The sequence below is a fragment of the Phasianus colchicus genome, chromosome 4 (assembly GCF_987193195.1).
Source record: "Phasianus colchicus chromosome 4, bPhaCol1.hap1.1, whole genome shotgun sequence".
NCBI lineage: Eukaryota > Metazoa > Chordata > Aves > Galliformes > Phasianidae > Phasianus > Phasianus colchicus.
This window is the reverse complement of record NC_143439.1, coordinates 2465408-2753765: the sequence shown is the minus strand read 5'-3', so window position 1 is coordinate 2753765 and position 288358 is coordinate 2465408. Positions and strand designations below refer to the sequence as shown.

The 288358-nt window shown below is 38.3% G+C and overlaps 5 protein-coding genes and 3 long non-coding RNA genes across 15 annotated transcripts; 3 read left to right on the top strand and 5 right to left on the bottom strand.

Annotated features, from left to right (window-relative positions):
* Positions 1-60196: 60196 nt before the first annotated feature.
* LOC116243133 (uncharacterized) lies at positions 60197-76639 on the bottom strand. 4 transcript variants are annotated; one of them, XR_016465713.1, is made up of 4 exons: positions 76554-76639; positions 76370-76456; positions 70872-71064; positions 60197-63074 (listed from the first exon to the last, which is right to left on the bottom strand). It is a non-coding gene; the product is annotated as an uncharacterized LOC116243133 (long non-coding RNA). The 4 variants fall into 4 exon arrangements; XR_004169889.2 differs by lacking the exon at positions 76554-76639 and having other exon boundaries at positions 60197-63071; XR_016465712.1 differs by lacking the exons at positions 60197-63074; positions 76554-76639 and adding an exon at positions 69649-70090.
* A 93-nt stretch (positions 76640-76732) lies between these two features.
* On the top strand, positions 76733-83636 carry CTSO (cathepsin O). The gene is made up of 8 exons (XM_031614240.2): positions 76733-76986; positions 77751-77856; positions 78084-78217; positions 79242-79409; positions 79833-79954; positions 80372-80535; positions 80961-81053; positions 81911-83636. Exons 1-8 carry the CDS (start codon positions 76849-76851, stop codon positions 81943-81945), a joined length of 960 nt encoding a protein of 319 aa, XP_031470100.2. The 5' UTR covers positions 76733-76848; the 3' UTR covers positions 81946-83636.
* A 7-nt stretch (positions 83637-83643) lies between these two features.
* TDO2 (tryptophan 2,3-dioxygenase) lies at positions 83644-119197 on the bottom strand. Of its 5 annotated transcripts, XM_090138431.1 has the most exons (14): positions 119183-119197; positions 118772-118902; positions 96121-96187; positions 95674-95779; positions 94651-94741; positions 93712-93782; positions 92342-92469; positions 88882-89068; positions 87534-87641; positions 86457-86568; positions 86280-86337; positions 85910-85989; positions 85307-85397; positions 83644-84528 (listed from the first exon to the last, which is right to left on the bottom strand). In XM_090138431.1, the coding sequence occupies exons 3-14, from the start codon at positions 96153-96155 to the stop codon at positions 84375-84377; spliced, it is 1221 nt and encodes a 406-aa protein (XP_089994557.1). In that variant the 5' UTR covers positions 96156-96187; positions 118772-118902; positions 119183-119197; the 3' UTR covers positions 83644-84374. The 5 variants fall into 5 exon arrangements, with proteins under 5 accessions (XP_089994557.1, XP_031470099.1, XP_089994558.1 ...); XM_031614239.2 differs by lacking the exons at positions 118772-118902; positions 119183-119197 and adding an exon at positions 101484-101502; XM_090138432.1 differs by lacking the exons at positions 118772-118902; positions 119183-119197 and adding an exon at positions 97718-98103.
* Positions 107288-117477, top strand: ASIC5 (acid sensing ion channel subunit family member 5). The gene is made up of 9 exons (XM_031614238.2): positions 107288-107681; positions 109086-109317; positions 110492-110611; positions 111431-111580; positions 112135-112282; positions 112918-112974; positions 113818-113986; positions 116425-116516; positions 117116-117477. The coding sequence occupies exons 1-9, from the start codon at positions 107332-107334 to the stop codon at positions 117313-117315; spliced, it is 1518 nt and encodes a 505-aa protein (XP_031470098.2). The 5' UTR covers positions 107288-107331; the 3' UTR covers positions 117316-117477.
* Positions 119198-120458: 1261 nt separating the features above from the next.
* Positions 120459-122238, bottom strand: LOC149918007 (uncharacterized). The gene is made up of 3 exons (XR_016465714.1): positions 122206-122238; positions 121900-122092; positions 120459-121273 (listed from the first exon to the last, which is right to left on the bottom strand). It is a non-coding gene; the product is annotated as an uncharacterized LOC149918007 (long non-coding RNA).
* A 10516-nt stretch (positions 122239-132754) lies between these two features.
* GUCY1B1 (guanylate cyclase 1 soluble subunit beta 1) lies at positions 132755-171541 on the bottom strand. Its single transcript, XM_090138429.1, has 14 exons — positions 171381-171541; positions 171039-171112; positions 158727-158827; positions 157701-157819; positions 152753-152950; positions 143748-143978; positions 142804-142920; positions 141898-142031; positions 140898-141095; positions 140167-140404; positions 138731-138871; positions 137553-137707; positions 137118-137244; positions 132755-134036 (listed from the first exon to the last, which is right to left on the bottom strand). Exons 1-14 carry the CDS (start codon positions 171381-171383, stop codon positions 134013-134015), a joined length of 1860 nt encoding a protein of 619 aa, XP_089994555.1. The 5' UTR covers positions 171384-171541; the 3' UTR covers positions 132755-134012.
* A 3840-nt stretch (positions 171542-175381) lies between these two features.
* Positions 175382-208060, bottom strand: GUCY1A1 (guanylate cyclase 1 soluble subunit alpha 1). The gene is made up of 9 exons (XM_031614278.2): positions 207927-208060; positions 189608-190017; positions 186531-186592; positions 185211-185269; positions 183611-184320; positions 181994-182479; positions 181328-181471; positions 179256-179410; positions 175382-176395 (listed from the first exon to the last, which is right to left on the bottom strand). Exons 2-9 carry the CDS (start codon positions 189854-189856, stop codon positions 176194-176196), a joined length of 2067 nt encoding a protein of 688 aa, XP_031470138.1. The 5' UTR covers positions 189857-190017; positions 207927-208060; the 3' UTR covers positions 175382-176193.
* Positions 208061-243909: 35849 nt separating this feature from the next.
* LOC149918006 (uncharacterized) lies at positions 243910-256547 on the top strand. The gene is made up of 3 exons (XR_016466278.1): positions 243910-243955; positions 249962-250050; positions 252713-256547. It is a non-coding gene; the product is annotated as an uncharacterized LOC149918006 (long non-coding RNA).
* The last annotated feature ends 31811 nt before the right edge of the window (positions 256548-288358 follow it).

Here is a 288358-nt window from a genome sequence, read left to right as displayed (position 1 = left end):
AGAAATATTTCTAGGTAAATTGCTTCAAATTTTCACTACTTAGGTGAAAATTCAGGACTTAAAAAAAAAAACAAAAAAAACTTTAAAACATAAGAGCACAACCAGCTCATTAATTAGTATATGAAAATTTGTGTTAACATTTATGAGTGAACCTTACCTTTAACAAAAGAACTCTGTGGAAGTAGAAAAAGAAGAAACAATCTAAAAGCCACGAGCACATAAAATTAAGGATAATGTGACTTAAAACAATCAGTTGAAGGAAAGCATGCAAAAAATTTAAAGCACAACCCACAGACTTTGTAAGGAACTTTCTATGCATTGTCTTTCACCCAGCTTCACTTCTGTGTGTCGTACAGTACAAATATAATGCTATATTTTACATCCATACCATTTTTACATCTAGAAAAATGTTTCTATAAACCAATGCAGGGGCATGAGTTAAAATCATATTTGTACATCTTCTACATTTCTACATCTTCTCTGTGTATGCATAGACAGACTGTCAGCTGACCTCATATTTTTGTAGTATGCTGAATTAGTGGCATGAGTTATGTAAATTCCTCCAGAAGCAGGAAAAATGCAGTGAATGGCCCTTTAACACTGCAGAAATAGTAAGACAGACTTTACAGAAATAGCTGTGCTATTTCTGTCATGCTAGAGAGCATGTGAATACATTTCACCATGTCTACAATAGGATATACCTTATCTGTAGAGTTTGAGGATCAAGTGTCAGAAGAGATCTATAAAACAATTATGAATTAGTTGTTGTCAACATGAATAATTTACACTATGGCAGAGACAAAACAGATTTCCCAGGTTTTATAGGACTCTGCTAATACTGATCCACTTATACCAGAATAAGGACTTCTGTTTTCTGAGGTTGAATGATCTGAATTTTCTTGTTGTCAGTGCTGGGGAACACATTGATCAACTCTGCACAGAGAAAATAAAACTGGCAGAGAGTCATAGCTGTGCCTGGATATTACAAGATCAGGGTAACCTGACTTCATTACAGTGCAGAGCAAGTCCAGATACCTGTGCCCAAACCTATGACAGAGCTGCAGACTGTAGCAGCTGCTGAGGAGAACAGAAAGGGAAATAATAATTAAAAACAAACAAACACACAAAACAACAACACAAAGAGAAGCTTTTGCTGACTCTAGAAACTACTGAACTGGATAACGTTGGTTAACACATCTCCAGGTATTCCAACTCACGCTCTTCTTATTTAATTGCTTTGAAAACAAGAACTCACAGAAATGACCAATAATTTATAAATTAAAGATAAGGCTGATCACCTGAAATCTCTGTAACAATTTTTATAATTTCAATTTTCTTTTCCTTAAAATGTAGGTTTTGTCAAATGTGAAACTGGAACACTGGAATAAATGTGCCCCTTTTTTCTTCAAAAATCCAGAACTGCAGTGTCCTTAGTTGGTGAGAGCTTGCTTGGGATGAGCTCACTGAAGTGCATTAGGTAATGAGGCTTAAAATATTTGAGTGAGTTAATAATACCAGTAACTTACAGGATATCAGAACAGGTTTACCTTTTTATATAGATATGTACTAGATAGAAATCTGAGTATCTAGATCTGTTGGGTACAATTACAAGTATAAATAGATCTGTAGCATTGCAAGAACATCCTTGATCTAAATGAGAATATTAAAAACCCTGATGTCTTTATTTCTGCTTACGTGTTTCATAAAACTACCATGAGATTTCAAGGCAAGACAAGCTAGAATAAGGAACTTTACAGCATTAGTGTGTAACTAAGATTTCTGAGCAGCAAGGTGGCTTGTAATTTTTTCCTGCTTTAATATGCATTCCTTTGAGGAATTTGAGACATTGTAAGTTTTTCTTTGATTCAGTAATTTAGAATTTGTCATGCCGAAATTAATTCCTGTAGATGTTACAAACTTAAATAATACAATTGTAAAACAGTCCTCATAGGTGCTGTGCACACCAAATCCAATTGTGAACAGTCTTATCACAAAACACATGATATGTGAGTGCCGTAGGCACAAGAGCACCAATTAGGCAAACTGCCTTCCAGATGGTAAAGTCCCAGTTTTTGGGTAATTACTTGAAATGATATGATAAAAGGGAGGGAAAAACAACAGCAACAGCACAGAAGCTTGCTACCTTACTTCGGTCTATGTATTATCTTCAATAAATAAGTAAAAATCCTAATTCTTAGCTGTTCTCTTGCACTTAAATCTTAGGAAGCTATGATGTGAAAGAATTCATGACACTGAAACACTCTTGGCAAATGCATGGTAGAACCAATTTCTGTTTAAAAGGAACCACTTGGCAGCAATTCTTTCAGATTGCATGAAAGTAAAAGAGTGTTACTTATCTCTGGCATGCTTTGTCAACGTTCCATAGAAGAGGCTATAAAGACATGCATTTCTGTATGTGTTTCAGTCCTCTGAGAGAGAGAGGCTCTTGCACTTCATGTTCTGACTGCTCAGAATTGTGAAAATATCTGTAGATGTGGGCTTGTAAAGCCCTCCACTGCAATTAATGTAGTGGAGAGATCTAATGGCAGGGTGTCATTTTCCCCTCCCTAATTTCTCATTTTCATTCTCTCGTGATCTCTCATCATCTCTCAGTGTAAGATGCATTGAGTACAAATGTGTAAAAAAGAGCTGTACAATAATATAATGCACAATTTTCTGTTTTTCTGTGTTTTTGTTACTGAAAACATTTATCCAATGGACAAATGTTCCCATCATGTGTGCCAGTCAGAATATCTCACAGTCTAAAAAGTTCAGGAATGAGTTTTAGTTTTCAGAGCATCAGTTCTTAGCAAACTGATAACAATGTCTACCCAGAAATGCCTTTCCTTCTTTCTGCAAAACTTCTGGAGTACATCTTCCTAAATTGTAGAGGTGGTCAGTGAAGCATGAGCTTATTTTTTTCTGCTCGCTGCGTTCTCTTTATTTTTGCTTTTTGATTTGATGAGAAAGCAGATGGGAATATGACTTTCTAAATGTTCCAGTAAACAAAAATCGAGGACCCAAGTGCTCATAGGCAAAGTGTCACGGAAATATTCTCTGAGAACTTTGCAAAAATTGATATATGGAAAAGTGCTTGTGATTAGTAACCAAGGGAAAGAGAACTAGTCAGTAGCAAGCTTGTGTAAACCCTGACTTAAAGCTTGGTCCTGCCATCTGCTAGCAATGTAGAAGGGTGGTACAGTCCAAACGCAGAGTAATGTGGGGAGAGGATTAAGATTTAGCCTATTGTGTCACATGGAGTGCATGACACACTAAGCAACACAAAAAGAGACAACCTAAAGCCAGCAACTCACACACAGAATGGGAAACCATGTTCCCCATTCAGAAAGACGTTGCTTGGTTAGCCATCTTTATATGTCAGCTCTGAATTTTGTTCATTTTGCAAATTCCTTTCACCATGTCAGTAATAGTTTTAGAATATATCTTTGCTGTATTTCAGAATTTGAAACATACGTTTCAAATGGCTTATGAGTATGAAATGGAGTCTTTCCTGTCTTGAATCTTGCATTACTGTTGTTTGCAAGTGAAACTAAGGCGAGAAGCTCAAGAAAAAAAATGCTGCTTTTCTGATTTATTGAAATCAGGATGCTGATTATCTATAATTATCCGTGTAAGGTGGTAAGCACTAGGGAATCAAATCCTGTTACTTCCTTTTAATCACATTCTTTTCTTCCTATTCTTCTTTTTTTTCATGTCTTAGCTCTAAGATGTTATATTAACTTAGCTAACGTTAGAACTTTCTGTAAAAGTATGGATGTGTGTGGAGGAGCATTAACGGTTTTCCCTATAGGATGTAAAAATTCCTTACGTCATTCATCTTGTTCTTTCCCAAGCAATGAATGTAAGGATAATCTGTGAAATGACAGTACAGTTTAAGCAGTGTTTTCCACAGAATATGCTTGCAACAGGTTGAACTAACTTTTTTGGATCATAATACAGGTTTTGCAAGGACCTCAGGACTTTTGAATTCTTTCTTTGATTTTTAATTAGTGTTAAATAATGTGAAAAGAAGTGCCATTCATAGCTGTGCACAACTTGCTAGTTTTATATATTTTCCAGCTTTAATTTACTTGTTCGTCAGATTTCACCCTGTGTTTTGATTGAGCTACAAGAACTCCAAGCAAAATAATGGTTTCACCCAATTTCACACTGAAACCATGCAAAACCCACTGAATCTGAGTGTTTTTGATGTGAAACCATGAAGTGGCTTGGCCAAAGTTCACACAAAAAGTGCACAAACCTTTCAGTGAACGTGGGCTGAGTTCCCAGTTTGTAAGTAAGCATTAAGTCGAGCAGGTTTTTTTTGTGTAGGGTTGTATTTATTGTATGTATTTTACTTCAAACTCATATCAGCACATTGTGATACTTTTAAAAACCAAGTTTTACTTCTTTTCACAGACTTCAAAATACTTGATTAGATATATCTGTAGAAATCAGAGGAAATTTTTGAGCAGCACTCCTATGAAACTGCTGACAGAATGGTTTTCTTCAGTGACTTACTTGGTTTATGTCAACTAGTGTCTTGAGAGTGTATATATTCAAGTTATTGGTTACTGTCCTGCTGAATGCTGTAAATCAATACGCTGGAATGTGGAAGGAATTAAATTGGTTACTATGAAAACCTAATTTGCCATTACTTGCAGAAAAAAAAAAAACAACAAAACATGTTCTTTCTTGAATGAGAAGTTCAGCTGTGTCATTTTTACTCAAGATGAAAAACTGTTTTGACTGTCTCATTGTTTCAGGAAAATACACTGTGTGTGTACTACAAAAACAGTTGGCATTCACCAAGTTCTAGATAAGGTACCATTGGATGTGTGAAAACAACATTTAATCTGTTATTAAACGATTAGATTTGCTGGATTTAAAAGCATGGATGTATGCACTGAGTGATAAAACTGTTTGCCACTTGTCAATGTGGTTTTGTCGTAGCTAAACATCATCCAAAATAGTGTGTGATGTTTGTGTTAGGTCAGGAGGATTGTAGAAATGTGTGCTGTGCAACATGGAGTAAGTTCGTATCATTTGTGTGTATGTTCCTGTATTTTTAACAAGAGGATGACGTTGCTCAGACATCCTTACAGTTGGCTTGGATGAAAAGTGCTCAGTGCTAAATATTATTGCTGTGGTTTTCAAATGTGAATTCTATTTATTAACATAGCAATGGAGTTCACTGTAGCATTTAGTTGGGGAACATCAAAGAACATCTAACATTATTTTCCTGCTCTCTACTAGCAGGGCAGTTTTCATATCCTTTGCCTTTTTTAATGAATGCTAAAATTTTAAAATTTCTCTTCAGTGTCATTCATGAAGATAATCTTTATAGTTTTCAGTTGTTTAAACTACTTTGAATGATACCAAAGTGTGGGTGTTTTGTTTTTTTTTTTTTGCTATATTACTAAACTTGTAAGTGTTAACAGTAAGTCTACAAAAACATTGTGCTCTAATTGAACTTGAATTCCTACGTCACATCACTTAGACATACATTTAGGTCATCATTCAAATTTGCACGGTTGCTTTTGTCTTATATTTCAGAATCCTGACTGTGTTCCAGGTTATTTTCTGCAGGTTGTTCTACATTGCTTTTTTCTAAACTCTTCATAATATGTGCTGTTCTTCAGCAGTTTTTTTCTCAGTAATGCTAAGTTTAAATGTTGTTTTTAGTAAGTGAGGGTCAATCTTAAAACGTTTACAGTCAATTAAATCACATATAGGCATTACTAACATGGGAAACAGTTGAACAGAAATCAAGAGTATCAACTTGGACTTTATTTTACTCCTGCAGAGAGAAGGAATGTAGCAAAAAGTGAACACTTTTTGAATTGCTAAGAATAAATACTAGTTCCACTGCATCAGAATTGTGTTGTTTCATTTTGACAGAGTTAGGAATAAATTCCAGAAACTTTCTACTCCTTCTTTAACCTGGGTTTTGGAAGGGGAAGGCAAAGGAGGACAAAAATAGCAAGATATTAATTTGTTAGCAAGATATGGATATGAAGCAGTACATTTTTTTTCTGTTCTTTCTGGGGCCTATGGGGAGTGGGATTCTGTACCCTTTCTCTGTGAGTGCATCTTTCAGTATTCCCCCCAGCATTTGCTGCTTAAAGGAGCCTGCTTTCTCTTCTGTTACTCAAGTGATACAGTTGAGGGAAGGTGTAAAGCAACCAAATTGATACCTCAACTCACGTCACCTACTTTTGGTAGAACTCCTCAGTATTTAGGAAAGTGGGAACTGGCCTACAGAATGGAGCGGGTGATTATTATGACAGAGTGGAGACAGATAAATTTAATCCATCCAAATCTACATTTTCCCTGCCATGCATGTGCATGCATGCACAGAAACATGCATGCACATGCAGTACTCACCCTTTGTTGTTACAGAGAGGTGTTATGCGTATATTGTACCATATTTCAAACTCCTAGCATTCCTTTCTGCTTTAATTCTTCAGATGTGCATTGTTGGAAGTTTTTTGGTTTTTTTTATTGTTTGTTTTGTTCTTTTCCCCCCCCCCCCCATTCGTTGTTGAACCAAGTTGAAATACAAAATTCTCCAGTAAGAGTAATTCTGGAGTTCTGGTTAGAGAACACGAGTATGTAGGAGTGGTGGTCTCTTGTAAGAGAGAAGTGGTAATCTGCCAGGTTAATTTTTTCAAAGCCAAAAATATGATTGCTATAATCCTCATCCATTCATATCTTCTTTGGTTCTATTAGCTTAACTTAAATTAAACTTAAGATTATTGAAAATGAGTCACCTAGAAATTTGTTTATAGATAAAGCTATTGATGATTTCAACACAAATTCCTTGATGTTTATAACCTAAGGCACTTGGTTTTAACAAGTAACAGTAGGTTAGTCCTACTAAGATAATTTAAAGTGGAGTTAAATGAAAGTGCTGATGTTTCCATCTTTTCCTTTTCAGATGTGTCCTTTGTTTTACGTGTCCTCTTGCAGTCTTCTATCTCTGTACCACCAATACGTTGGCATGCATTCAATAAAAGAACATAAAATGGAATATATGATGTGACCTGGATAATGTAATGTTTTAATATTTTATCATGTGAAACATTACTCTAGATGAGCGCTAGGATTTTCACATTACATGAACTAGTTTACTAATACAATAAGTAACATTAGTAAGCTAATATTTAACATTAGTCAGGATATTAACATGAAACCTTAAAATATTCCATCTTTTATGCTATCTTATTTATTTTTAATAACATTAATTTTAATTAACAAGTTCTTGTTAAGAAAATTATGACTTCAGGATGATGGGGACAATGGTTATGAGAGAAAAACAAGCAATACGTTTTGTCTTGACATAATAGATTTCTCTTCACTGAGCTTAGGTTATCATCATATTTTCACACCTGGGGTGCAAAAAAATAGTCTTTCAGTTATGTATGTACAAATTATGAGCAAATAGAATCCACACTGACTTAAATAAAAGGTTTATATAGAGTTTAGTTGAGGGAGACATGATCATTCCATGGTATTTATTATGAGAACAAAAAGGTATAACTGAAAGTACAGCACATCTGAGTACTTTATGTAAAACAAACATAATATGATGATTATTTCTCTTCAGATTACTACTTGCTGGAGCAGAGTGCTGTAATTATAGAACTAAATTATAACAAATTGGAAGGAGGTGGCAGTGAGCTATTTTGAACCAATCATGCTGAGAAACAAATAGGCTGAACCAGCTGTGGTGGAATTCCAAGGTCACAGCCTGAACCAATATGTGAGCACATGAGTGCCTGCAGTGGTGCTGGGGGGGCTAGAGTCACCCTTACTGTCTCAGCAATTATTCTGGGAACGTGTGTGCAGTCTGAACCTGAGTGGGTTCCCCTCCTCCCACCCTTCTCCTGTGGCACAAGAGTACAAATAGGAGAAGGCTGCATTCCTCAGCTCACCCCTTTCTCCAAACTGTTGCTGGGAGGGATGAGTTAATTCCTCTTTGATATCTTTTCCGATAGCGCCTATATCTCAAATAAAGGCTCTCTCATCACCTTTGTTTGCTCTAATTAAGATGACATGGAGATGTGCAATTACAAAATAAATGCTAACAGACTTTCCTTTTCTTTAACAAAGACCATGCGGTTCATTATGACTGGGATTTTGTTGTTAAATGATTACTTGCACTTTTTAAAATATCTAGTGCGTAAAGAAGGGAATATAAACCTTTGAATCTGGCACAACATAAAACTTTATTTCATGCTAAATTTAATTGCACTTATTGAATATGTCAGTGGTAAGATGGAAGTGCTGGTAATGAATTGGCCAATATGTTGAATTCACTCAGTAGAGACTCTGCAGTGTAGTAATTCTTACCATGAAAATAGAAGTATTCCTTCAACTTCCCAAATTTTCTTTTGTCTGAGGCCAGCATAAGCTGTAGCACTAAAACACTAATTCACAGTAGCCTCTACACTGAAAACATCTTTTCCAAATTTCAGTAGAGAGAGGTTTCCTGACACTCTGAAGACTATCAGCCCTGCATGGAGGGGTTCAAGACAGACAAAAGAGCCACCAAAACTGAAGTTCTCCGTGACACACAGAAATGCTTATTTTCGATGATGAAGAGAGATTTATGATGATTCAAGAAAACGTTGCTCCTTGTTTTAATGTATTTTGTGTGCTTGTCACTAAATTAGTTGTCATTTGATACCTCTACCTAAATTCTGCTGATATCTTATTTTCTTCTGGGCAGTACAGGTTTAAATGGCCTGTTTTTTCATGTTTCAGAGCAACAGTAAAAAAAATAGCTGCTTTTCAAGAAATTGTGTTTCTCTTGAAGTGGCCCAAAAGCTATCACCTTAAGTATATGAGTAATTTCTACACAGTTGAATGGTCTGAATAAAAATTCCACCTATGAAATTTTACCTACTTCAGAATTAAAGATCCTTTTCTTGCAGCTTTAGAGCAAGAAGTCGAAGTGCAGTTGTTCCCACATTTAACATAATCTCTTGGTTAACAGTTGTCTCCATTCACAAACTACATTCACTTGCACTTCAAGAAAGAGGCTGAATTTTCAAAATAATGTATACGAATATGTAACTGGAAGTTGCCCAAAATCAATTACTTTCTCATCTGTCAAATCTAATTCTCCTGTGGAGCTGATCTGAGCATGAAGGCAGTATGCTAAAGAAAACTATACTTCCTATGGCACTAACACTAACTATTCTATAGTCTGTGAGGAAGACAAATAGCCACAACCTTTTATCTCCTCAACATCAGCCTCATTTTGAGAGTCCATGATGTAACTCTGATTCTCCAGGCTTGCTCCTTTCCTAATAAAAACCTCAGCACCTGTACTGAGGCCTTTGCATTCTTATACTGCTGATCTATGAATCAGTTTCTTTAAGGAGGATTAAATTTACACAATTGCAGAAATATTACACATTCCAGTATGGTTGTCCTTAAAATTACAACTGGCATTCATCCACACTAATTGCTCTCTATCAGAATCATTAATGTTTACTTTTAAACTGACAAAAATACTTAATTAACGTACTGGTTTTTCAATACTCTGCACGTATCCTCACCAGTTTCACCTAGAATGAGCAGACCTGACATTAACATCAGAAGATATATATGACAGCTTTAAACCTAGACCAAAAAGTCTTCTCTTTCCATACCATGTATTCAAGATGCTGTTTAAATTGCAAATTTTCTATCTAGCATGTTTTTTTTTGTTTGTTTTACTTACTGAACATTTTTCAGGTATGTGAGTACCAAGAGTATGTGATTTTATAGAAGAAATGTAGCTATCTTGGAAAATATTATATAATAACATGGCTTGAAATTAAAAAATGTCACCTAATAAAGGTGAAAATGTCTATAATAAAACATCTGCACAATAAGGACACACAACAACCAACGTGTTGGGGAACAACAAAATATCAATAATTACTTTCTGAAAGGAAATCAGAATGATAAGTTGACAAAGACAGTGTAGAAAGTTTAGCAAAGTCCATTTTCCTCCTCCCTTTTACTCCATATGGTTACACTAAGTAGGCTGGATATGTTAAGAGGCCTATATATTATTTAAAAATGGGTTCTACAAAGAATGACAATATTACAGGAGACTGGCTTGCCAGGGATTATAGAATATACCTGAATACAACAATAGGTAACATTCATTCATCAAACTGCCACTGAGAGAAGAAGAAAAAGGTTGGGAAAACAATCTAGAACCACTTCCATAAAAACATTCATAACACAAATACATATTAAAGGAGACAACAGCAGAACAAGATAGAACAGATAGAGATTGCCTATTAAGAGAAAATTTTTAACCATCAAAAAGGCAGGGTTTGGAACTGTCTCCTACTCCCAGTATTGGGGAGCATGAAAGGGAGCTGAACACAAACTTTTCTATGTGAAAGTTGCTGTAAGAGAACATAATTGTGGTCTAAAACCCACAGCCACTGGGAATAAACTATATACAACTGAATCTCAGGAGTGTTCTATGTGTTTTCTGTCTGGAGAAACTCAGAAAGAAGAACTTCTAAACCTTGACAGCTACTTTGAGGTAGGATCATCAGTCAGCCCTAAGCATATAAGAAATATATGTTTCAATAACTGCAATAAAAAAAAGAACACAAATCAACACAGTTGCACTTATGCATGGATTTAAGTATGCACCTTTTAGTTAATAGAAGGGGTTTTTTTTCAGTCAAAGAAAAATAAGCAGAGATCACTACTAACTACAGCATGTACTACTCACTAAAATAATTCAAAATGTAAATAAACTACACCTAAGATGGACTCTGTGTATCAAAGCTTCTCCCACTCTCTATTGATGTTTCCATATCCATGTTTTAACACATTCTACTGGAATTTCTGACAACTGTGACAAATCAGAATAATCAGAATAATTTAGGTTCTAGGATTTGTAACTTTAACATGTTAATGAAGAAAAATGATTCTGCTGTCAGAATGCCAGAATGTAAACATAGTTCATGGGAAAAGGAGGAGGAAAGAAACACACACAACAAAACCCTCATTCATTTTCCATTTTTGAGACTATTTTTCAAAAAGTGCAATCATGATTCTGCATGTTTCTGGATTTCAAATGATTCCTACCCCAGCCCACGCCTTGCAGGCATTGTGAAAGGTTTAAATTCTCCAAACTTCAAGCAGAATTAACCTTACTGATTATTGTAAAGAGGTCAACACAACTGGACTTGCTTTTCTTTCATTTTCAGATGAGATCGAATGTCTACTTGCTTTTAAGTATTGCTGAACGTTTCTGAAAGGGCTGCTGGTGAACGAAAAGTAAAAGACCATCTTCTGGCAATGCAGCTAAATGAACAACCTTACCTTACTCATCACAATCTCAGTCTTGGCTATGGTTCAGAAACACAGACTGAAGCTCAAGGCACGGCCTGAATAAATTGGGTTGTTAATGTCATGCTGCTACAGTACCTGAGTAACATGCAGACTGCATCAGTCACCAGAGCTCTTGGTTTCATAGAATCATAGAATCACAAGGTTGGAAATGACCTGCAAGATCATCTAGTCCAACCGCCTTCCCGTTCCTATTAGTACCACAAGCTACTAAACCATCTGCTTCCTTTCTGCCATGTTTATGTTATGAATCATAGACACACTAAATCTTCAAACATACCAATCTGCTTGAAATAATGCAGCTTATTGCTCACTGAAAGGAAATCAGATCAACTGAGATGAATTGTATCAGCAGATCTTTTTTTTTCCTGAGATCTGTTTAGGTAGTATCCCCGAATCACAATAAGGAATTCATGATTCAGAATTTCAATTTCTATATTATGCAAAATATTTTCATCCTTTTTGTGGAACTGAGGCTTTTTGTTTTGGTTTAAACTACTGATAGCTCACAAGAGTAAAGCATTTAAGTCTGACTTTCATTTATTTCACCTAACAAGGTAAGAAGGCCCTAAAATAGATATATTACCAATTTATCAAAATACCTGAACATAAAGCCTCAGTCTTCCTATATAATATCAAGTGAAACGTTGATAAATTTTATCAGCTTCTCTGGGGTACCCAGAGGTATTAAATCCTAATAATTTCAGATATGACATTTAGGTTCTCCTAAAATTAGACAGAAACTGAACGAGTGATTTAGAGACCTAGATTTTGCACTTTGTAACTCTGTTTTACATAAATCTCTGTGTAGGTCTGGCAATAAATAAATAAATAAATAAATAAAATGTCTGAATAGAAAGCATTGTTTTCTCATACTAGCAGCCTCCACACTTCTCCCTACCACCACCACCCACACCTCTTTTCCCATTTTTCTTTTTTTTTTTTGGGGGGGGGGGGGGGAATAATTCTCTTTTCAAATGCAAAATGCAATCAGCTGAATCAGAAGCACTATTTTTTGGTGCAAAAATACAAAACGAAACATAAAGCAAAGTAATCCATATCAGTTTTGTTTCTACACTGCAAATTTCTGCAATTGTTCTACTTCATTTTTACAGATAGAACGTTTCTAATTTCCTGCCCCTTTCCTTTGGTGCTAAAATTGTTCTCTCTTTTATGCTCAAGAAAGCTCTCTTGCTGCATATTATTTGTAAGTAATTTCATTTTGAAGATTAATTTGGTTTAATGCACCTTCAGTTTTCAGGAAGATGTCATTAGCTTTAGTAGAAGAGAATTTTTTCTTTCATTAGCTATACTGTAACCTGAATTGATATATTTTTTGCAACTGCCAAGATGTTATGTCTGACTAATATCTCCTGTCACATACTCCCACTATCTGCTGTATGTTCCAATCTGCAACATTTCCCCCCCCTTCAGTTCTAATCAGAAGCGTCAAGATTACATCTCAGCTTTTGCATTTCAGGAGATGATGCTGGCACACCAAGGCACGGTTACTCAACACAGAGGAACCACATTGCAGCTGGTCGCAGGTAGAGCAGAAGAAGCAGGTAGAAGAGTCACACGCTTAGATCTCCTTTTCAATGTGTATCTGCTTGCACCTTGTGCTCTTCTTCTTTGAGTCACAATTCTAACTTGCTCCCAGAAACACTACTTATAAGCCTATGCACCTGTAACATAAACATTTTGATTGGTCTTTTCTAGTTTGGGTTCATAGGACATGATAATTGATAAAGTTCTTCAATATTTTCCCTCTCACATGGAGCTATAGTTTTTCTTCTAAGCAAAACAAATATGAAAGAGGGAAAAAATAGATTGCACACATTGTGCTCTCCTCTTTAAAGTTACTGCTTTGAGATCTATTATAAAATATTATGACCAGTTTTACTACAAGAATTCCTGTATCTGCTTGTTTGTTTGTTTTCCCCGTGAGAAGTCAAAAATCTTCATATGGAAAATAGAAGAGTTAAAAGACCAACCTTATCCTGCAAAGGATTCTGGGGAAAGAATTTCCAGCTATTTCTGAATGTGTTTTAAACTGCTTCCTATTCAGTACTTTATATTTACTTTATCACAATATCTTACATTAAAATGTAATTTTACATTACTTTTAAAATACATCTGTTACACAACTGTTTTTATAGACTTAACGCTGAAGATGCATAAATGAAAAAAAATAGAAGACCACAGTAGGAAAAAAAGGACAAAGTATGTAAAGGTTACTCCTATAGTCAAATTGATAACCAGGTGTGCCAAAATGAGCACAGGGTCTTTTTCAATGTCTGCCTCTAGCACCAAGGGACATTTTCTTTAAGTCTCTTATCCACAGCCATGTAATCAAATGCAGTAGCTAAAGCATATTCAGTGTTTCACATACACTACAGGATGGAAAAAAATGAAACAAAAGTCAAATATTTATTTCTGAAAGAATACAAGCAATGTTGCCAGGCTCAGCTCTGCCTTTCTCCAGGAGAAAATCTACCTCCTGTGGAAGAAGGGACAGGTGACTCAGGAAGAATACAAAGAGGTTGTTAAGATGCGCAGAGAGAAAATCAGAAAGGTAAAAGCCCAGCTTGAACTCAACCTGGCCACTGGGTAAAAAGGAACAAGAAACTCTTTTACAAATATACCAACAGTGTAAGAGGAGGACTAAGGAGAATCTTCATTCTTTACTGCATGAGGCTGGGAAGTGACCACTGACAATAAGGAAAAGGCAGAGGTTCTGAATGCCTTCTTTATGTCTGTCTTTCAAAGTCAGACCAGTTATCTATCCCAACTGGACTGCCACAAGTCCATGGGGCCAGATGGGATTCACCTGAGAGTGCTGAGGGAACTGGTGGAACTGATAGCCGCGCTGCTCGCCATTATCTATCAGCGCTCTTTGTTGACTGGTGAGGTCCCAGAAGACTGGAGGCTTGCCAGTGTGACTCCCATCTACAAGAAGGGTTGCAAGGAGGATCCGGGGAACTACAGGCCTGTTAGCCTGACCTCGGTGCCAGGGAAGGTTATGGAGCAGATTGTCTTGAGGGAGATCACACGGCAAGTGCAGGACAACCGGGGGATCAGGCCTAGCCAGCATGGGTTCAGGAAGGGCTGATCCTACTTGACCAACCTGATCTCCTTCTATGATCTAGTGACCCGTCTGGCAGACGAGGGAAAGGCTGTTGATGTGGTCTACCTAGACTTCAGCAAGGCCTTTGACACTGTCTCCCACAGCATTCTCCTGCAGAAGCTGACAGCCCGTGGCTTGGACAAGTACAGGGTGGCTGGATAAGGAACTGGCTGTAGGGCCAGGCCCAGATAGTGGTGGTGAATGGAGCTAAATGCAGCTGGCGACCTGTCACAAGTGGTGTTCCCCAGGGGTCGGTGCTGGGGCCTGTCCTCTTCAAGATCTTTATTGATGACCTGGATGAGGGCATTGAGTACACTCTCAGTAAGTTTGCAGATGACACCAAGTTGGCTGGAAGTGTGGATCTGCCTGGGCGTAGTGAGGCCCTGCAGAGGCATCTGGACAGGCTGGAGAGCTGGGCTGAAGCCAACGAGATGAGTTTCAACAAGGTCAAATGCCGGGTCCTGCACGTTGGCCACAACAACTCCAGGCAACGCTACAGGCTTGGGGCAGAGTGGCTGCAAGACTGTAAAGAGGAAATGGCTGAACATGAGCCAGCAGTGTGCCCGGGTGGCCAAGAAGGCCAATGGCTTGCATCAGGAATGGTGCTGCCAGCAGGAACAGAGAAGTGATTGTCCCCCTATACTCAGCTCTGGTGAGGCCGCACCTTGAATGCTTTGTGCAGTTTTGGGTCCTTCACTGCAAGAAAGACATTGAGGCCCTGGAGCGGGTTCAAAGAAGGGCGACAAAGCTGGTGAAGGGTCTGGAGCACAGGATTTATGAGGAGCGGCTGAAGGAGCTGGGATTGTTCAGTCTGGAGAAGAGGAGGCTCAGGGGAGACCTTATTGCTCTCTATAACTTCCTGAAGGGAGGTTGTAGTGAGCTGGGGGTTGGCCTCTTCTCTTGTGTAACAGTGACAGGACTAGAGGGAATGGCTTCAAGCTGCACCAAGGGAGATTTAGGCTGGATATTAGGAAATGCTACTTCTCTGAAAGAGTGGTCAGGCTCTGGAATGGGCTGCCCAGGGAGGTGGTGGAGTCATCGACTTTGGAGGTGTTCAAGGAACATCTGGACGTCGTGATGAGGGACATGGTTTAGTGAGAGCTAGTACCAATGGGTGGATGGTTGAACTGAGTGATCCTGTGGGTCTTTTCCAACCTTGGTGATTCTGTGATTCTATGATTCTAAACTGGTAGAGAAGGACAAATTGATTCCAGTTTCCTCAGTCTGAGAAACTCAGTAAACTCATCAAGATCAGTTCCAAACTAATGGTATTAATCCCCCAGACTTATTTCCTACAGCACAGGTAGCAACAAAGGAAACTCAGCCTTTCATGGTACTTTTGTGAAGTTCAGTAATTTCTTACATACTGGCTGCACTTGCCAGGAAGAGGTAACAAACTGGCAGATCGGCCACAGCCCTGCCTAAGCCAACCTAGAAGCTGTCTGAACATCACTGCCTGGATCACACCTAGGAAATACAGCAGCATCTGCAGCCAGCAAATTGATAGAAGCAACATAATGTTATGGATGGGTGGCAGCAGGAACTGGTTTACTTAACTGCACTGTGGGGAAAAGCGATCAGTGCCCAGCTGACATTTTATGGGCCAAATTCTCAGTTTGGTTTTACTTATATTATTCCCATGCACATATATGAAATTTTGCAGTCATAACAAAGTAGCTGGGCAGTCACAAGTCCAAAAAAGCAATGAAATGCTCTAGAATTTCTATGCCTCAAGATCTCACACGTCTGAGCTTTCTGTAGTCTTTTGCTACTCCTTTAAAAATCTGCCGTTGCATCAATACCAGGTGAAATACTTGTTTGATAGCTCTGGCAGCTCCTCTTTCATCCCCCAAACCATTTGGTATTCAGAAACTCAGCAATCCTTTTGCTACATACATCTCCTGGAACACCTATTTTCTAGGCATTTTCTGAGTTTACCTGGCATATAAAGTTCAGGCCATAACATACTAGAAAAAAATTCTGTAACCATGTTCTAATAACCTTGCCCCCAAAGTACAGGTCTTAGACTATAGCATATAGCTTCTACAGCACATGGCCATAAACCAACTTTTCCCTCAGCTCCAAAGGAGGGCTGATACAGCAGAGCTCACACCCTTGCTTGGTTTAGGAGAGAGAGGAAAGCTCAGTGAAAGTTCCATGTTTCCAGGCTTGTTTTTGTGATGCATAGTAACTAAAAATATAAAATATAAAATAAGTAGAATTATAGAGAGATGAAAAGAGAATTAATCCGAAGAACATTAACAGGAACCACAGGACTCAGTCTTTCTAGTTAAGAAGGGATCAAAGAGAAGTTCTGCATTAATGTGGAACGCATTAATGTGTTGTACAAATATGACCGCCTAAAAGTAGTATTTCACAAAGCACAGAAAACAGAATCAGTCTTTTGATAAGCCTTTTCATGCAAGAATTTCAAAGCTCTTTACAAATAACTGAAAACCATACAGAAAACCTATCATGTAGATTTACTCTTTTTGTGCCTCTGAACTAACTATAATGAAATGTGTGAGGGAGGTGAGAAATTTGATGGTTAGAAGGCAGGTTTTCACTAAATAGTTGTCAAGTAGATTAGTTCAGACTTGAAGTCTTTTCTTTGCCCGCGTAGCCAAGAAGTTGCTTTTTTTAAAAATAAGAATTGGGGGGACAAAAAAAAAAAAAAAAAAAGTGGAATTTTATTTACTGTAAGTTTACTGCTCTGTAAAACAGTCAATGATTCTTAAGATTTAAAACCATAACACTCTTCGTGTTAACAACATCAAGATTATCAGAATTAGTCATTTTTTGTGAAAATATTTATAAGCAAGCTATCAGGTCTTTTAAATAGGTTAAGTTTGGTTGAGGAAGATCTTAAACAGTTTAAATTATGAAGTCCAGCAACACAAAGTAATTAAGGAAACAATTCCAGATAAGATCACCAGTGCAACACCATATCCCAAACAAGAGATACCTTTGGCAGAATAGGCTGAACGCTTCAGTTGTTTAGGTGAAGACATAAAATTCTAGGTCTCCTACATAGCTGGTTTATCATGAAATTTACAGTATATGATGTTTTGAAATTATCTTTTTGGGGGATATTTTAATATTTGCTAGTCCACTGAGAAGGTAATTTTGTAGCTCACTGCTTTGGGGAAGATTTTAGAAGACTTAGTCCCCCTTTTCCATAGCTATTGATATAAAATGAGCCAGCAAACCCCAGAAACACCCACCTTCTCCCTTATGTTTTGGTAGGTAAGCTTCTTCTGAATACACCACGTTGGTTTTGCTGCCAGACAAGAAAAAGAAATGACAGGCAGCCTACCTAAGAAAAGTCATTACTGTGCCTCGATGTCAAAGAAGTTGTCTGCTGCAGGACATCCTTGGTTTCCCAATTCTCAGATGGGGAAACAGCCTGGGATGTGCCATGTTTCCTCAAACCTTTGTGGGGCATCAGGATTTGCAGTGGAGCAGGATGTAGCCCAAAAAGGGTGCATGATTACATTATCCCTTACACAGAAGACAGATGCAGATGTGAAATGCACTTGTGTCAGCAAAATGCTTCCAGGAACTGCTGCTAAGATCCAGAGCCAGAGACAAGCAACTTCACTTCAAACAAAAAACGACTGAGGGAATAACAATCAGCTTTGTAAGTGTCAGCAACTGAAAGCTGGATTTTGAAACTTAACTACTGCTTAGTGTGCTGGCCTTGTAAATACACACGGGTCACAAAGTGCTAATACCAAGGGAAAGATCTCAACCGATTTAGTTTATTTCTTCTTAGAAGAGCTGGGCAACAAAAAGAAATTTTTAAGCACAGCAAACAAAGCAAGAAGTGTTTGGGTGCTATGAAAGGCTAATTATAAGCTACACCTAGAACTCATTTAATTACTATGATGAGACTTCCAAAAGTCTTTTCCGTATGAATTTAAAAAAAAAAAAAAAAAAAAAAAAACAATCACAAAACAATCCCATCCCATCCCATCAAGATCATTGTTGTTCCACTTCTAAATGATTGGATGTTGAATATTTCCAGCAAATGTATCTTCCAAAGCTGCTTTCATAGCACATCAACAACTTCATCTACAGCATTTCTGTTCTTTACAGGTTATGTAATCTTTGTTTCCTTTATTCCTGTTTATTTTTTGTTTCTTTTGTTTTGCTATGTAACAACTACTTTGAATGATAATTGCTGAAATGCACAGCTCCATTTCATATACATACAGGACAGATATATTTTCATCATCTGTTCTTAAGTTCTAACATAATACATTACAAATTTGCACCCAAGCCTTAAACTTAAGTCATAGTTTAATATAAACAGTCATAAATCCTTATAGTTCTTCCTCCAACTACCTCAAGAAAGTTACCAGCTTATTAGATGTGCTGAAGGGATGATATTATACTACTAAAATGTCAAGAGAGTTCTCAGGATTTCTGAAGTGTGTCCCAGTTTTCCCCTCTGCCTCACCCAGACCCACATGGAGACTGGGTATGAATGCAAGTGTTATCTGCAAAGGGTTTAATTCATGGCAGTACTACTAGCCTGGTTTTGAATATTGGCACCATAAACTTGCAACAAACTGAGTTCAATAAGAAAATTTCAGGGTATAATTGTCAGACGCTTTTACAAATAAAACAAAAACCAAAACACAAAAGCAACGAGCTGTTCTGGGGATCTGAGAGCAGTCCAAACAGTCTCCCATACACAGCTTTAAGAGAACACACAGACCTGCAGGAAACACCTATTTAATTAACTTGACTCCAAGAAAAAATATTTACATTTGAAATAAAACAGGTACTATGCAGTCAGAACAGGAGTCTCTGATCATTTCATTTTCTACCTACCTTACTCTCCCCCACTCCCAACTCCCCTTAGACATCAATTTATCAGTGGATGGTTCTACCTCCGTGTTTATTTAAATGCTGTGCCTATGAATATTAAAAAGTCTCAAGAACACCAACAGAAACAATCTGTAACCCTTCCGTAACTTGCTTGTTCATGTTCTGTGTCTTTCATTTCCAGTAATGAAACCATATTCAAACAGATTTGAAGTTAAGAGATGGCAGATGAAAATTTTGGAGAGCCTAAACGATAGCAGTTGATTTAAGCTACACAAGAGAGGAATTTAAAACCAAAACCTGGATTCTCAGTCTGGACCAAATAAAGTACTAGTATTAAATATTAATTGGTAGTTTATTTTAACATGAATGGAAAAGTCTTGGATGCTGAATTTATGCACAGGACAGATTAGCAAATAAATTTCTTGTTTCAAGAGCAGAATTTTCCAGGGAAACTGCTAGAACAGTTATCCATTCTACTGCAAGAATTGCATGCTTTGTATTTAGAAGTCTTAGAAACTGACTGTAGGTGATCATGCCTATATACTGATAATTTTATGAAGATGCTTCTTGTTTCAACAACAAAAAAATGCTTCTTAGAACATTCCTTCATTAAAAGCCACATCAACTACCTTGTACTTCTCTCTGTAAGACAAAGTAGTGTGTAACTTAATGCAAGCATATTTGATGGCTGTCATTTTGTCCTTTTCATAGATGGAAAATGGAACACAAAAACCAAGACAGGCAGAGAAGAGAAAACTATAGAACAGATAAAATATGACATACATATAATACATATATACTTATGATGCATATGAGTGAATCAACATATATATGACTGTCGTATTTCTAGCTAAAAATTCCTTGCAAGTGTAAAATGAGTAAACACCAAATTTTTCTTTAACAGTAACTGAATAAAATTTTAATCTAAAACCACTGGAAGGATCAAAATTATCTCACAACAATTTGTACTGAAACTACCACCCATCTTCAGTACCTGCTCAGTACTAACAAGGGTAAGAATTTCAATACAGTGTGACAGTAGATCATGGTATTTACATTTATGATAAATTAAAACAAAGTACAGAAAGAAAGCACCGAATATGCAAAAATATATTAGCTAAAAATTCACATAGTCAGAAGTAGAGCTGCTGGATATTTTGGAGAGAGAAAAGGTTAGCAAATAATGCATAAATCCTATTTACATTAAGATAGAAATGAAAATTAAAAGATGAGTTGTGTACAACATTGAAACTGAATTATTTCTGCATGCAGGTTAAAAAACAACATTTTAAATTATACAATAAAACAATTGCCCATTAAAAGCAGAACAGGAAAGACTGAGAATTGCTGCAGGAAAATAAAAGCTGGAAGCTCAAAGAGACATCATCAAGATTCATTTGTGTAGGAATTCAGAACACTTTGAGCAAGTTGCTCCTTTTGCTAGCACCTTTGTTTTCCTCTGTTGTCTTCTTTAAGTCTAAAATAAAGCTGATGGACAAGAAATGCTAGTGCAATGCTATCATCAATCTGAATAAATCAAGCACACTGCTACTAACATCAGGAAAGACTGATATGTATCCATGCATAACTAAATTTATAGTAATGAAAAGTAATACTTAATGTGATTACTGTAGAAAAAATAACCAATTATATAATTATTATAAAATTAATAATTATTACAAAATAATTTAAGCTACTTCTGTGAAAAAAAAAAAAAAAAAGAGAAACAGAAGAGACAAACCATCATATCTCATATTATTACTCTGAAAAAGCTTTGCTTCAGTTTTTAAAAATTGAACTGACCAAAAGAATGTCATTTTAATATACCTTATTGTCATATGACAGAATTTAAAATGTTTTACCTGATGCATCTTTGTAAGTTTGTAATATAAAGAAGTCTGGTAAGTTGAACCTTACACTTTTCTGAAGTTGTTCAATTAATATGGTATAAATGGGTTCAGGCTGCCCTGACATGGGTTGGCAACAATTGTTACTTTTATACTTTAAGATACAACATAGAGAAAAATTAAAATAGAGTTGAAATATTGACCTGGTTAAAATATACTTAATACACTTAAAGTTTTAAGCACTACTACAAAGGAATGTTGTTTTTCTTTTCTTCTCATAGAAATTCAGAATTAAATAGACTAAATACTTGGGCAATGAAGTCATTGAACGAAGGACAGTTGTCCAGTTGCTTTAGGTGAGGTGAGACGTTAACAGTGAGATGATGAGATTCAGAGGAAAAGATATTTTACTGTGTGGATAACTTTGAAAAGTCGGTTTTAAAAAATTAAAAGTAAAATTAAAAAAAAAAATGAGCACAGATCGTGGGCTTACATGTACAACAGGTTATGGCACATTGATCAAAAACCAAATGCAATTAGCAAAAACAAGACAGATCACCAAAAAGTATACAAAAAGGCCTATCAAAGAAGACCATTTCAAGTAAAGCTTACGATAGCCTAAATACTGTCTTATTGAAAAGAATGCACTCAAAGTCATGAAATCCAAGCAGCTTGAAGTTCACTGTATGTAAAACAACATACAAAAACAAAAGTAAAAATGGAGAAAAGCTGTTTCCATAAACATATATATTTTAAAATAAAAGTTTTTTTCTGGGTATTTGCTGGTGATGCAATGAATTACATTGAGAAAGACAGATGTTATTAATCACACATGAAATCCCTTTTCTACTCCTTGTTATACAACACAGTCTTCCATTGGCCTTACTGTCAAAGGTGACTGACTGAGGTTTGGGATATTCCTTTAACCATTTTATTTTTGAATGTGCAACAGGGTTGTTATTTCTCTGCATGAGAAACATGAGGTCAAGAGTGACCTCAGTTCTTTCCATAGCATTTGTATCAGCAAAAGCAAAAAACTCCTATCTTAAGATTAGCAGAAGAATGATGGTATGACTATTATTGTCCTGAACCTGCTACATTACTTTTTGCTATTGCTTACTCTTTGAGTCAAAAAAGAGTAATGGAATACAAATTAATATGCGTCTGATTTTATTGATTGTGAACATCCATAATTATGGCTGAAGTCAATGGAGTCCAAGTTTTTTCAACATCAGAAAGCAATCCTACTTTATTCATACCTAGCTTTCATCTCTGATTAGCACAGACGTTTATCAAGATGTTCATTACTTACATATTAGTAATGATAGGAATTCAGTAGTGACTGAGAGCACATAAGTCCCACATATTCTATTCCACATAATTGGTTATTTTGAATGACAAAGTCTAAATGGAAATATTTTGATTCTGAAAAGCTACTGTACATAGACACGAGTCATTTAATGTCATTATCCATGATGTTTTGTAACTAGATCCAATAACTAATACAAAAGAAAAATTAATAATTTCATACTTTTGCAGACACTGTACAAGAAAATATAGACTTTTCAGACTGTATTTTAAATGAGAACTCTAGAGATTGACGTGAAAACATGAAGCTATTGAGTGAAAACTGGATATAATAATAGTGTTTTCCATACTGAAAGCTACAGGAACACTCAAATATGTTTCTACCCAACTTTCATATTGTTCAGGAAGTTTTTCCTCATATCAAATGTTCATCAGTAAGTCTTTATTAATTAGAGAAGAATGCATGTGTTGGCGCATGTTACAGTCTTCTGTTCATGAAAAATTTTAATAATGGCTAGCATAAAGGAATGTAGAAATAAGATTATCTATAATTTTTTCTTTTACTATTCTCAGTGGTTTTTAGAAGTAATGCTTTCAAGCAAGAGAAAACAAACAAACAAAGACGAATTCATTTCTGTAGTAATTTATAGAATATATTCAGTGTTATACCCTTAACAGAGTCCTCCTTATATAAAAAAAAAAGTCACCTAGAAAAATAGGCTAACAGCAGGCCTTGTTTCTTTAAAGATATTGCTGCTGCATAAGATGCATGCAGTATTATTTCTACAACCTAAAAGCATACTGCAATAAAAGAAGCTTCAGGGAAAATCCTAAAAGTGCAAAACAGAAGTCACTGTCATACCTCCTTTAAATCCCTCAATACTCTGCTTCATCTGACTTCTATTTCTCTACAGGGAGTAGACCTAGTTCTATTCTTGCTTATATATGCCTCTGTCCACCACATCAGCCTAGAACAGCAAAACTTTTTTGAACAGAAATACTCCAAAAAATAAACCACCACCAACAAAAACAACAGCAACAAACTGCAAAGAATAAACAAAAGGCCCCCACATACCACTCTACCAGGAGAAGCATCACCCCTAGTTAATGCCATGACAACCTTTAATTTTTGTGCCAACTAAAAAACACTTTTTTTGTTGTTGTTGAATGGATGGAATGACAGTATGCAATCTTGCCAAGCAAAAGATAATCCCATGCCATAGCATGTAATTAAAACCACATGGTTCCCATAGGAACACATCAGACAAACAAATACTTCAGTGATGGGCACAGCAAAGGAATATGAACAGAACTTGGTAACTCAATGCTTCATAAATGTTATCTTGGTCATAAGGGAAAGGTTTCCAGAACTTCGAAATAGTGTGAAGGTATGACGAGTAGAGCCTGACTGATAAAAAAAATTAACTTATGAGTTTCATTAGTTTTTCCAGAATTATTTTTTACAAACCCACGATGTGTACAAAAGACAATTACATGTTTTAAAATGCTTTTACTGAAGAATTAATTTTACAAATTCTTGGCTTTTTTTTTCTTTCAGATTTTCCTTCCTGCATACTGACAGAACAAATTGTTTATTCTGGAAAATGAGCTCAGAGAAGAGTATCCCACATAGGACTTCTTCTATACAGGTGTTATTTTTTCATCATGCATCTGACTTAACTGTGCTTCCACTCTGAGTCAACCCCTTTAAACATTGAATTTCCTGCAATAATCACAGCTACTCAATCAGCATAGACTCCTCTGAGCAAGTACAGTTTATAATTGCAGGTTTTCACAATATTCTGAAATCCCATGGAAGTATTCCAAGGTCGTTCTTTCTGAAAAGTATAGAGGAGGTTAGGGATGGTGGGGAGAACAAAGGACTGAAAGAGAGGAAGAATACGATATGTCCTGGAAACTGTCTGTCATGAAAATGGCTGTCATTTATATTTCAACTCTCCAATCAAGTCAGCCACAGTTAAATCATTCTCTATGATTTCTTTAGACTAACATAATTTTTTTTTTTTTGGCCATGATAACAGCATTGGACATCTGTAATGCTTTAATAAGCTAAAATCTGTCACAAGAATTAATAAAAATAGGGGTATGTTTTGAATATTCTACTCATTGCTTTGTCTGTACTTATAAAATATCAGTAAATGGAGAAAAATACACAAAGGTCTGCAGCCCATAAATTTTAAGGATTCTTTCCTAATGATGTATCTTTGCCTAACAGAAGGGGAGAAATATCTTTGTGAAAATGGGCTATCCACCTACATAGCTCTGGCACAAAGCAGTACATCAAGCCCTTCTCAGGAGCTGTGAACGTTAGTATGCTTTTCAGATATTCAAATCCGGCTGGATTTATGAACTCACCCTTATTAGCCTGTTAGAAGCATATTCAGCTCATCTTCCTTCTGCTACTGCTTTTCTGATCGCTTCAGCTGAGAGGATAACAAAAGCTGCCTCTGACAACACTGGACACTCCAATCTGAGCTGAGCTGAAGCTGCCAGGCAGAATGGGTGTAGGGGAGCAACAATGCACAGTAAAACTGGCAGTTGGATTTTTCAGTGCATCTGCGATACTTATTAAAATCTGAGCAGGAGGACAAGAAGTACAGCTCTACAGCACAAACAGCAGAAAGATGGGTAGGAATATAGTGCTTATTTTGTAAATATTTGACTTCTCCGAACTTTGAAAGTTAGAAACATACCTATAAAACAAAGACAAATGGTTGATACAGGCTTCCTAAACGGCTCCACACAACTTATCTGCAAAGCTAGTTGCATAAGAATGAGTAAATAGCCAAAGTTATTACAATTTTCATCTCTTTCAGTTCCAGCTGCAGGCCTGGATACAAATTTTGGTACATCACATTTTTATTAGGCAGTCATGTAGGTCTGTGAAATTCACCTTCCCACTCAAGAAGAGGGGCACAAATGCATGAATTATAGTTCAAAGGCATGACAACAAATATAAACCAGCTTTGTACTGAATGGCTTAACTTAGATTTTCTTCATTTATATTTATTTCTTCTTTTTAGACAAACCTATAAAACTCTATCATGCAATCACATTATTTCTTCTAAGTGCCATGAAAGCACATGTTAGAGATCATTAGTTTTTATGGCTTGTTTTCTGATAACAGTGAGGACCACAGGGTACAGAATTTCCAGTGCTTCTTTTCATTCTAGGGATAAGATCTTCTAAATTGGCAAAGAATTTTGGATGTTTGATAGTGCTCAGGCAGCCCAGGAGTAATCTGGGAAGGAAAGGAAAGGCTTTGTGACCAGAGTAAGATTTTTTCTCCAAAATATCTGTTAGAACCCTTCAGATTCTGTACATAAAGTAATACATAACATTACACAGGCTTAGTAACACGCAAAGGATTTCATCCACATGGAAATACTTTCATTTCAGTAATTTTTAATAAGAACTAGTCAAAGAGTTAAACTGGTATATCATTTACATCACTGGGAGAAAAACCATTATCAGTACTGTTTCTAACCCACACACTCCAATGGCAAAGCACTCTGCATAAAATACTGCGTTCAAAATGTGGATCCTTCCACATGGACCCAGCCTATCAGACAGCCACCTCAGTCTTGCTCCCAACTCAGAGCTTACATGCTGTAAAAAGTCCAACTTAATTTCACCTCACTTGTGATAATGTCATCATTAGTTGAAACTGAGATGAGCAGGCAATATGTCTACCCATTATGCCTGTTAGGAGGGATGTGGCAAGGTATCTCATCTCTCAGTCCACAGCAAAAAGCTCTTGAAGCATGTAATAGCTAACTTTTAAAATGACCAGAATGCAGGCTGTAAATCATAGAAGAACAAGAGGGAAATGAGTGCTCCATTTGCAAATTCAGATACGATTGATGTTGAGAGAATTCAGACTGAAAGGTAACAATTAGAATAAGTGAGTACTTGTAGATACTCATTTTCCTTAGAACTGCCACAGGTGTTTACTTTAGAGTATTCTAGTTTAAGTGAACTTCACAATAAACTGTTCGTTTATGAGATGCATGCATTTCTTCGTGCTGAAATGACCTCATGTCACTGTTGTGTATTTAGTGATAAGAAGGTCTCATTCCAACAATAAAGTCATGTGGAATGCATTACTCAAAGGCCTATTAAGTATAAAATATTCAGCATTTATTTACCAGATTGAAAGAACAGAGTCCTTAAAAGGTTAGACTGTAGTGCAGAGACTAAAATATATCTAGTATCCCATTGATTTGACAGCCTGCCATAACTGTCTCAGATAGTCCTAATTAGAACACAATACATACACATATGCGCACACTCACACACAAAACCTTCTGGGAAAACATTAGCAATTACTTAAAAAAAAAACACCACCAAAAACTGCTTATGAGAAAATGCTTTTGAGAGCTATAACACAGACTGTTATAATTCTGCTGGATACCTACTGTAAATGGAAGGTATGCATCTTCCTCAGACTATGAAAGGTAACGTTAGATAGAATAAAAATCAGTCAGCATCTCAGTCCCATCCACCCACATGACACATCGCTGACTTCAGCTTTTGCTGAACTTTTCATCTTGAAAAGAGGGGGAGGAAGACTGCTTGCCATTTCTCTCTATCAACATAACCCATGCATCTATTCAAATAAGAATCAGCATTTGAGAGGGGAGAAAATAAGATGCTTTCATGTCTTCATCGCCACTGAAAATATAAGAGCTCCACCTTGAGGCAGAACTTAGTGGTTATCAATACAAGGTGCAGTAAAGCTCAACCATGACAACGGTCACATGAAACTAAAAAAGAATTTGACATTTTCTGAATGTCCCTGCCTTCTTATTTTCTTTGCATATACGAAGCCCACGTGTATACATGTCTGCATGTTTTTGGACAATTTCAATCCCAAAATTAAATTCATGTCAAACACAAAGTTTAAAGAAGGGCTTCCAAGGATAATAGAACTCAAACAGAACACAGCCTGACAGAAGTATTCCTTCAGGAACGGGAAGTACTCAAGTTTCTCTTTCATTAATGTACAGAAGAAAATTTCTGACTATTAATAATCTTATTCCTCCTAAATGAACAGTAAAAAAAGATTATTAAATATCCATTTTTCACTTGAATAAAATATTCTGAGTTCACTTTAAGTACATGAAAAAGCATCATAAGTAATTTGCTAGTAACTAGTTATTTTGAAAACTTCAGTACTCAATATCAAATTGCTTGTTCTTCAGGCTGCTTCAGCATATCTTATATTTTGAATAACAACGTATAAGCATTCAGAACCTTTCTAGTTAATCCAAATTACACCAGTTAGATGAAAAAGTTAAAGCATATCAGAGCCTCCCTCACATTTAAAAGGATGGTTATCAGGATAGTGAGATAGACTTTTTGCAGTACTAATGATAGATTTGGTTGAAGATGGCTGATGTGGTTGCAGAGCCGCCCTCCATCATGTCTGAAAAATCGTGGCAGTCTGAAGTACCTGTGGAGGCCGGTCACAAGCGGTGTCCCTCAGGGGTCGGCCTTGGGACCGGTGCTCTTCAGCATCTTCATCAGTGACACAGACGTTGGCATTGAGTGCACCCTCAGCAAGCTTGCAGATGACACCAAGCTGAACAGAGCAGCTGATACATTGCAGGGAAGGGAAGCCATCCAGAGGGACCTGGACAGGATGGAGAAGTGGGCCCATGTAAACCTAATGAGGTTCAACAAGGATAAGTGCAGGGTGCTGCACTTGGGTAGAGGCAGTCCCAGGTATTTATACAGACTGGGGGAAGAACCCCTTGAGAGCAGCCCTGCAGAGAAGGACTTGGGGGTCCTGGTGGACGAGAAGCTGGACATGAGCCAGCAGTGTGCGCTTGCAGCCCGGAAGGCCAACTGTGTGCTGGGCTGCATGAAAAAAGGGGTGGCCAGCAGGGAGAGGGAGGTGATTGTCCCCCTCTGCTCGGCTCTTGTGAGGCCCCATCTGCAGCGCTGCGTCCAGGCCTGGGGCCCCCAGCACAGGAAGGACGTGGAGCTCTTGGAGCGGGTCCAGAGGAGGGCACTGAGATGGTCAGAGGGCTGGAGCAGCTCTCCTATGAGGAAAGGCTGAGGGAACTGGGCTTGTTCAGCTTGGAGAAGAGAATGCTGCAGGGAGACCTCATTGTGGCCTTTCAGTACTTGAAGGGAACATATAAACAGGAGAGGCAATGGATGTTCACATGGTGGATAGTGATAAGACAAGGGGGAATGGTTTTAAGCTAACACAGGGGAGGTTTAGGTTAGATATTAGGAGGAAGTTTTTCACTCAGAGGGTGGTGAGGCACTGGAACAGGTTGCCCAAGGAGGCTGTGGATGCCCCATCCCTGGAGGCATTCAAGGCCAGGCTGGATGTGGCTCTGGGCAGCCTGGTCTGCTGGTTGGTGACCTGCACATAGCAGGGGGTTGGAACTGGATGATCTTTGAGGTCCTTTTCAACCCAGGCCATTCTATGATTCTATGAAGTGTACCAATAAATGGAAACAGTATTTGTAGTAGAACAGCAGAATGAGCTGTATATGTAGAAGAAACTGATGACAAAAAAAAAAAAAAAAAGAGGATCATTAGTGAAGTAAACAGCTATAAAGCAAAGATAGCACATTAGTACATAACTTGAATAAAGTGGAGTTTACTGTTTCAGAAAAATAGAAAACCATGGACTGACAGCCTGAGAACTTTGTAAACATGCAGTAAAATGAGTTTGCAGATGAGAGATTAAAAGAGGCTTCAACTCTGTATTATTTAATTAGTCTAGAGTTCTGTCATTAAGATAAACCTGACCTTATCTAGTACTCCATCTAGCAGTTGGAACCTTGCCTGAAGAAGTGGGCTGGAACCTGATGGCTCTTGAGGCCTCTTCCAATTTGAGCCATTCTATGATTCACAGGGAAAAAAAATAAAATCCTTGGGCTAAGTCTTTGAGTCAATCTTTATTCTCCTGTGTACAGAAATTCTTGTTATGACCTTACCAGCATTGATAGATCGCTAGGACTGTAAATTTCAAGTACTGTAGATTAATTGAACCATTTTATAACTTATTTGCATCAAATAACCTTTGAAGCCAATGAGAGACTTCATTTAAAAACCCATTTCACTAGTCCCAAGATGACGGGAACATGAATCAAACTTTCAAACTGGATAAACAGGAGTTGTAGACATTTCAACATTGTTCATTAATTTTTAATAACAATTAATATACAAAATGCATTTCAAATGTCTTTAGCATTGATAGTCCAAATTGTGACTCTTCTCGGAAGTTGTAGGGTAAACTTATTAACTTTATGTTTCAAACTACTTAATTTCTAATGTTATTATCACGTTATAATGATGTAAAAATGCAGTAGAAAAAACATTTAGGTTGCATTTCAAATTATAGATGCTGACTGAATTTTAAAATCAATCTCTTTGATGGTTTATTAAAATAAGTGAAACAATTTTAATTCTACACTGCTGAGCAGCCTCATATAAATTTAAGAGTGCAACAGATGTTTCTGCTGGCTCATTTAGACTGCTTCTCCTCACATTCCTCTCAGCTGATGAGGTGCCCTTCTATGTTACAAGGAATTCCTTTTGCATCACAGTGGTACAGCTGGTTAAAAACACCATCTGTTCTCATAAATGCCTGGACTGTGTTTAGCCACACTATACAAAACTTGAGAACAGCTACTGAAAGCTGGAGATGAACCCTTACAGTACACTGGATGACATCTGAACACATCCAACAGTTAAGTGAAGGAGCAAATACTACAAAAAGTCAAAGTAGGATTGATTTTTTTTTCCCCTCCAATCAATCTTAGTTTGCTTTTTTTAAATGGCACATCACTATTTTATTTGTAAGAAGAGGGAACAGCCTTCTTAAAATCTCTTCCTCCCCTGCCTCCCTCTCTCCTTATCAAAAAAGGGAAAACAATTACACTGATAAATCCTGTCCTGTTTGGCAGACTGCACTAACTCAGATTTAATTCAATAACATTCTATTGTCACTGCATGGCAAACAATTATGCTCATCACCACTTATTTCTAGCAGTGTTTCAGGAGCTCTAATTCTCATGAGGCTCAATTAACTTCATTGTTAAATGAGCTAGTTAGCCAAAACACATTAAAATCTTTTGCAACTTCTCTTACTGCCCAGAGAACTCACTTCTGTTACATACTTCAGCTCTTCTATCTACTAATATTTCTACTCCTTGGCTGTTTGAGCCTAAACATCTGTTTTCCCACAAATATATATGTACTTTTTTCTTTTTGATACAGTTACTGCATCACCTGGTCAAAGAAAATGCATGTATAGAAGCATTAGCACTGAAACATTTCTACATATAATAAGAGACTTAGAAGTGTCAGCTTCCTCGCATTTCACAGAATCACAGAACTGCCAGGGTTGGAAGGGACTTCAAGGATCATGAATCTCCAACCCCCCTGCCACATGCAAGGCCACCAACCTTCCCACCTAATGCTAGACCAGGCTGCCCAGGGCCCCATCCAACCTGGCCTTGAACACCTGCATTTGTTCAGTTCCATAGTGCTGGAGAAAGATGATCATCCATACGGCAATGAAACCCACTGGATAAAAAACTGCAAGTTAGCTACATTCCATTTTTGTAATGGTAGTGGAACATCAGAGCAGTACCACAGATATAATGGAGATCTGTTTGGTTAAGACACCATACAAACACACTGAGAGTCTTCTCTTTACTAAAGAACCCTGCAAAATGTGATGCTTCACAATTACAGTCCGTCCTTCATTTCTACCTCTTCTTTCACGACAGCAAAGATAATAAGCGTGTAGATTGCTAAGTGATTAAAACTTTTCTTGGATAGTGGGACAAATATACATGGACAACAATACAATAACATATATTATAAATATCTCATATGAAGCTCTAATTTTATAGACATTTTTTCTTGGGGATCCATCCGCACCTTCTAAACATTAGACAGCTTTGCCACAAAATATAAATTCTTTTTTTTTTTTTGCCAAATAATTGCCCTCATGCACATTAAATTACATGGAATCTGGAAGGCAACAGCGATTCGTAGTGGTAAAGGACCTAGACCATGCGTAAGTATGTTGGTTAACCAGATTTTCTGTGATTGGTCTCTGTGGCACAGAACACAGTGAAGCTCCCTCTTCACATAAGCAGATGAACACTTCTATTTTTCTGACTTTACTTGCTGATCAGAGTGAAAACTGAACTAATATCTAGTTTCCTTAAAGAAGAACACTTATGAATAACATGAGCAATGCACAGAGTATGTTTTCCTTAATGGTATACAGATTTCTATGAATATTCAGTTTTTTAAATGAACAGATATTAATTTCTTACTGATCAAGAGACAGAGATGGAATCTTACAACTAGTCTGAAGTAGGATGAAGGTCAAATTAAGTAGTTATTCTATTCAAATGCAGTATTTAGTCCTTTCAAAGCTGTTTCCTGCATTCTAAGGTCCAACTAATTACTGACTAATTACGATTTCATTTCACTAGACTTGTTAAAATTCTCAGCAAGTACCTACCTTTACATTTAAAAGCTAAAAAAAAATATTTTCAAGACAATATGCAGATAATTCACCTCTTCAATAGTAGTACCTTTTGAATGAAGAGTTAACGAATCCTATTTTTTTTTTTCCCGTGGAAACTACAGCAGATGCAAAGAGCACAAAAACAGCAATTTCATAGAGCAAATTCTCAGTTACAAAACAACACAGCTATGTATTTTCATCAGCAGTAAACAAGAGCCTGCATGCCACGCTCATTCAAAACTGCACTAGCAGAAGTGACCCACTGTTGCTGAAACACACCACCCACCACCTCACTGTGCTCACATCCACTACAGAACTGCAGGGGCTGGAAGGGACCACAAGAGATCATCAAGTCCAACCTCCTTGCTAAGTAAGCATCCCTACAACAGAGGATTTCAATGCTAGAACATTAATCGGAACATACCAAAGAATGAGTTTTGCACTACTGAAATAACGAGAAGTTTGTCAGTTCAAAAGGAATCTATCTTCCATTCTTCTAGCAGATTTTATTAATGAAAAGCATGTTATGTAAAGCAGAGGGAACTACATATTATAATATTCTTTTAGTTTGGTATTGTTTATTAGCAGTCTTGACTTCACTAGAGGAACAGAGAGAGATTTATGTCAATAATTAAAAAAATAAAAGCACCTCCAGCAGACATGTATTTGTTATTATCTGATTAACTACGTGTAGATTCTAAGTAAACATAGAATTTTAGTGTAATTCTCTGGTCGGTGCTGGCCATTGATTTGAGCTACATCACTGAGTGTCAATTCATAAACTGATAAGATAACAATCATCATATCTGCTTGGAGTTATACACACTTCAAAGAAGTGTCCTTGGAATTACAGTAGTTTTGTTAATTCTAGGAGTCTGCCCTACTTAAATAAGTACTATTGGTGAGTAAATGTCTGACAAGGCTATCAAAACACAGGCAGAGCTAACATTAACATTTACAGTAGTGTCAAGATGTTGAGTCTACCTGTCAGATGGTAGTCTTGGCTAAGATAGATGCTTAAAACAAATCTACTTGTCTCCAGCCCTCCTCTGGAATAGTGTAACAATCTTATTTGTGAGCCAAGAACCACATATCCCATACAAAAAAAATACCACACCTTGCATTTTATTTCAGTAATTGAGAGAAAGCTAACTCCACTTTTGTTACTTTCATCGTTAGCTCTGACATATTTGTTTTCAGCACAAATTCTCCCTTCAAGTGTTCAGAAAATATGTACAGAAATAATAAATTTAAAACAACGAATAAGACATCTCCCAATTTCAGATTATGAACATCATCAATTTACTGAATAATTCCACTTAAAATTTGGAATTTGTTCTTACAAGGCATATCTTTGAACCAGACTTACCTACATTTTCTTAAAAATGGTTGATGGTTCTACGTGGCAATGTTACTTACGTTACTTACAAAGTAGTTGTTAAGATATTGATTTTATTTGTAACAGTAACAGAACCAGGAAGATCATTTTCCTTTAAGAAATGCTATTTTGCACATAGAGGTAAATTCAGAAATTATTAGAGAAGGATTGCTCCATTCAGAAGTATTTAAACATCTAGAATTCAGGCCACAACCATGGCATTAAGAGACTGGTATTAGGTCTATTATATACTTACACTGAACCTTTAGAACTGTACAGATTGTCCCAATTTTAAAATTTTCTTCACAGAAAATTAATGGAATTCACTTTCTGTTTACTGTATTTAGTATGATGCAAGAGATTCTCTTTGCAGGTCTGTCAAAAGACTGAAAAGAATGAAGCTGTAAAATTCATTGCAACATGTAATTTAAGACCCAATTATTACACACACAAGACTTCTAAACTATAGTTCAAAACACTAAACTATAGTTTAAACACACTAAAGTTCTAAACTATGAAAATTTTGTACGGAATGTAAAAAGGGATGTCAGCATAAAGAAGTAAAATACAAAATAGGGCGAATCTTCTAAATGGAAATATTTCATTGTATAAACAGGATTCAAATAGCAAGAAAATAATTATCCTACAGCATTTCCTGAGAATCCTGAAAGATGTGAATAACTCTTTGTTAGGCATATTTTCTTTTAAATTCATGAGAATGCTGCAGTAAGTTTAGAATGGAAGATCAGCTATTTTCAAATACCTTACCAATCTCCCCAAAGGATGATATTATTAAAACAGAAATTCTGCTTGCAGTTTTTTCTTCATTAATTTCAGATTTAAATATAAAGTTCATTAGTCAAGGTTTTGAACAGTCTTGAATCAGGGAATCAAGCTTAAGAAAATAAAATCAGAAAATACATGATTATCTGAAAAGAAGCATCATGATATGACATGACCTTGCTCAAATATCCTGAGTTTCAAACAGTAAAATCAGTACTAATATTAAACTGTAGGAAAAATATTATTTAACAGTATTGAACAATGTTAATGATTATCATGTATTTTATGAATTTTGGCTAAAGGCTTGGTAAGAGAGCAACTATTCCAAAGAGAAACACGTACATCTATAGTGAATTAGTAGAGCCCCTGCAAATTGCTGTGGATATCCAGGCAACCATTCACCTGCTGCTATTAAACTAAAAAAGGAACAGTTACCTTGGCAACTGCTGTATCTGATATTACACTGTGTTATTTCCAATACAAAAAAAATAAAAAAGAAAAAAAGAAAATTTTCATGGTCTTAAGACTGGATTGCTGAGGCCAAATGAATTTCACATTTTCACTGGCAATGTCATTGAAGATATCACTGCAGACTTACTAATGAAGCTATCCTGATTTTCAAATAAATATGAAAAGAAAGCATTTTCATGTTATTAAATCAAATGACATCTGGGTACATTCTCCACCTTTGGTAGCATGAGTGCTACTCCAAAAATAATGCCTCCTGTTTCATTCTGTCAGAGGCTGCTGTCAGTGCTACAGCAGTAGAGGTGAAACCTTCCCACCAACATTCTTTACATGTTGTTGCTGTGTGACAGATGGCAACAGAAGGGCAGTTTGACAAAACGACACCGGGCATGGAAGTGCGAATGAAGCAATGCTGTATCACTGAACTCCTCCACGAGGAAAATATTGCACCTACCAACATTGATCGATGCTCATTGAACACTGACAGACATCAAACAGGGGATGTGAGCACAGCGGGTCGTGCATTTCAGCAGTAGAGACAGCAGCATGAAAGACCAACCAAGTTCCAGATAGCCATGCAGAATTTTGTGAGCCTAGCATGCAGGCTATGGCAAAAAAAAAAAAAAAAAAAAAAAAAGCATAGCTAATGGTGGTGACTATGCTGCAAAATAGTGTTTTGTGACTGAAAATTTGCTCTATCAAATGATGTCATTTTGCTTTTTTCACTTGTTGTAATTTCCGTGGACAAAAAAGTGATGTCCATATACACAACATAAGACTCAAAAGGAGGATTTTGTTTCCTTAGTACTCAAAATATATGATTAAGCTACATATTGCCTACCAAAAATAATCCATAGAAAGGAGATCAGCGACTTCAGGACATGTGCCTTTCCCATGGCCTGAGGAAGCTCTTGGCATTACATGGACATAAATAGAAGAGAGTCACTTCCTTAGCCTGCCCTATAGCCACAAGGACTGCTTTACATTTTCCAAGCTGCAAACTAAGGACTAAGCAACCTCTGCCCTTCCTGCAGCCAGCACTTCCCTGATGTACTCCAGTGTGTGTACAGGGAACCTCGGGCAGCTCTTAGCTCTCCCACCCACTGCTCCTTTCTGAACCCACAGCCCAATTACAGAAACCAGATCACACGAGTTTTCAGACCACATCACATGTTCTAGCTCTTCTGTACAACACACCTCCAGAGACAGTTTAATAATACTCTCACCAGAGACTTCCAGGCACCTCCATAAATGGTTCAGCTTTCTCAGCTGTAGGCGCCGTTTTTGACAGAACTCATCTTAGCACATTCACATGAAATACAGAAATGAGTTGAGGTACTTGTGTCTTTAAAATGAGAAGAAAAAGCCAGTCTGAACTCAAATACCTTGGCTTACCAATATCATGTTTTTAAAAAACTATTTACAGACATTTTAAAATCACTACTTACAAGCCAAAAAATGATGCTTTTAAACATCATTCCAACTACAGTTAGCTCAAATTATCTAAGCTGTTTTCTCCCTGAGTATAACAATTTCTGAGATGCCTCTGAAATTTAATTTACGTAATAATTATCAAACTAGATTTCTCTGAGGACTCATAAAATACAATCCATATTTTCTCAATAAATAAATGGTTACTGCATATTTTACAGTTTATACAGAATTGCATGGGATGTACTACAGGATAATAACTATGGAATCACTTACTGACCACATCACAAAAATATCACTTGTGGGTTAGAGCTCAAGAGATTTTAAGGAGTTTTAAAAAACATTTATCAGTAAATTACTTTTCCCAAAGGAGAACAAAATACTTTTTATGGAGTCTGAAAATTAAGAAATTGAAAATGAAGATGTGATACATCAAGAATGATGATACAAAATCATTCTTCCACTAATGCCACTGATCTGCCAGTTGTTGATAGTGCAGAAAATAGCTTTTGTACCTGGAACTTGTCAGTGCTGTCAACAGAGACAAGTGAGGCGTTTTGAGATGGACATGGCATGGAATGTCTTTTCTGTTGAAGGTTTGAGGATACAGTTTGCACAAGGAAGCCTACCAGTAATTGTGGCCATGGAACTATTTATTTCACAAGTTACACTGGTACAGTTCAAAATGATTTCATCCCAACGTTTACCTATAGTCAATGAAAATCATAGCCTGAAACAATATACACTTTTTGAGGGAAACAACAAAGTCAAACAAGCGGGCCCCCTCTAACCTATCTCAACTCTTTCACCCACATGAATGAGTAAAGTATTTGCTTTGAGCATATTGCAGTTCAAAGCTTTTATTCAGAACTGCCCATCATCAACATTTCACTAATTTGCACAATCATCCTAACTCCATAAGCATACTCCTAGTGCAGAGACAAATTCTGGCAAAGCAGAGCACCTTCAAAAAACATTAAAAATGAGGGAGATGAGTCAACATCTGTATACTTCTAAAATAAACATCTGATCTTTCTAAAATTTTAGATTAAAGAGGGCTCCTTATTTCCACACAAAATTGAGATTATTGGTCTGACTGGTTTCATGGGGCATTAAAAAAAACTACTTTTTCTTTACACTATATGCTACGGCTTCCTTTGATGGGGGGAAAAACAGAATGACAGTAGTGAAGAGAACACAGCCCATATCCCAGTCTGATAAGCCACACTTCCACTGTTTGCAATATTATTAGAAGTGCTGTTTCGCACGATCACTGGTGCCAGAGGACTCAAAATCAAATCTGAAGTCATTATATAAAAATGACACCGCAGAACTCAATTTTAACTTCATTAAAGTAAGAAAATAGCTGGGAAATGGAGCCATCCGCTCTGATGTGTCTCAGCTTCAATGCATGAAACAATTGGAAACTCAGCCTTAGGGTTGCTGCTGCTCCTTTAAAGTAGTCGATGGTACTGACAGAGTTAAAAACACAGAAATGTAACACTGCAGAATTAAAAAGTTAGCAGTAAGTCGTGAACCTAACTAAAATGCAGGTTGAAGCCAAAAGAACATGATTAATACTACATGGAACCTTGAGCAGCATCTGAAAGGGAAAAGTGAAGTCTTTTGTTAGCACAAAGCAAGGACAGCACAGTTTTGCCAGAAGGATTACACAGCCCTGAATAATTTCAGGAAGTCATGAAATAATTTTAGCAAAGAACAAAACACAAAGCACCTACACTTAGCAAGTTTTTATCAACTGGCAAACTTTAACGTTATCAGCTTGTTTTTTCTACCCATTTGTAAAACTGATCAAACCCACTCCAAAGCATGTACGTCCTGAAATCTATCATCAATCTCTGCTGCGGCATATATCTTATTTCTGCATCCTGTAACTGTAATTCTTTTAAACTTGCATCTAACTAGCTCAAGACAAATGCTTCAGAACATGACTTTCACAGCGTAAAACACTGCTGCTTATCATAACGTAAAGCAAATTCAGGTTGTATTGTTTTCCTCTTCAATATCTGGTCTTTTAAGCTACTCACGTGCTTTACAAGCTTCAGATAAACTACATGTGTTATTTGTTACCTCCAATAAAAAAAGAAGTCAACTATCTGTCCTTTCTTTGAAAGCGTTTTGCGTACTCCTTATACAGCACTGGCCTATCGAGAAAGTTGTCCAAGCTTGGTTGTGGCACTGCTTCAACATCAACAGGAAAAAAAAAAATAAAGCTCTCTCCTTCTTAAAATTAATAACAATAACTAGCTGTCTCTGGAAAACCACATGAATTAGAAATTTTAAACCAACCAGTTTTACAGCATCCTCTCATTTCACTGCCTTCTACGCAAGCCATTCTGACATCACAACTCAAATATAATATGTTTAAGGGAAAGAAAAGCATACTTCTAAACTACAAGCAAGATTATGAATACTTTTGACTAATTTAAAATAATTTATTCCTTTCAGGCTATTTGTACCGTTAAAAATACCACTGTTCCAATTTCACATTAATCTAAGTTATACAGAATCAATACTTGATGCAGCACAATTCCTTTTTAGGTACTTTTCATATCCCCGTCCCACAGGCTTTTCCAAATATGCACACAGCTTATAGTCTGCATAAAGTCACATGACATGCTTTAAGGTTATCTCCTATCAAAAATTGAGGGCTTACTCCAAATCTGACAGTTTTTAGGAGCCCAGAAAACATTCCTTTAGGAAGAATTTAAGCTACTTATTTCTTTTACTGAAATTGTTCAGAAATTAGTACCTTTTCTGCTCAAGTGTTCATCTATTTCTTCTCCTATGCAACACTTCAACTCACAATTCTGTTTACGAGACTGCAATCAATTCTGCAATGGTCAATTACAGCATCTCAAAGATGTAGGTTTTGGTGAATAATAAAGCAGCCAATTTGAGCTCCTGCAGTCCTGTTCTTATTTTTAGTATTTCTGAAAATTACAAAAGATAAATACTCAGAAAGCCAGTTCCTACATCATATTTTATCCATGGGATCAAAAGCAATTTTCAGATTTCTAACACAAGCACTGCTAGCTAAATTGTCACTGTTATACTGCAGATTAACCAAGAATGATTTTACCTGCACCAGTGTTGACTACAGTTCTAGGACTCAAGAGAACTCTGCCAGAAGTTCTGACTTATGCTGACTGTTCACTGATCTGCTGTGGTTCTTACTCAAGTAAGAAATAAAATGAAAAAAATAATAAGAAGAAAATAAGAAAATAATAAGAAATAAGAAAAAAAAAAAAAAAAACAACTATAGTTGTAATTTTTTTTTAAGGTAATGTTTCAGTATTTCAAACAAAAAAAATAAAACACCAAATAGATATTAAGAGAAATGTTACAAAAACTTCAAAGCTAATATATAATGGAAACATATATATTAATTAGCACCTAATTCTTTTCCTTTAGTACTTATATCTGCAGCATTACGGTTATTTTGCCAAAGTCAAACATCAGAAGTGTTACCTGGTTTCCATAACCACTTTCTCTTACTAATCCAGAATGTACTCCTGGACTCAAAAGATAGAGCATGATCCTCACAGGTGAACACTTATAGATAATAATGATGGAATCTGGTCAGATTTTGATAAAAATTGCACTGAAAAAATTGCCTGATGTTCTAAATGAAGAACAGCAGCACAATTACCTTATAGTAACTTCTTTTAACACCAAAAACTAAAATGAAATTGTCTTCATGAATCTGTCCGTTATTCCCTGGAACAATGCTTGAGGCATTATACCTGATTCTGTCATTATCACAGCTCTACATCTTATAAATGTACACTGGGAATAGAAAGAAAGATGGTGCATGATATTAAAATCTGCCATTTTGACAATAATGTTTCAAAACAGATCGCAGTGCTCAGATGATGCCTGCCTGCCAGTTCTTGCAGCTTTCAGTATCAGTTTGTAACATCACCAACAATTTCACTGCATAGAATTAAAAAAAGACAGGTGCTCCTGTTCTCCATTTTGGCTCACTAAGAAGATACAGCTCATCAGAATGTTGAACCCAGTTCATTGTTTTAATTGCTTTAAAGCAAGAAAAAGAAGCATCCTTACTAAATCATTCCTCTTTGTATCGTGAAAATCGGCCCTGCATCTCTAACACTAGAATCCCAAACTATTCCCTCATATTACATGCAGCCTGGAAGAAGCAAAAATACATCATTTTCTAAGTAGTTTTCACAACACAAAAGCATTAAAGCTGCTCCTGTAAAAAGATATTCTCAAAAGCAATTTAGTTTACAGAGCTTTTCTTCCACATTTTGTCTCCTTTCTACGCTTCCTTAAAAAGAAATGCTATACGCTCTACTCCATTTTTGCAGTTACCCAGCTAAAGAAGTGAACATGCCAGCTCCATCTAGTTCACAGATTACAAGCTACCCTTTAGAAGCAGAGGTAAATTCATTTTTTTGCATTAAGAAGCTAACTGAAGTGAAGCTTGCATAAAGCATGGAGCTAGAGCTGTACACATGATGTACAAAAGCAAAGAGCTTAGAGAGGCCTACAGATTCTGCACTGGACACTAAAACTTCTAAACGCTAAGCTTTTACAAAATTGAAAAGCTTCTATTTCTCTCACTGTAATTCCATGATAAGTACTGCTCAGAATTCAGTGAAACTTAAAAAGTCAGAACACCACCAACACTCAAAAGCTACCGAGAGCAATCAGAGAAATCCACTGCACGTAATTTCAAACAAAGCAGAAAAAGTTTCACAAATGAAAACCCTAACTCAGAAGTACCACACGTTAGAGCTGTGTGGGCCTATTTTTATTGTAATCAATTCTTCTTGAAAAGATTGCTCGGGGTTAAAAACCTTATTTGCAATCACTTCGACAATATGGCTCTATTTGTTTAAGTTTCACAGGTAGAATCCATCGGTAGTCTTAGTATTTAACTATAATTGGATGATATTTATTCAGCTAGAACATTTTTTCTGACATTTATATTACCTCAAAGGACACCACCACCTTTAGAAATTCTATTTCAGATTAAGCTAATTGAACTTTTGAAGGCATGGAAATCTTGTCATGAATCAGCATGGTTGTTTATGACTTTGAAGGGGTAACGTATCATAGAAATTGACTTTTTTTCAGCCTCAGTGAAAAGGAATCAAGTTGCATGAAAAAATAAATTAATTCTAGGCAAGGCAGATCCCTAGAGGTACATTCTCTAAATGCTGCACTCCCACAACACACACACTTTGAAGACAGCTTTTTTGTCTTCACAGAAAGGCTAAAGCTATTCTAAGCTAAAATTTATTGCTTTTATTGAATATCTCAGTCTAATAATGAGAACATTTGAAGAACTAGACTGTATAGCAATGTATACATTATATGCTCAAGGTAAATCATTAAGCGTATGGGGAAACTGAAAAGCTTTGGAAAGTCTCTGGTGAAACTGATTGTGGAATGTAAACCAAGTTACCTGTAACTGATAGAGCTTCTTATTTAGAAGCCATTAATCTAAATGCAGGTCATGTGAAGTAGAAAACAAGCATCAAATACAATTTCCTAAGTGAAAAGAATGGGTATTCTCTGACCAGCTAGCAGCAGCAATATATACTGTTTACAAGAGCACTAAATAGCTGCAGAAAACAGTGCATGAATCATAGTGGTGTAACAAGTCTGTTTCTTCTGTTAAGAATAAAAACTATCTTAGAAAGTCCACTGTCAGTTGTTTTTTTTTTTTTAATATAATAAAGCAAGTTGTTATATGCTAAGCAACACTATTAATGTGAAAATTAAAGAGGTTCCAAGTCTTTTAACTGCAGTACCAAAGAGGTTCTTTCTCTACATGCTCCAATGCCTAGAAAACTTTATTTAAAGTCAAATTAGGCACTGCAATACCAGATAGTAATCACAGTCAGGCATCCCATCCCAGAGCTGAAGCCTGAGTTCTTTTGAGGTTCTGGCTTTAAAAAAGTATGTTATTCCTTTGTATGAAAACTTGATGCAGAAAATTCAGCTTTCCATGGCATGCAAAATAGTGTAAGTTAGGCCACATAATATTCAGAAAATAGGACTGTCATTTTTGTTCTACAGGAAAAGTCTATTCAAAAGCTATTTGGGATCAAACACACTGGGTATTTCAATTACTTTGGCAGTTTGAGATCATATAGCAGCTGGAGAAGTTATGACAAGCCTCTTGATACAGTATTTACGCATGCTTTTAGATATCATATTTTCAAACTTTTCTGTTACTACTCCTCCACCGTAAATTTTAGTAAAATAGAATATGAAAGAACAAGTACTTGCCAACAACTGAAATTAACAGCCTTCCTTTTCAATATACAGAAATACAATTTTCCAGCCCATTCAGCATAAGGATGAAAGATTGCTAGAGTTTACTAAAAGAGTATAAGTTACCCAATATGCTCTTGTAAAATATCCCCAAGGACCACAATTAGTCTTAGGCTGATCGGGTTTGGAAAGAAAGCCTAAAACTGTCAATTAAGTAAGGCCGGAAAGGAGCTTCCAAAGGAAGAGGTTGGTTGCCAAAACTTTCATAGCTCTTGGTCTTGGGTTAAAGCTCAACTGAGTTCCTAAACTTCGGGTTGAGAAGAAAGGCAGTTCTTACAGCTGCAGCATGAGCAGGGCTAAAAGGGCTCCAAACCAGGGGAAGGCTGCTAAAACAAATTCCTCTGGGTCCCAGTTGGTAGGATGAAGGTTCACTGAGGACCTGAGGTTAAGCTTGGCAGAGATATTCTAGAGATATTCAGCATGAGTAGGGCCAGAAAGGGGCTGCCAATGTAAGGGGGGGCTGCCAAAGGAAATCTCGCCCAACAGCTTCCTCCTCTGGACCATAGCTGGTGGTCTTGGGTTAAGGCTATGGTTGGAATTGGAAATTGGTTTTAAAAAAAGAGATTCCAGAGCTACAGTTTGTCTTATAAAATGGTTCTGTGTGTTACTGTAATAATCTAACCAAATTCACAAGAGTTTTCTATTGCCCCCAGTTCTTCAATGGCATCTCAATTTTGTTACATGTCCCTTTCACATCAGCACAAACAAGCTCACAGACATTTTCACATATGTAACCCTGAATTCTTTCCCCATTATATACTTAAGTATTCTCACAATCTAAGGATTTAACTTTCCTAGATATATATAGCTCTGCAGAGATACAATCTTACTAATGAATGGCCTAAGATCAGAAGGAAAAAAAATAAATAAATCGTGAAACCTGAGCTAGCTGCCAATTTTTTTTTTTTAATTATTATTATTATTTTTTATTTTTTTAATAAAACACCCAAAATCTTAATTCTCTTTTAAGAAACTTATAGTTCTATTTTTCACTCCTTTACATCTCTGGCAATCAGGAATAACTCATGGAGAATGGGAAAACTCAGATCAGGTAAAAAATTAAAGAAGATTATAATACATTACCATCAAGATTGAAGCATAGAGAATAAATAAGTTTGGGAAAGCAATGCCCCACCAGCTGGCATTGTACAGAGAGTAAGAACCTCCTACCTATTCATTCTTGTACCTTTTACGAGTAATAAGATTTCAAAAACAAACTTAAAATAGACTTATAATCAACATAAATTTAACCTACATTGATTCTGACAGATCTCAGCAGACCAATGAAGCTCAAAGTTTCTCTATTTCCCTTAAGATCAGGGCTGTCAACATGTCGAAAAGCTTAGGAAATTCACATTTCCTATTTTTCTAGCTTCTTGTTAATTATCAGAAATACCTCATGCTTATGGAAATGTTGATTCTAGTGGCATAGAATAATACTTCAGTACATATTTGTATGAACAAACTTCTACTCTCTTCATAAGTTATGTACAGTTACACTGTCTTATTATTGCTGTCTCCTGGCCAGTTATCCTCTCTCCCTCTGTGTATATTTTACTACCCAAGACAGAAAGAAAGATAGAAGAATTTAGGTAAGAAAATCATATACAACTGATATTTTATATAATCAAATAATTGCTTGAATTGAAAGGAGCCCTTAAAGGCCATCTGGTCCAAATCCCCAGCAATAAACTAGATCAGGTTGCTCAGAGCCCCAGCAGCCTGACCTTGAGTATCTAAAGGAATAGAGCATCCATCACCTCCCTGGGCAACTGTTCCAGTGCCTCACCACCCTCACTGTAGAACACTTTCTTTATACCCAATCCCCTCTTTTAGTTTGAAACCCTTTCCCCTCGTCTCTTCACAACAGACCCAGCTATAGAGTCTGTCCCCTTCCTTCGTATGGATCCCGTTTTGATAGAGAAAGGCCACTTTCAGGTCTCCCCAGAGCCACTCTTCTTCAGGCTGAAGCTCTTCCAGCCTGTCCTCACTGGGAAGGTGCTTCCATCCCTGGGATCATTTTTGTGACCCCTCTCTGGATGCGCTCCAACAGTTCCATGTCTCTCTTGTCCTGAGGCATCCACATCTGGATGCAGTACTCCAGCTGAGGCTCACCAGTGCAAAGAGCAGCTGTATGATTCCCCTCCACGTGCTGACCACACTGCTTTGGATGCAGCCCATGATATGGTTGGCTATTTCTTTTTTTAAACCTCGCTAAGCTTCCAATTTCTATATCATCTCAGTATTTACTGCTTTATTTAATTATTCCTATTCACTTTCATCCTGGAATACTATTATCTAAACATCCTCATCCTTTATTATATAAAAAAATCATGAATCTAAGTTGACAACGTACGTATTATGGATTAAGCCAAGATTTCTAAATGCTTCATCATTAACTGACTACTTCAATTCTCAGTAGTCACCAGTAATTCATTTGCTTTCTTAAAAAAAATTAATTTCTCAGCTGTCCAAATTCTAACGCCAGCTCCTAAATTTTCAATTATATGACCTTCATAAAGACATTGTTTTACACTCAGTTTTCTAGCATGTATTCAGCATACTAAACAGCTTCACATTCTTGCGCTAGTTTTTACAAGCCAAGAAAATTATTAACATAAATGAAAAACAGGCAAAGAATATACACTTTAAGCCAATGTTCCTACACTTATGTCATACTTAAATATGTGTAATATGTGTAAATATGTGTAAATAAGTAGATGTAGAGTCTGGATGTTTAAAACAGGGTTACTGAAATGTGTGGTTATCAGACAAGAGTATTAGGTCTCTTATACTTGCTTAAATTGAAAACACAAGCTCTCAGGTAAAATCTTAAGGAAGCATTCTGCAAGGACAGATTCAGGAACCATGCAAAACAGATGAGAAATGGCTTGTCCATTGACCACTCTATAGATTCTCAGTAAATTAGATGAGCATTATAACAACACATACCATTTTTAAGCTTAGTTCAAGAATTTACCAGCTCTTTAAATATTTCCTATCAATAGGCATTTCTATCTTCATCTGGCAGAAGGCTGTTGTATTTTCATTAAAATGTCTTTCAGCAAGCCAGGAAAGATAATGACAGCAGTTCAGTGTCAATGACAGCTGTCAAGATTTGTGTCAAGCAGTACTACTGAAAAATCACAGCAAATAATCTTATAATCTTCATGAAAATAGTCTTGTTATGTTGTGATCTACCGCATACTGTCCTTTATCCTACGACTTAAAAAAAAAAATTCACAGATTAAATTGAATCATGACCCACAGTAAAGTCACATTCTTACAACAAATAAAAATGCCTGACTCCAAATGGAGGGAGAAGCTTTTGACACCTAAATACAATTCCCCATACGAACAACAGCACCCATTGACTATAAGTGATGACAGACTGCTGGTATTAAAGTCTGATTCTTGAAAATGAATTTCAGGATCTACTTTGCACGGTTTCAGTTTCTCAACAAGAGAAGAAAAACCAAAAAACAGCTTGAGCTAGCTGTAATTTCTTAATAATCAAAGTAATGATTCAGTTATTGTGATGTTTGCTTTCGTTTCAGCCATCTGTCAGAACTTTTGGGTTAGTTAAACTTTTGTTCAAAGGAGTTTAATTCTGTGTTTTAGCAAAAAAAAAAAAAAAAAAAAAGCCATGATCTGTAATTTCACACAGTATGCTTGGATTTGGGACACTTAAATGATATCTGGATTAAATTGCTTCAACATAAGGTATGCAAGTAAGCAGCACGTCTCACACATTTCATAATAACCTATTTGTAGGCTGACTGTCTCATCCATTCTTCCGCAAACAGTGAGTCTTCTTACATTTATCTCTATGACTTCCTCCTGAAGCTTGCCAGCTTTATACGTTTCAAAACACCTTTCCAATGTGCTCAGTGTAATAGATTCTGTTATAGCGAGGGAAAGTTATAGGCACATTAAAGAAGCAGTGGTTCTGCGTAGCTTGGGGCTGTATGTTTCTGCTATTCAGCTACACCAACAGAAAAAAAACCTTAAATAAACTCAATTTTTGATTGTCAATGTATGGGAAGTGTTGAATCACAGCCTGAACCTCTGATTGACCACCTGAGGTGAGCAATGAGTCAGCCATGGGAGCACAGGTGAAGGCAATTCTCCTGTGCTACTGGAAGGGGTGGAGCCTGGCTGCACCTCTCCTAGACCCCATTTAAGAGCTGACTACCAGTGAGGAAGGTTCTCTTCTGGAGATTGCTCATCTTGGAGTCTTTTCAGTGAGCCCAGGACAAGGGTAAGCTTTACGTCTATTCTTCTTTAGTGTGATAACCTGTTTAGCCTAACTTTCCTGTATATTTCTTAATTATAACATCCGTATATTCATTGATTACACAGTCAGGTAACAGGCAACGTTCCTGCATTTCTCTTACAGATGAGTAAAGCCAAACCAAACAATAGCCCTGCTCCCCTTTCAGTTTTCTTCCTATTTCCCTAGACAGAAGTCACCCTGAGACAACTAGCACCTTGAGAAGAGGCAGTAGCAGTACAGAGGGAAAAGACCTAGGAGCAATCAACAGTAACATCACTTAAGTATTTATTGTTTGCTTTTAAGAGATGATGATTTCTTCCTTCATAAGAAAGGATAAAAGTTGGGATGCATGTTCGCATACAGCAGTCTTGAGTACAAAGTCCTGTTACAGATAATTTTTGTTCCCTAACAGAATTAACAAATATGTAGGAAACTTTACATTCCCAGAATCTTTTGATAACAGCTGACTGATGTTTTCTTCTGTTAAGATGTGCTTATAGCCTGGAAAGTGGGTCACAAGCTAGTAAGAAACAGCATGCTAAAATAAAACTAAAAATGCTGCTGCACAAATTTGAAGAAAGTAGAACACTCACAACTAAATAGCAGTACTCTTTCTGGGTCGTTTTTCAGGTAAAAAATGTTACGGTTGTGAACATACATTCTAAGGAATAATGACCCAGTCAGTAGATCAGTACCTTCTAAGTTATACTAGGCACAGTAATTGCACTATCACCAGCCTGTAACTACTGTGCTTTCATTTTATTTTACCACACAAGAAACAGAAAACTCACTAACTCAGAATATGCTGCAAGACCCTGCCAAAACCTTTACCTAAAAAGGTGAATTTTTTAAAAATAATTTCTTACAAGAATTTAAATTTTCTTCATTAAGCTTCTACAATACACTTTTCACATGCTGTATTTCACTTGAAGTTGAAATAGTTTGTTGAGCTATTAATATTTAAATTGGAGTAATGAAACTCTGTTCATTAGATCCGTGCTTATAAATCAAGACTGACTTCAGGAACCATTTGCTTGTCACTAGTTCAGACACCACTGTATGTCGTGCACAAAATTGTCTGTACATTCTGATTAACCACTCCTTAATCCAACAAACTTAAATGTATTCAGGATCTAGACTGACAAATAAAGACTAGAAGAAAAGGCACCTACGTGTAGAAATTCTTTACTGGCTACAATTGTTCTATTATATTTTAAAACTCCCATGCCATACCATTGCTCAGATATTACTGAGCTTAATTTATCCTTTATAGCATACTTAATTCATTCTTTATTGAATGCCTAATGCAAATTGTAGAAAAACCAGCATATCCACAACCTTGTTCCTAATCTCTTCTCTCTATACGCCTCTAAGAGACTGCCTCCAATGTTTCCAACAGTCCATTTCTTTACCCATTCACTGTTGCTCACATCAAAAAGAATCCACTGCCAAAATGGTTTAAAAATATAGTTTCATTAATTCTTTCCTCAGACATTAAAAAAAAAAAAAGATCTGCTTATGGGCCATATATATCTGACAGCCAGGCATTAAAGTACAACTTTCTGTTTTACCATCCTAATTGAAATGTTAGGCTTAAACATTTTAACCAGAAAACAGAATATGTCATTCCCTTGGAGCTTGGGCCTAATCATGTCTTACACCCATGTTACATGGGTGACATCATGAAACTAAAAGGAAATGTGATGTTAAATATAGGAAAATGCAGACATGCTAATATTCCAATAAAACTTCATTGACAGTTAGTCAAAACTAAATATTCTCATTGGAGACTTCTCATTGGAGACTCTAATTATACATAGGCTTTTAAAAAACAAATAATCACACAGTTCTTGCAGTGCTTGCTCTAGGGATTTCATATATGCAGGCTACATGAAGCACTAGCATAATACTAGTAGATGAAACTACCTCTGGATAATTAACATGTAATAATCCACTGGAGTGCAATTTTTTTCCACTTGAATTATTAGTACTTACATTTCCTTTACTCACAATCCCTTCCGCTAGTGTGTGGTTAATCATTTACATTAGAACCTCAATTTCTGTTACACCATACTGCAAAATGAAGCTCCAGCTCTTCTCATCACAGTGCTGCCGAAAGGGAGGTGGAAAGGAATGTTGCACATAAAATCAGGTTATATATTCTGTTATGATGTTTGTAGGCCAGTTATTTATCTAAGTGCAGCCCAAAAAGGTAAATGTAAAAAGTCAGAAATTTAAAAGAATTGCTGCTTTTATAGGCAACTGCTTCTTGCTTAACAGCAAGAAAGTTTCACTTTCTTAGATAGGTTTATCAGCTGCATGACCACAACTTTCCTAAAACATCCATTAATTTTACTGCACTGCTAAGTAAAAGATCCTTTGTGGCTCAGAGACATTTCATTACAAAGGCAGTTTTAGCTTTTTAACAGGACTGACAAGACTGACAGAAATTTTATATTTTACTACAAAAATCAGTATTCACATTTTGAAGTGAACACATCTACAGCAAATTCTCCTGTTCTCCCTTGTGCCAGAGACCTCACACCAGGAATAGAAATTAAATGCAAAGACGTGAAGAAACTATGAATCTAAAGAAAAAGTACAAGGTCAACAGTACCCTCTAGACATTCAAAATTCTTTCATTTGTGTTTCTTATGTACACCACGGTTCCTCTGAAATTACTCCCTAGTATAATGGCTTTACAAAACTGTCAATTTCATGCATTTGAGAAGTTATTCAGCCTTCATATTGCTTAGTATGTGCCAAGGTTGGTAAATGGGAACAGTCAGCATGGATTTATCAAGGGCAAACCCAGCCTAAACGACCTGCATACCTTTTCTCATAATGTGGCTGGATTTGGGGATGAGAGGAGAGCAGCAGAGAATTCAGCAAAGCTCTCAGTGCTGCCTCCCACTGTGTTCTCCTCTGGGATCTGTTGTGCTTTAGTATCTTTCTTGATACAGCAGAACGTTCTCTCACTGAGTTTTCAGATTGCACCAAATTAAGAGGACAGCCCCAGCTGATATGCAGGAGGGCAGAGCTGCAATCCAGAGTGAACCAGGCAGGCTGGGAGAACAGGCCACCTGTAATGTCATGGAGCTCTGCAAAGACAAATACAAAACCCTGTTTTGATGTAGAAAGAGCTCCTTCCAGTAATATGAGCTGGGGCTGACTAGCTGAGAAGTGGCTCCTTGGAAAAAAAAAGAGATGTTGGAGATCTGTTTGAAGACAAAAGCAAGGCAAACTCAAGGCAGTTGTGTCCTGGCAGCAAGGGATGTCAAGACATCATGGGCTGCATTAGCATGATCACGATTAGTGATTTACTCTCCCCCTCAACTCACCACTCAGCCCCTATCTATATATCATTTCCAGTTCAAGTCCTCCCAAACGCAAGCTCAGCAGAAGGCCACCAGGGAGACCCAACAGCAGCTTCTCCTGGTGAGCTTATCGGAAAGACAGAGCCATGAGAGCACAGAGCTGGAGAATGACAGACAACAGGCAGAAACAAAAGAAAAAGTTTTTCAGGTTAGTATTCTTCTAGGACAGTTTGAACAGGCTGTCCATGGAGGCTGTCCAGTCTCCATCCTTGGAGGCTTTCAAAGTCCAACTGGATGAAGCCTTGAGCTGACCTTGGACTGGACTAGATACCTCCCAAGATACTTTCCAAAATTAATTATGCTATGATTTTCTGAAATCAATATTCAGCATATCGCTTGTGCATATTGTCCAATACAGATCATCAATACAGGTGAATGCGACCCAAGAGTAACACTGCAGGTATTAATATCACATGAGGAATAAGATGACAAAACAGACCCCGAGCACTTTAGACATCATAGAATCCACTCCAAAGAAGAATAAGAGAGGCCTGAAAAGACTGCCAATGGGGGAACTTTTGAACTCCAGTCTTCCTGTACCCTCTCATTTTGAATGGGTCACCATGAAAAATTTAAAAAACGCTTAGAAGTTCATATCCCAAATTCAACTTTCTGCTACTTAATGAAAAGTAGTACAAAGTTTTTTCCTCCCTTTTTTTATGTGGAAAGTAAAGTTGATAGCTCCTATAAAAACTCAGTTTTATAATGTAACTATACATGCAAAAAGCCTGCTGGGAAGTACTGTTCCAACACACTGAAACAATTACAGGTCAACACGGCCACCCCCCAACCCCTTCCCTGCCTAATCATTCTCCATACATTGCTGAAGAGCCCCCTGAGAGATTGATTGCACCACTGTCCTAAATAAAATCTTTCAAGGGTGACAGTATTGGAAAGTCTCACATCATGGCTTTACTTGAAAAAATGCCTGATGTGGGAGCTCAAAGGTTGTCAGAAGGGAAAACAGGGTTTGCACAAGAGCTTTCCTTAGGGAAAGCCCATAAATCCAAGCTGTCTGACAATCAGATGCGTTTTTTTTTTTCTCTGAAATAGCAATACACCCCAGTATATCCCGTAATAGAAAAATGGGAGAAATCTCCCAGAAGTCTCATAGATACGTACTGCAAGTGTCAATGCCACCAGTACGACTGGTATCAACTGTTTTACTTTGCCATTTTATTACTATCAAAATAGCACTGGTGACCCACAGAGCCTATAAAGTTCTGTCTTCTCATTCTCACTCTCCCATAAACTCACTAGCTTTGTGATAGGCTATTTCCCTCAAACATAAAAATTACAAAACAGAAAACAGAAAAGAAACAATAATAAGACAACCTTCCCAGTAAACCATGTGTTCTCCAAAATAGCTGCCATTGTCAAGGCAAAAATCTACGGGCTAATTACAGAAACACTCCAGAATGAATAAAGCATCCTTCAGAAAAAAAGCTCAAAGGTACCACAAATGCTTCCACAGCTCAGACTCGAAGAAGAGACTTCTACTATTTTTCACTAGTTCATGTTGAACCATGATGTCACTGTAATGACTTCATTTTACTACATACATTTTCATACACAGATCACACTGTATATCAGCATTCTCATGTGACTAAAAGAGATTGTTTATATTTTATAGCTCTTACACTGTCCAGTTAGGTACTGAAGAAAATAAGTAGCATTTTAATGTCCAAAATCAAAATAATTTTTCAGACAATCACATGGAATTTGCCCTGTAGTCCACATGCAACCTCTCATCTAGACAGAAGAAGGTACAGAAGAAAAACAACAATAACTTCAACAACTCACATTTCCTAATAACTAAAGATTTGCTCCTGGAAGCCTGTGCTGAAGTGTGGCCATGAATGATACACGGTCATTTGAGTCGTCAGAATACACACTACTCAATGCTGCATCTTCATAAAGACCAGTATTAATAGTTGACCAAAATTTTCCCACTGGTTTCAGTGGTACTGACTCAGATCTTAAACATTTTATTTGCCATTTCTCACTATTGCTGTTTGCCCATCGTAAATTTGAATGAATTATCACCTGCTTAACATTCCATAAAGAATGAATGTACAATGAGAACAACAGAAATCCCTGTATGGTGTTTTGTCCTGCACATTACTCCATCAGGACTTCTGACACTTCCAAAAACCAAAACACCAAAAACTCATTAGTTGGCTGAATCAGCTGGAAATCTCCATTTTGATAAAAACATCCTTTGCAAGGCACAGCAAAAGACTACCAAGTGAGATAAAATAAAGATACTAGTGCTGCCAAACACTACCTTGAGTAAAACAAAAGTGAAAAGGATGAAGCCTCAAGTCAGTCTCAATAGAGTCATGGAGTAATAAATGAAGTTTGCCAGCATCTCTTTGACAGTCAAAAGATATTTACCAAAACAAAGAAAATGTACTTAAAGATCAGTTTGTACAAAATGTTTATACACTACCACTGCATAATACATCTAATAATTTTAAAAAATAGGAAGAAAAAAAATGTATGATAAAACACAGAAAGTATTAAGGTTGGTACAGATTCACCATAAGAAAGATTCCTATAGTTTGTAAGATAAGAAATAGAATAAGAAATAGAATGACAATCACAACAAATGCAGAAGTAACATCAAAAAAAAATCTGTAAAAAGATATTAATGTGGAACAAGAAAAAAAAACACTAAGAAACATTTCTAAGATAGCTATCAACTAAAATGAGAACATACCATTTAAGGATATTATTCAGTGAGGTTTGCATTTTCTTCAAGAGTTCATTTCACTAACAGAAGGACGTAAAGAGGTACTTCATTGGACACATAAAAACGGAGTTCTGTTGTCCAACAAGACAACTAAAATTTATTTCTCTGAATATTTCTATTACTCAGTTAACAAATAATAAACTCACCAGAAAATGAATCAAAGACTTCATACATACATATTTAGCAGCATTTACTTAATACTGCAGTCATAATCTTGACCACAAGTCTGCTCCCACTCCACTGAAATATTAGTTAAAACTAAGAATTATTCATATGAAGTTGGTAAAATCCATACACACAGGCCCATGTAAATCTCCCTAGGAATGCATGACATTCATTTGCTCTTACATACAACTATTTCTCTAAAACTATCTGGACAGTGTGCACGTATTCTCCAGAGAATTTTTCATTTTTATTTTTAAAACATCATTCTACAGACACTGTTTCTCCTACCGAATCGTGTCATACAAAAGAATCTTATAGTAAAAATAATTCCAGGAAAAAAAAATGGTTGGTGGCCCTGCATGTGGCAGGGGGGTTGGAGATTCATGATCCTTGAGGTCCCTTCCAACCCTGGCAATTCTGTGATTCTGTGATTCTGTGACATCAGTCGGCAATTAAAAGCTGTTGAAAGCAGATAGCATTCATCTAAGAGAGATGGTACTCTCAAAATGATATTGCAAGTTAAGGTAATAAACGCTGCATGCCCTAAATATTAGTATTCAAAGTAACCAATTTTATATCATCATGAAGAAAGTTTAAGAATAAAAAGGCAACTCGTGAAAGCGTTTCAGTAAAAGGATTCAAAATCCATTGGAATGAGTCTGAAATTATTGAATGGAGAATTATCATTATTTGTTGTCTTCAAAGCTTTTAAATTATTTACCTTCATTTTGCATCGTTTTTTAAAAAAGTAACAGATAAAAATAAAGCTACCCTTTGTCACTACATGAATCCAGAGGGTACTTTGCAGATGCACTGTATTTTAACAGCATCTCAGTGCACGTTGCTCACAGTGTTAACACTGCAGCATTTTGCTTTAATAAAGGTTCTTGTTACAGGAAGTAGAGACAGATGTTCTCATTTTGCATCTGGTAGAACTATCAGCTTGTTACCATTCACTGCCTCCTTAAATCATTCCCTTAGGTATAAAAATCATCAGACCTATTTCCATTCAAAATTACAAGTATTATAAGGAAGCGTGTTAGAAATCTGTGAGAGGGGAGGTTCAAATTGCCTTTAATCTGTAATTATAGCAACAACTGTGAATATGAACTCTGGAACATTTTGGAGGAATGTGGCTTTATAAATATCAATCCTTTGTTTTTCTGGTTACAGAAAACAACTGCTCAACATTGCAACAAGGTAGTAGGATGTGGGGGGGGGGCAGAGGCTACATTTGCAATATTTTCCTCCCTTATATTCTGGAAAATAATAAAATTCCTTGTTTACTCACAACAAATAAACCACATTACCTACCATCCTTTCATGTACAAAAGGAGACTTCATTAAGGTGAAGAGAATAGGTCACAAAACACATCTCAAAAATACATCCGACAAAGCCTACCAGTGCTTAAGCACAATTATGAAATAGTTAGCCTTAGTGCCTCAGATTAAAGAAAACACATTCATTTTTGATATATTCATTACATAGTACTTAATTCAGTGAAGTATTCAGGCATTTACTTTAAGTATATGTTTAGAATCTATTTGAAAGCCATTATACATATGTAGAATATTAACCACACGTTCAGTGCATGGAACTTCAAGATCTTCAAAAAAAATATTTAATTACGGTGAGCACCTCACTGAACTTGAATTCTGGATTGCAAACAGGATAGTGTGTTTCTCACACAGCTGAACTCTTTCCCAAATAATTCTTAATTCTCCATCCAAAAATCAGCCATCCACCCAATCTATAGCACCCTACTATTTAAAAGGCTATAGACACAATGCACACAAACATCATATCTACCATGCCTTCATAAGTGGAACTAAGCAGTGGGGATTCACAGAGTACTGAGTGCACAGAAGTGCTCCTAGGAACTGACTGGAGAGGGAGGCAACGTGAAAAGGGAACGTAACACATCTGAGCACGTGTGCTGTGGAGAGGAACGCATCTGTCAGAAGGGTTACAGTACAACACAGCAGCACTCTAAAATGCAAAGGGTGGGCTTTACAAACATTTTACAGGCTTATTCTAAGCTGTGCACCACCATTTTGTTTCATCTTTGCACTTGATGTAGGTGCACATACCTCCACCAGGTTTTCTAGGGTGAAAAACATGAAGGAGTTAAACACCTTATGGCGAGGCATTAGGTCAGCATATGCTTTAGGAATCTGAAGGTAGCTAAAGCTGCCCTAGCCCTCACTTTCATTCTTAAGGCAACATAGAAATATACACATACAGTGTAAACAAGTCTTTATTTCAATCCACGTTAATACCCACCAGATGCAAGGGGATCAATGAAACACTCTGAGGCTACTGTTGTGGCCAAGTCTAATCTCTCGAGGGACTGCCTGAGAAATCAAACCCTTATGCTCATAAAACAAATAAGCTTGTGTGAAACTGTTCTTAGTAACTGCAGAATTCAACTGCTGCGTGACTCCTGACCATTAAAAACAAGCAAATACTGTTCCACCTTTGATATTACCCTTAAAATAATATCTGAATTTAACTATGGCCATTGAAGTCAAAGTAACATAATCCAACATATTTACCATATTTGTTAAAAATATGGAAGTGACCAGAAGGAGACCATAGGTGTTTTTTGAACACTCTTTTCATTTATTTCAGAAGTCAATCAGGCTTTTCTTTGCAGCAGGCTTAAAAACAAAAGAAACACCTCTGCTAACTTCTGCAGCAATTCCATAAGCCTGTTTTGGCTCACACACAGCTTCAGTAGAGCCACATACTTATGCTTGGGGTAGGGGGTCAACAGAGAAATACCAGTATACAAAATGAAAGGTGCCCTGTCAAAAAATAACATAAGAGATAATCAATGCTCTTGAGCCCTCGTGTAATGCGATGAAGCAATGACAGCAGAATAGCAAAGTCCTAGGCTGCAACAAGTGAGGATTTGCTCACGTGCAACAGCCATAGGCACAGAAATTAAGGAAAGAAGCTGCTTATCCTTTGGAAAGCCTCAGGTAGGCAGGGATCTCCAACAAGATATCCCTGCCTCCACTGCCAACCCTTAAATGAGGTCTGGGAAGGGGTGGAGACAGGATCCACCCCTTCCAGTCATTCAGGTGCACTGCACGCACCTGAGCTGCCCTGGGTTGGCCCTGCCTTCCTACCAGGTGCTCTACCACTGCTTCAAGCTGTGATTTAGCATTTCCAATACACCTTGTAAATATGAAACCATGGAAACAAGGAGATCAGTGCACGAGCAGCCCGACTCTACCTGCTGTAACACCAACAGAAAAGAACAATTCTTCCCTATCTGATTCACCTTACATTCTATTTTAAGTTAGCAACATATATATATTTTACCAGATGATAAAGCAGAATTTGTCATTTCCATCAGAGAAAATAATACCAGGGCAAATCAAGTAACTCCAGAAAATATGGATAGTGGAATGCAAAGAACTGTCTTTACGTTTGCCACAGAATGAAGGATTTAGATAAATGTGCACAGCAAATTACAGCTCAAAGCTTGTGGGATTCTTAGTGCATGACCACAGTATACAGTAGGGAAGCCAGTAAAATGAAAATAAGCTTAAGCAACACAGATAAACATTTATCCTTTAGCATTCTTACCTGATAATTGCTTAATGGCACATTTCATTTTACTTTCAATGTAGTGAGTGATACCTAAACACTAAGAGAAAGCTTTAAAAATTGAGCGCTACAAATGCAAGTTATTGTTCCAACTGTTAGAGTTAAAAATTAAAAAAAAAAAAAAAAAGAAGAAAACAAGCACCAAGTTCTGGTTTCAGAAAAAGGGCACAATAGGGGACAGTGCTCTTGAAACACATACAGGATAATACACTAGAAAATGAGTAGAGATTTTCTAAAATTTCCTTCATCAGTCCCTTTGGAAAAATACATGATTTCGAAATCTGACTTCCTAGCATCTAAGTATTTAGGTATCACACTTCTCAGTAGTGAGCAAACATTCAATTTAGCTTTAGTTAAGCTAAGCTAAGCTTGCCACCTGCTTGAGTAATTGGCATTTAAAATACAAACTCAACAGGAGCATTTGTAATAGTTTGTTTTACAGTACATTTCCTTTCCTCTCCCCACTAACAAATGAAAAATATCACAGGGATAAGTAGGGAATAGGAGCTATAGGCCAGTTAGAGCAAGAAAAATTTGCAGGTTAAATTTCATAATTGTAATACTCTGCAATCACAGAACTTTTTCATATTACCTGTTCCCTTTTGCAAACAATTTTTTCTTTTTCTTTTTTTTTTTTTAAATAACCATGATATTTCTTAAGCTGTAAGAACAGATCCCAGTAATAAGCTGGTTCCATCAGTTCCTCCTTCAGTCCAGATCTTGCTCCCAGTTTGGTATCACCACTGGTATATTAGCAGTATGCATTCTCAATTGACATGCAGATGTATGACTGCATCACCATCTCATGCGAGATGATTGGCATCTTGCACAGGAATGATTATACACTGGAAAAGATTGGCCAGTGAACAGGAAAAAGGCACTAACCTGTAGCCCGCTGGCTTCTCAGTATGCTTGTTTGTAACAGCAAATAGCAGACCAAGCTTTGTTCTGTGCAGGTTTCGTATTAGATATCTCATTTGCAGTTTGCATCAGTGGATACAAGACAGCAAGTCTACATTTATGGATTAGAAGAGTAATGGCACATCTCACTGTACAACTACTGAGGAACTTTGTGCCTTCCATGCACACAAAATAGTTTCCTACTCAGTAAGGAATGATGATTAACGGCCTACTGATGTACAAGTATTTTAGACAGCCATTAGAAGGGAGAAAATAGTGATCCAAGGATAAAAACCTCTGATTTCTAGGAACTATCACTGTTGCAACATTACACCATTCCAGTGATGAACACCCATTCTGATCAAATATTGTGCAAGGATGTCTGCATTTTTGTGATCTGTGTCCTAATAATTAACTATATAAAAGGAGGAAATTTTCTCTCGAAGATATAAATAATGAAAAATAAGTCCTTACGTATGAATTGCTTTGGTTTGTTGGTTTTTTTTTAAAACCACAAAACCTTATTTTTCCTTCCCACCATAATGGTAGAAGGATTAAAATATACTAACCCACAGTCAGAACTGAATGGAATCTTGCTGTATCTTCTTTTTCCCAAAATCCCAGAGACTGGATTTCACAAAACAAAAGCAATCAAAAGAAAAAAAAACACTCAAACACATCTGCTCAGACAGCTAAGAGAGCAAAAGGAACATGAATACTGAGATTCTGAATAGCCTTCTAGTCTCACAGCTAGAGCAATGTAGGAGATGTTTTCACAGATACCACAGCATTTAAGCAATACGTTAAACACACCTAAATTTCAGATTAAGCAAGAAGATGCAATGCTTGATCTATACTCAAAAGACTATTACAAATGCAAATATATCCTGCAACCCCCCCCTCTGTCAATTACACTGAAGGAAATCAGGCACTGTGGATGACTTCAGAATAATAATAATCAGTAAGATAACATTCATCTGTGAAAGGCATTGCCCAGCGTCTTAATGAACCACTCCTATGCTAGAATATTGATTGTAAGAAAAGCTATGCATACACTAGAAACAATTTAATGAGGCAGAAACAGCAACAAAGGTTATTCCTTCCTTCTTTTTAACCTTGTTTCCCAAGAAACACGGCCCTTAGGGAGACTATCCCTTTCCAGCACAATTCCAATTTATATATACTTTACAGGCAGTGTATAGGATTTTTCTTGCTGCTATACCTATATCTTCAGGATGGCAGCTGTTGCCATCTGTTCTTCCAGTCTGGGGTAGAAACATCTCTCAGTTGATGAGAACATCATTTTCCCAGCTTTTCAGTCCCACCACCGATCCCTTTATTAGCCATTATTCTGGACCATCCCACCTCCTCCTCCCAGAAGCTCCCCCCTCTCCCCAGCCTATCTCAGACTGAAAACTATGCCGTAAGTACCCTACTACTCTTCATAACATCTTCTTGTCCTACTCCGTATTTCTTTTCATTCTCTACTTACAAAGTATTCCCACATCAGTGACACCCTTTCTTCCTCCAATCCAAGCCACATCTTGTTTCAACCAAGTTCCCCAGTATTCCTTTCAGCATCTGCTGCTCATTCTTTGTAACTTTTATTACACACCCTCTTGTCCTCCAGACACACTTACAGATTAGAGAATCTTTTAAAAACTTTCCCCACTGCTGTCAATTTTGCTTTCTTGCCTGTGATCTGAGATACAACTATCATTTTTTCTAAAGGTAACACTTACAAGAAATCTCCATTACCTCACAATCACATCAAGCTGATAAGTAGTATAGGAAGTATAAAAATATTGCTCATAACTATCGTACAGAAAAGTATGAAGTTCCAGGAAGAAAAAATATTCTATATTTTTTATATTACAGAACAGCTGTAGGCAGAAGTAATTCCCAGCTGTGCACGGAAGCGACCATAGAAAAATAGCTCATATAAAAGAAATATGTCTTTATATTTTTAGAACACTTTTTTCCCTGTAATGTTGAAATACTGGCTGTAGATTTCTTTTTTTTTTTTTGTGCTTCCCCTTTTTTTGCTTCCCCTTTCCCTCCCTTCCCTCCCCCCCTCCACTGTTTAGCTGAATTTTTTCAGCAGAGAAATAACAAATCAAACATTTTCAAATAAATCAGACTTGGTGTTGCATTCACATGAAATTCTGAGCCAACAAAGGCAAGTTTCGTTGGCTTAAGATGAGAGAGACTAGATACAGCCTAGGTCTCTGGAACCCAAACAGTGTGCCTTATCAATAGAATTTACTGCCATCTTTGCTGTAAATCAAACTCGGAGAATATGCTTACATGAGAGGTTTCTCATTAGAGAGCAAACATTTCAGGTTGAGGTCAACAGTGATAGCATAAAAAGCTGGTTAACAGTCTATTGCCACTGCACAGTGTGAGTTCTGGGCAAGGAGGCTGGGCTTCCCTGGGGATGGTGGCTGGTCTTCCAGCCTTCTGGAGGAGTGAACAACCACCTCTTCCTACAGCAAAGGTTCCATAAAAGCACAGGTGAAAATCCACTGGCTATGCTCAATACCACATTACAGCTTCCTGTAACTTAGAAAGTTGTTTGAGTAAACACTGCCATCATTTTTTTAAGTACTGACTTTAAGACAAAACAGGCTGATCTTAAAAAGAAGGATTAATTGGATTAGCAAATATTTATTGATCGTTTGACTTGGAACCACATTTTCACAGCCTTTTGAATCTCTGGGAGCAGAACAAAACATGATTCTGCTCTGTACACCTGCTGAACCAGCACTCTCACATGAAACATGTCATTATCAGAGCTACCAACGTAGCTTCAAATTGAGACAATAACCAGCAAGGATACGCAAGAAAGAAAGAGATTGACCTATAACTATAAAAACCCTACACAAATTATCTGCAGTTAGTATCAGTTGGTCTCTCTGTACATCAAGGATAGAAGAGGGACTGTCAACATCTGAAAGATGCTGACTTACAATGCAAGGAGCTATTTTCTCTTTCTGGCAAATTTCTGTTCTTTCTCCTTCCTTGGTCTGAAGCATTAGAATGGCACATTCTGTTTATGAGAAGCTTTTGGAAAATGATATTAGTACTGCTGTCTGCAAACAACACTTAACTGCACTTAACTGGAGGCTCTCTGTTTTAAATTTACAAGGACTTCCAGCAACCTACTGCTATCCACATATAGCCTTCTAACCTGACCTCGAGGTAAAATTTCAAAGCAGGGAAAAGGAGAAAGTAACAAAAAACCCTTTCACAATTTCCATCTATGAAGTGTTAGTTTACATTTAGATTTTAAATATACTAAGTTTAAGACTCTTGCAAAAGAATTCCAATCGATGTGTTTCTGAAATACAATTAAAGTCTGAAAAGCTATCGTGGAACAAAAGTTTATTTTCCTCTTCAGCTGATAACTACTTAAGAGATAAAAACAAGTATTCTAGACTTCTGGGCTGCTCAGCTGTGGAAGAGATATGATTGTAGTCACATGAAAACCTTCCCCTCTTGCAGCGTCTCCAAGGAATTTCTCATGGGACATATAATGAACCTTTAATTTCCAGGGAAAAAAGTCAAACGTCCCAAAATTTCTGAAAGCCAAAGCTTCGGCTCTGAAATGTGTATGGAAGTACAGGAAAGGGAAGGGAAATAATTTGCAAATTTCTGCTTTGTGTCAGTTCTCAGAAGTAAGAAGGTGAAGTGCATTGCTATACTTTATACTTTACTCAAGCAAAGAGAACGATGCAAAAAGTGCAAGTGAGGAACAAATGGGCAAACCTGCAAAGTCATACCATTTTGCACCTAAGGAGAAATTTTAATCCTAAAAAAACATTTCAGCAAACAGAGCACTTTGCTCTACCCTTACATCAATGACAGAAGGCTGGGGAATGGACAGTGCAGAATTAGTGGCCAGTCACAGCATGCTGCAGAATGCACACGTCGAGCTTCTTTATGCTGTAGCAGTGATTCTCACTGCACTTCTTCCCCAGCTCATACACGTAACAAAAAGGGAGTTCAAAGAATAGGTTATAAGAATGTGTGTTGATGCCATTCTCCCATCTCACGTAATTTTTTTTTAAATTTATTTCTCTAACTATTCATATTTCTAGACTGCATTTTTTACTATGCCACCATATCTTCAAGTTTCCTATCCCTGATTCTCAAGCCTCCCACTCTGGATTGAAGTGGAAAAGCACGTCTTCGCACTGCTGAAACACACTGCCAAGCAGCAGGATGTTTGCATGGAGTCGTAATTATGGGCAAATTCAGTGTACATACAGGCACTGCAAGTATCTGCACTCTTAGAGGAAGGATGTAACAGTGTCACCACAGAAAGGCGCATGGGGATGCACCAAAAGACTTTGGAAGTATTTGAAATTCATTCGAGTCCTCCCACATTACGTGAGTTATCAATTAACTAATAAACCATTGTATTCCAGAGCTTGAAAGGTCAGGTCCAGTAAAATGGAGGACAGACACTGAGTAGCAGAAGATCCAAGGTAATAGCAGCATTAATTCCTTCACAATAAACAGCTTTATCAGCTTTTTCATCAGTCTCTCTCCTAGATAAATGTAGACGATGAAAAGCAAATCAAACATAGAATATTTAAATCAGCGCTTTAACTACATTATTAATGGCTTATTTAAAACAAACACCTATTCTGATGAGAGAAAATACCATGACTTTGAAAACCTGCCTTACCCTACTTGATTACTCCATTTAATAGAAAGTTGAACAATACACTGTATAAAATCCATTTGTCTTAATATTTTTACATGAAAAACAATCTCGTGTTACAGTGCAATAGGATCCTGCTGACCACACTTCAAGGAACAAAACAGTTATACAGTAGTTTCAGTTAAAAGTCAATTTTTACAACATAAAGAATTATGAAATATCAAAGTAACTTTTACAGTACGCTGTTAACACAAGTAGTAAAATGCTGGCCAGAAAAAAGTTTGTTGAAAATGCAAGAAGATTATTAATCTTCTGTTCTATTTAAAGCAGTTGGATGTGGTGAAACTGGGAGGTAATAGGTGTAAATGTCAACACTTCGGAATGACTTTAAAATAAAGTTTCTGCTAAAAGCCCCACTAATCATAGGAGATACACCAGCAAATTCACTTCATGCAGAGGTCATTTCATTTTATCACTGCAGTATACAGAATGAATACTGTAGTGCAACAAGCAATATCAGTGTTTCTTCTTAAACAAACTGTTTTGTTGGGTTTGCCCCTGGCTTTTTGTTGTTGGTTTTTTTGCTTGGTTGGTTTTTGCATGTATGAATAAGCTTTGTAAGAGGGCTCTTGCCAACATAACCAATATTTCAGAGGGAAAGGAAATTGCATTCTTAATGATGTTCCATCAGAGAAATTTCCACCGAGTGCAAAGCAGACTGGGAAGTCAATCAAAGGTCAAGCCTCTGAGAGGTCAAGTTCCTTGAACGAACACAGTTCTGATGTTTAATTGTTTTCAGGCAGAGCTCTGCAGGTAGGTCAGCGGTGAATTTTATAGCTGACAACACTCACGGAAAGAAATCACTCCCAAGGCTGAGGTGGTTATGCACTGCTGAACAACGAGATGAAAAAAATAAGTAACTCAGGAAAGCAAGGCGTTTTTGTCTCACCATTTAGAAATTTGTAAATTAAAAAAAAAAAAAACTACCTGTATCACTAATGCACCTCACTCTCAAAAGTCGCTGAAATGCACAACAAAAATAAAAGAGGCTGCACAACAAAAGAGATTCACAAGAGATTACAAGACAATGAAGAAGCGCTTGAAATAATATTGATGGTAATAGCAACCTAAAAGTTCAACTTATTTCCAATAGCTGAATGACTAGAAATTATCTTCCCTTTCAAAACAGTATATTACGGGACTGGACAAGGCATGTGGATTATAAAATAGCCCACGGTTGGTACTTAAACCCCATTCTTGACTCCAAAGCCCATAATACTTTATGACATTTCAAAGACGCCTAACAATCTTAAATGGATAAATTAATGCATATCAGAACAGAATACTCTTTGGAAAAAGTGGGATGCTCAGTGAAAAAGTGGGATGTTCAGTCACAATTTACCAGTGTACCTTTAAAAAGAAAAAGACGAATATGACAAGGGGAGTTCTTTCTGAAGATGGAATTCCAACCTAACTATACAGGAGGTTATATAATTGCTAAGAAAACTTAGGGCAGTGAGAAAGCAGGAATCAATTACAGAGAATTATAACATCAATAATCATCTGTAGAATATGCGGGACCATGCAGGCACCTTCACACAGTGTCCTCCTTTCACGTGGAAAGTGAAAAACTGAGAAAGGAGAAAACTTATTTTCTAAGCCTGAAACAAAGTACTCATTCCATTCACTTGCTCCTGAGCAAGTAATTGACTTGTACTGCTCTTGTAGATTAAAAAAAAAGAGATAAGAAAATAACACATTATGAATAAATTAGCAACAGCCCTCAGAAAGTGCTGATGAAGAATCCCTTACTTCCTCCATTTTCATAATTACAGGATATACATCACATTAATAATTTTGAATTTTGAGAACTCCCAACCCGCAGCACCACAGCCCTAGCTCGCACTCACAAGGTAATGTATTTGCATTCAGATTGCCACCTGTGTACCTTTATTACTTAATAAAGAAGGTCAAAAATAATCAAATATGCAAACCAGCTCCTTTCCAAAATACTGAAGTCTCAATTAAGCATGAGTACCTGAAACGTTTCCTTCCTGTTATACAATTGTGGAAAGAATATAATTTCACCAGCACACCGCTCTAGCAGTCTTAAAAAGAGATACAAGCTTTCCATGCAAGACCGTAGCTGAAAACAGAAGAAAAATATAATGCAGCAAAGATTTTATTTTCGAGTAAAACAATATTATTTATAGACATGCATAAGTGTTGTACCATTGCACCAGTAAAATGAGTCCCTTGGTTGCTCTCGATGACTTGAGGTGTCTCGTAGGCAGCCATCAACTTGGTGAGTGCCTTGATGGTATATGCCTGGTTTGCTTTCGGTACTAGATAGGCCTGCAGTAGCCCACTTTCAGTATCAATGCAGGTCAAGGCATATCTCACCCCCTCAGACCAAGGGAGGGGCCCAAAGTAATCAACCTGTCATTAGCGGAGAAAATTGTGTCCTCTAGCAAGGTGGGCTGTTGTTCCAGTCAATGATCCATCTATCTTGGAGCAAGCATAGCAGTCTCAGCAAACCTGGATGATATCAGATAGTTGCATGGGCAGCCCCCATGCTTTAACAGCTGCCCACATTGTCTACTGTCCAGCATGCTGCAGCTTCTGATGTAACCAACGGGTGATGTTCTCAAATGGTGAATTCTCAATGCATTGAACTCGGGCCAGCGTGTCGGCTCTCTCATTTCCCAGTGCCTGTAGGGGCTGGTGACCAGAAACATGGTAGACACATATAGTCTTGTGTTTGACTGTATTCCATGTGTCTAACCACAAATCTCTGCTTGGCATGCATAGTCCACTCCTGGGTGGCCCACTGTTCAATCCAAATAGTGAGCCCAAAGTACACAGCCCAACTATCTGTGCAGATATTCAGAATACCATCACTGGGTTCCTTGGTTATAACCATCCACACAGCTCGCAGTTCTGCCCATTGGCTGCTCTGACCATCCCCCTCATCAAACCAGACAGTTTCAGTGGAGGGATGGTATGCTACTGCTCTCCACTTGCTCAGGTTGCCCTTGCTGGACCCATCCATGTACCAGGCATCTTCAAAAATGGGATATTTCCCATCTTGAAAGGGACTCTTCTCTGGTGGAGTGACCAACGTTCCTTTTGGTACAGCACTGTGATACATCACTGGGCCTAGGATCTTCTTTCAGTGGTGATGAAGACAGACTATTCCTTTGACTGAGATAGGTGATCCATTGTGCCACCATTCGTGCTTGGGCCACCCCTGCTCTAGGAAGCTGGGTCAGATCTTTCATCCACCCCTGAATCAGCAGGGTGGTCTTAACTTTGACCTCCCATCTGGAGACCCTAGTTACAGGGGGACTGGCATTCACTGTCACGCAAGCAACTGTGCAATTCCCAATTCTTTTTCCTCAGATGGCTCAGGCGTAGAGGCCTGGGTCACTTGAGGAGGCTTTTTCCTCTTACTAGGAAATAGAAAATCTTCCAAGTTCCATGTTGCCGTTGGTAGTTTGTCAACAGTTCTCACCCCAGGTTTTTTGGGGTAATTTTGAAATTTTTGATTGTTCTTCAACTACCTCCATAGCTGCAAGAGGACACGATTGACCAATTTCCACACATTGAACCTCAGCTTGGATTAAGTCATTAAACATGTAGCAATTGGGTAGATCAATATGATTGGAGGATCAGCACAATAGAAAGGTGAAATAAAGTATGGGAACACCTGCCCAGAAATGACAAAGTGAATAAATTCCTTTATTCACTTTATTTTGCTTGTACACATAACTTTGCTTAATTTATTGAACTTGTTTAAAAGATGAAGATCTTGACCTATGAGTTTTCAGCTTTCTTATTCTCTCTCCCATCTCACTTTGGAAGGAGCTAGCAAGTAACTGTGTGGGTTCTGAGCTGCTAGCAAGAGGGAACCCTCCAAACATGACCATGCTCAAACACAACTGCTTTTGCAATTACACTCCATAGTTCTTTTTACTTTGGGGAATTTGGAATAAAGACGACAGATTTTGACATTTTATTCCACCTTGTCTAATATAGCATTTTTAAGGGCACAGATGATCCAATTTAGAATCAAAAAATGACGTCACATTCATAATTCAAGAACTTCTATTTATGAAGAACTGCAGGCAAATAAACGTAGGTAGACTACAAATTACAAAATTAGATTCAAGACTGCCGAGCTACAATCTAAAGCTTGTATTTTGTGCATGAAGAATACTATACAAATTAATAAAGTATTACTAATATGTGTAAAAATGTTAGGGGAACTACCCTTACTGACTGCCTTATACTCTTGTCATACAAACTATTCCTCAAAGACAAATTCTTCTCCAGCGTACATGTATTTGGACAACGTCTAGTTCAACAGCATGGATGTTGTCCATGGTTTGGACAGGTACGCCCTCTGCTGAGCTAGCCGGATGGCCAGGCCCAGAGAATGATGGTGAATGGAGTTCTATCCAGCTGGCATCTGGCCCTGTGAGGTCTTCCTCAGGGGTCTGTATTGAAGCCTATCCTGTCTAATAAATGTATTGATGACCTGGATGAAGGTACTGAGTGCACCCTCAGTAAGTTTGCAGATGACATCAAGTTAGGATGAAGTGTCGATCTGTCTGGCAGTAGGAAGGCCCTACAGAGGGATCTGCACAGGCTGGATAGCTGGGCTGAGGCCAATTTTATGAGCTTTAACAAGACAAGACCAAGTGCCTGGTCCAGCACAAGTCTTATGAGGAGGAGCTGAGGGAACTGGGATTGTTTAGTTGGGAGAAGAGGAGGCTCATGCGAGACCTTACTGCTCCCTACAACTACCTGAAAGGAGACTGTGGCAAGGTGGGGGTTGGCTATTTTCCCACGTAACTACCGAGAGGATGAAAGGTAATGGACTTAATGGACTTAAATTGAGCCAGGAAAGGTTCACATTAGATAGTAGGAAATATTTCTTCTCAGAAAGAGTGGTAATAGTTTTAAATGTGCTGTCCAGGAAAGTGGTGGGTCACCATCCCTGGATATTTTCAAGAAAATGGTAGATGCAGAACTTAAGGACATGATTTGGTAGGCATAGCAGTGATGGAATGACAGTTGGACAAGATAATCTTAACCTTCTTTTCCAATCTGAATGATTCTATTATATTTTTCTACATTAGCAATTACATGCAAGCATACCATGAATTAAATTTCCAAATTAACCAACATGGCCATGGGCATGATTCTGCAGAAAGAACTCATTTTGTCAATTTTCTTTGCAGTAAGAGACTGAAATTCTAGGAAACAACAAATTCTCAGTTACCTATCCACACAAGATTACTTTATAATGTGCAAGTGAATCAAAATAATATAGATTCTGACAGTTCAGAAGCAAGGGCAAAGAGCTTTAAAAGTATTTCAGTCCTAGGTATATAAACAATCTGTTTGTTTTCTCTGTTATTGCAGGGAAGGACACAACTTCCTGCTTGGATGCCACACCAGCATGAAAATCATGTTTTGTTTGTATCAGAACACTTCACACTAAAGACTACATGCATAAAATACAGTGATCATACTTTATATGTAAATTAAATGCTCACACAACCAGAGTGTTATAAAAGTAGTCAGTAAAAAGGTACTGTTCCCAATTAATTCATAGACATTGTTTATATATATAAAATGTGTATATAAATAAAAAATGTGTATTTGCCATCACAACAACAAATGAACACATTTGTTTTCTAGTGGAAGCTGAGAAAGTCTGAGGGAATTCTCTAACATAAATAGTAGTCTCCCTGAATGAATATAACACTGAAAAGTCATTTTACGTCTCAGAGCTACCTGGAGAGAAAGGCTGGGACAATACTTTTTCATTTTAGCTTGATCTGATAAATAAAGCCTACATTCAACTGAAGAAGGAATGAGCTTCCACAATTCAGGTAACTATGTCATACACCCCTTAAGGCTAACCTCTTGCAAAAACAGTAACAGCAACTGGGCTTTCTGGAGGTGCTTATTCTTCCCCTTTTTCTTTTTATTACTTTTTATACCATTCCTAGCAGATCATGAAATTTGATTCCAAGAGCAATACACACTGGAACTACTCTGGAGAACATAAGGTTTAAAACAGGTTCAATCAGGTGAGGTTCTCCACTCGAGTTCTGAGTATCTTCAAAGATGAAGATTGCACAAACTCCCTGGATAACCAGCTTTAGTGTCTAACCATCCTCAATATGAAACTTTTCCCCTGTATTAATTTTCATTTAACCTGCTTTATCATGGATATGATCCTTCTTGTCCTATCACTGTGCACCTACTGGAAGAGTTTTGTCTTACTATAGCTAAGCATCAGTTTGGAGACCTGAAACTTTGCAGAAGATAATTCTAGCGTTCCAGTTGATGAGCTGAATGCATGAAATCAGACAGCAGTAAGATCCTCCCATGGTTTTATCCTCAGGCTAAACAAACCCAACTTTCAGCCACTCCTTGCAATACAACACATTCTAGTATCCTGACATTATTTTCTCTGGAGCCATTCTTGTATATCAATGTGTTTCTTGTACTGGGGAGCCAGAACTGAACAGTATTTCAGGGGCAACTCACACATGCCAAATAGAAGAGAATAATTACTTCCTTCAACCAGATTTTAATGCCCTTGCTCTTACAGTCCAATACATAAGTTGGCATCCTTTACTGAGACACACTGATTTCATGCATTCAGCTCATCAACTGGAACACTAGAATTATCTTCTGCAAAGTTTCAGGTCTCCAAACTGCACTCTTATACTCTGTTATCAAACTTGGCTTCCCTGTAGGTGTTTGTGTGAACACCTGGGCTACAATTACTCACACCTGAGCATATTGCTGCTCATCTTCATGGCAAAACAAGAAAGTTGTCCATTGCCCTACTGTCACACAAAATGGAAACATAAAAGGCCAACTGAACCTTTCAATCACACAGAGAAAAACTAGGATTTTCACCCATGGATGAGACAGTCGTAATAGAAGGCTAGGTAATTGCATACCATCTCATAAATCCTGGAATTTGCTGGTAGGCATCTGTGGGAAGACTGCTACAGACCAACTCTCAAATACTGTAAGATTACAGCAACTTGACTGGTACAGACTTGGCACTGTCAGCTCACAGCCAGGATATAAAGTAAGTAGCACTTGTTGTGTTTATGTTTGTCTTATTGTTTATTTTGTTATTTATTTTATTTTTCACGTTCTATCATTTACTTCCCTTTTTCATTCTTTCTGCCCTTTGACAGATGTGCAGAAAGTGATATTTCTCACTTCTCCTTTGGCTTGAAAATACTATGTTCGTTAATGCTAATAAGCTTCTGGCCACCAAGTCAAATCAGGCCACTCTGTGGAGGGGGCAGAGCTGGAAGAAGCACTTGGCTATAAGCAGAGACACCAAATTTGTTTCATTCACTTTGCAATGACATATATTGTACTGGAAATTTTATTTTAAAAATTAAATAGAAACCACAGAGTTTAAGATCATAATGTCCTGATATACTAGCTAGATAGAATAACTAGACAGGAGTACAACAATCAGACGAGTCTGGTACCAAAACCAAATGCCTAATTCTCCATTTCTTTTTTCTGTGTCCATACAAACAATGAGAGTGAAACAATACCACTGTGGTAGGACATATGACAAATCTGTCACACGTCCCAAGGAGATTGTACTGAGATGTTTCAGTCTTCCTGAAACTGATTTGTAGCATTCAAATACAACTTTGTGACCAGAACTGAACTTCACTGTAAAGACCCTGTAGAATGATCCCAAGACATTTACCAGAATGATCTATGGAACACATCAACCATTCAAAGACAGCAGAACAGCCACATGGTGCTGACTCCCAGTTCTTAATTCCTCTTCCAGTAATGCATCTTAAAAGGAAAAGTGTCACTTCATCAAATTCCCATTTTGCCTAGGTATATAAGACATTCCAGGAGAAAATTCAACAATACACAATATTTTTATAAATGAATATACTGCATGCAGTTCACACAACAAAGTACCCATATAATACCAGTTGTTTCAGAATCTGCTTTATCTAACGTTTTCCTATATCCTTGAAGTATAATCATACTTCAAGGAAGTTAAATACTAATAATCAGTATGGCTTTCTTGCCACTTTCAACTTCCATTAGCTTGCTTATCTATATCAGTATACATTTCTACTTCCAACAGGCAAGAAAATTTAATGAAATTACAGTAGTGTTTTTAAGGCAGTCATTTACAGGTGTTGATTTAATAAAAAGAATCCATTTTGAGAACTGCAGCACTGAAGAGATAATGCAGAACATTTATTTCTGCAGATACTGCAGTACTGCCAGCCTGGCTCAGCTGGTAGCCCTTATGGAATGAGGTACAGACAGTAATAAAGCTGTGTGTACAGGTTTTCTAACTGAAGAACAAGACAGGAAAGAAGGGAAATAAGGAATAGAATCACAGAATTGTAGGGGCTGGAAGGGACCTCGAGAGACCACCGAGTCCAGGCTCCCTGCAAAGCAGGCTCTCTACAGCAGGCAAATAATAGGGCATCATCTGAGACATGGCACTCCAGGCTGTTAAAACAGGAGAGCCTTCTGAGTCCTAACCCACACAGAACTCTGTGGCAAAAGGCAGCAGAAGGAAGTCACAATTCGTAGCACTTTGAACATGACTTGTTAAGAAGCGACAATTAAGATAAATCTTAGCATACTTACAGATAAGACCAAGGAAATGCAACTGGACCCAGCAACTTCTGTCAGTTCTTAGTCTGCACACACTTGCAGGTACGTCAGGCTCTTTCAGAATTAGTCCTACTTCTGAAAGGGGAGTCTTCGAAAAAGCTGAATTCTTCTCTGACTTGCTGCTCTGAACATCATATTTTCTCCTGGAAATAGATACAACACAGGCCTAGGATATGAAAAAAAACAAGGCAATTTTAGAAATTCAGATATATTAAGCTTCATACAATATTAGAAACCCCACCACATAGCTGATCACAGAAACAAAAAAACTGGAGATTTGGCTTCGCTGGCTTTTTTAAAAGCCCTGCTTGGTCACTCAAGAAAACAGAGACACTTCTGAAAAAATAAATACTTGCTTCATGGAGGTAGTGAACTTAAAAGTGATCAAACCAGAGCTTCTCACCTACTGTTTTTTGTGCAATCATTACTTATTCTTTACCATAGAATTCCTATAATCAAGGTAGAAGTCACATCAGCCAGGAAGAGTTAACAATTTGATTATCAGTCTTGCTTAAACAGCTGGACTATAACAAATCCTTGAGAAAGTAGGTGTTTCCATCACTTATTACTCCCGACTTTAAGATGCGTTCTATCTGAAACATAAACACTGAGTCAAATGTGAATAGGTCTACAATGGAGTGTTTTGTAATGAATTTAAGGAAGGCTAACCAGACAAGCCAAAGGGGTGTGCAGCTCATCACTTACCAAGCTTTTGTGTTGGGGTAGTTCTATTCACACTTAAGAAAAACCTATTTACAGCAGCCCACATGCTGGCCTTTTTGTTTTCATATTTTGATTTGCATCAGAGGTTGGGGAAAAAAAAAAAAACCCTTCCTTTTCCAAGGTGATTAGAAAAACAAGTGAACAAAACGACAGACTGATGGGATGCTGTTTTAAGTAGTGAGGAAATTGTAGCAAACTACATACTTAGCTTTCAAGCAAGATGGCATTAAGCCTTAACCTCAACTTTGAGGTCCTAAAAAAAGCTTAATATCAATAAAAAGGACCATTTGTCTCAGCATCCCAATAAAACAGTGAAGGTCTCCATTTTTGCCTGTCACCTGGTATCTCTGGAGCATAGGAAGGCTGTCCCAGCCACTCAGTAGGGATGCAGGAGGCTGCCAAGAGTGCAGTCACCCCAGGCTACTGGAAAATGTAACAGGGACTTGCCATAGTTGCTATATTTTGGCTGGCCAGGCAAAAAAAAAAAAAAGATATATCTCTTCTCTATGCATTTGGCTCCATAAAGAAAGGATTTTTAATGCATATAAGGGCACAATCTCACCTCATTCCACAGCTACGAGATAGATAGTGCATCCTTAAGGAAAAGTGCACCCATACACTTGGCTTTATTGGTAAGCATACTGCTTTGTGTTCCACCTACAACATGGGAAGGAGTCCATTGCTTACAGCTAAGGCACTCAAGTTGCAGACTCCAATGTAACATACTCTTCTTAATACTGTCCCCTGATAATCTAAGTTCAGCCTGGTAGCAAGGCTATACAACTCCTTTAGCCACTTCAAAGAGAAGCTGTGTTCAAATTAAATGGAAAGATGGGTTATGCATCTCTATTCTCTACCTACTAACCTGCCAACAAAGAACACAGTCTTCTCCAGAGCTGTAAACAGCTAGCAGGATTCTTCACGAGACAGCTCAGAGAATATACTGACTGCTGAATACACTGACTTCATTAACACCTGTTCATAAATATCACAACCTGCCCCAGCAACAACCACACACAAAAAAAACCCAATGCATTCCACCAGCAGAACATTAGCCTAGTGACACGCTGGTAACAAACATCCTGACAAAGCTAATGGGCTCAAAGCATGAGAAGCTAGAACTTATACAAGTGCTAAGTTCTATCTTGAAAATCCTGCACGTGAATATTTATTTTTTCAGACTATATGTTCCTTTAAGAATTACCTCAAGGTATTTATTAAAAAGATGTTTAAAAAATTACAGAGATATTCTTCATTTTAACTGAAACTTAAATGTAGATGTAAAGGATTTGACATGTATAATCTAAAATTAAGCAGCAACTACTAATTCTAGCAAGTTGTGATCTCGTACTCTGATTACTGACTTATGGCAGCAAATGCACCACAGGTGCTATGTGCATGGCTACACTGAAAAAACAGGCAAAAAATGAAATGTCAGATGCTTTTTGTAATGCAGAATGTACTTCAAACTGTTTTAAAAGATGACCTTTTCAATGACTGCCCTGCCTACTAGAAAGAAGGGCTTCACGTTTAATAAATTCTTCATGTCCCAAGGAAAAGCTGAGCTACAAGAAAGTTTTGCTCTTAAGAGGGTAACACCTGCCACAGTCAGGATTTTCAAGAGATTTTCTAGTTTTCTCTGGTCAGCTACACATGATAACCTATAATTTATAGAACAATAAATGCTATATTAATCATAACTGCTTTATAAGGTAACCTCTATGTTTCTACTTCCTGAGCAAATCAGAGCAGAAGTGCCATATCCTTATGGACCAAAACAAGGCAAACATCAAGCCTCAGACACTGGGAAGTATCCTTTTAGAACCAGGATTAAGTTTTGCTAACAGAGAAAGTGCAAAGTCAGTCGTCATTATGCTTCCATACATAATGATGTACAATATATACTTATATATCGTACATCAATATATAAGTACAATAAATACTTGAGGAATCGATGGAATTTTCTTTTTCCTGTGTGCAACAATTCCTGACATGCTCTAAATTTTTCAAAACAGTGTAATTTAATCATCTGGGAAACCCTACCTGCACAGCATTCATTTTACATCAGGACAATTCCACATTCACTTAGAAGGAACTCCTTCTGATTTACCCTACCTTCAGACACCACCAGGACCAAGCAGTAACTGTGGAACTCTATTTTTGTATACAAAGGAGCAGCTTAATAGAACAATCAATACTTATTTGGAAAAAAAAAATTAGTAATTTAAGTGAAAAAAAAAAAGTATGAGTCCAAAATGGACTTGGCTACCTGACAACTTATGTACACATAATTATTTTCCTTACAACATCTTATGGCTCCCAAATACGCTCAAATTCTGATTCACAGGATGATTACATCAATTTCAGTGGAGAGAAAATTATCTGAAGCATAAACCATTTTGTCCCTTACTTTGGCTCCAGATTTTTCATCAGCATAACAACTCCTAAATCCTCCTTATATGGCACATTCCCACTGCACTTTAAGTAGCAAATTCAGTTCCTGCAAGTGAATAAGAAATAATCCAATGTAATGAGCAAAAAATCTATGCAGGATAACCACATTTCTAAGTTGCACCTCTTTCTCCTTCTACTTGAATTCGGCAAGTCCTCCTGTCTTCTCATTAGACAAAGATGCTGATGTATTCAGGAAGGATACACCAGCAAATTAACTGGAGGATTTACAGAAATTTACCAAAGGATATTCTGCAAAATAGCACTAACCAAGAGCGCTCTATCCTATAATTAAGCAGCCAGCCTTCTACATTCATATTTCACTCCACTGAAAAGACTGAAGAGAGAAGAGGAATAAGAGAAAAAAGTTGGAGACTTACTAGACTTTAGGACACACAACTGAAATAGAAAGCTATGCCTGAGAAGCAGAAGGAGGTCCTACAGTTATTTCACTGTTTGCAAAGGAAGACAGAATCACAGAATGGTTTGTGTTGGAAGGCCCTTTAAGATCACCTAATTCCAACCCCCTGCTGTAGGCAGGGACACCTCCCTTTAGACCAGGTTGCTCACAGCCCCATCCAGCCTGGCCTTGAACACTTCCAGATAACTAACAGGAAAATACTCTTAGCCTACCAACATATTTCTCAGAATCCAGCTAGGGCAACTCCTTACAGAAGTTATTGCTGCAAATACCAACACTGCCACGTGTACTTTTCTCTGCTGCTTATAAACTTCAAAGTCTAACTTAAGGCTGATAAAAGAGGGCTTCAGAATGCTAGCTGCAGCAACGCTGCTTTTTCACCTTCACATTGCCTTAAACAGGACCAGATTTTACCCCAAAACTACAATTTTCATTTGTTTAATTAAATATAATAACTGTTAACCTCTGCAACTGTATTTAGAGAGCAACACCACTGCAAGTCTTTAAATGAGTAGAAGCCTTAGACTTCTTCTGAAACCGTATTTCCCTACAAGCCTTTTCAAGACAAGGTGCTCAGCTCCACCTGCTGCTGGGTTTAGATTCTCTCTCCTTTAGCAGGCTGAGGTCTGCACAATACAAAGGGATTCATTTTCCATTCTTTAAACATCTTCTACTGACATAGAAGGCCAAAGTCCATGCAGACAACTAACAAAGTGCAGGGGACACATCTTCCCAACAGGTGCATCACCACTTGGTTGCCACATTTCACAACTGCACCCACCAGAGGCACCACCCACCCTTGGAAGACCAATCTTCAACTCAGAAGTCACTTTCTGTACTTTTTCCCAGTTTGCCATGATAATTACAAACACAGGCCAAAGAGCAACAAGAGTAATCTACCCATGAAAATTCACTACAAGGGGGGAGAAAAATAAAGGTAGTCTAATAAGTGTTAGTATGCTATCTAATTCTGTCATAGGTAAAAATCCTTCCACTAATTACACCGGTGTGAGCTATGGATCACTTTAAAAGTGGAAATTTTGCACCTACTGAGAAACAGGTTCTGTTAACACTGGAACACCTCCATTCAAAGCAAGTGTTTTTAAATGAATTTTGGGATTCCAAAACATACACATTATTGCTGCTTCTTTTAGCGTGCATTGGTAGAAATATTCATTAAATATTTCTAGCAAACAGCAAGAGCAGCAAAGACATACATAAAGTGATATTAAAATTAAGCATCTACCTATAGAATATTCAATAGAACTTCTGGGAAAAAAAAAAAAAAATCTTTCAAAGTCAAAAAAGAAGAAAAAAAAAAAATCACACAGATCACTTGCCTGGGGTGACCTCTGTATTTTCTTTTATCTTTATGAAGCTGGAGTAGATTTATACCGGAGTAATTCAGAACAGAGCAGGGACCGCCTGCCTGTTGATATGCTATAAATCTATATTTTAATGCGAGCCTGTTCTGGATACCTTTTGCATTGCTTATTTTTGTTTCTTTTCAAGGAACAGCACGGTTTGGTATTACCTTTCCAAAAGTCCTCTGCTGCCCTCACGTGTTTCACAGAAAAAGCAGATTTACATGACAAATACGAGCTCCTTTACCAGCAGGATAGACTGGAAGGAGCTGTTGGTGTATCATGAAGTATTGTTTTTTTTTTTGTTTTTCACTTCCTCTGGCAGATCATAATTCCGATAACGTAATCTCAAAAAGTTTCCCACTGCTGTTTAACAGCAAAACCACACCGGGGGATGCACAGGCAAGCACTGAGTGAGCCATCAGGCACCTCCTCCAACAGCTTCCAGCGTAAAATAAGAAAGTTCTTGTTTGTTTGAAAGCCGTTTCCCAGCAGAGAGCAATCTCGGGTACCTGAAGCAGGAGCGGGGCACCTCGTTGCCTCAGAGCTAGGAGATAAACGCGACAGAACGCGCTCGCTCACACCTGAGCGAGGAAAAGCTGCAAAGAGCAGAAACACAGTCGATGAAGGACCAGCACGCGAGGAAAGCGACGGAGCACGTCCGCACAGCCGCACTCCTGCTTGCACATCACTGACCCCTTCGCATGCTAAGAGCTACAAACTGCGTTTCTGCTACCCCAAGAAACAGCTACGCTCTCTCTCCTAAAACTCTGCAGTCAGCCAGCCCGGCTCTAAGGGCCGGCAGCGGCAGCAGCAGCAGCCACCACGTCTCGCCCTTTCCTGCCTCGCAGCCCGACCCCGCCTCTCCCTGCAAGGAGCCGTGCCGAGCTGGGGACGCCTCTCGAGACCCCACCCGCTATGACTCGGCAGCCGGGGGCGGAGCGGGCAGGGAGCCGGCGGGGAGCGGGGCGCGGCCGTGCAGCCCGCGGTGATGATGGAGGTGCTGGCGTTGGGCTTGGCGTGCTGCCTGCTGCGAGCGGCCGACGCCGCGTTCCCGGTGCCCGCGGGCGCTGCGGGGCGTCGTCCGTGGGACGGAGGAGGACGGGAAGAAGAAGCGGCGGCGCTGCGGGTAGGTCGCTGCTGCGCTGCTCGCCGCTGTGCCTGCGGGTTCCTCCCTTCCCCGCTCCCGCCGCCAGGGGGCAGCATGACGGCAGTGGTCGGGTCCCTCTTGGGTATCGTGCTGCGTACGCGTTCTGTTAGTTCTGCGGCATGAAACAAGGCGAGGTTAAATCTTATCTAAGGATGAAATGTTTTCGTGCGTCTCCGTGTTGTGCTGCCCGACAAGGGCGTCAGATGATTTTGGCATCACTTGTTGTCAGCTTATTTTGTTGGTCTTATATTGATTTTATACTGTCTGTGCGCTTGTAAGCGTCTCTTTGTGTCTTTCCTGAAGCTAAACTTAGTCTAATCACTTTCAGACTGGCTCGATAAGAGCCCAGGGTGAGCCTGAGCTGAATGTGAGCTGAGCGAGTTACCAAGGAGTTCTGGCCATAAATTGTGCCAGGGAGGGAGGGTCAGGGTAGATATTAGGAAAAACTACTCATAAAGAGCGGGGAGGCAGTGGCACAGGCTGCCAAGGGAGGTGGGGAGTCACCATCCCAGGAGGTGATCAAGAACGGCGTGGATGTGGCACTGACAGGCGTAGTTAGTGGGCATGGTGGGGCTGGCTTGGTGGGTGAATTGGGTGATCTTAGAAGTTTCTTCCAACTTGAGTGGTGCTCTGATTCTAAGGTCATGTTTCTTGTTGGTAACCTGCTCTTACAGTTTTGTTTGGTTTGTTTTTTTCAGTGCTGCTAATTTAATAACAACCACGGTGCTTTTGTTTTTATTCAGGAAAGCGCTAAAAGAATTAGATTACTGAATTTGCCATCAAATGATAGTGGATCTGCTTTCTATGGAAAAAATCAGTTTTCTCACCTCTTTCCTGAAGAGTTCAAAGGTACAAAATTGTGTTTCCCACACGGAATATTTCTGTTCTTTCTGAAACTGTAAGAATATTTAAATTAGTTCTGGATTGTGGATTTATAAGGCTGTGCCATTTCATGATTGTAACTACAGATCAAATTCACCGTTATGGTTTCTAGTAAAACAGGTTGGGTTTGTGTTGTTTATTTGTTTTTGTCATCTGATTAAGCAGATTTATACATGTTTGTATTCTATGTTCAGCTATTTACTTAAGAAGCATACCTCACAAACTCCCCAGATACATAAAAGTGCCAAAGGGAAATGAAAAACCTTTGCCAAAGAAGTTTGACTGGAGGGACAAGAAAGTCATTGCAGAAGTGAGAAATCAGCAGACAGTAAGTGGCGGTGATTTCCTTTTGCTGATCCTCAAGCACTGGTTAGAGACAGATCCAGGAAGTACATCACAGAGCACAGTGAAGGACAGGGAAGGATCAGCGCTGCCTCAAGCCTCTGAGCACTGATGTGTAGAGTAACACAGCCTTCTATGAAGAGTGGGCTTAGGTATAAAGCATAAAAGGTAAAAGTTGTTAACTGTACACATTTTTGGGGTAAGGTCTGCATCTTCAGTACTTGACCTCTTGCCCTCTGTACTCCTGGTTACAGATCCGTTGCTTGGAGTGCCCATGGTTAGTCAAACTCCATACCTTTACCACCAAACTCCTCTTCCATGGAGGTGCTTTCATGGCAGGAAAATAGAGCCTGACTGGTTACATCCCAGATTGGCTACAGTCATCCAGTACACTTAACAGGATCAGAAGCACTCGGCTTTTAAAACTCCCAATATTTTTCCTTTGTGTAACATAACCTAGACCTTGCCTAGGAATAAGTTCTGTGCTCCCTGTTTAAATCACCACAATTTAAAAAGCTGAGAAAACTAACTGCGATATCAATTAAGATTTTTTTCTCTCACTTTTAATTCTGGTTTACTGCTGCTTGTAATCTAATATACTTGTATAAAATTCTTCAGACGACAGAAAACTACAGGCTGTCTCCTTAAGTGCATCCTTTTCAAAAACTTAATAAATAATTTCTTCCCGGGTCTCAGTCTGTAATTAAGAAAGTACATATCTAGCACTAAAAAGTGTCCCGAGGTCTGTTTTAAAGGGCTGTTTTAATGTTAGCAAAAATGAATCAGGAAGGGATCATAAAAATAAGACATCTTTAATTCATTTTTAGTTTTCACAAAGTAGCACAGGAGGGATAAAAAACAATCCCATATTTGTAATGCCATAAAAATGAAGATAAAAAGCGATGTAGTAAATGAAGGACGTTGGAAAACTCTTTATACTTAACACTTTTCCATATTGTGTTAGAAAAGCAAAGCTGACTTTTTTGTTCCTCCTATCATCTCTCTTCCAGTGTGGAGGCTGCTGGGCTTTCAGTGTTGTGGGTGGTATAGAGTCTGCCTATGCAATTAAAGGAAATAATCTGGAAGAGCTCAGCGTACAGCAGGTTATCGATTGTTCGTACAGTAATTATGGTTGCAGTGGTGGTTCCACAATAACTGCTTTGAGCTGGCTGAATCAGGTTTGAAACTTTTTATAAATTTTGAACCCTTCTTTAGCACTGTTTGTTTTGTTTTGTTTCGTTTTGTTTATACAAGGGAAGAAGTGATGGGGAAGAGGGAATATGTGCTTTACAGATCATCTGATTCTTGTTTGTGTGTATATGGTTATTTATTTAATCTAGAATTGTTAATTCGAGCAGAACTGAAACTTGATTTGAATTTTATAGTCTATATATGTTGCTTGTGAATGCACTAAGTTAACTCACAAGGGATGAGAAGAATATTCTTTGACCGGTGCAGCATTTCCATTGAAATCAACTGAAGCAATAACTATACAGTACCAATGTAGAAGAGCCCATTTATGCAAGGGTCATTATTTGGATTTGAGTCTCCAGTTTTGACTGGACTGAATCAAACGCATTCATTCATTTATCTCTTTGCAGACAAAAGTCAAACTTGTGAGAGATTCAGAGTACACTTTTAAAGCTCAGACAGGACTGTGCCATTATTTTGCTCACTCGGATTTTGGAGTTTCAATTACAGGATTTGCTGCATATGACTTCAGGTAACTGCTGTTGATTCTTTTTATTTGCTGTACTTTCCCTTCAGTGTTCACTAACTGGAGTCAGCCAAAGGTTATGAGGTTGATTTCATCTGAATGTTTGAAAAACTAAAGGGCAATAACAGTATATAAGTGTTTCCTAATTGAGAGGAGTGGGGCATAAGAGGTACATGGTGCCCACTTGACCAAGACTTTTTAACAGCATTGTATCTTTGGACTGGCACCTACTTTATAGTCTGTGTGCCCCGTGTTGTAGTAAATAAAATATGTATGTATTGATGTATGTTATGTGGTGTGTGGAACTCATAGGAAAAAGCTTAATTATTTGATTATTAAATCATACTTCGGTAGATTACTGCCTCTCAAATTGCTTTACTATGCCAACTTTAAACTCTGTGTTATCACTCACTTCTTTCACAGCGGCCAGGAAGAGGAGATGATGAGAGTACTTGTTGACTGGGGTCCGCTGGCAGTGACAGTAGATGCAGTTAGCTGGCAGGATTATCTTGGTGGGATCATACAGTATCACTGCTCCAGTGGAAAAGCAAATCATGCTGTACTTATCACTGGTTTTGACAGAACAGGTATGTTTACATCAACTGAACTTGTAAGTTTTGTTTTCTCATCCTTGCAGCTTGCCTCCTGTGAGGCAGGATATTAGAATCCACAATGTGAGGACTGCTTGGGTTGGTGTCAACTCAATTCTGGAAGTGCAGTTCGATCCCAGGAAATTCTTCTTTTCCATATTCCTTCAGTTTAGTGGGACTTGATGTCCCTGTAAAGACAAGAACACAGGTATCTATATCTTTACCCTAACATAGGGTATATCCAGTCTGTTTTACACTGAAGTATTAGTCCTCTCTGTGAACAATAAGAGGCTTCTCTGTATAATGTCATCCATTCAGCATCCTATGAGATATTAAAATGCTAATTAACTGTATAGAATGTTAGCATTCTTATGCTTCCTAATTATCACATTGTCTCCAGTTTCTGAAAATATATTTTCCAGGTAGCATCCCTTACTGGATTGTACAGAACTCTTGGGGCCGTACGTGGGGAATAGATGGCTACGTTCGTGTTAAGATAGGCAGCAATGTCTGTGGTAAGTCTGAAAAGTGATGCAAGTGGTAAAGGCCACGTGTTGCTCCATGTAAGTAAAGCGATACAATGGGATCCTCACAGAGGAAATACAAATCACTGCTACGTTTTGAATGAGGTTAGATGAGTTCAGATAGAAAAACAGTGGTTGTTAGTTCAACCCAGCCCTGTGGTTGATTGACATCACGCAGGTGTTAAGGTACGTAAGCTGTAATAATTGAAGTATGACAGTACCTTACCATGGAGAGGTAATGGCATTGCCAAGTGTACAGTTGTGTATCATCAGCCTAAGCTAGAGATGTTGCTATACGCAGCGTAAGTAAAACAACTGTGGTTCTGGTCTGGTGGATGCAGATCTGTAAGTTCAGCAAATAGATATGGAAAGTGGATCTGCACGTGCTTCAGAATTGTGTACTATGTCTGTGACTTTTTGTGCAAGATATGGAGGTGTATCCTTTTATTGCCAGCTCCGTCTCCGCCCTGTACTGCTGTCTCCATTTTCTTGACATTTGAGTGGCTTTTATATTCTTAAATACTTGTTTTCTGCCGAGTTTCTGAATCTAGAAGTAAGACAGGTAAAGCTCCCCTGCAAGGATTCTGCGCTGAATCCTCAAAGGTCTTGAGTTTTGAACATGAAGCAGAGGAAGAAGAAGAATAGATTTCAGCTACAATGTCAGGCTATGAAGAAATAAGAATTGCAGCTGTTTATTTTGGTGTTTTTTCTGCCGCCACCCTATGCCAATACTTAATGCGTGGAAGAGAGAGGATGTAATATGAATATGAGTTCTGGTCACTTATTTGGTGGCAAGTCTCTGTTTCTAGTATTCATTACAATTTTTTGTTTGTTTCTTTCATTTATAGGAATAGCAGATACAGTTTCATCAGTGTTTGTTTGATTCTGGCTAAAGACCAGGATTATCATTTGGCATATGCTATACATGAAGATTTTACTTCAAAGCAACGTTTCCTAAAATAAGAACAAACTGTATGAAGAGTTCCTGCTTTTTAGGCACAACAGGAAGTGGTCGGTTGGAATTTTTAAGTATGTTTTTATTTGGCACGTGTGTTATGTATCAAATCTCCCACGGAATGAGAAGACTTCGAATCAACCACAGAGCGTGCAGAAGGAAGTTGCAAAGAGGAATTGAAACTACTAAGGTGAACTTAGGTAATAAATAGTAAAAAGTACATTGCTTAAAAAATTGTTTTGAAGAAAGAAGTAGTAGCAAATAAGGAATTTGAACCCAACAATCGGTGGTATGATGGAGTATAATCAAAATGCTTTGAACATCAGAAGCACGATGATTGTCAGCTTTTTATTAGGAGAGAAGGGTGCTAGAAGAAAAGTTGTGTTTATGCTACCTGTTTTGGCTTTTCTAGCATCTCTGGTTGACACACGTTTTTGTCTTCCTCCTTTTTGTGAAATCCTACATTTTTCTCTAAAACTAGATGAACAGAGGAGTGAAATAGTGTCAGCGGTTTACGGGCTGGTTTGGCCCAGTTCCGTGACCAGCGGGGCGGAGGGATCCACAGATCCGCGCCTCTGGAAAAAGGGAACAGGGGACCCCAAAATAATTAAAAACAGCGGCAACGATCTGAGGAGAAACAAACTAATTTACTAAATATAGTATCAGAATGCAAGATAACACACTATAATACAATATAATTAAATTTGAAGCTAATAAATCAAATATAATAAGAGAGAGAATGTCCGAAAGGTGGATAGGCCTCACCACAACGCGGAGAGCTGAGGTGAGATGCGCAGTCCAGTTGAGCAGCAGGGAGAAAAGGGAGGAGAGCCGACGAAGAGCAGGCTAAGAAGAGTGCATCAGGTGACCTTGCCAGGAGTTGCATCTCAAGACTCTCTGTGACCGCAAAGTCCCCTGGGGAATGTAGTTCTTCTTCTCTTCCAGGCAGGTACCCAGAGCTTGAGCACCAACAGTTAAACTCCCACTGCCCCACATGATGTTATGATGTAGAATACCGAAAACCAAAAATCACAAAACCATGACAAATAGCCATAAAGCAATCTCCTGAGCAGCCACGGTTTCTGTAATGCTATAGTCCTTCTATTTCAGTTCTTTTCCTTTCATGGGTAGCTAGAACTTCAGAGCTCTTCAAAGATGCCACGAATGTTCATCATTGTCTCTTGTATTGTCACCTTAGTCCTTCTCTTTCTAAGAGTCAGTATTTTAAGTGGGGGGGAAAAAAAGACCTGTGTGCTAAATGTCAGGTTCTGTTCCTGTCTCTAACAGGCTTAAACTTCAGAATAACAAAAGGGGAAGCATTTTGTGTAGTAAGGCCATACCCTTAGCAGATTACAGGCAACAAATAGCACGCTTTCCTGATGGGATAAGAACAGCTAAATTCTCAATTGCCATAAGAGCAGTGTGTTTTTATAGCAGTATCAAACATTGAAGGTCCAGCTATGCTTCTGAAGCGGTACAAACAAGCCTGACTAGAGCACAAAGATACAGAACTCTTCTCCAGAAATGTAGGCCTGCAGAAAATGTATTTTCCAGAGAAGCATTTAGTAACAGTCCATCTAATGAGTAGATAACAAAGCTTTATCTATTCTGTGATCAAAGTTACCTCACTTTTATGATGCAACAATTTTATCCTTGTTTCAATGATATTTTGATTAAAAAAATACTCTAAACAGCTGTCATATTGTTGTGTGAATGTTATGCTTGTTTTAGAAGAAAACAACAAAAGAATAACTTGAATACTGCTTTATTTGAAGTGTGAAGTAGGCATTTATCTCTACTGTTCTTAACAGTAAATATTCCTAATGAAGGCCTTTATATTCTTTAAGAAAATTCCAGAGGCTTGGGTTTCCACAGATTCAGGATATTTGTTTTGAAGATCTTAACCTGAAATTTCTTTTGGAACTCTACAGCTCTCTATCATCTTAAGCTGATGAGAATAATTGCATCTTCAACTCAAAGTAAATTAGTAACAGCCATTAGGTAAACTGACAAATAGAAACATATGTACATATAAGATGTGATGATGATAATAATCTGTATTATTTTTTTCCTGTCTGCAAGTAAAGATTTTCAGATACAAACATTCAACTTAACTAGCCATTAATTTGAATTGGATTTTTTCTTTAATAGAGCCTGAATCAGTGCAAGATTACTTTTTCTACAAACAATTAAATTTATTCAATATGTTAGGTGGAGTATTCACCTAGTTTTGTCATACATAAATAAATATTTACACACCCATGCTGATGAGAACAGTTGCTTTAGTTCAGGAATAGTATCAGGAATATTTCAGGGTGAATGTTCTGAAGTTCTTCGCAGCAGCCAGTCTAGATAGTTCAGTCAGAGTCATCACTGCTAAAATAGGAGCTGTCACAGTATTCTGCTGTATAAAGGAATTTATGAATTGTTGGATTCATCTTTGGTATCCAGTGTCTTGGGACTAGAAACGTTGAAAGATTGAACAAATCCACAAACACCTTGTACCTGTCACTGAAAAAGACAATTGGAACAGTTAATGTTGCTGTGTATGCCAATGGAAGTGCCACAATTTTGAAATTGTGGAATAATTGGAATCATGTGGAATCATACCCTCACATATTTAATAATGTTTCTGCACTAACCGTTCTTCTCCTTAGTATTCTAGAGTTTAAGTTCAGTCCACGGTTCAGTCCTAACTGTCTCTAGGGCACAGCAGATAAGATTTAAAAGAAGCTACTGCTGCATCTTTCTGCTGAATCTTCAAAATTTTGTGTAAAGAAGTTCTGAGCATTCAGGGAGTTCTGTGCTCAGTTCAAGACCATCCACTAAAAAAGGAAAAGACAGTTCCTCTGTTATTTTAAATTCCTTCTCTGCTTCATCCAACAGAAGATGTTTCTGATTTTCACCTGCACAGCCATAGGGTATTAACTAAGTTTATGTATCTTAGTTTATACAATTAGAGGTCACACTAAGAAATAAAGAAACTCAGTTGCACAGCGTATGGGGTTAACTTTCATCCTGCATCATATTATTTCCTATTACAGTAATGCCTAATCCCTTGACTGAGAATTGTAAATGCACTTTGCATGATGATTTAAGCCCTTTGCCACAAAAGACTTAGAATTCACATGTATCAACCTGATAAAGGTACAACTTGGATGGGAACTTCTCAGTATAGTCCCAAAAGAGGAATGATGGCTTTAACTTTTAGTGAGCTGTCTGAAACCTATCTCCCAGCAGTACAACATCCATGAACAGTATCAAGGTAGGAAAAAGGCATTATTCTTACCTCACTGTTGAGCGCAAGTACTGGTAGCCTGATGATCCTCCTGTGCCAGCCTTACTGCCAATCATTCTGTGCACCATGCAGACATGGTTATCTAAACAATGCATACAAAGGGCAGGGCATTAAAAAATAAACGAAGGGTCACATCAAGGTGAATACTGCATTCTCAGAGGCCATAGAGAGATGAGCTACTAAGTCTTCAGCAACGTAGGAGTTAAGTATGCCACTCAAGTCAGCTGACATAAAATGATTGTTAATACAGAATTAACACATCAATTTGTAGTTGTCTAAATAGGGAAAGAGCAGAAGAAGTATTTCCATGTGAACAGTCATCATGATGAGGGTTTGGGAAAATATATTGTTATTCCTTAAATAAAATCTTTCACTTAGCATGAAACATGTCATGAAAGTGATAGCTTTACCTATGTATCTACTGATCACAGAGGAAGCTGCTCATCTTCGCTCTTGGCCAAAGTACAAAAAAGTTATTTTTAAAGGACAAACTCAGAAGCTCAATGCTAAAACTCTAGTTATAAGTCTCAGAATGTGAAATAGAACAGTTTACTTGAATCTAAGAGAGTATCTCAATAAAAGAGTGCTACTTACATCTCCATTTTGTCATGAGTACGTCAATATCCATAAGAGAGGTGAGAAGCTGAAATGGAACCTGAAAACGGGGCTCCTCTCTTGGAAAATGAAAGAGAGAACAGTAAGACCTCTCATGATGAACTACATATTTCTAACTATCACATCAGCAACAAAAGACACTCTGTGTGTGTTTTTCCCAATCTGGTATTGAAATACCAGTAGATATTCTAACAAGCACTTTGGCCACTTAAGTTTTAATCTGTCTTTTTCCCCCTCTTTGTTGAAAAATACTTTAAAACTTTCTAGGACACTTTGTAGAACAGTTTGTTTTCAGCTTTCCAGCTGCCAATAAGCACTGAAAATATTTTGATACATCTTATAACATTACCTGTAGAAGTAGATCATTAGGGCACCCTTCAGAGCTTTATAAGACAGTCTTCTTTCTCCTGCAAAATACAAATATCTTTAGTTTGTTGCTAATTACCCTGAAAATGTAGTGTTGTTGTGTGATTATTCTCTATTTATCATATTTAAAAATTCAAATATGTATATTAATATACTTTACCTTTACTAAGCAGGTGTTCATGCCGTTTTTCATCAAATAATGAAAGTAATATATCTTTCTGCTTTTGAAATTCAGATAACAAGTCCTCTTTTTCTTCTGATTCTGGTTTGGCCTTTGATATTTAAATCAAAAAGAAGGTTTTTATTTAGAATTCAGTAGGGAAAAAGCAGGTTTTTTGAATGACCCATGATTTAACCTCTATTTTCATCTAAACTCTCTGTAAGTTTACACTTGAAGTGTAAGAACTGTATTTTCAAACAAGGTAGGCAAGTCACTGAGTCACTGTTCATTAAAAAAAAAAAAAAAAGAATTACCAGTAGTTGTGCAATTAAGTACAATTCACGCAATTAAATGCAATTCAAATGAATAAATGTTCAAACAAACTAACATCACTTTTCTTTAGGTCTAGAGGCTTCAGAACAGCTAATCTTAATTCATTTGAAGTCTGATTATTTTATTTCTTAGTTTTCAAGGCAAGAAGAAGACATTTTGTATAGCTATGGATTAGAAAACTTAAATAGAAAAGCTGGATAAATCAGCAAGTTGTAAGAATATTCTCAGGAACTTAATATATTCTTATGTTATAGTGTTTCTTCCATTTAGAAATGTACTTATACCTACAGGCTTTACAGCGCTTGGGGATTTTTTTCTTGTTTCTTTGCCAGTGTGATTCAAATGATCACACAACAGCTAAGTGCCATGTACTGTTAAGTAGTAATGGTCAGTATATAGTGACACTCCTTACTTGTAGTCCCAAACTTTGTGGAGTTTTACTCTGAACTTCAAATGCAAGCATCCAAGGTGACATAGTTTCAGTAAGATTAGTTTTCTTCCTGTGATACTTTCCCTTTTCTTCTGCAATCAAAATAATCCACATAGCACATGCTTAAGATGTTCCTAGATGTCAAATTATAGACTTACTGAGATTTCCTGATAATGTTTGTGATTTTTATGCTTCTTGTAAACACTGGCTGCCAAAGATTAAATGAAGTGAGAAACCAGGAGTGGGCCAAAATGCCAATTAAAGGAACATGATTTCCAGCTGTCTCTGCATATAGTTGGATCAAAAGAACATACCTGTACTATGGCAAATTCCTCTTCTAGTCCTTTTAAAATATTCACTTCAAATTGGCCCCAGAAATCAAATCCTTCTGCCTCAAGTCCTGGAGTTCTTTCCAGCCATGCCTTTAACAATAACAACGTATTCAACTATTCATAATGAAAACACAGTACTCTAGAATTACAATTTATAGCAATATAAATTACACTTGGTTCTGGTTTAATACTCATACAGGTGCAAATTACTGGAATAAGGATGTCCACATGGAAGATTTGTGTCTGTATAATGATGTCATGCAAACACACCAATAGGTTACAAGTTAAATTATCAGTTAGAAGAGTTGTTCTCTTGTTAAAACTCATTCCCTTGTAGACTGATGAAGCAATGTTATTCCACATATAAACTAAGATAAATCTCAGAATGAAGATATAGAACCATCTGCTAGTATAGCCAGTTTTTATCTGATCAGCATGAATACTGTTCACACTGTCTGACATTAGCTTACATCAGAATATGTTATAATACAAGATCAAAATGCATGTAGCAGTTAGAAACCTCTTTGATTTCCTTTTAACAATGGTAATGAAATGAGAAAAAAGACAAAATCTGTGTGGTCAAACTCCTTTTAAAGATAATTTTATTTAGCTCCTTCTTATCCAAAGATGACCAGGAAGAGAAGGAAAGTTACAAAGATTTCTTACACATTCTGTAGCGGGTGACAGCAAATGAAAGCGTAGAGAATAATTTTGTCATAGAGATGTGAATGTGCTTATTGAGGGTTATATTACATTGTTCTTTAGAAGTTAAGTTTGCATGTGAAAAGAACAACAGAGTTAAAGAAACTGCCATGTTTGAGCAATGCACAGTTTTCAGTCAAGGACATTAAATCAAGGTAAGTGAGAAAGAAACATTTGTTGACCTTTTCTCATTTTCATTTTGGGTTGGCATTTTTGTTTTCTGTTTTTTTTTTTTTTTTTTTTTTTTTTTTAGCCTAATACTCCTCACTAACATTGGAATATTTTAAAATTTTTATTCTATAAAGGTTTGTGGTTATGAAAAACAATGCAAATGACCCAATACATTAATATTCTTAGATGACTCTTATTTCTGCAATGTGATTTACTAGCTAAACAGTTATATTTTCCAAACAAGAGAGGTAACAGCTGGAAAAAAAAAAATCAGTTGGTTTGAGAATGGCCAACTCTTTCATACTAATTTTGATAATAATTCAAAATGTGAGTTACTGGAAACCTGTCAGCATTCTTGGTTCTCTCAAGGGAAAAAGATCATCACTTACAACAGTGAAGGACATTCTCAAAGGAAAGAGTAAAACATTTAAGCAAGGTCTCAGACAGATATTATTACCTCCACAAGTTGCAGAAGCGTTGGTTCTTGCTCTGATTTCAGCAGTAGTTCATAATCCTCTCCCTTGAAGTTATCACGATAATGCCTTCTGTTATAGGGAACCCTCAGGCTTTGGGGAACACCAATCTTGTTCTCTAGCAAACGAAATTGCAGGCTCTGAAAACCTGAGGCCGGGCTTAAGTAGTCTCTTTGGGAATAGAAGAGAAAAACATACAAAAATACAGGATATTATTTTACCATGATGGAGTTCTCTGGTTCTCAGCTAAAGAAATAACTATGTATCTCATATTTGAAGAATATCAAATAGATAATTAAACATTTTTTGTATGCTTGCAATTAGGGGGCAAAAAAAAAAAAAGTTTTATATATATATATATATATATATATATATATATCTCTGTGCATATACAGAGATATATATACACATTTTTATATTGTGTTTTAAAGTGGCAGCTCTGTGTATGTGTTTCACAAAAGAAAAATTAGTAAATATTTTCTTTCTGGACAGCAGAAGTAGCTTTACCCCAAATACACATCAGGAAAATTTAAATATGACTAAAGTGCCATTAAGTTCCTTTTAAATAGGCTTGTTATACATATGAACAATTGATACGTATGAAATAAATAAAACCTACTAAATCTTTTTCAGAACATTATTCTGAAGGATTCATTAACAGGATTCTTTCTGGGCTGAATTATGTGAACATATTAGATGAACTGATTAATAAAATTGATCTGAAATCCCACATTGCTAGGTAATTGTAACACACTCTGAACTGCAAATAGAAGAGTTGGAAAAAACAGGTAATGTATCTGTTTTTGTATTTGATTGCTTCATATTACGTATTACTGTACGTCGTTGAAAATCAGAAGCAATGACTCCTCAGAAGATTATTAGCTCATGTATTTCCCCTGCTGTAGAAAACACAGATGTTCCAAACTTCCAGCGGAAGCGAAGTTGTATTTTCATGTGCTTTTCGGTTAGAGAGTTCTAAAAGACATGGGAAATGGTACTAAAGCAATGCAGAAGGGGGAGGGATGCTGGAAAGTGTGCGAGTCAGGCAGGTCAGGGACACAGTCAGAATGGGAATAGGAAGACAAATGGTGAATTTCATATGAAGCTGTCACAAACGGTAGTGGAAGGAGCTGGTTGTTGTGAGATAAGAAGTAGGAAATGCCAAGTTAGAAGTGAGGAAAACCAACTGATCCCGGAGATAGTCCATGCAGAAAGCAGATGAGCTACAAACAAGTTGATCCAGCAATATTTTGAGCAGCTATGGGAGAGCAGAAGTTCTTGAGGAGAAATAAGAAGAAAGCAATGTTACTTCAGCCTCTTGAAGCAACTCTGGGAAGCTAGGAAATACTGTCCCCCAAGACAGTATAATGATGTATTTGATAACACATAGAAAAGTGTTTGGGTAAGAGAACTGCATCCTCTGATTTGTCACAGAATATGGCTGCAACTGCAGTGGTAAGTTTCAAGTAAATTGTTAACAGAACCAGGAAGCATTTCTACTCTTTCTGCTGGAATTTGAATTTTTATTATTATTTTTAAGTCTGAAGACATTTAACACAGCACATACAAACATCAGAAGTTAACTTGTATTTCATTGCAAGGTATGCTGGTCTTGCAATCAAGCTCATGTTCTTAGTGGACTTTGTACTGTAATGCTACGTTTACCTCCAACGCACATTAACCGGAGAGCTGATCACAAGAGATACAGAGAAAGCTGAGGTCCTCAGTGACTTCTTTGACTCAGTCTCCACCAGCAAGGGCTCTAGTCACACTGCACAAGTTGGAGAAAGCAAAGATAATAACTGGGAGAAGGAAGATCTGCCCTCTCTAAGTGAAGATCAAGTTCAAGATCATCTAAAGAACCTGAAGGTGCACAAGTCCATGGGACCTGATGAGATCCATCCATGGGTTCTAAGGGAGCTGGTGGATGAAGTTGCCAAGCTGCTATCCATCATATTTGAAAGGTCATGGCAGTCTGGTGAAGTTCCCACTGATCAGAAAAAAAGAAGACTCAGGGAACTACACCCCAGTCAGTCTATCACTGCACCTGGCAAGATCACAGAGCAGATCCTCCTGAAGGTCCTACTAAGGCACAAGAAAAATAAAGATGAGGTGATTGATGGTAATGGATTCACCAAGGGCAAGTCATGCCTGACAAACTTAGAGGCCTTTTATGATGGAGTTACAGCATCAGCAGATAAAGGAAAAACAACTGACATAATCTACCAGGACTTGTGCAAAGCATTTGACACTGTCTCGCACATCATCTTTGTCACCAAACTGGAGAAAAATCAATTTGATGGATGAACCACTCACTGGATAAGGAATAAGCTGGATAGTCACACTCAGAGAGTTGCAGTCAATGGCTCAGTGTCCAAGTGGAGATCAGTGATGAATGGCATTTCTCAGGGATGGGTGTTGGGACCAGTGTTATTTAATATCCTTGTTGGTGACATGGACAGTGGGATCGAGTGCACCCTCAGCAAGTTTGCAGATGACACCAAGCTGAGAGGTGCAGTTGACACATTAGAGGGAAGGCATACCATCCAGGTAGACCTGGACAGGCTCGAGAGGTGGGCCCATGCCAGCCTCATGAACTTCAACACGGTCAAGTGCAAGGTTTGCACCTGGGTCAGGGCAATCCCAAGCACAAATACAGGCTGGAACAAGAATGGCATGAGAAGAATTTGGGGGTGCCAGTTGCTGAAAGACTCAGCGTGAGCCAACAATGCACACTTGAAGCCCAAAAGGCCAACCATATTCTGGCTTGCATCAAGAGAAGAGTGACCAGCAGGCCGAAGGAAGTGATTCTGCCCCTCTACTCTGCTCTTGTGACACCCCACCTGAAATACTGCTTCCAGTTCCAATACAAGACAGACATCAAGATGTTGGAATAGATCCAGAAGAGAGCCACGAAGATGATCAGAAGGCTGGAGCATCTCCCTTACAGGGACAGGCTGAGAGAGTTTGGCTTTTCAGCCTGGATAAGAAGACTCTGAGAAGACCTTAGAGCAGCCTTCCAGTACCCGAAGGGAGCCTAAAGGGAAGTTGGGAAAGAATCTGTAAGGATATGTAGTGACAGGACATGGGGGAATAGCTTTAAACTGGAAGAGGGTAGATTTAGACTAGATATTAGAAATAATTTAATATGAAGGTGGTGAGGCACTGGAACAGGTTGCCCTTTCCCTGGAAGCATTCAAGGCCAGGTTGGATGAGGCTGTGTGCAACCTGCTCTAGGTGTCCCTGTGTATAGCAGGGGGGCTGGAACTAGGTGATCTTAACGGTCCCTTTCAACACGAAGTATTCTATGATTTTGTTCTCACCCTGTTGAGCAAATCAGGTTCTACAAGCTGCCAGGGTACACGCAAGTCCTTGCTTAAATTCACAACCAGCTCAAAGGATTACTATCCTATGCATTACTATGGAGGAATAGTAAGTATTTACCTGAAATCAAAGAAGTCCAATGCAGTCATGGTTTCCAAAACTGAGAACTGTTCCACAAGTAGTTTCAGAATCATTGATATTCTGTTCATTCGAGTAATAACCTTCAGCATGTTCCTCTCATCTCTTACCTTAGTAAGAAATAAATACAATGATTGGACAGAAAGCGGTGTTCTCTTTACACTGTCTATTTACTTCATGTCTTTTCATCGTTGTGCAACATTATTGTTCTCAAGTCATTTTCCACGTGAAATTCCTAATAGCAGAACAATCTAATATTGATTAGAGCTCAGATTTTAACTGAAAGTATAATATTCAGTTATTTAAATCCATTTTTCTCTCACTGATTCCTATTAACTCAATCCCATTAAGTTTATTTCCCAGACCAGGGCAAACAACCAGAAAATATCAAACTATAAAAATGAAATATGAAAACTATTTCCTTAACTTTAATAGCAAAGCAAGACAATTAACATTGACATTTCAAATTCTGATTGTAAGATAGCTTTCATTTGTCACAAAGAAAAATTATTCTATTAAGAACTGATTGTGGTCAAATACATTTTGATACCATTTTAAGAAAGCCAAGAATATTATGACTGCAGGGGGCAACAAAGAACATTTTCATTGATCATTGTAAGAAAAAGAAACTCCTCCTTTCTGAAAGAAAGTCAGATCTACTTCAAGTTTTTCTTCACATATACAAACTCAGGTTGTTATTCGAGGTATTACATGCAGTCAGCATTTTCTGTGAGCATATTAGGTCAGGAGGGTTCCCTTGTTATCAGTAGTTATGATGTATGTTTAGTGTTGGATAAATGTTTAGAGATGTTTAAAATGCTTCTGTTATATTTGTCATTTTACAAAATTCTCATGCAATTATACATTATGATTTTGATTATTGCTCTTCCATTGGATTTCACAATACACTGCTACTGCAAATAGTTTTGCTTTCATGCAGCAGATATTAGATGAAAGGAAACTGTATGTAGAGTTCAGAAATTCAAACAAAGGCAGACACTGACATTTCAGTGTAAAATAGACCTGTTAGCCCATTTTCAGTTTTGCCTCTGAGCATGACTTATCTGCACATCCAAATTATCTTCTGCAATTTCCCAGTACTAGTAGGAAAGTCTGAGAGTATTTTGGCCAGTGAAACTGGTCTTGGAGAGGCATCTATGCAAAAGGTGAGGAAAAAGGATTCTGTATCTGTGCACAGTATGAGGATATAAGAGCCATACAGCCACTATTTTTGCTGTTCAAAAAAAAAAAAAAAAAAAAGCTCCAACTATATGTAACTTGCATACATCAGGCTGGGAAGCAAGAGAAAGAGGAGTCCAAATTTTACCAGAATGAATATTTACATGACTTACATGTCCATTCTGAAAGATCACCCGAACAGAATCCAACTCCCACAGAATCTGCTTAAACCAAAGTTCATAAGCTAAAACAATAAAGTCATTGTTAGCAATAACTTCAGCATTATTTTGTGGGTTTTTTTTTCTTTTTTTCTTCATAATGATGAGGAAAAATTCTTATTTTTTGATTTGAAGTGAATAGACTATGTTTACAATGTTGGCGTATAAAAAAGTGCTGATATAAAAGAGTATTGCCTGTTCTAGTGTGTTATCCATTACCAAAACTATTACATGAAATAATCTAGTATCAAGAGCATAAATAGAACATACTTTCCACATCAGATAATAGATGTGCAGAATGTAGATTGCAAAAGGGGAAAGAGAAAAATTCAGGTCTAACACTTCAGCAACAAGACTATGGCATTATAACCCCAGAGCTGCTTACAACTTTAATGACTTCTACAGGTTTCCTATCTACAACAGGAAAGTGTCATCCAATTAGTGCCTGCAGACCATGTGGATACAGGCAGTTAGGGAACATCTAACTATTGTGCTGGTTTCTAATGCCTCTCAATGGTTAAAGCAGGATTGAAGTTTCAGAGAAGCCAGAAACCAAAATATATAAAGCTTGCCTACAATAAACTGCTTAGCACCCTATTACTCAAGCCGGAATAATTTGTCCACCTTAAACTTCTCTAGAAAGAGAAGCTGATTTTCCAAATCTGAATTTTATAGTTATGACTTCATAGGCATAGAGTTCATTACAGCCTTAGAAAACATTCAGGGATATATGCAAATATAAACACATAAAAAGAGAGAGTAATTGCAGCAACCAGGTGAAAAATGAAAACAAATTACACATAGCACTTGTCAATTACAATTAGTACTTGTCAAAGTAACTTCCTGCAGCAAGAATGCCAAACCACCATTGCTCTAGTCCTCTCAGCTACTTACCTTGATGTGTCACAATAAAAAGATGCTCATCGTGGATCTTGTTTCCTTTCTTTTCGCTCTGTAGCTCTTGGGCATTCAGTATTTTGTTCAACTTAAAAATAATAATAAAAGACTATTTGTAAAGTTCCCAATTCTGCTATTAGACACTCTATGTAGAGCTTATATTTAAGGAAAAAAAAAAATTAAAATATTCCAGTTTTCGTATAAGAAGTTAAAATAAATAGTTTCTTTGTAATTAGAAAAAAAAAAATATCTGAAATTAACATTCAGGAATGTCAAGTGAAAAAGCTTGGAAAATCATTTTAAGATTTTTGAATACATATACAAAAAAAGAGAAAACAAAATAGTGTATTCTCCAGATCTGATATCAATACTGACATATTCAGTGCAAGAGAGTTCTGATAGAAAATTCTGTAGCCAGATAATACATAACTATGCAAGAGCTATGATTTGAGGCTGAACTAGTTATTTCAGTTCTGACATTAGTAATTTTTGATTGAGTCAGATTCATTATCTCACAGCTGCTTTAAAAGAAATCATTGCAAGATTCTGTATTATATGTCAACAAATTAATCTCTTGTTCTCAAGCACGGAGTAATTCCACTCACTTCAGTTCTTGCTGTCATGAAAATAAAAGGAAATGTCTATGTTATCTTATTACTTCTGACATTTTATTTTTACATATTTCTTGATTACTTCTAGCTGTGTTTTGGGTGGTTGTTGTTCTTTGTTTGTTTGTTTTCCTTTCATACCCTACATTACTGGAATGTAATTTTCCAACCAAATATTAAGGAGTTTCATGCAGTAATTTGGGGAAGTTGCACATGGCCTTTTGATTTACAGAAAAACTGCTAACTGCTAACTATCAGATCAAATAAAGTATTGTGCTGCATCACTTCACAGTTTACGTTTGCCAGTACAATTAACTACCGCCAGTGCATGACTGGGAGAAGTGCCAATCTTGTGTCCTGGCTCAGGTCTTCTAATCATCCAAGACAGTAAAATTCAAGTCATTACACTTACTTGCAGGTAATCTCCATAGATAAGTCCACCTTTGCTGGCTTTATTTATTCCCTCTTGCGATTCATCAGCTTTCTCATCTTTCAAAGATAGGTTGCCAAATTTATATCTGAGAAGAAAAGCAAGAAAATATGTAAGCTATTTAATTAAACAATTATTGCTATATTTGTCATTTTATTAACAGGTGCACCTAAAATTCAAACAATGAAAAAAATGAACTACTAAAGCAATCTTCTGAGAAAGAATGCACCTGATGTACACCTTGTCACAGCAATAATAGCTGGTAGCATTAAATCTAGTTCATCACACAGCCCTTCCCTGAAGGGTCCTCATACTCCCTTCCCTTAGGGATAGTTATAACAGTCTATTTACAGATAATCATTAATTCCTCTCCAAAATTTACATTAACTTTATATCTTTTAAAACAAAATAAAGATAGGAATAACTCACGAGTATTTGTTCCCTGTGAAGGGGCACCCACTCATGGTTCCAGGGTCCAAACTCACTGAGCTGTGCTCTAGGGAAAAAAAAAGCCAATTCAGTTAACCCTAATCTGCTGCACCTGCCTTATATGTGACCTTATCTCCCTCTGTAGACCAACCCCCCCAAATCCTCTTAGCTCTCAGCCCATCCCTGCTATTCAGTAGTTACAGAAACTGTCATGGCACAAAGGTCAGTAAGTTCATGCGGTTTTGGCTCTCTAATGTTTTGTTTCAACCAGCAAAAAAAGAGTGGCTGGGACACTTGCTTTTTCCCATATGACAATTTTTGTGCACTTTGCTGTGTGGCTTTCCCTGATGGAGACTTGGCTTGTGTAAGGGATAAGTCAGTGAGAAGTCTGCATGTGAATAAACACAATATTTAATATTTAATTCAGAGCTTGGTTAGGTAGATTTTTAACCTGCAACACCTCATATCAAAGCATCAGTATACTTCAAACTTTAAAAAAAATGAAACATGAAAAAGGAAAGGGAGAGGAAGGAAAAGAAAGAAAATTGAAACTTCCATGGAAAACTGAACTGTTTGTAAAAGCTTTCAAGCAGTGCGTTTATATTCAAAGTGGGCACACAGATTATAAAACAAGGAAAAGAAAAATACATGTATGTTACTATTCCAGGGGTTTAATTCATTACAATTTCTTGATTTTATTTCCTCCTGCAGAAGTTTCACTCTCATTTGTTGACAAATGTTACTCAATTCTGTCTAATCATCAGCCTAACAGACTATGAAGTAACGTGTTACTAGTGTGCACTTCTTTTGTACCTGCCAGCCTGTTCTGAAAGAAGTTAAAGCTCAGTTTTTCTGTAAACAAAGTTACAGGGGCCCTGTGAACCCAGGACATTTACTCTCATACATCGTGCAGTGGTATCTGTGTGCTAGATTCAACTGTTCCAGTCATGTAAGAGTAGATGGATGACAAAAAAATATGTGGGTCATGAGATATATGCCCTGCTAAGTCAGATGCTGTATGTCATGCTAAACAAATGTTAGCTTAAAACTGAGTTCTCACACAGCTGAGCCACAGGTATGACTCCACTGAGGCAACTCATAAGGAAGATAACAGTGTTCTTCCATCACAATATAAAAGCTGATGGGGCAAAATAATCCTCATCATTCATTTCTATACATCTGCTCTGGATACCAGCAAGTGGAAATAAAGGCTGCACACTAGCATATACATCAGTGCTTGAAAAACATGCTGCTTCTACTGAAACTGCTGTATTATGAAGAAACTGCCCCACTGTGCTCTGCCCTGGTGCAGCCTCATCTCAAGACCTGCGTGCCGGTTTGAGCACCACAATGTAAGAACGACATGAGGCTATTAGAGAACATCTACAGGAGGGCTATGAAGATGGGGAAGGGTCTAGAGGGCAAGGTATATGAGGAGTCCCTCAGTTGGTTCAGCCCAGAGCAGAGGAGCCGAGGGGAGGCCTGATGGCGGCTGCAGCTCCTCACAAGCGCAGCCCTGAGCTCTGCTCTGTGTGACAGCAACAGGGCCTGAGTTGTGTCAGGGAAGGGGGGGTGAGGGTGAGGAATAGTTCTGCACCAGAGGGCAGTGGGTATGGCCCCGAGCTGCTGGAATTCAAGAAGCATTTGGACAGCACTCAGACACAGGGTTTGAATTTTGGGCCTTGTGTGGAGGCAGAAGTTGGACTCCATGACCCTTGTGAGTCTCTTCCAACCCAAGGCATTCTATCACCCTGTGACCTGCCCCAGCTACAGATCTCAAAAGCATGGGCAGCAAAGGCTTGGTTTGTCATTTCCAGTTGAAACAGACATCCTGAACCTCCACTGTGAAATCAAACTTCTTGTTATCTTTCCTAATGTCACAAAGGAGGAGTGTAAATACAGTAAAGGAACAAGAATAGCTGAAAAATATGAACTCTCAACCACATCAGAGAAGCAAATGTGTTTCCTTGTGCAGTTAATATCTTTCGTGGGGCCCAAAGAATAATGCATTTTCAGTTCAGTTCTCTGACTTGCAACAGTTATACTGCCTGCCCTATAGGAAAGACTTTGAAGTCTAAGAGCCCTTTTAAGCTCTGTGCTTAACAAAAACATTAATTGCAAGTTTGGGGAGTAAGACTACCCTCGGTTGGTTCAGGGTTACTAAACTCCCAAAATCTAGCTGAGAATACTGTCTGAATCAAGAGATACAGAAATTTCTGTTTTGATTCAGCAACAATCTGCAGTCAACAAAATAAATCAGCCAAATTGCAAGAATTTAGGAATTTAATTACAGTACGTTCAAATTCCAACACGTTCAAATTCTCTGCTTACAGACCTCAAAACTGATTGATTCCATCACTCATTCACCTCACTGGCTACCTGAACGTGATTTTAGTAAGCCATCACAAGTACATCATGAACTTGGTACTGATAAATAGAGCAAATAAAAGAAAAGCTAACTTGTACAACCTGATTATGAAACTGTCTGTTGGCAGTATGGACAATAGCACAGACTGAAAGAGCCATAAGGTCTGGCTCAACTCAGAGCCTTTAAGTCTGTCTTAGCTGTAGACACTACTATAATTGATGGAGAAATAAATGCCTATTCATGCTCCTGCCATGCTGCTCAAATCTGGGATCTAATTCTTCTTTGAGTGGTTCTAGTCACCTTTCCCCACTGAGATTTTACTGCTCCTTCGCCATCTCTTTATACTAGCATAATCAATCATAAAGGAATCTTGTTGAAAAGCTCCTCCATATATATCTGAAAGCAAAATGTAACCTTGATTTTAACTAAATGGTATTACCTTCTTCTCAAAATGCACCATAATTACCCTTTTTCATGCTGAACATGCAGAACGAGGTAGAAGCAGATGTAATTACACACACAGCTTGCTGTTCATGTTGTGGATGACTGAGCAAGGCTATGAAAGCCAACCATGTGTGCATGCCCTTGAGATTTTCTCTCTTTTTTCTCTGTTTTCTTGCTTATTTATTTTTACAGCACGAAAGTCAGACAGAGACTTCTGTTCATTCTGAAACGTATCAAAGGACTCTAACCTTCAGTGCAGAGAAAGTTCTGTTTTTTGATTGGGCAGGATACAAGACAAACAGTTAAACAAAGTAGGAAAAAAAACAAAAAGGCACATGTTCCAGGAACTGCACTTTGTGGCCTTTAAGCTGTCATGATCTTCATGACCAAGCATGACAACTGTTAAACTCCTTTCTTAATCCACTCCCATCCCCTTTTTTTTCTGATTTCCCAGCTGTGGACGTGGAATAGCTTTGTTCATCACAGCTGCAATGGAGTCACAGGGGGGAGACAAACTGAACCTACTTAAACTGAAAGAAGTGAATTGTAAGAGCAAAAAAGGAGCCTCCTTCTAGCTAGGCCAATGGGAGGTTTGGTGTAAGCCAGAAGTGTCCTGTATTTTGTAGATACTGCTGCAGTAAAGAGTCCACTTGTTCTGATGTGAACTGATGAGGAGAGAGAAGTAACAATGACTGTGTAATGTCATAAATCCAACAAAAGTCTTCTCTGTATTTAGAAGTGACTTGTTCACCTAAAACAAATCTCAAGATACCCCACACTACACTTCCCAGAAACACTAGGAGTTATTCAGCACAAATCGTTTTTATCTATGTAATAGTATCTGCAGTGGGTTGGGTAAGCATAAAAGTTTCTACTAGAAAGCAGGTGTCTTGGGAGGAGCCTATTAGAAGAATCAATCAAACAAACAAACAAAAAGCAAGCTTACAGTGAGATAGTTTCCCCATCTAATTTTCCAATAGTGATAGTGTAGGACTTCCTGTGATACCCGTGTCCTTGCATATCATTACACTGTGAATCCACAGCCTGCTGCAATGAATTCCATAACTGAAGTGCACACCGTGTGAAAGAGAAATTCCCTGTTGATTTCAAACTTCCTGCCAAGTAACTGAGTATTTCTAAATACCATTCAGTACCAAGTCACAGCTTATGAGCTTGCAAGAAGGTCCCAGTCCCAGTCCCTCTTTTCTGCAATTGCTTAAATTAAGTTGTGTGTGTTTTGAAATTGAGCATTTAAAAGGTAAAACATCAATGTACAGATGTACACATTGCTAGTTTCATTGGTGAAAGAACTGATCTCTCAGACAACAAACTCATTATATAATAGTGAAACGCAGAACAAGCAGTAGGGCAACTACTGGTAGGTTTTGGCTGAGAAGGTGCAACTGAATTTCCTGATTTTTTTCTGGAACACTGTTATCCTGTTCACTGGAAAGAGTTCTAAGAGTTTTAACACCAGTTTAACTTTACACCTATACATTAAATAATGTATGGAACTGAAATGACTTCCAAAAAGGCTTTACAAAATGTGAAGTTTTTATTGTTTTGTTGTTGCTTTATAAATAAGTTGGTAGTTACACTGGTTGAACTGCGTCTGACAGTTCATTTTATTTACCATAAGCTTAATCCAAAGCACTGCTTTTGTGTATCCCTGATTTTTCTTTTTGATTTTCTTTTTGATTTTCCTTTTTGATTTTCTTCTCAATGCCTATTGCACAGCTGAAGCACCTAGTAGACTACGCCAGAAAGAACCTTAGTGTGCTACTTGCTATATAAGAACTGAACAAAAATAACTTCCCTAGTCAAAACAATAATAAAAACATTACAACAGAGACTTGAATAAAGACACAAAAGGGGAAGGTTGAGAGGAGATAATTGATACAGCACCAAAAAATATCCTCCTCTCAAATAAATATTTTGCAATTTCCAAAACTGGCATTCATATATAAAAAACATTTGAAATTAAGAGCTTGTATCAAGAAAAAAGAAAATCCAGTGACTTGAGGCTTGAACAAACTGGCCTGAAGTTGATGCAATATTATTAATCCAATCAGGCATTCGTATTTGGGGGAGGAACAGAGCTCAAGGTCTTGCAAACTACAAACAAAGCAAAGAGATAGTGCTGCAAAGATTTATTTTTTTAATACTGTATTTGTTCTACTTCTTAAACACAGAGAACCATGTTGTCACTTCTCAACATACTCTTAACTCACAATTACATGTCATGCATCCCAGCACAACCCCCCAGTCCCCTGCTGTCTATCATGTGTGGCTCTGCAGAATGCAGCAGGATTTCTTCCACATCACATAGTTTCTGACCCTACTGCAGTCCAGAAGCATTGACATCAATGCTCTGCCCCAAGCTGTGATCAAAAGCAGATTCCGCTCAGATTACCACTGCACTTCCTACACCTGGATTTTCTTTACATACAGCACTTATGATGATTTGGTTTTTGTCTGCTGGTTGTACTCAGATGTTGCCTCAAGTGCCAGTTCTTGGAATTGTTCCAGAGGAACAATTTGTTTTCCTCACCTTCTGACTGATCGCTGATTTCCAAATTATGGAGAAGTGTGCTCTCACTGCTACTTCCAAATCTTCCTCCTTTCATCCCTGAAACATGTCAGTATTAACCAAAACTATACACTTACGAAAAACAAGTTGTGCATATGTGTAAGAACACGTTGGTTGCCGTGGAGCTTCCCCAAGACTGATTTACCCTCTTTTAACACCTCACAGCCACACACTGCAAGGCTCTATCCTTCAGTACAGGAAAGCTGTTACTTTTCCCTCCTAACACATGAAACTTGGCTACTAATCAGGTGCAGTGAAGTCAGGACCTGAAGCTATCACCATGCCTCCACGTGGCTCAGCCCGTGCTGCTGTTTGCAGCTGAGCTGCCTAGCAAGAGCAAAGGGCTGCTTCAGGACAAACTCCAATAGCAATTTGCTAATCTGATGCTATTCAGTATTATCATTAATGGCCTGGATGATGGAATAGGCTGTACACTTCTCCAACTGACAAATGAGAATTACCTGGAAGGTATAATAGCATGCTGGCAGATGGGGGCTAGAATTCAAAATGATCTTAATGCACTGAAATAATGTGCAGTTTCAGTGATGCAAAGAGTAGTACCTTTGAACTTCAGCAATGATAACCAAATCAGATTTTTATATTTTATTTTAGAATGAGCTGAATGTTTCACTTATACAAAAATACATTAAACAACAAAAAGCAGAACTGTGGAAATTCATATGGGCAACTTCACATAGCAGCTTTCTATATGGCATGTGAATCTTCTTTTCCATCCAGCCTCAGAAAGGATGTCTGAGGTACTATGTCCCTGACACCACTCTTCAAGATAGATAAAGAATACTTGGAAAAAGCTCAGAAGAAAATGGCAAGAAAAAACAAACAAACAAACAAATGTTTGACATAGAAGATACAGTCCTTTAAGAAAAATGGAATGAACTTTGCTTGACCTGTATAGCCCTAGTAAGATTGTGAGGGAAAGTGATAAATACTTTTCCTTAAAGAGAAGACTAATAATCAGTTTTCCATATTCAGAGGGTCAGGAAAAGGAGTAATCAGTTTAAAGAACAGCAAGTCAAGATAAATATAAAAATGGATAAATAAGTAGAGAAATCTCTACTGTGTGAAGAGCATTAGAAAATACTGATGAGAACAGAAAATTTCTTCAGGCACTGCTGATTCTGTGTCAGTGGAAGGAGACAGGCCCAAGAAGTCCTTGAATTCTCTGAGTTCCTTTTTTGGAAGTCTATCCCCTCATTGCTGAGTCCAATGGCACACCTGCTTTGAAAGAAGGAATGAGACAGATGCCTGCATTTACAGTTAGTTACCATTTTGCACATATCCCATCATTTGCCATAAAGCAGCAGTGACCACACATTGTAACAGTCCAGATGGTGGTCGTTTCTTTTTTCTTCTCAGTGTTTTGTTTTTACAACTATTTTATGCATAGACTCAGTATGAGTATTTCCAGCCCTCTATATTGGTAAATAGTTGATCAGCTTCTATTAAAAAGAGGAAAAAAAAGAATATTTTAAGCAAAGAGTTTCACACAATGAAACAGATGGCAGTAGGAAATATTTTGACACTTTATGGAAAAATGTCCAGTGAAAGCTAAATATGTATGCTTGTGTATATATATATAGGTATGCATTTCCCTTCATCAGCCCCTAAGTTTTCTTACAACACATTCTGCAAGTAGGCTATAGAAATATAACTTATCTGAACATCTCATCTCTTTCTTTCAGCAAATTGCTATGTAGTCACATTGGTTGCAGCATCCTTTTAAAGTTGGCAGTACAATAAAAAAATTCAAAAGTACTGAGGACTGACTTCAAAACACATCAGAGAAAGAAATTACAATATGTATGAATACAAAATTTGTGACCACCTCTGTCATCAGTTGTTTTTTCTAACCTTTACTGCACTAAGAATTAAAGACTGTGTGATTTAGATAACTAGACATGTATGACAAGGAGTGAATGGAAAAAAATAAGCTCCCTGTGACCAATTTATAACTGTAAGCCATTTGGGAATGATGAACAAATACAAGATGATTGATTTTCACTCCCTAGCATTTGCTTAAGAATTAACATAAAACAACCATAAAAGAAAGAAAGAAAATTTGAAACTGATATCTTTTGTAAAGCAGAGAATATACGACATGTTCATAAACACAGACTCTTAGTAAGATACTCACTTTTTAAGAAAGATGAATCAATATTTGTTGTGTACAGAGCGACTTGCAGTCTGTACTTCTTTAACCCTATGCACAACAGTATTAACAGACCAATATAACTTTAAGAACTCAAGCAAGTTTTAAGTGACGTAAATGCGTTGTTTGAGTGCTTTGTGTTAATAGGAATCAGCAGATCAGCAAATAACTGCTCAGCAGTGCATTAGGTACGGCTGAGTTACGTATAGATGTTGAAAAACAGTTTACTGTTAAGTACTTTACTGCCTGAGTGAGTGCAAGTACGGCTCAAAGCTTACCGTGGTAGAAAGCCTCACTCATGAGGCAAAAGAAACAAAAGGAAGAGGCCATCTTTCCAAGAAGCTGAGTACAGACATATGCTCTTCACACTGGAATGAGTAAATGGAGCTCAGTGATCTAACTTGCAGCTCATCACTTAAGCAACGCAGCCAGAAAACAGCCAGCAAACTGTGAATACCAGTGAAGCACTGAGGAGCTAAAATAGCACATCTAGGAACCCAAGTGTGCTGCAGGCATTGAATTGGACCTTTATGAGAGGAAAGAAATAACCCCAAGCTCTCCATCCCCTGCAGATCAGGAAGTGAATGTGACAGTTTTTAAATCTTCCTAAAAGACTAACAAAGCACATCTCATATTTGAACTTCCTATTATTTTCCAGTGCCTTTCATTAGATGCCCAGTTGTTTACTGGAAATTGTTTTCAAACAAGAATACACCATTCATTCGCCATGAAAGTGGTTTCTGTTCTCTTTGATAAGGAGTTAATGGAATGACCAACTGCATGCATCTTCTTCCTCACCCTCGGGGTTAGTTCTCAAGAACTGCAGCCCATTTCTTGCTGAAGCCCACAGAAACATGAAATCTGCACCTGGTTATAAGGACAGCTATTCAAAGTGAGGGTGAGCTACATCCTGCTGCTGGTGGGAACTTAGAGGCAGACATCCACTGCCCTCCAGGGAAAGGGTTCCTTATCTACTTAAAGAGAATGTATTCAACTTGGAACAGCACGGCTTTTTCTGAAGATGTCTTTCTAAAATAAAAAGAAATTATGAAAAATTAACTTACAAGGCGATGCAACAAGACAGAAGCCTGCACTTCTACTATTATTGGTGTAATAGGTACTTGAACATCTGATCCTGCCATAAAAATAATCCTCTCAAAACTAATCTTCTCTTTACTTTGCAGACCACGTTATCTAAAGGAAAAACATAGCAACCCTGGCAGGTAAATTGCCCAGCATTGTGTCATCAAGTATCACCTCCCATTTAGTTTTCTATAAAAGCCATTAGCTAGCAATGATCACAGTGATAAGGCAGCTTACAGTATCCTTTCCCTCCTTACTGAAATAAGCACAGCCTCATGGACCAGTTGGGGAGATTCACTCAATTGGATGCTAAAGGTAAGTCATTAGATGTATTAGAGTGGCTCACCAAAAGTTTTAGTTACGTTTGGGTGTTTTTGTCAGGATTGATGAAATGAGAAACATTGTCTCACCTCTCTTGCTTCATCCAAAATAGAAGTCATATACATCTTCAAGACATAAACAAGAGAGAGGTGAAACAAAGCTTGCAGAAAAATAAAAGGTTCTCTTAGGACATGAGGAATACTCTCTAGCTATTGGTCCTGTATGCATGTAGAATAAAAGTCACACAGCTTCAACTAGGCAGTGACTTTTCTGAATGATGTCATAATTTAATGACTTTTAGATAAAGGATAAAAAAAAAACCCTGAATCTATCCAGACTAAGTAACCTTTGCACAGACAAAAGCCACAGGTAACCTTCTTGAAATAACTCCTTCCATAACAACAGCTCTAGATGAAAACAAGCTGCTGGACTTTTTCTTCTGTGAAAAAGCTTAGCTTCCTGTTCTTTTCACTGGGTCCTTTTACATCTTCCCACCCATACTAGATCAAAAGAGCCCAGTACTATTACCTATTAGCTCCCTATTCAAGTAATTCTGGATTGTGATGAATTGTCAACTTATCAAGGTTAAAAAAAACTTATTTAAATTCAGCTTATAGTATTAGCATTAGAGATAATGTGAATTTCTGAAGTTTTTTAGACCAACTCAAAACAGTACATCCCTGGCCTAATATCCCTGGTTACATATGTGGATAACTTATTTCTTCTTTAAAAGCATTGGACTGAGAAACCAGGTTTCTCTGACCAACCATTATGGCTCTCACAGCTTCTTCAGCAAACAGCTGAAGGCAAACTATCTGCAACTCATCCTGAACGTAGGTCTGTCTGCCTTATGACATGCATGTTCCACATTTGCCTACACTGAAACATGCTGTTTGCTCTTGTACCTGGATCCCTCTGATTTACCTACCTCCTTGCTTATCCATCCTTTAACCTTTGGATTCTCTATTAATATTTTTTTTTAAATCCACATAATTATATTTTTTTAATTGCAGAGTCAACATTAAAAGTACTTCATATCATTACCAAAAGATATGCATATCAAACAATAAGTTATTGAGAGAGCTAAGACCTAACATTTGCCCAAGGTCTTTTTGTCTATCTAATATCATCATCATTTAATGGCATTGTACAATCATTTTAAATATATTTAAGTCACTGCTTTTTTTTTTAAGAGACCCAGACTGACACCAAAGATGAATGCTTAAAGAAAAGAAAAAAAATTGTCTTCAGATCCTGAAATCAGTGGCCAACATCTATATCTTGCAACAAGAGAATATTAAATTTGTTCTACCTATACACCTTGGGTCAGTATTATGGTCTGCAGAGAAAACAGTTTCTTATCATTTCTCCTTTGTTACAACGTGAAGTACAAAAGCAGCCATGCCTAAACAGCTTTGCAAGAGGATCCAATAGTCACTAGAACTAGGAGAGAAACTTTTGAGCAGTTTTCCAGCAGAAATAGTCATAAGAGTTGGAGTAAATAATAATAGCATTGAATTAAAATCTGCATATGAATGATTAGAAAACCATAAAAAGCTGTTTCCTTTCAGAAACATTCTGAAATCCAGAACCAACTGGAATTTAATTGGCACAGTCTGCCCACAGGCCAAAGCAACATCCCAGAGAATTGATGTTGTCAAGACAGCTTTGGCAGAAAACTCACACACCTTTTTGTTCCTCTTCCCAACTGTAACAACTTCTAGTAAATCAGTTTAATAAAGTTTATGTTTCATGCAAGAAAATGTGCCACACTCTTAAATCTACTAATACAGATGTAAGGGTAGGAGAGTAGACTTCCTTTTGAATCTGTAACCCTCCAAGTTTTACATAGAAACTTCCAGTAATTTAAGGGTGAAAGTCCGAAAGATGCATAATTCCCTGTTTATCTTTTAGAGCAAGCAGAAAGGACCAGGACTTTAATAATCAGACGTTTAGCTTTTTATAGCATCCTGTGCTAAGTCAAAAATCCAATCTTTTCCATGGAAATGGAACTACTCATTTATGTTGATATGCTTAACAATCATGTGGCATAAAATATTGCACAATATAGTCTGTTCTCAGGCAGAGATTATAGAACTGAGCTAATCTGGCACACATCTTCTAGAACTCTAGTCTACCCTTAGAAGGAAGCCCACTAATCAAAGAGTTTATGACTCTTTCTAGATGCTTTCCAGCATCTTAATTACGTAGTTCCCTTTCCTAAGAACCATTTAAATGCTAATTTTAAAATGTGTGTTTTCACTTGGTCAACGCTTAGGAAAATTGGATCAGATACGACTGTACTTAACAAAGAAACTTCTGCCACGCTTGGAAGACAGAAGGAAGTATCGTCAGGAGTTTGCCTCATCCACATCGTTCCATGGAGTGCATAAAATTGTTCAAACTCAGAGCAGCACACGCAGAGTGCTGTGGCTGCTGGTAGTCACAGGCTGTCTTGGCATCGTCATTTGGCAAATCTGCAGTCGCTTTAACTACTACTTCAGCTGGCCAACCACCACTACAGTGATAATTCAGCATGTGGAAAATGTCAAATTCCCTGCTGTGACTTTTTGCAACCTGAACAGGTAAAAGTTACGCTTGTTGCTTGCTCTTGAGAGGCTACATCTCCTTATCTGGCTAATATAAAGCAGCTGGGCTCCACAATTCTTTTCATGAAGGCTGCAAAACCTAAATCTGAGGGATCTATGTTCCACACCGCTATTCAGCTAAAGAAGAAACATTTTCAGATAAGTTTAAATACAAACATCATACAAATGTAGAAGCTTTAGACAAAGCAGTTATTTTTTCTCATTAGTGCTCGCCCTTTGTAGTTCCAGCTGATGTGAGTGGGATCTGTAAGAGGAAAGCATTTGGCATGCTTGAAAGCTGTATACCTAAGCAGGAACTTCACTAAAGTTGAAAGTAATGGCCACAATTCAGATGTAACTGCTTTTAAAAAAAAGAAAGCAATAAATCTACAATCTGATTTTTATATGTAGTATGCAAGTAATTTAGAAAAATAATTTTACTCACATTGTTTTCTCAAGAATGATAAGTTCTGAGATACCCTTTGTTGCCAGAATCAACCAGAAGGTCCAAGTCCCAAATATCTGGTGCCTTTCTGCCTCACTATTTTTCATTCCCATCGCCCTACGTAAAGTCCTTCTGGGTTATACTGTAGAATATACACTGCAAGTAGAAGTTCCTTGAGTTGAGCATGCTTTATTAAAATCTCTCATTCATTCTAACTATAGTGGCAGCAATGAAACAGTTGGCTACCAGTTGTCTGCCTAAGTGACGATTTGCTGCCACATCCATCTGCTGTTCCTGTTGTGCTTTTTCTTCACTCCTGTTTTCAGTTACTGTTTTCTTCGCTGGCAGAACAAAGAGGCACAAATCTTCCTTTGTCTTTTTAGCACATCCAACATCTAATAGTTCGGAGATTTCAAAAGGATTCTAGGAGAAAGGGTCACCTTTGGTTTCTGCTACTATAACACCAATGACAGAGCTCACGGGTAGGTAGTCTTAGTGTCACAGTAACACAGGTACACGAGATGCACATAGAAATCAATTTTATGAATGAAGGAACACAGCTCTTTTTTTGAAAGGAATTGGTCCTCCCATGGTTCCTCATGAAAATACAATTGTCCAGCTTTCAAACGGCTCTATAGTTCTGGCTGTTGGATTCTGTAGATGGCCAATCTGTTTTGTTTGTTTGCTTATTTTTTAGTAGCCCTACACAGCAGAGGCGCTTATATAGTGGTCCTGGGAAGGTGTCCCTTTTCTGTTCTCGTTTGAAAATAAGTGTTTCCTAGAAATTAAGACTACATTGTTTATCCATGTTCTAGAGATCAAAGTGCAAGCGTGGTGGACAGGAATGAGGTATAGTTTGAAAACAAGCAACGTCACACAGCTGGCAAAAAGAGCACTGAAATTGGTCCAATAGTTTTGCAGAGCTCCAAGTAATTCTTTCTCCTTCCCATTGACAGGTTTCAAGCTCATGCAGTGAGTAACCTTCAAATCATTTTTTTCCTTTGGAACATTGTGTCTGGAATTGTCCAAAAATTTTCTACGGAAGACAATTATTTCCAAGAGCTAAGTAGCTTTCTTCTTGGAAACCAAAACTTCAGCATTAAAGAGTTTACAAGGGAAAACGGATTTTATCTGAATGGCAGCACACTGCTAGAATGTGAATTTTTTGGAAAGACATGTCATCCAGAGGTAAATACTCTTGCCTCTACTAGAACAGAAGAACGGAGGGAGAGGGGATGTGTTGTTACCAGTTGACTTCAGATATCTGGCTTTGCCATCTACTCCCCCTGCTTTCCTTTACAGTCGCTCAGTGGAAAGAAAAGAAAAAAAAAAATCAAGCTGTAAATCATCATGAGGAGGAGCCCAGTCCAGCAGGACAGCCTACTGGACTCTCTGAGCTGTAGCATGGAATTTCAGTCTGAATTAGTCCCTGCCTAGTCCCACTTCTGCTTAGATAGTGGACTTTGAAAACTGTCATTCCTTCAAGCTCCACCCAGCCATCTTCCTCATTTAAAAGCCTGTGACATCAGTTTGAAGGAAGTTTCTTTGTATGACATGGTTTTGCAGATGCATTCAACTGATGTAATTAGTTTTATTCTTGAGATCAAGAACATGGACAGCCAGGGTAACTACAAGCAGAGCCCAAAAGAATTCTAAATTAATATAGCCTATCTTTGGGACTTTCAGAAGGTAACAAAAGATCCTCCTATTTTATGCCAATTCTTCCAAAAAACAATTCCAATTTTCAATACAATACGTGAACAGAAGAGTCAGTCCTACAATCCTTCAGGTTAATCTAGTCTTTAGATATGTTGTAGCTTCTAAAAATTAGTCACTAGTGAGTTCTCTTGACTCAAAACACTCAAGTGCCCAACAGCTAAAATTGAAGCTATGAAATACAGTCATATTCGCAAGGGTTTTCAGTTCAGTGAAGTGGTTTGGGGAAAAAATGCAAACATTTTACCCCCCATATGCAATATCACACATATATTTGAAACAATCTCCACTAAGCAACCACTGGAAAAACTGAACTGAATGTATCATTTCAACAGGATGTAATAGGTACAAAATCAAAACTTCATTTAATGATTTTGACTAGCTCATGGGCATTAATAAATTACGTGCATTTACCCTTTCAATTTCTATAGGTCATTTCTTGTAGAAAGGGATGAAATGCTTTTTCAGTATTTCCATCTTTCCTAATTGTAAAATTTAGCATTGCCTTTGGGGAAAATCTACAAAAAAAAAAAAAAAAGAAAGAAAAAAAAGAAAAAACCCAACCAACTAGCTCATTTTGATTCACTAATGCAAGTTCTTTTGTTTTTTTCCCCTTGTTATTCTTCCTTATTTTTCTCTTTTGAAGGACTTTGAACACATTTTCACTGAATATGGAAACTGCTTTACTTTTAATTACAATGACCTTCCAGCAAGAAGTGTGAGCTTGTCTGGAAGAGGCTTACATTTACTTTTTGATGTCCAACAGGTACAGCTATGCTAGTGGTTTTAACATTTAATCATATAAAAACTCACAGATAAATAGATGGGTTTGTTTTAATCAGGCATTCGGATTTCTTACATAAAATTCTTTTTCAAGACTGTTCCTGAGTGAAAGCATATTTTAAAGATCCAAATCTGGGTTACAAATTCTGAATGACTGTTGACTCTGTACCAGCTAAATGGCTTTGAAAGCTGCAAGCATGTATGTATACAATGTACCTACAGCTGAAAAACGCCAGAAGTAATTTAATTTTATACAAACGTTTGAGGGTTTGTCTTTGCACTATCAATAGTTTCTGGCCTTATTAGTATTGTAATTGACCAAAAAATCATAGCTCAGGGAATACTACCCTGTGAGATGAGGAAAGAAAACTAAAACCTACAGTTATAGAAGAGTTAAACATCCACGTGTGCTCTCTGGAAACTGTAAGGGAGAGGAGTGACAGGATCTCAAGGGAACAGTGGAAATCTTGCTGACATGTGGGGTAGCAGCAAGTAAAAGGAATGAATCTTTAAGTTATGAATGAAGGTTCATCTTTGCCTCTTGCTTTTGAGCATGGAATAGAAGCATGGAAGAAAAAAGCTAGAAATTTAAAGTAACAGGAAGAAAACCCCACAATGGTAATCAACAAAGGAAATTACAGTCACTTTGTTTCCAAACTATTCTGTAAATTGCTAGAAGAAAACTAGAGAAATAAGACCAAAAAGCCATAGCACTATTTAAATCCTGCTAACTCTTCAGAACATAAGCAAAACCAAGACTGTTTTAAATAATTCTTTTTTTTTTTTTTTTTTTTTGCATCAGGAGCAATTCACTGATGATCCTGCCCTTGGTTATACTGATGCTGGTATCACGTTTGTTATCCATTCACCCAAAGAGATGCCACGCTTTGATGGGTTAGGTTTATTAACACCAGTTGGCATGCATGCACAGGTCACGATTCAGCAACTGAAGGTAAGCACCTTGACCACTGAGTGACAATATCAGTGCTCACTGTCATTAATTCTCTTCTGAGACGCAGCAATTAATTAGATGCTTTGGAAGTTAAAATATGTCTCACGCCACAGTTAGCTTAAAGAATAAAATTTTCTCCAGTCATTAAGAAAAAACTGCTTTTGGTGAGATTGATGGTCTGCTTCATCTGTTTTTACTCAAGTTAGCATCCTGCAGTCTTACTGGTGCAATGATGCCTTTGCAGCTACAGCAGTAGCTGCCCATCAGCACTGTTCCAATAATACTAATTATTTATTGGAATCCTGGTACCCTCTTCTGGTGCAACTTGAGAAGACCACCCCACTGCCCTGGGCTGTCTGAACAGGTCCTGGTTTTGCTGTGTGAGAGTGGAGATGACTTTACAATTCCAAAAGCATAAACTGTAATTGCCTCTAATTAAATCATGTTACTGCTTTAAATCTCAAACATGCTGCTTTTAACACTTAAAAATATGGGAAAAATGTATCTATATTAAAAGGGACAAATGTTTATCCTCTGTTATCAATACCCTACAGTCAATCATTCAAGAATATCCATGGGGAGAGTGCAATCCTGATATCAAACTTCAGTACCAGGATACTTACAGCACTAACGGCTGTTTGCAGGAATGCAAGGCCTGGTACATACAGGATTGGTGCGGCTGTTCGCCTTTTATCCTTCCAGGTATCTCTTTGGACTATCATAATATTTAAATATTATATATATATATACACATATATACAAAGATTACCTTGCTAGGAGACACCTCACTACTGAATGGCGGAGGTGATCTCTGCAGGATAACTTCAGCTGAGATTGTTACTTATATTTGCCTTTTTTTTTTTTTTAATTCTGAGATTACAAGCAAAGTATTTGGTCTACTGTGGACTTAGCATCTGATCATTAGCCAATTGTTATCTGAGTAATCTTCCATAAAGTCTGAAGTGTTTAGGAGCAGCTGGATTCCATCCGCCTCCTTTTTAAAATTGTTTTAATTTGTTTTTCTAATTCCAACACTACAACCAGAAATTCCTTGCCTTAGCTAGCCAACATAAAGACCAAGCCACAGCCTTAAAAGCAATCCTGACTGGAACACAACAGTGATGTTCACTCCACCAGGGAGCATCCTGGACTGGTCTTATGTTCTCTATCACAATGCACCATAATTGGTTTACTACCTGCATTGTGCTGGAGTGAATTGTTATCTCAGATGTATAATGAGAAGTGTGAAGTAGCACATAGTCTTTGATGACATTATTTTTTCAGAGCTAAGGGCTAGGTTGTTCAATTAAGTTCCTAAAAGAATGTTTCTTTTTAAGGAAATGGAATAGAATGTGATTTAATGAAGTCTTACAATTGTGTTTATCCTGCAATCCGTAAGTAATAATTTCATATCAATATTTTGTAAGCAAGTCCCAAATAGCAGAAAATACCCAAAATTATTGAAAGCAATACTGAAATAGAGCACATCCCAGTTCATTTAATATTCTGAAAATAGAGATCAGACGCAATAAGATGTTTGATGACTGATAAAAAAACTGAAAATCCTTGGATTTTAAGATACTATCATTTTATAAATAAAATGAATATGTTTTCACATGTAGCTCATTCCCATGACCAAATGAGCTGCACGCAGCAGATATGGAATTTGTTAATCATTACAACAGATGATCATTAATGGTATTTTCCAGATAATCTGAGAAGTAACTTCTCATACATTTTAGAAATCCTCTTTTGTTTTGGGTGCAGCTATGCAATGTGAGCTCTCCCCCTTCTCAAAGAAGCTGATAATTAAGAGAGTGTATAAACTAACCAGTTATTCTGGGGGAAAGAATGCATCAAATCATCCCTAGCAGACCTAGATGCCTCCTTCCAGTAAGCAAAAACAAGTTCAGAGGCAGAGGAAAGACAACAGGCGCTGCAAACAGAGAACTATAGCACCCACCTCAAAAAGAATAACTGTATTGCAGTTTATACTTCAGAAAGAAATTTTGCCCTTTTTTTTTTCTTTTTTTTCTTTTTTTTTTTTTTTTTGCAGTTTCCTAAGTGCTAGTTACAGATATTTGTTGCTTCCAAAAAGCATCCAGTTTCCTAAGGATAACCAATACGAGTCTTTATAAAAATAAAAAGTCAGTTAAAAGTCATTCTGTAAGGTTAAAAAAGTCTTAATGCTGAGTGCTCTTTTAGAAACGTGCAAGATATTTCTCCTGAATTTTCAGATGATATAGAGGTAAAAGGATTATGTACAGTAGGAACCCACAACTCCACTTGCCCTGCCCCATGTGAAGAAACACATTACCCTACCACTGTCACCTATTCAAGTTTTGGAGGAGAAAATGCCATTAAATACATTTCTGCAAAGCTGAAGAAGAGTCCAGAGTACATCAGGTAATCATTTTTAACAGCTTGCCTAATAAAAAAATGATCAATTCCTTTTAAGTGTGCAAACAGAGTGCACAATGTGATGCGACCTTTTAAAAACACACTCTTAAGTGTTATTAAAGATATGGTGAGATAATCAGTTTTGCCTAATAGATCATATTAGAATTGATATATTTTAGATAAATATGAATATGTAGATACAACTAAGACTCGTGGATCCCATAAACAGGTTACCCCAGTTTAAACAGTAATGTTCTCCGTTACTTTTTCCGATGATCTCTCACAAAATTAAAATTTTAGATAACTTTTCATAGTTCAGAATAAAGAAAGGGTAGGGTTATGAAACCCACATACAGTCCACACAAGCAATCCATCCCACTGAAGTCAGTGGACAACTCACAACTGTGCTGATAAACTTCCTGCCCTTCCTCTCAACACATTAGCAAAAAAAGCTGTGAACGTACTGAAGAGCAAGGTTTTATCACAGCAAAAATGTTGGAAGCGTAATATTCTTTTCTACTGTTAGTAAAATTGCATTAATACCATTTAAATACTAAAAAAATATTTAGAAAATACTTGGCACTGTAATCTCTTGAAGTAGAAAAGCAGTGTGATTCTGTGTAGAAGAAAATTCTACACAGAGGGAAAAAAAGTGGGACTATACCCAACGAAGAGATCTAGTGTGAAAATAAGTCTCTATGGTATTGACAACATATTTTATCCACAAAATTATGTTAGATCTTACATTATGCATGTAGCTGTAGTAGTAGTGCAGAGCTAGCATAATCTGAATACATTTAAATTCACAGAAGAAATATCATGTAACCTTATGATTTAATAAGGCATGTGTGCCTTACAGTTATAGTATAATAAAGTGATACTGAATTCCCTTGAAAAACAAGCATCATATACCCAATAGAAGGATTTCTATGTCGTGGGTTTTCTATGTCGTGGGTTTTGGTGTTTTTTTTTTTTTTGCTAGAAAGATACAATCCAGTTGCCAAAGAACATTTAGTATAGTTTCATAATCCAAATTACATCACAGAGGTACATCACCCATGTAGGTATTAATACTGATGTTACACAAACTCATAATATCACAGAGTCAAGTTATATACAACAGCAAAAAATCTGGCTAATGAAATATGAGTATTTCATTGTTTCAGTGACTTCAGGTTTGTCACTCGTAGAACCAACAGTCAGCAGATGCTTCCATACATTTTTACTTGGAGAGAAACTATATGAAGATTAGGAAAATGACACCCATTATAATACATAAAAGATAATAATCCTTTGAGAACATTTTATCTTTGTTAACTATATTATTGCCTGTAAACATGATGTACGGCCCCACAATCATTTAATTAGGCAAGAAAAAATACAGAGCATTCTTCTGTTACCAAGCCCTAGCCAATAGGAATTCAGCCCAAGTATTAACAAGTACGTATTCTGAGCTATAAAACAGACCCTGATTAATTTCTGAAAACAGAAGGGAAAAGTTCACTGCTTACTACCTTATTGTACAGTGCCACTAGCAGCCCTATGACACTTGTAGGAGGACTTAGTTTTAAAAGCCATTGAAAAAGGATTATTTTCATTACTCAATGTTACCTAGATTTTAGGATTATCAACTAAAGGGCTGGAAGTCACTTCGTATAACCAATAGTGTTTCCAGTGAACATCAGATGAATAAGTTCATCACCATTTTCCACCTCCACGTCTGTAACTGTTCACACTTCTGAATAACATCCACTATATTTGTTCTAAAATGTCATGACATTACAAGCGCAAGTGGTTTTTGTGTCTGTTTTATTCCACTACTGTTATGTTTATCTTCTATTTAGCAGTTACACTGACTCTGTAGCCATGGCATCATAAAGATGAGCTCTTTATTCACATTGAATCATTCCACATGTCCTGCTCCAACAAAGAGTTACCCACTCTTCCACTTTTGCAGCAAGAATATAATTAGGTAAGAGAGGCTATTAGCAGAGGATAGAACTAGGCATCTGAATATAGGGCAAGAGATTTTTTGCACAAATACAGTCATTGAAATTATCAGGATTATATAGGCATTTGCACATAAACAAAAGCAAGAGACTGTATTTCCAAACACTGTCTCTGCTGTGGCTTCAGATGATTAACACTTCCACTCAAGCTTATCTCTGCAGACTTTAAGAAATAGGAGTTTATCCACAGTATAGATTCAGGCTGAGCTGCTCTTAATCTTCAGGCTATGTTTTAACTCCTCCAATGACCTCCTCTTACAACTATTACTGTTAGTACACTTTTTCAGTTTTTTTTTTTTTAACTCATTTTTTTGTAATTCCCACCTGATTGTCCTTTAAAAGACACCATCACTCTGCATGAACTCAGTCCATACTGATGGATGTTGGTAAGCATGGACAGCAATCTCAAGTAATACTGCACGTATTTATCATTAGGCAGAACCTCGTGACTATTGACATTAAATATGACGATCTGAGCTACAGAATAACTCAGCAGCAGAAGGCCTTGACCATACCCGAGTTGCTTGGTAAGGGAATTTTTAACATTTATTGCTGATCAATTAAAAAAAAATGTTAAAACATCTGTTTTTTTTAATTCTCTTCCCTCCCAAGTCCTAGACTATCCAGGTTTATAAATAAAAAACAATACCTTTTACACTATAATGATAATAATCATATTTGCTTTCTGTTTCTTTTCCATAGGCCTCCTGCCATACCGTAAATAATAAGGAAAAGAGTTGAGAATAATAATTAAATCTTGCAGTAGTTTTCATTTAAACAACATGCTGAACTAACTGCAAGAGTAGGAAGTTTCTAGAATTCAGAGGAGAGGGGGAAAACTTGGGGAGATAAAGCAAGAGAATGGCTAAGAAAGCCCAGAAGTAGGAAATGCTTTAAGTACACATTCCACAGTAAAATATGTTGCTGTATGTGCTTTGTTTAAAATTAAGAAACGCATTTGTCTTTTTTTCCATAAACATTCTTAAGAACAGTAATTCTGTTTTCATAAGGTGATGGATTATGTATTTTGAATTTATTAAGCACTTGAACTGTGGCAAGGTTTTGTTTGCGTCCTAGACTAAACCAAACGCTTTGGATGACATATGTTTATCTTCTTCTTTCACAGCTGATGTAGGTGGCCAGCTTGGATTGTTTTGTGGTGCCAGTATGATTACAATCATAGAACTGCTTGAGTATATTTTTACCAATTTCTTCTGGATGTGCCTCTTTCTTCTACTGAAAGCTCCTGAAATACCCCAGTGGAATAATCCATCCCACGACCAACCAACGCACGTGGAAAAAAAGAAGAGAATACAAGAATGTTAGCGGCTTGGAGAGGCACAAAATTAGTTGTATCTCCAACTTCCCTTCATCTCTAAAATATAAAGGAGACAATATTATCATCCATGGCACCCTTCCCTTGTACTCCTTTTTCTTCCTGTTGTTGTGCCTACAGCTATTTAACCGTGCTAGATAATTTTCATGAAAGAACTTTGGAAAGCCTCACTTTCCTCATATAAAGAAAAATCTAATATTTACCTAAGATTTTATTTTAAATTGCCATTTAAAAAGAATCATAGAAAAACCCTACAGACATTCAACGCAACTTTGCACTTCTGACTTATGTATTCTGGGTAAAGAGAAATAACACTCATGCCAAAGTATCACACCAGAAGTTCCCTAATCATCATAAAGATGTAGTATGCTGTGCTGGAAAAAAGCAGATTCCTTATTACTGACAAAGGCTTTGTTGTAAGGCTGGCTTCTTCCAAGAAAGGACAGCATAGCTTTGCCTATCAGAATCAGGAAGGTGCCTAATATCAATAACATCTACAGAAAATTGTTTGTTTGCCAGTAAATAAAAAAAATAAAAATCTCATGAGTCTGCCAACTACTAGAAATGCAAAACTGAGAAACTTAGAGCATGCAGCTAGATAGCAAGAAGATAAACATAGGCCAAGTTCACACTGTTGGACTCCAAAGATAGCAAACAAACTCGCTTTCCTTCTATTCTTCTTAATGAGCATTCACAACTGTAAAATATACAGCAGAACTATAATTTAATCACAGAAAAGATTCACTTGTTAAGGCAATGGAGGCAGTGACCTCACATTTTATAGGCTCTATTGACAGAGTTTATCACTGCTGGAGGCAATAAAACTTCAGGATGGCTCAGAGGAATGAGCAGCATAATTTCAATGTTAAATGGATAGAAAAGATGAAATGCTTAATTTAAATTCCACTGAAGAAAAAGGAAGAGTAAGAATTGTGTGGCTTCAGTGCTGAATCGTGCTTTCCATGTTTCATTGCTCTGGATTTTATATCTCTATTTTGTTGTGTTTCCCTGTGCACAATATTCATTTCCACACTCTTGGGTAGCAGACCAGAGTATCAAAGTACAAGGAAGAAAGCTGTATAATATATCAGACAGAATCTGTAATGAAAGTTTGTTTGGGGGGAGGCTGGAAATGCTTTGAGACTCGCGTCACATCTTCTGACAAGTTTCACTGGCCTATTTCCCTTTTTTTATTAAAAAAAAAACTACATTCACAAGATCACTGTTGCAATATGTGTTTCAGACATCTCTAAAGGAGTGACAGAAGGATTTATGCAAAGAGAAAAGGAATGATTTGGGCAAAATAACCCAGTAGCCAGGCATGGTTCTTGCTTATCTGGCAGACAAACAGGGCACAGAATGGCATGTAGTGGATCAGGCTTTGGAGCAGACTCTCACACATAGATTAGTTCATTGCAGTGCCTCACCAGCAGATGCCCCACTTACCGAAGGTTTCTCCTGCTCCTGCTCCTTCTCCTGCTCCTGCTGATAGCTCCTGCTATCAGGAGTTGCTGATGAATCTGATATTACCCAGCCTAAACTGAACAGCACTGTCTATGCAGTGTTTAGATTAATTTCTGAGATAAACAAACAAAAAAACACATCCATTTCCACTCTGCATTAAGATAAGCTAAACAGTGAATCTCTTAAGGAGCTTACACAAGCATACAGATCTACTGCTAATTAAGGGCAAAGAAGAATATCCTCAATCTTCACCAATTCCGAGCTGAATTACCAGATAAAAATTGCTGAAGTTTGAAAGTAGTCAGATGAGCCTACACACTAGTTCTAATGCAACGTTTTGCACTGTGTCTGGATCGAGTGCAGGTAGAACTTCAGGATAACAGTGCTCCCCACCTAAGTAATGCGCCATGGCAGCATGATACTAATTCTTGGTTTCTTATGGCTCCTTTACCTCACTGTTATGGGGTTGCTCTGTATTCTAGAAATTCAGAGATTGTCAAGCAATTCTAAGAACTCTGGACCAAATGGGTGCAATTATTTCCTCATGGTGGAATTCAGTTTCACCTCCTACATCCTTCCATGTGACAGATGGCAGCAGAGGGGCAGTCTGACAAGATGGCATCTGACATGTCAACAACTTGTAGTAGGATATTAGTGAGAAGGTTCAACTTCTACCATACCACCACCATCTTCCTCTGCTGTCATGGGCTGACGTGATAAAAATAGAAGGCATTACTTTTGGAGCAGCCCTGATACAGCTTGTTACTGTAACTGCATCCCAAGTTAAATGCATTCTCAAGCTAACAGCTGATGTGTCTATTAAACCTCACGATACAGGAAATATCTTTAAGCTCATACTTAGGAATTACTTTGCAATGCTGAAACATGAAAAGGATGTAAAGCATAAAACTCCAAACAGGATACTGCTATAGGGTAGCTATAGGAGTAGCACTACAGTTTTGCTGATGCTGCTTCTGGTCCTGTTAACTATCCTGATCTGTATGTGCCTCCATCCACCAGAGGCTCACCTCAGCTAACTCCTCACTAGGAGCAAAATGACCACATGGCAAAGGGCAGCTTCCTCTGAAGTCCTGCATGGCCATTCTCACTCTACAAACCACCAGCATACTAGCAGAGGTTCCTTACCCACCTCCTGTCTCGGAACAGGGAGAGTAATGGCAATATTTACAGCCTTTTTTTTAGGATTAGAAGTTTTTTATACAAACTTTAGAGGATAAAGAAATCCACAGGTGGATCTTTGCAGTCTTAAATACTGAAGCCCTTTTGCCTCTAGAAAAACGTTATCAATTTGCTACATTAAGCCCGATCAAATGTGTGTTTACTTTTGCATTGCTAAACATAGAGTTTCCTTTTAAACAAGTGACCCTGAGATGCTTACCTTCAAAAGGCCCTGGATACACAGGGACCTCCAGCAAGATACCCTCACCTCCATTGCCTACTCTTAAATGAAGTCTGGGAATGCGTTGCATTGCAAGTGACCCTGAGCCTTAGGAAATTCCACATAGTTTTGGTACACTTCAGGGTCTTTCATGGAAGAGATTTTTAGCTCACTTTGTCAAAATAAGCAGAAGCTAACAATCACCATTCCACCTTCACAGGCACTTTCAATCTAGCCAGTTGTTTGAAGTCATGAACACCTAGATTTATATACACTGCATTCCCTGTGGGTCTCTAAGCATTGCATAGTTCTTTTATTGAGGGCTTAGAAAGTAGGTGTTCAAGGCAGGACTGATGATTACTATTACACATTACTCAAGTATCCCCCACATCTTTAAAGGCTTCGTTTTAAATGGTGAGCCAACCGGAGGTAAAAAATTAGGATCAGTTACACAAATAAAAAGCTCTATAAACAAGCTGTAAATTACACAGGCTTCTTGGGGTTGCTTATGTGCCATGAAGCACACAAAAAAGCATTCACTAAAAAACTTAAGTTCTCTTCTGTGGTCATTCAACTAAACCCATACGTTTCCCACAAGAACGACTCCATCCTTGATGCAATTTTGATTAGTGACACTCCCAATATCCTCAATTAAGAATTTAATACAAGCTCTTTTCTGGGTGTAGCCAAGAGGTTTTTGTTGCACCAGCTGCCAAAGAAAACACATTTACAAAGACTACTACTACTGCTTCTGGCTATGAGAATGCACTCTGGAATATTTGCCTGTTGGCCACTTGGTCTGCTGTGCTTGTAACCTTTAATCAACCCTTATTTCTCAAGCATTAAAAATTGTTAAAGACTTGATCCAAAGTTCAATGGAAATTTTCCACCCTAAAAACACTAAACAACTTCAAGTCATGTCCACATGAATGCACAGTTCACCTATAGATTGTGCATGATTTAGTCTTGAAGACTTACATTGCACCTCGATTCTTTCTTGCAGTCTGAGTAAATTGAGTTTTCTTAGGTCATTTTAGTTCAAACTTCTGAGAAATGTATGAAGAAAGTCATAAACAATGTCCCACCTGAAACAAACCAGATACAAGAAAACAAAACTATTTAACTAAAGAAACATCTCAGAACGTCTGCTTTAAGACTAATGGTAAGCTGCTGTTCACTGTTAAAACAAGAAAGTTTAGCAAACAGTGGAGAGACTTCTACAATTCCAAAAAAAAAAAAAATTGAGGGAAACAAAGTGACATCATGCAGTACAGGAACATATTCATATGTGAGTGGAATTGCATCAAGCTGCTGGCCAGTCACAAGCAGGGCTCCCCAGTGCTTCATTTTGGGGCCAGTTCTCTCCAACATTTTATAGATGATTTGGATGCAGGACATAAATACACATTAGGTAAGTTTACAGATGATTCTAAATTAGGAGGAGTTGTTAGCTCCCTCGAGGGTAGAAAGGCCTGATAGCAAAATCCTGACAAATCAGAGAGCTGGGCAATCACCAACTGCATGGAGTTACCACTTTCAACTCCGGATATTTTGTGATTCTGTGACTAATTTTCTGAAGTACTTCAAAAGTTGTGGGCACTCAAAAGGTCCTGCACTCTTTGAGTCAACTCAACTCAACTCAACGCACCAGATTCAAAGTGCTGAAGTGTTTTGGAATATCTCCTTAGACAGTCAGACAGTCACAGCCTACCTTCATCTGTTTTCATGTTATTTAAGAAAGCTTGGATGCCCATGGGAGAAAATCCTCTGCAAGAACCAGAAACTCAGCACCTCACGTGTCTCCTTACATCTCCTTTGGTGAGGTCCTCATCACTCACAAAGCTGCACTCTGTCTCAGGACAAGGCAGATACATCCTATAAGCTGCCCAGACAATAAAAGGACTCTGTAACATGATGGAAAACACAGCAGAATAGCAAAGTCTTAGGCTGTAGCAAGTAAGGATTTGCTCAAATGCAATAGCCATAAGCACAGAAATAAAGGAAGGAAGGTGCTTACCTTCAGAAGGCCCTGGGTAAACAGAGACCTCCAGCAAGATACCCTCACCTCCATTGCCAACTCTTAAATGAAGTCTGGGATTGCATTGCATTGCACTGCATGCACCTGTGTTCCCCTGGGTTGGCCCTGCCTTCCCACCAGGTGCTCAACCACTGATTCAAGCCATGACTTAGCATTTCTGCCACACTATCTAAATGAGACTTAATGCTCAGAAAGCAGCAAATCTCTTCCCTCTGCCCTAAGCAATTTCCATCTCAGATCTTAATTGCTAATAAATCTTTTTGCACCACTTCATTTGGTGATAGAATTAACCCAATTGCATAGCAGCCAAAAGAAGACTGCTTTTTGTTTTTTTTTCACAGGAGTTTTCCAGCATGTATTTGTTCTTTAGGAGTGGGAAACGTTTAGAAAGCTGTGGCACTACATACCTTTGGATTATAGACCTTCTTTTCAAGCAACTAAAACAAGCACTTTTTTCTAAAAGCTCTACTTTGTAACTAATAAGTTGCATCCAATACATTTTTCTTCAAAGAGTTGTAAAATAAGCTCCTTGTAAAAGTAGTAACAGGACTACTTTGTGCTGTTTGAGAAAAGTTTAACTCATTTTGTTAAGTAAGTAAGTTACAGAATCCTTACCAAAAAAGTTAACAAGGCATTTTAATTATTTCTTATGTAGGTACTGTAATATTTGATGTTCATTTAAAATACTCGGTTGTGTTGCATCCTTTTACTCAAGATAACTGCTAGAGTGCAAAGCATCAACTAATCCATCATAGATAAAACAACTGTTTTGTGTTTTCCTAAACTAAAATGCACTGGACCACAGGATGCATGTTTCAAACAATGTGAACACTGGTGGTATTCAATGACCTGAACACCAGCCACAAGGAAGGGAAAGGATTGTGGTTTTCTTGGGTGTGGTGAGGGAAGGCAGGGTTAGAAGGGAATTCACAATAAGTAAAAACAAAGCAAAGGAAGTAATCTAATTGTCCCCAAGGCATTTGTTAATTGCAGCTGAAAAGTACATTTAATGCCCAGTTTCAGAGGGTGGTTGCTGGGAGAGTGTCTCTTGAGCACAGGACTGGGATAAGAGGCTCAGGAGTGCACATTCGTGGCAACCAAAGCACCTCTGATGTGGCAGGTGCCCAAAGCAGAGGACTAACTAGCCATCTAGTCTTTTGTCCTCTGTTTCCATCCTCATAGGATACAGAACAGCTTCAACTGTAAGGATGGAGAGTGTCCTTCTACCAGTATCCAGCATGGTACAGGGGCCGTTCTCCTAGGAGATGTGGTTTGGGTGAAAGTTACAGTTAAGTCTCTTATAAAGATATAAATCTAATAATTAAACTAGCCCTTTGGTCCAGACATCCTCTCTTTTCAGCCTTATAAAATGATAAACAGAAATTAATGTATGTAATTCTGTACTTTGACAGATAGTGTGCTGAAGGAAGCAAATGTTTCTGAACTTTTTCCTGTATGACAAAACTTATCTTTCTCTCCTTCCAAGCAAAGCAGCAATTTTTTTCACAATCATGCTTAAGAGGATAGTTCAGTATCTTAGGAGTGCATGTTCTTCCAACTGAGATTAGATTTTACAGTCTGTATGCTACAGGACAATCATTTTGTAATTACTCAGTATTTTCATGAACGTAGATAATTTTGACTGTTAAAGTTTGAGTAGTTTTCTCTCACCATAAGTGCCAGTGCAACAGATTTTAGCTACCTGTCAGGAAAAAAGTCCCAGAAGCATTTCTGGAAAACATTTAATCAGTAAGTTCAATTTGTACTATAAATCTGTGTTCCCTGCCCCACATTTTTAAGGAGAAGTGAATAATAAAAGGCAGTATGGACATTATGCAAGTTCTGATGGCAAAAAGATCAATAGAGAGGATCAACAGGCAAGCATGAGAAGTGTTTAGTCAGCCTGCCAGCAGTAACCAGAGCAATTCACTGAGTAGTGTAGGGAGCCAATAGCACCAAGAGCATGGCAGTTCTCTGGACTTGATCCTGCAATCAGCAGCTGCAGGTGGTCAATGGTTCAATGTCTGGGTGGAGATCAGTGATGAGACGTGTCTGCCAGGGGTCAGTGCTGGGACTGATGCTCTTTAACATCTTCATCAGTGGCACTGACAGCGGGGTTGAGTGGACCCTCAGCAAGTTTGCTGATGACACCAAGCTGTGGGGTGTGATCAACACATCAGAGGGACAGGATGCTATCCAGAGGGACCCAGACAAGCCTGAGCAGTGGGCTCAAGTGAACATCACAAGGTTCAACAAATCCAAGTGCAAGGTCTTGCACCTGGGCCTAGGCAGCATCCACTACCAATACAAACTGGAGGATGAAAGGATAGAATGCAGCCCTGCCTATAAAGACCTGGGCGTACTGGTGGATGAGAAGCTGGATGTGAGCCAGCAGTATGTCCTCACAGCCCAGAAAGTCAACCATATCCTGGGCTGCAGAGTACTGCGAGCAGAAATGGAGTCCCCAGTACAAAAGAGATACAGACCTGTTTGAGTGCATCCAAAAAAATATCTGTGGAAGGGAACGCCTCTCCTATGAGGACAGGCTGAGAGAGTTGGTGCTCTCAGAGAAGAGAAGACTGCGAGGTAACCTGACAGCAGCCTTTCAGTATCTAAAGGCAAGCTACAGGAAAGAAGGGGACAGACCCTTTAGCAGGGTCTGTGGTGATAGAACAAGGGGAAATGGTTTCAATCTTAAAGAGGGTAGATTTAGGTTAGGTTAGATAAAAGGAAAAAGTCTTTTACAGTGAGGGTGGTGAGGCACTGGGACAGGTGTGGATGCCCCATCCTTGGAGACTTTCAAGGCAAGGCTAGGTCAGGCCCTGGGCAACCTGATCTAACTGTGCATGTCCCTGTTCATTGTGGGGGAGTTGGACTAGGTGATCTTTAAAGGTCCCTTCCAGTTCTAAGGATTCTATGATTCTAAAGAAATCAAACTATGCCATACTACCTCTTCTCTTTACAAGTCTCCACTCAGTCATTCAGATAGAAATCCTAAACTGGGAGTAAAGATTACCAGAAGATGAGGAAAAAGCTGGACCCTGTTGCTCCTTTGGAGTGCAAGATAAAACATTTTCTTTGTAGGTTAGGAGTTATTCCTGTTATCCTAATTATTTACCCCGTTGGAGTTATCTTTTCTTCTTCTAACAAAGATAATATTAGCCATTCGATTCATCTTTGCAAGTGAGGAAAAACAGGCCTTTAAGCATCAGAGCATTGCTAGGCTGTGGTCCAAGGCAACGTCCTGAAATCAGAAGTCAGCCCTTGCTGCTGGTAATCACAGCCTTGGTTACATAGAGCCCAGACAAGCCTTACCAGATTCTGTTTTAAGAACATACCACAGGGAGAAGCTATTCTTCTTGCGAATGAACACAACAATGTCCTGGAGTGCCTGACATACTTTTTCAAACACTTCTGAGGCTTTCTTTTGTTAATGTGCTCTTCTGACAGAAGTAGCATTACTGCTTGCCCTTATACATTGGTGTATTAAAAGAATGCTTCACAAGCTACTGAAAACAAGCAGGAGTTCACTTCTAAGCAGTACTTTCATTACCTCTGGCATATGGAGTTCTTCCATGTTTCTCGTGTTAGACACTTTGGCCACATGCAAGATTGTATGGTACAGAAATGGATACTAATTCCTCATATTTTATGCAGGATTACCATATGCAGAGCAGAGCACTGCCTGCCTGCTAGTTGTACATCTAGATTTACTAACTTTACTGGCATTAAACTAGGTGTTAATATGTAGCACCTTCTTAGTCTTCATACAGGGCTTCACTGTCCCTCGTATCATAATTCATAGGCTACTTTCAGAGCAAAATTTCCATTAGAGAAGGGCTATTTGATCAAAAGGTTTTCTACCAGGGCCTTCCCTTGAGCTATCCTACAAGAGACACCCCTCTGCAACCAGAGGAGGAAGCTGACCAAACCCTTGCTCCCGTTCTTTCAGCTTCTCTTTTCCCTAAGCATGGGGCAACTCTATCCAGCTCAGATCTGCTTTCCTCAGCCTTTTTCCTGGTCAAGGATAAAAGCAAATGGCCTAACAAGCACCAAATGACTCAGAACTAACCACAGCTCCAGCCGATGAGCTCCTCCTTCCTGGGAATGTTTTATCTCCCACTTGCATATAAACAAAAATAACTACTAAAATATGATAGGATCAAACTATCTGGTTCATCGTACCGTTTCCTGCAGAGTTAAATTAAAAAAAAAAAAAAGCTAGACAAATTCATTTCTTCTTCAGCCAGCTCTATTTGCACCCCAGGATTGCTGCTGTTTCAGGATGACCCATTTGAGACTCAATTAGAATTAGTGCTTTGTAACCCAGTAAAGCATTACTGGGATTGGGACGAAGTTAGGATTTACTGTTACTTTTTCCCCAGTATTTACAGCCTGCAATACTTTAACCATTTTTGAGTTGCACATCACTCCTCCTGTTCTTGTCAACTCACTAAAGCCATTACAAATGCATTAACACATTCAAAAAGATGTGACCACTCTGGTGCAGGAACACACGGTGATTTCCTGAGCTGGGAGACCCCAAGGGTGCCAGCAGAGGGAGGGGCTGAGGAGGCATGGGCAGGGCTAGGAGGAAGGGTGGTCATTTCTTGTGCAGACACACAGCACCCCAGGGAGCACTGAAGGCTGGGTGGACAGCCTGCAGGATGCAGCAGCTGGCAGGAAGGCATGCAGGAAGGGTGCTGTCACTGCCACTGCCAATGGTGGCTTTTACACACTCACAAGAAGCACCAGTCATGGGATCTAACTAACAAAAAGCCATGTCCTCTGTGTCCCCCATGGCCTTTTCAGCCTCAGAAGTCTGTGAGGAATGCCCAGGCAGAGCTGCTCAGCACAGGGACAGTGCTTTGGGAGCATGTGGGCAGGCTGAGGAGCACAAGGGAGTTGGTGAAGGAGATCAACTGGTGGAATTGTGCTCTGCCATCCCTGGGACAGATGGGTCACTCAGCCACTACACAAGAAGCCACCAGACAGAAAGAGGGGACTTAAGAGATAGAAGGGAATGGAAGCAGGTTTCTGCTCGGGGTGACATGCAACTCCCTTCTCTGACTACCTCACCCTTCCAGACATCATTATAAAATAAAGCAGATACGACATTCTGGAACCTGATGGACAGGCAAAAAGAGATGTGGATGAAGGTCCATCAGGTTGGAGGTGTCACTTAGGGCTAGTCAGCCTGATCTCATATCATGACCACTTCTATCACAAAAAAAGGAAGTCATCAGGTTGTCATCAGTGATTCCATCTGAGAGGAACAGAGCCTGATAATGACAATCAGACCTGACCTATAGGGATGTCTGCTGCCTCCTTGGGGCCAAGGGAAGTCATTACTAGAAAATGCATTAGGTTTGTATCACCCTCTGATCATTACCCATTATTGGTTTTTCATGTTGCCAGCAATGAGGCAGCAAAGGGAAGTCCAAAGGCAAGCAAGAGTGAATTTGGCACCCTGGGAAAATTGGTTAAAGGATCAAGGGCACAGTTTTCTCTGCCCTTTCAGTAGCAGTGAATAATATTCACTGAAAGGAACAGGCAGACCTAGTTGATGCAAATGTGGCACTGAGGCTGATGTCACTGGCAGAATTTTGGTTTTCTTAATCATGGGATGAACAACAGAGATGCTATTGTAGGGAGAGAATGAGGGAGTGGCTGAGGTCCCCTGATTGTTCAGATTGGAGCAGAGCAGGCTGAGGGGAGGCCTGATGGTGGCTCAGCTCCTCACAGGGAGCGGAGGACAGTGCTGAGCTCTGCTCTCTGGGAACAGTGACAGGGGCTGAGGGAACGGCATGGAGCTGTGTCAGGGGAGGTGGAACAGTCTTTGTAATAAAAAAAAAAGGGCTAGAAGGGCATCGTGCACAGAGCGGGAGCTGTGGCTTTGTCCTCTGAGCTGAGCAGGGCCCTCAGGAGCAGACACAAGCCTAGAATGGCACGCTTTCTGTTTTCTTCAAGAGGGTGAAAATGTTCTATATAGATTTTCTGGCAGCTTTTTTTTTCTGCAGTTAATTAGAAACCATGAGGTCATCCGACAGAGACCAGGCTCTGCCATTAGGCAGGAACAAAAGGACGGGGATGAGGCGAATGGGCCTGGTCTCAGCTTGGCAGTAGCTCTTTGTTTTGCTGCTTCTTTCTGAACAATTTATTGAAGAGATTTTAGCCTGGTGAGGTCAGAAAGGAAGAAAGCGTCGTGAGAAAACAGATCAGAGACTTTTAAAAATGTTGGGTTCGGTTTGGCTCCTTTTCACAGGGTATGGCATTCTATCAGAAAGCAATGTTTCTTAGTGCTGCGGCACTTCAGTGCCAGGAAAATTGTTTTTAGATAAGGAAGTACTGCAGTTTGAATGTGACACATCTGGGAATGCAAGACAGTGGAGATTGCCTACAGTTGTAGTGCTGTTTTCCAACTGAAAATACAGGGCAACATTCACCCACAGGTAACTACAGTGGGAAGGTCAACAATGTTCAATAATAGCACTAAGTGAAAAGCCTATTGAACAGCCTTTCATAAACAAATGCTGACTTTTTCTTGGTGTCTTGGAGTTAATTGCAGCTTAAGAAGATACTGACATCTCTAGATGAACAACAAACCTACATTTGGTACGAGCTGTAGATGACAAAACAATGTTTGTGATCTGAGAGCCTTTTTTTTGAATTCCAGTTGGAGTTCAAGTGTTCCCCTCCTGTTCTTAGCCATACCCTTACCCTTTCCCATAACCTAATTGTGCTTCTAAGGATGCTTCCACATTTTACGTTAACCAGAAAAGAGGGAATGCAGGAGCAATTCAAGAGCCCACTTTATTGGGATTATTACAGTATTACTTGTATTACAGTAGTACTTGTATTATAGACCTAATGAATGTCGTCCTTCTCCCTGATACAGGCTGAGGCAGCAAGGAAAGGAGCAATGTAGCCTCCACAGAAGTTCAGACAAGCTGTATGTATAGGGATGTATATACACTGAGGATGATGCAGGAAAGGAAGTCTTTGTGAAAAGCAGCATGTCCTCTGTGGTTAAGTCGTCTCACCCTCTAAATCATTTCATAAACGCCCACAATTACTCCTATATGTGACGGAAAGCAAGGCTTTGGTTTCATGTACAGGCTGCCACATCTCTGAATGATTCGCCATACCCTCTCAAGAAAAATAAAAAGGGATACTTACGTTTCAACCTCTTCATACAGTCCTTTTGTTGAGAATGATTTTTTTTTTCCCTGTACTTTTCATATGAAAATTGCCATTACATTGACTTGCACAAAATACCTGGAAAAAACCAGACAGGACATAACCTTTCTTTTCTTTCCAAGAATATTATACCCAGTGTTTAGGACTTGGTAGAAATGGATGTGTGTTTCTTCACACTTAGTACATTGGGTATTTCACTGAGATTTATGAAGCTGGTTTGATTTTTCATGCAGTGTGTTACAACATTGTGCTTTTGTGTTGATGAAAGAGCTGAAGTTACACTGAACTCAGGCAGCTTTATTTCTCTTCTGGAAACTACGACCATGTAGATTTTGAGGCTTTTTGCTAGTGGTGGCCTTTTTGTTTTGTTATTGTTTTTTTAACTAAGCTTAGGAACTGTTCAGTTAATTGTTCTCCAGTTTGGGAACATGATTAACAACTGTGAGAAACTATTTAATACCTTCAGTCTTTTCTCTCCAATCAGCTGAATTCTGTCATTTTATCACAAGTCTGTTGCTTGAGCTCTAGACAGTATGCCACATTTATCAGAGTGTAAAATCAGTTTTGGAAGGCTAGAATCACCCTGACAATCTGCAATATATAAAAAAAATGCACAGGTTTAATGCCAGATGTCCAGAATATGAACAGGTAAAATAAATGTGTGCTGGCACACAAAATCATTTCCCTGGAGAGTACAATTATACTGTAACCTAGAACTTGCATTTGGTGTTTTACATGCATTGAAATCTCCACAACCACTTCTGAAAAGAAGCTATTAAGACAGGGAATGTCAATCTGACTGCAGGATATGGTATCCATGGAAGAGTCTGCAGTACAAAATCTCTCTAACAGAGGGTAAGTTTCTTTATTCCAAAATAATAATTTAAAAAATGTTACTACATTTCTGGTCATCTTTATCTCCAAAATATGTCACATTGGCAGAAGGACCCAATGACCATTATGATGAAAACAAACATTAGCCTTTTCCTTCTAATAATAAAAAGAGTGATTTGGTGGAGACAGCACATGTTGTTGCAGGTTTTCCACAATTGACATCCAAAGCTGGTCAGAGGTCTGAATAATAATAGAGAAAAAAGTGCCTTTTATGTGCAGTTTTAAATTGGTGAATCAAACCTTTTTTTCTTTCTTTTTTCAGTTTCCTTTGCTTGGAGAGGATAAGCCAACACAGTGACAGAAGTCACCTACTACACCCCATAAGCATTTTTCCCCTTTTCCTTCCCATTCCCTTTCTTTCCCTTCCATAACCATGTTACACTTTGTGGCAATCATACATATACTATAGAATACACTATTACCATAGTGAACTGAAACCATCAGCATGTGGGTGCCCCAGACCCTGCTCTTGTTCCATGGAGATAAGTGTTATTGAAATGGCTATCAATGTTCCAGGTGTACATTGCAGTGCATAGCTAGGCTGCAGCATACTCACATTTGTTTGCTTTAGATTTTACAGGAGTTTTATTCATAGAAAATGCTCTGAGGTCTTCAGGTCCACCCATCCCTTATTCATATCAAGTGTTACCATATTGTTTCCTATTTCCTTCTTCTGTATATGATCGTCTTTCAAACCTGAGCTTGTAATTAGCCAGATAAACTTTGCACTCCAGCCTACATTAAACACCACAACCAGGTCACGAAAATCTCAACCTATTTTTTTTACACTTTGTCTTCATGGCTGAGGGATGTCCTTTATTTGTGTGTGCAGTGATATATAGATAAAGGCCATAGAAATATAGATATGTAAAGAGCCAGATGGATATTTGGGTGCTAACAATGCCTTTGTGAACAACAAAAATGGAAATTTCCTCCACAAAACTGAAAAAATAGCAGCCCTACAGCAGCAGATAGGGAAGGATGAATTAAAACTCCTCTGGGCAAGTTTTTATTAGACATATCAGCCTAGCCACTTTTAATTTTAAAAAGCCAAGATTTCATGGAATTCTGCATGGGAAAGGTCTATAAACAAAGGCCATATTATTAAACCACCTCACTGGGTTGTGAGCATTTATAATGTAACTTCTAAAGAATGACTATGACTATGTGCTTATTAAACTTGCTAAGTGTTTATTGAACCTAGTAAGAGTCCTGCTGTTTTTCAAGCCCTGTAACAGATAAAGAGTATATATATATATTATCCAAGAAACACTAACAGCAGTCAGACTACTCAAGTCAATTACAGCACTAACTCTAAGGATTAGAGGAGTCCTCTGCAAGGCTAAACTTTGTTAGTAATACCATGGAAATGTAAATTCTTCTGTGAATCTGAATTCAGAGGAAAGTATTTGATCCAGAAGATTACTTGATTTACAAATTTCTTTGAAACAGACTTAGGTAAATATTTTGCCTCATGTTTCAACCACAGAACTTGTACTGTGAAAGTAGATCACTGTATTTAAATCAGAGACAAGAAAGCATATGTGAAAGAACTAAGTACAGAGAAATATCTGATCAAATTTTATTTTTAGCTGTTGAGCTCAGCATTTACCTGAAGATTAATTTTAATAACAAAAATGGTCAAATGCTTAAATTAACCTGATTTCCTAGAGATAAAAAGCACTTAGAAGAACTTAACATATGAGTTTCTAGTGCTTTAAGAAACTGGTTATGCTACAGAGTAGCTTAACAGGAGCTTTAACACTTTGAAATTATTAAGAAATGATAAACTCAGAGCACTATTTGAGTTTCTGGCATGTCATCTTAAGTCATCCTGAAGTGTAGTACAAACATCTCAGTTACTTCACAGTCTTCTGCATCAATTATTTCTATGCCATACAACCATACTTCTATATAATTCTGTATTATTTCTATACAACCATAGATATAGATGTCACAAATCTCATGTCCAGGGATCACCATTAAAGTTTTGGCAGGCTTGATCAACATGAAGGACAAAGAGCTGCTGCATAGACAGCAGGGCAATCTTTCACAGAGTGCTAGGAAGAACTTCTGATGCAGTGAGTGATGCAAAAGACTGTATGCAGCTCTCCCTCTTTGTTTCCCATTCTTAAAGCTCTGCTTGGCAATGCACATCCTGCTCAGAGTGGACGGCCAATTATTTTTGATTGTTAAGTATTTCTGTTTTTGGAGTATTACTACACACATTTTGAACACTACTTTAAACTGAGGATGTGATCCAGGAACCTGAATACAGGAGACTCTTGAACATACGCACATACTGAAATAAGGACTCAAGCAATTATTTAAATGCGAACCTAGAATTGCAGAATGGGGAATGTGCTTCTTTCATATCAAATGCAACACTAAAATGCAACTTTCATTGAAAATAAAACCCCAGAATTTCTAAAAATCAGTGGAAAAAATAATTTATTGCAATTTCTCACATTAACATGAAACATTTATACATATATATTCTGTGCTGATAAAGTATACTGGGTACAGACAACTCTTATACACAAAGTAATTGCACTATTCTAATTCATAATGCAAATATTCAGAAAATGCCAGACATAAGAATGGATATTATACACACAAAAATGCACTGTATGTTAAAAATGTGAAGCATCTGCAATCTCATCTAATTTTACTATGTCTGCTTACAATCTCTTAATTATGCCACGATGCCAAGAATACAATCAGGTTCTCCCAAGGTATAAAATAAAATCATTTCTGAAATTCAAAGACCAAAACAAAAGGCAACCACGACAACCCTGTCCTGGCAGTACGCCTGTCAATTTTGAAGGCTCTATCAGAAAAGAATTAGAGCACTAGTGATGGCCTACAACAGTCCAGCAATCTATTATTAACATGACAACTTCATTTAGTTAATATAAATCAATGAAAAATATATTGAAAACGAAAAGCATTTCAGTAAAAGTACATTGGCACAAGCTTCGGATGGCAGCGTTGGACAAACAACTGCCCCATTTCAATACAGAAAATGTTTACATAGTGTCTACAAAGCCAAAATGCTGGATGACATCAAAAGGTACCATTTTTCTAAACAGGAATCAACAGCGCATCAAGTGCTATTTGCAATACGAACAGGAAGCATGGTCGTAGCAGAAGTAAATCTGATAGACAAGTTTTATGCAGTAGTTTCCATAATGATGCTTTATGTACCACTTTTTACAAATAGTTCTTTAGGTTCTTTGTTCTGCCAAAAAATTGAAATGCCTCCTGTCTTCCCAGAAAAGTCACTGATTTATGCAACCACTGTACCGCAGAGATGAAGATGAAGATGTGAAGCATCAGATTGAGTGGTTAGATGTGGCATGCATATTATACAATTTCATTCAGTAATAACTGGTGATAGGAAGGGCCACAGGACTGACATGCAAAAATGCATATTAAAAAAAAAAAAAAAAAAAGAGCCTGAAATACATGCTCATAGCAGAGGGAGTACCAAACACTAAGGAAAAAGTAGCAAGCATGCCTGGAAGAAAATGGTGAGTACGATTTCAGGACAAGAGCAGAAGACAATGGTACTGCACATAACAATAGGAGATACGAAGTAAAGTAACATTCATAATTCATCCTTACTGCCTGGCTCCCTATTTGGAGACAGTATTGCACCCTGTTCAGGATCCTTCTCCTCTTCCCTCAGCTCAGAAAGCATCTTGCTTTGTTTCCTTGAATGCATGCAAGTAGAATTTGAAAAGTAAGGGATTTTCTTTGAAGCAGCAACATAGTGGATCAGTGCAGTGACAAAATATGTTTGACAACTTGCAACCAGTATTAGTAAATAACAGAACAGAGCATAGGTAACACACACATTTCTTTTGTATGTGTTGTACGTAGGAATGTAACAACTCCTACATTCCCTGATGGGACTACTGGAGATATTTTGACTTGCTCCCATAAGTAATTTGGGGACATGGGAGAAGAGAAACATATTTGGAAGTGGGGACAGATGGAAACCACAGTCAGGCATCTGAGGTTCTCTGCATGCTTTAGGATTTACAACAAATGTGTTCCTCCTGAGAGAAGTTGCAGGTGAACCTCTGTTCATGCAAGCAAGCAGACAAGTCACGGTTGCTTTGGTTCTATGTATATTTCTGATGCAGCTCTGAATATTGCTGGAATGGTATTATGGAATAGAGTTCTTAAGAGGGAAAAATAGAGATGCCAACTTAGGAACAAAGTCTGAAGTATGCTGAGTTGCTCCAACCTGATGACATTCTACATGCCCAGTGAAGACAGCATATTTTAAGCACTGGTTTTATATCGCTGTGTCAGCTGTAAGCACTTTTTCCACTTCCCCTATCATATACTGATCACTGGGCTTCATTATCTGTTATGCTAACAGATATGCAAATGATGAGATTGCCATTTTCATAGGTGTAACAGAAAAAGGGAGTGTACCACTAATACGAATCAGTTCTAGATTTAAACATACTGGAGATAGAAAACTTCACAATAAAAGAACAAGCAGAGAAAATATCTTCAAACAGATTTAAGAAATATTTTCAGGGAGTGACCACTCAAGACATTTATTTACCACATGGATTCTTAAGAGATGTGAACATGCCATATTAATTATTATGAATGGCACCCACTGAAATTAATCACCCTGCAAATGATACTACTCATAAGAACACACGTGTGTTTGAAAGATAGAATAAGTATCTGAAAAGAAAACCAAAACTGTACCTTAGCAAAGTAATTACAATAAGGTAATCAAACATAAAAAGGTGTTTATTTGATTTCTGCTTTTGGATTACCACTACTATATGCAGCCTATAATGTGTCAGAAATAACAACGGTTCAGAGCATCTTAAAGGAGGAAACCTTAGTGCATCTTTTTGTTTGTGAACAGATGAAATGGTGCAGGGAGTGGAAAAGAATGAAAAGACCGTTATAAGATTATCTTCTTCCACTTTTCAAAATCACCTCTGAAAAAAATGATTATCAGTGTCATACACTTCATGAACTTATCCTTCTAGTTTCCTATTCTCCAAAACTTAGTACAACAAAAAAGAGACACCTGCGATGGGAGAAGTCCTTGTGTGTATGAGAAATATATGTATGTCTGAATTTAATATACAAAAAAAAGCCTAACACAAATTAAGAGAGACTTTTCAAGTGTGCTTAAACTGTGATATTATGTGCTCCCAAAAACCAGACTGACAATATTTTTCTATCCTATGTTCCTCTCTACAAAGCTGAATTATTAGACAATAGTAACAGCAAGTACCTGTCAGGGCTGTTGTCATAATTAACAAAACCAGCTGTTTTACAAGCTCTCTAAAAAGAAGTTGCAATATTTAAAATTGTCAACTTCTAGAACTCTAAACACATGTGAAGCTGAACTAAGGAAAATATGCACCTGACTCAATACTTTTCTGAAGCTTGACATTTAACATTATAATATTCCCAATACAAATGATAGGACTTAATTTATAATGCAGAAAGAATAAGTCTAAGGTGCTTAGTTATGCATATTTCATATAAAAGTATGGATTTGAAAGAACAGCAGCCATATGAAGTTACATTTAACCTTGATATAAAACAAAATCATAACAGTAGGATCAAAAGTGGCACCCAGAATGTTAGCACAACTAATATATACTAAAATACAGACTTCAGCGGAGTTAAAATACAGGCTGTTCCCTGAAGTTTAATAGTGAGAGTTAATATTGAGGGTAACCATTAAACAGTCAATATTCATACACCTGGCTACCAGTTGTATTAAATCTTTTCTAAAGGGCCATAACGGTTTAACAGTCTAAACTTCATTTTCAGAGGCACACAAGGATTCAGAAGTGCAATTAAGTCCCTGTGGCCTGTATGTTCAGTGAAGGAACTGATGACTTACATTATTCTAGTCAGTATTTCTTAGATTAAATACGTTAGCTTAAAATGTTTTGTATTACTTTTGGATAGAATTCAGGCTGTGCATATTACTTTCAGATATTTTTTTCTCCCTGTTTGCAATAGGTGGAATGTACACCTGCTAGGCTGGCACAAAGCAATGTGATTAAATGTAAAACTTCGTAGTCTATTTCTGAGTCTAAATCTCATTGTTTTTTAATAAGATTTTGGTTACTACATGTGCAAACTTCTGAAATGATCACAGAAGCTCAAAGACAACTTAGTGCTTAAAGAGCCTCGCCCTATTCTCATTCTCACAAGAAGATTTAGTTTCATATGTCAATCAGAAGACATATTTTTATTCTGTATATTTCTGAAGTAAGACCTTTATCACACAACAATTTGTGAGCAAGAAGATCCATCTGAGGTTAACAGAACACCCCACACACCAGGTTCGAACCTGCCTGTGTGTAGTTGTTGGACTGCTGCCTAAATATCTGAAGGCACATTTATTCACTCACAGAATTGGTAAATTTCAAAGTGCTGATAACCAGACATCGGTTAAACATTATATGATGGGCATTGTATTGCAAAGTCTAGCACAGTGGAGAAATCTGTACATAAAGAGATATTTATATTTAAACACCAGCATTCCCTCAAGGACCTCTTGAAATATGAAAGTATTCCCTCAGGGTCTGCACAAACTTCACAGACAAATAATCAAGGACTTCAATGTGCTGTCAAGAATAGTAAATGCGTTAATAAAAGTGTTGTACAAAACTGTTCATTTCTTCCAGGGAACATTTAGTTTGCAAATGCAAATGGATCTCAGTGGCTTAGATTAAATTTGTCATATTTATAACTCGTTTAAAAGAAAAATACACTTTGGTTAGTCATACCTCTGTCTCTGTACTCTTTCGGGACAAAAACCAAACCTGCATTGGTTCTTTTTTACCCTTCATAGAAACTGGACCCCTGTATTCCAGGTGGAACTGAGGATCTGAATTTTCTGGTGTCATAAGACACCTGAGAATGGAAAGAGAAAACATGTAATTGTATGCATGCAAACAATACACAATTTAAAATATTAAGCATACACAAATTTGAGCAAATTAATAGAAGCATCGAGTCTATCTCTAGATTGTTATTATATTTGCATACCAACAATCATGCATCATAATACAGTCTGCCATACAGTTCCATCAGAACTCATGCACTTAAAAAGTGTGTTAACAATGCCCCATCGCTATCAATTCCAGAGGCACATCAATTTTACACTGAAAAAGTGATTTCTTTTTAAGTGTCAACACCACTAACAATAGTGAATCGCTTACCTGTACGTATACTCAGAGACATTGATCTTTCCCTTTTCTCCAGTAGTTTCTGTCCTGCTTGTTAAATTGACAGTATTTCCAAACAGGCAGTAACGTGGCATCCTTTGGCCTATGACACCTGTGACTACCTCACCAGTATGGATTCCTATTGTTATCTTTAGAGAGAAAAAATAAGGCTTCAATATTCAAAATAAATGTAGCTTATCTCATGCTTCCAACTAAACACAGGTATTATGCAGTTTCTGCCTACTAGTTTTATTTCCATTGCATTTCTCTGGCTTCTTCATGGTTTTTTTTGTTGGTTTTTTTCCTTTGTATTGCCGTGACTCTACCTCCCACATGAAAGAACAAACCTTGTATTTTTCCAACATGCACCACGCCATGCTGCTATTATATGCTGTAAAGTAAAAGTGGAGAGAGAGAAATACCCTGTAGGTCTGAGTTTGATGAATGCTCAGCAGCTGCAGAAATTGATGGTTTAGACCAAGAAAAGACTACTTCTCAGAAGAAAGACCCTATATGAAACCTCCTCACTTCCTTGCTCGCTGACAAGGTGAAATAGACAGACCTAAGTTAGGTCTTAGAGCAATAGATTTCAGCTAAATAACAATACGTATCACAACTAGTTATTTTGTCCTCAGAGCTTTTTGATAAAGACAAGTCAATGCAGTCTCACCAACTCTGTATTAATGCAACAGCATATTTAAAAAGTCCATAACAACAGAACTTCCATTAACATACACTGTTGTTGGAATCACTGCCATAACTACCTATGGAAATGGATTTTTCTATTTAATGCAATATTTTCCCATGCTGGTAGGATCACAAGCATGACTGAAAATGTCAATGAGGGAATACTACTGTTGTATTCATTGAGATGAAAAAGACTCAACTAATTGTACTTGATGCAAAATGCAAATTTGTTGAATAGGTTGAAAAGATCAGAAAACAAACATACATGATGAGGATCTAATTATTTAAATAGTTAAGCACAGCAACTGCATTTGAGGGTCTGGGGAACTGCCAATACCACATCTACATGTGACTCTCCATATTATTTATAGAGATCTATCTCAAAATAATACATTTACATGGAAAGAGATTTTAGTATTATCATATTTCAAAGCATAATCATATAAAAGAATGGGCTCTTCATTCACGCCCACACATTTACTAACCTGTACAGGCTCCCCATCAACTTGAACTTGGCCTGCTATTTCCATCATATCCAATGCTAGGTGGCAGATAGATCGTGCATGATGAATGCAAGGCTCTGGTAGACCACTCACAGTCATATATTTGTCCCCAACTGTTTCCACCTAGCAAGGTACATATTGTTCCATTTATTATCATGGACAATAAAAGGACATAGCACTCCCTTCAAAGACTGTCCTTTCAAATGTTTTCCCTACACTTACATTCAAAAAATCTTAATTCCAAAAATATCTGCTTGTAATTGATAAGAATTTGTTATATTTCAACGACATAACAAAGACAGTGATTATGTGAACTTCAGCCTCTTTTTTGGAGTATTCTGGAATTTGTATGGCCATGTTTATTCTCACTCACCCTTGATTTGTCTGGTACAGGACATAAGTTTAATTTAGAGTAAAAAAATAGCAATGGCTTTTATACACATAAAGACACAAGCATATACGTGTACGTACTCAAAACGTAATGCCTTGTATTTATTTCCATGGAAACTATAACAGATACAAAGAGCACAATAACACTATTTGATAAGAGCAAATTCTCAGCTACAAAACTCTATTTTTCAACACAGGCACCACCATGAGCTATGCCTTTTCTCCAGCAATGAACAAGAGCCTGCATGCCACAATCATAAAAATCTTCCCCAGCAGAGGTGACCCTTTGTTGTTGTCACCACTGCACCACCCACCAACCCACTGTGCTCACATCTACTGTTTGGTCTCCATCAACGTTCAGCAAGTGTTAATGAATGTCAACGGGTGCCATTTTTTCCACATGGAGGAATTCAATGCCACATCTTTGCTTCAAACGCATTTCCATCTCAGACATCATTTTGCAGACTGCCCCTCTGCTGCCCTCTGTTACATGGCACTAACAAGTAATTGGCAGAAAGGTTCAACATCTACTGCCATACCATCAACATCCATCTCTGATGTCACGGGCCAACATAATAAACAGAAGGCATTCCTTTTGGAGCAGCCCTTGTATATACGGGCTACACATCTATCTACTTATCTAACTCCTACCAGCCATATCTGCAACTAAACCTCAGTACTATTGAAGGAATAAAACTGAATAACTGAATCACAAATTATAGCTTACAGCTAGGAGGCCCAGGTATATGACTTACAGCAAATTGCTTACATAAATTTTTACATCTTCTGAACGTGGAAGCAAATCAATGTATCCAACTAACAGGTGACTATGCACAAAGACTGCAAAAAACTACAGACTGTGTTCTTTCACAGAGAGCTAAACAACATATTCCTCTTTAGCTACGTAGTATCAGGCAATGCAGTTCAAAGACTGGTAAACGCCTACATTCCAAAGGATGGAAAAGAGCAACATGAGAGTAACTTATTGAAAAATCACAGATTAAGTTACTCGAAAATCTACTGCTTACCTTGTAAACAAATGGATTCCTTCGTGAATCAGTTAGAATATCAAATCTCGTGTAAAGATCATTTAGAAGATTAACAATCTTCATAGCTCCCTCTCCAGAGGCATGCTTACTACAGAAAGCATTGAATCCAACAATGCCACTAAAGAGAATGGTGACATTGTCGTATCGCTTAGCTGGAACAGGACGCTTGTGTCTCAGCTCATTTGCCACCGACGGTGGTAGAACAGAGTACAGTAATCTAAATTGGTCAGCAAGAAAGGCAAAATAGAAAGAATGTTGAGCAAGGTCTTTACGTAACACACACATTATTAATTCTTCTGACAAGATCTGTTAATAGAGTCTTGGATCATTTTTGCTTACTGCTTGAGCGTTTCTGCCATATCTATCAACTAGGTGGCAGGTAAGAAAGTTTGCAAAACTGTTTTAGGTTAATTAGCAAAGTAAAAAGGATTGTTGGTTCACTTCTCCTCTTCCTACTTATAAAGGAAGGAGCCATCAAAACAGCTATTTTCATGTAGGTGGCAGCCTACACTGCAGATGACATATGACTATCTAAATTAAGAACAAAACCCTTTAAGGAACTGAAGTGAAATGTTCTTTCTTGACTTCAAAATTACTGGCCTTGAATATTTTTTATGTTCTTCCAAGATTTTTTTATTTTATGAAAAGGTACCTATAAATAATATATTGCTGTGACTGTTTCAGCTCAAAAATCAGGATTTGTTTCTTACGTGTCTGTCTTTTTCTTTTCATCTTCGAGTGCACGTAGTGTGTGCTGCAGTCTGTCAGTGAGGATCTCAAGCTCTTGAGTCAGTTTATATTCCTCTCTGAACTGCTCTCCCAAAAGAACCAGATCACGGGTAGCATCATGCAATGGAATATCACTCAGATATAACCCTCTTCTGGTTAAATCATCCAAGTTCATAACACTACAATGCGAAGAAATAGACAGCCATGAGTAGATAGATAGGGGTATAATTAAGCTTGACAAAGAAACACTTAAATCTCAGATGAACAGCAGAGAATGTGAAATACGAGAAAAAAAATGTAGTTCTAAAAATCTGATGAGCTGTATAAAGTATTCCTTCCACAAAATCCTTGGAGTTCACTTGTGTTAAAACAGCTCTTGATTTTGCATTTAAATATAGAATTCTCGTGAGTTCCATGAACATACGAAACGCACGTTCTTCAGTGCACAAATAAAAGTGAGATTATGTTAAGGTAGCATCTTTCTGTCTTCATCCACTCTCTGTATCACTTTTATACACAAGGTTAACGTGCAAGTCTGGTATATTAGCTCAATGAGCATTTAGCTAAAGCCCTCCGTTCAAACCCTAATTCCAAACACACTCTTCATAAACAGCACTGCTCTATTACACTAAAATTACTGAAAAAAATATATGAATCCTCATAGGAAACCAAATCAGTGACATTTCTCAGCATTCTCAGAATAAGAAACAAACATTAAGACTTGCCAAACGTCGCTGAATAGAGGAATTCTCACTCATCCAAACTAAGCCAGAGCATCCCAGTGCTTATACTGAATTATTTCATAAACAACCAAGTTCCAATGTTCAAGTGCTCCTCCCTCTTTTCATATAAACACAACAAAATCTATTAAATCCATACCCAAGCCAATTAATCTCGGTAACATTACTCTCATAGATATTCATAAAATCAGTAACTGTAAAATGAAAAGCAGTATTATACAACTCTTATTGTTTAAAGTACCTTGGTGAACAAAGAAAGAGAATGCTGTCTGCTTCAGGCAAGTAGATCATTTGCCCTTTCAGGCGTAAGCAACTGATTTCTGTGCCAGTCAACTCATCTTCACACTCCAGCTTCTCTACATCCAACAGCCCCTCCTGGTGAAAAAAAAAATAATCACAATTATTATTGCATTGGTATATGTGTTACTTCACATCTGTGTAAATGCCTTCACTATGAAGGTCATCATGATGTCTGAAATAGTTACACCTTATCTTAAAACCCAATTATCACTTGAAAACAAAACACTGTCCTCACTTCAACACTGATATTCTGCTTCAGAGATACAAATCATGGCGTCTTTTCCTTAATTTCAAGTTCATAGCTTCTCTTCACAATAGTTTGACAAAAAGATTGTCTATTCTATGAATTTCACAGAATGACTAACAAGTTTTGCTGGCTTCTCTCAGGAAGTTCTTTAGCATAGTAGGTGCAACTCTACATTCTGCATTCATTGTTTCATATTGCCTGCCTCCCCACTCCTGTTCTCTCTAGAGAAAAGGACATAGAATTGCGTATGAATGTATCGGCCCAAATGGTAATAACACATTTCATATTTGCCTCCTTTGTCATAATTAAGTAAAACTAAATGCAACAGCCCTTCCTTTCCTTCAGTAAATTGTTATGTATGAGTTTGGCTTCTTGCCAGGAAAGCCTCAGATGAGAAGTATAAGTACTTCACCACTCCTGTTCAGCAGTTAAGTCAATTTAACACATTGAATTCAGATCTGTGATTTTTTTCTTGGCTCAAGACTCATAAGGATCCAAGCTTACTACTATGTTCTCTGAAGACTTCTGCTTTTTCCATACTTCTTTTCTCTCCAAAGCCTACTTACTTATAGAAATGCCAAGTGAATATTTTCTAGTTACCTTGGTCCTCAGTACGAAGACTGTATTGATATGTGAGAGGATCCCATGGAAACTAATATCAATATGAGGCCGGACCAAGGAGAACACTGACAAAAGACTGCAATTTCCTGGTTGCAGCTGAAAGGTAAAGAAAAAACACAAAAAGAAACAATTGAATTACATTACAATAAAAGAATACATGGAATAATTATATTCAATTTGCTTAAATTACAGTACTGAATGGAAGAGAATATACACGTGATGCATTTCTCCATTAGGACACAAACAAATTAAGGTTTTCAAATTAAGGATTTTACAACAAAAGTATCGTTGGCTTCAAAATGCAATTCTAGCCTGCAAGATGACTTTGTAAAATTGTGTTAGGTTGTTTCATATTAATTATCTGTCAAACTATTCCCACTATAAAAAAAAAAAAGTAAGAAAGCTTCTCAGACAAAAAAAAGCTTTCCTCATAACTACCATTCCTCAAACATTCTTTTCAATGATAAGCCATTTTCTCAAGAGCATTGTCTGGTTGTAACGATCCTGATAGCCATCCTCAGTAGGCTAAACAGTTACAGCTGTTCAGTGAATGACCTTGAGAAGAATTTACAAAGCTCTTCTTTCAGATTTTTCTGCAAAATCCAGAAGGAAATCACACATGCAAAAAAAGGCAGGAAAATTATTCTCCGTTCAAGCGTATTCCTTGGTCTGTTACTGCACATTACAGACATGATCTTTAAGGAACAGAGCTACTGTAGGTTAAGGGCTACTTTTCAAAGTCCTTTTTCAAACAACAGGAGCACAATACAGTAGTTATTATACATGGGGATGTTCTTTAGACAGAAAATCCTAAACCTGTTTTATTAATCTTTGGGGAAAAAACAACAACAACAACAAAAAACCACCTGCATGATCTAGTATAAGAACTCTCCATGACTATTAATGTAAAAGAATCATCTAACCTGTGGAAGGACTCTGTATATTGCATTGCCACACTGTGTGACCACCAGATCTCTGTCAAATATTATATGGAAAGGAAAAGCCTTGCAGAAAGTATATGGACTGATGCGAGACTCTTGGGTACCATTTTCTTCAAATCTGTCGAGGTCCTCATAGTAGTCCTCTTCTTTAGATTCTTTCTCTTCAATTAAAAACTGAATGTGGTCACATTCCTCATTCCGCTGTTGAATAACCTAGGAAAAAAAAAAAAGAAAAAAAAAAAAGGAAAAGATGAAAGACTAAAAACTTTGCAATATTAACCAGAATGCTACTATGAAGAAAAAGATACATTTAGACCAGAAAGAAATCTTAGAACAGCATTTGTACCTTGAAAAATTCTGTATTCTAATAAGTATGTCTGTTTTAGAAATTCTTTATAATTCCAGGGGAAGAATTATTCCTTAGCTGAGCTGCAGTTGCTCTTTGCATGAACAATATATCACTGAAATCTATGTTGCCTGAGTGAAATGCACATCCTGAAATCAGGGATTCAGGCTCATGTTAAGCTTGCCTTCATTGGTATATGTCACACAATAAGATTCTTCCTCTCCTTGAATGGACCTTTTGCGAGTCTTGAATTTCACAAGGCACTTGAATCCTTATTTTAATGAAAGCTGTTTGCAAGGCCTGCAACATAACAGCAAACAGTGCTTGAGCAGAGGTGGGCATGTCATAGCCAGCCAGAAGAGCGGCAAAGGGAGCAGAGGTCTGGATACACAGCCCTTGCCCAAGCAAGCAGTGCTGACTACAAGATCATGCTCAAAAAAAAAAAAACCAAACTAGAAGCAATTACAGTCTTCTCCGAGTTACATTCTGTATTAAATTCCAGCAAAATTTACATCAGCAAAATCATAAATAAATGTCTTGAATACAGCATTTCGCTTCAGTAAATTTGCTTAAAGTTAGTCAAAAAGACAAAACTAAAAAGGATTATTTTGTTTCCAGGGAGTTGTACGTTGTAGTATAATTAAAGCTAATAATTAATAGAATAGCACAATTTACCTTGAGAGGCCAAACTCACCTCTTCTCAAGTCTAATTAGGTTTAATGACTGGAACAGAACAATTCTATTTATACAGTACTGTTAAACAGCAACTTTTTGGAACATGTTGCACCTTATTCTACTTCTACCTAAAGTCTGATCCTAAACCTACTGAAGCAATTAAAAAAGAAAAAGGACTTCTTAAAATCCCTAATGCATTCTAAGTCTGCCTTTTACACATTATCTAGTGACAGACAATAATGGTTAAAATAAAAAAAAAAAAAAGTAGATATGCACAAACACTGATGTTTAGACTTTTAAACACTTCCCCTCCTAAGCATGTTAGCTGGTGTGCTGGGGAGTGATGACACTTCAGTTGTTCCTATTCACATGCAGCAGCATAAAGCAACAAAACAATATTTTATTGCTAAATGTTGCTTAATTTAAGAGGGTAGTGTTCCTTAATCCCCTACTTGAATATAGATTTAAAGGAAAGACAGGCTCTTCTGGAGGGCAATTCAGAGTCAGAACCTAATTTAAGTGCTCTATATAATGTGATGCAGTAAATTTTCTATTGAGTGTGTAACTTAGAGAAAGATCAGCCTACCATTTACCAACCAATGCAGGTACCTGAAGCTGGGTGTAAGAACAAGCTCAAATGTTAATGATGACAATGCTTACTTTCTCTTAAAAACTCTGTTGGTAATCCACGTGGCAGTGTGTAACAAAGAGAAATGGGAAATTATTAGTTAACAAGGGGTAAGCTACAGGAAGAGTATAAAGTGGTCATTTGAAGAAAATAAATCACATGGGTATATCTAGTAAAGCAGAACATAGTAGATGGTATCCTAGGTTTCTTCTGAATTCACAACTTAAGGGTCTTCCACATCCTCCTCTTCATTTAAATCCCTTCGTTATCCCTGTAATTGAGAGAGTCTGCGGCCATACTGAGGATTGATGAAATGCAGGTAGCATCTTAGTTCTTATTTTCCCTCACGCGTTAGCACACTTACAGGTTTTATTTCATTATTACTATTATTATGGCCAAGGCATAGCTGAGATTATACACAGTAACCTTTTTCAAATTCTGCAGAATTACTGCTAAAACTGATTTATGCTTTCAGATGATTTTTAGTCTTGGATCTTACTTCAGAGTTGCTCTTGCCAGCAAAAATACATAATTGGGATAAAAAAGCTTCACCATCCAGCAATGCAGTCATATAAGTTTTAAAAATCCAATATTTTTCAGGAAATATTTATATTGACAGTACATGACCTTTCCAAGAAATTAATATCATCACCTAATGACCATATCAGTCAGTGCACACCAGTACTTTGTTATCATGCTACACCTTTACTCACAGTTCTTTTCCTGCTACCATGCGGCACAGAAAGGAATTTTCCATTACTACTTCTATTTTTTTTTTATTAGAATAAATAATACATCAATAAACAAAACTCCAGTGTTAGTTTAAAAACAAACAAGCAAACAAGAAACAACATTAAATTAGGACTGCTGCATGCTTTAAGACATGCAGTTACTACAGCTTTCATGGGATTCAAATCAGCCACTGCCCAGGATGTACTATTTGCCTAACCTGTATGGATAAAGGTTGCTGTCACTGTGTCATAACAGTACAAAGCTGCAAGTCTTTCAGGTACCTTCAAGTTTATCTGTAGACTCCTAGGCATCAAGAGAAGCTGATAGAATGAATCATAGAATGGCTTGAGTTGAAAAGGACCATAATGATCATCTAGTTTCAAACCCCTGCCACCAGCAGGCTCGCCAACCACATCCAGCCACAGATGGGGCACCCACAACCTCCTTGGGCAATGTGTTCCAGTGCTTTACCACCCTCTGAGTGAAAAACTTCCTCCTAATATCTAACCTAAGCCTCTCCTGTCTCAGTTTAAGACCATTCCCCATTCCCCTATCACTATCCACCCTTGTAAACAGCCGTTGCCCCTCCTATTTATACGCTCCCTTCAAGTACTGGACTGGACCATCGGCCACAATGAGGTCTCCCTGCAGCATTCTCTTCTCCAAGCTAAACAAACCCAGTTCCCTCAGCCTTTCCTCACAGGAGAGCTGCTCCAGCCCTCTGACCATCTCAGTGCCCTCCTCTGGACCCGCTCCAAGAGCTCCACGTCCTTCCTGTGCTGGGGGCCCCAGGCCTGGACGCAGTGCTGCAGATGGGGCCTCACAAGAGCCGAGCAGAGGGGGACAATCACCTCCCTCTCCCTGCTGGCCACCCCTTTTTTCATGCAGCCCAGCACACAGTTGGCCTTCTGGGCTGCAAGCGCACACTGCTGGCTCATGTCCAGCTTCTCGTCCACCAGGACCCCCAAGTCCTTCTCTGCAGGGCTGCTCTCAAGGAGATTTTCCCCCAGTCTGTATAAATGCCTGGGATTGCTTCAGACCAAGTGCAACACCTTGCACACAGCCTTGATGAATCTCATCAGGTTCACATGGGCCCACTTCTCCATCCTGTCCAGGTCCCTCAGGATGGCTTCCCTTCCCTCCAACGTATCGACTGCACCACTCAGCTTGGTGTCATCTGCAAGCCTACTGAGGGTGCACTCGATGCCATCATCTGTGTCAGTGATGAAGATGCTGAAGGAGCACCGGTCCCAAGACCGACCCCTGAGGGACACCGCTTGTGACCGGCCTCCACCCTGACACAGAGCCATTGATCACAGCCCTTTGGCTGCGTCCAGCCAACCAGTTCTTAATCTACTGAACAGTTCATCCTTCAAGTCCTCTCCAATTTAGAGAGCAGGATGTGCTGAGGGACCATGTCAAAGGCTTTGCAGAAGGCTGTGTAGATGACATCCATTGCCCTTCCCCCATCCACTGATGCCACCAGATTGGTCAGGCACGATCTGCCCTTGGTGAAGCCGTGCTGGCTGTACCAGAGCTGACGCACCACAGGCCAACCACATGGAAACGTGACAGATTCACAATACAGCCACTGTGCCGGCTGAACACTATTAGTAATACTGATATGCTATGGACGTAGAAGGCTTATTGAGGTTTTGTTCTGGCCCTCCTTGCACAGGCCATTATTAAGGGAAGCTACACTTTTATCCCTCTACAGGCTAAGTAAGCTACTGATTCATCCTTAAATAACACCCTATGGATATGCAATTTCATGCCTTCGCTGTTCACCTCATTTATGCACTAGCTAATCTTTCTATCTTGTCATTTCATCAACCTCAAACAACTTAGACTTCCTCTTCTCTGAGGCATTCAAGATACAGATAAAATTCAATCTCCAAAATTTAATGTATAAATATATACGTGCTGTGGTTTAACCCAGCAGGCAATTAAACACCACAGAGACTTTCACTCACCTCCCCCCTCTTCTCCTCACTGCGATAGGTGAAAGAGCATCAGATAAAAAAAAAAGTAGAACTTGTAGATTGAGGTAAAAACTATTTACTAAGGCAGAAAAGGAAGATACAAATAATAGTAATTATAATAATATACATATATATGTATATATACAAAACAAGTGACAGACAAGCAATTGCTCACCATCCACTAACCAATCCTTATCCAGTCTCCAAGCAGCAGCAGCTCCCCTGGCCAATTCCCCCCCATTTTTCATGGGTATTTTGGTATGATGTCTTATGATACAGAATTTACCTTTGAACAGTTTAGGTCAGCTGTCCTGGTCCCTCTCAGCTCCTTGTGCCCTCTCAGACACCCCTGCTGGCAGGACAGTAAAAGAAGCCAAAAACCTGGAATGCCCTCTGTTCATACAGCAGTGCTCAGTAACAACTGAACACCAACCAAAACATAGCATCGTATCAAACGCTCTGAAGAAAAAAAATCAATTCTGTTCCAGCTGAATCCAGGACAGTATACAAGTATGTATTTTGCCATCCTAGAAGATGAAAGCCATGCTCAATAAGGTAATGAGATAGTACACAGAATAACTCAGACTATCTGCTCAGACATACCCCATCCTCTGGGAGTGTTCTTGACTTATAGTGACATCCAGAGTAATTAAATTCTAGTCATGTTTCCTTGAATAGCCAGGACTTTTATTTGTCAGGAAGTTTAAAATCAGCACTTCTGGCCATAACTTAACACAATACATTTTTTTCCTTTCACTTCTGTAAGTCCAACCTATTTGATTAGATACTTACTTGGCATAATGACCTGCCCTACAAACTATGAAATAAGCTTAACTAGGACGGAACTCTCCTATTGATAATCTTCACTAGGATGGAACTCTCCTATTGTCTCGTTACACCAGCCTAGTTTGCAAGCCACAGAATTTCAGCATCACTTTAAATATTACTGAGGAAGCATCTATAAAATGCCTGACAAATGTAAGTTCAGTGACAGAACTGACAAAGCCAGGAGCCAAGCTATTTCTTTTCATCTCTGGTCTTAGCTGAAGTGACATCAGCTCACCACATGTAAGAGCACAATCACCATAGTAACAGCAGTTAAAAACTGAGGGGAAATCTCTCTGCTGTTTTCAAAGAGAATATATAACATCTTACTGGTTATCCACCTGTGCTTTTCAGAAGATGTAATTTCAATAAAAATGACTCTGTGGTTTGTTTGGTGAGCTTCACACAAGACACATAAGAAAGTAGTATCAGTGTGTTACAGCATGTATACTGAACACATGCTATCTGTTAAAACTTCCACTGATACTCCTGCAAGAAATGACTCAGTTACAAACAGTTCCACAATACAGATTTGTATTGCAGCATTAGGAAGAGACAGAATGTTACTGGACAATATATTTTTCCTTTGGATTGTAAAGCTGAATACAAAGACAGGTTTTTGCCATTTAACATTGAATACAGGATAAAATTCTTGATCCCTTGTGATCAAAACTGACCATGCAATGCCACTTGATACATTTCACTAGATCTGTTCCAGGGAGGTCGTGAGGCAAATCAGTTTAGTGTGGAAGTGGCACCATTGTTAGCTTTGTACATCCGAGGTGAAAACTGAAGGGCTGTCTACATCTGTCAGTTGGCTTCAAGGTGCAGATTGTCTCACTTTACTGAACCTCTGAGTCTTGAGCTGGTGACATTTCCAGGTGCCCTTGCATCAGAATTAGAGGCTGATTATGCTCTGCAATTTCCTCATCTTCATACAAAGGTAACCTTTTAATATATGGCTTAGTATTGCTTGTTCTCAATGACAAGTACCCAACCAGTTTTTAGGACAGCTTCTCAGGAGGTCACATTCTGGCTTTATTTTTTGGATTGTCACTAGTAATGACAGTTAGAAATTACCACCTTGACAAGAATTTTCCCTAGCTCCCTTTCATTTGCTACTGTAAACCATTTTTCCTTCCAGTCTAAAAGATAGATTTTGATAATGTGCTCTTACATAATAACAGAACTGCAGAAGTCAGTTTTCCCAACATATTCTTTTGGCTTTGTAGGATTTTCCAACATTCCTCATTGTCCTGTATCATTTGTAGCCCTGAGAAAATCTCTGTTCTGACTTCACCTTCACCTTTATACACAAACAACCTCTGACAAGCAAAGCAAGAGAAGGTACAGCCAGAAGGCTGCTAACAGAGATCTTATACCATTGTCAGTAACCAGTAATGTGAAGATTTTTAGTCCTTATACTGAGACAGGCAGAACATAAATATTTTTAGTGCATTCTCAAAGTCAGGAACAATTCTTAGGACAGTACTTACTGCAAAAAAATTATATTCTTAACTCCATTTAGCTAAAATGGATTATGGTATCAGGGAAGATAAAGCAAATTGGATTTGAATTAATCGGTTGACTACTGACAAGGTAGGCTTCCCTGGTCTACTGTGTTGCAACTGTGAATCCAAGTTCAAAAAAAAAATAACCTCCATTTGGTACTAGTAGAGTTTAACAGAGACAAAATCAGATCTTTTTTCTTCCTTGCCTTCAGCTCACACATACCTTGAACATTAAAAGGCACCTTTCCTGAAGGATGTCATTCTGGAAAAAGAGCAACTGTATACCACAAGAACATGCCTTTCTATGTATGCATGTCTACAGAGAATAGTTCTGGGTAAAACTGCAGAAAGAGGGTAAAATTAAACATTCTTTTTTTTTTCTATTTGGCCATTTCTCCAACCAAAGAAAAAATCTAGGAAACAAAAAACACAATGTATTTTTCCTCAATATTTATTTTGCTTCATGTGATCATGTGATTATTTAGTTTCTCTTTGCACCCCATTCAGAAGACACTGGAAATGCCTACAAATTAATTCCAGGGCTGTGGAATATCTGAAAAACAAGCAAACAGAATAGGATTGGGCTGCCGTGTACCCCAGAGGTCAATACAGGATCCAATCCTATCAACTTATTCACTAATATTCTGGATGATGGGACTAGACTGCTGATGATATGAAGTGGGGAAGAGTATCTGACATGCCAGATGGTCACACTGCCATCAGAGAGACTGGACTGACTGACAGAAACTTAATGATGTGCAAAAAATGAAAGTATGGACTCTGCACCTAGGAAGAAGTAACCTTAAGCACCTGCATATGTTGAGGATTGCCCAGCTGAAATTTGCAGAAAAGGTCCTCGTGAACACAAGCTGAGCACGAGCATTGGTATTTTCCAATACGATCTTCCCAAGAAAGTAACATTCAGACTGAAAACACAATTTGTCAGAAGTTTGTTCTGGTAGCTGTTTTGAACAACCTGGATTTATCCCCTGCCCCACTGATCACTTTTGCCTCTGTACAATCCTGTGATTATGCTGGCAGAACTCCCTGTGATACATAAGAAAACCAAATACCATAAGGGAACAGATACTGATAAAAATAACCCAGAAAAACAAATGTTATTTTGAACCTAGTTCACTTCCTCCATCTAGTTTATTTTATAGCTCCATAACAGCTGAAGGGACACAGCAGAAGAAGCTGAATAAACAGGGACGTACAAAGAGGATTGTTTTAATTCTGTTGCATCCTTCCCTGACTACTAACACCTGCTGTAAATATGGATTTCTACCAAGCAGAATTTAAACAAAGGACATAAGTACATCATCATCACCATATAGCAAAAGCTATTCACTATAAACCTGAGCTTATAACAAGAAACTTGAAAGGCAAATGCTCCAAGATAGCAGTAGTAATTACCATTGTCATGGGAGCCCTTATAAATCTCTTGCATAAGCAAGAAAATGATGAAACAAAAATACTTTACAGCAATGACTGAATGAACATTACACTGAAGCATTGTTTTGATTTTAGGCTTTAGCCAGATTCATGCTAAAACAAAACATTATTTCAGCTGACGTATACAATGTAACTCAGCTTGAAAAGTAGAATAGTTAACAATAGCTGAAACAAAAAAGAAAGCTTGCTGTACACATTTAGATTCTTTTCTACTTCATGTAAAGTATTTAATATGAGTTGTTACATTTCTAATGCCAAGAAGTGTTTATATTGTTGGTTTCAGCCTATACCTGAACCTAACCATGTGTTACACTCTGCTTTTATTCAGTTACTCATGCAAGGCCTAATGAATTAAACCTGTTTGCTACTCTGTATCGACTGAAAACAGGAGTCTCCCATTTCACAAGTGACAGCACACACATATCAGGTAAACTGCATGACTGAGGAACATTTTTCCACTTCTGGGGCTGTAGCTGCCTATTCGGTCACAATCCCACCCTGCAGTACTATCTGAATCACAAACATGTATTTGTCTGGGAAGGACTTCCAATGCAGGCCGGAAGGAGGATCTGCCCTCCAGTATGGCATAATCAGTGTACATTGTTTTGAACTGTTCCTGAATGGGTCTGCCTGCAAATTAATGCTGGCCTTCTCACCACATGACTGACCTGTTTTTAAAGCAACTCAAACAACAATGGCTTTTCTTGAGTCAGTTCTTAAAGCCACCATTTCATAGAGGACAGCAACAATTACAGTGATTGTTTGCCATCACTTTTCTTGTCTTTGTTCTAATGACGTAGACATTTAAATGTGAACAACTTTTCAGGCATTACCTTCATATCTATTTCTGTACCATGGATCTGCTGAGCTACTGTTTTGATGATTCCAATGACAATATCCTGTAGACCTTCCCTTTCTGAATAGTAATGCAGAATGAGTCCTTTCCCCTTCTCCGCATCAGTGCATCTGAAGGAAGGGGCTCGCATACCTGGGTAAATAGTAGCAAGATGGTCATGCAGAGCATCCAGGTTCTAGAAGAAGAAATTTAAAATATGATTATAAGACGTTCACTTATTAGCTTTGAGCAAAATAAGTACATCTCTTGCCTAATCTGACTCCACCCCTTCTCCTGTTGGTCACACTCCCTTCAAACTTGTTTTACTACTTCTAAAACAGCCCCCAGCAGGCTTTTCAGGTAGCTGGAGGTGTTCTTTCCACCTACTGTGAAAACATCTGGACATGAACAGCAGCAAAACTAGCACTATAAAGAATTACTCTAAGTAAGAATCCATGCTCAACTATGCTGTATTTCAAAACTACGGTGATTAAAGACTGTATGGACTTCTCAAATCCAAAGCCCACTCATTTGCATCCTTTCCAAATTCAAGCCCCTATAGTTTCTTTGAATTTAGACATCAAACACAAATAAGCACCTTTTTATAGACATCAATCTTTCCGCTGCTGTCAGTGAAACAACAGGCTACCTCTATCATCATAACAGCCAGACCAATTTGACAGGGGCTGACCTCAAATATAGACTATGTTTGAGAATAAGGAGAAAAAAAAACCAACAGGACTCACAGAACATGGCTACTGTGAAAATGTTTCAGAAAAACATTTGTTTAGAAAGAGAAAAAAGGTCTTTTATATTTTCAACTGATGTCTTGGACATCTTATGTATTTCACTTTAAATTTTAACACGACAAATTGACATCTGGACAGGAAAACTAAATGTGAAATTGAGAGGCATATCTAATGAGGATAATAAAGAGAACAAAGAGATCAAAACCACACTAAGAATACAGTGACAGCTCTGACTTTGTTTAGGAAGCAATTACCATGGCTCCAGTTTGCTGTTTACTGTATAGAGTTCAATACACAAAAAGCAACCTGGTTTGCTAAACGGTGTTGCAACTCAAATAACTATTTATCTGCTGTAAAACATACATACTTCCTTTACATCCTAAGCCCAGATCATTACCGTATATTTCAAATGTAGTTCTCCCAACCCCCCACACAACTGCTATCACCAGATCCTGAATATTTTCTTCTAGCACAATGGAAAGTGAGGTGAAAATATTTTCAATGTGTTGGTTGGCCCATTTTCCACCTTTCCTAAGCATCTTTCAATCATCAAATCCATGGAACCATAATGAACTTCGTTTCATGGGAGCTGTGAAGCACTTAAACAGCTGCTTCTTCTCCTGGAAGGCCTCCAGAGGAAATGAGGCTCTTAGAAATGAATTCTGTAGGATGTAACCAGACTGGAGCTTCCTCCTTCAGTTTTTTAGTTTGTTTCAAACTCATGTTTTTGTTGCTATATCAACACCTCCAAACTAAAACTTGGAGAGGCAACAGCGAGGGAGGCAATTTATTCCAGCTGTTAATGAGCATTCAGTTGCAAAAAGCAGAAAAATGTTTGAAGGCAAATTCTGTAAGATCATTAAGGGGCTCAAGGCAATTAAGTTGGAAGAGAGTTTGTGAGATGTGGATGAGAAAAGAGCAAGAGCTCCAAGGAAGTGCTCCTGAATCTCCTTAATTGCATTAAGAACTGTGTTTCTGGTACACAAGCTAAAGGACCAGCTAAGAACTATTTTGGAAACAAGACTCTTAAGGAGATACATGGAAATAGAGGATAATCAAGTTCTACAGTCATCAACATAATTCCAGAAGAAGTTAAGCACAGAATTTTTTTGTATGGCTGTCTCATTATAAATATTTAAGTCTGGCACAAGCATTGCTAACAAATGATGGTAGCCCCACTGTGAATGATCACTTTGCCACCCTACTACCTCATTACTGACTTTGTCCGAGAAACATCAAATGTGAATCCATGCAATAAGCTCTTTAGTCTTGAACCACCAATCATTCTGAGCTGGGGACCAGTCCAGAATGTACTGCAGCAGCTTTGAAGTATCCACTGCATCTTTTCTCCCCCATGCATACAGACTATGGAGTGAGCAAAGTGCTTACTGTATGCAGTTAATAAGCAGTAGAAATGTGCATCCAGATGAAGGCACCAAAACTGCTCCAACAGCCTGCCATTTAGACATTTTATCACTGTTACTTCCAACAGCAGCCCTACTTTGTCTTGTGTTTGACCTATCCTAAATTGAATGGTCTAAAAGACCATGTCTTTTTTTCCTAGACTGTCCACATGCTATAGGCCAGAGGAGTGGTCAGATAAAGATAATAATTGTTTAAGTTCTCTCCCTGAATTCTTTGCTCTCAGATTACTCAGATGAATGCCAGAGCTTGTGCTGGTACCAGAGACACTAATTCTAGAGCTTGTTAAAACATGAAAGGATCTCCAAGCAGGAATGAGCATGGACAGTAATAACAAACCAGGCAGATCCTAGACAGTCTTAAAGAGTTATGACTGGCACCTGAAATATAAAGACACACTGTTCAGCTCCGTGCTGCACAGAGCACACAGAGAAAGTATTGTATGAGAGGAATTAATCCACTTAAATTCACTGCACTGAAATGACAAACAAATAAATAGCCACCTAAATGATCTCCTACATGAGACAGGACTAATCCCTACTCCAGCATTTGATTTTCTTTCAGTAGAAAGCTACTGAATATAACAAAAACACACTTTGAGTTGCTTAGGAGGCTTTATCTTTTCACATTGCTCCTCCTCAGCACAGTGTCTTCTTTCAATATGATTTGCAATTTTTCCAGCCCTATGTTTTTCTAGAAAGTATAAATATTAGATTTGGTTGTGCTGTCTTCTTCCTCTTTCTTAAAGCCTGAAGTATCTGTGTTTCATTTATGAATAAACTGAATTATCTCTGAAATGTCAAGGAAAATAGAATATAAACATGAGATTTATTTTCACACACTTAAAAAACCTGCAGCCCTCTATAATTTTCACACATTCCTGGGCTTAATACAGGTTTCAAGAAGTGCTTTTGGAATCATACCATATATTTTAAGAATCTGACAAAAAGTGAGCACATCAAACTCAATCTGCACCTATTTTAGTAAGTATATAAATAAGCTTCCTGACCTAATCTGTCTGTTAGAAGCTGCAAAAACAATAAATCATGGATAATGTTGATTTTCCATCATAATTAAAAGCTGGAAAGTACACTGCTGGCACAATTACTAATACACCTGTTTTGTTACAATTTACAGGAGTACATAATGACTAATGTCATCTTCTAGCACTGAAATGCAAACAAAACGGCCTAAAATACTTTAATTAGAAGAATATAAATGTATGTAGTTCATACTTTTCCAGAGGTTTGGTATGTACTACAAATGTGTCCATCATTATTCATACTAAGGAACAGAAAGATGAGTATACTGGATGGAAAAAGTGATGAGAGAAAGGAAGAAGAAAGGACTAACAAAGTGTACTCAAAGCGATGGAGGAATTGGATGGCTGTATCTTTTTTTCCTGCCTTCTATTCTTGCTTAAACCCAACCATAACTTCAGTACATCTTTAAAAATTACATTGATCCATATGTATCCTTTGAGAGCAGCCTGTGAATGGAGCTATAAGGTAGTATGGACGTCCAATCCCACAGACAAACAGTGGTATACAGACCACACATTTGGTATGCATCAGATGGAGCATACACACAACTTGTCTTTTGGCCCAGCAATTACAGACTGGGGATCTGTAAAAGAAGTCTGGGTTGAATACACTCAAGATGCTCTGCAGTGCTACAGGTTTCAGAGCAAGTAGTGAGATGCCCAAGTAAATACCTCAGAAATTCAGCAAAGTAGGCTCTTTGCTCCTTTCACATTCTATTACCAGAGAGAATTTTAAGGGAAAAGATGACAAAATGCTGCTAAATTTCCAGTGAAAATCAATAGAGGTTTGACACAGCTATTGGGCAACCTCCTGTGAAACCTTCATCAGTTCAGTGTTTTTAAACTCATTACAGCACACAGTTCACCCTTGAAGTAATCTATATAACAAATACAAAACTGTATTTGAAGTGAACAATTTTCAAGTGACAAAAAACAGAAGCCCATCTTCGCTACACTTGGAAATCACACTTCAGAGAGGTCATTACATTTTTTCCATGCTACTGAAAAATTACTTCCAGTTTGTTTTGGTTTACAGCACAATGTCACAATGTTCTGAAGTTAGGAAAACACAAAAAAAGGATAGCTGCTCTATCCCACCCTCAGTTCACGTACAAAAACAATTTCCTGTCTTAGAAACAAGCTGTGTGTGAGCCCTAGCTCTGTACATAACGTAGAATTATAAATAACATCTATAATTAGTCAAAGAGAACTCTGGATGAGAAATATCCTACAGGCCTGAAGACCACATTTTCTGTTAATATAAACAACATAAAGCCCTTTTAATTAACATGTACAGGCAGTCTGGTGTTTTTTTCATGTCTCTTACACTCCATGCTTTTGCTACCTATGAAAATTCCTGTTCTAACTTCTTCTTCGTAGCTTCAAATTAAATTTCAGATGTATGAATGCTTCTATGAACGCCATCTTACCTGCCTTCTCAACTCACTGTTCATGAAATCAAACAAAGAGAACTGTTCAAAGGGAAAAATAGTACTTTAACAGGTAACTGAAAAGTATATTAACCAAGAGGGATACAGAACAGCAATGCCACAACTGCTAAGCAGAGAAAAGCTCTATAGAATACAAATACCAAGGCATGTATCCTTCATACCTCTATACAAATAAAGCTACAGAGTACAACTTTTATTTCTACATTCCATTCTAACCTGTTGGCTAGACCATACTCCTGTCTAGTCCCCTGTATCTGGAATAGTTTGGCATAAAAATCTTACCTGCAAAAATTCTCTAACATTTGAGCCCAGAACACGCAGAATTGTATCATAGCCAGATTCTTGACAAAACACAAAAAACATCTTCCCAAACATCTGAAGAATTTCCCCAGCATTCAGATCTAGTAAAAACAGGAAAATGTGATTTAGTTCACACATTAACAATACCTAGACTGCACCCAGATCCAGAAGGCCAAGAATATGAAGACAAGAGTCAGAGTGCATAAAAAAGCAATGCATATACAGTACATTCAGTACATATTCAGGAATTTCAGGAGGATTTACAGATAACCTTTATGCATTTTGTCTATGTGTAGCAGCTTAGATTTTGATACAGATAAGGAAGCACTACTTGCAAATAAAGGAACTCAGCAACACCTGACTCTGGGAGGTTACTTCTGGTTTACAACAGCATTGAACTACATCAGCTGCATCAATTCAACATGACAACCAGTTTGGGTCTGCAGATAAAAGAAAGCTGATGGGTATAATTATACCTTTCAAACTGCAGGACAGTGTTGCAACGACTGAAAATGAATGCTACCCAAATAAACAGCAGATATGAAATAAGACGTGTCACAAATCATTCCGTAACTTGGCATCTTTGTTAAGCAGAGAGCAGAAGGAGAGCAGAAGGACACAGAAGGACACGCTATTACAGCAGTGATTGAAATCTGGGTGCATTAGCAAGGTCATTACAGTGATACATTGTTACTTCATGACCATTTTGTAACTCTGATGACTTGTGGATTAGATACATTACTACAATTTAAGGTGTATCTACGACTTGGAATATTACTTAGAAGTAATACAAACCACTTAAAGGAATAAAAGGAATAAAAATATTTGAGGTAAATAAATAACAATAAAATCCATTCTTCTGCTATTTTTTTTAATCTCCAACCATTATTATGTTTTCTCATTGTCTGTGCTAAGTCCTGTTTCTCTCTGCTATGTGGACTTTCCTGTTTGTGATAGTTTTCAATCTTACATGTAATGACTGGTCAAAAAGATATCCGTATTACTTACTAAGAACCTTGCTTGCAGCTGCAACCAGATCATAGGTCTTGGAATCATCATATATTATTCTGACAAGAAACTGTCCTTCTTCATCCAGCTGTGCCTCCTTCCTATAAAGGAAATGAAATACTTTTGGTTGAGGGAAAAACACCAAATGTGTAAAGTGATTATACATTGTTTGGTATTACTCTTTTAAATAATGCAAGTCTGCAAGTTACACATTTAGGAAGTTACGTAATAAAGAAAGCTAAAAATATAACTGTTTCACACTCAGGATAATTAAGATACAACACCACTATCTTATGACCATTTGTGCTATGAAAATACTAATTAGCTGGGAGAAAATAAACATAACTTTTTGGTACAGAGCCTCACAACAAAGTTGTGGGACTTAGACAGATAGAATTTGTATTTTAAAAAGGGCAATACTTAGAAATAGAAAAAGAATCAAAAAAAGATAAGATTTTTTAACAAAGCCAGGCATGCTGTATGAATCGAGATACTCATCAACTCACCACTGAAATAATTATTTCTCTAATAGACAAATAAATCACGAGGAAAAGTTATTTACTACTACCATGATAATGAAGGGCTCTTATCACAGTAAGACAGAAATGCTTCTCAAGATAGAATTGAAACGTACTGTTTAAGAGCCAATATTCTAACTGCTTTAAACTCGTAACAATCCTCAGAAGAATTTTAAACCTTTAAAAAGCAGATTCTAAACCTACTTCTAATATCCTACAACATCTTTTACAACAAAATCTTTATCTCTACCACCACATAACCAGTCATCATCAGAACAAAATTCCTTAATTGATATTTAGCTTCTAGTGGTATAGAGCCAGCATTAGCTATTTCAAAAATGAAATCATACAAACAAATAACGTCCACACAACAATTCAAGTATTCTGTTTTACTTGAATAATCCATCCATACAAACGCAGAAACATTCTGAGCAATACTCAACAGAGGAAAGACTGAGGATTAAGTATTCTGGTTTGTGTTAAAACTGATAGATGACAAATGGTACTGTTGATAAGGCCCGATTTCAATTTAATATGATGTTATTCTACTGACCTAAGTGAAATTAATGGTCATTTAGCCCTCAGGTTAATAATCATGTGTCTGACAATCTGTCTACTCTCAATGAAAGTCAAGAACACATTATTTTCAAATCCATTATTTTCTTCTTCTTTCTCTTGCTTTAATCATGCCCACTGCATTTTTACCACTGACCAAAAATTAGTATTAGATTGTTTTTGTATTTAAAATATCTGTCTACTTTGTTATTACTAGTGTATGAATGGGCATAATGAGCTGAAAACAAATGAAGCAACTTTCAAAGCAGTAAGACAAGGCTGCAGCCTTTAGCTGAGACTAAAATTCCTACAGAATGGATGCAAAAGGAACAACTTCTGTTATTAATGGCATGAAAAATTATTAATAATCTCAAGACGTTTTTTTTTCTGAATCTCACGGGGAGGTTCACAAAAGGAACAAAAGAGCAGGCACGAAAAAGACAAAGCATGGTATTATTTTTAATGAATAATTATTGCAATGATTTATTCATTATATCAATAAACAGCGTGTTAATAAAAAAGCAAGAAAAATGGTTTGTATACACACACTCCCCTATGACTCTTATTTTCATATTTCATTCTTCTGATCCTCTCCTCCAACCATTCTCTGACAACTTTACATCAGCCCGCAGGCTATCAAGTCCCACTGATTCCTGAAAATAGCTGATATGACATGGATTCCATCTTTCACTAAGTAGGAAGAGAGCTAGGGCTATTAGCAGGTAACGTCCTGAAGCATACGAGATCAGTCAAGGAACGAGAAAGTAAAGTTTACATTTGCTAACAACTGAACTGAAATAGTAGAAGAAAAGAAAATCATCTTGCTTCTTTGATTCTCATAACATGGAATGCAACTGGAAGTCAAATGCAGTTGAGGGAGAAGTTCGCACAAGGGTGAGCAAACTTTCCCACGTCCCGGATGCACACTGTGCCTTCTCTTAGTCTCTCTGTTCCCAGCCAAACCACAAAGGATAACATACACATCTGAAAAAGCAATGAACATCCTCTAAAGTACTGCATACTTGTAAAAGCCACAGGATGCAGTTTTTCTGTGTGAAAAATTTCTTTCTTGAAAACTGAACCAGTTTGATCACCCTGGTACCTCCTTCAAAATGCTTCCATCTCTTTTCGGTTATACTGGTTGGAACATTTCCTGTCTCTTTCTCTGTGCCAAGCCACAATTCCTATTTTATTGCAGTTACTGGGGGGAGAAACTCTGAACTGCCCTGCAGGATCTTCTCGAAACTGCTTAGAAGAGGTAACATTGCCAGTCCCCCGTCCAAAACCTGCTCATGTCCCTCTAGGAAGAAGTGGGGAAATACAGAGGTTTGAAGGGGGCCCCTCTGGAAAGGTTATGTATCAGAAAGCCCAGCTGAAGTGCTTTTACACTAATGCACACAGCATGGGAAATAAGCAGGGGGAGCTGGAAACCGTAATGGGCTTAGAAAACTATGATCTGGTGGCTATCATGGAAATGTGGTGGGATGAATCTCAAGACTGGCACACTGTGATTGAGGGCTACAGGCTCTTCAGAAAGGATAGACAGGGTAGGAGGGGAGGGGGAGTTGCCCTCTATGTTAGGAAGAGGATAAATTGCAAAGAGCTGTGTCTCAGTAACAGTCATGACCGAGTTGAGAGCTTACTGGTGAAAATCAGGGATCAGTCCAGTAAGGGGCATCTAGTGGTTGGGGTCTGCTACAGGCCACCTGATCAGGGGAACCTGTTGACAAGGTGAGCGACCAGCACGGCTGAGCAAGGACCTGCAGCTTAAACTGAGGGAAAGAGGGAAATGTACAGGAAGTGGAAGCAGGACTGTGTAGTCTGGGAGGAATACAGGGATGTTGTCTGCATGTGTAGAGATAAGATCAGGAAAGCCAAGGTGCAGATGGAGCTGAACTTGGCGAGGGATGTGAAAAATAATGAGAAGGGGTTCATCAAGTACATAAGCAGGAGGAGACAGATCAAGGAGAGTGCTCCCCCTCTGATAAATGAGGACGGAGAACTGGCTTCCTCAGATGTGGAAAAAGTTGAGGTACTCAAGGAGTGCTTTGCCTCAGTCTTCACTATCAGGTTTCCCGTGTCTGCCAGGACCCTGAACCTCTACGTGTGGGTGTGGGGAGTGGTTTCTGTCCCACTGTAACAGTGGAACAAGTCCAAGACCTCCTCATGAAATTGAAAGTGTTTAAGTCCACGAGGCTGGATGACATGCATCCCAGTGCTCTGAGAGAGATGATGGCTGGTGTGGTTGCCAAGCTGCCCTTCATCATATCTGAAAAATCATGGCAGTCTGGTGAAGTCTCTGGTGAGGTAAGGGAAACATTACTCCCATTTTTAAGAAAGGGAGAAAGAAAGACCCAGGGAACTACAGATCAGTGAGTCTCACCCCTATGCATGGGAAGATCATGGAGCAGATCCTCCAAGAAGCTATGTTAAGGCACGTATGAGACAAAGAGGTGATCTGACACAGCCAGCATGGCTTCACCAAGGGCAGATCTTGCCTGACCAATCTGGTGGCCTTCTACGATGGAATGACAGCTCCAGTGGATAGGGAAGGGTGATGGATGTCATCTACCCGGACTTCTGCAAAGCCTTTGACATGGTCCCTCACCTCATCCTTCTCTCTACATTGGAGAGGTGTGGACTTGAAGGATGGACTGTTTGATGGATTAAGAACTGGTGACACACTGGAACAGGTTGCCCAAGGAGATGTGGATGCCCCATCCCTGGAGGCATTCAAGGCCAGGCTGGATGTGGCTCTGGGCAGCCTGGTCTGCTGGTTGGTGACCCTGCACACAGCAGGGGGTTGGAAGTGGATGAGCATTGTGGCTCTTTTTAACCCAGGCCTTTCTATGATTCTATTTTCAGTGTATTTTGTTGAAGTTTGTCTTCAATGCCTGTAGTTTCCCTAAGCGACCATATTTCAGAGGCACTACTGCTTATTTCAACCTCTACCCCATTTAGACTATCTCAACTACTTTGTTTTTTTCTGGTTTTCTCTAGATGCCTCACTTCACTCAGCAGCCATCTTTCTCTACAGCTTTACTGATGCATTTCCCATTCTTCTTTCAGGAATCTTCTTATTTCTGAAGATTGTGACAAATTAAATACTCGTTCCAGCAGGGGACTACTCCCCTCAAAGCTGCAGGGACAAAAAAAGACAACATCTCAGTTCGTCCTGCAATTATGGCAAGTCCAGTGAGAATGCATGATGTAAACCTGTCAAAGGACAAAAAGCTTTTTCTAAAAAATAAAATAAAAATAAAAATAATAAAAATTGTATTATCAACAACTTTTTTCCCTCCCAAGATGACTCCTCCATACTTCTTAGCCTTGCTGTGCCAGTACATGCCAATCATTTAGCTAGGTGAATTAAACATTATCTCATCAACCTAAGTATTTGTTTTACTGGGTTGATGAGATTTTTTTTTTGCTAGATGGATTACCCAGTCTGCTCTCTCACCAGTTCACAAAAACTGCTGTGCATCTAGAACAACAGGCACTTCAGTGACATCAGCTGAAGCCTTGTCCCCTGTCCCCAGTGCAGTCATCTGGATTTCTGAAGCGTTTCTGCTTCCCTTGGCAATCTGACAGCCACAAGGACTTCATGAAGTCTTTCTCTAGAAATATTTGATTATCCTTAAGGCTTCACATGATGAAGAAACGCTGCTGTACATTTATCACCAATGGCCAATGCAACATGACAGCACTCATTCTGACAGAGGCATGTGTTCTTCAGCAAAACTGATTAATTAATAACCCTGTTAGGCAGCAGAACATCACAGCTATCAGCACCAGAGAGGGTAAATATGATGTGAATGCTAGCAGTCTAGGAAACAGGACAAAGCTATTCAAACATTCATTTAGGTAACTGGGCAACTACCAGACTGTTTCTCCACAACTACAGTTTTCTCACCCAACTGCCTGAGCCCTACCTGGTCTATCAGGCCTGTCTGCATTCACACCAAGGAGCTGCTTCTAAGGCAAGACTGATATTAAGAAATACGATCACAAAGCCGACAGCATGTTATCATGGTTAAGTCACTGTGGTTGGTTGTCCATCAACTATCACTCCTCCAGCGAGATACTCTTTTTACTTCACAACCTATGAGTATCATGTATGATAACAAACCTGCTTGTATGGAATAAGGTGTGTATGTGAACCTTAAAATACCAGAAGGCTGCAGCTGTTCTCATCCGAACAGCTCTTCTCCTGGCTGACAAGTGGTTCACAAGCAGGGATTAGAATGAAATGGCCTCCTTCAATGTACAGAATTCACATTTGCCTGGCTATATTTCATAGAAAACTTCATAATCCACATCCTTATGAAAAATCATGGCACCTCCCTTGAAACATTTTGCTGCAATATTTACGCTCAGTTGTTTCTGTGTTTTTACCAATCTCTGCAGACTGCTGTGTTTGATCACAGGAATATTAGCAGCAATAACGTGGTAAATTTCTTAAGGGCTTGACTGGAAATGAACCAAAAGCAACAAGTCCTGGCAAATTCCCAATTCCTGCTCTTACTAATTCTTTAACGAGGCAGCAGGACTACAGCAGCAAGCTTTTAACTTTCATACGTCTTCTTTCAAAATAATTTCTATGTAAAGTAGAACATGATTTACAATTAACGTCTCATTTCCATTTCCAGAGGCAAAAGAAAAGAGTGCTTTGCTACCATGTAGGTATTTGCTCAAAAACATAAGAAATCCCAGCAGTCTGATGCTCTTGCCTGAACTGAGTTCTGTTGTTAGCACACCAGATACGCTATTTCATGGTTCAAAACTTACATCCTACTTTATGCCTGTCCTACCAGCTGTGCTCTGACAGCCCTTTTATTCACTCTGGACTCATTTTGAATGATTACACAGAGCTATCCCAATTGTGGGAAACAAAGACTCCAGCCTAGACTTTCCTAAAATGAGTTTTCATCCAGAATGTTTACATTATCCAGGTTAATCTGTGGAAAACTTGGGGAAAAACAATCTTAACCAACGCACCACAGACAATAACGCAGTTATTTGAGGGCATTTCTTACGTACAGGTTTGACTTTGACATCATTCAAATCCACAGAAAATTCTTACAGAGCTGATCAAAGCAGAATCAAGTCCTCTATTGATCATGCTAACAGCCCCAAATTGCTGCTCTATCAGCACAGAACACTGGCACAGGCAATACTACATGTGCACAATCGGCCCTTTGAAAGTCTTTTCCATTGTGAACCTAGTTTAGTACTTGAAAAAACACTACTAATCTTCAAAGGTAATGTTAATAATTCACAGAGATGAATGAGATGCTAAGTGCTAACAAATATTCAGACAAAAACTGCTCTTAAAATGAGAACAGATCTTGCACTACAAATCATTAAACCACAGGTTGCACACATTTTTCTTTCACCCTTGGTCTTCACACTAAAAAAAAACCTCCAAAAGACATGGTCTGGAAAAAAACCCTTTTCTCCTATTACAGATATTCCCAATTCGAATGCATAGGAAAAGACTTTCTATTAATGGCTTTCTTTAAGTTCCTGGAAACACAGGAAATGCTTTGTTTTTGGTTGTTTTAGGGCTCTCCTGCTGTCTTGAGAGATCTAACAGGCGACAGAGTAGGACAAGATGCCATCTCAGCTTGGTCCCAGCTACATCTTTTACTTATGTACACTTCCACAAAGTGGATTTTAATGTAGTTCTGCTGTCAGAATGTAGCAATTAAAAGTAATTTCAATCTATCGTTACCAAGTAGAAGGTTGCTGCTTCCAGAACATTACAATTCATGCAATATGCTATTCTGTCTCTGAAGTTAGTTGTAAAGCTGGAACTTAAAATAACAACAGCAGCAAACATTTTTTTACAGAAGAATTCTTTCATCATACGGTTTTGCACACAGTAAATATTGATAAAATATAATGGATGCAAACAAGAAAAAGTGATGATTTGAGACGTGGCAGAATACTTGGTATCCTGAAGATAGACAAGCTCCTCTGACAGCTATAGTACCATTTAGAAAGCGTTGGCATCACTTTCAGAAATCAGAATTGCAGCTGGAACTCTTCCTACCAAAACTCTGCTCTGGGTGTGTCACCTTCAACACATCACAGCAGCCACTTCAAAGACCACCTCTAGGACTTCTTCCATGATACGCATTGTTTCTTCTGGGACTTCTGCCACCATTGTGCTTAACTATTCTTGGCATACCAAGGATGGAAAAAGTGCTCATTAATTTGAAGAGACCAGTCAAAACAATCTTAATGACAAAATAACACTTCTGCACTTAGAATCCTAGCGCGACTCTGATCTCACTGATAGGAGTTTGTTGAGCTTAACTCCATTCCAAGAGAAACATTATTAAACAGAATTACATGTGTCAGAGTTAAAGATGGTATTGGTGAAACCAGAACCATCACCTTTGCATCTCTTTTACATTAAGATTACACATTTGCCACTCATTACATTACCTAACACGTGGTTTGTGTTTTCAAAATGCCTGTCCTTTTCCATGTATTTCACAAGGATGCTTTGCTTCGGGAATTTAAAATATTGATTCAATATTCCCTCTCTTCTCAATTAAAATAATAGACTTGTCCATGTTATGCACGGTCTAGAGATATTTTAAACAGCCAACTGGGAAAAACATAAATTATATTAAGTTACAAGATTAGGAAAAAAAAAATGGGAATCTGTCCAGGAAAATGACGTGCTGGGTAAAGTAAATAGGTATATTTATAGACTTCAGAGCTCTGAGCTATTTCCCAGTTTTACAGGCTGGAAATGAGAATGTTTAATGTAGGTTTTCAAAACAAGATAATCCTAGAAGATACAGATAACAAATGTGCAAGTTTTTTGTTACTAATACAAACACTAAAAATATTATGAAAAACACGAAGCTAGAACCATTTTGCTTCCTTTTACATAAGCGGACTAAAAGGAATGGTATTTACAATATCATTTCTTTTAAAAGTTTCATTTATAAGAGTGAGGGATATGTTTATAGCACCTGGTGTCCCGACAGATCTAAAAGTAATTCACCGTTCTGGGAAAACTGCAAAGTACCTAAAGAGATGCTGCCTGCATACTTACACCACATTCCATAGTATGGCACTATTTCTTTTTAGCCAGGCCTTTCCCAGATTAATTATAGAACTTGGCATCCGCGCAGCTAAAAATCCTGACATCCATCCAGATCCGTCTGCTGTGGGGAACTGAAGGAGCAGCAAATGCACTGCCCTGACTCTGCAAACGCTGCGAATCGTAGCCTTCAGGCCCATGGAGAATCACCTATTCAACATCTGTTATAACAAGACTTAATAATAATTGTTTACAACTTTGGAATGCTATGAAACAAAGACTTAGGAACATGAACAGTAAATGTTACTACTTAAAGCTGATTTCTGGATAAACACTGTTAAGAGGTGTAATGGATGAAAAGAATTAGTCTATTGTCCTTTCAATACTAATGGCTTTCCAAAGCATACTTCTGACCTCTATCTATGCTCAATCTGTTTGTTTGGTTTTTTTAATTATTATGAGACTGACTGAACAGAACACTCCACTTTTAGCACCGGCTTGAGGTGCACAGTGTTATGGATGCAGGAAATAATGAACATTCAAGGCTTTTCACAGATCACTGCAATTAATTATAAGTGGGTCCTACACAGCCCAGAAAAAACATAGACTTCCATGTATAAAACCACAGTGAAGACTTTCTTTTCTAAAAGGTACCAAAGATAGTGTGTCTGTAACATCTTTGAGCACGACAGAATCAGTAACTTTGGCTAAACTGCAAAGCAAAAGTTCTTCGTAACAAATTCATTGTGGGCTGAGAAAGGCAAATGCAGAGCAAGCTCACAGCAGCTCAACAATGCAGGAGAGAAGACTCACATGGAAGTCATTACCAGCACTGCAAAATATAGTTACATATGTTTATATGGTAAAATCCATAAGCTGCTTGAAAGGGACCTGGACTTCTACAGTTCTTGGATGAGAAGTGCAATAAGAAAGGAAAAGGAAATCAAGCAACTAGATGGAAAAATCCCAAAAGCATTAAAAAGATAGAACAATGACAACAAACATTAAATCCTAGGCACATCCAAATCGACACTTATGATGCCTAAAAGGAGTTTAGCAGCAAGCTTCCATTGCGAATCAACCCTTGCTGAGTAACACCACCAAAAATAAATGGAAGGACTATCTAACACTTCAACTACACGTGAACCTAAGTACAGGCCATAGCAACATGAGTGAAGTTCACCCAGAGGGTGGTGAGGCACTGGAACAGGTTGCCCAAGGAGGCTGTGGATGCCCCATCCCTGGGGGCATTCAAGGCCAGGCTGGATGTGGCTCTGGGCAGCCTGGGCTGCTGGTTGGCAACCCTGCCAGTGACAGGCAGGTTGAAATTGTTTGATCTTTGAGATCCTTTTCAACCCAGGCCACTCGATGTATGATTCTATGAAGTTTGATCCTTACCACATTTCCCTGCTTCTCACCGAGGCTACAGGATGCAACCTACCAAGCATGCCTTTGAGAGCACGTAACATGCTTCCTTCCCTCAAGGCAACTGATTCTTTCAGTTTGAGGACAGATTCTATGTTACTCAGATAATATACAACTACTCAATTTTTTATTTTGGTCAATATTGGTTGGTCAATAACTTCAGTCTGGGTATAAAATGTAGTTTTAAAATCCAGCTTTGGACTTATTCCTTTCTAATAAGCCTTTCTGTGGAATGGATTCCTATAATAATGGACAAGCATTAATTAGCTCTCCAAATGGCTAGTGAGGCCATTTACATAATTTCTATAATTTCTGCACTGCCACAGAGCAGAAGATAACTGTAACACTAAAACTAATTCAAAAGGTTTCACGAATTTTGGATGCCCAGGTTGAGACAGGTTCTGTTCTTTCAAGGTACTCAGCACTTCTGTGGCCAAAACACAATTTTCCACAGCCTTTATATGCCACCATGTCAGTACAGTTTAAAAGAAAATGACAGCTATGTTGTTTACTTGGCTACCCTAAATTGAAAAGTTTTTCTACCACTTCAGCTGAGATTTCAGCTTACATTATACCAAAAGAACTATGCCATGATAATTACTCAGCTCCCCATGTTCCACTGTTTTAACCACAACAGGACAGTTATAGCAAATCCTGATGAGTGAACAAGCCCAGATGCTTGGTAGCTGACAATGCACAGGGTTTCAAAGGTGACAACAAATATTTCCTTCCTGAAAAGACAAGTGATTGCCTTTTGCTCTCCACAGTGCTCACTACCAGAAATACTGAGCTCATGTAAACACTTCATTACCCAGCTGGCTCCCCAGAACTTGAGTGTTAGCAATTAAGGGCATACGTGGACAGCACTACACCAGACTGACCCACAAAAGGGCAAAGGCAGGAGGATGCCTTGATTCCACACTAAGAAAATAATACTATTTCTTGTTTTCTACATCCCATAAAGGCAAAGAGCACACGCATGTTTTGCCAATGTACAAGTTTCCATTCAGATGTTCCTTAAACAATTAGATTTTACCTCTAAGTGTTTCGTGTTTGCAAAAACTGAGCATTCAGCTTCTGCTGAGTTTTTCTGTGCTCACAGCCTACTTGTTTGGTGTGGACTTCTACCACAGTAATAGAAAAATGATGGAGACTCCAGTTGAGAGATTTCATTTCCCTAAAACAATCTTCCAGATCATTTACGCAGGAAAAATGCTGATTTATTTTATGCTCTTGTGATGAAGCCTTTTAATGTGTTTCTTAATAGGATACTCAAGTTTTCATTCCTATTCTTGGCAACGTATCTGAAAGTGTTACAGTTTGACCATCTAATACAGAGTAAATTTAGATTTAGAAGCCTGTGGGAAAATCTTGTATTCATTTAAACAAACACAGAGGGCTTTTGGGAAAGACAGACTACATGTATATGCCCTGCTAACAACAACTTAAGGCACCTAAACTAGAAGGTACTTAATGCCTAGAAGAGGACCTCCATATCATCTTCTAAAACAGCACAACCACTATAATTTGTTCCAGTAGGATATATAAGAGTTTGCTTGCTGGTTTCTAAACTCTACAAAAAACTAACGCTCAAAGCAAGTCATAGTGAATACAAACCCAGCTGCAAACATATTTTGCATAAGCAGCTAGGGCAGCTGTTGTGTGAACACTGCCTCTTTCTTGTAGATCATTTTCTACTCCTCCGTTTGTGCCTTGTTACAATACTGTTCACTTGAGAAAGCCATCTTCTCTGTGAGTTAATAGCAGAGCCTGCCTCTTGAACACTAGAATACAAGGCTTCTCAGCTGAAAGACAGCAGCATGACCCATCAGCTTCCTGAATTTACACAACTGACAGTTAGTCAAACATTTTATACCTTGTCACTACATTCTTCCAAAACATTACATGAGTAGTGCTGACCCGTAGGCTTTAGGTGATCTTCAGTACTGCAGTAGGTACGTGCAAAAATGAGAAGTAGGATGTGTGAAGACATCCATGCAATCCACAGAACTATATTTGCAAAGTATAGTTCATAGATTAACAGTCTTGGATCCCTGGGACAGAACAGTGGCTACCTGCTGAACCAGAACTGTGGATGCTCCATCTCTGATGATTTCAAAACCATAGCTTGAAAAAAAAAAAAACTGACAGCTAAACCCTGATACAGGTAACAGTGTTGGCTGGAACAGAGTGAGGGTTGGACAACCTCCAAATGCTCCTTCCATCCAACATTTTGTCATGCCCTGATAAGATTAATCCATTTCAATGAATGGACTCATGAAAAAAAGCCAACCATCGTGGTCACAAAAACCTCCCACTCGAGGGCATCCAAAAATTGTGTCAGATCAACAAGACAGCTGCACTGACATACTATTAATTGGCCCAAAATAAACTGGATAGAACAGTATAGAAGATGTCCAACTGAAAGAAGGCTGCCTTCTCCAAGTTAGATAATCGGCTTCTCCCTTAAAACACACAATATCAAAAGACCACGTTAAGCTGCTTCATCTAACTATGTAGCAAACTGAAGCCTTACTGCATTAGTGTAAGCATCTGTCTTTTTAAAATATATCTTATGCCTGTGTATCAGTGCTACTGTATTTTTGTATACTGGCTAATAAACGAGCAGCAACAGTCTCAGCATGAAGATGCAGGAAATCCCAATCCCACAATTTATCATTAGTTAACAACGAGGCCATTCATTGCCATTCCTCACGGGTTGGACCCAGGCAAGCAAACAGACGGACTTACTTGATGTCCTCCCAGACTGCGGGCCCGTAGTTCCGGATGACGAGCAGCTCCAGGGCGTGATTGACGAAGCCGTACTGTGGGCAGGGCGAGGCGGCGGGGCGGTCAGACAGCGGACGGAGCCCAGACCCCGGCCCCGCATCCCAGCGCCCCTCACCGCGGAGCGAAGCGGCCCTCCGCCGCGCCACCCCCGCCCCGAACCCAAACCCGAACCCAAAGCGCCTGGGGCCCGGCCGCCCTCCCGCTTCAACCCCCACATCTGCTCCCCGCCAAGAGCCAGTTCGGGCCCGGCCACCCTCTGCCGGCGCCCGGCTCCCGGGCAGGAGGACGCCCCGCAGAGCTCACCATGATGCCACCGCCGCTGCAGCCGAGCAGAAGAGGGGTCCTGACCGCCTCGCCGCCTCCCCTGCGGCCGGCCCGACTGGCACCCGCCGACAGCCAATGGGGAGCGCGGCCGTCACGCTAGTAGCCAATGGCGAGCGCGGCCGCCCTGCTGTCCTCCAATCCGAGGCAGAGGCGGGACGTGGCGGCGGGGCGGGGGCCGGGGGCGCGAGGGTCGGCGTTCCCCGTCGCTGTGAGTCAGACGGCGGCCGCCGCGCGCTGACGATCGCCTGCAGCTGACGGTCGCCCCGCCGCCATGGCTGAGAGGGGCAGGCGGAGCGCTGCCGAACTGTTGCTAACGCGGTGCCTGCGAAATATGCATCCTTCTCTCTCTCTTTTTTTTTTCCCCGACTGTGATTAACGTCGTTGTCTAAAACAACAGTCCCCTTTTAAAAGTTCGGAATTAAAAAAAAATTCAAGCGAGTGATTTGCTGAGTAGGGTCATTTTCCAGGTGCCTGCCGAGTCGAGGCTACGCGCCGAGTCTTCAGGCAGCGTTTGGTTTCACCGAGGGGGATGACGGGCTTTAAGCCAACAGATGCACTCCCTGAATGCTGGGCTGCGTTTCCAAAGTCCAGTCGCTAGGCATTAGGACACACGTGTTACGCTTATCATACAGTCCGAATTTGGGCTGCGCGAGATGCGCTTCCCTCATGGTTGCCGTTCAAGCACCATAGCATGCGGTCTCATTCCTATTTGGGGACCCTGGGGCGCTCTGTCACTTGCTGCCCAGCTGCTTTTTGGGATTCAAGAGCAGGAGGCTGCGGTACCAGCCACACCTGTGCCGTGCGTGCAATGGAATGCTGGCATGAGAAGCCTTGGAGAAAGAGAGCTCTCCGTGACAAATCCCAGAAGGCGGCTTCACCCCTTTGTGTCTCCTACAGTGTGTGACTGCAGGAGAAAAGCTGCTGCACCTTTCAAGTGGAATACACATTTTTAACTGGTGTGACACGCTGACTTATCTGAATTGTTGAGATCCAGGAAAGTAAAAAAGTAACATTTCTTCAGCAATGTTAATCTTTAAACTGTTGAGTCTAGGTGTACGATAGGTTCCAGAACCAATGACTATCCCCCATCTTCTATTTGTGCTTCAGTATCAATTGCTGCTGAGTGACGGAAGACTGTGAGTTCTATTCTCTCCCTTTATAGAAAAGGTCTGCCAGAGAACTCATGCAAATGAGATTGGGAAATTAAAAAAAAAAAAGGTCTTATACCCGATTCACCAGATTTTTATTTACTGATATCAAAGGCCTCTAAAGCGTTTCGTGGCCCACATCTTGCAGATTCCATAAGTGGAAAATCCAAGCTTTTATTTCAGAAAAAGCTTCAAAGTTCATTTTAGTTCATGCCAAGCTGACTTCTGATAAACTGAAGCACAGCTTTGAAAGCAACATAATCCTTGTATGCTATATGGCAAATAGCCACAAAAATTACTGCTGTTCCAGGAAGCCAAAACTCCCCTTTCACTGCTTTTGCAGAACAATGAACAGACATAAAAAATGGCAGCAGTTACAGTAGCTGCTAGGTTATAGGATGGGTGGGGTTTGAAAGTGGGTCCCCTTGCCAAGATTCAAGAGAAATTTCCCTTAATTCTGATGGCTTTCAGCTGGAAATACTGATTTTGCCTCTGTACTTGTTCCTATTTCTGCAGAGAATGCGAAACAAAGTAATGGGAGAAGTAAACTGTATATGAGGAGGTCTGAATTTTTCTGTTACAGGATTTCAGGGGAAAGTAGATCTGGCCTCAGGCTCAGTGATCTGTGCACTTCGATGTTTTGTCACTTTCTGTGAGTTCGCATGGTTTGTTTTTGCACAGTAGTTCAGGGAGAAAGAAAACACCACTCTACACTAATTGCACTTCCTCTGACACCAGCAATTAGGAAAAAAATTCCATATGTTTCTTTGAAAACATATCAAGGCTTGCCAGAATGAAATAAAATTAGTGATTTTTTTTTTCCCCATGTATCTTTTACTTTAGCTATATCACAGTTAAATTCAGAGGACCCAATTCTCATTTATTCCATGAGCCATTTACAGCTTCTTGCCTAAGAAATTACAATACAATCACACAATGTAAATGTGAACAGGATTCAGCTCCTCAGCTGATGAGCTGGTAAAAGAGTTCCCATAATAACAGAACTGTTTCTAGACATAATACTAAAAGATTCACATTTTTATCTCAATAGCGTTTTGTAGATTTGTCGGCTTTTCTTTAGAGCAGATATGGACATAAGCATGTTGTAAAATACCTTCCCAAACCATTTTGTAAAAAATGTCCCTAAATTATATTTATCTCACTGAGATTGAAGCACAAGAAACTTGTAGCACTTAGGGCCATGTTTTAGTGGTTAGTGGTAGTGATGGGTTGACGGTTGGATTCAATGATCTCAGAAGTCTTTTCCAAGCTTAGCCTCTATGATTCATATAGGTTAATATGTATCCTTAAGCGTCTTATCAGGGCTCTTGTGGGAACTAAGGCTGAAATAGACATGAGAATGTTTTGACTTTTTCATCAAGAGAAACAAAAAGGAATTTCACAGCAATTTTATCCTAGCTGATAATGTAGCCAGGGGTCTATTTAAAAAGAGAGTTACAAAAAGTGACACAGGAAGGTGAATTTGATCTGTAGTTGATCCCCCCTTCGGTCTAGGGGACATTGTATTTTACAGAGCTATGCATAGGAAGAGGTCAGAGCCAAAATGAACATCCTACAGATCAACATAATTATATGGAAACTGGCTTTCAGAACGGCCATCCTCCAGTCCAGCAATAGTTCTCCCCATGGGACAAAAGGAAATATGCTCCTAGGAGTTCTTCCCATTTGTAAATAAAGAGAAAGAAATTTTTGTTTAGAACCCTATTAGTCAATAGTACAATTCCTCCACATTTTTCATTCCAGGAACACCCATATGGGACTGCTACCAGTCTCTGGGTATTTATGTAAATAGAATAGAATTTTCCTAAGAAAATAATATTGCAGTGATCAGACACCAAGATTTGCAGACATCTTGTTTTCTTGAAATGCTGCTGTTAAAATTTAACAAATACGTGTGTGCAGATATATATATATATATATATATATACATAAATACATGTAGTCTTTCAGGGTTGTTTTTTTTTGAGCATGAGAATTATTTCTAAGCATCTTAGATAGATGTAGGACATCTGAAGAAACAGCAGGATGGAATGTTTCAAGTTTTGTTCAGATGAAGCTTGCAGGAAATATGAATTAAAACATGCTTTTAAAATGTTTGCAACACTAGGCACTTATAGCTTCTCAGGTTTCTGATAGGATGTGCTCTGTATAGGTTTCTGCAAAACAGTGGGATTAGAACAATATCTTCAGAATGAAGCACTCAGACTCAGAAAATGAATAGTCTAATTGAATTGTTGTAAATACTGTAAATACTCAGAGAGCAAAATCTTTCAGTGAGAGGTACCTTGAAAAAAAGTCATTCCTGGTGTGACACTGATATACCAAAACCCAAGAGTGTAAGAGGTCAGAATAATAACAAGTATTATTTGATACTACTGAAAATATTTGTGTGTGTAAGCAATGCAGCTTTCCAGCCTGCAGCTGGGACCAAACTGTACAGCACAGAGAAATTTCTGTGCAGATGAATCTGCTAGTGACAGAGGCAGAATCCTAAGCTCAGGATTCTGTAACTGTATGTTGCCCTTTTCCAGAGGCAGACCCTTGAGAGTTCTTCAGGAGTTCCTGAGAGAGTTCTGTAGGTCCTCCTCACATCTTTAGAGTGAGTGTAAGCTCACTTATGTGTTTCACACAACATGTCGTATCTGCCTTGCTTTCCTTGAATAAAGATCATGGCTTTACACCAGTGTACCTTTGTTCCATGTTATACAGTCTGACTGGAATTTCTTTATCCAAGTAAACACTCCAAAGCACATTTTATTACACTCTTTTTAAAATATTTCAAATTTAAATGACAACAACAACAAAGAAAAACATTTATTGCTCTAATACATAATAGCAAGTTGATATTATTTTTTATAAAGTGTTTTAAAAACCCCAAGAACTAAAATACTGTTTGATGATTACAGAAACTTCAGGATGTGATTATACAGTGATTATACAGAATCTATATTCATTTTATACACAGAAGAAAGTTCAGGAAACAGTAAGCAGGAAACTCTTATATATATATATATGTGTATTAGCTACAATTTGCAGCCCTATCCAGAAGATGCTGAGCACACTCAACACATTGACTTCAGCAAGTGTTAGAAGATGGTCAGCAGCTGTACGGATGGAGCCAAAAGGATGTTCTTGAAGGAGTATGTGGTACCAGTGATGATATTTTTAAGACAACTTTTCTTATGGAATCACTAATAAAATAAATTTTTAACGGTCATTGATAAGCACCAGCTCACAACACTGCATGTGGCTGCATCACTTGCACATTACACTTCCTGACACGCTGCATATACAATACACCTAGAATTCTCAGTGCAGAAAGAACTGAGAGGGTTGTTACGTAGCACTCACAAATTATCACAGGGAACATGTACGTTTTAGTGGCATTTTAAACAGTGAAGTTGCAATATTATTTTATGACTACATTCCTTGTACAAAGGAAAAACATAAAGGAGTCAGTTACATACTACCTGAAATTTTAATACTGGCTTTCAGGTGTTCTCAATCTAAAGTGCTTTCATGTTTCATATATTTTTTAAAATTTTCAATTTATACAAAAAAAAAACCAAAAACCCAGAATATTTATACATTTATTCTATGTGCTTGTGAATGTAGTAGATGATTTAGTCTATTCCTGTTTCCTCACCCAAAAAATTGGCATTGCCATCTCCCAGATCTTCCTTTGGAAACCAAGTCTGTGAGCTTGTTCCTTGATTATAAGCATCCAGAAAATAGCAAATTCCAGGGATATCACTGGGAAAATTTGGAGGAAGTTCTTCTCTTGAGCGTGGTGTAAATACAAAACCTGGATATTCCTTTAATAATCTGTAACAAGAAATGAAGTGCCTTGGTTAAAAGGGAATCAATCACTAATTGTTACTATATACAAATACACTCAATAATTCTTCACAAATTCTTTATAAAACAGGTCAGAATTCACTTTAATATTTATGTTTTTCAATGAAAAGTTAAAAAAAACTATTTATGTGGTAATCTCGATAACTCATTAAGTCAGGCACCAGTACAAACAGGAATGTTACCTCTCTTCTTTGTCTTGTCAGTGCTTTGAATATAGATGCTGTATTTGTTGTAAGTTCTTGCAAAAATGATTTAGCTACTTCAAAAATGAGAGCTAAAATTAGCACATGAAAACAGCACCACAATTAATGTTACAACTAATGAAATACTGACAAGATTATTAACTAAGCTATTCAGATCCTCCTGCCAATTCTAAGAATTTTTTTTTTCCACAAAACCTAATGGCCTTCAGTATCTGAAACGCAGATGGCTGTTCTTCAGGGATAAATATTGATGACTGGTACCTACAGTTCCAAATAAATATTACTACAGTTGTGCAAGATGCCATACTGTGTATATAAATCCATATGAATGGATTTTAACGTAAAAACGTTAAACACAAAGACTGTTTTTGCATCATTCACTCAGGTGAGAAAACATGCAATAACTATAGTTTACCCTTCAACTCTATTGCCTGTTTACTAGGCATCCCAATAATTATGGTGTGAGGTTGTTTTTTTGTTTTTGTTTTTTTCCCAACAGTTTACTTATTTAAGATATTGTCTTGAGATGAATAAGCAGACAAACAGAAAGCCACTTGCTCCTTAGAATATAAACAAGATTTGTGTGAAAGAACTGTATAATGATTTTAAGAAAAGACCATAGCCAATCTGATTCAGAATGATTTGCCATGTGGACATGGAAAAAAACATTACTGGCCACCACAGTTCTTCTGACTCGGCTAAGCACTGCAGATGGTGATGCTATGTCTCTGTTTAGACTGCATGATCCAAACCCAAGTTACTTGTGTGTGCTTCTGCTTTCACCTGCAGAAGATAATCTTTAGCTTTGCTCCCTCTAAGTCACACAGTATTGCTGCAGGGGATTTCAGAAATGGCAATATCTCTGACACTGGCCACACAGTCCTGACACAACATCAGATACACAGCACCAAGTAGAAGCTGAGTACGAACAGCCAGCTGTCTGGGCTACAGTTCTGAATGTAGAAGATTATTTCAATTACTGCTGTTTCTGCACCCAAAAAAAATGATATTGCAGTCTCTCAAATCTTTCTTAAAATGAAAAAAAAAAAAAATTATATCCATATTTCTGGTTATTTTACTCATCCAGCACTGTCCCTTCCTACTAGTGAATTCACTCTCTGTAGTTCATACTTAAAATTTTTGGCTACTCTGGAAGAAACAATAAACTGTATGAGTTTCGTGGCATAAAATTCAGATCTTTAGCTGGAGCTCAGACAGTTGTTACCACCAAACTTAAAAAAGGTTTTTAATATTTTATCTGGAACATAAAAAATGCTACAGCTTGGCCATGGACATATCTGCAAGGTAATTTTAAGTATAACTAAAGATATAATACAAAGGGTGTATTAAGGTAAGAGGACAAAGGAAAGATGATGTATTTCCCATGGGAGAGCCTGCTAACTATCTGCATGAAATCAAATATCCTTTACTAAAAATGATCTGAGTGAATAATAAATAGTACAGCCTGGCTTCCACACGAAGAGGTTCAAACTGAGCTGGGATCAATGCATAAAATAAACACTCTCACAGTTGATTCACTGCAACCTATTCATTCATCTTCCCTAATCAAAAGAGAACGGGGATGTGTAGAGTGATGCTTAACAATTGTTTGATTAGGATGTTATTTTCGAGTGCATCTGTTTAAGTTTGGCATCCAGGAATTAAGGAAAATAAGTTAACAGATACGTGCCTTCATGGGGTGCCGAATCGGCAGCTACAGATCTGACCTTGATTATACAGGTTTTGGCACCTGATAGCAGATGTTTTTCTACAAACTTAGACAGTTGGTACAGACAGCGGGTCTCCTGTTTCTCCAAATAACATTGTTAGCTATCCTATCTCTGGAATGCAAGGTAGCAGGCTCGGACAGTGAAACCACAAATTAGCGGATTGGTGGACAGAGTTGTAGCTGATAAGATGACCAACCAGAGCGAGTCAAACGTCCTCCAACTTGATCCAGGTCAAAGAGCACACAGCGAGAAAGACATACAGCCTTCATCAAAAGAGCACCAGAGGAACACCGAGAGATACCACGCATGCGTAAAAGAACTGAGACTCAAGGCGGGGAGAAACGTCACTCATTTGGGGGGACTCATTGTAATAACCCAACCTTTTCTTGGAAATCTAATGCATACATAAGCAGCTTGTTTTTTAAGTATGTGCTTTTCTTGTCCTCTGGAATGCTTGGAGGGATTACCCACCTGCATCAGGCCTGTGCGCAGCGCTGATTAAACACACCTGCTTTATAACTACTCTGTGGTTATACAGTTTGATGTCTGCACATCATCCAGTTTACAGTGAAAGCCATCTCCCTCAAAGATAAACCAATTTAATGAGAGGCAAAAAAAGGCAAGAGTTATACAGCTTCGTGGCAAGAAGCAAAACTGCCTCAAGTTCTCCATTTATTTTGATCATAACATCTGAAAAATAAATATAAGCTGTTCCATTTCACTCTGTTGCTGCTTCTGATTGCATTCTGAATAAAAATAACTGTTGAGCGTTCATGAGCAGTCAGATAAAAAGAGTAAAAAGAAAACAGGGAAAAAATAACAAGAAAATGAACAACTTTTACGTTAACTACTTCAAGTGGAGATGTTACTGATGTACACTGTAAAGCACTGTACCTGTAAGTTGTTGGGCTGACATTTATTTTTCGAGGTACGCTGCAAGATTCAAACTTGTTGGCAAGGGTTACATTATTTCCAAAGAGACAATAACGAGGCATTTTAACTCCAACAACTCCAGCAAAAACAGATCCAGAATGAAGGCCAATGCGCATCTTTAAATAAAAGGCAGAAAATGTCATAATTAGGTAAGATAAATAAAATGGTTTTAAAATTCTTTCTTTATTAAAAAATAAAATCGAGTTGCTACTATAAACTGAGTTAGTACAGCCTACTTAATATGTCTGTATTCTGGTCATTACTGTTTGTAGATTGGAAAGTAGCCCAAGTATATCTTGCTTTGCATAGTAAATCACTCTTCATCTGACATGACTGAGATAAAGTTGGTCTTTCTGGCAGTATATTCATCTAAAAACACCATCAGGAGTTACTATGACACTTAAATATTTTCCTAGGAGGAACTGCATGGCGCAATGTTAGACTGATGAAAGTTACTAAATTGAAATTGTAATTGCTTTGCTGTTAAGGTAGGAAGACAAGTCCTAGGGAACAATGAAGAAAATATGTATATGCTGTTCAGCAGTAGAAACATTTTGATATCTCCTCTTTGCAATTCATAGTTTGAATTGTGAGTTTTGTTTAGTTGGTGCTGCTTTCTATGGTCTTTTTTTTTTTTAAAAAAAATCTTATGTGCATTATAAATATATAGACTTTAGAGTCTACATAAAAATATGTTTTCATCAGAGTAGCACTCTGACAAAACAATGGAAAGATGTTGGAAAATTCACATATCTACCATGTGTGCCATTCTTCACATATATACAGAGAATACCATATCATTATGAAGACGTCACAGTTCTAGTTTTGAGTGAAAAAGCAGAAAAGCCTGCAACAAAAGCAAAATCCACCCACACAGCAAAGATGATGAGAATATATACGCTGATATAGAAGTCTGATTTAAAACAGCAGTTTGCACTCATGCCTTTCTGTTTGACAACTTGTTTTTTGAAATCACAGTAGACTGTGACATACTTCTTGCTTTGCAAAACAATCAATGCTTTTGTGAAGCATTTCATTAAAAAAAAGTATACTTTCATTAAAAATATATTCATTTTTCCTCTAAGAAGCTTCTAGAATGTATTTTTTCTCCCTATTTTAAAATTACTTTTAGAATGTAATAACATTCATCATTCAAAACTACACAAACAGCATTTGCGTGGAAATTATAAACACTTTGTAATATTGTCATAAACATGTCTCCATATTTTCAGGTATAATTTAATTTGATATTGTGAAATACAAATATAGTGGTATTTATTTCCACCATTTTTAATACTGCTGTTCTCTGTGAGAAATGTGGAGCCTGTAATCCTTGTAAAAAACATTTTCCTGGTCTTAGAATACAAATATTCCTTAAACCACAATCAAAGAAGCCTGAAGCTCCTTTCTAAAGGGGCAAATGACCAGGCAAATATTAAAAATAAGCAAGTGAAAGACATAATTAATCAAGACACCCGTATTAAAAATAACAAGACCACATTCCAGGTGGAAAGTTCAGTACATGCTTATGTCTCCATTGAAAGGAGGTCATAAATGTAACTACCACTGAATCTGACAGTGGCCTTGCCAGCATTGGCCCCATTCTAATGGTGACCAGCAACAGACGTGTGGATTACTGCAATTTGAGCATGTCTTTGATGATCCATGTTAGTGACTGTTGCCTCAGAATACTTTTATGTTCTCCTTGGTTCTTGTCTCGAAAGAGGATTAGTCTCCTAATTAAAAAATAATAAAATTGATTGCTAGGGAGACAAAAACAGCAGCAGATCAGTGTGCACCTTTTAATTTAGCAGCAAGTGGGTTGATTTTAAGACCTCTGCTTCATCTTTCTTTCTCCACAACACTCATATTCATGGAAATAAAATAGTCAGCCTCTCCACCTATACACATTTGGTTCCCCAACTTGTCTGAGTTAATGCAAATTTTCCTTGAAACAAATATGGGGGGATCAACTAGGCAATCAAAATTTTCCCTTTTTACCATAGGAAACATTATAAAATAAAATATATGACCTTGATAGGCTCCCCATGGGGAGACACCACCTCATCTGACAGCTCCATCATCTTCAGGGCCATCAATGCTATTTGGACAGCATGGGTTTCGCTTTCTTTGTGTAAACCTCCAGCAACGCAGTAGGCATCTCCAATAGTTTCAACCTAAAACGGGTACATTTGTTCCTTAATATTACAATACTCGATATATAAAAGAATAGTCTGTGGCTTTAATATGCTACCTGCATATTGACTGAGTCCTATTTGTCCTGCTAAATTATTTAAGTCTTGAATAAATCCTGTGGTATCCTTTAAAAGGCAAGAGTGCACAACTAGTATTTATTGCTGGGCACGACACTAGAATACTTTTCCTCGCTCTCCTACTGTCAGACACCTGTAGTTACATTAAACGCATTGATTTATGACAGATTCATAGCACTGTAACTAAAATCCATTTTAGAAATGACCTCTTAGGTTTTGATGGGTTTCTTGCTTGGCTGCGTATATTGCTCATTCTGTTGATATACTTTTTGTTGTTGTTGTTGTTTTATGATTGATCTTAACATTTTTTTCTTATAATGAAGATTTTAGGCAAAATATTTTTGGACTTCTATTATTCTCTGTCCCAGTTTGTCTTTATTTCCTTTCCTGCCCCATAGCCCCACATACAAGCAAAAAATGTTGTACCTTGTAGACATCTAACTCTCCACATTGGTAATCAAAGCGAGTGTAAAGCTCATTAAGCATGGTTATAACCTGCATAGGTGAGCACTGGGAACAGATGGCAGTGAATCCAACAATGTCAGAGAAAAGCATTGTGACATTATTAAACTTCTTGGCTTGCACCACTTGTCCTTGCCACAGCTGCTGAGCAACTTCTCCAGGAAAAATAGAAAACAGAAGATCTACGGTCTTCTTCTTTTCCTCTTCAAGAGCTTGATGGGCCTGTTCAAGGGTTGCTTTCAGCTTTCCTAACCTCTTCTTCAGCCCATCCTGAGCTCTGGCTTGCTCTCCAATCAGAACAACATCTCTCAGTGCATTGTGAATAGGAATATCTGAAAGATATAATCCACGTCCTGTAAAATCTTCTAGCCTATCCACACATGGAGATCCCAAGAATAGGATTGCACTGGATTCAAGAATATAGATCATTTGGCCTTTGAGATCCATTACCTGAAACAGTTAAAGAAACAAGAATTCATGCACACCATGCAAGGCATGTATTTAGAAACAAGAAACACATTTTGCTGAACCATAGGAGAATTGAAGTGACCCACAGTTCTCACATTTTCTTCTATTTGTTGAAGATAAAACATGGAATACTAAATCATAGAGCTAAATAATAAGTTCAGTCTATTTTACCTCAGACTTCTGGTGCAAAAGGTAAAACAGCTTAAGGATAAAATACTAATGTGGTATTGGTAAGTATCAATTTTATCTTAGGGATCAAGCAAAAATCAAAAGAGGAATTTTGTGCATTTTTAGCTACTAATAAATTGCTATAGATAGGAGTGGCCAGTAGATTTCTGGTAAGAACTGTACTGTTCGGGTCATGCACAACATTCTCAGTAAGATAAAGTGAGAAAATGTGCTTCAGTTTTATTACAGTTTTATTAGAGTACTCACTGAGACTCCAAATTGAAAAGCAGAAATACCAGAAATAACTCATTTTCATGATCTAAAAAATCAATATACTTTGTGTGAAATGCTGTTTTTGTGTTCTTCCCCTAATTGCTTCTGCAATGTGGAAGGTGCTGAGGAGGTCTCCTTAATGTTGCTTTGAATCACCTTTTTTTTGTGGTAGCAATTGCACTGGTTAAGATATATGACTATAAAAGATGCAAAATACAAAAGATAACAAAGACTAAATTAACACAAGAAACTCCCTTCCCCAAATTCAAAAGCTGCTGTTTGCATCTAATTCAAGTACACTTTGGTAAAACCCTCACTGTCCCATTCTTTGTGTTGGTGATGCTCTTACTCTCAGCAACATGGCATGCCATTGGCTTTAGCCCAATTTATTAGTTTCTCTCTCTATTTCCAATGACTCTTTCAAAATCAAGTTAACAGTCAAATTTCATTTGTGTAGTGGTTCAAGAGAATTTTCAGTGAACGTTGGTTTCAAAATCTGAATTACCTTACATTGTCCTCATAATTGTGAAGTTGTATTAGAGGTTGAAAGATAAGTGATGTAAAATACAACATTATTTTGTTATATGGCTATTTTAACTCTATCAACCTTGCATGTCTCCAAAGAAGAAAACAAATTCATCATTGAAGTAAAGATTATAAAAGGACTCTTACCATAGATGATTTCAGATCAGTATTATCCCATCTTCTCACTCGTACTGTAAACTGCATATTTAACATTGTCATTATTCCACTAAATGTGCAGCTTATTTTAGGGGTAAGAATTTCAAAATATTCTTCAAAATTAGGCTTAGCTTGAAATTCTCTTCTGGTCAAAAGTCTTCTTATCCCATTTCCAACTTGTAGAACAGACATATCCTTGTCAAACATAAAATGAAACGGGAAAATCTTGCAGAACACAGAGGCAGGAATCACAAGTGAAGACTGCGGTTTACATGGAGATAAAGAAGGTTTTGCACTTTTGACTTGGATAGAGTACAGCAAATAGGGCTGATTAACAAACTCAGTGCAGTCATTATGGAAACAAGGAGGCATGAGCATGACTTCCACCTCAGTTTCATACAAAATATGAGCTGCTGCTTTAATAATGCCAGATAGAATAAGACTTGTGATTTTCTTGGGAAAGAAATAATACACGTTTAAGAAGTCCTGATCTTTCTCCAGGCATAATATGGAAACTTCTTCAAGTCTGTCCTTTTTTCCTGCTTCCTGACTGTGGCTACTCTGCTTCAGCAGAGTAGTGAAACTGTTCAAGAAGTCCTTAAGGGTTCCTCCAATAACCCCCAATATGTGTTCATCCTCTTCATAGCATATTTTGAATAGCTCTTCACCAAGAGATTCTCGTAGAGACTCCACAGGAATACCTGCATGGAATTACATTTAAATCAGAACTATACTTGTCATGCAATCTCAGGCTAGCCTCTAATTTTTTCATCCTAAATCTAATGAAATCAGCAATATCCTTCACTGATCCAGCATAGACAACTGAGAGGCTTCTCATTTAGGAGTCCTGCTGTGACCAACTAAGGTTGTTCTAACTGGTGCCTGAAAAACATGGAGAGATGGGTTGTAGTCTGGAACGATCCATTGTTCTGTGGTAGGAGTGTAGACAAAATGAATGCACATCCAGTAATTCAAATGCCTCTAGGAATATTCCAGGGCTCTGAGACCAGTCAGCACAGAACAGCTCACATCTTCACAGTAAACTCATTTTAACAGGATAGCTGTATGCAAACTGATTGCTGGGAATATCCTAGCTTCACAACTGTTACTAGGAATCTTTTTGAAAAGGGTTATCTGCCACGTGATCAGCTTTACTGTTTAAGGTTGCAGAGGATGATGCTTCACTTCCTGGAAATGTTAATTTACTAATTTCAATAAGTACTGGCTACTATAGATGTAGCCAGTTCCCATATTCCAAATTAAAGAAGTTCTCATCCCACAGAGGATGTAAAGAATCAAACATTTTCTCACCAGTATAACGCCATAACATGTTACTAAGAATACTTTACAACTTTCTCTAGATGTTGGATGTTGGGGGTCAGCACAGACTTGATAAATTTTGATACTCTGGGCTGTTAGTTGCCCAGAAACAGTTTATTCTATGTGATGTTGGCATAACTTCAGCCATCACGAGGAGGAAATTATTTAACAAGCCCAATTTACATATGCATATATTATTTTATACATATATCATTTTACATAAATATTTGTACATGTAATATATATGTATTATTAAACAAAAATACGTTACCTGCTGCAATAGCATGATCACTGATTATTTTTTCAAAATCTTCTCTATCGCCAGTTTTTCTGCAAAGATCATAAAAAAAGAAATAAAACTCCTGAAAAATCAGGACAAACGGGGTAGAAATAGTATGCAATAGAAATTACCCACTCTGCATTTACTCTGTAAAGATTACGTTCTGCCAATCAAATAGGAAGGTTTTGTTGGTTTTTTTTTTTTCTCATTCAAAATGGGCCTTAGTAGGATCTTAGATTATCCTGTGCATTTGTGATAAATTTAAGTTTTAGTTGTCTGAACTCAGATTATGGATCGAGGCCAAATGCTGCAGTCTGCCATTGATTACAGCCTCTTACATTGCAACAACCCTACCTTTTGTTTCACTAGTATATTGCTACTTGTAGTTGTAAGTGTATTTCATATTCACAAATAATAAATATTACATATAATATATATACAAATATATAGCATAATTTGAGTATACCTTCAAGCATTTCTTGGAATTACATTAAGTTAAAGAGAGGTAATAAAGCTTTTGTTTTTGATAGGAAATACCAATCAACTCTAAAATTACTTGTCCACTGGTAGAAATCCTGATTTCTGTGTTACAAAACAGCAGCCCTATGAGTTCTGAGGTTGATAAATATCAACTTGAATGTCAGACACAAAATGATGAGATGTAGCTTAGATCAATCTTCGTACAAGCTGTGAGCCTTTGATACAGATTATCTGAATTTCCTTACTTGAAATAACTTAATATATATACATGCAAAAGCAATATAGATGTTTATATTTGTTTTAAATTTGCCTTAGTACACTGTTCAGTATAGCATACTATTTTTTTTTGCTTCAAACTAATTCTCCATATTCCAATACATAATAAAGTATTCCAGGCAGCAATTATAATAGACGTCTGACCAGCTATCAAAAATGTATGCATTCACATACTAGAAAACAATTTTTTTTTGTATAATCACTTGAATTTAAAATTCTTTTCCCAGACTCTTAGAAATACCAGTGGTTTATTTATTATTAGAAGGCCATACAGTTGTGAAATAAGACAACTGTATTCATCTTTCCATCTATGTCTGAGTATTCCCTGAGCTCTCCCAGAACATCTGCTTATTTTAAGCAATGTTTCCCTGCACAAATAGCTAAATTTGCCCATTATGCCAACTTAGATTGCACGAAACGTCATGCACCAATTTAACAAGGTAACAGAACACAGATTCCAGAAGTCCTGACTCCCAGCCAGCACTCCAGTCATTATGAACTCTGCAAAACATTTTTACTGCATGGTTTAGTTGCAGGTCTATTATACATACATACCTGGTTTCTTTTATCCTGTGCTTTGCTAACGTTCTCTGAAGTGCAAGATTTAGTCTTTCAAACTGGGAAAGAAAGAAAGCTACATTGATTAAATATCATTGCTGAAAATTTAATCATAACATTTTATAGAGAGAAGAATTACTGTGCTGTCCTTGGGACCGCCATCTTTTTTCAAGATGGTATAATTGTTAGAAAAAGTGTGTCATTTCTGTGCTTGGGGTTTAGATCATGTTGATGCCTTCAGCTCCACAGAATCATAGAATGGCTTGGGTTGGAAGGGACCCCAAGGATCATCAAGTTCCAACCCCCCTGTCACAGGCAGGGCCATCAAACTCTAGATCTGGCTCTAGATCAGGTTGCCCAGGGCCCCATCCAACCTGGCCTTGAACACCTCCAAGGACGGGGCATCCACAGCCTCTCTGGGCAGCTGTTCCAGCACCTCACCACTCTCTCTGTGAAGAACTTCTCCCTGACATCCAAGAACTTCCTCCTACCACGCAAGTACCAGTACCTACTACTCCAGTACCACTATAACCTATAATTAAGGACCCTTATCTGATGTGCATGTGTGGTTAGGCATTCTAAAAAATTATGTGCTTCACCTCCAAATTGTCAGATGACAATAAAGATAATACTGCTGAAAATTAGCTAACTCGACTTTCTAGCATAACTCATTACTCTCAAAAAAGAGCAATCCCTTAATTCAGAACTACTAAGGTAAGTAAGAAAAATTTATTCTGACAAAAAAATACAACATCCCAACAAAACAAAACAAAACGACACAACAGAAGAAGAAAAACAAATCACCTACGTTCTGCATTATACCCTCAGCAAAACGTATTAAAAAGTTGTAATGACTAACTTTTCCCGAAATACTACTTTTTTTTTCAGGGCCATTTTCAAAATTGTCAAGGTTGAAACAGCGAAAGGTAGCACAGCTTCAAAAGCAGCTACTACAAATCAATATAACATTCTTTGATTCAGATTATCTCCTTTTCTGTTTTCAGGGCTATTATGCTTTGAGACAATGCTAGAATCACTTATATATGTAAAAAAAGAAATCTGACTATGTATTCTACAAATGGTTTGGGTTGGAAGGGACCTTTAAGATAATCCAGTTCCAAGCCTCCTGCTATAGGCAAGGACACTTCCCACTAGACCAGATTGCTCAAATTGCTCATCCAGCCTGGCCTTGAACACTTACAGGCATCCACACCCTCACTGGGCCATTTATGTTAAAGTCTAAGTACACATTCCTCAAGTAGTATTAACTTCCACGTGTTACATATTCTAATAATGTCCTCCACTTTTGACATGTGAAAGTGAGGTAATCAAGCTCATAAGTAGTCTAAATGATATAAGGACCAATTTGATCAAAAGTTTATCCTGCTTACACTGTATCGTGGATTTCCATGCACAGTTTACTGATGCCACAAGGAGTTTGTGAATCATGATATGGCCACACATTTTGAATGGGAAAGAAAATGAGGTTAGTTGCTGATGAGAAGCAAGGCACTTCAAAGTATCAAAGCAATGAAAAATGTTTTTAAACAAACAAAACCCTTCTATGAAGAATGATTGGGAAGGTTTCTGTCTGTAGACCCTGAAAGCTGACAGCGTGAGAACAGACTAGTACATCTGAACAAAGTTCCAATTCATAAAACTTCAATAGCTGTTAAAATCTGCGACAATAACCTTGAGGTTCAGTAGCTTTGGGAATACATGGTCACAGACTCCTTGACTTTGCCAGTCATTTTTCCCAGCAGAGGGTCTAGCCTACTGTGTTCACGTAACAGGCAGCACACACTTACATCATTTTTAAAGAAAAATAATACTCATTGTTTCATTAAAAATCCCACCAACAAATATATGTTGAAAATAAAATCAGATGAAATGCAAGAGTACAATCAATCTTAAAGCACCAATCATAGCATCATAGAAAGGTTGCTTTGCCAGTTCATTGTTGAGTTGGAAGTCTGCATTAGTCTATAAAAATTGATAATAAAAAGTTTTGCCAAGGAAATAATAGATGGAAGAATTGGAAAATAGACATGCAAACAGCACAACTGGTAAGGCATACTGAATGCTCTCAGTACAAGTAATGGAATTGTAATAAACTCAGTATTCAGAGATGGCCATTCACTATGTCATCCCAATATAGACCAGTCTATTTGCCCCCGTTTTCCACAAAATTTGAGGCATACCCACATATTGAATGTTATGCAGTTGCACTTTCTTTAAAGTTGTAGTTTTTTATATACAGAAACAGCATGCACTGTGCCTGTTTTCACTGGAATTGAGCAGAGACTATTACTGAAAATATATTAATTAACTTAGCGTTTCAACATAATCATTGCATTTCCCAGTTGCACAGATACTCTGTTCAGTCTCTCCAGGGCAAAGAGTCAGACACGGTTTCTGCTGGGGGAACACTAGAACTTAGATGACAAGTTCTGTGGTCTTTACTCATTTAAATCTAGTAGCTATGATACAGCTCACATATGACAAAAGTTCTGTTTCTTTGTTTGAATCATTTGCTCAAATATATGCTTCAGAATTTTCCTTTGCATTAAACATAGATGTTAATGTCTTTAATATTGCAAGAGATTAGTATAATAGCAGATGAAAACAGTGAATTTATTTATTTGTGACAATGAATGATATGCATAGTATGGATTGAGTTAGGTGAATTGATGAGGTAAATTAGTAATTCATGTAATTAGCTACCAGGGCAGAGTTTCTCCAACTGTATCTCTATGTGAAAAAAAATTCTTTGGAAAGACACGCTCTTAAAAGGAACAATTAAAATGAGCAGTGGGAGACTGCAAATACAGGACAAAATATAGGGAAATGGATTGGAAGGGATAGTTTAAGAGCAGACAAAACTGATTGTGGCAAAATTGTACAAAAAAGGAATTGGAAAGGATGAAATGAAGATTTAACCTCTGCTGACCTACATAATAATACAAACTTTGAAGTCAAAACAGCTTTCAGAAGGCTTACATCTAAAGGCTTGCATAAAATGCATGTTAATGTAAATAATGAAGCACTGGTATTAATACGCAGTATCCGTTTACCTCAGGAAATATTAGTTTGCAGATGCTTTCAGTTAATGTGTGCAGGTACACTCTACTTCTGCTTGTTTTCCTTTGTGGAAGGTTCCCTTGAGTGTCTTTTTCGTGGACTTCTTTGCAGATGGGCAGAGCTGCTCTAGAGCTGTTTTCTGTGCAGCCCTTCTCATGTTCATCAGCAATACGACTTTGAGTCAGTAAGGAGAAAGGACATTCCCCCGTGATCTTCAAGTCTTTCAGTTTTGTACAGAACATGCTGTACTGTCTCTCTATTGAGGGTAAGAGTACTTGGCTTGGTATTTAATAGTACTCTTCTGTTTACTAACAAGAGAAGAAGATGCCAGAATATTTGATGAAGCAACCACTGTGGAGGATTATTGGTAGCTATAAATCATCTCAGGAACAAATGTGTGCCCCTAGAAAAGAAGAAAGAAAAAAAAAACAAAACACCACAAATGTAATATTTTATTTTCTCCTTTAAAAATGAATTGGCAGTTTTTACCATGCATGCATTAAAATAATGGCTTTCCTAAAGCCTTGCTCAAGAAAACACTTAAGCTTTGCTCATGCAGTATTTTAAGCATGTAATCCCCACTGACTCGAATGCTTCAGGTATTTAAAATTGTGTGCATGCTGAAGTGCTTGGCTGAATTGTGGCTCCAGCAATTAAGGCAGAGGAGCTGTTTTATCTGATACATCTTTGTTCATGGTGATGGATGAGGTTCCTGAAAGAGCAAATAGCAAAGTTCTAATGAGAAAATCTTTTTAATTCTTCATAAGCAGCTATTAAAACTACTTGAAGTGGCACAATGAAACTGATCTGTAATGGATGCTTAAATCTCCGTTTAATCAATGCCAAAGGCATCCTTCTTGGAGCACAGAATTATTTGACTGAAGTCAGCACTCAACTGTGTGGAGCAGCAGACCATCCAAGACCATGGGTTAGTGCCTGCTGTAAAAGCCACAGCTAATGTCCACAACAGGTGGGAAACAGACCACGTAACTGATGTAGTTGCTTGGAAACACCATGAGATGTTATGCTTTTACAGGTGATGCCTTTCAAACAATGTATTAAAGCCAGAGTTGAACATTTAAGTTTAATTTGGAATTAATTCCCTGCTTGTTTTATTTATTTCAGTAAGACTTAATTCATTTTCCATTGACCATACCTCATTTAATCAGATCTCCTCATCCCCATGCAATACAAGATAACCCTTGAGAGCTTCTGGCAACTCTTGAAGCAGCTGAAGCATTACATTTCCCTCTCTGGAGGTACAGCCCAATAAGGCTTTCCTTCAGAAGCACTGTGGCTTCAATCTGCCTGGGCACAACACTGCTTATTCCTCTCTCTGAGACAACCAAAGGGCCACTGGACCGAGGTAAAAAATAACTAATTCCTTAACACAGGTTATGAACCGCTGCTTTTGAAACAGCTGTAATGAATGGCACAGCAGGGGAGCGCTGCACAAGTGATGCAGATAAAAGTAGCAACAAGCAGAAGGCAGTCTGGCTGGACCTCCTGCTGAAAAAAATATCTAGCAGAAAAGGCCCTTTTCAAGTGTGCTGTAATGCTGATGGTGGCTGGCCAGCTTCTAGAGGGTACCTATCAAAACTATGGAAGCGTTATTGTCAGCATCTGTAAACACAATGGTAAGAAAAAGAGGCAAAAGAATCTTTGCGTAAGATTTTATATTCCTGATTTCTGTGCTGAAATTTACTTGTTTCTACTATATGAATATCAGTAACACTTTATTTTTTAGTGCTGCATTCTCCTGTGTGGCAAACATGGCAGTGAGAAGTTCCAAGCAAGGATCCTGCCCTCTAGATATACATGAACTTATATTGTTATTTGTTATAGCATAAGCATCATTATGTATACACAAATATTTTTCTTCAGGAGCCTAATAAAACCTCATATTACATTATTAAAAGAGAAAAGCAAAACAAACAAACAAAAAAAATCCACCTTTCCTGTACTTAACTGTACTTCTTTTTGAATTCATGTATTGAAATACTGTTAAGAAAAGTGATAACATAAATAAACATTTGAACCACTGTCAAGGATAACACGATCAATGGCTGTGATGGAATTTACATATATATATATTTAAACACTCTGCTGTTTGGGGCCTTAGATTTCAACATATATCCACTACTAGACTTTGAAAGAAAAAAATACTAGAATTTTGAAAGAAAAAAGGTATATTTAAAGTATCTCGCAGTGAATGTGTGCTGCTACTAAAAAAAAAAAAAAAAAAAAGTTCTCTGTGAAGAATGTAAACTGGAGTTAATGGTTAAATTACATACCAAGAAATACTTACTGCATTTGCACTGAACTAAGAACAAAGGCAGCGACTGACCTTCAGCAGTGATCAGTGGTTTCTGGTTGGGCTGGGCTTTTTGGTTTGTTTTTTCCCCTATTGCTGGTGGAAATATTTTTCTGTTTCTAGAAGCCAGTAATCCGAAATTATTGGTTGGGGGGCGGGGGGGGGGTGGAGGGGGTCAATGGCACGCTAGGATAGTGCATTAATTAGTGTATTAATAGCGTAAATGTCCTGAAGTTCTTGTTTTCCCATGAACAAAGGGAATGGTCCCTTGATAGCATATATCCCAGTTCGAACCAGTATCAACTGAACAGGCACGACAAGTTTACAGTGGTGACCAAAGCAAGATTCTGCACTTGGCTTGCAATTACAAGACCCTCTAAAACACGTATTTAAAGAAACAAAGTAGAAGCCTAGTGCCATCACATCTTCAGAGGATTCAAACACTGAAAGTAAAAAGTATCTATGAACAAATTCTTTCGTAATTGAAAAGTCAAGTTTCCATTTGGTATCCTAAGTGTACCTCACACTTAATCTAACTAAAATTCAGAAAAGCATATCATTTTCTAGGAAAACCTGCTTCGCTCCAACTGTAATTGGGCAGTGTTTTTTAAATGTCTGTCAGAAGGACAGTGAATCATTTCTGTTGTGTTTAAAGAACAAATTCCAGCAGCATGATGGACTTTAAAAAGTTATAAGAAAGATGAGATATGGTACATGTCACAGGTTGAATCAAACATTTGCAAATGTGTTTCAAGAATTATAAACTCCAGCCCTCCCATTTTTCACAATGTTTAAAAACATTTTCTGACCATGAGAAAAAAAATATGGCACTTGAAAAAAGACGGAAAAGTTTCTGGTTTTGATCCTTCTCCAAACATGCTCTGTGAGAGCTTATCCCACGGGAGCAGCAGTGTTTTATATGAATTCTTTATCTCTGCTGTATTAATTGCTGTCATATTTACCTTTGGAAGCAAACTGAAAATTGAAATTAAATAATCTGTGGTGAGAACAAACTACAAGCAACAAATTCATTTAGTGTCTGGCTGAATACAGCATGGCACTGTGCCACTCAGAAAAACTAAGATGACTTCACACAGCATAGTCATAGCAGTAGAATAATTTAACAGTGTTCAAAATGCTTTGTGCAAACATTTCATTGTGTATTTACATCTGTACTTGTCTTACAGCCAAAAGGTCTTCCTGTATGATTATTTGTACTAGCTGCTTCTGAATATTTGCCTCTGCTAAAACAGTTCCTTGACAATTGCATGAAATACAGTGCAATGAATAAATCATACAGTAAAACTGCCTTATATTAATGCAGTCATTTATAAGAATTAAGCAATAACACTTGCTAACAGTAGCTAAAGTTGTTATTTAATCTTTAAAGACATGGGAGGAAAAAATAGAAGCAATGTTAAATACCTTTTTCTTTACATAAACTACATCATTTGATCAGAGTAGCAGATGTTATACTGTAGTGGTACTTTTTATTTTTAGGCAGACATATCAGTTAGGTGAACTTCTGCACACTGAGCGATAATTTTAAATATATATATTGACTGATGCAAAAAAACCCCTCAAAATATATTACTGACTGGATGTAACTTTCTGCAGCACAAGAGCAATTGCAGTGCTTGAAGGAGCTTAGTGTGGTCTGGAAGTCATTGCCTGAACGGCAAGTAGTTGTTAACATCTGTCTTGTCCTTATGCAAAATGGAGACTTGCAATTCCCACCAAGCTCTAATCCTTGTGGGATTAAAGAAATCACTGCCTTTTACCCCTTGCCAGTAGGCCTCTGCACAGAGCAAGGCAGGATCAGTCTGGCTCTTTACATACAGGCAAACCACAAGTAACTCCTAGCAAGACAGATTAGAACCCACCACCCTATCAGGAATAGCTCAATGTGCATTTTGCTCTTTTCTGCAAAGAATCTCAGGGAATAAAACTAAATCCTATAATTTTGTTTTAAATTGCAATAGCAACACTTGACTTTTTCTATGTAAAGAGCCATGCGCAGCAGCAGAATCAAAGCTTTGATTTGTCCGTTTCCAAAGATTTTAAGAAACCTTCTAAAATGCTCAGAGAAAATTGATCAAGTCTGCATCAGAATAGAAGTTAATATTTTAAGAAGTGAAAGTAAGTTTTGTTCTTTTTTTTTTTTTAGTCTCACTAAATCCTGCACAAGTAAGCAAACTAACTTACTTGGGCTTCTTCATTGAACTTGAACACATTCAGTGTGCACATACCTTCAAAAAGCTAATTTGTTTGGATATGGCTGCTTTGGGAAACACAAGATATGTGTAATTGGAGGAGACGGGCAAATCTGTTTCCAAATGTCTGAGTGGCAGTAAGTCATAGTAGATAGAAAAACGCCCGTTAGTGCCAGTTGTTGACTTAAGTGGGGGACATCTTGGAAGACACACATCCTTGTAAACAGGACCAAGGTTTTTCTCTGCATCTCCGCATTCAGAGACTAAACCTTCCACTGAAATTTGAGGATGCCTCATTTATTCCTTTCTAGTAAGTTAGTTCTGTCTTTAACAGAGTAAATACATTAACCTTCCTGAGGACAGCTGTGTCATTGGCCAAGAACGTCATGTAATGTATACATTAGATGTAGTACGTCGTAGGGATAGGATTTTTAAATCTGCAGCAACAAGGCAGACTTAATTAAAATATCAGTAAGACCAAGTTGCATAAAGAATATAAGCGTAAAAAGAAAATTGCAAAACCAAGGACTTGGGTGGTAGGTGACCACTGAATCATCACTACACTTGTGTAGTCATCACTACGCTTGCGTTGTGATCATTACTACACTTGTGTAGATACCATTGTACTTACACTACAAAGTAATACCTTTTTTTTCAGTAAGATTCTAGGCTCTTTCACTGCACAGTTGCTACTTCAGCAAAGGCCATAATTGAAGACAAGACTGTTATCCTCTCTATAGATCAGGTGAGATGTGATGATTTTTAACAGCAGACTTCACAATAAGTCAGTGGTACCCCAGACGTGACTAGATTCAGCAATCTCAAATTATACTCTGTATGCAGAAAGGAATATGCTTTGTCAGGCATTAGCTTCTGCTTTTTCCCCCGTAAACATCCACCCCTCTTTCTGACAAGCTGTCCCTACTTCTAATCTGTCTGTACACCACAGCCCTTTAGGGAAGTGTTATTTTTCACTCCAAAGCACTAAATACCAGCGTCCTGACTTCCAGATTTAGCTCTGTCTGGGGCTATTTCTAAAAGAAATACACTCACAGCAGTTCTGTTAATCACAGCACACCTTTGATAGAAAGGAAATACGACTGCCTGTACTTAAATGTCTAGTGAAATTGCAGTGACTGCTAAACTATGTTCAAGGTAGTAAAACATACAATACATACTACAACCCACAGTAATCAACTGTTAATTTAACAGCCCAAATATTTTACCAAACCCAATTTCAATGTGGTGACTCATCCCTGTGTCCTGTATAGCAGCTTAAGACAAGCTAAAAATCTAGACACTGCTTACAAGACTTTCTCCCCATTTCGTGTGAAATTTCTTCACCTTTGTACACTTCTCTTCATGAACTGCTTTAAGAAATAGAGAAATGCAATCAGTTATTTCCACAGTGATACACATCTCATGGACTGTGATCTGCTGCAAAAATGACAACTTCAAAGCCAGGAGATGCAGAAAATAAGAAAGTTGAATTATTCCTTTGTTCTCATGGCAATCAGCAGAAAATAAGTTTCAGGGAATACATAAGCAAACTTCAAAACTTCTACTGTATGTCATTTTAAGGTCATCCTGAGACATACGTTTCTTCTGCTTTAAAATATTAACATTAGGATAAGAACAACAAGCTCTGTGCCTTGGCATAGAAACCAATGGGCTTGGAGACAGGCTGAATCCCTAGTTTTAAAGTATCACTGAATTTCTGATACTGATTGACCCATTTCCCTCCAGTGGTCTACAGCAAATTCCTGGATCCAAATATAACCCTAAGAGAGGCTTAGACTGGTTTCAATTAAATGCACACGGGAAACCCTAATTACTGCACCCATGTTTTGGCATGTAACTAAAGGAAGGGCCGATTCCCAAATGTAACTTATAAGATACATAGTTGTCATTTTAAGTATTGCATGCACTTTCACAGGGTAAATATTTTTCCTGTGTTAGGACCAAATAACAGGGAGGCATGCTGAGAAGATAGCGTGGGAAAATTTTTCTCTTCCTGTTAGTCAAAGGCTATCTGTGAAAACATTCCATAGCAAGCCCAGCAGGCAGCCCCACAGCACCTGATTCTTGGCTCTTCCTGCTCTCAGGCACAAATAGCAGTTTGGGATTGTGGTGCATCCTCTCAATTCCACGACAGGTCCAAAACATGGATAGCGCCACCAGCTAAGTGCTTACAATAGAGGTGGTGCTCATGAAAATTCCAGCTACTCATGGGCTCTAGTTCTAGGGAACAGCTAGAGATATTTCATGAAAGTACAATCTGTTGTGTGTAATCACAACTCATTATTTAAATGCTTTCAGAACTTCTGATAATGAAGTGACATCATTGGTGACACCTTAAGTGATCCAGGTACGCAGTGGGGGAAGCAACTGAAACAGTAAAGACAAACATTAGCAAAATCTAGCCCAAATGTCCAGAAATTATTTTCACACACAAGGAATATACTTTAAATATAGCATTTCCCTTTAGTCTGCATTTGCAGTCCATAAAAGTACAGATTTTAGTGAGCATCATAAAAAGAAAGCATATAAACAAATTGATGTCTTCAGCACTCTTTCTGTCATTTCAAGAATAAAAGCTTGACTTGCAGAAATAGGATGTTCGTGGCAGTGTGAAGGAGTTAAACACAAAGATCAAAGTCTTGCAGTCAGTGGAATGTAAATTAGAATTCACAAAAGGCAAAGCATTGTGATTCTAGAACATGAAGTAGTTGTCAACTGTTGTGTTTACTGATTCTCTCCAAATGCCTACTTACGGCTGTATCTCTCAAGCTTACCAGTGCAAACTTTTCTCCTTTGAGTATACCTATAACTTTGTGTATCCGAGAAATTTGATTTTTGTTTAGCTCATAGATTGGAAACGCTTTCTAAACTAAAGAAAGTAAAAAACAATTGTAATCTGCTGTAATAGAAAATAAATGAATTGCTTTCCATCTCAGAGTATCTTTCACTGCAATCTTTAGCTAGCATTTATGACTTAACTAGGATTGCTACATCTTCTGTAATAAATGAAACAATACACTTATTAAAATTACCAATTGCTAATGCATGAAGTTATTTCTCCTTTGAGAATCATGGTCTTAACTGTAAAGCATCCAGAGACGACCAAATAATTAATAATTCTTCCACATCTTCAAAGACACTTATCTTGCTGAGTCTTGTATCTGCATGAATTCATCTGCCTGAAGTTGAATGAAGTTGAATAATTGTGGAATAATTGTTTACAAAACTGGCCCACAGGTTTTCCTAAACACCATTACTGTTTTCCAAAGATACTGGAGTGTCATAGAGGGATATAAAACATTGACTATAGTGTATTATAACAGTCATTATAACATGTTAAAATACTCCCTTTGTGTTCAGAGCTTTAAATTATAATGAACAGCAAGTTTTAAAAATGATGGAGGACTAAAAGCTCCCTTGAACACTATAGATCTTAGAAAATGGCTTGAAACTTAGGTCTGCAGAAAGCCAAGTGTTTCACTAGTAGCTTTCAAATGCAGAGTTTTTAAATGTTTGTCACCTCTGACTTGGGTGTACAATGTCTACAAGACCATTTTCACACTGGAAATCACAGACAACTGCCTTTCATATTTATTCATATTTAAGAACTCATGCCAACTCACAATGAAGTCAATAGTAAGCTTCTGGATACAGTAGGAATAGGATTAGTCCCTATCGCTTCTCCTGCTGTTGTCACAAAAACACTGGCTTGGCCATTTTCTTATTTTTGAAGCAAAATATGCCCTTGGCTTTTGTTGTTTTGGGTTTTTGCATGTTGGTGTGAAGATATGATAGTAAACAACTGGTCTCATTTGAGATCAAACATGATGCATGAGAAGCTAAAAGCAAGAATTTCTGATCAGTGAAGATAGTTTGTCCTGCAGCAGCAAGGTCACGGCTTCTAATTTTTCAGATAGGAAAAAAAATATCTATTAAAGAGGTGTATTCAATCAGAACAGGCAGAAGAAGAGATGTTTTCACAGTCATCATGCAGCTACAGATACTGCTTTACCTAGAGCATGAAGCAAAGAAAACAGCTCTGAGGAAGAGATCAGCCACTTTCCTAATTGTTCTCTACCATAATATCTGCAGAGCTGGAACAGAAGGCACCTTTCTTTTCAGTTTAATAGTTACAGATGTTTTCTGCTACAAAACAATTAAAAACAAAACAAAACAACAATGAAGTTCAGGTACAAATTCAGGTGGAGATAAATTACATGCATTTTGACCATAAGGGCTCTTCTGCTACTTTTCCCACAAAATTGTGCAACTTCAGGCAAGGTTCTCAAGTCTTTTTCCCAATTTGGAAAATGCAGATAATTAGTCCTTTAATCAAGGGAGATGATTTCATTATTTTTATGAGACGAGGATCATATGGATAATACTTACCAAACAACAGGCTTGTGATCCAAATGCCTTTTTAATGATAGAGAACCTGAACACTGCACAGTGTGAAACAGAAGGTAAGCTTTCTTAAGTTATTTGATGCAGAGAACATATAACTGTCCACTGTTGTTGATCTCACACCCTGTACAAGTGCATTATCTACAGTTATGTTAACATCAGTGTGTACTTACCTAAGCCTTAAACACCAAAGCTCTGCTGCATTTCTCAGATAGCAGTCTTTCTCATTGCAAACTAATGTTATGATGAAAATCTGTTCTTTATTATGTGAGAAAAAATAGAAAGAGTAAGGAGGTAAAGACAGAAAAAGGAACAAGGAAGAAAAAGGAACAAGGAAGCAAAGAAGGACATAAAGATGAAAAATCCTTAAGAAAGAAGAGAAACAATGAAATAGAAAAATTTCCAAAGGATCAGACAGTTCTTTTACTCTGATACTTGCTTTTTCTCCACCACAGAAGGTAGGAAAGTGTATCAGCACTTAGTTTGTAGTTCAAGGAATGGCAGTTCATGCTTCAGTGCTGGGAGCCTTCGTGTTCCAGTCCTCAGGCAAAAGGAACAAGCAGCAGCTTGAGTGTCTTGCATTAGAGGCTAGTGCTCCAAATCAGTGCCAGCAAAAGATGTAGCAGCACACAGGTATGTGGAAATGACAGCTTCACAACGGATGTGAAGTGCCTGTCATCCTTGAAGGCTGAAGTCTGAACCCTAAAGTGGTAGGAAAGCACTTCAGAAGATCTGGGCTGCATTACTTTTGCAGAGGTAACGGGCTCGTCTCAGATTTATTTCATTATGAAGCGAAATTAAGACCAAATGTAACTGTTAAACATCTTCATTGCAGCACGTCACCTTCTGCAATGATAAACTGCCCGGACATCATAAAACTCGCATGAAGTGTGGGAGCTGTCCCACACTGAAGGCCCTTTAAAGCACTACTTCCCACTCAAATGATATACAGCACCCACTCTGTATTTACTATTCTCTAAATCTTTAAAATGGCATACCAACCATGACCACCTGTTCTGTTGGGGTGGTTTGTTTTTTTTTTCCCCCACTATGTTAAGGAACCACATCACTTTCAAAAATCTTACCAAGATGGAGACTGTCATAAAAAGTGCATCTCTATTTAAAGCTTTGCCTAAATGGTTCGGCAAGCTGTCACAGGCTCTCCTTGGTTTTTACTGCCTTTTACTTCAAGGCAGAAACAATGTTAAAATAAATAATTATGATGGTTAAGCAGGGGCCAGACAATAGAGTGCCTCCAATTTGTAATGTTACATATTTGTGCTTTGAATAGGAGCTCTAAACCAGCACCAAAAACAGCTCTGTTGTTTCAGACATGCGAAGGCACGGAGATTGGACAGAAAACTGAGATAAAACCCTAAAAATAAACCCAAAGCAAGTCCTGGAAAGTTCACATGTACTCAGAGAACTACCTCAAACAGATCTTGAATTATTACTATCCTGAAAAGAAATGCTCTTTTGACTGGAAAGTTAAATGTATCGTTAACTGGGTTCTTTATCAAAGAAATCCCATGACAAAGAAGAGGTTCCATCTCTGTGTGGATATGCAGAGAAAGATGATGCTCTATAAGCAGTTCTCTCTTTTTCTAGGGATATATGAGATTTCACAAGGAAAAGGCTAAGAGAACTTTTTTATAGTCAGGGCAAAGAGAAGGATTGATAGGCACGAGTTCCCAGAAGATAAAATGAGAGATATAAGTTTAAGGATAAAGAAATGTAGTACCACCTTCAGGAAGAACTTCATGCCAAGACAAAAAATCTTTAAGCCTCTTGGTATTTTGAAGCACCTGGAAATACCATGAATCTTACAGAGTTTGTACTCTCAGGATGTTAAAAGCGGAGAGAAAAGAAAGACAGCATTGTTTTTTCACAGTCTTCCTTTGCATGAAGTCACAAACCTTGGATATTTCTGTTGACAGCTTAGGTGATACTGAAAATTCAGAACGTGGTTTAAATATTTGCAGCTAGCAGTTCCTAATGAGACAAACACACCAACTTTTCTAGCATCCTGTGATAATAAAGGAATGAAGTTCCCACCGTATCTCCAAGTATCTGTGCAGCATATTTATGTTGTAAACCTTTGTTCTGAGCCTTCAACTCTGTTTATAAGTAGCATCTAAATCCCACGTTGTCTATTATATATCAAGCTAACAAAAGGAGCACACTGAAAAGTAATGTAGCTTCTTTGTTGAAAGCACGATTACCTAATTTAAGTTTCGCCTTAATGTTCTGAATTAATTTATTACTATTTGACTAACAATTATGAGTGTTTTCCATGGTTGTAGAGCAATAGTGGGGAAAGAAACAAGTCAGAATACATTATTAAAAGTGTTGCATAAAAATTCTTTCTTGCGTATTTATTCCAATGTTAAATAGACCAGCCATTTACAATACAGGAAGTTGCAGCAACTGCAATAAAAACTGATTTTTTTTTTTTAATACATCAAGCCTGTAAGGTGTTTTTCTGCTGTCAGTTTCTTATCTCATTTTTTTTCCCTATTCCAATATGTTGCTAACTAAAATGTGTCCACAGCACAGGCAATGATGGATGTTCTTTTCTAGCTTTTACTACATATAAATCATAATCCTGTATTCATCCAGTAATCCTTGCTCTTTGCTGCTTCAAATCCTATTTCAAAAGATACTTTTACCATTAAGCTCCCTTCTATCATTTAAATATATTTTTCCTTAGAAATGACAACTGCTTAGAAGTGTAAGGTATTTCCAAAGAGAAACTGGAAGGAAGGTATGAAAGCACATTTCCTACACTATATCAATTAACAATTTGTCAAAAAACAAATGTTACTCTTACTTCCCAGTGCCAGTCTCTACTCTCCTGAGGGAATAATACGTATGTTGTCATGATGCCTCCCATTCTCTCAAGCCTGGTATACTTGTGCATTTCAAATTCTGACTAAGCTGTGACTCCACTAGTTATAAAATTTATCATTGATGTGGCCAGTGACTTTTTCCACATGATTTGACTATCGTGCACCATCTCTCACAATCCAGAGTACATGACATGCAGAGTAAGTGCAGAGCTCATCTAAGCTGATGCTGATTTTCAGATCAGCTGTAGATTTTCAGTGTCAAGCAATAGATGTAGCCTCTGTCTCATGAACCTATTGAAGTGTTTTGCAAGCCATACTTAACTGAAAGATGCATCTCCTCCACGGTATTTCATTTCCACTACACAATCACATGGTTTTGGCTGAGAAAGGAACTACTGAACGACATTTCAGTAATCCAGTTAGTGACACTGATACCTGGTCAACACATGAAAGCTCCTATGGAGCTTTAACTGGAATATTGTTATTCAACCCTCTGTCTGATGAGCTTATCCTTGGACAGAATACTTAGCTGGGAAATTGTGCCAATGCAATCTTGCATTCTGCTGGAGTTACCGCTTTTGCTCTATCACCATTGCTAGGTGTATTACTTGTTTAACGTTTCAAAAGGTCCAAATTAAGATCAGTGACATATACAAATATGTAGTAAAATATTATTTGCCTTGAAGAGCTTGCCCTCTGAATAGCAAAGACAGAAAAACGGGATGCAAAGTGTTACTTTGCCTCTTTTAAAGGCGAAGCAATGAGATACACCAGTGATCACAAAAGAAAAACTGCAGTTGGACTAAGGAGTGAATCTGTCTCTCTTCAATGCAGTTGCACAAGTTTCCCTCACGAGAAGTTCATTCAATCTAAAATTAATTGATCATTCCTGTCATGATTTCTTGACCTTTTTGAGAAAAAAATAATTGGCACCACACTGTCCAAAAGCCTTGCTAAGTTTCTTAACTTATCCTTCGTCCCGTTCTTTCCCATGTGGAAATTTTAAAATCCTACCCTTCAACATGCTTTGTGAATTCTGTGGACTAATGGCTATTTTCACCAAAATTTGAACAGTTTTTTGATTAACTGAGCATTTTTCTCAACAAGAGGCCAGTGGTTTTGCACTCACAACTTGTCTGTGCAAATGGAAAACTATGAAGACAATTTATGCAGAAAGACAAAAAAGTTAAATTAAAAGTTAGATTGATGCATGCTTTCTCTAAAGACATGGAAATTTTGCCATTTTTAGCAGTTCTATTTAAAACAACTGCAACGAGTATTTTAGGCTCCAGAGTGCCTGCAGCCAAGACTACAGAGCCACACAGCTTTTAGCAGATACCCCTCCCTGCTAACAAGGCAGCTGCTGGGTAGATCGTCCTCTGTTTTCAAAACGTATCGTAATGGTGAGGAAATGCAAAATCTCAATTTTTCCAAGTAGCAAACTGGAAATCTTGCTGAGGTGTTCTGCCAGTGCCTTTTGCAATGCTCTCTCATGTGTGAAGGGCTTCTGCGTTTGCCGAAGAGAGAAATCCACTCTCCTTGAACAGCTTTTGTCAGTTTCCATCTGTATCAAGCACCAAGTGAAATGCAAGGTTAAAATGAAATTAAACATGTTTACCTCAAACAGCATTAGAAAGGCAGTTCTAAAAAAAAAAACACCTGTTCCTGGGATCTCAAAAACTGCACTATTGCTGATTAAAAGTGGAGAGTTCAGCAGTAATCACTGTGTGTGGCATCACAGGAACTGTCTTTTACTGCACCATCCATGACATTCTAGAATTAAACTGCACTAAAACCACCAGCAGGATCCCCACAGAATATCATTTCTCCAAAAGACTGATTTATTTTCAGTCTGAATATCTTAGAATGGGGCTAAGGAAGAGGTTCACTTCATAAGTGTATGTTTGTTTCAATTTCCATTTGTGGGGGAAAACAAAGATTTTAACACATTGCTTTACAGTAAGAATTTTTTACTCACACTGAAACAGTTGGATGACTTGCATGGAATATTCCCTGTAACTCTATAATACAAATAGCTGTCTAAGGGCTAGATTCCACGGTACTTGATAAAATCTTTGGAACTGCCTCCAGCCTCTTCCATGATAATGCACACACCCTGCTTTCTATATTACAGCCCACACAATTAAAGCTCTATTCCTGAGCCGCTGCATGGCTGACCTATTTTCTATATGGACTTAGCTGAAACAATCAATGGGCATAGCCACGCATAAAGTGCAAGTCACAGGCAAACAGTCCCAAGGGACAGCTTCAGGCTGCCCTGTGCCCCACAGACACATGCTGTGGTGCATTCCTTCAGGTATTTTTCCCCTTGCCCAAAGGCAGAGAAAAAATATCTGGCTCTCGAGCAGGGAGAGCACAGTATTCTCTGCACAGGGAGAGGTACAGTCAAAATGGGGATGGTGAACGAAGTGCCCTCTCAGACATAATATGTGAGGTTACTGCTTGCTTATCAGCTAGGTTCAGCATGTTGCCTGTGGGAAAACAGCCTACTGGTGCTGATTTGCATTTGTCTGAATGCTTTTTCTTGCAGGGCACCATTCTCTTGGAACAGCTACTTCTGGAATGAATATGCAAGAAGAGAATCAATTCGTGGATTAGCTTTAAGAAACACAAAGGAACTAATTAAAAGAGTTAGAGCAACGAGAATAATGTCTGTAAATCAAGAATCATGAAATGGAGAGTAATGATAATGCTGCCAGGTTCAAGAAGCAGGGAGAGTTCCTCAAAGCAGCCTTGAGAGTCTGAAGCATGAAGGGGGCATTTCAGTAAATGAGAGTGCTGGACTACTCTGCACTTAAACACGAAAGCTGTAATCTTAGCAGGGGCATTGATTCCATTTAACCAAACTACCACGTCATAAGAAATATAAATGAAAAATAAGTGTATCCCATAAAACTACACTTTATGAGATAAAGTGAAGTTGTCTCACAGACTGAAAGCCTCTGGAAGAGCTACACCTCAAATTTATTTGGGGTCTGCAGCAGTGAAGAGGACACAGCGAGACCTCCCTCCAGTGAACTAAAATTAATTCCTAGAGAACATCTTTGCTCCGAATTAGGTGATGAAGCAGCAGAAAAACTGACAGCAATGGAATCTGCACTCCTCAACAAATGAATGAATGAAGACAACTCAATAAAGAAATAAAATAAGAGTAGAAGTCAGATTGCTCTGAACCCCATATCTACAAAAATAAATAAGGATACTCTGTGAACTATAGGGCATAAATGAACTAAACTAGGAAACACTATTACTAATTGAGCAGTGACATCACCTGACAACCTAAGAATTGAAAAAAATTCAGGATGCTACCAAATGAATAGCATTTTGTTACAAGTTAAAAGATTCTTTAAAGATATTAACAAGATATTTCAATTGATTCATAGATCAGTAAGCAGAAATGTAATAAAAAACCTGCTGTTTCTAGCAAATTTTCCCATCTCCATTAGGAAAAATCCTACTGACATTTTAAAATGGAACACATATTAATACTGTGTCCTGAATAGTGTTTCTTTCTTGTACAAAGACTTATCCCTGAACAATGATAAGATAAACTTGACTCTCTAACAACTGATACAACTAGTCATGGAAGACCTACAGAATACATAGTATATATACAGCTCGGATGCTCAAAGCCTGATGAAAGTAACATTCAAAGTAATGTCAAATGTGAGACTTGACTCAATTTAAACTTCAAGGGCTAAAAAACTTAACTGAAATGCGAGGCAACTACATAAATGCAGCAAAGTTTAATAAACCCACGAAGACATTAAAAAAGGAAATAGCCCAAAGTGCACAAGGAACTCAGCAAAGAAACTCTAATGCAGGCTCCAGATAGCATAATTTCTAGTTATTAATGAAACAGACAAGGTGAAACTATGATTTCTAGATATCATCATAAAATAGTAAAAAAAAAATTGTCCTTAAAGTATATTCTGTAGTTTCTGATAACTATTCTAAAATATTTTTTTAAAACTATACCGAAGTTTTCTTCACTAAATAAGTTTATACAAAAAATGCAAACCTGGTTGTCTACGGAGTAGATAGAAAAAGTGGCCAAGTACTTTGTAAGACATATTTCCATGCTTATACCTTAGAATATGACATCTGGTTAGTGCAGTGCTCAATATTCTTTATTATTATTATTATTATTTTTAACATAATTCACAACATATTTTGGTGTAATAGATTATTTCAATTAAAAGGAAAAATAGCTTAATTTTCTACAGAATCTACCTTGAGTTCTTGGGCTGCTTCCTTTGCTTCTCAACATTAGTTTAGAATTTCAGACATCAATCATCTTCATGGTGGCTGTGACATAATCTTTTATTATATGACATAGCCAGGTTTTGATCATTACTGATGTGCTGAGCATTTTTTGATAAATTCTTATTTATGTTTTGATTTCACTAGGGGATCTGTTCTGAAACGCAGTGTCACAGAGTGGTTATGGACATATTTTTAAATAGACATTCACCAGAATAAGACAAACACACATGACTTTAGTACTTGCTTCTATGGACACAACATGAACACCAGCCTTGACTTCTCATTTTTCTTCTCATTTCATAGTTCTCTATCTACTGGATGCTAAGACAGGAAACTGAACCAATGGGACAAGGGACAGTGAACAATTTTGTTGGCTATGGCAAAAAAGAGGATTAAAAATAACACTGTAGAACTAAATTCAGTTTCTCCTGCTGTGTTTGCCTCATAATCTTGCACTGCCATGAGTCATGAGAGCTGTAGGCTACATAATTCCACAAAACAAACAAAAACAAGAGATCTCAAGATATGATTTCCTTTCTCTTTTCTTACTTTTCCTGGATAATTTGGATCAGCATGATATCAGCAATTGCTTTTCTCTTCTGAGAACGTGCAGTGTGAAATCTTTTACATCACCATTATAGTACTTCTCATGCTTCCTTAAAATCATCTAGTTCATTTAAGGTTCTTGCTATTGGCAAAGCAAAAGAGTACTCATCAGAGCTATAAGTGTACATTCAGATGTAGTGAGAGAGCAACACAATCCAAGCAAGAAACTTCACAGTGAAGAGAACACCCCATTTGTAACATTTTCACATGTTCCTTGGTTGCTTCAATTGCCTAAATTTTCTGATTAACTATGTAAAACAGCCTGCTACTGGAATCTCTGTCTAGTGTGGGCTGTCACCACCTTTTGCTCCTAATGCTAGACAGGAGTGGATCTATTTATGTGATTTGAAGAATATATTACCTTGCTTCTACTTTCTGCAATTTGGAAACAAGCTATCTTAACTACATGAAAAGGGATCTTGGCTTCATTGGGAATCCTGCCTTAGGAAAATCTAAAAGATTATGCCATTTCTAAATACATAATACTCTAACAGCAAGATAACTGAACACTTGCACTTGTTTTGTTGCAGTTTACACTCATGAATAACTGCTCCATTACCACTGCAGACTGAGACTTTACGATTGAAAATCTGGGTGAGCAAAAACGTCTTTTTCCCTACTAATATTTCAAAGTTACACCACATCTCTTCAGACCAACCTGTACATGGCACAATGTAATCCACGTTCCAGTGGAAGTGACTGAGCTCAAGACAGCATCCCAAACCAGTTCATTTCACACCAATACAGCGATACCAATAGGCAATATCAATATCTCATCTTTACACGGGACTTATTTTTTTTTATTTTTCCTGTCCACTCATCTTTTGTACGTAATTCAGCCACCTCCCAGCGTGCACAGCAGAAGCAACCAGCTCTGAAAAACAGACCCGTTGTGGGAGTAGCGCTGCATGAAGCAGGAGAAAGTACAAATGATAGGTAAAGGTATTCCTTCGCATTTGAGAGAAAAACTTCTCAAGCATCACAAATGTCAGTAGCCGATTTTATGTGTATGTATATATATACAAAGGGACTACTGGCCACGGGCTACTGGTCACGTTCACTGAGCCTGAGCCACAGAAACAGCTATAGCTCGAGCCACTCCCAAGCCTCGAAGAAGTAGGAAAAATACTTAAGCTACAGAAATCGACCGCAAAACGTGAACTGCCAATCCTGAGGAATACAACAAAAAGAAAGAAATGCAAAAGCGAAGTTATTGTTCGGGTTTAAGCGCGTGATTAGACGTCAGGCTCGTGTCGGATTCGTGAAGTGCAACAATGTGAATCGCGCTGCGAACGAGACAAGAGAGCTCTCCTAACTGTGCGGCAGCGCAGCCAGTCCGAACGGCTGCAATTAGCCCCGCGGGCACCGGCAGCCGGCGGATTCTTACAAACCCGCACAATGCACAAAGGCCCCCGCGGCTCGATCCAGGGGACGAACCCTGCGAGCCCACGCCTGGCCGCGGGGCTCCCCGCGCCCCCACGCTGCGGGGGCTCGGCTCCAGCCTCCCGCCCGACCCCCCGGCCCAGCCGTTCCGGGTCCCCGTCCCTCAGCGCCCCGTCCCAGCGCTGTCCAGGGTTCCCGCCGCGCCCCGCGCCGCGCCGCGCCGCCGCTAACTCACCATGGCGCGAGGGCTGCCCGCGGCCCCGCGGAGGGCTCCGGGCACGGCTCCGCTGCGCTCCCCGGCGCCGCCAAGATGTATTTGGGGAGCGGGCGCAGCGCGGCGCGAGGCCGGCCCGGGCGGGGGGAGCTGGGCGGGGGGGGGGGTGGAGGCCCTGCGGGTGGGGCCTCCCCGCGGGCCCAATCAGGGCGGGCCGGGCGGCCCCGAGCCGCGTCGGGGGCGGTGGCGGGCCGAGGGGACGCGTGCGGCCCCAGAGCCGCGAGCCTCGGCCTTTGGCGGCGGCGAGGGGAGAAACGTCCGGCTGCGCGGAGCTCCCGGCCGCGGGCTGCAGCGGAGTAGGAGGTGGCGGGAAGCTGCGACTATTGGCCAGGCTGGAGGTGGCTCTGGGCAGCCTGGGCTGCTGGTTGGCGACCCCGCACACAGCAGGGGGTTGGAACGGGATGAGCGCTGCGGTTCTTTCCAACCCAGGCCGTTCTGTGATTCATTCTGTCATTCCATGGTCTTTTTCACACAAGTGTCTTTCTGAGCGCTGTGACAAACGGGTGCTACCATCTTTGTTCCCAGTTTGCTGGCAGAGCTTAGAATTACTTGTTGCTGGCGACAGTCTGTATCTTTATGTATATACAATATGCACATTTTCACTGTAGCTTTGATGTGCGAGGATTGTAACCAACAGTTAAGTGAGGAGGGTGGGGAAGTCTCTGGACTCTCAGGACGCTCTGGAGACTAACAGCTTTTAACCACATTGGTGTGCTGTTGTGTCTCCAGCACGTCCTGAGAGTTCAGAGACTTCCCCACAGACGAGGAAGGGAAACAGTACCTTTCCCAATAGAACTAAGCAGGTAAAAGAATAATTAAAATGATTTCAGAATAGTGGCATGCCAAGTGAAGCTTGATTTAGAACACAAATTCATCGTATGCTTTTTATAGAGCTACCCAGGTCTAAAATCCTACTCTTGACTCTTGTCAGCAATGAAGCGCAGCTTCACAGTTTTGAAATCACCAATGGAGTCCTAGAAGCCCAGGTTGGAAATGTTAATCATGGGCTGACAGTAATCACAGACCAGCCTTCCAGCAGGATTATTGCTCTACAAAGTCACACGGGAGCAAATAGATTTCACCAACAAAAACAGCCAAGGTGCACTGAAGGATGTTTTTTGGGAGCTCCATACCCACAGAAAACCAAAGGGAATCATCTCTTGTACCTTAACAAGCTCGTGCTGAAGACAGAGCTGAAATCAACAAAAATAAAGCTGGCGTATCTCTTGGTTTTGAGCCCATCACCTGTACATGAGAGAGGTACCAGATCTCTAGGTGTGGATGATTTTTTGCCTTCTCGGCTATCAGAACTGGAAAACAGTTTCATAACTATGTCTGCGTCACACTGTTCTTCCCTCCCTGCTGTGTTGACAGAGGACAGACCTGACAGCTGCAATAAAACAACTGATGAATTCCTTCAACAACCAGTTAGTCAGTCAGCAGAAAATAATCTGCCAAAGCCCATTTTCTTGCTATTTCTGCAGTTATCAACAAGCGAGATGAAGCTTAGTTGAATGCTTACTACACTGGGAAATACTGTACCTGATAAAATTACTGAGTTAATAAATAGTGCATTGATAGTGTTTCTCGCCTCTAGAAACAAAGGGTAGTCTCATGACAAGGTAAAGTCATGCCAATGTTTGCTCTCATTTGCAAATGCCCTCCTGCTCAGTGTCAGCTTCCTGATCCTGGGGAACCAGCTTTTGCTGTAAGCAGCTGATACAAATGATTTCCATTACCATGTACCAAAAGAGATTCAGTGCAATGCAAATTCAGAGATGACGATCACTGCAGTATAAACCTGTTGTGCCTGGTGTAAGAAAGGTGGGTTTGGTGAGACAAGCACATGTAGGTCTTCTTGTGCCCTTGGAATGCTGCTGTTCACCCCTCTTGCACCAGTCTCTGTGTGTACACCAGTAAAGACTTGCAAACTTGCATTATGTGGGACTAAGAGAAGACTGATGAGTCAGATCTTTGCAGTGAGGATTTGGAAGAAGAAAATTGTTTTTCAAATTATATTAATTGAAATATTAATCTAGGACAGTATCTTTTTTCCTTTAGTCATTGAACGGTTAGTTCTTTAAACAAAATTAGACTTGATAAATTTATTTTGTAAGATCTACAAAAACAAAACTGCATAAAGAAACTTTTCTGTTATACTTCAAAATGGCTGCAATTTCTTCAATTCCTTTTTTAAATTAAATTCTGAACATTGAAATGTAAACAGTAGCTGTAATGATGCTAAGTAGAATCAAATAGATGGGCATCATCGTTCAGAGCATAATTAGCACCTCTAAACTGCCATTTACTGTTATCTGCTGTATTTAAACCAAGTTCTTAAAATTACATCTTTGAAGAAGACTCTCCCAAATTTATCACCTCCTCCATGGCAACTGAAATTTCTGATACTAACTGAGAGAAAGAACAGAAAGCTGAAGCCCAGAGCTGGGGAGGTGAACAACTATGGCTTAGCCTGCTTGGCTTTAGATAACAGCACTGTGGGACTGGAGGTGCTGGCAGAGCACAGAACTGCAAACTGAGGTTGGAAGGCACTTCTGCCACAGATCTTGTGCTTCAGAACTGTTTGACCAGTGCTGAGCAGAGAGGAAGCACTGCCTCCCTTCAGCTGTTGGCACTGCACTTGCTTATGTGGTCCATGCAAAATTTGTTGCAGCCCAAATGGTACTGAAGCTGTCCCCTTCAGTTAGTAATCCATTATTTATCCAAAAATAATATTAATGTGGATATACTACAATGCACATTTTGGTTTGCAGCTTTTGAATCCAAGCTGGTCAACCAGATTATTCACTGGCTCCCTGGCTCAGTTCACCTCTACTCTGTGGGTTACTGAACACAGGAGAAATACAGCCAAACTCTTGTGCCTTCACTGAAGGCACAAGCTAACTCAGTTGCTCCTTAAGTGTAACATTTTCCTTTGTAACTTTATTTTTTTTAATCACATTTCTAGTTTGTGATTGTAATTTAAACTCCACCCCTTAAATGATACATATTCAGTATTGCCATTCAATGACAAATACTGGAGACTGATGAGAGGAGCACAATAGCTTTCCATTCCTGTGCAGGGGAGGTGCACATGACACAGAAAAGTGACAGCCACTTGATCTGTGTCACTTGTAGTCAAATGAGGCTTTGCAGAGCAAGGATGATTTTTGGATGTAGATGAGCACATGAAAACCTTAAAAAAAAATTGTATCATACCATAAATCTTCTGAAGAACCTTCTAAACTCAATCTAAGTGCCAAAAGGTGTGCTGCAAACTGGAGAGTTAATTTAATTTTGCACTGTCTAAAATACATCCCAACTTAACTGTGGGTTTGGGCTCTAACTTCTACCTGGTTAGTATTCTTGTATTGCTTCACTTGTTCTTCCTATAGAGAGTTGAAAACTGGAAAACATACTACTCATGGTGTGCCTGAAGGGATCTTCTGGACCTTTTATTGAAATTATATCAATTTCAGAAGAGTTTTCAATGACTTATCCGCATCTAACTCAATTTATCCTTTTCTGGACGTTGTTAAATCATCTCAGATATTACTTATCCTTAAGACTCATAAACACCCTTCTCAGGACAGTGGTATTTGGACATACACTGAACTTCAGAAGGGCACCAGTATTAAAAAGTTTTTTTCTTCTCTCTTTTCCACTGAAAGACACCCGCTTATCTTGTCCTTTCCAAAGAATACATGTCATATTCTTGCTTTCACACAGCTTTGGTCAGCGAGATCTGAGTATTGGGAGTAAAGTATACATTTTCACCAAAAAATGTTTATTTGCAAAGAAAATTTCAATTCTGTCTAGAAGAAAGGTTTTGTTTCACTGAAGAAATGAAAACACAGCTGGTTCCACATTTCTACTTAGACTACGGATACATACGAGCAAGCTGTCCTGGGTCACACAAAAATATTTTTGTTGCTATTGCTGGTTTTCTTAGTAAGCTACTCTTTCCTGAAGGACTGCCTAGATTTACTGGCTGGCCTGTGACAGTATGTCTGTAGGTTGTATAGAAATACAATTTTGTGAAGTTTACCTTTTACCATGAAGAGTCAAAGAAATACTATGATGGCTCTAACTGCAGTGACAGATAAATAGGATTCTCAGTCTTCTTTGCTGGAAATTACAGGTAGTCAGACTTCCTGGGGAAATATCTTCCTGTGGAAACATCTTCCTGCCAGTCAGATTTGCTTTCTTGCACAAAATTCTTAAGTCAGAAGATTGATGTTTTTTTCTGATCAAGTATTACTACCTGTTTTTAGGCAGAGCAGCAATGACACTGGGCTAGAGGATAAGTTTCTTTTTCTTCTGAAGTCAAATTTAGAAAGCTCTCACTTAAAATACAAGTTCCAGCTTGGGTAGTTGCAAACTCTTCGCATCCTCCTCTAATTTAAATTGTTAGGGAATCCTTCCTGTCCCAAGTGACTTGTTATGAAATCTTTGTCATGCCTTGTACTAAACATTGGCAATGCCTATGCTATGTAATCCAAATTCATTTTTCACCTCCTAGTCCCAGGTGTGTGCCCTGGTGACACTCTGACTTTCTCTTGGATGAGCTCTGCAAATGCATTCTTTTCTACTGTGCTTTAATTTCCATGAGAAGGGAGCTTAGGCAGGCAGGCAGGAAGGGAGCTGCACAGTGATCCCACAGAGAGCACAGAAGTCAAGAAATTCGGGTTGCAGAGATCAAACGCCACAAAGTACATTTATGCTGCAGTAAATTTTAGCTTGTTTCACATGAGTGAAATGATTCTTGTAGGTACAGGAATTCAAGCATAGCTAATGCTTTGGTATCTGTTTAGATGACAGTCAACATATAAAGAATAGATCTATCTAATGTATTTCTTACAGCTACGAATATATCAGTATGTCACATTTTGGTGGAAAACTTGTGCTGAAACAATGCAGTTATTGCAGATGGCATTCTTCACTATTTAACAGCCTTTTGCTGATTCAGTAAGTCAGCTACTAATTCAGAACAAATATTTATTTCTAAACTGCTCATTTTTGAAAAACATTTGCTGTACAGAGTACTGTGTGCGTAGAGTCTCTGAAAATCAGTTTCATTCAGCTGTTAAACTGATGTAAGAAAAAAAACCTTTGCAGAAGCTGGCAGTCACATCTGAGGTGCTCATTTTATCTGCTGTCTTAGCATTACTGAAAATTAGATCAAGTATTCTTGTATACAACGGTAGTTCTCATTCTGTATTTTAGTATCTGATCTTCTAAATTAGATAAAGTTGCATGATTACATCATTACAAAAATTACTCCTTCGCTCTTTGCCAAGGAGAGTTTGTTTGAATTGCTCCAGGTAACATGGGTTCCACCCATTTTTCATACGTTTGGATGCTGTGATATTACAAATATATACATGCTATAATCCAACAGGAGGTCGGTGTATAGGAATATACACACAATACCTCAGTTTTGTAAAAATAAATTCACTTGTTAAAACATTCACTAGCAAAACCTTGAAGTTTCTCTTCTGGACGGTTTTGAAAACATCTGGACCCACCCCTGATTTTGTAGCAAACTGTGATGAGGTGTTAGAGGAATCTTATTCCAGAAATCAGTTTTGCAAACTGATTATAGATAAAATTTTATCTTACTGTAATTACATACCACAGAATCATAGAATCATGGAATGGCCTGGGTTGAAAAGGACCACAGTGCTCATCCAGTTCCAACCCCCTGCTGTGTGCAGGGTCGCCAACCAGCAGACCAGGCTGCCCAGAGCCACATCCAGCCTGGCCTTGAATGCCTCCAGGGATGGGGCATCCACAGCCTCCTTGGGCAACCTGTTCCAGTGCCTCACCACCCTCTGAGTGAAAAAACATGACAAAACTCCTACTGACACACTGCAAACAAGGCAGGGTTTCCTGTTTTCTGTGTCTACTCTTCAATTCCCTAATTATTTTACTTTGAATCCTCTTTGATTCATATGGAGTTAGAATGAATGGGTTACTTATAGAGTAGAGGTAATATCATCAACAGAATCCAGCTCTCAAGAGTTGTTATGGAATGCTGGAGATGTTTAAATAGGCTTGTTGTTATTGCAAGGAACTGATTGGAGTTGGCTTTCTAATTTATCAGTAGAGCTTCCACCCTCTAGTTGAACTTCAATTTTCAAGTACCTAATAGAGAGTTAACAAAGAAACTGCCTCCCTCTAATGCAGCAGCAGAGCAGTTCCTAGGAAATTACAATGACAGAAATATATTCTAATATTCTTTCTAAAGCCCAGAGCATTATGCAGCTGAGCACTCAAAGAGGGCTGCAGATAAGCACATACTAATTACATCAAGACTAACTACAGATAAAAGTGTATAATCATCTGAATTTGATACATGAAGTACATTGAGCTTTGATTTTCCACAAAACAAAATATTTTTGTAAAATATGATTCTTACCTTCATACTGAAATTTCCCCAAATCATTTTTAATATGTCCCACATCTCTACAGAAACATTCCTTTTTCTGTTAGGCATGAAAATTTGTCGTTTTCCTTTCGACTCACAGTTGTATTCATCAAGAGAATTAGTTTTTGCAGTACACATTTTCCTGTAATGATCATGAGACTCCTTTTGTTCTACAGACCTTTCCAATGGAATAAGCCTATGAGTAGATTCTTTGTATAAAATCAGCTCAAAGCAACACTTACGCACTCATTTTTGAATAGTTAATTATGATAAGACAACAAAAGAAAGAAATCTGAAATTGACTTAATATAATGACTAGCATAGAATAAGCAAGAGAGAAAAAAACAAGTTCTGAAAAGCCAGAAGTACGCAGCAACAGATACAAATATAGGTAAGAATAGAAAAGTGTGAATAGTTTCAAGAAAGCAGTGCCATTTGATACCTTTTGCCTGTGAGTTTCAAACCTGTTCTACAATCTATTCCACGAAGATTTCCACTAAGTTACACCAAATACCACAGCACTTGCTGCCACTTGCTGCAAGGTGATCAGCAGCAAAAATACATCTTTGCCATGCCTTAACTCTCCAAAATGCTGCTCACAATGGCAATGGGGAGAAACTCCAGCAAGAAGAAAATAAAAGACAGAATCTGAAAAAAAAAACCCAAAACGTTCTAATGTATCCATTGATAATCAGCTGTAATGAGTGCTCTACTGACCTACAGGTTACATCACCTTAACTACTCTGTCTATAATTATATGAGACTTACGGAGGTTACTACTGATCTAAGCTGTATCAGTATGCAGACAGCATACATTTCTCTGTCTCATTTTCATTAAGCTCAGACAATAATTTTAAGTTCCTTGAGTGATCTTGGATTCCGATGACAGAATATTTCATCATTTGCAGAGGCTAAACAGTTTTGCAGTAAGACTGTTTTCAAAAATACACAGCATAGAGATGAGATCTGTAGTGCAGGCACTCCTCTAAGACGAGGCTTAAAGCACAGAGCAGGCTGCATGCTAGTTTTTCAGAGCTAGGAAAGATTTCATAACCTATTTTCTTCTTCATCCTTTTCTTATCTTGATGGGTTCAAGACTTTCTTCTAAAAAACATTTTAGAAGTTTCAACAGTTTAAAATAAGAACATGAAGAGTGAATGGTAGAACTAAATGGTCAATTTTATGTAAGTTTGTGGGGAAAAGTTGGGCCACAGTGCATTGGTGAATACAGTGATGCGCTGGAATAGGTAACCAATAAAGAAAATATTCTTCACCCAGTAAAATCATCTCTGTAATGCCCAGAAAGAGAAAACAAAGTAGTAGAGTATGACAATATAAGCGTAATTTATTGATATTAGAAAGAAAGTAAGATAAATAAGGTTGAAATGTAGCTGAATTTAAACTACATGTATATAGTTCACCTCAGCAAGCACGCAATTCCAAAGCACATACATGGGCCTACAAAAATACATGCCTCAGTACTACCTACCAATACCATAATCTTGTGTCAGTTCTTGTAAAAGAACCACAGCTAGTTTAACCCAAATCCAATTTTTAAAGCTCTTCACTTTAAAAACTATTGGTTTTACATTAAAAATGTGGAAGATGCAAAGACTTCCTGGTGGGTATTTCATAAGACTTTGTTCTATTTACTATGAGTTTAGGTGTCTGAGAAGGCAGATGAGACTGGAAAGTTGGCTGATCTGCCTGCTAAAACAATGAGCTCACTGTAGCTATCATAGGCAGCATCGCTGTGGACTAAATTATTTACAAAACTGTATAGTTTTCTGCTAGCAAGGCACTATATAAATACCATTACAGTTTAATTAGCATCAGTTGTAGATGGCATGTGAAATCTTGTCTTGTAAACACCTTCTTAACCTCACGAGTTATGATGGATACACACAGAAACACACAGCAAACAGAAAAAAAGTAAGGGCCAAAGAAGAAAGTATTAATGAAATTGAATTTATGACCCTGGTTTGTCCTGATCTCCTTAGGTTTGACTTTTTATTCAGAAAAATTGTTAATAGATCTTTCCAGCACATATCCAAATAAAATGCAATGCTTCACAACCAGGAGAAAAGATTTGGAAATAATCTTTACCTGCCTAGTTTTCCAAGAAAAATCTTTAATTTAGTAAGTTTCTCAGGGAAGAAATCACTGCAGAGGTTCTGGAGGTAATGGCTCAGTGTTCTGAATGGTTGCAGACAGTAATTGCAGCTTGACCCTGGCAATGATTTCATTTTATTTTTTTTTCATTTTTTTAAGATGAAATTTAGCATCACGCCATTAAATCACAGAAGATTCATTTTACTTATATGTACAAATGCATAGAGGTATAGAATGAAATTTTAAAAATACAAAGATTCTGCACTTTCTAAAATTATTATCTGGGCTGGTGAGGGGAGATACAGATATGCAGTGTGCCATAAACTGGAGAGAACCTTACCATATAAGAAGCCATCAGATTTCCTATATCTATAATTTTTCACTCCTTCTAGTATCTCCTTAGCCACATGTAAGTAATTCCTTGATATGGGTGAATTTTTATATTACAGAACAGTGGTAACTTACAGAATATGAAGCACTGTAGCTTTCTGAAAGTCAACGTACAGAGTTTAATGGCTGCTTTAAATTATACTAAATATTAGCTGTCCTATTTCAAAGCCATAGGAGTCAGGGATAAGTTGAAGTGTCAGAACTTCCATATCAGAATGATTTTTTGTTGTTGGTCTATGAGGAATTTGAACACAAAAAGAAATTGCCTTAGTCCATATGCAGAATGGCCACATCTTACTCTCTCAGATCTGAGCTTTTTTCAGTTGATGCTATTGGAAAACAGACTGGAACTTCTTTTGCTGCAGTTTGTGCCTCTTGCCCCTTGTCCTGTCTCTGGGCACCACTGAAAATAGCCTGGCCCCATTCACTCAACTCCTGGCCAGTAGATAGTCATCAGAATCAATAAGATCCCTGCTCTCTCCAGGCTGAAAAGTCACAGGTTTCTCAGCTTATTCTCATGAAGGAGCTGCTCCAAGCTTCATCTTCGTGGCCCACTGCTGGACTCTCTAGAAATTCCCTGCCTTTCCTGAACTGGGGAGCCCAGAACTGGCCACAGTACTCCTGATGTGGCCTCACAAATGCTGGGTGGAGGGGAAGGATCACCTCGCTTGCCCTACTGGCCATGTTAATTTTAGTTCACTCCAGGGTACCACTGCCTTCATGGCCACCAGGGCACACTGCTGGCTCATGGCCAACCTGCTGTCCACCAGGATACCCAGGTCCTTCCCTGCAGAGCTTATCTCCTACAGCTGCTAACCTGTACTCCTCCCCAGGAGCAGGACACTACGCTTGTCCTTGTTGAACCTCATCAGGTTCCTCTTTTCTCAACTCTCTGGTCTGTCCAGGTCTTGCTGAATGGCAGCACAGCCATCTGGTGTGTTGGCCACTCCTCCCAGCTTTGTATCATCACCAAACTTGCTGAGAGTGCACTCTATCCCTTCATCCAGATCTCTGATAAAGATGTTGAACAAGACCAGACCCAATACCAACCCCTAGCTACATTCTAGTTTTGGACTTAAAAACAAAAAAAACATGGGAAGAAAAATATATTTATTCTTAATTATCCTCTTACTCCTGGACTTTATTACTCCTAGAAGAAGTTAGCACTTGAGACATTGGAATGAAAAAGTCAATATCTCTATCTCTTGTTAGTGAACTAGACTGGATGGAGCAGCATCCATCGTTCAAGTCAGAATGTATATATATTTTAAGCAGCATCATTTTGGAAAAGACTGATTGGGAAAACAAAAATAACCAATCTCTCACATTTCTGTTGAACTGTCTGTTTCCATTGAAGTGCTGTTTGTATTATGAACATGGGTTTTTTACCCAGGGAATTTTGTCAACATTAAGAGTGACAGCTCAGTACAGGATTCTATATATTCAGCAGAACAATACAGCAGGAGCATACAAGGATATTTTTGTCCATCACTATGGAGATTCTGTGCCTACAGAGTGTGGAAGGATTGCTATCAATAACAGCTTCCTTAGTGATGTACAGGTATGCATCAATGCATAAAAGACAGTCTATTTTGTTTCCTGTATTCTTGCATACCTGAAAAATATCAGTATCAGAAATATTAGGCAAATGAGGTCAGCATCCACAGAACTCACAAGTCTACTCTGATCACATGCAGCTTCCACGTCTCTGGTCTAAAAAATCTCTCACCTGAACCTTGGATTGATGCATTAGTTCATTAACTTTGGTTGTGGTTCAGTGAACATATTTTCCCATGCTCTCTTGGAATGAATTATACAGTTGAGATTGGATTATTTTTTCTAGTTAAAAGGAAATAAATCCAGCAGAAAAGTACATTTTAAAAATGTAATTATCTTCTTCTATGGGAAATATATGACTTTTTGAGATAGACAATTTAATATACTAATTAAATTGAAGTATTGATGGAGCCTATTTGAAGGCTTAATATGCAATTTCTATTGAAAGAGAGATAAAGACTTTTAGTCATGAGCAAAAAAAACCCACTTTTTTTCTTTAGTATCTAGGGTGGCAGTACTCTTTTGTGCCTGTCAAATCCACATCTGTGTTTAGGAGAGTACTGCACAAAATATTCAGCTTAGCACAATGAAGAAGCTTTTTCATGAATATTAACAAAAGACATATCAAGATGAACCCAGCACACTGGGGGGGAACCCTCTGTAATTTCTTTAATTGATATCTCTCGATTGTCAAATGATTTTATGATTTTGGGCCCTGAACTTCTAGCCACTAAAATTACCAGTTCTATTCACAGGTATGTAGTTTAATGTGGTATTTGAAGAGCTTGCTGGTAAAGGAATTCAGCACAAGAAAATCACTAGACAAGAGTACTTTTTAAATCCAAATTTTGGCCCTTTCTTGAAGAGCCTAGAGAGTGAAGGTGTAAAGAGAGAATTATAACCATCACATACACTATTATCTGTGTTATTTCTAACAAGCACTAAGTTATACAGAATGTAACTGATTTCCTAAGGAGTGAGGCATGTTCAAGGTTTCTATAAGTAATATACATCTTTTAACCCATATGATCTTTGTTATCGGTGGTGTATCAGTATAAGCTTTGATCAAAGTTAAAGGGGCACAGATTTACTAGAAGTAACAGAAGTAGAAATTAGACAGAAAGTGGAGTATGAGAAGAGGAGGAAAAAGAAGAAACAATTCTAATATTGTTAGTTCTGTTCTTCAGTCTTTTCTAATGATTCTGTGAAATACCACCAGCAGAAAATTCATGTACAAAATTACACAGAAATAAGAAATCAGGCTCAGATACAAAGCCTAGCGGGGATTTTCCATATATTATTTTAACTTGCTGGTTTAATTATACATAGTCATCCATCCACTGAAATTCTTGTTCATTGAAAGAAAATTCAGCTCTAACCTCCTGAACAGAGTACACAGGCATGTTTTTTAAACATGATTAGGGAAATACACTCAGTGGTGCCATAAAAGCTTAGGAAATGCAGTTGTGCACCTGGGGGAAATTCTTTTTACAAAGCAGCAGCAGAACAGTTTGACCACAATGACTGTTCTTCTCCTGCCCTGCCCTGCCATGTCTTGGACCTCTCAAGGCTTCCTCTTAGAAGAAGAAAAGTTACCACGTGTTTGTTAATGGCCTTTCATATGGATGAATCAGACCCTACTTGATGAGTTTTGCATGCTAATTTTTCAACATTTTGCTTCCCGTTGCGGATGCTTCAGGTTCTTGTAGCAACAGTAATTGTCTCTGTAGCAGATCAGCTTTAGGAAACTGTTTGTGTCCAGGTGTCTTGCAGTATAACTCAACCACTAGAAAAAAAGAAGTAACATGATTAAGTCAGCTGGATTTCTACAAACCACTAGCAACCAAAGTGATTCCTTTGCTGTTGTGAAATTCTGATCCATGGAACATTTTGCAGTCTGCCCATAAGAGACTTAGTGCAGACATATTTGATTGCATTCAATGGGAAGTCTACCTTTGATTTGAAAGAAGATACTTCTTACTGTGGTGGTTAGAGAAATCTTTGCTGAAGATTATGTCAGAAGTAAATTGTACGTGGTCTTGCACCACATATGGTGCACGACATATATCAGGTTTCACGTGAAACAGTTATTTCCATACTATCTCTGTATTCTGAAAGGTGATTCATCATGTCCCAGTCTGTTATGCATAGACATGAAGCAAAGTTTACATTTATTTTATGGATGATAATAAACTTACGAACTGCAGTATTCATAATAAATGAGCTGTTTTTCTGTTTAAAGGAATATTTCACAAGACTGAATGTAGTTTTCTTTACTCAAGAGTTTGACAGGTACTGACTAAAGCTATTGAATTTTCCTTTTCCTGGATGATAGCAGAACAACGAATTTATTTGAATCTTTAAGGAAATATTTTTACTTTTGCAATCTCTAATGTTTATATGATAAACCACTGAGTTTGTCATATAAAGTGGTAATTATTTTAGCTGTATTTGAAGTACTTGTGCTTGTATTGCTCAATATTTTGTTACATGGATTGTGTATATGAAATGCTTTGATATTCCTGAAGTGCTTGTGTGGGTATTTACAGCTATAGCACAGGCTGAGTCACGTCACAACTAAATGCTAACCATGGCAGATTAGTCTTGCACTAGGAAAGAAAATAAAGCCTCAGTTTAGAAATGCTCAGGCTGCTTTCCCACCAGTTAATTTTCATAATAGGGAGAATATACAAGTACCAGTTAGCTTATAGTTCATTGCTATAATTATCTCATCAGATCTCACCTGTATACACTGCATCACATTCTGAAAGACAGATACTGTTAAGAAAGAAAAAAAAAAATACTTGCTTAGGTTGCCTTGTAATGTACTACCTTGGTTAACATTAAACATTTTTCCAGTGTTTTTCGCATGAATTTTTTTAAGAGAAAGACCCAAATCAACATCAACAGCTGTTCCACATCAGCAGTTTTAGATCTTTAGGAACTTCACATCTACTTTTTTTCTGTCCAGAGCTCAGGTAATTACAATTTATACTAAGAACAACAGAGACTGATTCACACCATTCATTTGCTCTGTCTTTTCTCAAGTAGCTTTCTAGGAATTATAGGCACAGAAAATATGGTTTATATATGTAGTGGAAATGCTAAGGCATGGCCTGAAGCAGTGATTGAGCACCTGGTGGGAAGGCAGGGCCAACCCAGGGGAGCTCAGTGCATGCAGTGCACCTGAGTGACCAGAAAGGGTAGAGCCAGGATTCACCCCTTCTCAGACTTCATTTAGGGTCGGTAGTGGAAGCAAGTGTCTTATTGGTCATTCCTGTGTATTTGAGGCTTTCTAGGGTGAGTAGCTTCTTTCCTTTGTTTCTGTGCGTATGGCTGTTGTATTTGGGCACATTCTTACTTGCCGTAGTCTGGGACTTTGCTACTCAGCTGTCACTGATGTGCTTTCTACCACATTATAGTGTTACCATATAGCATGTCTCTTATTACTTTCATCTGACTACTTAGGGGAGAAAATATTTGATTAACTGAAAAGGTTACTGTTTATGGACTAGTTCCTCATCGTACTTAATGTTATTATCATGTTCAAAAGAGACTAACATGAGCAATCAACGTACCAATTACTCTTTACTGTACTGAAATAGTAGATTCAAGACTTGTGCTTCATCTGTAGGTGTTATGAGAGATACTAGCATGTACTGTCGTATCCCTACCCAATGTAAGTTTTCTTTGGCTTTAGTAGTACTACTCAGAAGATAAGTGGATGAATGGCGTATGTGAAAGATTCATTCATTACTTTTCTGGTTCTAAAAGAATTAACTACTGAAATTAGAAGCATTGGTTGTCAGGGGCTCGTGATCTCTTTATCTTCTCTTGAAGACAGGACTAACTTGAATGCCCTGTTTGTAATGCAGCCAGTTCTGTGGAGATGGCACTCATAGGCTGCCTGCTTTTCTCTTGAAAGGGAAGAAATGTCCCCAGAGCTGCAATTTGTGTACTTCATTATAGCCCACCCTAATTAGAGAGCACCCAACTAAAACCATTTCATTTCTGCATAGTTCTGTTGCTGGCAGGAATCAAATTTGTAAGAAAAAAATTGTAATTTTTTTTTTTCCCCTGCATCTTCAAGCACCACAGCTTTTTTACTATATGCTGCTTAAAAAGACAGTTTGTTAAACAAAAGCCTGATCCTTTGTCCCCTTTTGCTCCTGTTACCTTCCTTTAATAATTAGTCTTCAATTTTTTTTTTTAACTTCACTTCAGCAAAGCAGTGTTTTCACAAATGTCAGGGCAATTCTAATAAAGAAGTCTTCTCTGTGTACAAAGAGAGAGGAACAGTTGGTCTTCCATTGCAAGCTTCAGCATAGCAAACTCTTGGCATTTTTCTTTTAGACAGCACATTCATGTTCATTCAGTAGTTATTTCTAGCATTTTTTCCTTTTCTGTTGTTTAAAGAAAACAAAAAATTCTGCATACAGTAGATAAATTAGCTTTCTCATGAGAATGAATGCTTTTATCTAGTTGAAACATTCTGTTATGCGTACTTCTGGAATCAATTAAATTTGCATAATCAAGACTTCATCATAACCATTTTCTCTTTACTGATTTATTGTTACAGTAACTAACTTGCATGTTGATATAGGAGTGCTGATGAATATACAAACATTAGTCTCTAATTCCCTTAGATCTTACTGGGTGTTGAAAGCAAAGTAAATCTCAAAAATCCTTTCCTCTTCCTAGTAGTCTTCCTTATTTTAGAATTCACGGCATCACCATCTCATGCTATGCCACAGCAAAACATGGCCTGACACAGGAGTATCCTCTTCATCCAACCCAACCCATAGGGAGGTGTGCTGCCTCCTTAGGGCCCGTGTCAGGAACATCACCAAAAAACTTCCAGATCTGGTTTGCTCCTCTGATTACTACCCACTATTGATAGTTCAGGTAGGCAGTGATGAAATTGCTCAGGGAAGCCTGCAATCCATCAAAAAGTATTTCAGGGGTCTAGGGTGAATAGGGTTGAAGGAGTGGGTGCACAAGTGATATTTTCCTCTCTCTCTTGTGGGGTGGTGAAGGATACAGAGCAGTCTAAGAAAATGCAGGCTTTGAATAAGTGGCTGAAAAGTTGCTGCAGCCACAGGAACTTTGGGTTCTTTGAACATGGGGCGATTTACTCGGCACCTGGACTGATGGCTGTGGACAGGTCTCGCCTGTATCCAAGGGGAAAGCAGATCCTAGCCTAGGAGCTGGCAGGGCTCGTTGAGAGAGCTTTAAACTAGGTGTGAAAGGGGTTGGGGATAAAGCAACACTTGCTAGAGTGGAGCAAGTAGTTCAGATTTGCTGGGGGAAGAGGGTGGTGGTCAGTGGGACAAAGGCTTGGGGATGTTCCCATTGTAGGAGATGGCAGGGATAAGCCTCTGAACTGTCCTTCAGTATCTTCTGGGAACTCCTCAGAAGAGGTAATGTTGCTGACCCCCCATCCGAAACCTTCTTGTGTCTCTCCAGGAGGTGGTGGGGGGAAAACTTCAGAATTCTTTTGGAGGTTTGAGGGAGTGCCCCTCTGGAATGGTAGTGTGCCAGAAAGCCCACTGAAGTGACTTTACACTAATGCACACAGCATGGGAAATAAGCAGGGGGAGTTGGAAACTGTGATGTGCTTGGAAAATTATGATCTGGTTGCTATCACAGAAAGTGTGATGGGATAAATCCCATGATTGAAATACTTTGATTGAAGGCTACAGGCTCTTTGGAAGGGATTGAGAGGGTAGGAAGCGAGGGGGAGTTGCCCTCTATGTTAGGAAGAGGATAGATTGCAAAGAGTTGTGTCTGAGTAACAGTCACGACTAAGATGAGAGCTTATGGATGAAAATCAGGGATCAGCCCAGTAAAGAGCATCTAGTTGTTGGGGTCTGCTACAGGCCACCTGATCAGGAGGAGCCTGTTGACGAGGCCTTCTTGTTTCAGCTGTGGGAGGTGTCGTGCTCGCAGGCTCTTGTCCTGATGGGGGGGATTTCAACCACCCGGATATCTGCTGGGATAGAGGCATGGTGGGTGGCAGACAATCCAGGAGATTTCTGGGAATAACTTCCTGGTCCAGGTATTAGACAGACCGGCCCAAGGTGAAGCTGTACTGGAGCTGGCATTCACCAACGCAGAGGACAGAATTAGGGAGCTTAAGACTGGAGGCAACCTGGGCTGCAGTACAGATGATATGGTGGAGCTTGTGGTCTGGAGGAATGAAGGCCTGGTAAAAAGTAAAGTCAGGACCCTGAACTTCAGGAACTTCCAGCTGCTTAAGGAACTGCTGGGGGGGATCTCCTGGGGAAGTGTCCTTGAGGGCATAGGAACAGAACAGAGCTGACAGCTCTTTAAGGACACCCTTCTGAGAGCACAACGGCTCTCCATCACCCAGCAGAAGAAATTGAGCAGAGGAGGTGGGCAACTGGCAGCTTAAACTCAGGGAAAAGAGGGAAGCGTACAGGAAGTGGAAGCAGGGCTGTGTAGCCTGGGAGGAATATAGGGACATTGTCTGCATGTGTAGAGATAAGATCAGGAAAGCCAAGGTGCAGATGGAGTTGAACTTGGTGAGGGATGTGAAAAATAACAAGATGGAGTTCTTCAAGTCCACAGGCAGGAGGAGAAAGAACAAGGAGAGTGTTCCACCTCTGATAAATGAGGATGGAGAACTGGCTTCCTCAGACGTGGAAAAAGCTGAGGTACTCAATGAGTGCTTTGCCTCAGCCTTCACTGGTGGTCATGTTCCTCCCCAGGTCTGCCAGGACCCAGAAGCTCTAGGTGTGGGTGAGAGGAGTGAATTCCATCTCAGTGGAACAGTGAAACATGTCTGAGACCTCCTCACGAAACTGAATGTATATAAGTCCATGGGGCTGGATGACATACATCCCAGTGCTCTGAGAGAGATGGCTGGTGTGGTTGCCGAGCCACTCTCCATCATATTCGAAAAATCATGACTGTCTGGTAAAGTCCTTGGTGACTGGAAAAAGGGAAACATTACTCCCATTTTTAAGAAAGGGAGAAAGGAAGACCCAGGGAACTACAGACTGGTGAGTCTCGCCTCTGTGCATGGGAAGATCAAGGAGCAGATCCTCCTAGAAGCTATATTAAGGCACATATGAGACAAAGAGGTGATCTGAGATAGCCAGCATGGCTTCACCAAGGGCAGATCTTGCCTGACCAATCTGGTGGCCTTCTATGATGGAGTGACAGCATCAGTGGATGGGTGAATGGCAATGGATGTCATCTACCTGGACTTCTGCAAAGCCTTTGACATGGTCCCTCAGCACATCCTGCTCTCTAAATTGGAGAGGTGTGGATTTGAAGGATGGGCTGTTTGATGCATTAAGAACTGACTGGCTGGACGCAGCCAAAGGGCTGTGATCAATGGTTCTGTTCAGGGTGGAGGCCGGTCACAAGCGGTGTCCCTCAGGGGTCGGTCTTGGGACCGGTGCTCTTCAGCATCTTCATCAGTGACACAGATGATGGCATCAAGTGCACCCTCAGCAAGTTTGCAGATGACACCAAGCTGAGTGGTGCAGTCGATACATTGGAGGGAAGGGAAGCCAACCAGAGGGACCTGGACAGGATGGAGAAGTGGGCCCATGTGAACGTAATGAGATTCAACAAGGCCAAGTGCAAGGTATTTATACAAAGTGTGCAAAGAACCCCTTGAGAGCAGCCCTGTGGAGAAGGACTTGGGGGTCCTGGTGGACGAGAAGCTGGACATGAGCCAGCAGTGTGCGCTTGCAGCCCAGAAGGCCAACTGTGTGCTGGGCTGCATGAAAAAAGGGGTGGCCAGCAGGGAGAGGGAGGTGATTGTCCCCCTCTGCTTGGCTCTTGTGAGGCCCCATCTGCAGCACTGCGTCCAGGCCTGGGGCCCCCAGCAGAAGAAAGACACAGAGCTCTTGGAGTCGGTCCAGAGGATGGCCATTAGGGTGATCAGAGGGCTGGAGCACTTCTCTTATGAGGAAAGGTTGAGGGAACTGGGCTTGTTTAGCTTGGAGAAGAGAAGGCTCTAGGGAGACCTTGTGGCCTTCCAATGCTTGAAGGGAGCGTATAAACAGGAAGGGGAACGGCTGTTTATGAGGGTGAATAGTGATAGGACAAAGGGGAATGGTTTTAAACTGAGACAGGAGAGATTTAGGTTGGATATTAGGAGGAAGTTTTTCACACAGAGGGTGGTGAAACACTGTTCACAGGTTGCCCAAGGAAGCTGTGGATGCCCCATCCCTGGAGGCATTCAAGGCCAGGCTGGATGTGGCTCTCGGCAGCCTGGGCTGCTGGTTGGTGACCCTGCACACAGCAGGGGGTTGGAACTGGATGAGCACTGTGGTCCTCTTCAGCCCAGGCCATTCCATGATTTTTATGATCTTGCCTAATGCAATGTGCTGCAAGGGCTGTGTTTTAAACGTGCAGTGTGATCATCATTATATACTTCAGCCTAAGAAGGGCATTTCTGCAAAACATTTACAACTTATGGAAATGTAATTATTTCCATTGTGGTAAAAATGCATTGTTTATATCTTGCTCATTGGCAAGACAGATTATATTCAATTTTAGGACAAAACTTTTCATAGAAATTGAAGGGGAAACGCAGTCTTTATATCACTTCTTTGAATCCTCAATCTGGCAATATGCACATCTTCTGAAGCCAAAGAGCCTTCACCAAGGAAGACATTTCCCATATGCAAGCCATCTTAATAAGCAGTACCTGTGTAAGGAATCATTTGCCTGTAAGTGCAATCATCCAGGTTATCCAGGGATGTTGCATAGTTTCTGTTTTCTATGTTTTTGAGATTTACTTGGATAATAGATTCACCAGTGATTTATCTGTTTTTGAATTTACATTCTGAGACAGATGACACACTTGCACCAAAAAAAAAAAAAAAAAAAAAAGTAAAAAAAAAAAATTGAAAAAGACACAAAAGCATAGATGTAGAAAACTGCATCCTGTGAGATAGCCGCCAGAGGAGAACCCTCAGGATCTAACACTTAATAGTGACTTATTTTGTAAAAGAAGGGAATATCTTGCCAGGCCTTGCCTGCAGATGCTAATATAGCTCCATCAGTGGGAATGACAATTGGCCCCACTCAGTGACACTGTTTGAGTTTGGTTTTAGTTCCAAGGGAAGTCACATTCAGCTGACACTTATTCATTTGCCAGGTTCAAGGCTGTAAACCTAGCCTTGCTGATAGTGAAGTCACCAGAATGAAACCACTATGTACTAGCTAAACTTAAACAATGTGGGTCTAAAAAAAATAAAATTAAAAAATAATAATAATAAATAAAGGAAACAGCAGACGCAAGAGGTAGAAATGAGTTTTAGATTTCAAGGATTCAAGAATATTCACTTTCTCTTTATTTGATAGATGAGTCAGATATGATTAGTTTAATGATTACTTATCATCATCGCGTCAATTTTAATGAGTTAATTTGGCATTTGTTCAGGTGCCACACATGTTTCCAAGATGTATTAATTCTAATTGCCTTACATAGTGGACTCAAAATAAGTTGTTCCCAGCATCAAATCAGATTTGGCAGCTGTGACAGCCTTGCCAGATTTTCATCCCTTCTGAGAGATCAAAGGAGCTATGAACTCCTAATCAATGTCCTGCCAAAAAGGAAAGCTAAAAACTGGCTTCATCCAAAATCTTGTCATCGTCAGCTTGTCTTCATATATTGCTGTTTTAGCTAAAATAAGTAACAATACTTTACATCAACTATTACTTGATTTAATCTGTTAAACAGAAAGGATTCGATCATCAGTATTCAAGATCACTGGCTAGATGGTGATAAATTGCCCAAAATACTATTTACAGAAAACAGAGCTGAGATTGTCAGTTTGGACTGTTGAGTCCTGAAGAATGTGCTGGCTTGACAGGTTTCATTTTTCTCCACTTCATTACACTTGTGCTTCTCTCTCTTTCCCACAGATGAGGAAAGAAATAGAGGGAAGGATTACTTTTTCTGGGTGGGGAGGATGTAAAATGAGAGAAGAATATCACATTAAAAATACCAAATACTTAATGGCTGCCACTGCTGTATTCTCTTCCCATTTTGAGCACTTGGAAAGTATTATCTAGTAAACACTTTTAAAAGGTCATCAATAATTTCCGTGCAAGCAGGAAGGACAAATATTATATTAGTGTCAGTTATGCATTCTGTAAAGCCTCAAAAAAAATTGAGTAAAAAAAGGAAGTTTTTCCTTTCCTTCAGAATAATGGAAGCATCTGCTATTCTGGCAAACCTGGATGCGAAGACAGCAAAAAAATTAAGGAGAACATTGACACATTTGAGTACTTCAGTGAATTTAAGGAGTGTAGTTTTTCTTATGTAAGACAAGTATAATATACATTAATAGAAACATAACAGCTCAGACTGTTCCTTTTCTTTTTTCTTTTTTTTTCCTATAATGCATATGTATGAGGAGAAAAGAATGGAAGTCAATAGTTCAGTTATCCTTACATGTTCCAGCGATGCACTGGAATAAAGCTTACAGTTATTCCTACGTCCTACTCAAACAAATCTTTATTAATTCTCTATTTAAAATAGAACATGTTATGCGTTCTCCTAATGGGACACATCCTGCTATTAATATTTTAACAGATTTCCCCATGGGCAGTAATGTAGACTCCACTAAAAAATTGATGGTACCATTACGTTCAACTGCAAGTATATTTAAATAAAATTATTTTTCTTTATATTCATTCAAATTTCTGCTTGTGAGAGACAATAATTCACTGGTTAAACTGATTTGTTGTGAACACATTATGTATTGCTTATTTTGCTATGGTTTGATTCTGAAAATCTGTCAGGATTGTTCATTCTTTCCTTCTATGGATTAACACAAAAGAGTTCAGCAGCTTAGCACAGATTCAGAAAATGTCTGCAGAAACCATTTGCCATGATTTAGGAAGAAATCATTGCAACCTAGTGTGATATAAGTGCAAGTAGAGCCTTGCTGAAAAAAGCTGGATAATAAGAAAAATGGCTAGAAATCGCATAACGTGAAAAATGAAATACAGGAATTTATAAAACAATTCTTTATGTATTCAACTTTTTTGGGGGTTCACAACTTTTATTGGGGTTCACAAAGCTAAGGAAATCCAGTAATTTCAGAAAGTTGCTGAAAGCTGTCTCCTGAAGAACTGTCTTTACAGGTAGAATCCTTTCTAATCTATACCTAGTGTCTGGATTTGGTATGAAAAATATACTGAGCAATTTATTTAATGGGGAAGTCTTCCCTAAGTAAGGTAAAGGTTAGAGTAAGTTTCTGGATTGCTCCACTGGAAGAAGCCTCTTAGCTACTTTTTTCCTTCATTAACTGCTTGAGATAAATTCTTATTTCTGAGTATTTCCTACCAGAAATTAATTGTAATTAATTAATTAATTAATTAATTTTTTTGCTAGATGTTTTTGATATTTTTCTCTCTTTTTGCTCTATATTTCTCTGGGTATCTTTTCATTCTTGTTTTTCATTGTTTTTCATTCTTTCCTTTCCTTTGGTGCTCTGCAGTTTCTTTTACCACAGTTGAGCACTTCAGAATCTTAATGTACTCATTCTCAGAAAATGTGGAATATAACAACCCGTGGCTAGGCTACTTTCAGTGCATAAGATGATCAAACTTTCTGTTTGTTTTGTTTCCTAGCACTTCACACTTCAGGAAAACACACGTAAGTCTGTTTCCAATAATTTTTTTTCAAGTGTTCAGTGACAGTATATCATTCTATACATTAAAAACATATCTATTTATAGTTGTAATATGTGCAATTTTTAAAGCATCTAGTTCTCTATGGCTAGGTAATTCTGTAGATCAGCCCATAACGTAAAGTTGATACTGAGCAAAACTGAGGACCTGAAAACGTTTCCTCATTCTTCTTCAGTCTTAAAGAGAATATAGGCACTTTGAAATGAGGAGCATTTCTCGGACACATCACAGAGATTGGAAGATTCTGAGCATCTTGATTGTAAACTGAAATTCTCCTCTTTCCAGCAAAGTTTCTAGCAAAAATTAAAAATGGTACGTTATGAATGACAATTGTTGTAATTTGAATAGAAAACAGCCTGATTGTATCATTTTGTTTTCACATCCTAAAGCTGGGCTTTTGTATCCTCTCCTGGATGCAGCAGGAGGACACATGCAAGATATTTTTATGCTGTGGTGCACTTAAATCATTATTCAGTACATATTACTAGAAGAATCTTTTACAGTGACAACAAACTGCTTTCAGTGTTCATCATTCACAACGTGATTCGCTGTGTACATGTATCCATTTGGCAAATGATTTACTTCCAAAATCAAATCTTAGTTTTGTATGGCAACCAGCTTATTAATTTATGAGAGAACCAGAGCCAAACAAAATTTTCTTGTCTTCTCATCAGTAAACCAAAACCATCACACAAGTCTAGAAGGTGTTGCTTTTGCTTTGTACCGTACCACAGAATCAGTGCAGTCAAGTTCAGTAGATTCATGAATTTTTTTGATCCTGTAATATGAAGAAGAAACCCAGGAGTGTAGCCATGTTTCTTACTTATATAAGTAAAATTATGATATGTCCATAGGCACTTGTTTACAGAAGGTCATTTAATCAGTAAATCCCAGATCACAAATAAACACTGTATTACCGAATGAAAGAACCCAGCATCCCACAGTATGGGACAGATCCTGCTGTTTACAATTGCACACACAAGAGGTCAGTTACTCACAATGATTGGAAAGAAAAAAGGATAATTCTTCTCTATTCTCCGTGCCCTGGCACATGAGAAGAGCTGCAGTGTGGGTGGTGCACTCTTGTACTTTTGGGCCAGCACTACGAGGCACACATCTCTGAAAGTTACAAAAATATTTGCAGCAAGGTCTTTTTCTGGAGTTTCTATCTTTACCCAGCTTGTTCAGTCTGCTAGTTGATATAAAGGTGCAATATGAGAAAATGTCTTGAAAAACTAAAAAAAAAAAACAGCCTACATACAAAAGTATAAAGGCTGCTCCTAATGTAATGCCTCCTATTTTATTTTGTTGGCTTATGACAGTAGAGGTGGTACGGCAGTAGAGGTTGAGCCTTCCTGCCAGTATTCCATTACGTTTTGTTGCTGTGTGACAGACAGCAGCAGAGGGGCAGTCTGACAGAATGGTGGCTGACATAGAAGTGCAGATGAAGCCAACGTGTGGCACTGAATTCCTCCATGCAGACAAAATGGCACCTGCTGACATGCACTGACGCTTGCTGGATGTTGATGTAGACCAAGCTGTGAAAGTGAGTACAGTGAGGGGTGGGTGATGTGTTTCAGCAGTGATGACAGTGGGTTGTCTCCACTAGTGCAGATTTTTATGAGCATGGCATGCTGTCTTTTGCTTATTGCTGGTGAAAATAAATCGCTAATGGTGATAACCTTGTTGAAAAATAGTGTTTTGTAGCTGATAATTTGTTCTATCAATTAGTGTTATTGTACTCTTTGTATCTCTTCTAGTTTCCGTGCAAATAAATAGGAGGCATTACCTTCAGAGTGACATTTGTAAATTTAGACAACACAGTGCAAGTGGATATGCTCAGTCTGGTTTTGCTTGCAGTTACTGTCAGAAAGTCTGCTAATAATTGCCATATGCTAATACAGAATCATAGAATCACAAGGTTGGAAAAGACCTACAAGATCGCCTAGTCCAGCTGTCCTCCTATCACCATTACTACCCACCAAGCTACTAAACCATATCTCGTAGCACTCATCCAAGTGCAGAAGCCAGCATTTGGCCTTGTTGAACCCCATGCCATTCACCCATTCCCATTCATATCTCTTACTGATAAAGAGACAGGACAGTAATTAACAGCATATGCATGATTATTTATGATTATTGGAGGCTTGAAATTAACTTTGCCCACTTAGAACTTGAAGATCCCATGTGGTTTTTATGCCATGACTTAAAATTAAGTAAATAAACCAAAAAGCCTAATTATATTTTTTTCAAGGCAGGCTGATTAGTGTGTACTACTGCTGCGGTGCTGCTTTTACACATGAGCAAATTTTTTCCTAAAATATATTTATGTGTAAAATATGGGACATGATCTTTAACATTATGTAGGAACATTTTATATTTCACATTAAGCTATTAGATTTCCTAGCTTTAATAAAGGCACTGAGTTTCTATAAAAACACTGATCCTATTAGCTACATAATGACAGTATCATTTAAATAAACATTACTCCAGTATCATTTAAATCAACAAAAATTATAATTAGAGCTGAATTCTAAATGCCTATCCTACCTGATTAGTGTACAAACATCAACAAATAAGCTGGCTTCAAAAGAATGAAATTAAACCTCTCTCATCTTTCAAAACTGTTTGATGACTACAGCAGAACTGTGGGAAAAGGATTATAAAATAATTTAGTGATCTTTGTTATAATACAGTCAATGTAATTTTTCTTTTGTGTTATATAGTAAATCAGAAGTTTTTTGAAACTTCTCATTGTACCTGACAGTTCAGCTGCTGTTAAAATTGCCTTGCCTGGTGTAAAGCAAAGGGATCTGGTTCTGCATCTTACTTGGTCCTTTTTGCCAAACATTGCCATAAGCTACGCTTTTGTCACACTTGTGTAGACGAAGCTTGCAGAGGTAGAAGGGAGCACAAACAAATCCTCCAATTTTAAGATATTTACAGCCTCATTTGTGGTAAAGGTCCTGAGATATAATCTTCTAGTTGTAAGAAAGCTAACATTCAGTTACCTAGAACATAATGTTAATTTATCAATAATTTACCCTTTTAGTGCACTCCTTTTAAAAAATACTGCAGATTTTAATGGAACAGGACTTCTTTGTACTAATCTGATGCAAATGTTATATATAAATCATGTCCTAAAAATGGATCCACCTAATCAAAGTCTTATGTTCACCTTGTCATCTCTTACTCAAAGCTTAGCATTCAAGCAATGCAGCAGAACCACCTCTGTTCTGAACTCAGTGGGATGTGAAATATCAATATAGCAAGCAAGCACCATTTCTCTGTGTAGAGACAGAACATCAAAGATGTCAGGATTAATTATAAAATGGGCTGTCAGAAGTACCATCTATGCTAAGAAAACAGATAGAAAACAGAGTTTAGGATGGGAGTAATGTGCTTTATTAAAAAAAATTAACATTAAACACTAAGTTCATTTCTGTGTCATGAGACAGAAACTGTGCCATCTGGGAGCAGAAGGAAGCTCTTCAGGTTCTAGTCACAGTGAATACTGTGGGCTCAGCTGATGGTTATGGCTATACTGCGTATTCCAGTAGAACTGCCAGAATTATGAATAAATGGAGGAAACTGAATACCAGGAATAGCTAAAACACATTAGTGGAAAAGTCTACTTGGATTAATATCCACTGCTTTTCATTAAGGAATTTGTGCATTAAAATCCTGATTGGATTAGTTCAGTACAAATGCTACTATATTGCTTCTGATATCCAGTCTAATGTTGGAGTGACTGTATAAAATAGCTAGAAGAATATCCTAGACCAGAGTTAACATAGACTGCTAACATGAATACATGCTACTCTGTTTATATGAGTCAATTTACCTCTACACTAGGAATATCAAGAAGTCTGGTGCTAGCCACAAGCCCAGAGCTGAGGTTGTTGCATTGAAATTGCCAAGATTATGTCTTGGGAACAATTACCTTTGGTTGCTCACCTACATGATCACCAATAATGTGCTAAGAAAGATAATGGAAATATCAGGAGTGACTGTGGGGCTTTGGAGACCCACTGGTGTTTTCTGTCCTGCCACCAGACGATACAAGGTTCCATAAGATAGAACAATAGCTTTGTGGCAGGTGAGAAATGCAGAGCTTTTATGACTGTCTCACTTCAAGTGCCTGTACACAGGCCCACTCCTCATGGGAAACAAATACATCGAGTTGGAGGTTTGTGCACAGATGCTATTGAGGTTAGAGATGAAGAAGGATAGCTCACATCACAGGGATGCTGCAGGGGATGTTAATGTCCTTTTAGGAAAGCCAGGCTGGGAGATCAGGAAGGGTGGTTTTTACTACATACAGAGGAGCAGCTCTGCAAAGGAATGAGCAAGGGGACAGCTGAGAGTTTATGTGTCAGGATCAGCAAGGTTGCCAATTTATGCATGCCATGCTAGGCTTTTGTCCAATCAAAAAGATGGTAAAGGCCCTCTCTGAACATCTGGAATAATCGTAATAGTTTCAGGTTCTCTGCAAAACCAGTATATGATGGAAGAGTAAAATGGCAGGGTGCAACCTATCCAGGATACTTGAGAAGTATGTTGATGCGCAGCTGGTGAATAAGATGATAAAGGGAGGTGTGTAGTTATCTTTAGTATCTTATGGAATTGTAGGGAAGTATATGGATGTGTAGGGAAGGTGGAGCTAAAATTTTCATAGTGTGTACAGCCAAGGTTGGTGAGATAACAGAAAATGCAACAAATTCTGGCTAATAAATAAAAAAATTAATATGAGGGCAACCAAACTCTAAAGCAGTAGTCCAGAGATGCTACAGAGTCTCCATCATTGAAGATACTCAAAGCTCATGTGAACAAGACTTGGAGCAACCTGATCTTACTGCAAAGTTAGCTTTGCTTTGGAGCAGGAGTGTACCAGGGGTTCCTTCCAAATGAAGTTATTCTGTGTTTCTGTGATTCTTAACAGACCACAGAATTTTCTCTGGCCCTGAGATATACTTATGCCCATGCATCTAAACTCTCTTAGCACCAGAAGATGACCACTTACAGACTGATCACTGGGAACAGTCCTCAGCCCATGCTGTTAAATGAATCGTGGGGAAAAGCTTCCCTGTAGCAGGTCTAAACAGCACTGGGGAGTTTGCTAACATTTTAAATTATGGAAGTTGATTAACCATTGCTCAAACATATGGTTTGGCCCCTTCTTTAGTTATTAATTTGTGTGTAATCATACTAATGAGTGTAAACTGTAGTTAATAATCAGATGTGATCTTCTAAATGCCATCTCATCTGTAATATATAAAACATTCAAACAGTTACTAGAATGTCTCAATTCCTCTGACAGACTTTCTGCTATCAGAATGTAAGGATAAATTTAGTAAGTGTTCTGTAAATATAATTAATTCCTACATAGCTGAAAACAACTTTGTAGGTCACAGAATTAGTCTCATTTTGAAGAAAAAACTGTTTTAATACAAATACTTGATTTTCTAGTTTTCCTAAGACTGACTTGATTTGAGAAAGTACCATCTAAAAAGAGAGAGTGATGAGTCATTTTTGTTGAAATACAAAGGCCTTTGGTACAAAGTATTTATCTACCAACTGCTTGAAATGCTTCTTTCTGTTTTCAAGTTGTCATAGAGCCAAATCCTGTTTTCAGATAGAAGCATGTTGCTACCCTGCAGTCAGCAGAAATGAAGTCATTGGAATCTGTGTGTGAATTATAACGGTATGATTTGGCTTGAACTTTATAGTACTTCTGTCTCGTCAGTTTCAACAAATTACTTGATTTAAACGCAAAGATTTATGCAAAGGGCTTTTCAATATATTTAGTGCAACTGACTGATGCTGAAAATGTGACAGCAGTGAGCAGCTGACCTTGCAGTATGGCCAGTAATGTTTTCCTGAGATGAAATGCCCTTTGGGATCAGCCTTGCACACTGTATAGCATTATGATTGCAGTTCTGCCAACTTGTTCAACATATACTTGGTATTAAACATCTGAGTCAGCGCACAAAAGTAATTAGGTTGCTCTTGTATTCAAAGATAAATACATAATAAAATGCTTCCTTGGGTACTGTACGTACATTGCCACAGGACTGGCTTCCTATCTTTCCAGCTTGAGAACTACGGATTATAGTCGCCCTGTCAAGATTTTATACTATTCTTTGCTAGGTAAATTAAAAAGGTTGTAACCACAATTGATACTGATGTACAGGCATGATGAATTGTATGAATTGTAGATTCGTGCAATGCAGAGAGCATTTCCTGATATTAGCTAGCTGATAGTCCAAGTCCACTAACGGTTGTAGCAAGAAAGATCAAGTAAGATTAGTTTTGCTGTAGTAGTAGAAGTACATGATATCCACAACAGCGCCAAAAAGTTGAGTCTCTCTCAGTGTTGAGGAGAGGAGAGTGCTGTTCAGTGAACATTCAGTCAGATCCTTCTTTCCTGAGTGTTACAATTGGAAAGATCAATCCGGTGGAAAGGTGATACAGGAGGGGAACAGCAAAGGGACAAGCATGGATGGAACAGTGTTACAAAGGAAAACTACTCACTCATCTTCAAAGATCTAGGCTCACAGGAAAGACTCTAGAAGGGAGTGATCTCCAGGAAGAAATCCTTCTACGGTGGCAGTCAGCCTTCAAAAGAGGTTTAAGAGAGGTAAATTCAGACTCCACCCCTTCTGGTCACACAGCTGAATTGCCTTCACCTGTGCTCCCAGGCTGACTGGGTCCTCTCCCCAGGTGCTCAGTGGTTCAAGCTATGATTCAACAGTTACCATAAACTCCAACCCTTCCCAGTGTGAACCAATGACTGAGCTGGTTGAAGGGTGAGCCTTCCTAATATAAAGATCTGATGCACCATGATGCTTGTACAATTGCCCATTGTGATGAATGTTGGTATAATATAATATATAAATTATATCTATTATATAATATACATATTATATAATATACATACCACTTCTCTGAAAGAGTGGTCAGGCACTGGAATGGGCTGCCAGGGAGGTGGTGGAGTCACCGACCCTGGAGGTGTTCAAGGAACGTTTGGGCATTGTGTTGAGGGACATAGCTTAGTGAATACTATTGGTGATGGGTGGGTGGTTGGACTGGGTGATCCTGTGGGTCTTTTCCAACCTTGGTGATTCTATGATTCTGTAAGATGTTTGACAGTCAATTCACGGTTGAAGGTTGTATTCTTTTAGGGGCCATTGCTTTGTGTTACTGGAGGCATGCAGTTGTTTGGTGCAGGTCCATTTAACATTCCTTCACACAGGCCATCACTGGGTGTCATGCTTGACCTCACAGCAACACTAGAATATTTTGATGACATTTTGCTCCTTTTGGTGACCCTAGAGATTCAAAAACTCACAGAGAGTAGTACAGATGTTTCAGAGGTACCAGGAGGGGAAGGTCTGCCCTCCAGGGCAAAATACAGGCTGTATTCCTGTCCTGGGTCAACACTTCAGCTTACACTGGGGCATGTCCCAGCCACCTGTTCCACACCCTTTGGCCAGATATCTGTGGCCAAATCAGGCACCAAAGGGGAGGGGTCCTGATCTGCCGGATATAATGAGGGTCCCCTTAGCAGTGAAGACCAGAGTGTTGACCACAATGTCAATAGGCCATGTACCGATTACTGGAGGGGCTACCAAGGCCACACCACTTTGGTCCTACCTGCACTTTCCACGGCCATTTGATTCTATGGGTACCTGGTTCTAGGAGCAGGGAGCAAAAAGTTATTTTCATAGCCAATTTGGGGTCTTAACTGATTATCAGTGCCTGTAATTTGGATCCTCAGCAGGGAGGCCCATGTTGTCTGTAGCATTTTCAGTGACCTCTTCTGCAGGGTCTGGCTGGATGTGCTGCAATGAAAACTATGTTGTTGTGCTTACTCCTTACATGGTACCTGTTGAGTCACAGTCTGAACCACTGATTGAGAACGTGGGGAAAGGACCCAGTCAACCCTGGGAGCACAGGTGAAGGCAATTCAGCTGTGTGACCAGAAGCGGTGGAGCCTGGCTGCACCTCTCTTAGACCCCATTTAAGAGCTGCTAATCTCTAAATCAGGCAATAGATCAGGTTGCACTGGGTCCCATCCAGGCTGGTTTTGAACACCTCTGGGGATGGGACATCCACAACTTCTTTGGCATCCTGTACCATTGCCTTACCACCTTCTCAGTGAAAAATTTCTCCCTGACATCTAGTATAAACCTCCTCTCCTTTAGTTTAAAACATTACCCCTTGTCCTATTGCAGTCTAGTTATGTAAAAAGGTGATTTCCCTCCTCTTTTTGAGTACTGGAAGTGTGTATAATTTTTCTTAGAGTATTGGAAGGCCATAACAAAAGGTCTCCCTGGAGCCTTCTCCAGGCTGAACAAGCTAAGCTACCTCAACCTGACTTTGTAGAAGAGGCGCTCCTTTGGTCCGTTCTAAATGCTCCACGTCTTTCTTGTGCTGGGTACCCCAGACCTGGATGCAGTATTGCAGATGAGCCTTTGCAAGGGCAGTAGAGAGGGACTGTCACCTCCCTCGCTCTGTTGGCTGTCACTGTTTTGATGCAGCTCAGGATGCTGCTGACTTTCTGGGCTGCAAGTGCGTACTGCTGGCTCATGTTAACGTTTTTATCTACCAGGACCCTGAAGCTCTTCTCAGCAGGGTTGGTATCGAGGAGTTCTTCTGCATCTGTAAATGTACCTGGGATTTCCCTGACCCTTGTGTAACACCTTGTGCTTGGCTTTGTTGAACCTGATTTGTTTTACGTGGACCTACTTTTCAAGCCTGACCAGGTCCCTCTGAATGGCATCCCTTCCCTCTGTTGTATCACCTGCACTTCTCAGCTTGGTGTTGTCTGCAAACTTGCCAAGAATGCCCTTTATCTCATTATCTGTGTCACTGATTAAGATGTTATAGTGTACTAGACTTAATACAAAGCCCTGGGGGGCACTGCTTGTCACTGGTCTCCACCTGATCATAGAGCCATGGAAAACAACCCTCTTGCTGTGACCATCCAACCAAATGCATTATAAATTCATTTTCATTTTTGAAGAGCATAATAATGAATTAGCATTTTCATCACTGAGGCGATTGCTGACCAATAATTAGCAAGTCATAGACCTTTACTGCTAACTCTGTCCTCCATTAAGGAAACTGTTGGTATCACTCTCAGTTATTTTGAAGTACACTGTGGGAAAGAGAAGTTCCAATTTAAATTCAAGCCAAGTAAAACAGAGGAGAATGATTTTTGTGAACTGAAAAACTGGGTTGCAAGTTTGCATAGATGGAAGGGACTCCTAAAGGGTCAAACTTCTGAAATCCTTCATACTGTGTGACAAATATCTAAAAATGCCATCAGCTTAGGACTTTTTAAAACTTTGATAGTTCTCCTGCAGTTTGGGAAATTTGCCACTGTTCACAAGAAGTAACTTATTCACCATATAATTTTAATTTTTTAAAAGAAGAAGAGCTAAAGTGATCTGTTAAAGAAGCACTTACTGGTTTCCACTTAAGCGTATTTTAAACTTTTAAGCATCCCTGAGCGTGTTTCTGTGCCCACACGGGAACTGATGACAGAGCTTGAGAAAGAAGTATTGAGCACCTCCCAGCAGAAGAATGCTAGCATTAGGTAATATGAGACAAGCTGCATTACCTCACTGATTACTAGGAAATTTACTACAGATTACAAAAAAGCCCACTTTACAGAAACACTGTAGCACATTAGTAGTAATATGTTTGAGTCATTCACATTTAATTATGGACACGCCAAAATTTTTTCCTGCTATTTGCTGTCTTTAATTACATTGACTAATTGCATAGCAGGCTTGAGGGGTAGAAAAAATAGAATAAATGTATTTATTGGAAGATCGTCTGAGAATACTGTTAATGTATACTGTGTGTAAACTCTATTACACTGGTCTTCTGTCATTAATGCAGATTGCTTATACACTAATTGTAAACAAGAAAATACGGCTAGGGAATGAGTTCAGAATCTGCTGCTGCTGAACTTAGGGGGCAATTTAGGGTTGCAAGGACAAGGCAGGTACTTGGGGCTTATTCTTCATTTTTTATCAATATGTGTCAGAAGATAGCAGGCAGTTACTCATTTATCCTTATACTAACAGCTACGACTCAATTTAAGCTCTTCCTGAAATCTACACTCACTGATCAGTAACACTGCAATGATTCCTCCACCGTGACCCTGGAAAACTAGCTTCATTTCTAGTATCGAATCAACAGTGTTCATTTCTACCAAATATTTTAAAATGTACCTGTAAGAGTTCACTTGAGCACAGGAAATTTTTAAGCATTAACATGAAAGTTCAGCAGCCCTCTTGACTCCTAATACATCTGTTCCCTACCTGAGATCAGCTGATGGTAATTTCAGTGCCAGCTACACAGCCAAAGCATGTTAGTATACCTGTTCTGTGAGGTAAATAAACAATGAAAACCAAAATCTAATCCATGTTTATTTAAAAGTTGAGCAGTTAAAATGCCAGAGTTGATTTCCACTTTTGCTTGAATTGTACAAATGGTTTATTGAAGATATACATTACAGATTGAGTAGAACAAGCTTTTTCACTTGCAACTATTCAAATATGACTAGACTGTATATAATGGAAGTAGCATTTAACCCCATATAAATAATCATTTGGCAAAATGCTGTACTAAAGTATTAGTTCTTTCGGCAGACCAAGTGATGCTATCCAGAAACTTTCTTATTATACTGTTTAGTACAGTGTTCTAAAGAAAGAATTTACAGAAGCTTATACAGAAATATGTACCATGAGTATGGCAAAGCCACGCTGGTGATATGATATTAAAAACATGTAACAGATAATAGAGCTGTGGCACAGGAACTGCCTTTTAGGTTGTTTCTGGAAAATGTCAGGCTTAAGCAGTTCTTACAGACATGATGGACAGAATCTATGGGATTATTGTATCACATTGCTTCTGTAGGAAAGCTTGCATTGGTCTGCATATTTTCAGCAAATTTATTACTGTATCTAAAATCTGAGGACTAGCTAGGAGAGTAAGAATCTGTGACCAGACCTTAGAGTTGGAAGGGGCCTCTGGAGGCCATCTAGTCTAACTCTCCTGCAATGACCAGGGAATTAATAAACCTCAAAGTTCCTTGTGGAGCTCATCTTTGTGTCTGGTTTGCTGCTGTTGTGACTGTCCATCCCTTAAGGGCTCGCTTGTATCAAGAACTATTTACTTCTCTAAGTTCCTGGGAAACTGTGTTTTTAGGAGACATTCAGTATATGTGCAAGAGCTGAGCATAAAACAAAGAACCACGCGTGTAATCAACCTGCTGAGTTAATGTGACAAATCCAGAGAGATATCACCAGAGAAGCTCAGGCCTGCTGATCACACCTGAAGATATCAGGTATTTGTATTACTCTTTTTAATCTTTAAGGAAAATCCAAAGCAAAGTTTTCTGCAATTTTCTTTTGATTCTTACTGGAACATGTATTTTCAAGCCTGTTTCCTGTTTCCAAAGGCGAAGTAGAAAGCAGCACTGGTCATCTGAAACTGACTACAAATCAGACAAGTAATTTTAGAAGTCTGGCAGTATATCAAGTGACAAAATACATTTCTTTTACCAAAATGGGTATAGTTGATTAATACTGTTTCTGCAATCGGGTTCTTTTAGCTAAGTTTGGGTCAGGAATTAAATGTAAGTTATGGGTTTGACTCTAGAAAACAAAACTTGATGTTTACTTAACCTCAACAAAAACTTACTACCAAGTATAAAGATTCTGTATTACAGTAAAGCAATTATTAAAAGAAGCAGCTGACTGACACTCAGATTTAACTTGCTAATATCCATGCAAATCTCCACGTTTCACATTTCTTATTTTATGGATTTCATGTTGACTTTTAACTGTACAGGTGTAAATTCATGTAGCTTTATATTAAGAGATGAACATATCAAAGAAATAATTAATAGATCAGAAGAAAAGAACTTGTTTATTATGTGTGAAGTGTGACTCATGATGGAACTTTTTATAGATAAGCATATGATTCATTGGGGTACGTAAGGCAAATATTTATATCTGTGAAGGGTACAGCCTCATTAACAGAACTGGATTGGTAAAAGAAAATGTTCTTTATTAAAACCCTGCAAAGCACCCATAATTTGCACCTATGTTTACTGCTTTACAGTTCTCCATTATGGTAAGGTGAACGTTATGAAAGGAGCTCAAAAAGTGAGGGTAGTAGACAATAAGGAATATACAGTAAAGCAATTAAATAATACATGTTAAAACAAATAAATTTCCTTTGTTGGCTTCCTAGCTTAGACTAAGTGTTAATATTTCCTACCCTAACAATAGCATAAAGCATTTAAATACATGCAGTTTCAGCAAAGAGAGAAAAAAAGAAAAAAAAAAAGAACTTGAAGTCAGATTTTGCTCTGAATTTGACAGGGAGGTGCAATGGGTATGTCACCATAGAACTTGTCTCAAAAAAGTTCAAGTGCCATTTGGGAAATTTAAAATATCTGTAGTTGTTACCAGCTAAGAATATTGATGGCAGCTATTATGACAAGCAGTATAAGTGAAAAAAATTACTGTTGAGAACTGAAGAAGGATTCTCACAATAATTAGATGTGATAATGGAAGTTCGTGGCAAAGCAATACAGCACCTTAATTTCTCTAACGGTTATTTTTTACTTGACAGATTAACAGATTCAAAAGCAAAGAGTTTGCCTCCTCTGAAGCCAGGATATAAAACTGGCTGTTTTACATGCACTGTTGGTTGCACTGCTGCACTCCAGAGCATTGTTTGAAGTACAGTGTGAGACACTGGGTCAAAAGTAGGTAAAACCAAGTCCAGCCTCCTAGTAGTGGCTGTCAACCCCTTTGATTGATTGATTTGATTGATATTGTTTGTTCCTGTGTGTAAGGATGATATGAGGCTTGCTTTATGCTTCTAGTTACTAATCAAATAGAGACAGTGACTGCTTGCTATGGGATGGAAGAGATTGCTCTCCTTCTGCCTGGGATTATTGTACCATGGAAGAATTACAATGATAATATTTCAGGGGATGAGACTTGGAAATGGGTTAATGGGAATAAGTCTAGCACTTCTGTTGCTTGCATACACAATACATATACAATATTTAATGATCAGGCTCTATATCTGTGATATTTCTCTGTCAGAGTATCAAAGAATTATACATAACAAGATTTGTCAGTGATACATATCCTTAGACCTCTATTTAAGAATATGTAACAGTGCTTGCCAAGATTTGTTTTCTTATACTGTTTTGACACCAGCAAGAAGTAGATGTCTTACACCACCATGTGACAAATAACAGCATGATATTACATGGTCATTGTGGAAAACTGCATTGCAGAAAAAGAGGTGCCTGCTTGTACTTACGTAATGAAGATGAACCATGGCATAGTGTCTCCATTGTTACTTTGATTCTAGGCTGCCAGAGTTAAGTAAATAAGCTGGAAGAAACATTTGGAATTCTTTTCCTTTATTTTCAGAGTAAACTCATTAATATAATTCAAATTTTAAAATCTATCACATTATACATGTTAGAAACATGTTTTCTAGTAAGAAGTGGCTGCTCACAGATCTATATATAAGACTCGGGGAACTGTTATGTCATGGCCTGAAGCACTGATTGAGCACCTGGTGAAGGGGCATAGCCAGCCCTGGGAGCACAGGTGGAAGCAATTCACATGTGTGGCCAAAAGGGGTGAACTTTGGGTCTGCCCCTCTCTAACCTTATTTAAGGTCTGGCAGCCACAAGGGAAGGATCTGTATCTGCAGATCGTCTCCTTTGGAGTGTTTGGTGAGCCCTGATGCTTGGAAAGGGGTAAGCTATTCCTGCTTTACTGTTGGATTGTGAATTCTGCCTTCTTTATTGGGTGATCAGAAACTGGTTTAAAGCAGCTCTATCTGCTATCGTTTACCTTTACAGAGTCCACTGAAGATAACAGTGACTGCTTTTGATAGGAAACAATCATCTGATCTAGGAAAGTTTTGAAAGTATCTTTCTTTTATTTTGAATTGATTAGAAGCTGACTCAGTGGGGGCTTACAGAGAGAGCTACAACTGCAAAGAAGGCTAACAGTGCAGGTACACAGTAGGTTGACTACAGTGATGGCAAAGTTTGGTAGCAACATAAAGGAGTCATGAAATCCAACTAAAGAATGTAATGAAGAATACAAACCTCACATTTGCCAAGGAAGTGTTAACAGGCTGCTTTAGGTTAACTTTGCCCTCTCTTAATTTATTCACAGAAGTTATTTCAGAGGATGAGCGTAAGCTAATCTGTTAGAGACTGGAAGGAGGTCTGGCACTCATTAACCTTTAATGAAAGTCTGGAGGGATGAACATGAACGGGTTTTTATATCAGCCACCTACAGCTGAAAAAATATAAATATATGAAAAAAAATGAAATAAGACTTAAAAAGATGCAGAAGTACAAGATTTACCTACTGGCAAAAGTAATTAATAAGCTTATTTAAATTATACTCCCTCAAAAAAAAAGTATCTTAATATATGTGCAATTAACCTCAACAGGAATGACTCTACTCTTTTCTCTTTATGATTCAGCTATGAAGTCAAATTGGAGAGAACAGTGGACAAGCTGTGCCAATGGTTTATGGGCTGATTTGGCCCAGTTTTGTGACTAGCGGGTTAGAGGGACCTACAGATCCACATCCTGGAAAGGGATAAGGGAGAGAGATGGGCCCCAAAACAAAACAGTGTCCACGATCTGAGGAGAACAAACTAATTTATTAAATAAGATGTTAGAGTGCAAGATAACACGCTATAATACAATATAATTAGAATTGCTGCTTATAAATCAAATATAATGAGAGTGTCCGAAAACTGAAGGCTTGACACTAATGCTGAGGTGAGATGTGCAGTCAGGTTGAGCAGCAAGGAGGAGAGCCTGATTCTGTGCCTTTGCCAGGGATTTTATCTCCTCTCTGAACACAAAGTCCCCTGGGACTGGTGCCCATAACTAAAGCATTAACACTTTAACTCCCAGTGCACTACATGATGAACTTGACTTTCCAGGGCTCCTTTCTTTCAGAACTTATTTCTTTAGATCTGTTTTGGAGATATTCAGTAGTTTTGTGTGGTAACAGGAATGAAGCCATAGGATAAAGACTTTGTACATCACGTATCATCTTTTCAATTGAAGAGCTTTTCCAGAGATGACTTAAACACAAGTCTTTTGCTCAAGAAATGAAGATTTGAGTTGACCTGAATAAACTCTACTTTTGCTTACGTTTGATAAATAGTTATGTGCTTTATAGCAAATTATTTAAACTATCATTTGGACAAAAAGTCTACTAGTAGTACACCTGGTCTCTCTTCATTTAGGTATTCATAGGGGAGTATTGACACACCAGCTATCAGTTTGAGCCCGAGTACTTTGACTTGATAGTGGTTCATATATTTTAAAAAAAAGAAAACAGTAATGCCATCCTCAAACAAGGAGTAAATTCAAACTACGCTAAAAAGATCAGTAAGGAGTTTGTGCTTATTGTGAACTCATGCAGCTAATAGCAGCTAATAACCGAATCATAGAATCACAAAATTGAGATGACCCAAAGATCATCTAGTCCAACCATCCTCCCATTACTGTTGCTACCACAAACACTAAACCATATTTCATGGATCCTCATCCAGATGCTTCTTGAACACTGCCAGGGACGGCGACTCCACCACCTCCCTGTGCAGCCATTCCAGTGTCTGACCACTCTTTGAGAGAAAAAGTTCTTCCTCATGTCTAAGGACATAATAAAATCGTTTTAGAAACACATTTCCCATGTTATGTGTAGAACTTGCTATAAATTACCTGGACTGATTTAGTGGCAGAGTTTTTTTTCCAGTCTTACACAATATCTTAGAAATTGATTGTGTGTGACAAGTTGCACAGCAAGATTTTAGGCAGTTGTGAGCTGTGGAGACAGAGGTTTTTATTGGTGCTTCACTGTGAACAGATAGAGTTTAGGAAAAATACACCATTTGGTAATGCAGCCAGGATTTTCTTATTGGTGGGAATGTATGACACCTGCCTGGTGACCATTAATCTAATATTTCATTGGATGTGATTTTTGTCCTTGTTTGCAAGCAATTAGATTCTGTTTGCCAGGAAAAAAAAGCTCTATTTTTACCCTCTGTAATGACATGGAGAGCTAGGTGAGATAAAGAGACTGAAAGACTTCTCGAGAAATTATGAACCCACCACTTCATTTGACATCACACACTGTCATAGCTCTGAACAAGGCAGTTCATTATGGTTGTGTGCTGTCCAGTAGGTGTACAATGTGTGCCATCATTCAGGGAGTAGTTCACCACAAACTGCCCTGATTACATTGCTTCCTATGGCCTATAAACAAATTTAACAACAATTTGTTACCCCAAACCTCTCAAACATTTATCTTGCCAACTTTGAAGAAGACCACGATGGAATATATCAGCTAAAAAAGCCTAAGGCAAATCCAGTGTGCTGCATATTTTTGAGTACCACAGAACACCTAGGAGTTTGATAGTAAAATACAGTGATAGGTGAGTGGATATGAAGTAGAACCGAGCACATAAATCCTATTTAAATCCCTGACTGTTATTTTTAGACAACTTGCTCAGTGCTTTAAGTCCATTGCACATCACTTTTGACTTTAAGGTCTTGCAGACACAAGCATGCCCCAATAGCCCAAATCTATCCTTGGTTTTAGCCTTGTCTCCTGCCACTATTTTCATGTACCACGTGACTGATGATAACCCTCCTTTTTACAGCCAAGGGGCTAGACTGGAAAGTACAACCTAGTGTCAGATCTTTGTGAGCCTGGAGCAGTTCCAACTTAACATTCCACTTTGCATTAGCTGTTCCCAAAAGCTATATGATTTGCTATTCTGAGACAGATGGTTTTTTTTCACCTTAGTTGAACTGTACCACGAAGCAAGGAACTCCACTGGCTTAAGAGTCCCAAGTTGGATGCTGTTTTACATAGAGCAGTGGATTAACATAGGCTGTCGTGAGAGTAATTTAGACTGTACTGTATTGTAATCACAGCTCACGGCTGCAGTTATGTGAACTGTTTCTACTGATGTTTGAGTTTTGGTTGTTTTGCTTTGCTTCTTGAAATCTTGTGGTTTTGACTGATCTCAGTACAAATCTGTTAACATTGCTTGCAGCCTGTATCCACACAAAACAGAGTGTTAGGTAGTTCATTCTTCTAAAGCCTGAAATACTACCACATCTAAAACTTTGTGCATTGCCCATGTTAATGGAACATGAGTCTGATTTTTGTCATATACCTGATTTAAAAACTGCTGGAGATATTTAAAATTAAAAAAAAAAAATAATAATAACCATACTGTAATGAGATTACAAGTTCTTACACAAAGCAAATAACTTTTTTTTTTTTGTAAGTTCGTTTCTCTGTAGAAAACTAGATGATTTCTTTTCTAGTGAAGGATGAGTTATGTGGTCCAGGATCTCAAACTTCACTGATGCTGTATTTCAAACCAGTAGTTTTGGCTTCAGTGAAGCTGCAGTGTTTGAAAGATCCGAAGTATGACGTTTTCTGAAGAATTCTTTCATTAACAACAACCAGATATAATTCCTAATGTTACAAACACAGATGGATGATATGGAGGGGTGGGAAAAAGAAATAGTTTGATACACATACAGGCACTTGTATTATGGCTCTGGCATGGATATGCAACTTATGCACTGTAGTGTGTCCTGTTCTAGCTGTAAGAACTCCCTTTTGCTTGTGTTAGTTCTGATTCACTGAGCCATTCCTTCTCTGTCAGAATTGCCAGCAGCGATCATTGCTCTGAAAACAAACAGAACCGGGTTGAAGGCTTCCATGTTTGTTTTATTCTGTATATTCTGAGCCAGGCAATCAGATATGGGGAGGTGTGTATTTGTGCAGGTAGATTTGATAGTAAGTCTGATTCTCTTGGGTGCTGCTTGGTTGCAAATATGATAATGAGACTTCTAAGTCTTCTGATGCTGGATAATACACCCCCCAAAAGGAACTGTTGTAGGAGCAGGGGACTGGCTGTGAGCTATTGCAAGAAACAAGGTTTTATAATTCCTTTTATCTTGATCACTTTGTCTTGAAACTAATTAAGAGTAACTTTATTTGTCTGATACAACTCTGGTTGGAGGGCTGTTCTTTGCTTTTGGTGCTTTAACGATGAGAAGTTTCCTCCTAATTTCCAGTGTTAAGTTATTCAGAGCACCTCTGGCTTTAATTTTCTTCTGCTGTTTGCACAATTCTTGTGTAACTCCACTAATTCTTTTCTTCCTTGGTGTTACAAGAAGTACCTCAGGTTTTACAAGATGACTTTCATTTTGCAAACTTAAGTGAAACAATCTAGTCTTCACTTCTGTAAACATTCCCCCATTACTAACCCCATATATGTATTTTAATTAAAACTCATTCAATCTCAAAAACAGGTACATTAATGAGTTGCATCATACTCCTCTGCATATTTCATAAGCCTACTCTAAGATCCATTATATGTCAAGTTCACTGATCATGTAGCCATCCAAAACTGTTCTACTTAGGTTCATGGGGGGACTGAGGCATATATGGAATGCTATTTCAAGCTCTAGTGTATGACTAATGACCTTTCACAGCTACTGACAAATAGCTGATACAGGTTTTTTTTCATTCCTTGCGCAATCATTTTAGGATGACAGCAATGTGTTTAGGTCCTATGTTGCTGAATTTCACTCCGAATCTATTAATTTATTTCCAGGTCACCAGTGTAATCATTTCATATTCCAATTGCTTTAAGAAAGTCTTCAGATCTTTGTCTCTCTCCATGAATCCTTCTCTTATTACTCATCACCTTACCAATCTTGTTTGGTGGTTAGCTTCCTTTAAATTCCTAATTAAAAAAAGAAAAGAGAACAGGGTCAACATTGGAGAATAGGACTTGAAGTTATTTCAGAAATGTCATTTTGCTTTCCTTGTGGGATACATGATCTAAAATGATCATTAGTATAAAACTTGCCCTTTACTGTGGCACTGTGGGGAATTTTACACTGAAAAGAAGGCAAGGAAGGATGTTTTATCCTTACACATAAGTAAAAATTAGATATAAAAACAAATATAAAATATAAGTATAGAGTCTAAACATAGGTATCTTGTCATCAGAAAAAATAAGCCTATGACAACAATGAGAGAACATGTTCTTTACAAGGCACTTTTTATCAACAGTCGATCCATTCATGGAAAAATACGAATGAGTTTGGAATGGGAACACAAATACTTATCTGAAAGGACTCAGTCAGAAGATTTGTTCCAATATCCCCTGAGTTCAGTATATTCTTTCCTCATTAACGCTACACAGGCATAGCATGTGCACATCTTTACACTAACGTGAAGAGTTTGGCTTATCCTTCCTTTAGAAAAGCAATTGCACTGTACTGCTTCTAAAATTGACCAGGATATTGGCATTTTAATGAGTTGTATATTAGCATAATTAAATTCATGGTAAAATGTAAGTTGCTGTCCTTAACAGGATAGAAGGTATTCAAAGCTTATGAAAAGCAGAGTTTATGTGAAAGCTGTGGTTCTTGATAATGCTGGCTTGGAAATTTGGGTGGAAAAATGTCAAAAGGAGCTACTGGCTGATTGATTTATTTTTAACATTCAAGCTCATGAATGCCTGTAGACCAACATTCTCATGTTTCATATACTATTTAGTTACAACTCATAGGAGTGCAAAGGAAAGTTGTAGAATGCAGACTGGCAGAGAAGATTCTTGCTAGTGAGACTGGTGGAAAAGATCAGACCTTACCTGACTAAATCACCAACTTCTCACATTCTGTCTCAAGCCTTGAAGCTGAAAATTACAGAAGATACCAGTGCTTTCCTAGATATTATAAATTAACATTCAGGAAGAAAAAACAATGTGGATGTGAAGGTAAGTGGTGTTACACCAGTACTGACTTTAAAAAAAAAAAAGAAAAAAAAAACCTCCATTTTGCTATATGAGCAGAAGTTTTTTGCAGAACCAGTAGAAGAGATGACTATATGAAACAGAGGAGAATATTCCAACATATATGAAGGTGAATATTGAATGTGTTCATGAATATCCTTCTCGCTAGAGAGGACCATGAATTGTGGAATTCTTACTGTAATCTCCAGAATAAATACAGGATGAAGAATCTATTCCTGTGGCAGTCAGAATTCTGCTTAGGACATTAATATATACCAATTTTCTTATCTTTGCCAAAGACACTATACCCAATTATTAGCAGCTGACTTATAGCATAACTTACCAAAACTGATGAAAATAATAATTTTGCAGAGTAAACAGTGCAGTAGATGAGCACGTACACAGTTGATAAGAATACTGTGTGCATTAAAAAATTTAACTAGGTATATTTCATATGTTAATGTTTACTATTGCTTTTACTGGTGCTATTTCGAATTACATTATCTCCTGCCCTTTGTTAAATGTAATCTTAGACAGGAATTTTGCTACTCAGCATCTGAGAATGTTCTATCCTATGCAACAAAATGCCTTTGGCTGCTATGTAAAATAGGAAACTTTCACTAGTTCTCTTTTTCTGTAGCTTCTTACAAACAGCCAGAAAGATTTCTGTGATTTAAACAGTAGCATTTTTCCATACTCTAACATACTCTTCATATATAAGCAACCTGGTATACAAACAACAGGAGTTTTTAAGGAAGAATAAAAAGCAAAACCATGCAATCTCACACTTAGAAGTAAAGGAAGAAGTACAGAAAAAGTTAGGAAAATAAAATACTGGATTTAGAGTTATCTTCAGCTAATCCTGGCACACAAGCCTCAGGCAGGTCTTCAACTTCGTGCCATGGACTTGGCATTAATGCTATTTATTAGGGGTACTCTTTTATATTTTTCTCAGTTTGACACTATAAACAAAGCATGATTCATTGCCCAGGGCATTTGAAATTGATTTTTTTTTTCCCAATGATAATATCCTGCTACAAGTCTCTTATTTTTTTAATGTACGGTCTAATCTAGTCTAGTACAACCACTAAATCAGATTTCTCAAGGGACATCTGTATTAATTTGATAACACATTCATTTTCCAGTTAAATGTCCTGCCACAGTCTGGGCAGGAAAACTTGTTCTCCAATGTGGAAAATAAATTGGAATATAAAGATATCAAGAGGTCATCATAAATGTCATGCTCAAAAGGAGCCTTTAATTGCATTGATCAGATTATTCATGAGTCAAATGTTGTTTGTTGCAAAATCAGTTTTTGTTTCTGTGTAGCAGGAGTCACTGGGCAAAGCCACAAGCTCAGAAGTAGGTTTATAAACTCTATGGGATTTAAAGATACTTTCAGAGCTAATATTGATGTATGCAATTTCAAATATCACCAATTCTTTTCACTTTTTCTAATAACAAGACCATACTGTCTATCTGTCTTTTATGTGTGTATGGAGAGAGGGAGTGGAAAGACAGGAAGGATTTGATGCTCAGTTGTAAAACACAGCAGGAAGTGAATCAGTTATACTTTTTCAGAATTAATGAACACTGCCAACCTCTGTTTATACTTCTTCGTCATCTTGAACCCAGTCCCTTCTTGGGAAATAAAAACAACGAAACAGCTACAACTTGGCAGTTGCATCAAAACATGATAACTTTTCTCCTCTAAGTTTTCTTCTTTTAAGCTCTCCTGTTAGATTTAGATTTTTTTTTGGTGCCATATAGAGAAGAAAAATGAAGTCTCTTACCAAAGAAAATAAGACAATGTCTTATTAGACATCATAGTCTAGATAGAAGATAGGTATTGTGAATGTTGGAAGTGTAGAACAACTTTTCTCCAGGTTCTGAACAAGATGAGCTAGGGAATTCAATCAGAAATTTAATATGGCACAAGACAGAGTTTCACTGAAGACCAGGCTTGGGTAGTTTAGGAGATGAATTCATTTTCAAGTGGTTTTCTTTAGGATGTTTGTTTTTCATTTGGGAACGCTTTGTTTAAATACGTGGCAGGGCAGGGAGGAAGCATAAACAAGGTGTAACATAGAGCTGAACTTTTCCATAAATACAAAAACAGGCATTTTCTCTCTGGAGCTTTTAGAAATTGCTGTGATGGAGACAAACAGTTGTATGTAGCTGTTGTATGAATCAGCGTTGCTTTTTTGTCTACAAAAAAGTAATTATGATAACTTTTAAAGTAATCAGTTGGAGAAACAAGCTCCTAAAATTCAAATGCTTTAGGCTGGGTCAAGATTTGCATTGCTCTCCAGAAGTTATCCAGCACTTACGACAGTGTATGTCATAAAGATTAATCATAGGGATATGATGGCTTTTGGGCACACTAAGCCCAGTTGTGCCATCCTTCAGTGTTGTCACTACACTGCAAGTATCTTCTATTTAAATACTATCAGAACAGCAATATAATAATGTGTTGCTGCTGAACGTAAGCTGTCTTTTATTATGCTTTTTTTCTCTGTAAACCTGTAATAAGATTTAGTTTTGCCTGAAGTCTTTCAGAAACCGATTCCTTCGTGCACCAAATTAACCTGATAAGCAAATTCCTTCTGTGTGGTAACAAATATATGTTTTTAATCTTTGTATATAGATTCTTCTCATGATGAAGATGAATACAGAGGCCATGGCAGTATGATAGGAAGCCGTGCTTCTATGAGGCTCCTTCTATAATGAGTTGTTCTACAGGCAGTGGAGGATGACAGAGGCATGAGGCCTCCTCTCAAGTGAAACTACAAATCCTCATGTAATCCATCCTGGATAACAACTCTAAATTTTTATCCAGTGTCTGAGATTGGTGGCAAAAGAGGTAAATCACTTTAAACAATATCTGCTTATCTTTTGCTTAGTTTGATTTGAATTAAATCCAGGCTTACAATTTATATGCTAGAGTGCAGTACAGTTTGACAATAGAGAAACACAAATGTGAGTTTAAATGGCTTAACCACCTTCAAAGAGAAATTAAGAAGATAAAATGCTTTGACTCAAATTTGATCCACCACATAAATGCTACTTAATACATTCCTGCAGAATGGTTATTTTAACTTCTTCAACAAAACATTTGCCAAATGAAAGTGAGTTTATTTTGATGAATGTTAGTTCCTTGCAAACCTAGGGGTAATGCCTACAACAATCAACTGATGTGGGTCTCATAGGATGAAAGAGTGGAATATTTGTTTCCAGAAACTCAATGATCTGCTAAATCAAGGGACTTTAGTCTGATTTATCTGCATTTTGGCCTCATGGGCTGAATTCTGACCCGCTTCAGCCACAGATCAGATGTTGTTCTACAGCATGCCTTCAGGTCCAGCCTCAACTGGCAAGAAATCAAACCATGGTGAGTGGGGGTGATTGGGAACATTGGGAACATGTGCTACCTTGCTGCCTGAACATACTAATTTAAGTATACCCAACCTGCAAGATCAAGTAAGAATACACCTGAATAATGGAGGAGTTACTGGAAGCTGTTGCTCACGTGGATGTCACTGCTTATCAAATCCATTAGATAGTTGGAACAGATGTTTGTAAGTCATTGCAGAAACAGGTGACTCATTTTTCTAGATACTCTTACATGATCATAACTGGAGAAATCTCTCTCAACATTTCTCATCTTTGAGAAGAGAAAAGCATTCTCAAAAACATGCTGAAATACTGAACTTTCCTGGACTTTTACAGCTTTTGATGTAGAATGAAGATTTCTCACTGATTGTGGCTTGCTGTCTTTTTCATGCGGAAACTCAGATGATGGAGGGTCAAGTAAAGGAGAAGAAACTATCACAAGCCCAATCTCACTTTACCCACATACTATGCATCTCAGAGTACGCATACCTTACCCTACATCTGGTGCTTTTGAGGACACCCAGGTTCACACAACTTCTGTGACTCTAATGAAAGTGCAAGGTATCACTGTGCATGTGCAGGAGTTGTACATCTTTTAAAATCTACAAGAAAATGCTTGTTATTCATACATTTGATTGGCCCGTAAGTTTTGATTTTGTTTTTCCTACACGAGCTTTGAAGGGCTGTGAACAAGAGGCAGGTGGGTAGGCCTCTGTTCTGCCACATCCAATAATTTTAGGCACTACCTGCCAACTAAATGCCTAAGGTTGAAAAAAGCTGTTATCTTCCCTACTAGTTGTCACTTCCTAAAATTTGTGACTTTATAAACTGCATGTCTAAGGATAGCAGGGTAATATTTAGAAGGGAAAGTAGACATTCATCCTTAAACAACATAAAACACTGACTGGGGAGTTCTGAGATGGTTCCCTCACTTTTGTGGTAGGGAAGGGCCAGCTGAAGCTTTACCACTGCATTTCAAATGGCAACATGTAGGCAAGAGCTCTGCAGTACCATCTCCAAATGAACTGTTCCCACAGCCCTTGAGAAGTGGGGAAATCTGGGGCTTTTGTTCTTATGACCAGGTACTGTCTGTAGAGGTAGTTGTAATTAATTACATCTTCCTGGCATTCCTAGTTCCCCATGTGCTGTGTAGGGGAGCCTCAGGGCCTCACTTAGCTCAAGGCACCAGGAGAGAAGCTAGGTTAAGAGCTACAAGCACCAAAATAGACTAAAATAAAATAAACTCAGATATTTAAACATTAGGGTTAAATGCTCGACTTTTAAGTAGTTTGTGAGAGTTGTGGTGGATCTCAGTATGTTCTGTGTTTTGTGAGCTGCCAGAAACCAGCCAGAAGAGCAGTCTGTTTGCATCTGGTTCTTCTGTGTTAGTACACAGTGAGTAAGTACTTGGTGTGATGCTGTTTCTTTCTGGGATGCAAGAGAAGTTTGTTAGCATTTTTCTAAAGAGAGATGCAACAAAACTAATAAACGTTTACAGAAAAACTTGCACCAGTTAAAATAAACTGTCTTAACATTACATCTTTCATTAGTTCACTGCATCTACTCTGTATACAGGTTCCCAGTCAGGTATTTGTAGGAAACTGAAGATTTATTGCAAAATTAATTTTGTTAACTGTTCCATATAAACATGCACTTGAGAAATAAGAGAGAACCATCTCAGGTTGCCCTGTAAAATGAGTACCGTTTCTTCTAAGGAAAACTTGAGAGTGTATTTTATTAGCATTGTAAACATATTCTGACATGATCTCAAAAGAATCAAATTCAGAAACGTGTAGAAATCAGTTTTTCAGAGCAGTGCAAACCATCCAGTAAATACTTCTTTCCTTTAAATCCTAAATTGTTCTGTCTTATGCAGTCCTTGTTCAGGCTGTGGTCCTGGACACCCTTAAAGCAATTACGTTTGACTTGTGTTTTGGTTTTTTTACTACTTACGTTTTGTTGACACAGTTTTCGAACCTAATCTGATTTTGAGTTTAAATCTGTGATGTCAAAATTCTTCTTTCAAATAAACACTGAGTTGACAGGCATCAATAATTTGGCAAGCATCAGAGAAATACTTAGAATTATGTCAGTGTCACACGTTGTTCAGTGACTCCATAAATCCCAAGTGGCAGGGAATATATGACTTACTGAAGAATGAAATGAAAGAGAGTCATAAGAGGCTCAACTAAGTTAATATTTGTTCCAAGCAAATTATATAGTCATTCTATTTCAAGTATTCAGTAATGATCATATTGTTTCCATTTATATTATAGGACAGGACTATATCTATTTCACTCTAGTTCCATATCCTGTTTACAGTGGTATCTAGAGTATTCATATGTCTTAGTCTTGGAGCTGTTTGTTTACTGTGTAGGTGCCTTGATATTCCTGGTAGTAGTAACTGAAAATAGATTACCAATAGGGTCTTAATCACTTTCATAATGCCCTTTTTTTCTGGCTAGATCTTTTAAGCATGTCAGTCTAGTTTTTCAAAGAGAAAAAACATTAAAAACATAGGATATTGTCTTCTGTATACAACAGCATACGGAGAAAAACATGAAATTAACAGCAGAGTAAATTGTGTTAAAGCTAGCATGCCTATTAGTCTGATCTTTTACTGTAACGTGCAAAGAAGATTTGGGAGTTGCTGCTGGAAATTAGATTGAACTGTTTTGTATCATCAGTCTGCAAAGACGATTCCATTTTTTTACTGTTGGTAAATCCATCTTTGGAACAACCTTAGAATCATGCAGGTGTTCCCAGTGGAGAATAACAGTGGGGAAAAACTAGTGCAACTAAATACCTTTCAGCTCACCCAGACATAAATATATTCAGTGATGTCTTTGTGTTTACATTGAGATCCTTTATGCTTTCTTAATTCATAGTGTTTTGGAACCTATAAACACTTCTGTGTTTGCTTTCATGTCTATTATGTGCACAAAGAAGTCTTTCAAGGTTAATAAATATCTGTGATAGTGTTGGACTTGTTGCTTTCCCTGTCGCGACTGCACTCTCAGACTTGCATCTCCTCACTGAATGGATCTTCTGTGATTTATTAAAAGATAGAAGAAGAGCATGTAACCTTCCTCCCCACTTTAGTTTGTCTTCCCTTCTTATTTCTCTTCTACAGATGTTTTATCTCTTCTATGCCCATCTGCAAATCCCTTAATCTTCTAGAGGTTTGGCTCTCTTCTGTATTATAAAAGCCAAGTTAATCTTGCCTGCTGTTACAGAGGAGAAAAAAAAAAAAAACCTTTTAATTCATCCTGTGCTGAGACACTAGAAGGAACTACTTCTTCATGAAGACTCATCATTTTCTTCCCCATCCTGTATATTCTGTTTTCTGTGAGAGAGAATTATGCAGATTGGAAGGATGTCACAGTGCAAGTCACCCTGCTGCCCATGTAGACAAATAAAGGTAAGGAACACACAGATGCATTGCAGAGTTGACCTTCAACTTAGTCTAGCCCATTTATTATTCTCCTTCGCAGTAGCTCTTTTGAAGCATGTTGTGATAAGCACAAACCACCCATCAGGGAGGGGGCAAAACTGCAAGGTTGGTTCTTTGATGTCAGGTCAGCCAAATCCTTCTCAGGATTCACCCTCTTTTGCCTGCCGTGCTTTGAAACACATTGTCCATCTATATTTCATTTATGTTTAAGTGACAGAACAACAACATTTCACAGCCACTCCTGAAGCAACAAACTGTGGAAAGCAGCTACGTAAGTTTAGAACTGCTCAGGAATTATGCAATCTTTAGCTTTTTCTTTTGGTACAGAAACCCTCTTTGTAGGACCAACAAGTTCAATTCCTCCACTTCTTGTGCAAGGGCTTAAAAGTGTTAAATTTCTTCTCACAGTCTATTCCTTGCTCTTTTTTTTTCTGCTTGTACTAAGGATTTAAGTGTTTCTCTCCAGCTGGAGAGTAGGAGCTGTATACATTGAAAAGTCATTTTCTTTATTCCTGCTTAGTATCAGAGAGAGATGTGTAACAGACAGCATGAAATGTCTCACTCTACTTCTTGCTCTAAAGGCTTAGTCCTCAGTTTCCCACTATATGCAATAATACAATCACAAGATGAGAAATGTAGAAGATTGCCTTAGACGTATTTGGGAAATTCTTTCCATTTGCTTGTGATGAAAACAATTTGCTTTTAAAATGTTTTGTTTGGCTTCATACTTATCAAGCAGTATAATCTGAGAAATTTTAAGAGCTTTCTAACATAAAACAAGACTTTAGTATGATATAGATAATATGTTGAAAATGCCAGAGTACTTTGAGTTTACCGTAATTATTACTTTTCATTGTAACAAAAATTCCCAAAGCTTAGCAGAAGCCACAGCAGAATTACAGGATATTTCTACTCATCTGCTTGTTACAGGTTCTAAGCTTCTGTAGCCATTGCCTTAACTGCCAACAGCTTCACAAGCACCAGCTGCCAAGAGCTGCAACAAAAGCAGGTTCCTGAGTTTGGAAATGTTCCCTGGAAAATTACAACAAACCTGTTTTGTACTTAGTCCTGCATGGGAGCAACATTGTCCTTGAGCAGGGCCGTGGTTTTGCAGCATTCATGAGATGGTAGTTAGGAGCCTTGTCTCACAGGGGCCAGAAGCTGCTGGTTCAGTTTGGCCCGTAGGGCCTGAAGAATCTCTGGGGCATTTAGTTGCAGCACTTCTCCTATGTTTGAGTGGTCATTTCACATTCAACTATTCAGAGCATAAAAGGTGATATCTTAAGCATCTAAAGGAAGACGTATCAGGCCCTTATATTAGGGAAAGAGAGAGAGAGACAAGATTACTGGAAGCTGGAGCTGCTAGTTTTACCCAGTACAAACTTTCATAAATTCCCTTGGCTACTCAGAATTATTCAGGGATAAGCTTTCTTGCCTGCAGTAAAATTCTAGACTGATCTGAACCTGCAGGAGTATATAGTTTCTAATGAGATATTCACAGTACAAAGGAATTAAATCAGACTATCAAAGGACAAGGGAATATGTGCTTTTATAAAGTGCACAACCACCAGCAACATCTTTGACGTGTAGCAGCATCTGTCAATCAGTTCTAAGCTATGTGGTAGGAAAAAAAAGTGGTTTTTATTTGTTGATGGTGCTTTTATTGCTAGAGATCAAATACATTTCTTCATTCAAAGGATATTTTTAACCATAATAAAGTGTTTATACATGCCTTTTCTTAGAGTTTCTTCTCTAGGTTTCAGAATAAACAAAACACAGTAGAATTCTAAATAAGAAAGTCAGATCAAACACTTGAGTTATTCATCCTGCTGATTAGTTGTTCAGATTCATGCTCAATGACTTTAAATTACCTAGGCTGGCTGGTATGATTGTTAGATTTCTGCTATTGTACTGAAACTACTCGGCCAAGCCTGGATCTGTGCCTGTTTGCATCAGCTGAGAATTCTCCATAATAAAAAGCAGAAATCTATGCTCATATTTATAGTGCAGCTTCCTCCCTGCATGTGCATTTGCATCTTGATACAGTCAGGAATAAAGTGACAGCCCTCACCTGCAGTACTGTGTTCAGTTCTGGGCTCCCTGGTGCAAAAAAGACACAGATCTCGTGGAGAAAGTCCTGCACAGGGCCACAAAGATGGGCTTGGAGCATCTTCCTAATGAGGAAAGGCTGAGTGAACTGGCCCTGTTCAGCCATTGGAAAAGATGTCTCAGAGGGAATTTGATGAATGTTTATAAGAATCTTAAGTGTGGGAGTCAAAGAGACGTGGCCAACCTCCTTTCAGCAATCTATAGGGACAGGACAAGGGGAAACTGGAGCATAGGAAGTTCTGCACCAATATGTGAAGGAACCTCTTCACACTGAGAAGTGACAGAGCATTGGAACAGGCTGCCCACAGGGAGGTTGTGGATTCTCCTCTGGAGATATTCAAGACCAGCCTGGATGCCTACCTGAGCAGCCTGCTGTAGGGGGCTGCTTTGCAGGGGGGTTGGACTCAATGATCTCTGGAGGTCTCTTTCAACCCTTACAGTTCTGTGATTCTAGGGCTTATTTTTAGCAACAAATTCCTAATTTTAATTTCTAACTTGTGCAGCAACTAAATGTTTTAAGTGATATAAATATTTCTTCTTATTTCTTGTGATGCTTGGACATCTATCTGTTGCCTAATCATGAAAAACAACTCTTACACTTCTATTGGTATTTATCCTAATACACGAGAGCAGACACCAACTGTGTGACCTTTGCTTGCTGATTCAAACAAGTTATTAGTGAGCTTTATCATCAGGAAGTTGTTTTCTGACAAAATTCTGTCCTGAATTATTCTCGTTCTGTTTTGAGAAAACCCTTCACCTAGTTTGAAAGAAATAAGGTAATAATCATACAATGTGTCTGATGGGTAAAGACTGTCATGAGACTACCCAAAGTACAGATTCCACTAACTGTGTATAGAACATTGCTTCCCCAGATGAGTTTTATCTTTCCTAAATAAAAAAAAAAAAAAAAAAGGGGGGGAGGGGAACATCACATACTTCTTTTTCTCTGATTTCAGGTGCTTAAATGCAGATCAAATTAGGGAGAAAAAAAAGATGCACACACAATCTAGGTACTATAGTTCTGTAGCTCCAATTATCTAACTGGAAGAAGGAATAGACAGAATGACTGATAGCAGACCTGATTTCTTTCTTGTCATCTGGCATCTTTTGGCTCATGTTGAGCTTTTCATTCACCAACACCCTGAGTTCTTCCCCATAGGACTGCCCTCAACGCTTTTGTTGCCCAGCCTGCATTTGTGTTTCAGACTGTCCCAACCTAATAATATAACTTCACTTTGTAGTCGCTCACAGCAGTGGCTTTTCACAGGATCCTTTTATGTCAAGCACAGAACAGGTATATTCAGATATGACATTTCAATCTGGGACTATTCTTGTTTTGAATACAGCAGAGATGAGGTTCATGAGGTCGGACTGACATTCCTGCCCAGATTATCACAGCAGGGATGGTTACATCTCTGGTAGGATTCTTAAGTCTGTACTTTTGGATAGCATTAATGTATCATTGCAGTAGCTATTGCATAAGAACTAAAAGAGAATATTCAACAAAAAGGCCAGGAGAATAAGAAATGTGTTAAAGAGAAAAATCACCAGGATAAATAAGTTTGCCATCACAGAGGTGAATATATGTATCTTGCTAGATTTCATATTTGGTCAGATAATTCCAATTGTCTATCTGGCAGTCATTCACAGGTTTTAATGTATTTTTCTCAATTACCTTTCTGAAAGATTCTGTCCCAGTACACAGATGAGGAACTGGGACATAAAGAAAATGGGATTTTCTCAAGATCAGAATTAGTTTGTATCATTCAGGCCGTGTGAAATCATTGCCTGTGATTTGATTCAGTACTAAATGTAAGAAGGCAACTTTACTAATATTACTACTTAATATTTTCTGTTGTTTTAAAATTAAATTTGTAGGTTTCTAGATTTTTTTTTTTTCTGTGAGGTCACGTGCACTTGGGGACTTCATGGATTTGCATTTTTTTGGGCTGAAAGTATGCAATCAAATAATAAATTACTTGTTATAACTGATTATTTACTATTAAATACTTAAACTAATGTAAAACAGTTATATCAACCATTAAATACAATTATTTAATTATCTATAATTAAATTAAATATATGCTATGCTCCTTTGCCAATAATGACAAAAGGGAACTTTTTTTCTTTGTTTATCTCAAGATAACACAGATGCAGATAAAGAGGAGAAAACAAATTCTGCTTGAGGTCTACATTGTAAAAAAAAAAAAAAAAAAAAAAAGCAGCAGTAGACAGTGTTCTCAGGATTTCTTTAAAACAATAGCAGTGTATATTCACAAAACTCAGCTCTGAATATGATATGACATATTTATTACTGTGTGATTTGTTCCTTTACGTTGCTTCAGAACATTTATAAGTTTCTAAGACACATTGATGGATGTGTTACTCTGAAATGCTGTCTTGAAAAGTAGCAGCTGCAAAGATTGCTCTGGCTTTTTTCACTAAATGAAAGTGAAGGGACTGATGAACTATGTTGGTTAAACAGGATTTATTAATGTGCCACTTCAAATTCTGCACTCTCATTTTTTTTCATGCTTTAAAATACAAATAATCTTCTCTGTATTTCTAGAATAATTAAGAGAAGTTGGAAAGGCAAACCAGTTTTTGCCTTCTCTGGGTTTGGAAACCCAGAAAAACTCAGTGTTGTCAAAACTCTATGAAAAGTAGAAGACAAATCCGGCCTCTGGCTGGAGCAAAGAAGTTCTGCTCCCATGTGCTCACTGAAATGGGAAGCACCAAACACATGGGTTTACTGGGCTCTTGATGGAACTAGCAGCAAAATCTATTCCTATACCTGAGCCTTTATCATGCAGATGAGTGCTTTCAGCTTTAGAGGACTAGTGTAAAGTGGAAAAATGTTCTAGATACTGCTTGTGCTCTTTGAATTTTGTCTCCTTTTCATTTTATTTTTTCCATCTTGTTTTTGTTGTTGTTCTATAGGGACACTATGGAGTCCTATTTTTTTATGTGCTGCTCTTTGTGATATACACCAGCAAATAAATAAAACCATGGTTTGATTTAACTTTCCTGCTGTAGTGGCAAATGGGCTTTGTTGGAAGTATGAGCAGTAGTTTATATTAAATTTAAGCAGCTAAAATTTCAGTCCTTTTTATGCATGTGAAAGAGCCAAGGCCTGCAAATTATCTATTGTGAGACTCCTACTTCAGTCAAACTGCCAAGGATAATCCATTCTGAAACTTTTTTCCTTAACTTTTCCAAACGTTATGTAAAGACCAAAATGATCATCAGCAACTTCATTTTTGTGTGGGTAGTACAGGAGGAAAATTTTTTTTAAATTAACTATAAACTCCTTTGTAGGGTGTTATTAAGGAGGTTAATTACATACTGATTTTCTAGACACAAGCAAGCTCGAGATGGAGAATGTAATGTCACTTTAGAATATGCATTGTGCATTTAAGGCAATAAGTCTTTTCAAAGTCATAAAACCAAAAGTAACCTGCTTTGCAGCTTTTCCAAGAAGATTGTTTGCTCTCAAAACAAGCCCAGCACTGTATATAAGACTTTGGTCTTGTTTGCCATATTTAAGGAGAACAATTGCTTCACAGTTGTCTTGCTCATTAGTTTGTCTTGAGGCACCCTAATGAATGCACAACAGCTTGAATTTCAAGTGAGGGCTGCTGCTCGTTTCCCTGACAATTAAATGTGATCCCATGGTATATATGAGTTGCTGCAATACTCTAATTCTCTTCAGTTGCTCTTTGGTTCCCTTATGGGACAATCACCCCTGAGTATCTCTGCTTGAGAGAAAAAAAATAAATAGAAAGTTGCTTTCTTTTCCTCCAAGAAAAAGGAAGCTTGGTATTTTCTCACTGTTTTCCATGGGCAGAATTCTTTTGGCATGTATGCAGAAGTGACTGTGGCTTGATAGATGATTTCATTATGCATCCGGCAAAAATAATACCATCACAGCTGATAAATATTTGAATACATACGGGCATCTAAAGTGATACAAGCCACTTGATAACTAAGATAAAAATAAGTATTTCAGCTGTTGTTGTTGTGGTTAAATTTATGATGGTCCTTCAGAGGATTAATTTCAGATAGATAAGAATTTGTTGGCAGGATATATCTGCGTGCTTTCTGAACACATAAGGATAACCATTAAGTGGATGTATTAAAAGATGCTGCTTCACAAATTTCTACAGTAGGTAGGGAAGGTTAAGTTCTATTTTAAATTTAACTGTCTTGATTATCTCCTGAGATAATCATGCAATATTGTATGTTTTGGCTCCTACAAAAACATTGTTCTGTCTGATTATTTAATAGAAAATATTATCTTTTTGCTGACAGCAGTCATTATTATAATCAAATTGGATACCTTAAATTCTGTTAATATTAGAGCTGTAATCTCAAGAACCTAAGTAAACGTACTTCATATCTAACCAAAGTTACAAGGGAAATGCATTTACATAAAACAGTACAAAATATCATGTAATTATATTATCATGGTTTTACATCTATGTAAATTTTGCATGTTCTAGGGGAACTGTTGCTTATTTTCCCAAAGCATGATCTTGCTCAGCTTCAATACAAGCATAAATAATGATCCACAGTTTCATTTCATGAAATTTCGATACAAAAGAATTTAAAAATGCAAAATATGTGACTTTTTGTTGTTTTGCTCTTGACTAATTTCTGTGTTTAGGAATAAATAATCTGCAGCTATTTCAGGACTATAAGGAAAGCTTTTTTCTTTCTTTTTTTTCTCTCCTTTTTTTTTCTTTTTCTTTCCCACCAACTGCATGTTTCAACCCTTTGGACTAAATATCCTTGGTTCTGCTCTTAGTAACTGTGGTTTGCAACCTACCCAAGCACAGTTACCATGTCATATCAAACTGATGTGGGCTTCAAATAGGTTTGCAAAGAACCAAAGCAAATCACTTGTCTGCTTTCTTAACTTACTGTCTAAGAATTTGTGCCTCAGGTAGAAGCCAGGTATTTTTTTAGTTGCATTCCAAGAACTGAAGGAAAACCTGTAGTATCACTGAGATTTTTGTTAGGTGGATGGTTTGAGAACCTGTTATTATTTGTTGTTATTTTTGCTGGAGCCTGGTTGGTGCATTCCTTTCAAATGCTGCATAATTCTAAATATTTTATCTACTCCTTGTCAGGATGTAGCTCTTAATTATGAACTTGTAATGTGATAATTTCCAATATTCTATACTTTTTCATGTTTTCTGTTGCCTATTAACCTACATTAATAATCGTGCTATTTTACTGCTATTCTCTTTGTCATGCTGGAGTGGAAAACCTCAAGGAGAGTGGAAGAAAAAGCTCAACTACAGTAGAATAATAAAGTGGTTCAGAGCAGCCTGCCAAAATCTCTCTAAACATCTCGTTTTATGTCTGCTGGGTCTGTTCTGGCAGTAAATTTCAAAGACACAAACAACTTTCCCCCTTTCTCTTTGCAGTGATGTCCAGCCAACTGGAGATTCATGCCCTCTGGGCTGCTCTCAATTGGTCTTTAATGGTTTCTGTTAAGATTATCTTGATATATTTATAGTTTTGAGATACAAGAGTTTAACAGTTTGGAGATTTTAATTTCATTTGAATTTTAAAAAACAAAATACATTCAAGATTATATTACACAAAAGAAATCACAAAATGAAAAACTGCTTCGTGTGATCATCTGTTTTTCAATAAAAAGAGCTTTGATTCCTACTTTATAGAAGAATTAAATTTTGCAGAAAATGAGGGAAATCAAAACCTCTGTAACATACCAAAGGCAAGAGAGCATCTGGGAATATTTCTTCATTAGTATTTTAAGGAATCTAAGACTCATAAAAAATACTTACAGAGTTTTGGGGTTAACTGTTTTTTTATGAAGGGTCAGAACCTGAACTGACAAAAATGATGACATCTGAATCTGGAAAATCTCATTTCGAGATGGATGTTTCTATTTGCTATCTGCATCCAGTGTACTCCACTGAATCAACTCAAATTGACAAGAGAAGCTTGATGCACCTTAATGAGTGTTCACTGTTGCCAGAGAGATCTTCCAAGGCTTGATCAAACTGGGTTTAGGTAAAACTGCTGCTTGTGAAAACAATGCTGATTTTCACTAAAGTTGATATGGTGATCTATTATCATACCATTACATTGCATACTTGAAAGATGCTTTTTAAAAAAAAATCCATATGTGCATACATACATGTGTCTACTCAATTTAACGCTGCTTGTTTTATTGAATTCAGTGGGGAGTAGCCCAAAGTTTTGTAGTGGGCAAAGAAGCAGGATGTGAAATGGCTTCTAGATGGGGAAAATTGACAATACTTTGCCATTGATCCCTCTGCACCAGTAAATTCCCATCAACTGGGAGGTGCCTCTGGGATAAATTCTATCACAATTGTGACACTAGGAAGCAGCAATGAAATGGTGTGACTCTGAATGATATGTGTGAATATAGAATCTTTGAATCGTTCAACCATTTGAGTTGGAAGAGACACTTAAAGGCCATCTAGTCCAACTCCCTGGCCATGAATAGGGACATCTACAGCTAAATCAGGTGCTCAGAGCCCTGTCCAGCCTGATCTTGAAAGTCTTCAGGAATGGTGCATTCATTACATCTCTGGGCAGTGTGTTCCAGTGCCTCATCCCCTTTACTGCAAGAAACCTCTTCCTAATATCCAATCTAAATCTCCTCTCTTTTAATTGGAAATCATTTCTTCTTATCCTGTCTCAATGGACTCTGCTAAAGAGTCTGTCCCCTTCCTTCTCCCCTAAGAAAGCTCTGGCTTTCTTAGCCTGTCCTCACAGGGAAAGTCTTATGATGCTATCTTCTGAAGTTTATCAGGATTTATCAGGATTCGTGGTTTTGGGGGTATGTGTGCTGTGCATTATTTCACTGGATCAAATCTGTGTCCTGCTCCTTGGAGAACTCAGAAGAAATGCAAAAAAGAAATCTTCAAGGAATTTTTCCCTTCCTTCCCTCACTGTTCTATAGAAGACAGGAGTTGATCCAGCTGTGTATTTTGGAGCCAAACATAAAACTGTATTTTACCAAAATTATCAAAGGGGATTTTTAATACGAATCTGGAAATTCTGCAGCTCTTCATCTTTAAGAAATTAGTTTGTGAATGACTAGATGAAACAAGGGAAACAAGGCACATTTCAAAATTATAGTAGTCCGAGATGAGTCTGAGGGGCTTTATTATTTGGCTTAGTAGGAAGATTTTAACAGAAAGCATGTAAACTGTTTGTGATTCTCACTATGTCTTTTCTCCCCCCCCCCTTTTTTTTTGATACAAATATTTGCATAGGTTTTCTTTTTTTTCCTTTTTTGTTTTCATCACTTAAACCTGTGAAGCCTAAATAAAGCTGACTCATTGAAAATGCAGAAGAGTATGAAATTTATATGAAATAGAAGGTCAGAATGGAAAACACTGCCTGGAATAAATAATAACAGCATAGTAAAGCAAAGCTGATAGCAATTTCTGGAATACCCATCCCCAGTATATTGCTTTACCTCAATACGTTACAATTAATTATTTCACATAAAAACATAAACTGCTTGTGTATCCATGTCAACTGTAGGTATATATGAAAAGTATATTTGTTATACAAATTTTCTCTTTTCTAGAAAACATTTAAGGCTCTTTGCATTAATGAAACTGCTACATTCATGCTGCTATCTCTTATTTATCTTAGATATAAAACCCAGTTCTAGCATAAGAAAAGCACTGAACATGAAAGAATCTACTATTTGGGGTGATGGACCCCCCAGGGTTTAAATCAAAAACATTCTTCTGACTTTTAGTAAGAGAGGTGGTGCAAAGTGTGAAATTTTCATTAAGTAACAGAGAGGCTATTTGAAGACAGTGCATTGGAAACCCTTATAAGATGCATGCTGCATATCCTAAAAGAAAAAATTAACATAGCTGAACTGGAGGTAAAGTTTAGTTTATTAAGAACAACAAGGCTTCCTTCATAAAGCCAACTGATATCAGAAAAAGCCACAAGTATTGGCAGGTTAACTGTTGAAACTACGCCAAAGTAGGTTTGGGGACAAAAGAAAAAAAAATTAAATTGCAAAAAGTAATAATAAATTCTTTTTCAAATGCATCAGGAGCGGAAAGTTTGCCAAAGAAGTAGTAGAGCCAATAGATAAGCAAAGCATAAAAACATTTGCCATGGACAAACAGGGAAGTTTCTGCACTCAAACCCTTTTTGTTGGAAGAGATGTTAGAGAACCTGTCACAAGCTGAAGTGTCAGTGGACAGAATTACAGAACGAAGCGACAGGATGCTCCAACCACAGAGTGGCTGGCATATGCCCAAGATCTGAAGAAGCAGAAATGCAAAATGGCTGAACTGTCCAAGTAGGTAACTTTTCTCTTAATGAGGTGCTGATAGGTAGGATGAGAGAACTTTCTTGAAAAGGGACCATTGAATAACGCAAAAGTAAAGAGAAGGATCTGAGCTTTAAGACACCTTCCATGTGATGATCAGAATTACCTTCCTGGGAAAAGGAAAAACTATCGTACCACTATCCAAAAAGAAGCATTTAAAGTCACTCAACATCTTTTCTAATGTTTGAATGAGGAGACAACAAAAAAAAAGCTAGCCAGTGGCAGATAAAAAAAGAAAAAAAAGAGGTTCTTCAAGGAAAATTTATTTAAGTTGTGAAGCTTCTTGTCATAGATTACTTGGCACATTGTAAGGCTGAATGTATTCATAATCTCTCCAAGAAATTAAACAGTAAGACTGATTTGAGTGCCTCATTGGCCACGGATTCTAAATTTATTACCTGTGTTTATTTATTACCTGTTTACCTTGTTCTTATTTTCTTATTCAGGGCATCTAGTGCTAGCTTACTGTTGTCAGATACAGAGTAAAGGCCTAGCTGATTTAGCGTAAAGTCTGGAGTTGTACAATCATTTATATGTTCTGAAGAACACTCCAGAAGATAAAATACTAAAAAATGAGAGAACCAGAAATTATCATGAGACAGTTCCCAAACTATGGGAAACTAACTTTCCTCTCAGTCAGAGTAGAATAACATTATTTTGTACTAAAGACCTGTTATCTCAGAAGAAGTGCAAGTGAAAAGGATGACAGTTATGAACTAAATAAAACAAGTGCAGAATGTGCAAAAAGTGATATCCTCATCTCACAGATTGGCATCAAGGAAAATGGATACCAAGGACACTGAGGAACCTGAGGGAATTAGCAGTCAAAGGCAATATATGATGTTTGAACCTCAATTTTGGAGGCCCTGAAAATGGAAGACATAACTTACTTTTTTCCCCAGATTTTTTTCCTTGATTAACTTATATATGTTTAATTTTTCTGTAGTGCAAAGCCATTATTTTGTTAGTTTGCATCATTTTTGCTCAGAATGCCTGAAATAACTATGGGATTGTGCTGGAGCCTTCCAGAATCATGTTTTTGTGACACTGTTAGAGGTACACATTGCCTACACCAAGGTACGAGTGTCTGATGAGCTGAGTGGTGGTGGGGGCTGGAAAGGAGGTGTAGGAGGAGTTTAAGTTGATGCAGCCCAACCTGTCTTTAGGAAGTGGTTCCAGGAGGGAACTTTCCCATCAGCCAGACCTAGTTTCATCTCAGGGGAATCATTTGATTCACTCTAGAAGACAGCTTGGGAACAAACTTGCCTGTTGTGAAGCCCTCAGGTGAGAGCAAGGAGAAAGATTACAGATTAGGAGATATGATTTATAGGATAAGACTGAAGTCATGTTAATTTAAGTAAAGAGACTGTTGAGGGAGGACATAGTTTTTCAAATAACTGAGAGGCTGTTTTCATATAGGGAGGGAGTAACTGTCATCCAAATCCTTCTAGGACAGACAGAAAAAGACTTCTGTCTGCAGACTAGTTAATAGAAGTAATACATTTCTAATGATAAGGAAACACTAGAAGAAATTACCTGGAGAAACAGGAAAGCCTCTACTATAGGTTTTCACAGAACTGACAGTCATCTCAGATGACACTACACTAAGATATCATCTGTGCTGCTTATTAAGGCGTGTTCTAACCTTGTATTATATTCACTCCGTTTTTATCCTCTCCTTAAAGGAAGGGAGGAAACATTCTTTCTCCTTTCACTTTGGCTATTTATGACATTTCCAACCCATTTATAAGAGGCAGTGCAATCCATAGTAACTCATTAGTTCCCAGATCTGAGAAAGTATGCATGATCCATGAACGTTCTTTAAGATAACTGTTATCCATGCCTGATAGATGCAATTTCTGCAATCTGTGTCATGCTGAGGAGGGGCATTAAGAAATGGATGCACCCAGCCATCCTAATTAGTGAGGAAGCACACACTAGATGAGTGGTTTGACTCACCACCTTTGCACCAAGCATCCTCAGAGCTTTCAGGAGACTTGTGCTCGCTGCAACGAGTGCACACTTTAAGGCAACAAGTCTGATGTAAGTCAGAAAGCAAGAAACATAAGAAAAACATTCTGAGCAAAGCGTTTAAAAATTTGGACTGAGATTTTCTTTAATGTCAAAATCCATTCCTAATTTAGCCCCCAGAATAAAATGCAAAACACTTCCGTTTCAAATACCCTGGGTTTGACAGACAGTCACCCCTAGGATCTGTGAGTTCTGGGAGGTGAAGCCTGATCAGGTGCTTCTAAACTAGGTGTCTAAATATGGATTTATCTGCCTCTCTTGAGACACTTATGTTTGAAAATAATTGGCTGTAATCCCTGCCAAAATGGCTCACACCATCCTCTACATGGCCTATGTGCCATGCTTCTAGTAGCAATTGTTTTAGTTGGAAAGAGTTTAGTTTTCATTTTGCTGTTGAGAAAACTGGCCAGTCCCAATTATGGAAACAAATCTTCAGCATAAAACATTTCTAAAATATAGAAATTCTCCTGGGGAAGTCAGAGGCAGGGCAAAACTAGCTTTTCCAGAAGAGCTGACAGTTGTTTACATTTTAATGTGGAGGAATTCAGCAAGTCTGCAAGTTTATTTTTAGTAGTTGTAAACTGAGTTATTTAACTCCCTTTTCTCTGTGGCTGGAGCTGAGACACAAAAATGATTAATACAGTGACAAACTGGTGCCTGACCTCAAGCTAAAGGTTGGATTGTGATGAATACTGTGTTGATCAGAAGGCTGTAGAATTCTTTCACATTATATTTCGTGCAGTGTTTCATCTAAATATTTGCAGTCTGACAGCTTCTGTGCCTAGAATAGTTCTGGTTGCCACAAAAAATTAAAAAAGTATAAAAAAAAAAATACTGGGTGCATCCCTCCTTGTGTAGCAAAACTGATTTCTGTAAGGTGACAAATTTGTAAAGTTGATGTAAAATTGGAACTGCTTCAATTATAAATCAGGAATTCAGCTCAAAGATCACATTTTCTAAAAGAATAGGTGGCTTTTTCCAAAACCACTGTTAGATACGGTGCCCAGGGGACAGCAGAGTAACAAAATAATTCCACCAAGGGATGGTGAAAAAGGATGTTGAGCTGGGCTTTCAACAACACATTACTTGATGCACATTACTTAAGCTTGGAGTCTGTTTCCACATGTGTCTCCAAAGACACGCAATTTATTTAGCTGAACTCCAAGGAGGCTAGAAAAATGCTTATAAAATATTTGCAGATGCTCTTAATTTGAGAGGCACTGTGGAAGGGCAAAGAAGCATTGCGTGTCTTTTGATTAGAATTACAAACAATTTTATTGTTTAGCTTTAAACTAGAATCCAAATAATGTTACAAAGCATTAAGCTATTCTGGTAGAAAGAGCCAAAAATATCCAGTATGTTTGATTCTTTACTGACACTGTCTCCTAACAAGTCCTGTACTGTTCTCACCATTATAATTAAATCTATCTGATATTTGTCAGAAAGAAGTGCACTTGAAACCTTACACAGATTATATATATATGTATATATAAAGTTAAATTACCGGCCCAAATAACAGTCCATCCAAAAGAAGCCTGATGGAGCAGGTCATGATATCACCGGAACATCCATGTAAATCAACCTGTGAAGCTTTTGGCACAGTCTGAAAGGAGGGCACACCTGGTTCAAAGAGACAGGAAACTCTCATCATATTTAGAGAAATTGACTTATATCACAAAATCTCATTTTTGAGATTTTAAAGAGAAAAGAAGAGAGAGAACTTTTCTGGATAGCACGGGACCAAAGTTTTAATGGAAAGGACAGGATGCTATACGCACCACTAAGTTTAAATCATAGGAAGTGTAAATGTATACCTGTTATGGTATTTGGTTTCTAAGAAGATAAACTATAAAGCAGCATTGATTTAACAATTCCATCACTTCCAGTCAAAGGATTTAGGCAAAGATGTCTCCTCCCTGTGAAGAACAGTGCAAAAAGCTTAACTGTGTAATATTGTTTAAGACATATCACCACCAAGACAATAAAAGACATCACAGTCGGTAAGAAAGCATTCTTTGCAGCTTAGCAAACTTTCCAATTAAAATATTTCAGGCCTATTTTGCTTACTGGAGGTTAAATAAGATCTTCGTCCTCGGATCTATATATAAAATGTGGAAAGTTATTATTCCCAAATACCTGAAGTGCAAGAATAAGGACACCGTGTTTGAAGAAGCTAAACACAGTCAAACTCTCTCTTTAGTTTAAAAGGGTTTCTTGGTCTCCCTAGCATACTGATCATGGATGACAAAGGGTAAGATATTACAGTCTAAAGATGAACTGTCAGATGAGCTCTACACAATTTTGGTTAGGTCTGATCCTATAATGAAAAAAGTGCAAATTCTCAAGTATAAAGCTGCAGTTATGTCAATAGAAAAATGCAAAGAATAGGGCTAACGATTGTACTCGTAAGCTGTGAACAAAGTTCAGAGGAAATAAGCTATGCCAGTAAAAATCAAATGCTTCAGACTTCCTTGTAACTCCCATAATCATGGGTACTGTTGCTGTTCAAGTGCCTGAAAGCTCCACTGGGTAGGAGCTTGGCTGTGTGAGGCTTTGGTTGATCACAATATCAGACAGTTTCTGCCCTGCAGAGCTAGTCTGTTTAGCCAGACTACATACATCTTGCATTCTCTTTAATGTGACCTTTCTTCCTTCCTTGATACTTTGTGCTCGTGTCATGTACCATGCTGGGGACAAGTCTCTGTGATATTTTTATTCCGAATCAATGTTGAAGTGAAGGATTGCCTTTTGGGTCTTAGGAAAGGATGACATTCCTAACCAATGCATAATGCATGAATTTTTCATGACTCTGCAGCAAGAACTAGTGTCACATGTTGGCACAGATACTAAGCAGTTTTCTTTTGTTTAAATATCAAGGTTCTCCTGAGACAGAAAAAACACCATTCACTCTCTGTTGCGTCTCATAATGATAAAGTAAAGCAAAAAGGATTCAGCAGGAGAACTGGTTTGTTTGTGATTCCAAACTTCAGCTTCGCTAAATGGGCAAATAGCATCTTTTAGATGGCACAGTGCTGGTGTGCCATTTCTCTGATAGAAGGTGAAAGAACATTTGATTTTTAACATCTTAAATGGAAGCACTTTAAACTTAGCTGAATCTCTTATATGTATGCTTTCAAAACAAAGGGGCCACAGGGGAGATAGCTGTGAAAAACTCAATAGGTGTACACCAAGCTTTTACGTAGTGAGAATTTCATTCTGTTCTTCAGCATATAGATGTGCTGTCAGCAGCTTTGTGTAACGATGGAGCCATAAGTTGTTAGTAAGATCTTGCTGCAGGATGAGGGGAAATGGTTTTAAGTTGAGGGAGGGGAGATTTAGGTTGGATGTCAGGGGGAAGTTCTTTACTGTGAGAGTGGTGAGGTGCTGGAACAGCTGCCCAGAGAGATTGTGGATGCCCTGTCCACCCCTGGAGGTGTTCAAGGCCAGGTTGGATGGGGCCCTGGGCAGCCTGGTCTAGCATTAGGTGGGAAGGTTGGTGGAGATTCATGATCCTTGAGGTCCCTTCCGACCCTGGCAATTCTGTGTTTCTGTGCTGTCAGGATTTGTATTCATTGCTTCATTTCTCTTGCCCAATAGGATCACATACCATCTCTCTTCTGATTAGCAGCAGGGTTTGCACAGACTTGGGTGGAGATATGCTGTAAGAACAAGCACAGCAGTAACTGGTAGCTAGAAATAGGGAGTGGAGTTAAGAGCACTGATTTGGTGGAATTATGTTGAGTGTAATATGCCCCAGCATAATTGGGACCCAAGGGATGAACTAAATACCAGAATATATACCCTCAGATAAATCTTGTGAATTTCAAGTTCCAGTGAAATCAGAAAGAACTGATTTCTTATACATAGAGCCTGGTTTAAGTCCTTGCTACTTTCATATTCCAAAGATCCATAGTGTGAGGTATGTAAGCATCTTTACAGTTAAATCTTATAAAAGATTTGAAGAGATTCAATTAACTCAGCTAGAGGCTACAAATTAAAATTCGGAGTGGCAGAAATCATCGCTGACTACTGTTAAACTTGGAGAAGTCTAAAAAGGTACAACCTTTCCCAAACGTTCTTTTCTTGTACCAGTCAAGATTTTGTCAGTGTTAGCCAACAAATCCTCTGTTACTGGAGATTTGTATGAAATGAATCCTTCAAAATAGCACTGGTGGAAAATAATTTTAATCTATTGAAAGACTTAAAAATGTAGTTCTATTCCCCGATCCCACCATTTCAATCTAGTTGCTGCCTATATCCTGAGGTTATCTTCCTTTGGAGAACATAAACTTCTGGAGACATTTTAGAGAGACAAAAAACCATAAAATCTAGTGAAAAAACACAGGACATCTCCTTTTCTTGAGGTATTTTTTTGCATTAAGCTGGAATATCTGCTAGAAGTAGGAAATATGTAAATCCACTGTCTGCCAAGCCTGCCACTTGCATGCAAATCAGACTGAGATTACTTATAATTGATTTTTCAGAAGTCTATCTGGCTAAGCTTAAAATTAGGTCTTTTCTTTTGCAGTCAAGTAAAAGAAAAATAGAGCAAATGAGATGGAAATTCTGCCAGGTGTGCATGATAATAATTAGCTGCTCTCTGTGTACCCTCACAGAAAAGTACAGTCCTCACCCACAAACCATCCATTGGGAATGTAAAACTAGAAAATGATTTGTAGAGAAGGGCGCTGTGATACCAGTTTAAAAAGGTTAGAATCAATATAAATAAGTGGATGATGAAACATCCACACCTCAGGTATTATTTGGCAATAATCTTTTACTCAATTCTGTTCTATCACAGTGCATGTATCTCCTTCAATACAGGACTTCTCCTCTTGAGCACATCATACTGACAACTTGGTGCTCAGGGTGAGAAGCATCAGTGGGCTTTTCTGCAGCCCACAGATGAGCACTCCTTGGTTATCTTCTAATGGTTGTCATTAACCAGATGAAGTGATTTCAGTGCTGCCCAACTTCATGCTTACAGCCTAATTTATTACTATATTTCTAGCTTGAGCAAAGTCTCTGTAGCATCTTTGCAACCCCTGAGCAAAATCCTTGCTGGGTTGCCTGCCTCTTTTCCACCCTTCTTGTTCCTTCCCCCTTCTGACCTTTCTTCTTTCCCTCCCACTCAGCTTGATGCTTGATTCCCCAACAAATACAGCGGCTGCATATGCTTTTTCTAAGTCCTTGAATTGTCACTGGTGAATTCAAAAGCATGTTCCAATTTATTTTCTCCCTTGACTTATTCTTGACCATCAGGAGTACTGAAGATATACCATTCCTTTTTCTGTGTCACTTACCTTATCTTTGAATGCATGGAAGCCCCAGGATATCAAGCTTTATGCTGGTCCACGTTTTTAAATCCCTACACCTTCAGCTTCTGTTCTTCTTTAGTTTGTTAGCATGTTTAAGAAACTCACATGGAAATTAGAAGGTGGAGACAATATGGGAAGCTAATCATAGAATCATAGAATGATCTGGGTTGAAAAGGACCTCAAAGACCATCTAGTTCCAACCCCCTCCTATGTGCAGAGTTGCCAACCAGCAGACCAGGCTGCCCAGAGCCACATCCAGACTGGCCTTGAATGCCTGCAGGCATGGGGCATCCACAGCCTCCTTGGGCAACCTGTTCCAGTGCCTGACCACCCTCTGGCTGAAAAACTTCCTCCTAATATCCAACCTAAACCTCCCTGTCTCAGTTTAAAACCATTTCCCCTTGTCCTATCACTATCCTCCCTTGTAAACATCTGTTCTCCCTCCTGTTCATACGCTCCCTTCCAGTACTGGATTGGATCATTGGCCACAATGAGGTCTCCCCACGACCTTCTCCAAGCTAAAGAAGCCCAGTTCCCTCAACCTTTCCTCGCAGGAGAGCTGCTCCAGCCCTCTGACCATCTCAGTGCCCTCCTCTGGACCTGCGCCAAGAGCTTCACATCCTTCCTGTGCTGGGGGCCCCAGGCCTGGACGCAGCGCTGCAGATGGGGCCTCACAAGAGCCGAGCAGAGGGGGACAATCACCTCCCTCTCCCTGCTGGCCACCCCTTCTTTAATGCAGCCCAGCACACAGTTGGCCTTCGGGGCTGCAAGCGCACACTGCTGGCTCATGTCCAGCTTCTCGTCCACCAGGACCCCCAAGTCCTTCTCCGCAGGGCTGCTCTCAAAAAGTATCTCCCAGTCTGTATAAGTAGCTGGGATTGCCCCTGCCCAACTGCAGCACCTTGCACTTGGCCTTGATGAATCTCATCAGGTTCATGTGGACCCACTTCTCCATTGTGTCCAGGTCCCTCTGAATGGCTTCCCTTCCCTCCAATGTATCGACTGCACCGCTCTGCTTGGTGTCATCTGCAAACTTGCTGAGGGTGCACTCGATGCCACCATCTGTGTCATTGATGAAGATGCTGAAGAGCACCGGTCCCAAGACCGACCCCAGAGGGACACCGCTTGTGACCGGCCTCCACCCTGACACAGAACCATTGATCACAGCCCTTTGGCTGCATCCAGCCAGCCAATTCCTAATCCATCGGACAGTCCATCCTTCAAATCTCCATCTCTCTCCAATTTAGAGAGAAGGATGTGCTGAGGGACCATCTCAAAGGCTTTGCAGATGTCCAGGAAGATGAAATCCACCGCCCCTGCCCTGTCCACCAAAGCCATCACTCCATCACAGAAGGCCACTAGATTTATCAGGCAAGATCTGCTCTTGGTGAAACCATGCTGGCTGTCTCGGATCACCTCTTTAAATGCTGTTGAGGGTGATTTTGTCTTCTTCCTCCAAAATGTTGGAAAAGTGATTCCTGAGAATCCATGACTTCTGTCTTTAATGCTAAAAATGTATATGCTAATGTTGAAACTACCAAAACTGAGCTACAGTAAGATCTTGTTCTTTGATTTTCCATATTCTTAATCCTCATAAATAGCTGACGCTTGACATTCCTGATTATAGCATAGTAGTAACAATGCTTTTTAAAGTCAGAATTAAAAGCTCTGATAAGAAAGTTTCTTGAGACTGCAGAAGACAATAACAGATTTTAGACCATTATTGTCATCGTGGGTTCTCCTTGAGATATAAATCAGCACAGCCTTATTGACTGGAGATGAGACACACTGCTGTCACGCCTTCAATTTTTGCCAGATAATTCTAGAAAACCAGGTAAATAAGCAAACTTTCAAATCAAAAGCCTTTATCCTGCAAGATACTGTTTAACCCTTCTCTAAATGTTCCTCACACGTCCTATCAGCTTCAGCCCCAGTCAATGACAGGACAAAATCAATACCATTCAAAACTGGGCACTCTGCACAAAAGGCAGATTTTTAGTACTTCAAGTTTTAAATCAGATTCCTATTGAAGTTCTTCAGCTTCCAGATTGTTTATAGAATCACAGCATGAAAAATCAGTAAGGATAACAAAAACCCTCATAGATTTCAGTTTGCTCTTTAAAATTTCTTCATTTTGTAATCATGCCTCTACTTTGAAGCATTATTTGGGAAGGACAGTTACTTTCTTTCCCAGAAGTGATCAGAGAACCACTTCTAGTCCTCTGCACAGCAGGAGGTCAGCTTTTGATTGAGGAAGTTTGATTCCCCTCTTGGATATGCAAACTTTGTTTTTTGAGTGGTTCAAAACTGATCTGTCAGACCACCAGGTAGGATCTAGGGCTTGGATTTAATGATTCTGCCATACTCTATGGCCCAAAAGGCCTAGGAGCGTGGGAGAAGTTCAAGACCTGAAATTGAACCCCTTCTGGGAAAGAGCATTGTGCGAACTAGGAAGGACTCCTGGGACAACCCACTTTAAATAGCATTTGTTTCTAAGTGCGATAGTTCATGTGAAAATGCATGCAGCACTGGTTCTTGCAAATGTTTCACCTCAGTTTTAGTCTGCATAAAGAACGGCCTCAAGCAGTTCCTACATTTGCAGGATGTGTATGGGAAGAATAAGAAAGGAACAAAAGTTCAGCTGTTTTAAAACATAGGTAGGGAAGCTGGATTTTCATTGTCTCCCAGTGCTGCAAAGGGTAATGCCTGGGAGAAAGCAAGGCTGCAGCTTCCCAGAACACCACAACTAAAGCTTGCCAGACACGTGGTGACCATCAGAAAATTGTAGTCTGGCAACATAAATAAACATGGTTGAATTCTGCCCCAACAAAAAAATCGTTCGCTCTATGTGATTCTGCTTCATGGAACATCCTTAGGTCAGCACGGCACAGAAAAGAAAGAACAAGAGATTGAACTGAAAACTCTCCTATACTGCAAAAGACAAATGGAGAGAGATTTTAAGTAGACTCTGTTCAACTATATATAGGGCAGAAAGAGGTTTAACCAAAAGGTTAGGCTAAATTGGGGGTTTTGCACTTTGTGTGCTACGCTGGGCTTTTATGCAGCATTCACCATGACGATGGCAGAGTAAATGCTAAGGTCAGTCCTCATGGAGCTCTGTGGGGGGAGACCTGCCTCCCAGCATTGTTCTCAAATACAGAAACAAAATAAAACAGAGAGAAGCAGCCTTGTGCCTTCTTGGGAGGGACACTGAAATGTTGAACCTTGATAGATGTATTTTTAACATCCAGTACAGGATCAGATGAGGCCACCCACAGGACTCCATATAAACTTATTTATGTGCTGAAAGCAGTGAGGCAAGAGTAACGTGGAGCTGAGTTTACTTGTGATGGTGCAGAACCACAGTGACACAGTCCTGCTACTTCTAGGAAGGAAACCTGTATCTCAGAATGCATTAAAACACTGAAAGTTACTTTGAATCAGGACAAGACTGCCCGAGCAGAACAGCATACAATGCTGGTCCTGGAATCTGTGCTAACTGCCATGGGCTGGGCTAAAAAGGCTCTGTGTAGTAACACATTTTATTACCGAGATGCACTTTATGTATTCTATAAATGAACCGGCTTGTTCAGAGCTAAGCTTTTGTGCTTACAAGATGTTCCATTGCAAAGCTGACATATGCCTTATATCACACTTTTCAACTACCTGATAGTATATTTGAGGTCATTATTTTGTAATAGCCTTTATCAGCAGACCCTAGATGCCCTCATTCTGGAGAATTAAGATTTCAAACCTGCATCTCCTTTCATTTCCTAGTCATATGAGGTAGCTTCAGGAATAGGGACTCTGGAAATAAACATGTATTTAATCATAGGGAACCATAGCAACAATAGCTACAGTAAGACTGGAAACATTTATCTAGTGGAATATATGAAATAACAATATTCTGAGTATTTACTGCAAGTTGCTCAATGCCAGGTTAAAGCCAGCTCCACTCTGACTTATTGCTTTTTATAGTGAAATAGTGGAAATGTCATTGCCCTGCTTAAAATCCGCCTTCTGATAGAATACTGCACCTTGTATGGCTGCCTGTTTTGAATGCAGTGAAAAAGACTTCATTGCAGTGACCTTGTTTGATGACTGGATATTTAGGATTTCTCCTCGCTAGCACTGTGACATAATTTTCTGTGCAGACCTTCATGACAATAGCCAGTGTCTAGATGGATGCTTGGTAATGGTATGAAAAAGACAGATAGCAAGTCCTGCTAACCCAGAAAGAAGATCATGCGAGGCCAGCTTCCAGCAATGTTGGCTTCCAAGGCTCATTTAAGGAAAAAACATGACATCTACATGACACACTGCATTTTATGGTGAAACATACCTGCTCTCCAGCAGCACAAAGTAACTGTACAACTAGTTGAGGCTGTCAGTGAGATTTCTTATCCTGTGCAGCAGAGACCTTCCTTTCACTGCCCTGCGTTCCTGCACCAAGTCCATACAGTGTGTATCTAATGCAGCTGCAGGATACTGCCCATGGCTTTGAAAGAGTACTAAGGTAATCTGCTGATACAATAATATCTTAACACTGGTGCTTTCTAGTTGGAGATTCTCGAGTTTGACAACAACTGAAAAGTATACTGTCAGCTTTGCTAGTTCATCTCAGTGGCTTTAACATCATCCTGCCCAAATTACCCATGTGGCACAGCATTTTAACCTAACAGGGCTTATTGTAACATCCTAACATCAATCAATGATCAACATCAACTTTTCTAAGAAAGTTAAATACAACTTTAAAAAAAAAAAAATCCCTTTTAAATTTTGCACTACATTGCATATTTCTTTTGCATCATGCACACACACACCACTACTGTTGTGATCAATAATTAACAGACCTCTTTGTTGTTCATTAACTAGCCCTTTCAAGTCCCCAGATAGCAGAAACACAGACAATTTCAGCCTGTTTCATTTCAGGCACCTTTTTCCTGTGTTCTTATGGCAATATGCACATGGATAGATTGATGGAGGCTGAAAATTTCATAGGAAGCAACTTGTTAGCTTGGAATTGTACTCTCACAGGAAAAGCCATACCTCCAACTTTTCTCCACATTTCTAGCTTTAAGATTATCATTTGGGTTTTGCCACGGCATCCTTTCCAATTTACTGCAGCCATCAGAAGCTACTGCTACTTTCATGGCTGTGACTGCCCTGATTATTACTTACAATTATTATGCTTTGATAGGACAAGTAGTGTGCTCCATTCAAAAGCAAAAATAAGTGCATTACTAATAAAAATGGGCAAAACAGCAACAAAAGTGTTTGTATATGCAGAAGTAAAACTGAAATAGTTGGTTGCTTTAGTTTTTTACCTAATATTCATGCTAGTTACAAGTATAAATATTTAGAAGTTTATAAAGATAATGAGCATAAAATCAGAATGTTTGCCTGGGGAAATCTATCTTATCAAACAGTACTTAACAGGAATGCAAATGACTCACTTAAATCTGATGTTCAACTGCTTAAATGAAGGAAAAAGCAAAAGCATGATAAGAGTAACGTTGTTAATAAAATTAGCAAATTCACATAAAAATTTTAAATTCTTTTGGATTACTTAAATGCTAGTGAACTCTGGTCATCAGGCTAGCTGTAGCAGTAAAATTTAACAGATTCTGAGTAAGTAAAATGTTTTATGTAATCTGCAAATTTTTTAAATGATTGATGGGTTTTGAGGAGAGACACGTTGTTCCTGAAGACTAAACTTTTTCTAGCAATTATCACCAGGAAGGGATGACTAATTGCAGTACTCAGTATGCTGAATGATATACATAGCAGACATATAAACTTTAGAGTTTTGATTTAGGTGTTCTGCATTTGGTAGAAGGAGTCAACCTATTTTTGGAAAGAGACTTATGAGCTTGAAGGCTGTAGGCTGATGAAAGTCTTCATACTGTGCTTTGTAGAATCAAAACATTTTCTGCTGCTGCTGTAAGTCAAAGTCAAAGCTTTTGAATTCAATACAATATGTACAATTATTCAAAGTGTAATTACATTATTATTATTAAAATTGCTGTCATTTTAGTTCAGCACTGCAAATGGTTGGCATGCAAAACAGCAGACAGAGGTTCTTATAACACAAAAGATATGTAACTTTCAGCAGCAGCTGAACACAGCAACACTGCAGGGATTTTTGCTGCCTTCATATTTTCATCCCCCTAAGCCAACATCTTTTTTTCAGGAATATTGATCACATGAAAAATATTTTTAGAAGTCTGTTCTATGCTCATAATTAATTTTGTCTTTACCTCAAAATGAATTACAGTGTAGAGTCTAAAAATAACCTAAAACCATAGAATCAAAGAATGATTTGTGTTGGAAGTGACCTTAAAGCCAATTTAGTTCCAATCCCCTGCCTCAGGCAGAGACACCTCCCACTAGACCACGGTTCCCAAAGGCCCATCCAAACTGGTCTTGCACATGAGGCATCCACAGCTTCTCAGCACAGCCTCTTCTTGTACCTCTTGCCATCCTCATAGTGAAGAATTTCATCTTCATGTCTAATCTAAATCTCCTATAGGCCCCCTTTTGGTACTTAAAAGCCACTGTAAGATCTCCCCAGAGCCTTCTCTTCAGTCTGAACAAGCTTAGTCCTCTCACCTGTCTTTATAGGAGAGATGCTCCAGCCCTCTGATCATGAGGGCTGCCCTTCTCTGGACTCTATCTAACAGGTCCAAGTTTTTCTTATGCTTGGGAGACCCAGAGCTGAACACAGTACTTCAAGTGGAATCTCACAAGATCAGAACAGGGGAGGATAATCATTTCCTTTGACCTGATAGCCAGATTTCTTCTGATGCAGCCTATGATAGAACAGGCTTTCTAGGCTGCAAGCACACATTGCTTGCTCATACTCACTGATACCTACTAAGTTCTTCTCCTCGGGGCTGCTCTCCATCCACTTGTCATCCCCTCTGTATTCATATTTGGGATTGCCTTGATCTGTGTGCAGGACCTTGCACTTGGCCTTCTCGAACTTCATGAAGTTTGCGTGGACTCACCTCTCAATCTTGCCATCCCTCTGGATGGATCCCTTCTCTCCAACATGTCAACCACACCACTCAACTTGGCGGTGTCAGCAAACTGGCTGAGAGTGCACTCAATCTCTCTCTCCATGTCACTGACAGAGATGTTAAACAGCACTGGTTCCAGTACGGACTCTTTAGGGACATCACCAATCACTGGTTTCCAACTTATTTGTGGATGCAGATGTTTATGATGTTTGTCATCCAACGCCTTGCCTCTATAGAAAAGGTCATTGTAAGAATAACTGTGAGGACAGATATACGAGAACTACAGTAAGACCCTCAGTAGTGAGTGTGGATGCAAGAGAAATCCCATTGGATACGGAAGTACCACAAAGTATTCTGTCTTCAATAGAAGACAAAATTACTTACTGGTTTTAAAGTTATAGAATTAGAATAATAGAATCATAGAATGGCCTGGGTTGAAAAGGACCTCAATGATCATCTAGTTTCAACCTATGTGCGGAGTTAGGTTGCCAACCAGCAGCCCAGGCTGCCCAGAGCCACATCCAGCCTGGCCTTGAATGCCTCCAGGGATGGGGCATCCATTCACCTCCTTGGGCAACCTGTTCCAGTGCCTCACCACCCTCTGAGTGAAAAACTTCCTCCTAATATCCAACCTAAACCTCCCCTGTCTCAGTTTAAACCCATTCCCCCTTGTCCTATCACTATCCACCCTCATAAACAGTCATTCCCCCTCCTGTTTATATGCTCCCTTCAAATACTGAAAGGCCACAATGAGATCTCCCCAGAGCCTTCTCTTCTCCAAGCTAAACAAGCCCAGTTCCCTCAACCTTTCTTCACAGGAGAGGTGCTTTTATTGAAACAGTTCAGTAAGTTCAGCAGGCCCAGCTGAAGCATCTGCAAAGACCATTGAGTAGCTGTGCATGGTGGCCTCATATACTTTTCAGGTACTTTTCAAGTGTAGAAGCTAAACTGTCTGTACTATGCCTTCTTAGCTCGAACCTAATTTAATGTAACCAAAGCAGGCATATTTCATCTTTCGTTTTCATAGTGTGACTGGTGCAAGGGTGGAAAGGGAATGAGATCAGGGGGTGGGCAGAGCTGTTTTCAGCCAGCTCCACCACAGACCCCCACATGACACAGCTGAGCCCATCAGCTAAGTTAGTAGCACTTTGGTAAAACCATAGTGCTTTGGTAAAACCATAGGAAGAGCCCAAAACACCAAGGGGGAATGGGAAGTGCTATGGCCCAGTGAGAAGGAGCTGCTCCACGGTGGAGCAAGCACACCCCCAAAGGGAATGCAGTCACATCAGCCCATAGAAAAAGTGCAAGAAGGAGCTACAGAGGAAAACAACCACATCTTGAACACAACCCCACTCATTGCCTCCCTGAAGGGACTGTGTGTAACCTGTGGAGACAAAAATCAGGGAGAAAAGGAACCCAGACCGATGCTGAGCCTGGAAGAGGGAAAAGACATTCCTCATTACCCAAATGGGTAATTAAATATTTCTGGTAACTGTCAATAAATTAAGTTATATTCCTCAAATCCAGTCTGCTATACCCATGAATATTTTGTAAGTGATTTCCCCGTGCTTTTCTTAACCCACAAGATTTATCATACTTGTTCTCCCTTATTTTCATGTTTTCTATTTATTTCCCTGTGGAGCAGGGATCAAGCAAGTAGTCAGGTGGATGCTTGACAGGGGTCAACCCTCCACGCTGACAAGAGCTCCCTGAATGCAGACTACTCTTGCATTTTAAAATGCTTTTAAAAAACACCATTTCTTTTCAGCATAAACCCCTATGAAGGCTCCAAAATGTAGAGTGAAGAGACCAGTGGTTTTGAAATGTTTCATAGCCTGAGACCTGTAGTCATTTTTATAATTCTGTTCTCATGGCTTTCAGCATTTTCAGATTTAAAACCTCCTCCAGATACTAAAATTAAATAAATCTGAAGAAATAGTTTCTGAGATGTCTTGGAGAAAGCATGGTGAGATAAACTGATTTTAGAAGGAGTAGGATGAAAAAAGAGGAGAAAAGAAGCTGAAATGCCATTGTGAACTATTTGCTTCATCTGAAAATGAGAGCAGCTTACAATATATACCACTGTTTCAGAAGGGAGGTTTAAACTGACAGCAGTAAGTGATGCTTAACATACTAGGCTATAAAGACTCACAAACCTTTATGTTCTCCTGTAAAGACCATTCATCTTGTGTTCTTGCAGATATACTGGCTGTCCTCTGTTTTATTGATCATTTTCTCTTCTAAACTAACTACCTGCAAGTACTATTTATGTTTCTGAATGCTATGAAGACTGTTTAATTGTTTGACAGAGGCTTAACCTACTGAACGAAGTGTTTCACAAAACAGCTCTGTGTTCTGTGCACAGATCATGGTTTAAATTCCATCTGTAAAAACTTTCCTTGTGACTTCCTAGAAAAATTTTTGTTTTCACTGCTTGCTAAAGCTTTCTAATTATTTTGTTAAGGATACGAAATGCATGTCGATAATGAAGTTAAGATTCAAGTGTATTCTTAAAATAGAGGCTTACTGAATTCTGCCTGTTACATTTCAAGCACGGCACAGAATCTGGATCTGCTCTCCTGTAATATAGAAATCACACCTTTTCACTGGATTCTTGATATTTTCAACATCTGCTGTAGCTGAGTGATGAGTGATAGGCAAAGTGTTCTCCTCTTATTCTGTTCCTGCAGTGTGCCCTTGCACAGAGGATGAGGTGCAGACACAATGCGAATGGATCTCTGGGTCTGGTGCTGAAAAGAGGGCAAAAAATGTTACTACAGCAGGCTGCCTCTGCTCAAAATGCTCAGAAATAATTATGATTAAAGCCAGAATCTGAAGAATTTTCAGAGCACCGATGAAAGGTTTAGAGAAGCTGTAGCAATTACTGCAATTGTTGTTGACATATTTACATATATACACATGTACATATATTACATATTTACAGATATACACATATTTACATATATACACACACATATATATTTACATATTTACAAAGGAAAAACAAATCTTTCACTCCTTTGAAGAAATCCTGCAATTTTTCTCACAGTGTTTCACCCAGTCTTCCTATGGAAAAATGTGACATTTATTTTCCCTTCATTATGGGTTTTCTACTTCATTAAAAATCTGGAATTTTAATTAAAATCAACAGAATGAATTCACCAGATGATCATTTTTTTTTCTTTCCATCTCATCTCTTCAGAAGGATATTCAGAAAAGCAAATTTACTGCAAGGTTTTTGTTTTGGGTTTGTGGTTTTTTTGGTCTTTTTTTTTTTTTTTTTTTTGTATCTGAAATATTTACTCCAGGAAAAAGTGAGGAAGAGCATTTTTTTCCTTTAAAGAATGAACTTCCTACAAAGAGTGACTTCCAAGTTCCAAGTTCTCCTCCTGTCTGTCTGTTTTCTCTCCCTTTGATATGCATGCTTTGTTACATTTCAAAGAATATTTATGGAGTGGTGTTAAAAATCTGTGGCACTCTTTGAAAATGTCCAACTCTGCTTAGTGGTTTTCCTGTAATAATGTAAAATAAACATGATTTCCTTGAGCAGAAAAACAAAACTTCGTAACAGAAACCCAAATCAGAGGGTTGGATAAAGTTCCAAATACTCTAAGAATTCAGAAAATATTACTAGTTAGAGTTTTCATTATGGAGTATTTTCTTATAAATCATTCCTGTGGACATTCACCTATTCAGGGAAATATTGGGCTCAAGTACATCTCTTTCCAAGTCATTCTTGCCACGATATCAAAGAAAGTGGAAGTAGGCCTATTTCAAATTATGGTTTCAAGACTCAGAAACTGTACTGATATTTATGAGAGGCTGAGAATATGGAAACAGGAAGGCTGTAGATTCCATAACATTGCTTGGTCATGCAGCTTGGTCTCACATCACCAGGTCCATGTGCTCCTCTTGGTGCTCAAGGGCATGCTTATTACTTTTTGTAGGTTTGTTTTTTTCAGTTCAGTGCCTGTAGTAATGTGACCACTCAGCCCATCACAGTGATATTTTTCTATAACAAAATGGAGCATGTATATATTTGAAGGACATTCAAAGTACAAAGCATTCTCTGGTAGTGTTACATGAATTTGTTCTCGTTTCTAGAAAGCCAGCCATGCATTTAAAAAAATAATGCAATACAGTACAGTAATAATTAAAGCAACTTCAGGACTGTATTAACTGAATTGCAGTGTTTATGCAGTGTGGCAGTGCCAGGAACAGAACTTATAGTGAAGTAGGTAGTTAAATTGTTTACCTGTATATGTCCTATGTATGCATGATAGCCTTCATAATCACTCTTACAGTCATTTCCAGCAATAGGGCTGTATGCCTACATCATTACTTTTCTCTTCCTTCTTTTTATTTTGAGGACAGCATTTTCAATACCTCTCTGTGGTAAAAGTTGTAGGAAGGAACAATTTTTGGCCTCAGAGTACTGATAATACATTTTTAGCCCTTTAGTAAGTTATTCATTGTCCATATGTTTTTGGAGCACAGCATGTTTGGACAGTCTGCAAATTTCACAAGGATTGTTTTGCTGCTAATCATAAATTCTTGTCAGTTCATATTACACAGACACTCTTAGGTTACTTATAAAGGCTATCATACATATCAGAATTTTTCTTCCTGTAGTCAGTTGTTTCTTTGGCATAACTTCCCTATTATAGCAAACAGTCAGCATTTTACCTGTAACTCAAAGTTTAGATTGACCTGGCTCCTTTAGATAATTATATCCTTTATACATAAGAAGCTCATTTTTTTCAGGGCTCTACTGTTGGTTTTTCAGTTTCAGTATGGTTTAGAGAGTGTTTGCATTAGATATGTTTAGATCACTCTAAGATGAAAACCTTGAAGTGTGTTTGGCTCCTGGCACACTTGTGTGGACTATTTTGTGGCTGACATGTTCCGTCTATCAAAGATATTTGGATCAGCCATTCCCGAGGATTTACTTAGTGCAGGAAAAGTGCTGTAGTACATTTCCAAATGTTTCACTAGTTGTGCTGTCTGTAGTGGAAATTGTTCTGTGGGTTTTGCCTGCTGGGTTAGTCAGTGCTGCTAATGTGCAAAACGAATGTTTTTGCTGAACAGTATAAATCAAACTATGATATTTACATATCTGTGGCTTGACTCTGATTATCTCTGTATCTCATGCTTTTCTCTCTCGTTATAGCGGAATCAGGCTCTGCCATTAACAAAAACCATGGAATATTGTTCTCATGGTTTAGGAACGCTTTGCTGTTGTCTTATCTTTTATCTGCCTGTCAAACATAATCCTTCCCAAAAGAGTAAAACTTTGCAATTCACAGTTCCTTGGGTGGCAGTTCATACATGTATATGACTATTTGTGCGAAGATTCAGCTTCTGCAAAGTGCCTGGTAACACAGAAATTAAAACTTGCTTTCTGGAGCCATACTGATGAGAAAAAATCCACTTTGACTGAGTATCCAAACTCCCTCTCTGTTCCTACCCCAAACCTTTGCTATTTGAATGATATGAAGTCAAGGCAGCAGAGGACAGGTGAGGAAGTTATCCTACGTTATTCAAGGAAGAGTTAATTATTTCTGCCCCTCCTCTTCAACTTTTCCATAAGCCTCCACTAGAAAACAGCAGTGGGGTTTCTGAACATTTGCTTTTCGTTCACTCTGTCATATTATTTTTGAGATAATTCAGGCTGAGTCAGTTACCCGCTGTAAAGCCTGAGAAACTGCACTAACTGTGCTTGGGTGGGTGTAACCAGAGCAGGAGAATTTGGCAGCATGGCTGTGAAAAGGAACTAGCAAACAGGATTGCATGGAACTTGGGTAAGAATGGAAAGGAGAGATGTGAAAATCCACTCCATCCTGATGCTGTCACAACTTGTCCATTCCCTCCAACGGGAGTTTTAACATTATATATAGTAAAACAAAGCAAATACAAGCTGACAAGCCTGTTGGCACCCTTACTTCTTGACACGACTTTCTTTCTGTTCAGCTGGAGCACTGTCCCTGCCCTTACCTGTAAAGTTCCTATCCTAGCTGCAGTATTTGTAACCACTCTCCTCAAAAAGATAATATTTCTAAGCATGCTGTTTCCACTCCTAATCATAGCAAACACTGGAGTGTATGAATCTGGGAATTTGCCACTGGGAGCAGTGATTGCCTGCAGTCAAAGAGATCCCGAGGATAAATGCCAGGTTCTCTTGCCTTATCAATTTCTCAGCTCCAAAGAATTGGTGGCATTCAACTTCCCTCTTTCTCACATTCTTCCCACTAAATCTCCAACCAGTGTTGTTGTGTTACTGGACACCACATGCAGACCTCTGTTTATCCCAGGGTTCTGGGAGATTTTTAGCATAAACTCTAATCCGTTCCCATGTGAGCAATGCAGTGGTTCTCAGTGATGCAGGTAAAGAACAGGTTATTATTTGTATCAAATAATTAATCCTTGGAGAATGAATCAGATCCTTTTATAGACTTCTATAAATAAAAAAGTTTTTCTTTCTTCAGCTCTGAGAAACTAGAAACATTACACATTACCATGAGTTGGTAGGGAAAAAAAAGACAGAGAAAACATTCCCATAACATGAAGATGCATTTTTTTTTTTATCCTAAGCTCA

What these genes read in the sequence shown, in the direction of transcription:
- GUCY1A1 (XM_031614278.2), bottom strand. Translation starts at nt 189,856, where the DNA reads ATGTTCTGTACAAAACTGAAAGACTTGAAGATCACGGGGGAATGTCCT. An exon ending in TGATCATGCTATTGCAGCAG is followed by an intron (nt 184,321 to 185,210) that starts GTAACGTATTTT and finishes AATTCCATGCAG; the next exon opens with GTATTCCTGTGGAGTCTCTA. An exon ending in GAGAGTTAGATGTCTACAAG is followed by an intron (nt 181,472 to 181,993) that starts GTACAACATTTT and finishes TACCCGTTTTAG; the next exon opens with GTTGAAACTATTGGAGATGC.
- GUCY1B1 (XM_090138429.1), bottom strand. An exon ending in AGCTGCAAGCAAGGTTCTTA is followed by an intron (nt 157,820 to 158,726) that starts GTAAGTAATACG and finishes TGTTTTTACTAG; the next exon opens with ATCTGAATGCTGGGGAAATT. An exon ending in GTCTCTGAGTATACGTACAG is followed by an intron (nt 137,245 to 137,552) that starts GTAAGCGATTCA and finishes TTCCATTCTCAG; the next exon opens with GTGTCTTATGACACCAGAAA.
- CTSO (XM_031614240.2), top strand. Translation starts at nt 76,849, where the DNA reads ATGATGGAGGTGCTGGCGTTGGGCTTGGCGTGCTGCCTGCTGCGAGCG. An exon ending in CTTTCCTGAAGAGTTCAAAG is followed by an intron (nt 77,857 to 78,083) that starts GTACAAAATTGT and finishes TTCTATGTTCAG; the next exon opens with CTATTTACTTAAGAAGCATA. An exon ending in GATAGGCAGCAATGTCTGTG is followed by an intron (nt 81,054 to 81,910) that starts GTAAGTCTGAAA and finishes TTTCATTTATAG; the next exon opens with GAATAGCAGATACAGTTTCA.
- ASIC5 (XM_031614238.2), top strand. Translation starts at nt 107,332, where the DNA reads ATGCTAATTTTAAAATGTGTGTTTTCACTTGGTCAACGCTTAGGAAAA. An exon ending in GAAAGACATGTCATCCAGAG is followed by an intron (nt 109,318 to 110,491) that starts GTAAATACTCTT and finishes TCTCTTTTGAAG; the next exon opens with GACTTTGAACACATTTTCAC. An exon ending in TTCGCCTTTTATCCTTCCAG is followed by an intron (nt 112,283 to 112,917) that starts GTATCTCTTTGG and finishes TTTCTTTTTAAG; the next exon opens with GAAATGGAATAGAATGTGAT.
- TDO2 (XM_090138430.1), bottom strand. Translation starts at nt 97,012, where the DNA reads ATGTCCTGGGTTCACAGGGCCCCTGTAACTTTGTTTACAGAAAAACTG. An exon ending in CGCTTCTGCAACTTGTGGAG is followed by an intron (nt 87,642 to 88,881) that starts GTAATAATATCT and finishes TTATTGTTAAAG; the next exon opens with GCATGGCTGGAAAGAACTCC. An exon ending in AGGAATTTGCCATAGTACAG is followed by an intron (nt 86,569 to 87,533) that starts GTATGTTCTTTT and finishes TAAATATCAAAG; the next exon opens with GCCAAACCAGAATCAGAAGA.